This window comes from Phycodurus eques, chromosome 13, assembly GCF_024500275.1.
Source record: "Phycodurus eques isolate BA_2022a chromosome 13, UOR_Pequ_1.1, whole genome shotgun sequence".
NCBI classification, from domain to species: Eukaryota; Metazoa; Chordata; class Actinopteri; order Syngnathiformes; family Syngnathidae; genus Phycodurus; species Phycodurus eques.
This window is the reverse complement of record NC_084537.1, coordinates 1,206,907-1,495,264: the sequence shown is the minus strand read 5'-3', so window position 1 is coordinate 1,495,264 and position 288,358 is coordinate 1,206,907. Positions and strand designations below refer to the sequence as shown.

The 288,358-nt window shown below is 40.9% G+C and overlaps 2 protein-coding genes across 8 annotated transcripts in view; one reads left to right on the top strand and one right to left on the bottom strand.

Annotated features, from left to right (window-relative positions):
• Positions 1–51,220: 51,220 nt before the first annotated feature.
• On the bottom strand, positions 51,221–216,169 carry brinp2 (bone morphogenetic protein/retinoic acid inducible neural-specific 2). Its single transcript, XM_061694147.1, has 9 exons — positions 215,762–216,169; positions 128,379–128,828; positions 116,120–116,310; positions 114,010–114,191; positions 101,499–101,604; positions 87,702–87,938; positions 59,370–59,592; positions 55,358–55,664; positions 51,221–54,567 (listed from the first exon to the last, which is right to left on the bottom strand). Exons 2-9 carry the CDS (start codon positions 128,774–128,776, stop codon positions 53,746–53,748), a joined length of 2,466 nt encoding a protein of 821 aa, XP_061550131.1. The 5' UTR covers positions 128,777–128,828; positions 215,762–216,169; the 3' UTR covers positions 51,221–53,745.
• A 26,115-nt stretch (positions 216,170–242,284) lies between these two features.
• The window catches only part of astn1 (astrotactin 1), a 272,558-nt gene continuing 226,484 nt past the window's right edge, over positions 242,285–288,358 (top strand). For all 7 annotated transcript variants that reach the window (XM_061693365.1, XM_061693361.1, XM_061693360.1 and 4 more), the window contains exon 1: positions 242,285–242,751. In XM_061693365.1, the coding sequence (XP_061549349.1) occupies positions 242,466–242,751 (286 nt within the window). In that variant the 5' untranslated portion in view covers positions 242,285–242,465. The remainder of the gene's footprint in view (positions 242,752–288,358) is intronic.

Below are 288,358 nucleotides of genomic sequence, written 5' to 3'. Positions count from 1 at the left end.
TTACAATGCATACCAAAGGAAAAACACACCACTGTTTGATTTCAAGGGACTGCGCAACAACTTTGAAAAAAATACTCTGCTGGCCTCATTGGAGGGGAGTTTTGCAGGTTTTTTTTGTTGTGCTGTGAAAGTGAAGCACAAAAACACAATCATAAGGAAGTACACACAAATGCTTGCCCAAGTGCCAAATACGATTTCTTCTCTCCACTCAGTGAAGTCAAAAGGCTGACAATAGCAACACAGGCAAAGGGGGGGAAAAAAAGAAATTGCCAAAGAACATTGCCTTGTCTCCACCGGGATTTCAAACATTGGAAAACACTTACACTCCTTTGATTTTAGCAGCAGACCTGACTCCCGACACCCACTTCACTGAGGTTCTAAGTGATTTCATTATTCTGGCCTCAGAGGTTGTGCCCATATTTCTTATTTATTGATGCTTCCTGAAAATAACATGGTATTGATAAAGGAATTTGAATTTGAGAAATTAAAAACTTTTAATTTCTTGTCTATAATGCAAATTCCCCCCCCCCCCCCCCCCGCAAAAATTGTCAAAAGTCAATAGTGCGCATTACACACAGGTATAGGAGAAAATGAAAAAAAACTTTTCACATTTTATAAATGTATGCCGCCACCTAGAAGTTATGAAAAATCTGTACACTTTCATTTCAATATGCCACCGCCACCTAGAGGTTATGAAAAAGCTGTAGCCTACACTTGCATTCCAATATGACAGGGGTACGTATGACTGCATAATATGTACAGTTGTACTCATATGTTTACATACCTTGGCAAAATGTTTGAAATATAGTTTTTTTTTTAAAATACGACTGATGACTGAACAACAACCATCATTAATTTCTTTATGGTTATGTTTTGTTTAATGATAATGCTTTTCTGAAATGCTTGACAGTTTCATTTGAATCCCATGAAAATGAAATTAAATGTGTTTCGTCTGGCCCTTCATGTTTTCTTAAAAGCATTGTACCCATCTTACAAATTCTGCCAGGGTAATCAAACATATGAGCACAACTGTCTTTTCTCCATCCATCCATCCATCCATCCATCCATCCATTTTCTGAGCCGCTTTTCCTCACTAGGAGCCTATCGCAGCTATCATCGGTCAGGAGGCGGAGTACACCCTCAACTGGTTGCCAGCCAATTGCAGGGCACATATACAAAAACAACCATTTGCACTCACATTCACACCTACAGGCAATTTAGAGTCATCAATTAACCTACCATGCTTGTTGTTTGGATGTGGGAGGAAATCGGAGTGCCCGTAGAAAAATGGATGGATGAACATTAAATTAACACGAATCTGACAATGTCAATCAAAACCGAGCTTTATTTTTTCATTTTTTCACATAAAATCTGTGAAGAAAAATACATAATCAAAAAAGAAAGATAACAATAAATGATGCACACTCTAATTTACAGTTATTTGTTTGCAGTGGTGATAAATAGCAGGTTGTACAGACGAAAGACAATTTAATCTCCCAGAAAAAAAATCACTTTAGCTGTCTTTAACAGATGCTTTTCATTGGAAACTTGAAGATTAATGGGATTTACTCTGAGAACTGAGATAATCCTGCATTATACTTTTTTTTTTTTTTTTTTGTGGTGATGCATCGGTCTAATCATAATACACATCTACATAAGAAGCAAAAGGAAAAACCGTCTTCCTCTCTGTAATCTTAGGCAGAACACTAGAAGCAGATGTATGAGATTAGCATAATATTGTGTGTTGATGAGTCACATGAGTATAATTGGATTTTTTTGTTTACATTGGTGAGCCATAGTAGTTATAATGTCTCTTTACCGAGTTTCAAATTAAATTAGGTGCATTGGTACTCTGACAGTGAAGTAGCCGACTCCTTGCCGACTGTGACAGACGGAGAAAAAACACAATATGTAACACCTTTACATTTACAAACCAGACAAATTCCGCGAATAGAATGCTTGATATGTGGGATTTTTATTGTCTACACTACAGGGAAATGGGGACAAATGGACTAGGGAACTAACTAAGAATACCACAACACACCGAGACAGGCTCTCGGTGGACAGGAGGAGCTTCCAGAAAACTGGACCACTACAGCCAAGGTGATCAGAGAAAAAGGCAGGAGATGGGAAGGATGTGCAGCAGATTAGGGTGATTAAGGATAGAGATGGAAATGTGTTGACTGGTGACAATAGTGTGCTGGATAGATGGAAAAAATACTTTAAGGAGTTGATGAATGAGGAAAATGACAGAGAAGGGACAGTAGAAGAGGCAAGTGTGGTGAAACAGGAAGTAGCAATGATTAGTCAGGAGGACGTTAGAAAGGCACTAAAGAGGATGAAAAATGGAAAGGCAATTGGTCCTGATGACATCCCTGTGGAGGTATGGAAACATCCAGGAGAGGTGGCTGTGGAGTTTTTTACTAGCTTGAGGGTGTTGATGGAGAAGTCCAGAGAAGGTTAGAAGGAGCTACATTGTGTCTTTGTAGATCTAGAGAAAGCCTATGACAGAGTACCCACAGAGCAACTGTGGTACTGCATGCGGAAGTCTGGAGTGGCAGAGAAGTATGTTACAATAGTTCAGGATATGTATGAGGGCAGCAGAACAGTGGTGAGGTGTGCTGTAGTTGTGACAGAGAAGTTTAGGGTGGAGGTTGGACTGCATCAGGGATCAGCCCTGAGCCCCTTCCTGTTTGCACTGGTGATGGATAGATGAGGTTATCCGGGAGTCCTTGCAGAACTTAATATGGCTTCAAATGAAAGAGTCTGTAAAACTAAGGAACTAAATGGCGTCTAACCGTGTGGTCACCTCGGTTACATGCGCTCAAGTACTGTCTATGTTTTTTGTGTTTTCCGTTCGTCTTTGGAGATATTACTAGACTAAACATTAGGGAGTCAACCTCTTACGGAGTCTCTTAGTCATTTAGGGAGTCTCTTAGTCATTTAAAAGTGCTCTAAATTGATACAGGACTCTGCATCATTTGGCCCCCCTCGCCCCAAAAAAAAATTATAAAATAAAAAATGTAAACGTATCGGCATTACCACATTACCAGTAACCTTTCATTGTTTAGAGCTGGGTTTTATGTTTTTATCTCTCTTTATCTCTGTCAAATGGCTGTTTGTTGTCGTACTCGAGCGGCCCCAACCACCAGAGACAAATTCCATGTGTGTTTTTGACATACTTGGCAAATAAAGATGATTCTAATTCTGAAAATATGTGTTTTTAAATATAATGATTAAAAAAAAATCTAAAATCAAATGGCTCTGTTTAATTTAAAAAGTCATATTCCGCTTGGAAAAGAGCAGGTATATGCCTATTTGTATATGACATATGCAATATGTCATGGTCTGTGTTTTGGTTTGCGTTGTGTTTGTGTTGTATTATATTTTCCTGTGTCCCATGTTTTTCATGTCTTGTGTGCTCATTTAGTTATTGTGTCCACCTGTTCTCATCAACCTTCTAGCTTGTGTCGACCAATCAGCTCCCTCCAGCCGCTCGTGTCTTGTCCAGGTGTTCCTTGTTGTCTCGTCAATTTGTGTGTATATAGTTCCCTGGGTTGTTTCAGTCCTTGTCGGGTCATTGTCATTTGTCACATGTCATAGTCGCCTGTAGCTTCAGTCGTCATGTCTTGTTTCCAGTTTTAGGTTTATTCAAGTGTTTCTTTGTTACTTTGATTATCATTTTTGAGACTTTGTGTAGTTTGCTTTTTCCATGATCCTAGTTTGCCTTTCAGTTGGTATTAAATATCATTTTTGAGACTTCTGCCTTGCGTCCCTGCTTCCCTGCCCTTGGGTCTTCCACGTTTTGCCTTGCATTCCTTGCCTTCAAAAAAAAAAAACCCTACGTGACACAATATTTGGAATAAAAAAGGCAACCTGGTATTTGTTCATTGATAACATGATGATCCATCATACCCATTTGATTTGTCCGAGCTGTGGCAACTCTTCAATTGTTAGGTAAAGAGTGTTCAGCAGACATGCAGTTGATATTGCATGTATGTGAAAAAGACAAATAATGTCAAATAATGTCTTTATTTGTTGTTCGGCTGCTTTTATTTTTCAAAAATGTTATAATCATAGTATTGTTGGAGTACATTTATGAGTTAAGGCCAACAACAACCTTGAAATACACATGTATTAGTAGATGCATTGTAGGAACAAGAAATCAGAGTAAATATTTTTAACCTCACACACAGTTTAAAGTAAATGTTCTGATGTATGCCAGTCGGGTGAGGGGTTCATTCGAAAGGTGTATAGTAAATACTGTATTAGAGCTGGCCCAATTCAGATCATAGAAACATGCACAGATGACAGAAATTACATTAAGCATTCAATATTCCTATGACCCCACTTCACCTTACCCTTCTCGTTTCCTATCTCTTTTTCATTTGAATTGATTTCTACTTCACACCCTCCTCCTCTGTATTCACATCGGTGGGATGAGGTGTTGCGCCCCTAACATGCCATTTTGATGTAGTGTGAAATAACTACTGGTTTGGTTCGGCAGATGAGCAGATGAATACAAATTGTGGGAGAAGCGATGGGCGGCTCAAGGTCATCTGACAGGATCATTTCCAAAAGTCATTTCATTGTTCATTCGGTAATGAGAAAAGGGACTTGGATTACAGTGTGGAATGAAACTTGAAGATTGAATCGCTTACATTATATGTTTCAGGACTGCTTTACCAACACTTTTAAATAATAAGAAATACAAATGTATTCAGTTGTATTGATGCCAACTGTATGTAACATTAGATTTAACAAAATGGTTATTTCCACACCAGTTCAGGGTGTACCCCGCCTCTCGCCGCCCGAAGATAGGTGGGACAGGCTCCAGCGCGCCCGCGAAACCCAGTGAGGATAAGCGGAATGGAAAAGGTTATTACCACATTTTACATATTTCTATGACATTTTAAGAGTGAAGTTGTAATGCCAAAAGCTTTGCTGGCAATCGATGATGTGCTTGGTCGCAAAGGGTTGATCTTCAGTGATTTTTGCTTCGTAAGAAGTGGCCATTCCAGGAAGAGGGGCTAAACCACAGAGCTGAAATTTGTCATTGTAAAACAGTTTTCTCCCAATCAGTGAATTATTGCACTGGCAGTTATTTGAAGTCGCCTGATGAATTTAGGTTTTCATCACTGACCCATTGGTCCATAACCTTCCACTTTCTCAGAACTTGTGGCACAAAGGCATTTTTCTAGGGTAACACAATTACTCAATTTTGGCTTCACTTGTTTCATACGATACTATATACGGGTAAGCACATTTATCATAAACAAACAAATATACTAGCAAGATAGTTAAATGCAGTTGTAAAGTCTTTTTTTTTTCAGCTGAGGCAAAACTCATTCTTTTAAAGAAACAATTTCCTATCCTTTCATTACCACTTGAGTAGATGCCTTGTACAGTGTATTGGTATTAGCAAATCCCGCCTCACACGTCTCCAACTTGTAGAAAAACACTGGTGTGTCTTTTAGCAGGAATGTATAAAACAGAGTTGGAGCTGTACACCCCTGTGGCTGCCTGTCCATTTTAGAGTAGGATACATTTTTCTTTTTAAAGTCCTGAATGCCCTTGTCTCTTGCCCCTTACACAAACTCCTTCATGCTCCCTCAGGTCAGCTGGGCAAAAGCTCAGCCATGATCAGGCCTTTGCAGTGGTAGGACCTAAACTGTGGAATTAATTGCCTTAAACTTGCCTTGTTAAAACTCACCTGTAATTCCCGGAGTTCTCCACAATCAGATGTCATTATATTGAATACATTTGTTTTATCGTGTTTTATATTTTTTTAAGATGTAAACGGGATTGTTTTTAAATAACCCATTCATTCAAATCATTTGCAGTTAGCTACATTTCCTGTGTATCAAACTCAAGCCTACAAATCCTTATGCACAGTCTGACTCAACAAAGGGTAGTGTGCTTATTCACAAATAAAGTGGTTAATCTTGCATCACTATTATTCCAGATGGTGTCCGGGTTACTCGGAGGGAGAGTGATAGATGACAACCAGCTCGTCACATCAAATCATACTAATACTACCGTGGGCGTCACAGAAATTCTACCACAGTCCACTTGCAACGCTGTGTGTATCCAGGCTACGGTTGACAATCAGTACTCAAACATCATGGGTGAGTTGGAATATAATACACTGTATTGATCAAGTCCTTTGATCACTACCTCAAATCATCGCAATCATTACCTCCTCAATCACACAAGGTTTTCACATTTTCAGTCTAAGCGACATTATTATTTCCTTGAAAGAGAAGGAGTCCAGCGTTGATGGAAACCCTATTCGAATGCGGAAGTTTGTTGTTTTTTAATCGTGCCTACGAGCACTCGTGGAAATCTGTGCTGTCTGCTCCAGCCCATGCCTGGTGGCTATTAAAAATATTAGACGAAGCCTTGCCGTGTTCAAAGCAACATGCACACATGGTCACATCAAAGAATGGTACAGCCAACCAATGTCAGGTTGTATGCCTCTAGGTAACTTGCCTGTGCCATCCTTTTAACCGGCTGCAGTCCAGTGAAAGCGATACATATGCTTAAAAGTGTGAACATAATGACTTTTTCCAAGACAACATTCTGTCGTATTCAGAATGCTTACCTGCTTTCCACCGTCAACCTCGTGTGGGAACTTCAACAATCTTCCCTTCTGGAGGGAGTTGAGGGAAAACCGCTAACAGTTGGTGGTGATGCACGAGGATGTTCTCCTGGGCACACGGCCAAATATGGTTCATACACTGTTATGAATCTTGAAGACTCACAGATCTTGGACACCCAATTGGTACAGGTAAATAATGTTTGCAATTACATTCCTCGGGATCAAGCTAGTAGTCAGGCCAAATGTTTTGTGTATTCATATGTTGTGCAAATAAGTCCCGTTTCAGGTAACAGAGGTGAAGAACTCCCATGCCATGGAGTTGGAGGGCTTGAAGAGGTGCCCAGCCTTGTTCCAGAGGAAAGGTGTCACCACGAAAAACATTGTGACAGGCTGCCACTCTCAAATTAAGAAATTTCTGAGGGAAACCCATAAGGACCTTTGCCACAGGTTTGATGTTTGGCATGTCGCAAAAGGTAGTCTTACCTCTGCGTTTGTCACTTTTATGATTGTCCATGCATGTTTCAGTTTTTTACATGGAAGGACTGAACTGATAATGATTTTCTTTTCAGGAATCAAGAAGCAGCTGCTGGCCATTTAAAAAAAGGCTGGTCGCGAGGCGGTGTTGAAATGGTCGCAGTCCATCACCAATCACATTTATTGGTCAGCAGCATAGAGCAAAGGGAACATTGAGGAATGTGGGCAGAAGTGGATGTCAATCGGCAACCATGTCGTGAATGTTCACAAGGGCCACGGTGATGCAGTTACGCAATGTCTGCATGATGAACTGGTAGAGGAAAGAGAATGGCTCATAAAAGGTAAAGTGAATCAAATAAGCTTATTGAAAGATGATTCCGAGATGGTACTTCTCTTAATTCTGTCCATTGATGTGTTCCAGGATCAAAAGCACATAAGGAACTGCTAATCATGGTAAATAATAAGATGCTGCTCAAAGACATTGGCAACTTATCACTTATTCAACAAACATCAAGCCTTGAAGCCCATCATAAAGTAGTGCTGTGCCTCCCATTTCTCACACAAGACTGACAATTAGCGGTGAAACTAAATATACAGTTCCACACAGCCACAATGTACGTTGCTCATGTGTTTGAGGAGCAAAGGAAATGTGCTAAATTTGTCGCGACTCTGAACTTGGTTATACAGCTATCACTAGCGAATATTTTTAGAATCAATTATTGCAAAATATTTGTATTCTTCTTTTTATTGTTGCTCCCGGTGTTAGGTTACTCCTGTCAGCTTTACATTTCAGTGGAACTTGCAAAAGACGGCAAGTGGAGCAGCTCTTACCCAAAAGGGAAGGATGGTAAGCCAGTGGCAAAGGAGGTCAAGGTGCCAATGACCTATGGTAAGGTAAGTATGATCAGCCTTGTATGTGTTTAATGACAATACTTGCTCCTCCAGATTTGTCCAAACATTTTTGTTCTAGACTATGTCCAGACACTGCTGGATGAAGTAATGAAAAGGAGACAGAAATTTCCAACCTTGGAGGAAGCGGGGGTTGATGCAAGCGAGATATCTGTGCCAAGAAATGTTGTTGAGAATTATGAAAGGCTTGACAAGATTCGGGTGGTTTGTGAGAAAAAAAAAAAGAACGCACCAGGCTCTGGTTTAATTAGACTTTTGGATATTTAAATCCACTTTTCACTCTCCCACTGAGCACGTATTCTACTTGTACTAACAACACATCATTGGAGAACTCTTTTGTTTTTCTTCCAAAGGATGTGACAGATCCATCGTATGAATCGTCTGTATGCAGTGTACCTGTAGACCCTGAATGTTAAAAAAAAGAATAAAGAAAAACAAGTCAGTGAAATGCACGTTTTCCATTTTCTTATTTTCAAGAGGAGTGTTGATGCTGTCACTGTGCATAATGTTTGGCTTTATTACAATAATATTAAAAATACCCTTTCGGAATGAAACCTCTGCCTTGTTTATTTGATGAAGACATAGGTCTACTATGCTGCTGTGTTTTAATGCTGGTCATTATGGTGGTACTTGGAGAGCCAAGTATTTTTTTTACGGTGGTATTGGTGTAAAATAGTTAGTTTGAGAACCACTGGTCTCCCTCGTCTTCTCTCTGAAAAACGGACTCATTTACTGGCTCTTGGTCACCGATCGGGCCATTTGTCTGGATGTACTCCCAGAAGCTGCTTTCCAGCACATACCGATTTAGACAGTTGGCTTCAAATCCTTCATGTTCAATGATGCAACTCATTCCAACAGTCAACTTTTCTGCTACCGCTGACAACTCCTGGCAACAGACACTCTCCACCCCTGTTTGGATGGCATTCTCAAGAGGAACACCTGCAATGGAAATGATTTGGAATTAACATCAGCCCATTAAGATGAACGTTACTCTTCACATTTCACTTGTTCACAATGACATTCTTTTCTGGAATTTCTGTACATGATCTCACGATCGACATCCTCCAATTTCCTGGTGCATAGCTGTGTGTTTTTCATAGTTCATTCATGCTTTTCTTTTGTTTTCCAATAATAAAACATTTACTTCAGTGCTATTTATGAAGGGGTCCCAAATGGATTTTCATTGTTGCTGTAACCAAACAATCAATACCTTTATTTAACCAGAAATTAAACCCAACTGAGACCACTGTCTCTTTTTCAAGAGTGTTCCGCCAAGAAACACTGACCAAATGTACATAATGCACGCAGAATAAAATAATCTATCATATCACAACAAATAAATGTAAGCGGTACAGAGATGGATGGATGAACCAACGCGTTATGAATCCCGCATGAACGGCCGACCGCTCGAACTGCGTCTGTTCATGACTCTATGTTTCTATCGACAACTGAGAACGCCGTAGCAAGTAAATTATGGATTTATGGGCTGCACAAACATACGAGTGTATTGTGTCGTCTCTTCTGCAGACAGTGGCGTCACATCGAGCCAGTTGCCACTCTCTTTTTCTGTTGTACAGCTGCTACTTGGTTGATCGTCACTGTGAGGTTCCGACCTCCTGATCGGCTCAAACATGTACGGCTTGACAATGTTCAGTTGGGTGCTCCTGTACGTGGAAATCCTCCTCATTCTCATGTTGCTCGCCATTGTGTATAGAGTATAGCACGCGGTGTTTGGCAATTGACACCCCGGTGTCTTGAGCTCCGGGTATGTTCGGGAAGTGCTCAATACGCAGAGTAAAAAAAACTCCTGTTTAGCTAAACTATAGTTGACAACTTGCTGGAAGCGACGTGCATGTATTACATAACATATAAACAATGCAAATATGAATTTTAACTGACCCCATAACATTTTTGTCATCTCACCTTTAAAGATAATGATTGGGGGGGATGTCACCGATGTTTGTCAAATGTGTCTTGAACTAACTCTTCACCTTAACACAAATTACGCTTAAACCGAAGCGTTCAAAAGACAGTGAAATGTCCTATTGACTGCAGGGTCACTTGTCTTCTTGGTTGCTGCTACCCTCAAGATCATGTCAACCCACTTGATTGCGAGCAACATCTGCTAAGGCTTTCTCCTAGATTCTGAAGCACAGAGCTAGCATCCCTACAACAACCTGTGTTGATTGGTTGATTCTAGTACAGTGGAACCTCTAAATTTCAACGTACTGTAGGTGGTACTAATAGGAAATTGACCTTTTTTTCTCGATCGATCCATCGAGCAAGTTTTGTATGACCCAATAAGATCCAAAACACAGAACCAATCATTTTCAACAATCACACCTTCACTTAAAAAATAAAAATGTAAAAGTGAATATGCACGAATTGTAAAGCCGGTGGTAAATGTTGCATGCAATGTACAACTTCCATCTTAGAGCGCACTGTGCAATATTGCTGATGTTGCAGCAGAATGGAAAGCATACTGATCAGTTCTGAAACTCACATTCACACACTGATGGTTTAGCTCATCAAGAGTAATTAAGCTTTAACGAGGTAGCGCGCTCAAGGACACTTTAATATGATCTGTACAAATATGGAACATAAGGCCTGCAAGCTTCTGCTCATCAGGTGACACAATACTGCCATCTTCAATTGTTCGAGATTCCGATGAACAGAATACGGTACTAGTGGACATATTGAACCAAATATCGATTCCAACATTGGACTTTATATGTACGTAATGTACGTATGTATCGATACCAGTGTATTGAGAGCAATACTTGAGTTTATGTCTAGCCTGTATGTAATGCTGCAGTTTTTATTCATTCACAGTTGATTTATTGTATTTTCAGCAATTCATTTTTATTCTAAATATATTTTTTCAAAGCCAGAAAAGAAGTACACTGAAGGGTGAATTGTTTTTTCCCTTTTTTTTTTTTTGGTATATATTTATTTATTGTATTTCCTGAACAATGCAGCTGTACAGGGGGCACAAGCTAGTACAAGCTAGTAGGCTGGTCCCAAGTCCGGAAAAATACAGAGGGTTACGTCAGGAAAGGCATCCAGTTTAAAACTTCTTAATTCTGAGTGTTCATCCACAGAATTTCACACTGGATCGGTCACGGCCCGGGTTAACCACGACCGCTGTCGGCGCCTTTAACCTACAGCGCGCCGGGAGAAATTCACCTGCTGTCGGTCGAAGAACTCGCTTTCAGATTTAGCATTTTGAGGACACATCCGATTTGTTTATATTTAATTATCAAAAAGATCTGCAATATTAGATTAGTATTTAGAACATTAATGCCTGGAGCAGACTACAAGACAATATACGATATCACCGTATCTCTTCTTGTACGATCACTGGGCTTTAGCTTGTCAAATCAAACACCGCCGGGGAGGTGAAAAACAAAAGTGTCACAAGTCACCACGACCGGATAGACCCGTTACCATGGCGACATCAACAACCATGGATTGCGGCAATGTGTGTTTTAAGTAAAAGAACAAAAAAGACGGGAAAAACATGTGGTGCCATCACCGGGTAATCGAGAGATGATGTTTTGGACGTTCAAGCGCGCGCTTGAGGTATGTTCACGTACTTAATAAGGCTCCCAAGCAGGTGTTACAAATACCAGAATAGAGCCCCAAATAACAGATATGTTACCTGAAAAACAGGTTCAAATGTGAGGAAAGATGGAGACACTGACGCAGTTGTCTGTTGTTTACCAATCTTCATTGGGTATGAAGAAAGATGCCAGATGATGACAATCTCCGGAATCTCTGTATTTGCTTGGCTACGAAGAAATGGCCTTGTGCATCCGCAATAGACTACAGGGTCACGTAACTCCGGATTAACTGATGGTGTTACATTCCCACTTACTGACCAAATTTAGTATTGTGCGTGTTAAAGAGTCAAACCAGAATATGCGATACCAATTGGATTTTGAAAGAGAAAATAAATTACAAACACTCAAAACCTTGACAAAATAAATAAAACACTTTCCTAATGTGATCTCACTTAGTTGGCATCACACAGGCAACATACACCTTCATGTAGCCAGTTAATGCTAGCACTAACGTTTGCCCGTAAAGATTCCAGCGTTCTGTCGAAACATGCTCTAAAGCTTTGATAAACATTGATTTGCGCGCGTGACTAAATGTTGACGATGGCGACCAAGTATGTTGACAACGATGAGCAAGGGAGGCAATGCGCAATAAATAAAAAAATCAAAAAATCAAACATGCTAAACTTTTCATATTGCCATGGTAGGAGTATCGTTGGGCCAAATCGTTGGTCGTAGATTATGTCACACTACAAGAACTTTTATTGTTCCGGACAAAATATGTCGGGACCGATTCTGGAACTCGGCTGCGATAGCAATTCGGGCCAATATCGGGGCTAAAATCCTGTCATCCGATCAAGGCATAAGCAAGGTGAGAATGTAATAATAGGAAAACAACAATTCCAAAAGCGAATAATTCATATATTATAATAATTCACTTTTTTTCTCATTGTATTCACTGCGACACATACAGTAAATACATTTTATTGACAATTTATTTTATATACATTCTGAAAGGCTGTACTTTCCTGAAATGTCGTCTAAGGTCAAAACTAAATCCAAATAGTGGTGTTGGACTTCAAAATCTCTGTATGAGCAAAAATAGTTGTGCAGGTATGTTGTAAACAACATGATGTGTCAATTGAACAAACACTTCAAAAGAGGAAATGACAGCTGGAAACAAAGAGATGGAAAGTAATTAAAAATGAAAGTTTGTGGCACAGAAAAGGTTTTGCTAATTTAAAAAATATCACATTTGTAGTTTGGAGAGTTATTTCAGGTGTTTCACCTTTTTATTTTTCATCCATCCTTTTCTTGCTTTGTTCATTGACCTGAACGGCACAAAATTCACTGAAGAAAAAGTGTCAATGGAAAAAAAGTCCCAAATTACTACAGCCTCCTAGATTTTATTTTTTATTTATTTTCTTTTACAGACCATATCAAAGCAGTTTATTTCGAGCCCATGGATTCTTGCTGAGCATTCCTCTGGTTTAATCTTCATGATGACCCTCAGAAGGAACTCAAAGGAGTATCTAATATTACGTGGGTGTTCAAGGTTCAAGCAGTAGATTGCAACCATTAACTGGCAAAGCTGTGTAAACCTCTCTGATGTAAGATGATCTCCTCTACTACCATAGTCACATTAAACACTTCCAAAGGAAATGCAAAGGTCCTTCATGTCCAATCAGTGGTCCAACTGTCATTTATTCCGTGTTGTTAAGGGTTTTACCGTGGACTTGAGGACACACGTACACATCTTAACTGACATATTCAAGTTTAAATCTCTGTCAAAGGGAAGACAAAAAGACATGACACAAAGAGGACAATGCAAGAAATCGCAAGGTCTCACATGTCATTGTTACGGTGTGGACTGCAGAGATGCCAAAAAATGAAAAGCAGAAAAAAATGTATGATTAGTATTGGAGAAACTACCTCAAACCGATTGTTAACCAAACTAGAAGCTACTTCACAATGAAAAGTCATGAAACTCCATCTTCACTACTCTCAAAATGGTCTGTTGTCACTGAGATTTCAATGTAGTTCAACTATAATAAAAATTATAGTTGCACCAGTAACTGAACTACATCTCGTCCACTCCTGAAAACTGTGCAATATGTAGAAATCCACTTCTTCCTCTCCATCTGCAAAATAATGTTGTGGCATCATCTGTATACTTAAAGCTCAAAGTCTGTGTGTCCGTTTTCAAAGAACTGCCCCCCCGCACGCCCCCAAACGCTCCTGCACGTTCCCGCACGCCCCTGCACGTTCCAGAGCAAAAACGTTTTCTTGCACGTTTTTGCACGTTCCTACATGACTCCAACGCCCCCTTTAAATACCAAACTAATAATACATATCATGACAGGTAATTCTTACTATTACATGCGACCAAGGACATGTAAAAACATGCATAACCATGTAGGATAAGTGGAGGCTTTTTGCAAAATGTGCAGGAACGTGCAAAATGTGCAAAAACGTGCCAGAACGTTCAACAAACGTGCAAGAAAATGTTTTGGCTCTGGAATGTTCATTGAAAATGGACACACAAACCTTGAGCTTTAAGCATCTTGAAGTTGCCTAACGTGCTTGAAGCTATTATAATCACAGGCCCTTCTAAAGGTGAGGCAGCATTTCCACCCCGAATACCATTTTATAACGATTTACTAGTTCAATTCAGAAGGCTTCAGTTTCCAATATCAATTTGTTTTGCAATGAGTATCAACAAGTCACAAGGTCAGTCTCTGAAAGTTGCCGGATTGGATTTGCGTTATCCATTTTTTTTCTTATGGTCAGTTTTATGTTGGTTGCTCAAGGGTTGGCAGATCCAATAATTTGTGTATGCTGGCGGAGAATAAGATGACAAAAAAATATTGTTCATCCAGGAGCATTGCAATAAAACCTTGAACTGTTTGATGTGTACAATATTATTGCATGTGAACTATTCATGAGGTTTGGAGTATTGGGCTTAACCCGCTAGTACAGTATATAAACAAGCTATTGTTTATTCTTCTTTTTTTTTTAAAGTTGCATTTAGATAGATATCATATTTGCTGATCCATGGCCACAGCACAGAAAAAAAGTAGAATCTGAAAATCAAGTTGTCAGTTGTCAAGTTTTTGGAGGAAAACTCAGGAAAAAAGGCAACTGCACATTTCCTCATTAATCCCATGAGAATGGCAAAAAAAAAAGTTTGGTTCCAGAGGAACAAGGACAAGGACTTACGATGAGCTGTTATTTTGTGTGGGGGACTTATTGAACTGTAGTCTGTCAGAAAGCAAATGAAAACCTCTCATAGAGACACCCGTCCCAAATACAGGCACGATTGAGGGAAATAAAACCATAGGCTATTACTTGAAGTTTTTCCTCCCACTAACAATATTTGTACTTATGTTATCAGCACTGCTGCAGTACAGCTACCACGACCTCAACCCCCTACATTTATTGAGAAAAGAAGAAATAGACAATTTGTTTCCCTTAGTTCTGTAAAATTGAGTTGGATTTCAGAATGGTAATAGAGCTACTGAATGTGAGATGTTTATCTTGTCACATTACAACGTGAGGGTAGTATGAAATGTGTTTAAAAAAAAAATCCTGATTATGTTGGAGGAATCATCTAAAAGGTATTGCGGAAGACAAAGTAGGGCAGCTGATCTTCTGTTCTGGTTTGTGTCCTACAGAACCAAGAAAGAGCAAGTGAATGTGGCTTCTGAGCCATTTTCCTAATAAATGGGAAAGGTTTGTTTCAATAAAATACGTAGTTCCTTTTGAAGACAAAGCCAAACATTGCTCGGGGTCAACCTCATGCCTGATGCAGCAGATGCTTTGTACACCTCTAAAACAACTCCAGTAGGTCTTTGGTGACAATTCTACAAAACTTGGCACTTAGCTAAAACAGACATGACAAAACAGCGGAGAAAAGGACATGAGTCAGGGAAAAAAAGAGCAGTACAAACCTGCAGGAGTCGCAACAAAGATGACTGAAACAAAGACGATATGCTTTCTGATTACATTAATGCTCCAGCAACAAAACCCTAATTTCTATGCCACACGCAAATAGCAAAGGATTGCCTGTCTCTGACTAAACAATGCAGGCCGTCTTTCAGTGACGTCAGAGATGGCCGGCTCATCGCCAATTATCAAGAATGTCATCGACTCACCAAGGAGCCGCAGATGTGGATCTCTCTTCTACGAGCATGGTCTCGGGATTCTTCTCCGATTTAACAATTTGTTTTCCGGCAAGTAGTGGATTGCACCTATTTTTTTTCTTACATTTTTGACTTTCTTTTCTGTCTGGCAATTTGCCTCTCTTTTTCTTTTATTGCATTTACAGCTGCCATCTATGGAAGATGAAGAGTGTAAAAGCGGTTCGGAAAATGAATGAACGAATGGATTGCATCTGCAGAACTTTAATCAAAGAGGACACCGTCAATTGATCTCAGGCTTAAAAGTATTTTTCCCCCCCCCTCACCATCCATTTAATGATCAATAAAAAATACCTCTATTTCTTCGGCTCAACTGTATATAGGACAGAATGGAAACGTGAATGCTTCTGGCTAAAGAGGAATGAGGCTGGGATGAAAAAACAGAGAAAAAAAACAAAAATAGCAACATCATTTGTCTTTCTTGGATCGGGAACAGGGAGACAATAGAGTGGACTGCTGCCAGTGACAAGCAAATATTGTACTGTAAATCTTGAGAGGCAAAGAAGAACAAAGTACAGACGTTAGATCAGGAAACAAAGACTATATCTTGGGAACAATGGAAAAGTAAAAACGTGGGAAGGCAAAAGGTGAGGAACATCAAAGTTACACAGATGAATGATTCAATTGAAGACTTACAGAAAGGCACTCATGCTAGACTAAAAATATTTGGGAAGACGAAGGATTATTTTGCATAGTAACCCTTTTAAGACAATACTTATGTAGCATCATGTACACAGCATTTTCTGATTAATAAAGACACACTGACACAATTATCTTGAGTTTTGAGTCTTCAAATCCCCCTTTTTTTTTTTTTTTTTTACCATTTTAGTGTTAAATGCCTGGAGGGAACATATGTAACATAATTCTGTACTGCTCATTTTTAGGCTGTGTTTTTGTTTCAGTTCAAATAGTCTATTTCTCATTGGAACGAGAAAGTCTCGTTCCAATGAGAAACACCTTTCCCGTTTCCCCCCCCCCCCTCCCATGTCCCTTTAGGGGCTCCGTAGAGTCTGAATCGTTACTACTTTCTTACTTCGAAAAAAAAACAAAGAAAAAAAACACAACAAACATGCTAAACTTTCCTTACATTTTAGCAGGTATGTGAGTGCGTTGGTAGCACTTTGTTTCATTCAGCCTTCAGATCTTGCAGTCTCTTAGGGCAGGTTCACTTCTAATCTCCGAGGTCTGCGTTTGTCAGGGGCTTGCCTGCCGTCAGATGTTCACTCTTCAATCGATCAACATTTGGTGCTCAATAGAGCGCAGCACTTTGTTCATTTTTTTTTTTCCCCCAGCCACCAGCTCAGTTTACACTTAGAAGAAGAAATGGACTTGTGAGTTTGTGATATGTGGTGATAATACAGGAGATGGGGGAGAGATAAGGGAACCAAGAATAGGAGAAGAAAAACTACAGTAAATGCCTATGAAAAGTGGTTGCATTTTCAGACAAATGTAAATAAATTATATTACATTACAGAGTTATAACAAAAGTGTGTGAATTTCCACTGCATCCGAATTGTACTGAAAACTGAAGAAATGCCATTAAAACATTGCAATAAAAGTAATTCTGAAATGTGTGTATTTCCTATCTTTTTATGGCTAATGTATGTTTTTATTGTCAAAATCCTATTATAAGTATCAACCAACCAATCGGGGTGGTTTCCTAACATCCTGTTTATGAAGTGTATCTCCAACTGTTCTTCAGCCATTCAATAACTGTACTGGAGAAACGCAACGATGAACAACTCTGTGACATTTTGACATTGCGCTTTGTGAAAGGTGTCTGAAAGAAACAAGTGACTCATAAATATCACTTTGTTAAAGAGAGCAATTTACACATTCAGTATGTACTGTAGCTCTGAGTATGTCAGGTTGAACATATCAAAACATGAAATGTACCCATGCAATGTACAATGGCTGTAATAAGTGTTGCGTTTCTGGTGGTAAATACGTGTAACTACAGTTGTCTGTGCTGTGTTTTTTTTATCCGTCCGTCCATTTTCCAAACAGTTTATCGTCATGAGGGCCACGGGTGAGCAGGCGGGGTACACCTTGGAATGGTTGCCGGTCAATCATAGAGCGCATGTAGACAAACATTCAATTGACGATCACATTAAAATCTCAGGACAATTTAGAACCTTCAATCAACCTAACATGCATGTTTTTGGAATGTGGGAGGAAGCCGGAGTACCCGGAGAAAAGCCACAGACGAACGTGGAGAACATTCAAATTCCTCAAGACTGTGAGGTAAATGTCCTTGTGTGTGTTTTTTTCATCCATCCATTTTCTGAGCCGCTTATCCTCACGCGTCGCGGGCTGCTGGAGCCCATCCCAGCTATCTTCGGGCGGGAACCGGTCGCCAGCCAATCGCAGGGCACATAGAAACAAACAACCATTCACACCTAAGGGCAATATAGAGTCTTCAATCAGCGCAGCACACATGTTTTTGGGATGTGGGAGGAAACCGGAGTGCCCGGACCAAACCCACGCAGGCATTTTGGACCTGGTCCTTCAGTGGGGACTTAACAGACCACCTCTTAATACGACCACTACCATCATAACGCCATTATTACTGAAGCAAGAAACATAGTTAAACCTTTATCTTCCAATAGAGCAATGCCAAATCTCTACACAAATATGTAGCAGTTCACCGTCAATATTTTTCTTCTTGTTTCCACACTTACTAAACCCACAAGTCGCACAAAACTCTCCTTGTGCACTACAAACAACTACCGCACACCATATTATCTTCGTATCACTAATGTTTGTTCAATTCAACAATCAACTCATTGACGTTCAACGTTTGTTTGCTACCCTTCTACGTACCCTGGCTTGGCTGTACTTAAATGTAGCATCTTTATCTCCGTCTTTCAATAACATTTGTCAACACAATAACAAAAAATGTCCCGAAAACTTTCCAAAAAAACAACAACAAAGAATACTATACATAGTACCCAATGTATTTAAAATGACTATACATGCACCCATTATATGTCACACTTAACTTTTGTGTCATGGAATGTCGGCATTCGATCGCAGGCAAAGAGAATTAAGATTATGCATTATATCACTCAATTCAAAACAGACCTCCTTCGGCTTTTATAACAGGAGACAAAGAGGAGTCGATACTAGTTCATAAAAGACTACTTTTTACAATAAATAGTACAGCCGCAGATCCAGGAGGCCGATACATAATTATAGAGGCTACAATATGAAACAATCTTTACACAATTGTCAATGTATACGCTCCTCATAAAGATGACCCAATCTTTTTTCACACGCTCTTTTCACACTTGCTTAATTGGTCAGCCAATTCTACAATTATCAGCGGGAGCCGACTTTAACCTTACGCTAAATCCGCTTACAGATTGCTCAAATCTCAAAAATAGCAATCGGCCGGCAATGCGCCAATATATTAGAGCAGTATAGGGACGACTTTGGACTTGTTGACATACGGAGGCTGAAAAACAGCACAAAAAGAGAACACACATTTTCCTCTTCGGTTCACCGCTCTTTCTCAACAATAGATTTTTTCCTCTCAAACAATTCGGCAGCTCAAATGAATTACCTCCAAAATACATCCAATCATCATCAGTGACCATGCACCAATTTCTCCCCAACTAAAAATGGAGTCAAATCTGGGACCCCACCAACATGGCGCTTTAACACGTCCCTACTGGAGGACCCGGACTCAGGAAAGAATGAGACGAGTTTCTGAAATTCAACGACTCCCCAACCATATCCCCATATCTGCTGCGGGAAACTGGGAAAGCTCTCGTGGGAGGTCAAATCATATCATACTCTTCATGTAAGAAAAAACAAGAACAACAATTAGAAAATTGAAATTGAGGAAAAAATTAAACATCTCACAGAAGAATATGCAATTCATCCGACAGATACGCTTAGAAACCAACTTCAAAAGACAACCTCTTATCAAGAACAGATTACTGTAAGATACATTAACTTTGAGTACAATAATAAACCAAGCATATTTCTTGGGAACCAACTTCAGCACAATAAAGAAAAGACATTCATTACAGCCATTCAACATTGAAAAGGCAGCTGTACACAGTCACCGCTAGAAATAAATGAAATATTTTACAATTACGATAGCATCTTATACGCATCTTCAAACAACCCAGACCAAAAAGAAATTCTAACTTTTATCAAAGATCTAAACATTCCTCAATTAAATACAGAAATGAAAGACTGTCTTGATGTTCCTTTAACCATCAAATAATTACATAATGCATTGAACAAATATGCAATCGGGGCGAGCCCTCGGTCTGGACGTGATCTCCGTCATATTCATAAAACATTTCTGGCCAATACTAGCGCTTTTATTTTTCAGGACAGTCGAGGAGATAAAGGATAAAGGTCCAATAAGTAGCCGTATGAACACAGCTTCAATTAAATGACTACGAAAGTCAGGCAAAGACCCCACTCTCCCGGCTAATTATCAGCCCTTATCACTGATTAATGTACACATCAAGATTCTCTCGAAAGCCTTCGCAGCGAGACTCGTAAAAGGTACTCCCGTCGATAATCCACTACGAGCGGAGAGGTTTCAGTCAAGCTAGAAGTTCCACAAATTATGTCAGATGTCTATTAAATTTAATAAGCATGTCACAGCGTGAAAATCTCAACGCAATCATCATGTCACTTGACGCAGAGAAAGCTTCACTGGGCTTTCGTCTTTTCCGTACAGCATTACCCGGAGAAAACCCACTCAAGCACGGGGAGAACCTGCAAGCTCCACACAGGCGAGGCCGGATTTGAACCCGCAACCTCACAACTGTGCGGCAGATTATATTGTATTATATTCGACTGTAGGAGGATTACGTCAAAGAACTTGAATTTAACATTTCGTGTCACTTTACTACTATGTATGTATTCATTTTTCACTAGTTGTCTGCAACTCAACCAAAATTGGTGAGCGACCCACTTTTAGGTCCCGACCCACCAGGTGAGAAGCACTGTTCTCGAGCATGAAGCATACCGCTTTAACTTCATAAACCTAGTACTTGTATCAGTTTGTACATTCAGTATTTTTCAAATACCAGCAACAGCCGCAGAATGGAAAATGACATTCATTTAACCCAAAACTCAACTTTTGATGTTCATTTCAAGCATTGTAAAATGATGGATTTTTAAAAATTATTATTATCAATCTTTCCCACTGAAAACATGCAAAAGGAGAACCTAATTACGACGATGTACAAACCCTCACGCTGCTTAACTGCAGCTGAGTATATCACAAATGCTAAGCGGAGAAGTGCCTCCCCCTCTCCTCCATTTGTAAGCTGCATGCATCACGTTTGCCTCTTGAGACATTCTATATGAATTTACCATTAGTATTCTGTTCCGGCTGCGGCATTCTCAACATGTGGTCCACCTCTCCCAGGTGTGTGAATATGTTTATCGCCCAGTATGTTTATCTGTACAATTTCAGTCATCTAGCTCCCATGGTGACTTTAGAACATGACCTTCAAATGACATGTGTTTTCTGCATCCCTACAACCGCGATGAGGTTATTCCCAGAGAACAAATCAAGCGTGTCACTCGGTGACTAAGATGAGCGTACATTCGCACTTTCAGTTACATATCTTAAGAGGATAATACTCCTGGAAAGCAGAAACGAAGGACACTATTCTGATCATGTTTAAGAGTAGCAACATAGTTGTTGCAGGAAAAGCTATTATTCAACTCTGAATTGGATTTCCAAAAGAGGTTTGACATTGCCCTAGAAATAAACCGCTACATTTTGCTATGCATCGGGATAATGGTACACATGCAGGATTTTTGTTTTGTACCATTTTGTGACATTTTCCTTTAGTGTGAATTCAGGCACATGCAATAATGCAGAAAGTAGTATCAAATACTGTTCTGCATGTTCAAGGCAATCAATAACCTGGCCCCGCCATATATTGTTGACCTCCTGCATGTTGCCATACCCTTCCGCTGTCTCAGATCTACCTCCCCGTCCCGTCTGCCCACCGTCGGGGACACGGCCTTCAGCCGCTCTGCCCCCCCCCCCCGTCTTTCGAACTCACGACCACCTGACCTCCGAAACACAGACTCATTTTCCCGCTTCAAATCCAAACTCAAACACACACCTATTCGTGCCTGCCTGCTCACTTTGTCTTTAACATTTCCCATATCGTTTGCCATTTTAATTGATGTTTTTTGTTCTGTTATTTTTATTGTATTGCTTATTTTCTTTTAACTGCGTTTGTTCGGAAATAATTGTTTGGTATCGCACCCCTTTCAACCAGGAGTTAAAAAAAATGGAATCTTCTAAATTTATGTAGAGTATTTACTACCACTTCATTTGATCCATAATTAATGTTGAATACATTTTTTAATGTTTTTTTTTTTGTGTGTTTCAGAACACAACACACTGCATGCTTGGAAATGTGCAAGGCAGGTGATTTGTTAAAATAATGTGCAATGACTTATAATAATATAAGCATAATACTTCAGTCAGGAAACAATTCCCTCTACTTGGGTCCTGGGATTAGCAACCATGTTCGCACATGAGTACTACACTCTACTCGTCTGTTGTTCTAAGGTTGTTGCAAGGGCTGCGCTATGTAATCAGCTGTTTTTGTTTACATCCTGAGCATTCCAGTTACATCTTGTGTAGAGTTGTACAGATGGAATAAAGGTAGTAGCACAAATATGAATGACACATCTTGGTTTTTTTTTAAGTTCTCCTGGCTAGTCTTTATTCTCATTTTTTTTTTGTGCAGTATAATTGATAAAAAGTACATATAAACGTATGAAAATCTGTAACAATGACATAATTCCCATTGAAATGCTGGAGGGATTAAGGCCGAGATGAGTCCCATTTAGATTCAACACATCTGACTTTTTGGTACAATCCGTTTTTCATTTATAACTCCGGCCAGGCCAGAGACACTTTGTCATAATATGTTCCATTTCTAGTTCTATGGCCATCATCTAATGTTTCCTCTTTTCCAACACCTGTACTTGTCTGACTTAACTTTGAAGTTTTGTACAACTGTAGGACCCAATTTTCCTCTGAAATTTGGTCAGTTTCAAAATTCTATGGCCTTTCGGGAAATCAAACTTTTAACTTATAAGAACGCTAGTAGCATTTACTGAAAAATGTCCCCTTGTCTATTTGTGATCCTATGACAGCCTGACATGCACAAAATTCAAAGACAGAAATCATGAATAAATATTTTCTTTACTTTATCATAACTTCGATATTTACTTCATTGGAGAAGAGGCTGCAGTTGTCAGTGGTTCTGACTTCCTTGCAGCATGGAGTTTGGGCCTCAACATACAGTACACTGCCAGGGTTTTCTGCTCCTTATAGCTCAAAGCAATCCAAAAAAATCCCTCGATATATTCTGGACAAGTATAATATGATTTTGCGCAGCCAACTTCTTCTCAATAATACAAAGGTAAAAGACAGTACTTTGTTTAGTCAATGTCTATCTTTACCACTCACGAAAGCCTCAACTGAAAAATACTGAATGCAATAAAAATTGCATACTAGGTGTCGAAAGTAATCTTGGTGTTTGAAAACCGTAGGCAGTATCGTTCAAACTGTGAGAATAACTTGCATATAAGAGTAATCAATCAGTGACAGAGAGGCAGTGTCACCACATCCTGTACATATGGTTAATGTCGGTAGGCATGTTATATATGAATGTTACATCAAATGCAGGGAGAAGTTGCAATTACAACAAATATGACATTTTAATTAAAAAACAATTTTCATGTCAAATCAGTCTGCTTTATGAATGTAAGCACCATTGTCATATTAGAACTGTAGTTCTATTTATGTGTGACAGCCAGCAAACTCTGGCTTTCAAAGACGGGGGAAATCCTGCATATGTGTGTCCTGCATGCTCGAAATACAGTAATTCTGCAAATTGATTCTCCTACTGCTGAAAACATCTTGAATGGATTCATGACTTATCTGTTAATGAACCACTTTGTTTCAAAGGACTATGCATTTCGAAGCAACCGATCAACAGCACATGCGCTAATTGAATTGATAGAGGAAACCACAAATGCCATGGATAAAAGCAAATATGCTGTTGGGGTATTTACTGATCTAAAGAAAGCATTTGATACAATACATGATGAAATATTCAGCAACAAATTAGAATAATATTGAATTTGTAGACTTGCACTAGGGTGGGTGAAGAGTTTTTTTAAGAAACAGGAAGCATTTTGAAAAAATGGGTGGATATCAGTCAGTTATTATACTTGGACATTGTGTGTGGGGTTCCACAGGGATCGGTGGTGTGTCAGAAATTATTTATCATGTACATGAATGACATACTGTATCGAAGACATAACAATTAGTTTCGTCTTATATTGCTGATGACATAAACATATTTGGCGGCACGGCTAACGACTGGTTAGCACATCTGCTTCACAGTTCTGAGGACCGGGGTTCAAATCCCAGCCCCGCCTGTGTGGAGTTTGCATGTTCTCCCCGTGCCTGCGTGGGTTTTCTCCGGGTACTCCGGTTTCCCCCCACATGGAAAGAGTGCACGGAATCAAAATCCTTGGTGTTAGAATGCATTACAAAATCAAATAGAATACATCTGCAGTAAAATATCTACAGGCATCTCTGCAATGACACTTTTTAGAGAACAAATGACTCCACACTGTTCTGCTCCCTGGCTTTAGCTTACCTAAATTATTTCACAGAGGTGTCGGGCAATACTGATGAGTTCACCACTCACCCACTATGCATACTGCAAAAAAAAGACCCATTTCAGTAGTCGCAAGGTAGGTTATCAAGAACACGTCAACCGGATATTTGTAAAGTCTAAAATAATTTTAAAAATAGATATTTCAAACTGCTTTAGAAAGCCAGGGATGATTTATTAGCAATAAATTTACAGAAAATGTTTCAAGAGAGAGACACGAGACATGGGGGAGGGGGGAATGCAAAACTACAATTAAAAAAACTGCATATAAAATAATGGAGTGAGACTATGGAACAATTTCACATTGTACAGTTTGTCGTATGAACATTTGTATTTGCTTTGTTTTGCTCTGCTGTCTGCACTCAGGTCCTCAATGCAAATGAGAATCCGTTCTCAATTACCTTACCTTGATAAATAAAGGTTCAACGAAATAAAACAGATAAAGTACCCCGTGGAAAAATCCCATGGCGCACTACATTTGGCCATTGTGTTCTCTGTTTTCAAGTACAAAACTTGAATACTAAAAATGCGCAAATCTCATGCTGCCACTCCGCCACCCTGCGTTGTCACATCCATTAGGTTTTGTCTACTGTGGCCTGAGACATGATAATGTAAACAAAGCATAAGATGCTGGGAGAAAATGCATAGCCTTTTTTTTTTCTAAGAATCATTTTAGGTATGCAGAAAATATGTGTATTTACGCAGTCTTTTCATTGAATGAACTGCCTCACAACAAAAAGGCAAAATATCGACAACCAACGGCATAACGAAAAAGTCCTCAGAAATGGTGTGGGCGGCAGCTGCCTGTGCACGGCACTGCAGGCTTTCTCGTCTCCACTGAGTTGACCAACAAACGGTTGGCCAACGTCCTCCCCTTTGTCTCACACAAAGCAACACTTGAAGCCGATTCGCCACTGCATTTGTAAAAAGGAAGTGCAATCAACAAGTAGCCACACCTGTCACACCCAAAACTATTCTCATGAGCCTGCGCCACACCTCTCTCTATAGCCTCCTCAACACATGCAAAACATGGTTTCATTTCTCTATACACAGTGTGCAGAATTATTAGTAAGTAATTAGTAGGCATTTTGTGTCTATCATCACTTTTAAGCATATTTCCTAGCTCACAGCTGGATAAAACTTAATGCTTTTTGGATTTAAGCATAGTGCTGTGTAATTGTGGAATGAATGTGGGTGTGGTCTAATGAGTTCAGCACCCTATATAGAGGTGTGTGTAATTATTTGGCAGCTTTTCTTCAGGCAAAACGGGACTAAAAAGATTTAATTGACTCTGAAAAGTCATAAATGATCAAAGGTCTCTCAGAGGGGTGCAGGACTCTTTAATTATCTAAGATTTTGGGGGTCTGATTTTGGGGGTCTTTTGGGGTCTGATCACAGAACCATCAAACATTTTGTCGCGAATATAGTCAACAGGGTCACTAGAAACGTGTTGAATGAAAAATACGCAAATTAAATGCCAAGGATTTGAGAAGAATCAAGCATGACGCTACCAGGAACCCGTTATCTTCAGGTCATGTCATATTTCAGAACTACAACCTACCTGGAAATACCTCGACGTACAAGACGATCAGTGTTCAGAGACATGGCCGAGGTAGGAAAAGCTGAAAAAAGACATGTATGCTGCAGTACTCTTACTTGAGTAGAATATTTGGCTACTCTACTCACCTCTGGTCCTTAGATCAAACATTTTTCCTGTTTACATTCTTGCAATTATTGATGAACAATAAAATAAGACAGTTATGTTTGCAAGGTTCGTTAAGACGCCTTTTGGACGTTTTGCAGCGTAAAAAAGATATTTAACCAGGGCGACTAGACTAGATTTCCAAACCCTTCAATTGATGAATCCCAGAGACACTGAATTATAAATAGGTGTTAAAGTACCACAAGGCTTTGCTCAAACATTTTAACATTTCACAGAGGTCTGCATCATAACTCAATCAGCTCAATATTTCACCACCATATCAAACAGAACTGCATCAGTAATTGAAACTCCTTGAATGTATTTATTTACTTTGCAGAGATGCCAATTGTGTTGTTGATGGGGTGCTTCTACTTCCTGCGGGCGCTACATATTTGTGTTTTTTCTGTTACAACGTGAGCAAACGTTGATGATGCAGTGGAAGCTGATGAACACAGTTTTCATAAATGGTTAAGGATCCAAAAGGCAAAGAAATGACTATCTGATGTTCTTCCTGCTCCCTTGAAACACACACTCATGCACACACAATTTTACGTTTTTTTCACAGCTAACCTTGCCTCCATGGAGATCTCATTGTCGATTCCTCAACCCCAAACCCCACTGCTCAAGAATCTAATTGCTTTGCTGGGCTCTCCATGTAATGGCCCCATACAGAGTAAATTCTACGACTCTGCCTGTGTTAAGCCTATGACGAAAGATTACTTTATTGATGCTACCCCCCTTCTCTGTCTCATTTAAACAGTTTTTTTTTATGGCTGCCAGAAATTTCCCTGCTGTTATCCTATGAAGTTTCTTACCTCTGGGCTCACATGACCACATGCAGTGCATAGCAGGGGCCTTGTAAGTAATTCTTTGCCTCACAGTGGCAGATACTTCATGTTTCCTTCAATTTGGATGACTCTGCCAGTTAAAGATTTCAGTTTATTTGTTTATTTTTTGAGCAGCGACGCACGACTGCAAAATCTAATGCAATGGCATTTATTGGTCATGAGGATGTTAATACTGTATAGTAAAGATTAGATTAAACTCAGAAAAAGATATCGACAACAGTGTTGTTTTTGAAGGCCATTTTAATTTTACTCTAACTGTTACGGCCAATCCCAATTCTACCCCTTAGCCTTCGTTTCACCCCTCAGCCCTTGGTTTTGCGCGTTCATGAAAACAAAGGGGTGTCCCAATTCTTGTGAGGCTTTGGCGTGGTGAAGAGGAAGGGCTTACTTACCGCTTTAAACCAAGTCTGGTCCGGAACCTCACTTGAAAGCAAGGGGTATGTGACTCCACCCCCACTGACTGATGAACAGCTTGCTTACAAGACAACAGAACGGACAAAGAAGAAAGTACGTAATTGTACGGATAGGCATAGTTATTCATACTAATGAATGCTTAATATTCTTATCAACGTAAATATTAGCCATATTTTGAATTGTTGATGTATGACTCGTTATAACGAGCTTGTGCATCGCTATGCTACCGTTAGACTCTGGTGACAAATTCAAAGCAAACGGACTTCACTACAGGGTGAGCGATATATCAAATATACTCGGTTGTTGGACATGAGATGTATGAAATGACAATATTTTGCGACCATCGTGTAGAAATCCTTACGTAATGTTTGAAGACATTGGAATGTAATTCTCTTTCACCTCTTTCACGCAATGCTGCTCCTGACAACAAGTGGCCTGCTACCCTGCCCATCCAGAAAACTACTTTTACTTGTTCTACTTTTTGTATCAGGAAAGGAGGGGGGGTGGGGGGGGGGGGAGAGAGCAGAGCGCGTATAAAAGTAAATAGAACAGGTGAGTTTACGAAAAGGTCATTTAAAATGGAGATGGATGACTTGGTTCCGAAAAAAAAAAACAGCGTTGGCTCTATCGCTGGCAATGGTTCGGATTTCACCAGGAAGACCAACAATAAAATCCAGCTATTTGCCGCAAAACCGTTGCCACCAAAGGTAGCGGTACCGTGATTTTGTTTCACCACTTGAAATGCCATCCACCAAAAAACTAAGAATGCCTCAAATTCCACACGTCGACGTCTCCATCTACGCCACATATAACATCAAAGGAAGCACTGAATCAAATGATTCTGGCTGGCCAATTCAATTCCATCCATCCATTTTCAACACCGCTTATCCTGGTTAGGGTCACGGGACGCTGGAGACTATCCCAGCTGACATCGGTGAAAGGCGGACTACACCCTGACTGGTCTCCAGTCAGTCGCAGGGCACATATAGACACGGACAACCATTCACACTCACATTCACGCCGTCACTGAGCGGGAACTGAAGCCACGCTGCCCGCACCGAAGTCAGGCGAGTGTACCACTACATTATCAGTGACAATTAAATTCCATGTGATTAAAAAGTCAAAATTTGAAAGACATCACGGCTGCAGTGACGACACATCGCCCGAGACATGGCCCCAGTTAGTGTTGTGAAAAAGATTCAAAAATCTTACGAAGACATTTGAACCAAAGTATGATTTGCCTGGTCGGATGTTTTTTTTTTTTTTTCCCCCCCAGAAAAGAGGGCTACCAGACTTGTACATTTCATTAGGAAAAATGTTGGCCCAGGTGCTAACAGATGCGACCTACAACTACAACAACTACAGATCTGTGGCCCAGCAGAACCTGTGAGCCTGATCTCAGCTGAACAGTACATTACATCGACAAATGGGAGTTAAAAAGTTTGTGCCTTCAAACCAGCTTTTTTTCCCCAGCTAACCATACAGGAGAGGTCATTGCACAGTGGCTGATGTTCTCATGTCACGGAACTTGTCAGAAGCACGTCAAGTGTCCATTACCACCGGTAATGGGGCTAATATAATCAATGCTGTTTTGTATTACTTTCTTCAAAGTCATAACTTTACATACAATAACATTACTCTGCCTTTACATCCATCCATTCTCTGTACTGCAATTTGGGAAAACCCAGTTGATCTCATATATTTGGAAGCTTCTAATAGGTTTATTGACATTTTAGTTGATTAGAAACACACCTGTGGATGTATTTGAAGGCAGACCTGAACACTGCTTTTTTGCATGTAAAATCATAGAACTAAAGTCAAAGGAAATCAGCCAAGACATCAAGAAGAGAATTGTGGGCTTGCACAAGTCTGGTTCATCCTTGGGTGCCACATTCTTTTGTTGAAGCAATTATATAAACACAATGGGAATGTCCAGCCATCATACTGCCAGGGAAAGAGAAGGATTCTGTGTCCCAGAGATGAACGTGCCTTGGTCCGAAATGTGCACATAAACCCAAGAACAAAAGCAAAAGACCTTGTGAAGAAGCTGGCTGAAGTCGGTAAGAGTGTCACGATCCACAGAGAAACAAGTACTGCTCCGACATGGGCTGAAAGGCTACTCTACCAGGAAGAAACTTGAAAGAGACCGATTAGAGTTTCCACATGCACACAGGGGACAAAGACGTTAATTTTTGGAGACATGTCCTGTGGTCTGACGAAACTCAAATTGAACTGTTTGACCATAATGAGCATTTTTAAGTTTGGAGGAAAAAGAGGGAAGTTTGCATATTTATATTTCATAAATTTTTAGAATTAATTTCCTAATTTTGACAAAATACTTCCATGTTAAAAAAATAGAATGGCCTTAACTATCAAATAAAAATGCCAGCACACACGCTGTACTTAAGCTTTACTGTTCATTTTGTGTGTGTGTGGGGAACAGCAACATGTCTGAAATACAGACACAAATTCCGTCATGAGCTAAGTTAAAATTGTGAAGCTAATACTACTATTTGTGAATACAGGTACGTATCACGAGGTCTTAACTTCGCCAATAAACAGACATGACAAACATGGAATGTCGATGTCAACTCACCTCAGAATGATGCACACTCTGGGAAAATATACATACCTCTGTCGGAAAACTAACACACTTTAGGTTCATAACTTTCTAAATTATGAACCTAACGTCATCGGTCTCTCTAGTTACTCGTTTGCTCAAAAGTGATGTCACGACCCAAGGATTAGCTGTCCGAATATTGCCTGCCTAAAAATACAGCCAGCATGTGTCTTTAGTACAAAGTGTTTTCGTCTCGTCAACGAATCCTGGGACACATCTCGTCATGATTTAGTCATCAAAGAGCCTCGTTTTCCTCATCGACGTCACATTGTCGTCATGAAATAAAGAGGCATCACAGTAATCATTTCGACGAAAACAACACTGATCGACAAGCTAAAAGTGAGCACTGATAGACTGAGAAAACACATTTACTAAGAAAATCAGCAGTGCACAAAACCTTTGGCCGAGGGTTGGCTTTTCAGATCATAGGTAGGCTGTGTTCACACGAAATCCATTGCATGATACCTTGAGGCAGCCCTGTTTACAAATCCATTTCACATTTCACAGTCAGTTTAAAGGAGGAAATCTTCCTTCTGTTTCACCACAGTGTATTTGCTTCTTGTGGAATGAAGTTCATATTTCTTTTGTTTATTGTAGAGAAAAGACAATATCATCGAGTGAGTGTGTGCAAAACAATATTCTTCTGATCTGGGTGAGGGTAATGCGTTCATTTTCTATTTAATAGCACCAAACTGCAGGTGACACCTGACACACAGCATCAAACAAAAAAGGAAGCATGAAAATTACATACACACATAGGGTGCATTCACATTCAGCCATTTGTATGCCATGGTCACACTTCACACGATAAGTGCAGTGTACTTCCTTGGCCTCAGCAAGCCCGATTGCTCATGCATGAGCACACACACACACACACACACACACAACATGTCAGTTGATAAGATTACCAAACAACCTGCATAATAAAACGGAACAACTTGAAATGATGCATTAAGTCAGGAAAGTTGTGTTACTTCAGGTTTGTACTATGAAGTGATTGCACAGGCAAACATGCTGAAGGGGGATGAGTGCAGTGCAATGTGGGAGGAAGGGGGAATTATGCCGAAGGTGGAACTTTCCTAGTGTGAGTGTGCCCACCGCTGATGTAATAGAAATGGAAGTCAACAGGGACTGTTATCTGCAAAATTGCAGTTTCAAATGGGTCCATTCCACAAGTGTGAGTGTGTACTAGATGCCTCAGTGTTGTGTAGTGATTACTAAGATTGAACAACTCCAGGAATGGAAGGCCAGGCGTGTCCACACTGCCCATATCTAATCCATGCAGGATGTGATTGCACTCATACCGACTCTTCACATAACCACTACTTAACCCTCACCTACAGTGTTTACATTTTGATAGAGATGTGGGAGAGGGTTATCTGTCAAGTTGTGCTTTTACAGGTGATTTGTTTTCCCGATCTGAAAATGGAAAAATGTCACATTGCAAATGATGAAGAGGAGCTTTGTATTTTTCTTTGTTCATTTTGAGAGGTATGCGGTCAAAATACAAACACGGCAAGGCCAAGTGGAAAACAACTGGTCACACAATACTGTATGTTTGAATATCCCAGCGGTGAATATAAACCTTTCTCAAACTTCTTTTCACTTTTATCCCTGCTTGTTACTAAGGTGATGGCTCTTTTCAATTGAGGCTTTCCCACATGGATTTGTGAAATTGCCCTGTCCAGTTATTGTCATAGCACTTGGTTTGAAAAGGTCTTGAGCTTACACTTTCAGAATTTCAAGGTATCATAACGGCCATTAAACTATAGTGATGGAAAAAAACTATTCGACCACTCTTGTTTTTTCAGTTTCTTGTTCATTTTTAATGCTTGGTACAACTAAAGGTAAATTTGTTTCGACAAATACAATGCTGATAAGATAAATGGCTCATAAGAGTTAAATACAAGACCTGATGTCACGATTGGCAATGCCATAAGGGCAGATCCCAAAAAATAGACTCCAGGTCAGAGGTCCGAACAATTTTACTTAAATGGCAGAGCATGTGATGGCGAGACAAACGAAACTAAAGGAACTCACAACCAGAGAGAATCAAAAACAGATAACGCAGGGAGACACGACAAACGGTCCGTGTGGTATAATCGTATTGAGCCTAAATTTGGACAGCGGTCAGAACGGCGGCAAACACGGGGCAAAAACGAGGCCCACACACTGTCACGGTGCCCCCTAAAAAGGCTGATGATTACAATGCATGACAGGTGCGTCACCGATGTCCACGCCCAACCCAGACACTGCAACACAAAGAAAAACAACTTGAAACACAGGGCCATGACAGTATCCCCCCCTCAAATGACGCCTCCTGGTGGACCACCCGGCTTCTGCGGGTGGAGAGAGGGACGGATCTAGGATCCAAGAGCGGGGAACCCAGGAACGCTCCTCAGGGCCGTAACCCTCCCAGTCGACCAAATACTGCACACCCCTGCCCCTTCTTCTGGAATCCAATAGTTCACCTACCGTGTACACTGGCTCACCATCAACCATCCGCGGAGGAGGAGGAGGAGGCACCGCTGGAGGACACAGGGGGCTGGAGGAAACCAGTTTGAGCAAGGAGACATGGAATACCGGGTGAACTTTCATGGTGGGAGGGAGCCGATGTTTAACTGCCACCGGGTTGACAACAGAGTCAATTTCGAAAGGACCAATATAGCGAGGACCCAGTTTTTTAGAACCCCCGGCCAAATGCAAATCTCGTATGGACAACCAGACCTTCTCACCAGGACGATAGGGAGGAGCTGAGATCCGATGACGATCAGCTAACTGCCTGTTGCGAGCCTCAGTACGGGACAAGGCCGCCCTTGCATCCCGCCACACCCGATGAGCCCTTCGGAGATGGACCTGTACAGACAGGACGACCACCTCCCTCTCCTGAGAAGGGAACAACGGCGGCTGGTAACCGTATGCAGTCATGAAAGGAGACTGTCCAGTAGCAGAGCAAACGAGGGTGTTATGCGCATATTCCACCCAAGGCAGGTGAGAAGACCACGAGGAGGGGTGCTGATGGCAAACACAGTGAAGAGCAGCCGCCACATCTTGATTCGCCCTCTCAGCCTGGCCGTTGGTCTGCGGGTGGAAACCGGATGAACGACTGGAGGACGCCCCCAGCGCTTTGCAGAACAACCTCCAGACCCGAGAGACGAACTGCGGCCCCCTGTCAGACACCAGATAAGCAGGAATACCATGAACTCGGAAGACATGGTCGACAAGGAGATTAGCAGTCTCAAAGGAGGATGGCAGCTTCGGCAGAGCAACGAAATGGGCCATCGTGGAAAATCTGTCGACAACACTCAGGATGACTGAGTTCCCTCCAGACAGCGGAAGGCCCGTGATGAAGTCCAAGGCGACGTGGGACCAGGGGCGGGAAGGGATGGGCAGTGGACGAAGAAGACCAGCTGGAGGACGATGGGACATCTTGCTACGGGCACACACTGAGCATGCCGCAACATATTCTTTAACGTCCCTGCGTAGTCCCTGCCACCAGAACCGTTGGGAAATGAGGAAAAGTGTCCGACTGACCCCAGGATGGCAAGCGACTCTTGAAGTGTCCCCCCACTTCAACACCTCTGGACGTAAAACGACCGGAACAAACAATTTGCCATCAGGAACACCTCCCGGGGCCTGGACGTCCCTCCCCGCCTCCTCCACCTTCTTCTCAACCTCCCACTGAAGCGCTCCCACCACCCGGGTCCCAGGAAGAATGGTCTCCACAACAGGCTGAACAGCAGCTGGGCCATGCAGCCTAGACAAGGCATCAGGTTTGCCGTTCTTCAACCCAGGGCGGTAAGTGATGATGAAATTGAAACGGGTAAGGAACAGGGCCCAACGTGCTTGACGGGGGTTGAGTCTTTTAGCAGTCCGGAGGTAAGATAGGTTCTTGTGGTCGGTGAAAACTTGAAAAGGTTCCCTCGTACCTTCCAGCCAATGCCTCCACTCCTGCAGCGCCAGGACAATGGCCAGCAGCTCTCTATTTCCCACATCGTAATTGGCCTCTGCAGGGCTCAGGCGCCTAGAGAAGAAGGCGCAGGGGTGCAGCCTCTGGTCGACCGGGGACCTCTGGGACAGGACCGCCCCCACACCTGAATCAGATGCGTCCACCTCGACAACAAAAGGAATGTCAGGATTAGGATGATGTAACACAGGAGCCTTCACAAACAATTATTTAATATGATCAAAAGTCACTTCTGCCTTAGGGGGTCCATACAAATGATATTTTATTGGAAGTCAGTCTAATCAGAGGTCCCACTTTAAGGCTGTAATCCCGTGTAAATCGCCTATAAAAATTAGCAAAACTCAAAAACCTCTGCAACTGCTTCCTAGATGTTGGAGTTGGCCAATCAACCACAGCCTGGATCCTGGCTGGATCGGCCCGAAGCTGGCCCTTCTCCACAATGAACCCCAAAAACTGTACCGACTCCGCATGGAACTCACACTTCTCAGCCTTGACGTAAAGACGGTTTTCCATCAAGCGCTGCAACACCATGAGGACATGTTGGCGATGTTCACATAGATCACGGGAAAAGATTAAGATGTCGTCCAAGTACACAAAACAGAATACATTTATCATGTCCCGGAGCACATCATTAATAAGACACTGAAACACAGCGGGTGCATTCGTGAGTCCAAAAGGCATGACTAAGTACTCAAAATGACCTAATGGAGTATTGAACGCAGTCTTCCACTCATCTCCCTCCTTCATCCTCACCAGGTAATAGGCATTTCGCAGATCTAATTTTGTGAACACCTCTGCAGACTGCATAGGGTCAAACGCCGAGTCCAACAGCGGGAGAGGATACTTATTTTGTATCGTGATGTCGTTAAGACCCCGGAAATCGACACAGGGTCGCAGGGTCCCGTCCTTTTTATCGATAAAAAAAAATCCGGCGCTCACTGGCGACGATGAGGGACGAATCAACCCAGCAGCTAGCGAAGTGGAAATATAATTATTTAATGCCTCTTGCTCAGGCTTGGAAATCTGATACAGCCTCGCACATGGTAGTGGAGCCTCGGGAATCAACTCTACGGAACAGTCGTATGGATGATGCGGAGGCAAAGACTGGGCGCGATCCTTCCTGAACACTTGTTGCAAATCATGATACTCAGCCGGTACTTCAGCCAATTCGATGTGCTCGTCTTGAACACGGGGGGTGGTAGTCAACATGGCAGACTGCAGACAATGAGAATGACAAAATAGGCTCCAATTCACAATCTGTAGTTGATCCCAATTAATATCTGGATTATGAAGTTTTAACCACGTTAATCCCAGCACAACTGGAGCAGATTGACAGGGCATTACAAAAAATCACCGCGATTCGATATGGTTACCAGAGAGCTTTAAACACAGAGGAGCCGTAATATGTGTTGTAACCGCCAGGAGACGCCCATCCAAATCAAGAACCTTTCTCGGTTTGCTAAGTCTGTACAGTGGACAAATTAGATTCTCTATCACACAGGAGTCCACAAAACACTCATCAGCTCCGGAGTCAATCAACGCGGAAACCTTCACACTGCCGCCAAATCCCGATACTTCGCCCAGCAATTGCAGTCTCCTGTTGTTCGATCCAGTTCTCAATTGGTATTGGTTCTCAATACCAAGTCTTCATAAAAATACTCACACGATGAGACGTTCTTTCCGGTGGCAGAAGGCGCTGTCACCACCACCTGGCCGCTCTGCTTGGAACGCGTAGCGTCACTTCCCCGTGAAGGTCTCGCCATGCAGGTGGATACCTTGTGTCCTGGTCGGCCGCAGTACAGACACGCCCCCGCTCTCATGCGTCTCCAACGTTCCGTCTCCGCCAGTCGCCCCCCGCCGAGTTGCATCGGCTCCTCCACGGCCAGGGCCGGCTCCCTCGTCGACGCCGAGGTGGATGGAAGAACACAGGTGGCGTCTTCCATGGCAGATGAAGAATGTCCCGGGGCAGCGGACTCAAAAAAAAAGCGCCGTTCAGCCGCCCGCTCGCGCTGCCGTTCCCTCAGTCGATTGTCCAGTCTAATGGCTAGTCCGATCAACTCCTCCAAATTAGTGGTCTCTTCCTGGGCCGCCAACTCATCTTTGACGGCAGGACAGAGTCCCCGACGAAAAATGCCGCTCAACGCAACATCGTCGAATCCACTTTCTGCTGCCAGGATGCGGAACGGAATGGAGTATTCTGCTACTGACAAGTCCCCCTGGGAATGGTCCAACAACCGGCTACCGGCTTCCTTGCCCTTGATGGGGTGATCAAAAACTCTCCTCAGTTCAAATTCGAATGCCGGGAAGGAGGAACGTAACGGTGGGTTGGCGCTGCTGACCGCCATCGCCCACGATGCCGCCTGAGCCGTAAATAGACTCATTATAAAAGCCACCTTCGTCTTATCCTGGGCATACGTGACCGGTAGTTGGTCAAATACTAGGGTACATTGAAAAATAAATTTACCGCAGCCGCCAAGCTCCCCAGCATAACGAGGTGGCTTAGGGAGACAAGCTTCCCTGGCGGGTGGCACCGCGGCCACCGTGTTGGTGGTGGGTGCTTTTGCCAGAACCGGAGGTAATCCAAGTGCACACACCTGATCAACCCGAGAACTCAGTGTACTGAGACGTAACGATGTCTCGTGTCTTCCTATCAAATGTCCCTGACTTGCCAACGCGTGGCGAAAAAAGTCCGAGTTTGTGGGATTCATTTCTGGTCGGAATATTCTGTCACGATCGGCAATGCCGTAAGGGCAGATCCCAAAAAATAGACTCCAGGTCAGAGGTCCAAACAATTTTACTTAAATGGCAGAGCATATGATGGCGGGACATACGAAACTAAAGGAACTAAAAAACGAGTGAATATTCCGATGCCCACACACTGTCACGGTGCCCCCTAAAAAGGCAGATGATTATAATGCATGACAGGTGCGTCACTGATGTCCACGCCCACCCAGACACTGCAACACAAAGAAAAACAACTTGAAACACATGGCCATGACACCTGATATCTCGCCATTTTCCATGGTTTTCTTGATAATAACCCAAATCATTGGGAATATAATTAAGCTTAAGCATGTCAAATAAGACAATATAAAGTATAAATAAGTATGATGGAAACAGCTGTATTTTTGTTGTGTTCATCGTATTCTTCAGGTAAGCTCCCTTTAGAGATGCCAAGGATTAAAATGAACAAGAAATTGAAGAAACAAGGGTGGTCTACTATTGAAATTGAAATTCTGAAATCGTAAACTCAAAAATACTTTTCAAACCAAGTGCAAGTGGTTTGCTGCAAGAGTTGGTTCAACACACTCCATTATCAACCCTTGTTGTTTAGCTGTTGGGCCAAGACTTTTCGCTTCCAAAAATAACATACCGTAATTTCTTGTGTATAATGCGCATTTCCCCCCCTCCAAAAAGAAATTGTCAAAAGTCAATAGTGCGAATTATACATAGGTACAGGGGCAAATGGAAAAAAACGTTCACATTTTATAAATGTATGCCGCCATCTAGTGGCTATGAAAAAGCTGTACACTTTCATTCCAATATGCCACTGCCACCTAGTAGTTATAAAAAAGGTGTAGCCTATACTATCATTGCAATATGACAGGGGTACATGGGACTGCATATATGTACAGTTGTGCTCATAAGTTTACATACCCTGGCAGAATTTGTGAATTTTTTTATTCTTTTAAATATGACTTTTGACTGAACAACAATCATCATTAATTTCTTCATGGTTATGTTTTGTTTAATGATAATACCTTTCTGAAATGCTTGACCGTTTAATTTGAATCCAAATAAAATAAAATTAAATGTGTTTCCCTGGTCCTTCATGTTTTCTTTAAAGAATTGTACCCACCTTCCAAAATCTGACTGGGTAATCAAACATATGAGCACAATTGTGTGTTTAACTTCAGAATAATTATTTGAAAAAACTAACAAAATACAGATAATACTTCATGTTTTCATCATAAGGGTAGAAGCAAAATCATGCATTGTAAAAATGCATTATACATGGGTAGAAGGGTTTTCCAGAATTTTGTGGTCAACTTTAGGGGTGCGTACTATACTATACTATAAATTATGGTACTTCTCTGCTAAACTAATACATACGAAACCTTATGAGGAATCTAAAATATTAACCTTGGGCTTTTTGTAAAATAATGACCATGTAATGTGTAAAGCTAAAATTACAGTTACCCATTTAAATAAGCATATCAAATTTCAATACATAGCAAAACATGATAACCAAGAAGAATAAGCAAGAGCATCCATAAAATTGATATGAAACCTCTGTAAAATATTGTGTGATTATTTAGAAGAGGAACATTTGCACTTGTGTATGCAGGATTTTAGAGCACTCGCAATAATGCTTCACATAACAACCACTTCACCCTCTCCCACATTGTTTATATTGTCACAGAGATGTGGTAAAGCTTTCTTGTTGAGTTGTGCTATTTGCACCGAGTAAAGAGTGTGATCCAAGTGGTCTCTTGAGAGGTATGTGGACCGCATTCTAAAGCCAGCTATAACATGGTGTGCTTAGTGCTGTCCACTTGCGACTGGATCACCTTGGACACTTTCAGTATGTATATGGTTGGTGGGAGACTAAGCCTTGAACACTGTGCTGCAAATAGTCCTATATTTACCTAAATGCAGGCATTTCAAAAAGTGTATCCTTTTTCCTCAAATAGTGGCCTCTGTTCTAAAAGATACCATGGCCCAATTCATCACCAGGTGTGTTATCCACTAGAAAATAATAAACACCTATTTTCACTCAGCCATATAGCTACTCACAGTTAGTATGTATGCAATGTGTGCGTTTGTATGGATGATGTGTGTGTGTGTGTGGGTGTGCACGTGTCTTTTTGTTTGAGGGTAGGAGGGGCGGGTCTTCGGGTCTTTTCCCATCTGTCAAAAATATAAGGTTGAATACTGACTCTGGAAAGGTGTCAATTCTGGTCTTGTTGGTTCTCCTTGCAGCTTTTAATACAGTAGATCATAATATACTGCTGAACAGGTTGTCCACCGCAGTTCATCTCAATGAAAACAAGACACAACAACCACATGCCAGACAGGGGAAAAGGCAAGGATTAAGCTTCATCTCAGCTGGTTGGATTTTAGAAGGAAAAATGAAGAAGGCGGAATGGACAGTGAAAAAAATATACCGACATGGCCATATTTTTGTCTTCTGTTTATTTATTTGTTATGAACATTTAATTTGGATATTCAAATTCTATTTACAGTACAGTTGCATGAGCCTCCCTTCCTTCAATTTGCCTTTTGTTCTTCTTTGCTTTGTCTATAAATGTTTTTTCTATAAATTTAATTGCCTCTACCTATTTTTGGCAAGCTGGATATTTGATTGATGCCATTGGTGTTGTTGGGGATTTTTTTTGGGAATCCCTCGAGTGGGAATATGTGTAACAATATTGTTTCTTTCTCTTTATCCTCTACACACTACACCATGGTTGGTACTGGGAAAAAAATATAATACTCCATGAGCTGACACTATATCTTAACTGCTCAAATGATATTGACTCTTTCATTTTCGACTGCGTATCGCGTTCACGGTCCTGGGTGAACTGGAATATTTCCCAGCTGACTTTGCGTGAGGGGACCCCTGGACTGAGCGCCAGTCAATCACAGAGCTGCTCAAAAAAATCTTTCAGTCGATACTGCTCCACTGCAGTCTTGCAGGAGGTGCAATGCACCTTTCAAATTGGATAGCAACAGCCAAACAAACCAGCAGGAAGACAATTCTGCCGTCTCCTCGTGTGCTCTGGGTTTCCATAATGATATAAGGAAGGCTGATCAATTCATATCATGTTACCACAGACAGTATATTGGAACAACTTTATTTTACCTATTCAATTGACTTGGTCCACTTTAGCTTCTTAAATGTTGTTGTAGAAAACAAATACATGAACTCAAAATACTTATCTTCTGCTTGTTCTCATTTGGGGCATGGGTGCGCTGGAGCTTTTCCCGGCTGACTTTGGTCGAGAGGCAGGGTACACCCTGGATGCAGTCCCGGTCAATCACAGGGGTCAAAGTTTAAGAACCCCCAACCATAAAATTCCATGACAGAAATCCTTGCCGAGACTAGTTATTGTCCGCTGCCCGAGCGCTGACCATATTCTTGAGCAAGCCGTTGAACTCCCGAGGATGGAAAAATGACTGTCTTAGACAGAGAAAGAGGGAGAGCACTGCACGAGCTGGTAATGGAGTTTGGTAAAAAGGCTTGTAAAGATGAGAGGCTTCAAAGTTTGTTTGTTTTTCTAAAGAGACCCAACAAATGTTTTGTCCAATGTCTAATTGGAATATTGTAGACACTAGTGCCAGCTTTTGGTGTCAATGCCAATATTATTCTCGAAGGAACCAAGTACAGTACGTCTTTTACAGACACCCATTCGAGCTAAATAAATCCGTAAACGGTTAGATAAGAGAAAGTGGAAAAAAAGTGAGTTATAGAAAACAAGACATCCGACATTGTGACATTATATATTTATAAATAAAGGTGTCAATTAGCATTCAAAGTTTTTTTCTGTCATTAAAATGTCAACTGTTGCCAAAATCCTAGTTGCCAGTGGCAAAGCATTTTCATATATATATATATATATATATATATATATATATATATATATATATATATGTATATGTATGTCAATTATTATTTTCATGAAAAGATTATTTATTGAACAGCACTGCATTTATATAAGGCCATAAGAGAGGAGATTTTTGTCTTTTTTTTAAACAGACAACTTCCCCTTTTCATCACTTAGCTATATTTTGCCTTTCTTTGTTGAGTTTGAATTTATTCTTCAAACCCAGCATTTCTTTTTTTTTTTTTTGTTATAATGCTTGTGGTTACACAAAGAGCCCTGTGGAACATCAAGTGGGGACTTTCAATGCAGGGTTACATTTCTGACCTCAGTGGAGCTCTCTGATGCTTTCTTTGCTGTCAAAGAATCACTCCTATATTCTGCTTTTCTCCCCTCGGCTGTCTTCTCACACGTTGAATAAAAAAAACGCAGCATCGATTGTTGAATATGCTTTCACACTTCGCTTATTTTTCTTCTTTTCAGCCTCTGCCTCCTTCTTTTAGTTGTCCTTCTCTGTCTTCCCTCTTCATATGTAAGAATGTATTTGCATCAATTTTGATGTAATGAAAAAAAAAAAAAAAAAAACATTAATGAAGCATCTGAATCAACCTGTAACGTCATTCAGACACTGAATGCACTTGCAAAATCCTATATATACAGAGGTGGGTAGAGTAGGCAAATATTGTACACAAGTAAGACTACTGTAGATTTAGAATAATATGACTCAAGTAAAGTAAAAAGTAGTCCTCCAAATATATACTTGAGTAAGAGTATTAAAGTACTCAGTGGAAAAAACTACTCGAGTAACTTGTGAGTAACTTCTGATTTAAAAAAAAAAAGAGAACACAAATGTCAAATCAAATAAAAGAATATTAATATGTGGGATTCCACACACACCTGCCACCATTTCAATTTTGAACTGCTCAAAAACCAAGAACACATGCATTGGGCCCTACAGCAACATTATTTGCCTTATTCACTTAAATGACTGAAGAAGCTGTTTGCTTAGTGATAATGTGTGTCGCGCGTGCGCTCATTATTTTATACCGAGACAAGACCATATATATATATATATATTGGGTGTTGAAGAAAAATGTAATTAATGTGTTGAGGGGTCGGAGGATACGTTTGCGTTCTCCTTCATTCCCCAGGGGTCCGTTTCAAGTGAAATGGGCGAATGTTACAAAAAACGATGTTTAGTTAGTATAAAAATGGGGAACCACGTCGTGGATTAGTTTACAGCAGGACAAAATGACGAAAAACCTCGATCAATCTTTTTGAAGGCGTAGAATTCGTTCTCGATTACAGCGGCCAATATCTTGCGTGTTGATTGAGGATAAAGTTGGGACTCGTGTGAGGTCGTTAACTTTAACCCCGAGTTACTATGCACCAATTTGTACTTGTTAGTAATTACTACAATATTTTATTCCCAATCGCAGACCACATGGTCTTTTCTCAGTTTTCTCAGGAGGAAAGGACGCAGGTTTTTCTGAGGACGATGATGCACCAAAAGGAAAAACAAAAGAGGGCGAGAAAAAGAAAGTTGTTGTTCATGTGAGTGCGCTCGTAACTTTTTCTGCCGTTTGGACTTGTTGCTAGCCACGCACAAGCGTAACTTGTTGGGATGCCGGGAGTGTCTCTCCTGGGCCAGCGTGAACAAGTCCCGTATGGGAAAAAACAGAAGCAGCTTCTCATCGGACAGAGCCTTCGTCGTGCTCCGGACTTTGTGCGCCACGTGGTGACCAACCAAGGAAAATTTGTGTTGGGGGGGTTGGCCGAAGCCAAGAGGAGAGCGGGGAGGCTGAGCAGGAGGCGAGAGAGAGCGAACCGAAGGGATGTCGAGGCTTTTGTACTCCTGAGATGGAGAAGGAGACCACGCCCATCGACTCGGGTTTCTATGTTAACTTTAATTCTATATGCGTGAATCACACCCTCACGGGTTGAAACTCAACACATTTCCAAATAAACGATTCCCAACTTTGAAACTGTCTCACACGGAGAAAAAAAAAAAAGATTGTATCAACTTTAGTTGTGGCAAATCAACTACTTATTATTCAATACAACATCATTGCGTACTGCTTGGCTTCGAACCCAGTGGTACAGTTCTTCTCAAGTACTCTCGGAGTCAGACCTGTAGAATCAACACGTTTGTGACACAGAAATCAAGTTATACATTTAGACTATGCATATAGGTTTGGTTTGTTTGGTACAAATATGGGATTTCTTAAATCTTATTTTATTGTTCACTTCCACAGTGTGGTATGCAGTCACGAGGAGTCAAACTGGCAGTGTCTTTGATCACCACTTGGGGGTCCTCATGCTCCATTAAATGAAGAGTACACTTACAGATGTAGCGCCGAACTGTATTTACTGACATTGGTTTTCTGAAGTGTTCCTGAGCTCAAGTGGTGATATCCTTTACACATTGATGTCGGCTTTTGATGCCGTGCGGACTGGGGGATCGAAGGTCACAGGCAATCAATTTTGGTTTTCGGCCTTGCCGCTTACATGCAGTGATTTCTCCAGATTTTCTGAATCTTTTGATGATATTATGGAACGTAGCTGATGAAATGCCTAAATTCCTTGCAATCGTACGTTGATGAACATTGTCCTTAAACTGTTTTGACTATTTTATCACGCACTTGTTGACAAAGAGGTGAACCTCGCCTCATCTTTGCTTGTGAATGTTGTGGGTGAGCAGCGTAAAAAGCAGCAGGCTGAGCGCACACCCTGTGCTCAGTGTGATGGTTTTTGAAGAGCTGCTTTCATGTTTTGTGGTCTTCCTGTGAGAATTTCCAGCACCCAGTTGCAAAGAGATGCATTGACTACCGAGTGATTGAGTTTTTGTACAAACTGTTGAGGAATGATTGTGTTGAATGCTGAAGTAGAGTCTAAGAACAGCATTGGCACCTAATGGTTTTAATCCAGGTGGGCAAAGGACTTGTGGAGAGCAACGTGGACGGCATACTCAAACAACAAAGTCTGCTCACATGAAAACACATTTGTCTGCTCTTAAGCAGATGTTGGCCAATCACAATACTGAAAAAGCATTAGCAGATTTGGTTGCACATTCTGACTCCTCAGTTTTTCTTGAATCAGCACGAGGAGACAACGTGATTACATCTTTAATTTGGCCATGCATGTTTGAAGTTGCACATGCAAATGGTAGCTAACCTTCAGTGGATAACAAGATAGCATAAGAAGCTAACATAGTGAGAAGGTATTTACTGTTATTCTTTTCGTCAAATATCACAAATGGAATGCATTTCTGTTCAACAACAACCAGTCATGGACGAGTGGAGTCCAAATCATGCGTCTCTGAAAAAGCTGCTCGATATACTGACTGTTTTATTCACGCCACGGCAATGGAATATAAAGACAGAGTGGAGAGCTTCTAAAATCATCCTTCGCACTGAACTCAATTTCATACTCCTAGTTTGTCCATATGATGATGAATAATCATTCGTTACTGTTTGCTGCCTTCAGATGTCTGTCACCTAGGTAAGTCTTATTCTTTAACTGATCTCCCACTTTCCCTAGATGTCCTTCAGCGATCGGCACAAGGCTGTAATATTGTCAGTCAGTCATCAGTCCATCGATTCAGTCGCTCAAGCGCGGACAGATGCTGGCATGCCAATTTCTCTGTTTTCAAATGAAAAGGAGTCTTGAACATTGTCTCAAAGTAGCTTTGGCAGGATGTAAATTATTCATGGATGACTTGAAAAGGACTCTGACATGTCCAATCTTCAAATATGTGCATCAGGCAAAGAAATATTTGCCTGGATAGAAAAACAAACATTCTAACTCACATTCACACCAAATTAGTCTTCAATTACTGTTCCACTGCTGCAATTAAACATATTTACTAATTACAATTAATTTAATATCTCTTTATTAATTATTATCTAAATTAATATATATATTGAATATCTCTCATATCTTGGGTCCTGAAATATACTGATCTGAACCGAAGTATATTGTTTGAATGAATTTTGTAATCATAATCATTAATAAATTATGGCTTCAATATTTGTCATTTGTTTTTCTTTACATCAACCTTGTAACGGCGGATGCAGTTGCAGCCTGAATCAAAGTAGTAGTCTATGAGATTTGGACATTCCATCATAAAAAATATCTGTGTCTATGGATTAATTCGCATTCTGACTATTCTGTTTTCAACCCTGGTAATAAAAAATAAAAAAATAAAAAATAAAATAAAAAAAACAAGCCAGTCTACTAAAGCAGATTAATCAGATCGCAAATGTGAAATTTAAAAATCAGCACTCTATTTGGCAAACAAACAAATAACATTGCTGATGGACTGAATTGGATAGTTTATGTATGAACAATAGTTTTGGTTTCGATTTTGTGCAATGTACTCGCACGTCTTCTCTTGCAAGCTATTTATATAGCATTTATATTACCTATATCCGCAATTGCTGCTGAAACGATGCAAATTCCCCCATTGTGGGACAATAAAGGTTATCTTAACTTAGATTACAAATTTTTATTAATAATAATAATAATATACTTTAACCTACTCACGTTCTGAAGTGACGTGTACAGTGACATTCTAATTCATTTCCGGTTCAGATGTGTATTATTTTATATTTCTATCTCTAAACATGTAAAAATTGGCCTATTATTTTGTTGGTTACTCTGTACTGTATCACCAGGTCACTTATTTCGATGTTTTGCGACCGCATGACTCGATAGCTTAGCAATTAACGTGGCTTTGACATCGTCTTCACCTAGCCACTCCTTGTCCTCCCTTCGTGACACAAGCATGGTAAGAAGCGTAGCTTATTCTCTACCATGGAGGAGATGATCAGTCAGCCACAATGCGTTGACACCGGACGCAAAGAGAACCTTCACCTCTGAAGTTCGGCAGCCAGGGGAGCATAATAAAGTGTCGTGCACCAAGCAGCTGTTTAATGTGAACGTGAAGGTAATGTCAGATGCTGGATTTTTTATTTTTTTCCAATATCAGGAACAATCACAGTTACGGCCGTAACGAGTCAACGTTCAGTGATTTCCGTGACAAAATACGGACGTTCCGTAACATTGGGCAGCTTTGGATGTGTTTTACGATGCGGAAGCAAGTCCAAGTTGGTATGCGTAACAAAATCACATCATGTTTTTTGCGGCACGGCTCTTCTCTTTGTCCATTTATATGCACATTAAATACAAATGTTTATCTGCCAAGAAAATACGATGTCCAGATTGCAGAGACATCATAACAGGGATTTTTTAAATGGTTGGGAGGAGCGAGCACAGCTCGATGAGAAAGACGAGAGGCAGGTAGGGGAAAGGGGAAGCCAACATGGTCAAGGTGTCACTTACAACTCTGAAATAATTTTTCCCCCTCCTAATTTATGACCAACCTCGTACGACTACCCTTACTACTTTGTTTCAAATCCACTGTAAAGGTAAAAGTAAGACTGTGTGCAAATGAAGAGCAGCATGAATTTCCCATTTCGATTTGAGAGCATCACCCCAGAAGACACTGACCAGGTCAAACGGAGCAGTTACACAACATGTTGTGCATGTTGAATATCATGAGTATACAGTAATGACATAAGAAATGTTTCAGTCGTTAAAACACTAAAATAACATAAATGAATAAAGCTCCATGTATGCGTCTCTCTACTTGATTACTTTCTTTCTAAATTGAAAGTTAAAATGAAAAAACAAACAACTTAATACAAATATTCAGGAATACAGTACATTTCTCTTTCCAGACTGGATTGGCTGTAACTTGTGACATCAATATGGAGGGGTTACAACAACACATTCTGAGGAGCCCAGGACAATGGAGAAGGAGCAATAACAGATAATCCTATGTTACAACAAATAAGTGGGAGACTTGCCATGATTTAAAATTCTCTTGAGTAACCACGGGGGGAAAATGACATTATACATGAAAACAACAAAAACACACACAATTGGAACAAATATAGATTCAACATACAAGATGCTTTGTTTGTTGTCCCTTCCATATTCTGGTTTCTTGGTCAGCCTGCTTGTGGGACGTGGCAGCATCGCCCTTGGTCAACCCAGCATGATAAACTCGCCTCATTGTGTTACATGCCATCCTCCTCTACTCAAGGTCTCACTTCAATGACAGGATTCCAAACACGACAGAAAGCAACTTCCACTTGGGGATATTTGCATCACAGTGGGCATGTCTGTTTCAATTTGTCATTCTTTCCCAATCCCACTCTTATTTTCTCCAACACAGCCCTTCTCACACTTCTTGTTTCCCTCAGCAATGGGTGAAGAAGAATGCATCCACTGAGTGAAACAAAATGGGAGCCCTATATGTAAAATATGGAAACGTCTATCGCACACTCCAAAACACACCTTTGAAGCTTTAGTTGGTATGGGTATATGGGGAGAAAAACGTTGCGGGATTATACCATCGAGGTCGAAGATCTTGATGAATTTCTCGTCGATCTCGATTATCGACTGTGTGCGTATTTCCTTGCTCTAACACAGTGGGAATGTGCGTGACAACAGCCAATCAGAGTCGCTGCTGCTGCTCCACTTCCGGATGCCGGTTGTGGGAGTAAACAGAAAATGCACCTTGTCAGCTGGCCCGGCCTGTAACGAAACCGAAACTCACAGTCGTGACACGGAGCACGCGCCGTTGCCGGCGGCTGCTCTTCTTCCCGGCTCAGGACTGGCAATGGAGGCGGCTGGCCACTCTACGAGTTTGCATCGGCGCTTGTATGACGGCGTCTCCAAAGCGATGTCGTGCAATGCTATTAACTAGCCGATGTGCAAGGTATGTTGGCGACCTAAAAATGGGCAACACTTTGTTTATTCATTTGAAAAAGTAACCTCACCTAAGTGGTTATGTGGAAAGCATAAAAATACGAGCACAGCCTGTCACTCACTGCTGCCAGCACAAGTAGCATGAGCAGTTAAAGGTCAGATGACAAAGATGTTATGGGGTCAGTTAAAATTCATATTTGCATTGTTTATATGTTATGCAATACATGCATGTAACTTCCAGCAAGTTGGGAACTATAGTTTAGCTAAAAATGCGTTTTTTTATCACGCGTATTGAGCATTCCCCGAATATACCCGAAGCTCAAGACACCGGGTTGTGGTAACTCTATCCACCGCAAGGGCTACCAGAGGTGGCGTTACAATTGACAAACACAACGCGCTACCCTCTATATGCAATGGCGAGACATAGAGATATTGAAAAAAAACAGTCACTGAGCAATAAATGGTTGCCAGTAATCTAGTAATGCCGGTAATTTATTTATTTTTTTTACAATTGTGCAAAGCTCAGAGTGATGTCCTTAACCTTTAGATGGATGAGTGACTGGACCCTACACGTTTCCATAAGTGGGGCCAAAATTAGCCTTATCAGAATTTATGCCAGGTTTATGCCAAAAACATGCGTGGTAGGTTGATCGAAGACTCTAAATTTCCCTTAGGTGTGAATGTGTGCGCGAATGGTTGTTTGTTTCTCTGTGCCCTACGATTGGCTGGCGACCAGTTCAGGGTGTACCCCGACTCTTGCCCGAAGATAGCTGGGATAGGCTCCAGCACGCCCACGACCCTTGTGAGGATAAGCGGCTCAGAAAATGAATGGATGGATAAAGACTGCAGCATTTTCTAAAATAAACATGCATGGTGGGATCTCATAATAATGCAAATTTTCATAAATATTCATCTCATAAAGACAAAATTAGATTCTCTGGTGTTGCTAACAGTTAAGCTTAGCTTAACCGTCTTTGTTTTGTTTCTTTTTTTTTTTCGGAGATGCCGGCTAAAGTTCAACGTCTTCCCCGTTTCATTAACTTGAAGACTGCAGATTTTTTACACCACCGTGTATTTTTGTTTCTGAAGCTTTCACTTCCACTTGTGTGTGTGGACGTGGATGCTCCTCAGTCTCAACGCTGCAAAGGTTGCAGTGATTACGGTGGTGGTGGGGAACACACGAATTGGAGGTATTTGTTGTTTTGCCAAGTGCTTCTTCTTATAATCACATTAATGAAGTGGAATGCAGCCCGGTGGACGACTGGTTAGCACATCTGCCTCACAGTTCTGAGGACCCAGGTTCAAGTTTTGTCGCACTTGTATGGAATTTGCATGTTCTTGGGTTTTCTCCGGGTACGACGGTTTCCTCCAACATTCCAAAAACATGCATGGTTGGTTAAATGAAGACTCTATATTACCTGTAGGTGTTGAATGTGAGTGTGAATGATTGTTTGTCTTTATGTGACTCAGTTGAGATAGGCGCCAGCATGCCCGTGACTGGAAAATGGATGAAGTTGAAGAAAAGGAGTTTAGTGCTGGTCTTGGCCGGTTTCGAAGAAAAATCCAGAGTCTGGTTAGTCTGAGACAAGACCACTACTTTTGGGAGTCGAGGCCGAGATAAGACCTTCAAAATGTGGTCTCAAAACTGGTCTTCAGTGTTACAACACTACTTAAAAGAAAGCCAACAAAAGAAAAAAAAAACAAAGGAATCAAACTGAGGCGGTGTGCTGCCATACTGCTGTGCCAGGCCAGGAAAAGAGAGTGTGGGAAGAACTTGGGATGGTGTTTAGTGTATCGGTGTTAGGAAGGTCACATGATGCAACTGCCAATACTCCTGGGAAGCTCCACAGAAGTAAAATATTACGTGTAACAGTTGCCAGTCAATCGCAGGCATTGGTAATCATGTCATTGAAAGGAATTTCAAATATTTCAGTGATATTTCTGCAGTGCACTCTCATGCACACACCAATCAATTTCCCCAATTCAACCTCATTAATTCAAACAGCCAGACATTCTTACCATCATAAATCACTGCAAGTCGAGTGGGGTCAACCCTTCTCAACCCCCTCTGTCAACCTCATCTTCCTACCATTTTTTTGCTTTTTGTCATCTTTCCCCTTCTAAATCACATCCTCATTTTCTCTTTCTATCCCCTCATTTCACTGGGAGGTCCACTAACTTAGTGGTACGCAATCTAAATAGCGCACTGATGGATTGGCTGTCTTCCACAGGCGAGAAGATTAGCCCGAGGGCAAACCTACTCTTCTTTCGAAGACTGTTTATTAAACCAACACAGAGTGGCTTCTTTCCCAACTCATTATGGGCAGAAGCTACTCATGTTAGCCAGCACAGCGCTCTCTTTGTGTTACTGTCTTTGTCACTTGTCCATTTCAGGAGCATATACCACATTATTCATCAAGTCAGCGCTTTCATGAAGCATCGGGAGAAAAGAAGGATCTTTCTGCTAAAGAAGTGTGAAACAGTCCAATCTCTTGTGAAATGAATGAAAACAATGGGCATTTCAAGAAACGTAAACTAGATGATAGGATTCTTAAACATTCAATACACTTTCACAGCTGTCACACACACACCAGAAGGAAGTTAGTGTGTTGATCAATTCCCCGTATTCTAAAGTGCCACGCTTGCGCGTTTAGCCTCGTTTGCATAGAGAAACGCCTCTGATTGACCACATACAGTAGCAACAACACCTTATGTTGTTGAAGAATGCGCAGCTTGACTCCCCTCTCCAAAAAAGAGAGCAGAGGAAATGAATATCTCTGCAAGACTGACATTGATTGAGGAACTTGTTGAAAAGTGGATATGCTACCCAGCTGTAATTAAATTTTATGGTTTACAGAAACAAACCAAAAACCCCAACCTTGCCCTGTAAGAGTCTAGCCCATTAAATGTTACACTTTGCACACATTCACACCTGACACTGCTATTCCATACTAGACCCTATGGGCACACACGTTTAGGGTTTCCCGGGGTCTGGTGTGGGTCACACGGATGCAGCCGTCGGAACGGCCTTCAGCGCAATTGTGCTATTACCTGGTCTGATTTGAATGCGATGCAGTTTTGGTGTGTCCTCCAAACTCAGATTTGCTTTGACGTTTGTTTAAAGGCTTCTATAAATGTTCTACCACATCTTTAACGGGTCACCATTGTCTGTTTTTTTGTTCCCCCCATCAATGTACTGTTTAAATGTTGAGGTTCTTTAGCTCCTGTAGCATAAACCTTGTCTGCTTATCAGTCTGAAAACAGGACTGCCTATAGATAACACCATGGCGCTACCGGCTTCTTCTCCTGTGAATTTAGTGATATTTGGCTTTCGTCTTCAAGCCAACAGCAGAGAAAGGAAACCCTGCTCCAATATTCTATTCATTAAAATATAAACTGTACACACGAGTACTTTGAATATTTTGGGTGTTTTAATCCAGTGTTGAGGAACTCTATCATCACCAGATTAAGGCCTTTATTATATTCTGTATTTAGTCTGGTTTTATCCATTTTAATACAATTGTAGTTGCTCTTGTATCATGTATAGGTAGCGACTGAGTCTTGGTTATGTTCAAGAACTGGGAGCCCCCCCACCCCTTGCTAGTGTGTTTGCTCTTGTGGGGTTACTTGGTTTTCATTAATGTCGTATGGAAAATACCATCAGATAATTTTTGCTGAATTCAACTTTATATAAAAGGAGATATGATACACAGGTTATTAACATTTCCAGCATGGAAACACATTTACAATTCACTTTGCAATAGATAATTTATAATAACAGAGAATTCACATCAGTGCAAGTTATAACATTTATTGTAATAATATAACAAGAGGATTTTTTTGGGCAATAAGACATCAATGCCATGTTGTAACATTATTAAATAAGCTCCAGAACTTGAGGAAAAGAAATCCCTGTGGGTGGTGGAGCAGGGCCAACAGATGGAGATGGAACATTCCAGATGGTTTGCCGAGGACCAACGAGATAAGCGACTGGAAGGAGGTGGCTAACATGGAGTAATGGAAATGAAAACATTGATATTTAAAGGAGGAAAAATCTGTGAGTGAAGTTGCCTCAGAGGATCCTGGCAGATGGAGGAATAAACAGAGAAAATGTTTTGGGGTAATGTGGGGTAACACAAGGGAGCCGATAAGAGGGTGAAATTCCCAGCAGCCTCAGCTGTCCATATCCAAGTTGCACCCCATGTCACCCCCCCCCACCCCCAGGCTACAGCTTACTTTGCTTCATACTGGTGGTCCATTTTTCATTCAGGTGACCCTTTCCATTTAACAACCAATTGTATTCATTGTGGCACTTATCCATCCATCCATTTTCTGAGCCGCTTATCCTCACTAGGGTCGCGGGCGTGCTGGAGCCTATCCCAGCTGTCATCGGGCAGGAGGCGGGGTACACCCTGAACTGGTTGCCAGCCAATCGCAGGGCACATACAAACAAACAACCAACCATTCGCACTCACAGTCACACCTACAGGCAATTTAGAGTCTCCAATTTATGCATGTTTTTTTTTGGGATGTGGGAGGAAACCGGAGTGCCCGGAGAAAACCCACGCAGGCACGGGGAGAACATGCAAACTCCACACAGTCGGGGCCGGGGATTGAACCCGGGTCCTCAGAACTGTGAGGCTGACGCTCTAACCACCACTTATTTCAATATAATTACAGTTTGCTGGAAACCTTGTAAACTACTTGGGTTTAAAAATCAACTCCAGCTTAAAAAATAAACACAAAGGTAAATTTATTATATTCTTTAGTTTAGGAGTACAGTACCTTTATAGAGGTGAGTGCATTTCAGAGTAAAAATCATAGAACATTCGAAAGCAAGTCAACGAATTCCAAACAAACATGCCATTTGATTTTCTTTTTGTGAAGCTGAAAACAGGTTGACAGCTGGAAATGACAAAAAAGCAGATTGATTTTTAAAATACAGAATCAAATTATAATAATAATAGTAAATGTTATAAGGTGCTGTTTGCAATTCTCAGAATTACCGTCACTGCCCTTCAGAAACCTTACAAACAGTCAACATTTGCATCTTGCAGATAACATTAGATCTGTCATTTTGTAGCGGAATAAAAATGTCAAAAACATAATGAAATTTTTAGTCATATCAACCACATCAGGTGCTGAAAGAATATCTAATTGGACCCAGAGGACCTTTACCGAACAATTACAATACATCATTATGTACTGGTGTGCACTGTAAACAGTTCCACATCACTGAATCAAAGCAAATGGTGCAGCATGAACAGCATTTACATGGAAAAGCTACAGTTTACGTGAAGAATATGTTTTTATTGGTAGAAAATTTGAAATCTTAAAAGCAATACATCACCAGCCAGGAAATCAAACACCAAAACTAAATGTGCTTCTCACAACACTGACTCCATATAAGGCATGAGTTGTTATAAACATTTCTGTCTTTTTTTTTTTTTATTATAATTATTATTATTTTTTTTTTTTGTCTTTGCACTTGGTTATCTAAAAAGCAATGTGCACATATTCACATCTCAGGTTAGATGGCGCATTATTTACAGCACTGTACTTTCAAAGCTTTTTTTTGTAACCACATCAGAATTTGCTTAGGTTTTCATCTCAAAAGAAGAAACAAACCAACAAAAAAATCTAAACTATTTTCCTATTTGCCTTGGCAATGTGTTTACCTTTTTATTTTATTTTTTTTAAAGACACACCACCAAGTACAAAGCTAACACTAACAGACTTCTGTTGTTCAGCATAGATACAAGATTTGAAACATCAGAAAAAAGGGTTGGTAGGGATTAAAAAGAAATATTCAATGATAGTAACAAGATTGGGGTTCTCAAAATTTAAGCATAACATTGTTCAATGCACGTTTAATTTGATCCACTATTATCTTCTCTAGATTGTTCCATAACCAAAAAAAATAGGGTTACAAAAGGGTGATCATTCTCTATTAGATCATTAATGTTGATCCCTCAAGAGTTTCCCTATACATATTAAATCACATCTCTCTTTGCAAGACAGAAGCCTAAATTACTTTGATGAGTCCCCCAGCTGTCATCCAGTTTGCCAAAAGAAAGGCAGTTATAGCAAAGGCAAGCCTCCAGGCAAGTTCAGTAGAGCACTTGAACAGAGCTTCATGTTCTCCAACATGCCTCAATAGTTGGCCTTTTACAGTCCTTATACTCATAATCCTCCAGATTACAAGTGACACTGCAAAACCAGCCAAGAGACTTTGTCATTTCCATTGGTCAGGCTTGTAAAATATTGAACCAGATGAGGTCAAAGGTTTACCAGGAGTCACGTTGCTCATGCCAATAATATCCCTGAATCTCCTTCACTGGACATTTAAATTCTGCCTTGAATGCTAAGCTAGTTAGCTGCAGAGCTGAACCAGCTCAAGTTCAGGAGAGGCATTGGGGAGCTTTGAATTGAAGATCTGAAGAGCTTCCTTGATGCGCACCACCTCACCAGCTGACAACTTGAGCCGGTGCCGCAGAAGACAAGAAAACAGGTCAAGTGGCTGCGGCGCTGGTGGGGCCAACCTGTTAACGCGATCCCTCATCTCCAACAACATAAAAAAAGCAGCATCCTGTGTACCCTGTGTATATGGGTAGTCCAGCTGGAGTATCAAATCCTTAATGCCCTCGGGGTCAAAGTGCATGCTGTAACCAAAAACTTTCAGTGTGTTGATCTTCATGTAGCCCAGGTTTGATTTCTGGTCATCCATGTCCAAAGGTTCATAGAAGAGCGTTTCATTCACTGTTGGATCATCAGTGACAATGCGGCTTCTCAGATAGATGTGAACGGTTTCAAAGAAGGACTTCCATTTGTTCCCCAGTGACAATGTCCAGTTGTAACATTGTGCAGTTGTCACAGCATCCAGTCGAGTTCTCTCCCAGTTGGGGAAGTCAGGCTGGTTCACTGGCATGAACCAACTCTCTGAGTGACTTCCCCCAAAAGGGTTAACATAAATTGCTGGCACTGGCTCAAGTGTTGAATTCTTGGTTAAGCATATCTGGAAAGTCATGCCCATCAACATGTGGATAAGATTTGACTTATTTTTATTACTCTTGAGAGTAAGCAGCATCCTCTTTCTCCAAGCAGGATTGAACCAACTTCCCAGACGGACATCATTGCTAATGTAAATGGCGTGGACTTCAATCCTGCTGTCAAGCTGCTGAAGTAGGTACTTCACCTACAAAAACAACAATACTGTAGTTTACTTTCATTTCTACAGGCAAATAGGTGAAGACAATCGCTTCACGTAGACACTGGTTCTCAGACTTTGATGTGGATCAAGAGTGGGAGTAAAGCTTTTCCTCCAGAAGTACCCTTTTGGACTGACTGGACTGGACCATCGCACAAAAAATAAAATAAAATGACAGTTGGCAACACAGACCTGCACACTGAGCGAGTGGATATATGGATGTCTTAAATATGTTGATTTAAGTTGAAAATATATATTTTTTGAAAAACAAATGTACATGTACAACATCTGAAACAATTATTTACATTTCAACAACTCTACGTAAAAACAGTGTGTTAGTCTTCATGAAAAAATGCTCATGTATAGAAAAACAAATTGGATATTCCAGTATTTAAGCTGAGTAAGAGAAAAGTGTATTGTAATGAACTGCTTGTATATGTAACTGTATACGTTTACCACTTACAATTTTCTATTTATACTTACAGCATAATCGCTGCATTGTGATATCATTATTGTTGGAAAAATATTGAGCTATCGTTTTGTGCATTACTCAATACCTCCATCGACTTGATTCAGAAATTCTATATTTAGAAATGTGACATTAGAATGCTTTAAAAGTAAGACTACGGAAAGGCTAGCCATCAATAGTCAGTGCAGAAGTAAATAATACAGCGACAGCGATTTTGAAAAGCTTGTAAGCCCAATATTTAACTCTTCATTAATATTAATGACCACTCAAGTTTGAGAACCACTGGAATGTAAAAGACGCTTTTGAAACCTCTGAATCTGGCATGTCGAGATCAAAATTCAGATAGTGGTCCAGGGATGTGGCGACGCTCGGCCGACAGGAACCAAGGTGTAGGAGATTGCCGTGGTGGCAGGATCCACAGCGGGTTATGTTGTCTGCGGCACAAGCGGAGCAGGAAGTAAAGGAGGGGCCAACAACACAGGGAATGGCACCCTGACAAGTTGGCTGTTCCACGGGGCAGCTGCAACTCTTGACTTCCTCAGAGAAAAATCCGAGCATTCCGTGGTCATTGCAGTAGAGAAGTGACTGAGCCTTGCTCAACCAAAAGGCAGTCGACCTGCAAAAGAACAAAAACATTTTCTCAGCAAGTTGGCTGCAATGGCTTGCTTGACTCAGAAGTGGCAACGGCATTAGGCACACCTGTACAATGAATCCCGCTATTTTCTGTACTGCTTGTCCTCATTAGGGTCATGGATGGGCTGGAGCCTATCCCAGCTAACCGTAACTTGGGTTACGTCTGTGTCGTAGGAATCTAAGTCCCTGTATTATGTTTTCATGCAGGTCAATGTAGTCAATGGAATGTGCAGTCTGACGTAGTACTTCTCAGACTGGAAGCTGTTGTTCTAAATCTATTACACATTTCAGAGAAATACTGTATATACAAGGCAAAGAAATGAATGACATTTCTGTGACGAAGGGGGCTAAATGGTTCACATTTTATATTTCCACGATATACAGCTCTTTTCCTGTTTATTTTCCTATTGTCACTCCCCTTCACAAACAAATGAAGGAAGCAGTCATGCGCTGGAACTAACAAGCTCATCGGTCAAACTAACATACACATCGCAACACCCTACATCGGAACATTTATGAGCTACCAATTGACTCTTCTTTTTCCTGCAGAGCGGTGGTGATTGCTCTGTTTGACTATAGATGAGATGAAAATTCAGACACAAAATTGTCATCCATTTTGGCGAGGCAACATTTTGCAAGGGGTTCAAGTTCCAAAATGGGCTCTGTAGAGATTCTATCCCCAGGATAGAATCTTCAGCAAATTGCACACAGCATTGCCTAAAAGCTATGACAATTCCATACCCTAAGGTCTGTGTAAATAGACAGAGATAAGCGATGATGAAACAAATTGATCTGTGCAGGGGGGAATATGGATCTTTTGCTGGCCCTGATGCCTTGCTGTTGCTGTGAGCAGGGTTAGGACTGAGTGATGCTCTGAGACAGAGAAGGGGGGAACAAGGGGAAACAAAGGAGAGAGTGGAGGAAAAATAAAGACAGAAAGTGGCAAGGGGTAAGCGAGGGGAGATTGAGTGATCGGTAGTGGCAAAGGACTGTCAGGGAAATTAAGGTTCTCTGTAAACAAGCGCCAGACTGTCAGTGCAGGAAAAGACTTGATTAGAGCTCGCCGCGGTATACTTCAGTACTTCACTCCACAGCTTGTAACTAGAACCTTCATCTGTCCTACACTTTCCTGAGAGTTCTCTCTTTGTTCATTCCTTCTTAGCATGTCTCCTTTCGCCCCATTTCTCCCTTTGTATTTCCCTTTCCAATTGCTGCATTTCCTATCCCAACTGTTTCCTTACGCTGTGCGTTACTTTTGTGCTTTTCTTGACACAATGCCTTTCCCTGGCCTTGGTGTTTTGCCTCCAGCACAGCAGTAAGGCTGCCATGCAAGGACAGCATGAGTGAAGCTTGCTGATACTACTTTACTCAGAAATCAATCACACACAGAAAGAATGTCAGTCAGTTAGCCTTCAAATGATTATTATATGAAATCATGACAATAAACAAAGGAAATTGACAATCATCTGTGAATAGCAAACTTTGGTGGCACGTGATACTGCATTTTACATTGTTCTAGTTTTTTTTTATGATTGTCTATTATTAATATTATTATTATGATGATGATTAATACTACACTGTAGTAGGGTTGTACAAGCTCATAATTATTAAGGCTGTAGAAGTCAAACCCTGGTCAATAGTTGACCAAACTTTAAAGTGTTGAGCTCTGTTAAGATTTATGAAACTTTAAGGGAATAGGGCTAAATATTTTACAGACAATTTGTGGGGAACACTCAAAATGTTTGAGGAACCATGCGTTTTGGTGGTTGGGCTTCATCGCTCCTTCAGGAAAGCTGATTCCGCCACGTTGAATTTACATCAACGCAGAGCCTGGACCCGTAAAGCGTAGACCCTGAAGAGTAGACTTCAGACCAGCCTGTGTGGATGTGGGACACAGCTTAATTAGCTTTTATTTATTTGAAAGGCCCAATTTTATTCCCCCGCTTCAAACCACCACCACCTTCGGCTTTTTCATTGTTGTCCTCGTTTTCAGGACTGCTGTGGTTTTGGTAAGTAATGCTAACGCTTTTATTTTGAATTTCGATAACTGTAGATAGCTAGTCTACGTTTGGAACTGGGTAGAATGTGCACATTGATGATTTGTTTTAAAATAATTTAACCCTTTTATCATGAATCCAACTTTTTTAAGATGTTGAACGCCACAAATATTCATTGTTTCATCTTACAACGGTGTAAAGTTAATATTATAACGCTATATTATAGATTGGCTTTCGGCGATGTTGCACGTGTAAAACTGAATGCCGAAACGTGTGTGAAAATAAATGTAAAAAGTTATTGACGAAGGTTTTTTTATATGTGCCCAGCGATTGGCTGGGGACCACTTCGGGGTGTACCCCGCCTCTCGCCCGAAGTTAGCCGGGATAGGCTCCAGCACTCCGCGACCCTTGTGAGGATAAAGCAGTACAGAAAATGAATGGATGGATGAAAGTTATTGACGATTTGTGGAATGAATTACTTTTACCATAATGCATGTTTGGCTGCCAAACTTTCACTTTGTTCAGCGAGCAGGCCATCAAAACTGGCAAGATAGCGGATAAGCTAGGCAAACTCATGAGGATTCCTGGCCTGCAGGTGAATTTGTCACGTTCTATCATTCAGAAATTCTGATTATTTGCAGACGACTGTAACTAAGCCAAAGTATGAATTGCATCATTATGTAATAAAAAAATTGTGTCATGTTTTTGGACTGTGGCCTGAGTTGACCTGATTATGTGACAAAAAAATGTCATTTCCTTATAGATAGACATATCTATAAATATAAATAAATATATAGATATAAATATACGCAGCACGGTGGCCGACTGGTTAGAGCGTTAGCCTCACAGTTCTGAGGACCCAGGTTCAATCCCCGGCCCCGCCTGTGTGGAGTTTGCATGTTCTCCCCGTGCCTGCGTGGGTTTTCTCCGGGCACTCCGGTTTCCTCCCACATCCCAAAAACATGCATTAATTGGAGACTCTAAATTGCCCGTAGGCATGACTGTGAGTGCGAATGGTTGTTTGTTTGTATGTGCCCTGCGATTGGCTGACAACCAGTTCAGAGTGTACCTTGCCTCCTGCCCAATGACAGCTGGGATAGGCTCCAGCACGCCCGTGACCCTAGTGAGGAGAAGCGGCTCAGAAAATAGATGGATATAAATATACATTTTGAGTTCATTTCCCACATATTATTTTTTTTAGTTTTAATATGTATATATATATATATATATATATATATATATATATATATATATATGAGTTGTATTATGAGTTGTAGAATATCAATTTTATAATATATTTGAATAATTTAATTTATTTTATGTTAATTTAAATAAATAATAAATAAATAAAATTTAAAGGCTTAACTGAAATGTTTTTGTGTAATATGTTAAAATAAAACAAAAATGAGTTCTGTAAACTCATTAGGGTTTAGTGTTGTAGTAGTACAGGAAGTAATAGTATTGTGAGCCCTAAATTCTAAATTGATGTAATTCCATAGGTATTCTAAATTCAAAGCTGCAGTTGCTTCGATACAGAAAGCTCAGGTTTTCGTCAGTGTTCCCAAAGCCCACCAAGCCGCTGGAAGACCTGAAACTGTATAAACTATCATCCACTAAAAGCCCAGAAAAAGTGTATTGCTCAATTCAATACTGAATTCTCCAATGTCAATTTGAAAGGTCAAATGGCTTACCTTTCTCGAGGGAGACTGATTCGAGGTTGCTTTGGACATCGTTTGCTGAGGGTGAACAACTTTCTGATAATCTTCTGAGCTTTGCCCAGGACCAACGCTGTGCTGGTCTTTAGATGGGCATAGCGCTTCTGGAGAGACGCGTTGGCTGACCAGTACTTGGCAATCATGGAAATATTCAAGAACTGATCAGTGGGCAAGCGTTTCAGGAAGGCTTTGAATTCATCTGCAACAAAGACAAGATGAAAACCAATGAAAAAACATGCCCATCAGTAATACATATACAAATGAGTCATGATTTCCCATTTCATCCCTGGTGGACAATGTTGGGCAGCAGGGCTCGTGACGGGGTAAGTGTAGAATTAGAATATCCTGAGAAAAACCCGATAGTTAAAATCCTGTCGTAAATAAAAACATATACCACATGTATCATAATATTTACAGCTGTCTCATCTTGACATTCTTGACATTAGTGACAGTGTTAGTTCTAAAAAGTACAAATTTAAGATGAAACTAGTTCAAGATGTACAGATTTGGAAGGAAATTATAGCATCCAGAATCATTGATTGACGTGCATGTATTTTCAGTTCAGGGGGCAATATAGAAACAATTGCAAATGACAGTTGCAGCCCGGAACAAATTACCCACCATAATAAATTTGATGGGTGATCCAGTATATGCGCAACCTACTTCCGCATTCATTCGCTGAGATGAATGGCAAAGGGCAGTGCGACAAAGCAACTGTAGGAACTTTAAACTGTTTTTACCACAGAGGACAATAGCAGATGTTTAGGCTTAGTTCGTGTTTACATATGTCGTATTTGTACATGTATTTAACTTTTGAACAAAGACACCAGCCACAAAGAAAACTAAATTTTCAGCAATTTAAGCTTCAGACAATCATGTAATCAACCCTAGTTATGCTCGTTAGCAGAGCATACACACAGGAAGTCAGTTATCCCATTTTCTGCGCCGTTCACGTAACGTTCCGCTTACAGCGTATTGCTTACAAGCATAAGCTAATTGTTGCCTCCATGCTCTGCTCTCCATGCATTGATGAAAGACAAAAGCTCGTTTGAGGCATTTGTGTTGTATGCCACGCCATAATTTTAAGGCAATCAGATAAACCCCATTGAAAGAGTCAGGTTGTGTCTGTCCAATTTGATTGAAAAGAGGAGTCAAAGGTCCAAAGGTCAGTCACTCTAACTGTTGCTTGCAGGTAAGCGAAAAGATTTAAGTATTGTTTACCTTAAATGTGAAGGTAAATATGAATGAGCTGGAAATATCTTCACAAAATGTGTAAATGTCTGTTTGGTAATAGAAAAACACAGAAGGTCATGAGCCACTTTACAGAATGCGAGTTCATAAATGGATACTTTAAATTAAAGTGGACTGACTTCACAACAATGGGAAACCAAAGTAACACCACTAAGTGAAGAGTTCCCTTCGCCTCAAAAACTCTGGCTTTCAAAGCTTTATTTTACATTAAAAAATGACCATTTTCAGTTCTGCAAAAAATGTGCTTTTTGCAGGGGGTTAGCACTCACTGTCAATAACATACACAATGCATCATTGGGCATTCAACATGATCCTCTTTAGAGGTATCTGTGGTCTGCTTCTTCATCACGAGCTTCCCAATTTAGTATTTATTGTCTGTGATTTTTATCATCAACCAAGCAAACAAAACCTGCATTAATAAAACAGTTTCTCTCTCTCCCACAACCCACATTTTAAGAACCAGAACCACTGCAATGATATTGGGATGATTGTGATGATGGTGCTGTCAAGTTTGGCATCCGCTTTGGCTTTCTTTTATGATACTATAAATACATATACGTACACTGTCAAAGTGCCATTCAGTTTACTGCCACAATTACAACCTATCCCAAGTGCCTGCCATCTTTTGCAATGAACACTCCTGTCAGAAAGCAAGCATGTTTCTTATTTGCTTGTTTTCTTTGTGTCTCTCTGTGACAACAGCTTCAGTAATCCAATTTTTTCCCTCCGTGACCATGATTCAGCTGCAAACGTGACAGACAATAAGATTGGATTTAGGATGTCTTCCGGCAAGTGTGGCAGCACATGCGCCCCTTTTACTGTGCAGTGATGCCAGCTGGGAGAGATGGCGTAGAAAACAGAGGAGCCAGAGCTGTCGAGGAAGCTGCCATCTCCATCACTTCAAAGTATTCGTAACACATTCAAGGTACCATCCATCCATCACGCTGGTCAAGTAATAATTAACAGGGGAAGTTAATGCTTGACTGTTTCCATAAATCCTCAAACCTCCATATGAAGTAGCCTCACTCTCTGATTGGTCAATTGACTGAATTCTGTCAATTTTTTTATTGAGAAGATATTGCTATTTAACATACAGTACATTGCTTGCATGTGTATGACCTGTCAGACTTTTACAACTGAGCTGGATGAAAAATAACAAGAAAATACGTTTTTGACTTCTAACAAGTGTCCCCTTCCCTTACAACACCAATGCCAATGAAGTTGGGATGTTTGTTAAACATAAATAAAAACAGAATACAATGATTTGGAAATCATGTTCGACCTATATTTAATTGAATGCACAACAAAGACAAGATATTTAATGTTCAAACTGATAAACTTTATTGTTTTTAGCAAATAATCATTAATTTTATGGCTGCAACACGTTCCAAAAAAGCTGGGACACGGTCATGTTTACCACTGTGTTACATCACCTTTTCTTTTAACAACATTCAATAAACGTTTGGGAACTGAGGACACTAATTGTTAAAGCTTTTTAGGTGGAATTCTTTCCCATTCTTTCTTGATGTACAGCTACAGCTGTTCAACAGTCCGGGGTCTCCGTTGTCGTAGTTTACGCTTCATAATGCGCCACCCATTTTCAATGGGAGACAGGTCTGGACTGCAGGCAGGCCAGTCTTACGAAGCCACGCTGTTGTTAACACGTGCAGAATGTGGTTTGGCATTGTCTTGCTAAAATAAGCAGGGGCGTCCATGAAAAAGATGTTGCTTGCATGGCAGCATATGTTTCTCCACAACCTGTATGGACCTTTCGGCATTAATGGTGCCTTCACAGATATGTAAGTTACCCATGCCATTGGCACTAACAATACCCCATACCATCACAGATGCTGGCTTTTGAACTTTGCGTCCATAACAGTGCGGATGGTTATTTTCCTCTTAGGCCCGGAGGACACGACGTCCAAAATTTCCCAAAACAATTTGAAATGTGGACTCGTCGGACCACAGAACACTTCTCCACTTTGCGTCAGTCCATCTTAGATGAGCTCGGGCCCAGAGAAGCCGGCGGCGTTTCTGGGTGTTGTTGATAAATGGCTTTTGCTTTGCATAGTAGAGTTTCAAGTTTCACTAACGGAAGTAGCGCCGAACTGTATTTACTGACATTGGTTTTCTGAAGTGTTCCTGAGCCCATGCGGTGATATCCTTTACACATTGATGTCAGTTTTTGATGCAGTGCCGCCTGAGGGATCGAAGGTCACGGGCATTCAATGTTGGTTTTCGGCCTTGCCACCGACATGCTGTGATTTCTCCAAATTCTCTGAACCTTTGGATGATATTATGGACCGTAGATGATGAAATCCCTAAATTCCTTGCAATTGTACGTTGAGGAATATTGTCCTTAAACTGTTCGACTATTTTCTCACGCACTTGTTTACAAAGAGGTGAACCTCGCCCCATCTTTGCTTGTGAATGACTGAGCAATTCAGGGAAGCTCCTTTTATACCCAATCATGGTACCCACCTGTTCCCAATTAGCCTGTTCACCTGTGGGATGTTCCAAACAGGTGTTTGATGAGCATTCCTCAACTTTTTCAGTCTCTTTTGCCACCTGTCCCAGCTTTTTTGGAACATGTCCAGGGTCAGGCAGCTGTAAACTATTCTGTTGGTCTTCGGGCAAGAGGCGGTGGACACTCTGAACTGATTACCAGTCACTCACAGACAGGAAAACTTAAACACAAATACTGTTGTAAACAAGAAAGTAACTACAAAAACTCAACATAAAGTCCAGCACAAAATCATGATTCCAGACTGAATTGCAACATATTGGTGTTTATTAAGCCAGGACCTCTGATAAGGATTCAATTTTAGCCATCACTCAGAAGTGGAACAAACAGAATTAGAAGGACAAGAAATCCATTGTGTGCTTTCTGGCAGCCTGAGTGAAATCGCTTTGCTCATCACCACTCGATGCTCTACTTTACATTTACACACATAGGAGGTGCACAGTCAAATCACAGTTTTCACTGTTGGCTCAGCAGCCTGAGGTTATGCAAGGACATTTAGAGAGTGGCTCCTAAAGATAGTGAATTAATATCAATTCAAATGTTTTTTGTGCTGAAAAAATGATTTCTCTTGTAAAATTATCAGACCATTTGGACTCAGAGACATTTTCCCTGTCAAAAGAAATTTTGAATTCTTCTCCACCTTTCAATAGTAGAAATCCGTAACATTGGACACTCGTTGGATTTTTCCCAGTCAATACCAGAGAAAGCTTGAAGATAAATGTATCATGAAAAAACCCGATGGCAAACCTTAACATAAAAGATATCCCAGAAATGAAGGGAAACACAGAGTGACTGACTGCTGTGAAAAAGAGGCGGTGAATGAAGGAAACAATGTAATATTCCAAAAATAATGAATGAAATTACTAAATGCTTGATGTCGATAGGGTCGAAGGCCATAATGGTAAAGGTTTTTCTTGCGGCAAACCAGTCCACGCTTTACACACAAGAGGTGGGGGAAATAATCAATTCTTAAAAGCATTGCGATGCAAATGTAAATGATTCATCACCAATTCCAAATTGTATTCATTGATTATTTAATAATGTAATGGCTGAAAAAAGCAAAACTTGGTAGTGCATGAAATGCAGTCGGCATTGCACATTCTGTGCCACACTGTACATAAGCGCTGTAACAGGAAGGACTGTGGCATATCATGCCAGCCATGATAATATCAATATTTTTGTGGCTTGAAGTACACTACTCACAAAATGTTAGCTTTTGGGTGAAATTCATGGACATATAAAAAGCGCATGCAACAGTGATATTATACAATGAAAATAGGACATACATACAATGGTGATTTCTCGATGTCAAATAATGATTTGAAAAAAAGCCAAAAACAGTAGAGGGTATACTAAATAAAAAAACAGCTTGACAACGACATCTTAGTATCCCACTCTTCTTGAAGGGCAGCCCTCAGGTCATTAAGGTTCTGGGGTAGAGAGTATGAGCTGCTACATGGCAAATCAGCTGAACCTTTTTTTTTTTTTTTTTTTTAATGGGATAGAGGTCTGGCGAAAGTGCAGAGCAATCCAAAAATAAATGAGTATTTGATTTAAATTTAAATTACTTTCTTCATTTTTTAAATGTAAGATTATGGAGCTCTTGTACCATTAAAATAAAACGTTTAACATTTTTTTTTTCATCCATCCTTTTTCTGCACCGTTTGTCCTTTTTTTCGTTGCGCAAAATATGTGAAGGCAAACCATGGATAAAACCAAGAACACGTTTCTGAAGAAAATATAACGTTTAATGCTGCGTGCTACATGAACTATATTAGAAACAAACATCGCCCATGCCCCACAGATGACAGCTTACAATTGTGTGTGAAAATGAAAGTGATGTCTACAGCCCTTACATGACACTGTACACTGAGGTTCAGGCACAAAAATCACATTAACCAGGTAAAATAAATATTTTAATTGGCTGTTATTTTACAAATATATATTTTAAATTGTTAAGGGAAATAGTCATTTTTAACTCATGTCAAAAGTTGATTGCAAACTCCACATGCGAGAAAATCATGACGAAACACAGAAGTAGACAGCATTTTTGGTTTGCATTTTAGGCTGGCTGGAGGTGGATAATTTAATTTTACCAGACCAACTTTTTCTAGCATTTGGGTTGTAATATTGTCTCTATGGTGCCTCAGTAAAAGTGAAAAGTGAATTAAGATCGTCCCCAGATTCCGAGTTCCAGACGTTCTTCTGCCGAGGGGCCTGAAATTAGGTCTTTCGAATTTCTCAAGCAGCGAAGCTCTCCGCCTACGTCTGCGCTCCCGAGCCACTGCTCTCAACATAAACACGTCCTCTCACAAGTGGGTCTTCTACACGAGGCAGCCTATCACAGGAAAGGGCGCGGTCTTAGCCAAATATAGACGAAGCCGATACAAAACTAGGTCAAACAGTAGTAGCTGTCAGAGGGGCCTATTCTAGACACTCGTATGACAGAACAAAGGTGTTTTTTTTTTTTTTTATTGACACTTTTATACTACAGTAAGTCCATGTAAGAGAGTCACTCTATGGAGGTTTAAATAGACCAAATATGGGACATGTAAGGTTGACTTTAATTTTATGAATAAGAGAAGGACTCAAGTAGACACAGAATTTTTTACGTGAAAGCAAACTTCAACCAAATGCTTTTTTTCAGAGTTTAAAATGTTACTGCTATTTCTTCTTTTTTTTCCTTTTGACTTGTCCCATTAGGGGTCACCACAGCGTGTCATCCTTTTCCACATAAGCCTATCTCCTGCAGGCTCCTCTCTAACACCAACTGCCCTCATGTCTTCCCTCAACCTCCATCAACCTTCTCTTTGGTCTTCGTCTTGCTCTCTTGCCTGGCAGCTCCATCCTCATCATCCTTCTACCAATAAACTCACTAGCTCTCCTGTCTGCTCTCTCTAACTTTGTCTTCAAAACATCTAACCTTGGCTGTTCCTCTGATAAACTCATTGCTAATCCTATCCAACCTGGTCACTCTGAGAGCGAACCTCAACATCTTCATTTCCGCCACCTCCAGCTCTGCTTCCTGTTGTCTCTTCAGTGCCACTGTCTCTAATCCGTACATCATGGCTGGGCTCACCACTGTCTTATAAACTTTGCCCTTCATGCGAGACGAGACTCTTCTGTCACACAACACACCTGACACCTTCCGCTACCCTTCCAACCTGCTTGGACCAGTTGCTTCACTTCCTTAGCACACTCACCATTGCGTTGGACTGTTGACCCCAACTATTTAAAGTCCTCCACCCATGCTGTGTCTTCTCCCTGTAGCCTCCCCCTACCCCCTCCAGCCCTCTTATTCATGCACACATATTCTGTCTTACTGTTAGATATATTGTAGAAGTTATCATTTATTTGCTTAGCTTGCATTAGTATTATGGACAATGTTTAGAAAGAAAGATGTCTCGCCTTCAAGAAGATGACTCAGCAGGAATCATCTGAGAGAAGGACGTGGCCGGGACGTGGCAGGTGCCTTGTTTTCACCTTGAAACCCTACCCTTAGTGTGTTGTGTCTTGTAGCTTAGTACGTTATGTCTTGTAAACTTAGAAACCTCCCTATTTTCAAATAAATGCAGGAGCGACGGGAGAGATTGTTTAGAGCGTGTTGAGAGGCTGTAACCTGAACAATCTCCCATGCGCCCTCCTCATGAGTAAAATGACCAACGTCTTCATTCCTTTTGTGTTTATTCATTATAATGTTTGGTGAGATAAATCCAACATTAAATTGGTCCTTCGAGCCGGATGTCAACACACCCGAGGATTCCAGTTGTGGAGCCGACACCCAGTTAAGAGACCGTGGCCACGGCAATTGAGACCCTTTCCGGGACTGGTCTTCGTACTCCTCAACTGGGATCTGAAGGTTGACGACAATCCACAGGATTGAAGACGACTGGTGAGTAAATTTTTAAAATTTTTTTGAATGTATCGCGCGACAAAGAAGTCTGCGGCGAAATAAACCTTGTGTAATACTAGTCACTGGCAAGTAAATGGACGGCGGAGTCCTACAAATTCCGCATGGACGGCGGAGTCCTACAAATTCCGCATGGACGGCGGAGTCCTACAAATTCCGCATGGACGGCGGAGTCCTATACGTGCTAAAATTCCGTGTTAAAATAAAAAAAAAAAATTCAAAAAATAAAGGACGGCGGAGTCCTAGACGTACTTAAAATTCCGTGCCTTTGTGTTTCCGTGTTTCCATGTTTTCGTGTGTTTGTTAAAACGTTACTAATTTCGTGTGTGTGTGTGTAAAAGTATGGATGTAAGAGACTGGATTGTAAGTGACAACTGAGTTTGGAAGCAGAGGCAAGAATCCTCCGCCCCATTTGGGGTAGAAGGTTGAGGTTTACCATAACTCAGACATTCATTGTCACCCAGTCATTGTTTGAATAAAGTCAGTATTAGGTCACTCTAGGTGCGAATAAACTGACTTCCAAATTCACAAAAATGGGAAACAATAACAATAAAACGAATCCAACAGAAAGCCTGACGTGTAAAGACTGGCAATGTGTACAACTTCAAAACCCTTCCAAAATAAAACATTTAAACACGCGGATAACCAAATACGGTTTCGCTGGCTAGCTAAATTCGCAAAAATTAGTTCAACTTCGAAACAAAATAGAGGGTCGACACAAAAAATAATATATCACAAATGGAAAAAGATGGATTTGACGACTTACTTTTTGGCTAAACATGGCGTCTAAAAGAGAAAAAGGATAGGAGAAAAAGAAATACTATCGAGGCAAAGAGGGAGATAATTTTAGAGGACGCAGCAGAGTAAGATATGGTCGAAAATGTTATGATAATACCATCTGTTGGTGCTGTGGAGATAAAGGCCACATCGCACGTAACTGCCCTAAGAAAAATACCAGAGAATATGGACAAACAACCGCATGACTAAGCCAACCTGATTCCCAACTCAACAAATCCTCTTGTTTAATTATTACAGAGAATGAGGAAGTGGATTTCAATTTACAGGACATTCTGAGTTTGGACACAAAAAAAAAAAAAAAAAAAAAAAAAACCTGAAATAACCTTGTCAATAAATGGGAAAGAAATGAAATTTCCTTGCGATACAAAAGCATGTAGGAAAAGATCCCAGGTTCCAAACTATCGGGACATAAGGCAATAGTTAAATCTGCAAATACGCAAATTACTTTTGCCATGGAACTTGAACTTGAGCCTGTGTGGATTAGAGAGAGTTCGCCCTCAGGGGAGAACTTGTAAAATGCCAATTTTCAAAGTCCCGGAGTGCCCTGTGAATTTGTTGGGAAGAGATGGCTTATTCCAACTAGGACTTATACTCATTCCATCTTCAAATAAAAATATTGTAGTGAAACGAAAACATGAATTAAAAAGAGACAACCTCTATATGACACTAGAAAACAGAGAAAGTACATTCTATTATACAATCGATATCCCAGACAAACCACCGTTAAACATGGGAGAGAGTCTGTTGTCTGCAGCCTTGCAGCTTATCACACAAATAGAAGATAAAAAAAAAAAAAACAATGATGAGCTGCATACAACACTGTGGTAAAAAAAAAAACACGCCAATGCAAGACCCAGTATATGAAAACAAGTTACAACATGCGACACCTGATAAAATTACTGAAGATTATCTGTACTCAGACAATGAAGCAAAAGTCGCGGCAGGAATTATTTTACTGGACAAATTAAAGGAACTGTATAAAAATACAAGTGTCCCACGTATTTCATTGTGCAAAGATTATGGGTCACAATGGAAACATGTGGGAACATTACTGAAACAAGGATAGGAGACAAATGATTGGCGACAAATAGAAAACAAACTGGAATACAGTGCGTCAACTGGTCTAATCAGGAATGCGATGTTTTGGACAACGCAGGCTGATGAAGGGAGACACATGCATCCTGTATGATTGGACCAAATGATCCTCACTGAAATTGATGAAGAAATATTGACATAAGCAATGCTTTCGTTTCTATACCAATAGAAAAGAACAGTCAAATTTGGTTTGCATTTAAATTTGAGGGAGAAAATATATTTTTACTAGATTACCACAAGGTTACTGTGAAAGTCCAACCATTTATTCACAAGTAATAATAACAAGCATGTCTAAATTCACTCCCCCAGGAGGGCGTGACATGCAAAGATTCATTAGCCTTACTGTGTCATCTAGCAGAGGAGGGACATAAAGTTAACAAGAATAAATTGCAATGGTGTAAAAAACAAGTCAAATATCTGGTACATAATCTAAGTGTAGGAGGAAGGACTATATTAGAAGGCAGAAAAGCTACAGTTTTAAAAAACCCTAAACCACAAACAAAGAAACATATGATGTCATTTTTAGGTCTGACAAATTAAGGGAGAGCATGGATTCAAAACTATGCAGAAATGATTGCACCATTGTCAAAATTTATGTATGAAGCAAACCTTAAAATGACATCACCTGTTCTATGGAATACAGAGGCGGAAAAGACCTTCTGTGACATTAAACAACATTTGGTGTCCAGGGCTGCGCTCGGCCTTCCAAATTTAATGATAAAACATTCATTCAAATTGTAGATTGTAAACACTATGACATGACCTCCGTACTTACACAACAATATGGTGATAAACTGAGACCAATAGCTTATTTTTCAACTAGACTAGACAACGTGACGTGTGCATTACTGCATTGTGTCAGAGCAGTTGTGGCAGCTTCAATGGCAATAGAGAGCAGTTCCACGATTGTGTTATTTCATCCATTAACTCTTAAGGACCCACATACAGTGTCTGCTCTCCTATTGCAAACCAATATGGCGTTTTTAACACCTGCAAGATATTTATCTTGCATGGCCATCTTGCTGTCACAACCACATTTGACTGTTGAGCGATGCACAACCTTAAATCCAGCCACGCTAACACCCTTACCTGATGAAGGCACGCAGCATGATTGTCAGGAATTGGCCGAACAAACTGCTGAATTAGTAGCATTAACCGAGGCATGCAAACTAAAAATAAATAAAGATGGTACAATCTATACTGATAGCCAGTAAGAGGGTTCCACAACAAGAACGCAATTCAAAGTGCAAAACTACAAAATGAAATTTACATTAGCAAAGAGAGAAAAAAAAAAAAAAAAAAAAACTATTCAAATGGGCTGCTATATTGAGCCATGCTGTGTCACATGTCTCAACAGGAGGGATGGTAAGACAGATAAATCAATATTATACAACTTATGGTTTTAATTCCTATTAAAATAATAATAATAATAATAATTTGTAGAGCATGTATGATTTGTGCTAGGTATAATCCACAAGGCAATTTGAGGCCCAGGAGAGGAATATTGAATTAAACCAAAGTGAAGGAAAAAAGTATTGTTTGGTTATCATAGATGCATTTTCTAAATGGATCGAATTATTCTCAACAAAATCACCTGATGCTCTGACGGTGGCAAAAGCACTATGTAAAGACATCATTCCAAAATATGGCATACCTGAAACCATTTACAGTGATAATGGGACTCATTTTGTAAATCAAATAATCAATAAAATAGGAACCATGTTCCACATCAATTTGAAAAACCATTGTGCTTACCACCACCCTCAGAGTGTAGGTCGAGTGGAAAGAATGAATGGGACAATAAAAAATAGCAGAAAGAAACACGTGGGTTCATTTAACACACTGTAAAAGAGTCATTTCAGCTGAGTACTCAAATAGGGAAGGTGAGCAAAAGTCTGATAACGGAGCGGGAGCAGATGTGTAGATTCTGAAAACGCTTGCTGGTCAGTGAAGAAAAAAGACACCAACCCGTTTAGTGAGAACTCAGCAGAATGGCACACCCGCGTTGGTTACGAGATTCGATGAGTTGTTACATAGCAACTTTGGTTACTATAGTGTTGATTTTGTTTTGTGGTACATGGGGCGTCCCACCCTAAATGATACAACGCATTTTTTAGATAGGAAATCACCTACCAACTGGACCAATATGACCAACCCAATAATAAAAAATTTGGAAGCATTAACTCGTACCAAAAGGAGTACAGTTGATGATCAGAACTGTGGGCATGACCTCCAAATGCGGCAAAACAGTTTAATATTTTGTGCCTCCCAAAATCAAGATACTTTAATCATAATTCCATATGCGGCTCTCACCAATGATGCTCAAGAGAATGGGCAGAATTGAGGATTGGTGAAACAGGTTATGATTGGTCCAGTTGGTCACAAAAAAATAGCAAAAGAATATAGAAAGAAGTTTAACATAAGCAAAATGGCCCATAGTTTAATATTGAAATACAAATCAAGTCACCCAGTGTGTTTGATGATGAGTTTGTGGGCATATTCTGGCGGAAAAGATCCCCACTTCCGAGTAGCATTGTGTTATGGCAACCGTGTTGAACCAGAAATGCCATTAAAAAACTTCAAAGAAAAGTGAACACATTTTAATGGTTAATAACATAACTACTTATGATTGGTTCCTTGTAGTCACAGGAGTTTCGGGACAAAATTCTATTCTAGTAGCACCGAATAATTTCACTTGTATAAACATGATTAGTAAAGGAAAAAAAAAATAGGACCACTTAACGACACACGGTGTAAAGTAACCTTAAAAGTCGGACCAAAATTTATGCCAGTATCACGGAGCAGCAGCTGGTGGTGGTCCGGAGATGATAGACTGTTTGATAGATTACCTAAAGATCTGGATTGTGAACTATTATCACTTTGATATTGCATGTGTCAGTATACCCTATGCCTGTTCAAGATTTAATGGAAAGGGCACCAATGTTTTTGTCCAATCTAGAACATAGACAAAAAATAGATTTATCCTGGCAGAGGCAAAATTATCCAACATAAAATATACATCAACGCCATAGGTGTTCCTCGTGGGGTTCCTAATCAATACAAATTAGCTGACCAAGTTGCAGGAGGACTTCATATGCTGGTGGTGTACGATTAATAAAAATGTTGATGGGATAAACTATATCCACTTCAATGTACAGAGATTAGGAAATTGGACTCAGAGTGGGTTGGAAGCTGTGCATGAGCAGCTCAAAGCTACCTCTTCAAGGACGTTCCAAAACCGCATAGCTGTCGACACACTCCTCGCAAGAGAGGGAGGTGTTTGCGGTATGTTTGGAGAACAAACAATACTGCTTCAGATGGCAGCTTGACCAGAGCCATCGATGGTCTACGGACCCTCAATCAACACTCCTTGTGGGACAGCTGGATGGACGTTTTTGGTAAATATAAAACCCTAATTTCACCAATATTGATATCAATTGCTGTTTTTGCAGCCATTCTGACATTTTGTGGATGTTGTTGTATCCCATGCATTCGGGCTTTAATCAGTAAATTAATCACCACAGCCATAACCCCATGGAGAACCGTATGGAGATGATGTATCCATTACTGTTTGATGATAAAGATAATGATGATGATGATGATGATTTTGCTTTAACTGATTTGTTTCCTGATTCAGATGATTACGATGTTTAGACTACAAAATTCATGTATGACAAATTTACTCTGAGTATAAATGTATTTGTTTCATAAAAATGATTCTACAGTTAAAAAATCGAAATGAAGTGACTGTAAGATGATATGAGAATTTGTGCAAATACATGATAAACAGGAGGGAAATGTTAGATATATTGTAGAAGTTATCATTTATTTGCTTAGCTTGCATTAGTATTATGGACAATGTTTAGAAAGAAAGATGTCTCGCCTTCAAGAAGATGACTCAGCAGGAATCATCTGAGAGAAGGACGTGGCCGGGACGTGGCAGGTGCCTTGTTTTCACCTTGAAACCCTACCCTTAGTGTGTTGTGTCTTGTAGCTTAGTACGTTATGTCTTGTAAACTTAGAAACCTCCCTATTTTCAAATAAATGCAGGAGCGACGGGAGAGATTGTTTAGAGCGTGTTGAGAGGCTGTAACCTGAACAATCTCCCATGCGCCCTCCTCATGAGTAAAATGACCAACGTCTTCATTCCTTTTGTGTTTATTCATTATAATGTTTGGTGAGCTAAATCCAACACTTACTTCGGCTAATCTTCATTCCTCTCCTTTCCAGTGCATGCCTCCACCTTTCTAACTGTTCCTCCAACTGCTCCCTGCTTTCAATGCAGATCACAATGTCATCCGCAAACATCATGGTCCACGGGGATTCCAGTCTAACCTCATCTGTCAGCCTATCCATCACCACTGCAAACAGGAAGGGGCTCAGGACTGATCCCTGTTGCAGTCCCACCTCCACCTTAAACTCCTCTGTCACACCTACAGCACACCTAACCAATGTTCTCCTGCCCTCATACATGTCCTGTATTATTCTAACATACTTACTGTGACCTCACAAATATGACCCTGGAAGAATGGGCAAAAACACCCATAAACTCACTCCTAAACCTTGTTGAAAGCCTTCCCACAAGACTTGAAGCTGTCACAGTTGCAAAGGGTAGACCAACATCATATTAAACCATATGGATTGAGAATGGGGCGGCACGGTGTGCCTGGTTTGCATATCTGCCTCACAGTACCGAGGTCCCTCACCTGTGTGGAGTTTGCATGTTCTCCCCATACCTGTGTAGGTTTTCTCCGGGTGCTCCCAAAACACATGCGTGGTAGACTCTAAATTGCCCATAGGTGTGAATGTGAGTGCGAATGGCTGTTTTTTGTGCCCTGCGATTGGCATTCGAGTTCAGCCACCCCTTCAGCCAATCAAATCTGCATCGCAGGCGGTATTCAGTGACTGCGCCCAGACCAGACAGAGACAAGGAGAAACATAGCAGGGGAGAGAGAAAGAGATTCAGCACGGAAAAGACAGTAAAAGACAGACAAAGAGCAGAAAATGACTGAAAAAGGAAGAAAACATTTGGAACAAACAGTGCTTAATATGGAACGGCCTTAGTCATTTTTGTTTGTACTTCTCAGTGGGAAGTTTCCACTGGCAGCACTTATTAAAAGTGCATATACATTATATGAAACGCCATTATGAACAAAAGTTCTGAACAAATATTAATTAAAATATGTAAAATTGACTTGACTTCTTTCTTGTGTCGAGATGCTAAACAGAAAAGAGGGAACTCAAACTTTTTTTGTTTTTTTTTGTAGTTAAGCACTTTATTTGAACATGTATATTTTTCACTTTGTATTTACTTGCTCTTACTTGCACTTACTTGTATTTCATGAATGAGAGAACATTACACAGTTGTGCTCAGAAGTTTGAATAACCCGGGCAGAATTTGGAACGTGTCATTCTTTCAAGAAAACATGAAGGATCAGGCGCAACATGTTTAATTAGATTTTTAATGAGATTCAAATTAAACTAAGGCATTTCAGAAAAGCACAATCTCTAAACAAAAGACAACAACAAATAATGATATGGTCCTTGTTCAGTCATATTTATAAAATTGTTTTTTGTTCCACATATTTTGCCAGGGTATGGAAACGTATGAGCACAACTGTACATATCACCAGCCATACATATTTTTTTTAGTTCTGTGTTACTGGACTATGATGAATGCCAAAAGGTTTTTGGTTTTCAGTGAGGTACTGATTACAAGCAGATGTAGCGATACAGCAACTCGGCTACTTAAAAAAATATCACAATAAATAGACACTAGATTGATTTTCTGCACCTTTGCTTCAATAATAATTTTTCGATCGGGACCCTTTTGAAATTTTATTTGAATAGCCCTGCTCGAGGGTATGTTGCCTGAACTGTTTCTGTGAGTAAAAAAGTAAAATGTTAATATTATGGATGTCCTAATAGTCACAATATCATCAATATCCTGGTATTAAAAGAGCCTGAATCTCAGATTCAGGAGAAGCAGTGTGGTTTTCGTCCTTGCAGACGAACAGTGGACCAGCTCTACAACCTCAGTAGGGTTCCTGAGTGTTTGATCCATGAATGAATCGATAATAAATAAAATACATTTCCTGGTTCAGTAAGAATTTATATTTATACAGACCTCCTCATCATGCTGTTCAAACTTTGAAATCATGTGACCAAGACGACACTGAACAATTGGTAAATAGTATCTTGCCATTGCAAGACATGTGGCAAGTGGCCACCAAGCTTGAGCGTCACACACGTAATTAGTGGGTTGCAACAGATACTGACAGAGCCAAAGAAAGGCCTAGAAGTGGACATTGTTTGGCCGCATCCCACACTGAAGACTGCTTAGTACCCTGCCAAATCAGATAATGAATGCCACTCAGCTCCAGGCACATTGAAAGGAGGTGAGAGGCACCCTAGTGTCAAGTCAAACCATTCAAAGCATTTACATTAATCCTTTCGCTATATTACGGTTCACTTATTGCGGATTCAGTGCAACGCAGATTTGTTTTTATAGGTCAGTGTAGTGCGTTTACTCACCTGCATATCGATGATAGTTAGCTTTATTGGCTATATGATTTTAATGTGGTACCAAAAATATAAAGTCAGTGGAGCTCTTATTGTTAATGGAAAATGAAACCTTCCTGAGTAATTTGGTAAGTCACCAAATTGCTTGAAGATACAAAGAATATGACCAGAAAGACAACACAAGCCCCAGTCAGAGTTTTATGAAATAAATTCACAAATACCAACATTAGCCTGGGCTATATCTAACCCACACACTCATAACAATAGACAGGAACAAATGCAAATCAAGGCAAGGTTTAGTGTGATTTTTTACAACAAAAAATAAAATACCTGCACCTCTCTAAAGTATCACATATTCAGATTGAAATGCATATATGAAACAGTCACCACTGTGCAGATTTCATTTATTTTCTAGTGAATATATACAGCAGCCATCACCATTTTTCTCACTATATATATATATCCAAAGGTCCCATTGACATGCAAATTCACCAGATGTGGAGAACAACCCAAGTAATCCATACAAACAAAGAAAGTAGAACAAATAAGATCAGAAATTAAGTGATATGTAATCATGTGAAATGACACAGGGAAAAAAGTCTTGAACACGCCAACTGTATTTATTTAATGGATTGTACAAAAGCCTTTGTTTGCAATGACCGGTTCAAGACGCCTACTGTATGGAGAACCTAGTCGCATGCATTTCTCTGGTGTGATTTTGGCCCATTCCTCTATACAAGCAGTCTTTAAGTCTAGAAGGTTCCGTGAGTTTCTTTTATGGACCTTGAGTTTCTTTTCTTTCCATAAAGTTTCGATTGGATTATAGTCAGGTGATTGGCTGATTTCTAAAAGATTTCTAGGACTTAACCTATAAATTACACAAGTCATACTTTGTATAATTATGAGAGTAAATTAAATATACTACTTTTACTACAATGAACTCTTACTCCTTGCTGTATCTTTTTTTTTTTTTTTTTTTTTAAACCTGTCCTGTTCAGCTGAATGGCCTTGCAGAATGGTGGCTCTGTATGCCTTCGTGATGGAACAGTTTTGCTGTGCAACAGGGGAGATTGAAATACTCCCTCTGCTTATTTTAAAAAAATGTTTTAATTATTCTGCTGTTTATTGAAAATGCAGCCGGACAGAAAAGGATTTTAGGGGACAGACAGAGGGACAGACTGGACAAGGGGACTAGGGGTGAAAACCACAGTAGAACAACAGTGAGACAGTCTAGATATTTGAACACAAGTAACATTACAAAAGTCATTTGTAGATTGGGCGGTTGGGGGATTGGGGGGGATGAGGACATGCATTAACTAACCAATCAACAGGGGACCCAACCAGGGAGATGCCATCGACCACTCAGGACCCAGGGAGGTCCCGAGCCTGACCGAAGCACCCGACCAGTCCCAAGGGGAGGGGCACGGGCACTGGCCCACCGCCTCTCACGCACGACCCCCCACCCAGCGAGCCCCTCCGCTGCCACCGCCCCCATCACCCCTGGAAAGCATGGGGGCCCCAGCCACCAGCAGGGCCCAACGCAGGACAACCCAAAACACCCAAAACAAACAAAAAAAAACAGTCATAGCCCGCTTAAGCAAGCCCAAGTTAAACGCCCCCTTGCTGTATCTTTTTTACTTTAAACTTTACTGTATTACACTGTATCCACAATTTGAAGTACAGACCCCGTGAGGGTTGAGTTTTATGCCTGGCAGAAATATAATGCTAGTAAAGTAATATATATAATACACCTACCGGCTTTTAATACTCAGAATGATCCTCCCACCACAGAAATTACATTGCACATCGATCACAGAACCCACTATCAAAATATAGTAAATGTTCCAGTGTGTGCATTACCCGTGGTAACTGCTAAAAATATTGTGGGGAATTCAAGAAACACACATATTAAACACAATAACCCACAGAGAAAACTTTCCATCGCTTTGTTGTAAAAAAAACAAAAACAAAAAAAGTTTATTCAGCTTGAACACAACTGGTGTTGTAATAGCAACATTACCTGACAGATACGCAAGAGAATAGGATATACTGCAATTGGTGAGATTTGTGAACACCCAAAGCAGACCTACGGCTTGAAACAAAATAAATAAAATAAAATTCTCCTGACACCTGTGAATGCACCCTGAAAACGCTTCATTAAACTAACTTGAAGGAGATGGCTTTTTTTCTCAGGTGCATTTGAGATGTAGATGAATAGGACCTCGTGTTTTTTGTCATCCTGTCAAACTCTCCAATTCCATCCATCCATCCATTTGCTGTACCGCTTATCCTCACTAGGGGGAAAAAATAAGTTATGGAGATGATAAACCCTCAATAGAGTGTGAAAATGATACAAAAATAAAAGACATCTCTGAGTGTTGGCTCATTAATGAGCACCTAATTAACTGAGAGGCTTTCTAGACTGAGCAGCTGTTTACACGCGCACACACACACACACACACACACACACACACACACGCACTTGCAAATACAGACACGCTGTGATGACATTTGATAGGCTCTCTCTGTGTTCTAATTGATTCTCCAGAGGACCATGTTGACACTTAGCAATGGGAAAGGCGCTGTCCAGCCAATCAGGCTTGCAGCTGGAAGCAGAGAGTTGAGTTGAATGAGACTTCACAGCAAAACACTCTTTTGCCAATCATGTCACCCACTTATTTATCTGTAGCCAAAAAGTTCAACAGCTCCTCTCACCTACAGCATGTGCTTTACTTAATCCTACCTTGTTTTTGTAAATCTTCAATTTACACCCCGTTGTTTTTGGGTAACATGTCAAAACACAACTGTAAAGCTTTTTGTAAAAACATAAACAAGTAAATATGCAGAAACGTAGAAGAACAATTCAGCTTAGTGAAATATTTACATTTAATATCAGACAAATTACACCATCACTTACATCTCTATGATTTGAGGGATTAATTGAAGTGACTGACGGCATAGTGGTTGACTCACTTGACTTTCGTTCATGCAGTGTGTCCCGCTCTGTGAGGGAATGAATGTATGCAATGTGTGTGAATGGCTGGCTGTCTACATGTGTCCTGTGATTGACAAGTGACCCTGTAAGGGCAGAAATGATCAAGCTCTCTGAAATTTCACCAACTGGGAAAATGTGCGACACAGCAGAAAAAAGTATCTAATGCCTCTATCAGACTACATTATTTTAGCCCCGATATTTGTCCGATGAGCTATCATGGGGGATTTCCCAGATTGGGCCCGACATATTTTGTCAGGAATGAAAAAAACTTCTTGTAGTGTGACATAATCCACAACCAATGATGTGGCCCAACGATAGCCCTACGACGCCAAAATGAAAAGTCTAGCATGTTTGATTTTTCGGACATCTTCAGTGTAGTGTGACATATCAACGACGACTCTCCGACAGCGCACCTTGACCTCGACCAACAGGATTGCGTATTGTGAGCGGCGCTTCGCCTCCCGTTGTTGTTGTGAACATTTATAAGTGAAAGGTAGAATTACCCCAATATAGGTGAGAGAGTAACAGTGTGGGTTCACAATTTAAATGAATTTGCAGTCAGGAAAGTTGGTTAGAATTTGTAACAGATATGTATACACACACTGACTATTAAATAGAGACATTAGTATCAGATTTTAAAGAGTACTTGCAGACTAGGAAGCTTTACAATAATCAATACTAAATATGGTTATAAATATCTATTCTTGGCCATAAACCATCTAAGTGGTTTGCGGTGACTAATTAAAATGAACCCCTGAAATGTTGATGCCTCTCTTCTTATAACACGTGCTGTGTTGGACACTAACGACCCACAAAGACAGGCAAAGAGAGGCTGAAGATCCAAACAATACCAGCTTGTCAGAACACTGCCTGCACTGGTTGTTAATCCAAAAAGTCCCCAAAAATAAAGCAGTCAATAACCGATATTTCTGTGTGTTAGTGCATCCAACGGCATTGAATATCCACATTGTCTCTGTTGAAAAGGACCTCCCCCGCACTGCTCTAAAGGAGCCAATACTTGATTTAAAACTAACCTGAATGCATAGCTCTCAGAGCCTGCATGAAGCACAACGAAGACAAAAAAGGGAGATTACTGAACACAGCAACACATGGCAGTGTGGGTTTCTTATGTCCTGTTCAGCTCTTTACTATAGTATAGCTGAGTGTGTTGACATATCAACCTCCCAGAGAAAACCATATCCCTCTGTCATTGGGTGTAATCCTCCAATCCGTCAGCCTCAGTATCCTCAGCTGCCAGGACCTCCCCCACATCTTTACTTTAACTCCAGTGCCATTGTCCCCTAAATGGAAGATATGCCAGCCCAGCCATTCTCAGTTTTGAGCATCCCACACCAAGCGCATTTGTAGAGCTCTTTGCTATGTTATGAATTTCTGGGTTTCAACTATATGCACGTGCCTTAAACCCGTCTTATTTGTGGTGGTATGACTATAAGAATGACATTGACGCTGCTAAAGCAGCTCTATCAGAGCTGGACAGCCTTTCCTCAATTAAGCAGTGTTTCACAAAATCCTTACTCTGAAAAACATAACTCCCAAGACAACAGCTTTTGTGGCATAATGGCCTTTGATTGGTCTATAAGACAGAGCTTTTTCATAAATAATGTACATTCACCTTTACCAACAACAACCAAGCTCACTGCACGCAAAGAGCAAACAATATTATTTGGAAACAAAGAAAACTGTTTGGTCACATCTTGATCAAACATATGCACATACTGTACATCCGCCCAAAATACAGTTAATAGTAGATTATGAAATCTGCTCTACATCAAATAAGATGGACAATATTCGGTTTGATGTTTATTTAATCACATATCGTCACTTTTTTCTCAAATATATACAGTACTATTAGTCATTCCCTGTGTGGGTCTAATATCGTTACAAATTATTGACCAATATAAAGAGTTGAAAAAGGCTTGCTCTCTGACGATGCAATGTTAATACTCAACAAACATGCCTGAAAAGTGATGATTTTGGAATTGATTAATGAGTGAAAATAAGAGAGTAAAAGGAAGGGGGAGAAAATGGGAAAAAATAAAATAGAAGCAAATCAAGCAGACTCAGTTCTTGTCAATACAATGAAATTACTCAAAGCTCTGTACATAGACTGGCATGATCTAGAACCACAGCGTCCACAAGCATCTTGAAATGGAACACAGGACATTGAAAACACACTATACCACAAAGATGGGAGAGTAAATACCCAGACACTAATTACATAATAAACAGGTGGTGTAACTATGAGGAGGGGCAAGGAGCTGATCTCATGACATCAGAATGTCATCAGGGCCAACTGCCTTTCCATTTTTCATCCTCTTTAATGCCTTTCTAACTTCCCCCTAACTCATCATTGCCACTTACTGGTCCACCACACTTGCCTCTTCTACTCTCCCTTCTCTCTCATTTTCCTCATTCATCAACTCCTCAAAGTATTCTCTCCATCTCTCCACCACACTACTGGCACCAGTCAACACATTTACATCTCTACACTTAATCGCCCTTAATATGTCTGGCCAAGCTGAATAGATCTTTTTCTCCTTCTTTAGTGTCCAACCTGCCATACATGTCATCATATGCATCTTGTTTGGCCTTTGCCACCTCTACCTTTGCCCTATGTCACATCTCAATGTATTCCTTTCTCCTCTCCTCGGTCCTCTCAGCGTCCCACTTCTTCTTAGCTAACCTCTTGTATGATTTCCTGTACTTTGAGGTTCTACCACCAAGTCTCCTTCTTTCCTTTGCTGCCAGAAGATACACCAACTGCTCTCCTGCCTGTCTCTCTCCGATCACCTTGGCTGTAGTGGTCCATTCTTCTGGAAGCTCCTCCTGTCCACTCAGAGCCTGTCTCACTTCTTCCCGAAAAGCTGCACAACAGCTTTCTCAGCTTCCACCACATGGCTCTCTGCTCTGCTTTTGTCTTCTTAATCTTCCTCCCCACAATCAGAGTCATTTTACACACCACCATCCTATGCTGTCTGGCCACACTCTCCCCTAGCACTACCTTACAGTCAGTACCCTCCTTCAGATTACATTGTCTGCACAACATGTAATCCACCTGTGTGCTTCTACCTCCGCTCTTGAAGGGCACCCTATGTTCCTACCTCTTCTGGGAAAAAAAGTGTTCACTACAGCCATTTGCATCCTTTTTGCAAAGTCTACCACCATCTGTCCCTCCAAGTTCCTTTCCTGGATGCCGTACTTACCCATTACTTCTTTATCACCCCTGTTTCCTTCACCAACATGTACATATCTGCACCAATCACGACTCTCTCTCTGTCTGGGATGCTTAGAACTACTTAGTCTAGCTCCTTCCAGAATTTCTCTTTCACCTATTGGTCACATCCTACTTGTGGAGCATAGCTGCTAATCACATTATACATAAAACCCTCAATTTCAAGTTTCAGGTTCATTACTCGATCTGAGACTTTTTTCACAAGACATTCTTAACTCACTCTGCTTTTACAATAACCCCTACTCAATTTCTCTTACAATCTACACCATGGTAAAATAATTTAAACCATGCCCCTAAACTTCTAGCCTTACTGCCTTTCCACCTGCTCTCCTGGACACACAATATATCAACCTTTCTCCTAATCATCACATTCAGTTCTGGGCTCTGTGCTTTCCTCTTCTCTTTCTGCCTAAGAACCCGCTTTCCACCTTTCCTTTGTCTTCGACCCACAGTCACTGAATTTCCACCGGCACCCTGCAGGTTAACAGTGCCGGGGGCGGATGTTGTTAACCCGGGCCACGACCGATCCGGTATGGCCTTCTTTAGATGAACGCTCATATTTGTTTGGTAAAGTTTTAAGCCGGATGTCCTTCCTGACGCAACCCTCTGCTTTTGTTAGAAAGCAGAGGATTTGTGTCTATTCATTATAATGTTGGGTAAGATAAATCCAACAGCTTTTATCCGGGCTTTGGATCCGGCCTCGAGTTTGCACTGCCTTGTGCTCCACATAGGGCTGTGTTGTCTACTGTGCCGCCACCAATAATTATATGTACATATTTCAAGTCATCTTAATGCAGTAATAAAAACAAGTTAGTCAGTCTGTTTACTCATTCTTCTTGGGCTCCACTCTCCAAATCCGTTGGGATAAACATTTCTTTAAAGCTTACAAAAGCTATAAAGACATTCCAAGTGGGTTTTCAACAATAGTATTACTATTCCTGCCTCAACTCGAAAAACGGTTGTCTATAAAAATGTAGGAGATGGGCATGGATGAATATGTCACAGTCGAAACAGTAATGTGTAACAGAATGCTGTAGAACCACTTGTGCTGTTAACATTTACTGAATCGCAACTGCATCCATTGGAGTCATATTGCTGATTAAAGTCTTCATTCAGGTAGTGTGCCTCGAATCGATTTTAGAAGCTATTAAACAAGTTAAAAAAAATTATCCTATTGAAAGAAAAGGCTTTCCAGTTTTGACTGTTACTATATGCTGCTCATGAAAGAATCAATAGAACACCCCCACTCACAACAACAATTAGAAACAACGGAATTATGAATGGAAGTGGATCCTGCAAACATAAACATTACTGTACACTTACTAAATACAATATACCATCATTTTAATTATGTGAAGTTATGCTCAGGTGTTCCTGGCACAAACTAATACTTCCTTTTAAAGTCGTTTCTTTTTAATGACCAGTCGTTGTCCATTTTCCTATCTCTCAATGGGCAGTTTAAGACTAATGCCTTCCTACCTTTGGAGCAGAGCACTGATGTTTCATGTATGAGTGACCTCATGAGTTGCAAAATTCATTTACCCACAGCAGACACCATCTGAGCTAATTTGGTTTTGTAATCAAAACTGAAAAACAGAAGAGCAAAACATGGAAATCTGGTTCTTCTGAGTCATTGTGACCAAAAACTGCACGTGTGTGCAAACGCAGATGTGGTTATGATGCGATAAAGCTCTGAAATCCAAACAGCAGTGTCCCAGTGGCCTTCTCCCCTCACACAGCATTCATTTTTCATCTCAACTTGTGTCTTGTGCTTTGTGTAAAATTAAATCCAAGTGGACTTGTTTCTCCAAATTTGATAAAACTTTGATAATTCCCTGAACACGTGTTTGCTGGTGTTCAGAATATACATGTGTTGTTTCACGATATTTTTAGCAAATGTAACAAAAGCCTAATTTTTTTATGACAAACAGCACAAAGTTAATCTCCTGACAAAACCTATTAAATCAACAGAACAAGAAACACCTTGAAATGACTTTCTTTCCCTCTTCCGTTCTCTTTTGTTGCGCCTTTTGAAAGATTTAATATCCAAAGAAAAACGGAAGAATTCAGTTGCTGTCAAAGAGTCAAATAATGCATGGAAGAGCGGTTTACTGCTATAATGTGACTCACAAAACAATTTCCAAATAAATGGCGCATCCGAATCCCATGAGTGCTACAGAGAAAGCACAGCCTACCCACCAACATCAGATAAATCTGCCAAAACCTGTCCAATTAAATCCTGTCTATATCTTCCAAGTTGTATAGAAGTAACGCTGCATGAAGCAAATGAAGAAAAAGAAAAAAGTAGGTGATTTGGCTTCACTTTCCAATTTAGTATGAGACGGCAGAGTTGTTCAGCATCATTACCATCATTATATCACACACCTGAGTCCTCCTCGCCATGTGATAAATAGTCCCAGCTTGGTGGAAATCCATTTTACAACAACAAGATTGTTGAACTCAATGGCCTCAATCACTTCGGCTCAGCATACCACAAAATGACGGTTGCTCTCAGTGCTAGTTTTTGGGACATTTATGTCATTTGCAGGCTGAAAATACAGCAATACAATACCCAGTCCAACCAAAATATTCTAAAACAAAAGGCCTTCAACGCCACACAAAATCAAATCCATCATGCATGACGTCAGACAAAAGCTAGTCTCCTAAGGTACATTTAACACCACAAAGACAAGTGAATTTGAAACAGAATTTTTGGCAATGCAGAAAAATGGTACACACATCTCCATCCTGGCTGCTCACTCAAATACTGTATGGCTAGCAGGGGTGTCCATACAGAAAAATGCCATGGCAACTTTTAAATTCTTCGCCTTTGACTTATTAACTACAATAAAAACAATCTACTGAGAAATGATGTATTGTTTATAAATGCAATTAAAAAAAGCTCACAGCTTTCTGTTAAAGGTGATAATGCAAATATTAGGGCGGCCTCCAGGCCTGTAGCCCACTACAATAGATCTTCCCATGCGCTGTGTTTTTCGCCACATTCAGAAGCAAAACAAAAGCAAACCTGTAGTAAGATGACATTTTTTAGGATCATTTTTGGACCTTGACAAGGAGCACAAAGTAGAGGAAACAATTTTTGCTTATCATCTTTATGAAGAGAAATGATGTTAGCATTTTAGTTGTAAATAGTTTGTAAGAGTCTTGGCAATTGCTAGCCTAATAGCCTAAAAGACTGAGTCGTTTTTAAAAATATGAATAGAAAAATATGAAACTATGGCAAAATATGAATAAAAATACCAATGTGCTTGCTAAAAATTTTGTGTTGTCTTTATGTTATGTAAATGTAGATTCTCTGTCATCCAGGTCATGTTAATCTGCAAAGGTAGATTAGAGGGAATTGGACTCCAGTTGTTTCTTGAATTTCATGTGTTTATTATTTTTAGAAAATCTTAAAAAAATTACTTGTGCAATTATGCAATTAGGCTGACAATATCTAGTAAAGCTTTATATTAAACCATTTTTTAAGTAGTAGTTATAGTTGTAGTAGTCTTGAAATAGGAATGTCGGAGTTACAACCCCCCCACTTTTTCGACATCACACTTTTCATGTTGCGCCCCCCACATTAAAAAAAAATAAAAATAGAATAAAAGATTGTGATGCAGGTCATATCTAGGGTTGGGAATCAAGAACCGATTGGTACTAACGTTCCGATTCTCCTGGAATCGTTCAAATTTAAAAATATCGGTTCCCCGTTTCAATGCCGATTCTGCCGACCCCGAAGTGGCGAAAACTAACGAAGAAGCCACGAAAACCAACGAAGAATGTGCACGAAGACGTGTACCCAACGGCGGCGAACAAAAGTGTGTCTTAACTTTGTTAAAATTAATGACCAATCGCCTCAGTGCAACACTTGGAATAAGATTATATTGTGCGAAGGAGGCTTTCACGATGTGTAGCATCTGATGTGCTCCCTCCCCCTCCAAGCCTCAGCCAATACCGCATGGAGCTTCAGTGTCGTCAACAGTCAGTCAATTGGGTGAGTGAAACAATAAAATACGTTTATGCCAACATTGAGACAGCTAACAAGGTAAACGGTTGGTTGCACTTCTGTACTGATGGATTTTAGAGTTTATTTTAGTCTTCAAACAATGTAAGAGCCGATGTCAGAAAAAAAAAACGTAATAGTGAGCTAAAACTTCACCGGAGCAACTTTACATCACAATGAATTGTGATGCCAATGCCTGAGCCATAGTCCTTCTAAAGTAGTATGCCTTGAAGGACGGAATGACACCTTAATCCATGGGCTGCAGCAGGGATGTCGTGTTGGGTGGGAGGTAAACCACCTTAACATTGGGGTGGAAATCACCCAAAGTACGAGGATGGCCCAGGAGTATTGTCGAGCAAAAGTAAGACCTTGAAGGGGATGCCCTTGGCCGCACAGTACCGCTCCACTGCAGGGACAAAATGGTTGGTGAACCCATCCTCAAAAACAGTTAGCGTCACTCATGCCTTCCTAATTGACTTCCAGATGACTGGTAGGATGCTTTTTCATATCCCCTTGAGTGCCCTGGGGCTTTCAGAAAGATAGACGAGCAAAGGTTTCAGCTTTAAGTCCCCAGCACCGTTACCCCCAAGCAGCAAAGAAAGCCTCTCCTTCCCAACTTTATGGCCCGGGGCCGTCTTCTCCTCCTTAGAGATGTAGGTCCAATTAGGCAGCCGCTTTCAGAACAATCCGGTTTCATCCACGTTGAAAACTTGCTCCGCAAAATATCCACCCTCCCGGATTATCTTGGCTAGATGACCCGGAAAAACTGTTGCAACCGCTTCATCTGCGGATGCAGATTGGCACGGGCTTTGAATCTCATAAACCAGCCCTTGCTAGCGGTAAATTCCTCCTTCTCAGCGTCCTTGCCTTTCTGCTCTTTCAAAGTTTTGGAAAATACGCCGTGCCTTTTCGTGAATGAGCATTTGGCTGATATTAAGCCTACATTGATTCTCATCCTCGATCCATAACGTAAGTAATCTTTCCATCTCGGCAAGGATCGAAAAACGTTGCTTTGTGATCACTCTATCCCTCAGAAGGGCGAAACCCTTCACGTGCGCTAAAATACGGGCTTTGTCCTTAATAATGGTCGCCACGGTCGACCGACTGAAGCCTAAGTCTTTACCGATATTTGACGACGTCTCTCCTTTCTCTGATCTTTTTACGATGTTAAGCTTCGTTTCCATGGTAATTGCTTTTCTTTTGGCTGGACCAGCATCGCTAGAAGACCCAGCTTTCTTCTTTGGGGCCATAATGTGAAAAAAGGAGGGCGAAAAAGGCAAAGACACAGACAAGCACTATGCACTACAGAAACATTATGGTGCTGAGGCACGGGCGTCGTAAAGTCGAAATGTCGTAGGTCGAGTACGTCGTGACTCGAGGATTTCCTGTATATATATACACACACATACACACATGCACACTCACACATACACACCTGTTCTTTTGCCTGGGGTCCTCAGGGTGTCTAGAATCCCCTCTGCTTAGATTATATTCCATATGGCACAGTTTGATCAAACAAATGAATACTGCCTCCTATGATGCAAGGCTGATACTAAACCTCCATATGTCTGAAACTGAACCAAGTAGAGCTTTGACTACTGAATGAGGCAACATTTGGTAATAATTTATGGGGAAACAGATGGGAAAAGAAGTTTACAAATTTGATAAGAAGTTCAAAAAAAAAAGTTGGCATCAGAATCAGTTTGTTTGGTCTAAAACTCATGATGGATGGATTTAGTACTTCTTTGGTTCAGGGGACCTATTCCTTTTAGAAAATTCATCTATCCATTTTCTGTACCACTTATCCTCACGAGGGTCGCAGGCATGCGGGAGCCTATCCTAGCTATCTTCGGGCGAGAGGCGGGGTACAAATATTGTAAAAAAAATTTCAAGCTTCCTGAAAGCATCCTATGAACAGCAGTTTTATCATGGCAAACACTTAAGCCCATACCTGATTCAGTGAAGTCTTGGTTGAAATTGTTCCAGGCCTCTCTGCTGTTCTCCAGGTTCTCCTCCATAACCTTGATGTCAGCAAAGGGACAATTGCATTCTGGGAAGCGAGGAGAGCATCGGCACCAGCAGTCATTGTTACGGCAGAGCAACTCGCCCTCCGAGTTACATGCCACATAACTGAGGGCTGCAACCACAAAACGCCCACGCAGAAACTCAGGCAGGACATCTTGCAAGCCTAAAGGAATAAAAAGAATGGACATATTGTCACATATTTTTACATTTGCAAAAGGTATTGTGATTATAAAATAAATATTGGTAAAAAACAAACATGCATCCACGAAAAAGCACAATATCTATGAGCAGGCAACTTTTTGATTGTGTCTATTTGTGATAAAACAGTTTGTTTACCAATAAACTGTGATACAATTTCATACCATCACTATTACCATCTGAAATTTAAATTTGCTGTTTTACTGTCGTTTAGTGTTTCAGATAAGAGTAGCTATCTTGAGGCTTCCCTCACTCGGTGGGCAACTCAATGTTGATAGCAAACAAAGACAATGATGTGAACAGTTATAGACACTTGCAGAGCTGCAAAACATAGCGTAAGGCAGCCCAGAAGTCTGGAATATTGATGCACCTACATTACAAAGAAAACAAGGGCAGAAGTGTGGGTGTATTTAAATTTTTACAAGACTGGAGTTGAAAAATGTATCCGAAAAAAAACAGAGAAAACAGGATGAAATGGGCCGCGGAGGGGTACATAACAAATCTTTTGAGACCTTTCTGTGACCACCACTCAAAATATTAAACGCATGCAGGGATGCTGCTAAAAACAGTAAAACCGCCATGCCAGTTTTCTCTGGCCAATAACACGGCAGCTAAGGTAGGTTAAGATCCGGCATTTACAAATGATAGCACGGGAGTACTATCATGTCAATGTCAAACGCTAAGAAAGCATGTGCTAACAGTGTTATCGGTATTAGCTTCTAATACACAGCACATACTCAAAAGTTCAGCAAAGTTGTCAAAGTGGAGGCGGGTAACAATTTGTTTTTGGCGATGTGTTCACTGCTTGCGCCACATGCCTGGTTCTGTACACTAATTGACAGGTGCGTTACATTCCATCATGTGCCTGCAGATGGTCGTCTGTACTGTGCTCTCTGGAACTTCATTTGTTTTTATAATTTTTCTTCATTTTTGGTGACCTTACGCCAGTCATTTACACAAGGGAATATTTGGTAAACATCAGGCAGGTTTTTAGGACAAAGAACTAGGGGGGAAGCTGCACTTCAAGGCCTAGTGAAAATGTAGACGACGCATACTAAGGAAGAATGCCGGCGTCTAGGTGAAGCCTCGCCAGCCGAGATTGATTCTCCCGGCTAATCTATGCATTATTTTCAATAAAATGGACAAGCAGCTTCTCCTGAGAAGGACCAACACAAGCTTTGCACGGTAAGCCGCTCTTTGCTTTACTGAAACCTGACTCAGTGAATGCATCCCTGATGGTACGCTACAGCTGCCCCACTTCCAACTTCACTGAGCGAAAATGGCGCTGTCATGGAGCTATCAGGGAAAATGAATCGTGCTGGAATATGCTTCTCCATAAACGACCGTTGGTCTATGGATGTCACAATGCTCCATGAACACCGGATTCCAGATTAAATACACAAAAACGAAGTGAAATAAAGATGGAATTACAGGACTGTTTGCAGGGTCCGACGTTATATCTAGTCGGACATTCTCAACCTGGCACACCAACTCAGGCTCTTTCCCTGCCTGAGAGGTGACATTCTACGTCCCTAGAGCCAGCTTTTGTAGTCAGGTCCCTGACCCCCTTGGCCCCTCACACAGGTGGTGAACTCATGGGAAGGGGGACCCATGTTACCTCTTGGGGCTGTGCCCAGCTGGGCCCCATGTGTGTAGACCAGGCGCTCGTCTTCGAGCCCCACCTTCAGGCCTGACTTCAGACTCGCGGACCCGCGTCCATGCAAGGGAAATCTCGGTCCAATTATTTTCATCATTATAAGGGGTTGTTTGAGCAGTGCTTTGTCTGGTCCCTAACCTCGGACCCGTTTGCCATGGGTGACCCTACCAGGGGCGTAAAGCCCCCAGACAACTTAGTTCCTAGGATCATCGGGACATACAAACTCCTCCACCACAATAATGTGATGGCTCAGGGGGGGAGGAATATTGTTTACTCTGGAAATGTACATTTAATTGCGTTTCAATGCAAAAAAACATTGGAAAAACTAATTACTACAGTAAAGGAAAAGTTAGGAGTCATGACCAAATGCTCAAGCTGACCCTACTGTTCTTAAGTTGCAGGCTTGTTTTAGAGAACAAATTTCCCTACTCCCATTCTCAAACGTTTAAGAACAGCATTATGCAATGTGTGAATCCAACCTGTCATACCTCCACAGTCTAATTACTCAAAAACTAGTGTGATCCAAACGTGTACGATTGTTTTTCGGAAGCCAAAGTGGAGACTTTCTGATGTGTTAATCATGGTGTCCTTGTTCTTCTGCTAAATCTGTCACCATGTCTGGTAACCATCTATTTGTTTTGTCAACAGGCAATCCTGCAGTGCCATGCAATGAATACGCATGTCTCTTCTTTGGTACTTACTCGTTCGATGGTTTGGAAAAGAGAAGTAATTAGTGACTTTTTTCTCCCCAATTCTTTGCCTTGGCAGGTGCACTGCAGTGTGTATATGAGTTTGTGGTTGTGCAAGTGTTTGTGTCTGTAATTCAATGTACATTTGTTTCCAAATCTGACAGTGTTGCCTCAATATCTTGCTGTGTTCTCTACATTTGCTGCTTTGATTCTGGCTTTTCCCACAACTGTGGCAGTAAGCAGTTTCCTTCTCTGTTATGCTGATAGGTGTCAGATCACCCTGCTTTCAACACTGCAAACACCTCCAGATCAAGTAAGATGCGAATGTAAGAAGCTCTCAGTTGCCTGCATAACAAGTAAGACACGACGTAAGTCAGTGATTATCAAAGTGGCAATAGTACCACTCGTAGTACGCGGGCTACCTAAAATGGTATGCAATAGAATCACTGAATTAAACATTTAAACTGTGCATGTTAGTGGCTTAAACTTAGTTTTTTTTAAAAGTAAATTCAGTAGACATTATAGAGGTTAGTTGTATTTAACTTAGTTAAATACAGTGGAACCTCAATAAAACGGACCCCTATATAACGGATATCAGATAAAAGGTTCCATCGGGACTGAACAATGTGTCCAAAAATAGTTTCCATTTGTCACTTAAAATATCGTTGACAAAGTCTGTTAGTTCCAGAATTGGCCGTTGTTGTTTCCTGGTGCTATGCTGCAATGCAGGCAGAGAATGGCACGTATTTCCGGGTCACAGTTATACAATTGTACTAGATCCTCCTGTGCCTACATGGCGGCCATGTTGAATGTGGGGCATTGACGTGTTGGGCATGTGACGATGGTCATATAGAGCCGAGAGAGAGCGTCATGAATGCGGCGATAACTGTGAGTACAAAAAGGGTTCAGTTAAGTCTTTGGAGTCTGGAATGTGCTATTTTTGGTAAGGTAACAGTTTTTTGTTTTTTTTCCAAACTGGTTGCCTTTGGCAGACTTTTTGTTTCCACACATCAGTGGTCTGTATTGCGCCATCTGTGTGTCTTGTTGTGGTTATGATGTACAGAATATAGTTAAGTATGAGCAGTGGAAATACTATACAAATACAAGCCACGTACTTCCGCTGTCATGCTCTGGCACTGAACTCCTCTTGCTCTGCCACACAGCACAGGCAAATCACATTCTTGCGAAAATCTGATTCCATTAGATTTTTGTTGTTCAGACTTCATCAAATCAAGCTGGATATGAAAAAATAGGATTTGGGGCCTGCAGTGTGAGCAACAAGGTCTATGTGATCTCACAATATGGGTTGTGCTATGCATTTTTGAAATAGCTACTTTCAAAACAATGTTGCAGTTACAGTTTTGGTTGAAATACACATGCTCTTTTTCAGACAATATTTACTGTAGCTATCTAATATTTAGCAAGGCTCTAAATTAATGTTTTATTGTCCGCGTTACACTCCTGACAAGGTGGACTTTTTAGGGTTTTTGTAATAGTAATTGCAACTTACGTAGCCTGCAAAATGATTGAAAACACATTCTCTTATTTCACAGGATAAATATTAACCCAGTTTAGCTTTACAAGGCTTTTCTTATTATTCAAAGCCACACAAATCCCTACAGATCCAATTAAGCCTCCATGGGTGAGGTGGGAATGATATAGCTGGCTTGAACATGACTCATGCGTTGCATGACTCAACAAAACCTTTGGGGGTTTATCTGAAAAGAAGTCATATCCTTAAAATTTTGAATTACAGCAGGAATTAGATTCTTCACCTGCCTAGCAACCATGTGAATATAAGTGGGTAAATGGCATTGTGCAATAAAGCGAGTATTTAAAAAAAAAATAGTTCTCAACTCTGGTAATACAGAGAGATACAGTGGGTACGGAAACTATTCAGACCTCCTTAAATTTTTCACTCTTTGTTATACTGCAGCCATTTGCTAAAATCATGTTTTTTTCCCACAATGTCCACACAGCACCCCATATTGACAAAAAAAATGGAATTGTTGAAATGTTTTCAGATTTATTAAAAAAGAAAAACTAAAATATCACAAAGCCATAAGTATTCAGAGCCTTTGCTCAGTATTTAGTAGAAGCACCCTTTTGAGCGAATACAGCCATGAGTCTTTTTGGGAATGATGCAACAAGTTTTTCACACCTGGATTTGGGGATGCTCTACCATTCCTCCTTGCAGATCCTCTCCAGCTCTGTCAGGTTGGATGGTGAACATTGGTGGACGGCCATTTTCAGGTCTCTCCAGAGATGCGCAATGGGTTGAAGTCAGGGCTCTGGCTGGACCATTCAAGAACAGTCACGGAGTTGTTCTGAAGCCACTCCTTCGTTATTTTAGCTGTGTGCTTAGGGTCATTGTCTTGTTGGAAGGTGAACCTTCCGCCTAGCCTGAGGTCCTGAGCACTCTGGAGAAGGTTTTCGTCCAGGATATCCCTGTACTTGGCCACATTCATCTTTCCTTCGATTGGAACCAATCATCCTGTCCCTGCAGCTGAAAAACACCCCCACAGTATAATGCTGCCACCACCATGCTTCACTGTTGGGACTGTATTGGACCGGTGATGAGCGGTGCCTGGTTTTCTCCACACATACCGCTTAGAATTAAGGCCAAAAAGTTCTATCTTGGTCTTATCAGACCAAGATAGAACTTTTTGGCCTTAATTATCTCCATCTTGGAATCCTTCAGGTTTTAGTTTTTTTTTTTAGCAAACTCCATGCAGGCTTTCAAGTGTCTTGCACTGAGGAGAGGCGTCCGTCGGGCCACTCTGCCATAAAGCCCGACTGGTGGAGGGCTGCAGTGATGGTTGACTTTCTAGAACTTTCTCCCATCTCCCGACTGTATCTCTGGAGCTCCGCCACAGTGATCTTTGGGTTCTTCTTTACCTCTCTCACCAAGGCTCTTCTCCCACGATTGCTCAGTTTGGCTGGACGGCCAGCTCTTAGAAGGGTTCTGGTCGTCACAAACGGCTTCCATTTAAGGATTATGGAGGCCACTGTGCTCTTAGGAACCTTAAGTGCAGCAGAAATTGCCTTGCCACAATTCTGTCTCTGAGCTCTTCAGGCAGTTCCTCTGACCTCATGATTCTCATTTGCTCTGACATGCACTGTGATCTGTAAGGTCTTATATAGACAGGTGTGTGGCTTTCCTAATCAAGTCCAATTAGTATAATCAAGCACAGCTGGACTCCAATAAAGGTGTAGAACCAGCTCAAGGATGATCAGAAGAAATGGACAGCACCTGAGTTAAATATATGAGTGTCACAGCAAAGGGTCTGAATACTTATGGCTGTGTGATATGTCAGTTTTTATTTTTTAATAAATCTGCAAAAATTCCAATAATCCCATATTTTTTTTCTGTCAATATGGGGTGCAGTGTGTACGTTAATGAGGGGGGGAAATTATTTTAGCAAATTGCTGCAATATAACAAAGAGTGAAAAATTTAAGGGGTCTGAATACTTTCCGTACCCACTCTTTGTACAGTATACACTGTATCTGGTATTTACAGTCTCTGTATGAGACACTGCTCAGCCCAGACGCCTTTACTTAGGTCGTGCCGACCGCGAGAATGGTTTTGAGTTACCATGATGACCGGGACAAACCTTTTTTTTTTTTTTTTTTTTTAGCCCAAATCAGAATTTTACTTTTGAAGAAAAAAGTGAGTGCCAAGCAGCCTGAGCCACCTAAAGACAGGAAAACCATTTCCACATTTCTTCTCATCATGGCCCCAAAAATTACGATTTTACAATTGATGGGTGGGAAGGCACTCCAGAGGCCCGAATATTTGAAAACAATATCAACGCAATTAAATCAGCTTTCTAGAATATGTCTCTTGTGAAGTGACAAGTTACCATACCATTTCAGTCCATCTGATAATTATTATTGTTTGGGTGCAGTGCATAAACACTTCATTTTAAAGATGAATGCACAACTGATTGTTCAGATGGGTGTTAACGCTTTCATTGGGACAATGGGGAAAGAAATAAGTATGATGTACTTCAATAATGTCAATGATGTCAAGTGAATTTTGCATGCTTTGGTTCAGCATCAACATAAAGTTGTTTAGTGATCATCTTTTTCCGTCATGAAATATTGAGATCGTCCTTCAATCGAGCAGGATTTTTTTTTTTTTGCAACATCATCATTTTTTAATTTGAAATATCGCAGAACTGTGTTCATAGGTAATTCATTTTGTAGTTTGAGTGACTGGACGAGTGACTGGCGACTCGTCCAGGGTGGAGTCTGGTTGGGGAGGGAGGGGTGGGCGAGGGTTGCTGGGATGCCCGGGGGCCGCCAAAACACCCCCGCCACGATATGATGCTGCCACCACCAGGCTTCACTGTGAGGAAGGCATTGGCCAGGTGATGAGTGACTGTTTTCCTCCTTCAAACTTTCTCTCAATAGAAAAAGTGAGCACTTTCTAAAGGTCTTCACCATTCTTACTTGAGAATTCCGACAGATGTCTGTCTGCTTCTCACGGCTTATGTCACGGATGCCTGCAATTGAGGGATATTTCCCTGTTTACCCTCCAGTGAAAGAATGAGTGGACACAGACTGTGGTTCTGGCTTTCCTTGGTTGATCCACCTTCTTTTATTGTTTGTGTGCAACATATCTACGCAAAGCTGCACTTGGGATGAGGCAGCAATGAAATCAGCCAGCTGTAGCACTTACATTCTAGACACGGAGGTAAAAACTTCTGCTCGGACTCCATCTGTGTTGGACTATCAGTCTTCAAAAGTCTCCAATAATACCAGGAAAGTCACTAGATTTTCACTACTTGCTTTTTTTTTTTTTTTTTTAATAATTGCTCAAGCCATCTGACGACTTGCTGTATATAGAAACAAAGTTGCTCAGTGGCAACAAAATGAATTAGTCTCTGAAAGGCACTGCATACATGACATTAGTCGACAGTAATCATGATAATTAAAACTGAAAACCTGATACTGTTTAAAATATTATCACTTTATATCGGTAAACCGTAAACTGTTTAATCCCTAGTCAATTTAAACTGTATGTATTGTTAAACATTCCTCTTTCCTGTATTGTCATGATCATTGGTATTCATTGACGCTAGGTGGTTCATCCTGTCACCCGCCGCTGCTATTGCCAATGTTTTGCTAATAAATGCATTGTAGAATGCAAAGATGAGCAAGTTCGAGAGGCTACATTCAGGGGCATGACTTGATGGTCTCATATGCAAACTGAGGTCAGCTTGCTTTCACACCACATACTAAAGTTTGTTTACAACAACCACTTGCAGGGGATCTCAGACTGGTTGACATGGTGCGCACCAGAGTTTACTATGTTTCTATGTATTTGAAAATGAAGGTTTCTTTTAAACATTTATGCAATAGCTTTTTAAACAGCTATGCTAGATATGTAAAAATGCACACGGATTGAACTTGAAAAGGCTGTCAGAGTTGTGATTTGAACTGTGCAATTACGCAGGTTGGCTCTAAATAGTGTCAAATCTAAATGATTGCTTTAATGCCAAAATACACTCCACAGAGCACAAAGCACTGTGCTGTCATAAATATGGACTCGCAGATTAAATTGTCAAAAAGGTCACAAAGAAAGCAGTGGCATTTTTATGAGGGGGAAAAAAAGATCACTGAGGTTGGCCACACATCAGGAATACTGTAACTGGACTGCAACTAATGTGCTCCTATTAATTGTCTGCTTGTCCGCACCTTCTTAACCACACAGATTTATCGCTCTGACATAATGTAATGTTAAAAATAAAACGGGCAAAGGTATTTAGTGGACACCCTGCGGAGGAAACTCATTTCGGTCGCTCGTATCCGGGATCTTGTTCTTTCGGTCACGACTCACAGCTCGTGACCATAGCTGAGGGTAGGAACGTAGATCGACCGGTAAATCGAGAGCTTCGCCTTTCGGCTTAGCTCCTTCCTTACCACAACATGTACATATATACAAATAAAGTTAAAAGAGACTCCGTTCATGTTTATTTTATGTTGTGGCAGCAGAGCTTCGTGAAAAATCAAACATTTTTCATACCGCATTTGCCGTCTATTTCACACACACTACGCTTGCTGTCGATCTGTCTATCTCCAGGGGATACTGCACTTTTCATTTTGAGCAATTTGAAGCTACTAAGCCTGCCTTGTGACCACTACTCCTATGATATTAGTGTGTGTAAGAGCGCTTTCATACTGCACTTGGTTTTCACGTGGCCCACCGACGGGTAGGACGCAGGAGAGGCACATACCATATTTGGTACTGATTGCCAAACAGGAAGTAGCCTGGTGCCTTTTTCCTCTGCTTTGGATGTAAAGTAGGTGGCAGCATGGGAATATGTATTTGTTGCAGTTATGAAGGAAATCCCTGTTTTACTTATAATAAGGAGGACGGGGAGGCATGATACAAGTAAAGCACCTGTGGCTATGCTATACTTTATTTTAAAGATTTGTAAAGGTAAAAAGCTAAAAACAAAACAAAAAAAACACACATTTCTACTACACCTACTCCATCCGTCTGTGTGTCTTCTTGATCATGGTAAAATGCTTGCTGTGGTTGTAACTCTAAAACCACTCCGCCACCACCTCTCTTATTGGCTGCACCATCTGTCACCACAGGGCACTGCGCCTGACTTTTCAATTCGGGCAGCACATACACAAGGAATGGGTTGGTTGATAGCATACTTCACTGTGCTAAGTGCAGTGTGCAAAGCCCTAAGTGTGTTGCTAAGCCATTATTGGGATATGGCACTATACAAATCCCAGGCTTGGCTTTAGAAGAGTCTCTGGATTTGGCTGTGATACACCTTTAATATAATGTTAATAACATCCGGCTGGCAGAGATGCGACATAGACCCACGCACGCACGCCACGGGACAGGGGCTTGGTACATAAAAAGAGATGTCGATTTTCCTGGGTTGTTTTGAGCTTTTCTGTTTGCGTTGTGTGACGTGATGCTTGTGTGCAAAATGCAGGGAGAGACTGCAGGAATAAATAGGGCCTCGTTGGTGTATTGAGGGCTTTTGGCATTCCATTTAAAATGGCAATTTCCTTCTGGCACGAGGTCTCGGCCTATTGTGTCCCTCAACCTCTCTACCGATTTTCTTACATCCTTTGCATTCAGCATTTAAGTACATTGATGCCAGAAGAGGCAGATATAAGAAATTGGCCAATCTTTTGTCATGCTGCGTTGTTCAAGGGGTTGACAGTGACAGGTAGTGTGGACAGGATTTCCTCAAGTTGAAGTATGGCCAAGCACTAAAAAAGAAGGCTTTACAGACCTCTTACCCTGCAGCACCCTACCCTTGTCATTCTCTATCCCTAGACCGGGCAGTTGCTATTGATGGATTTCCAACAGAGATCTAAAACTTTGCAGAGGATGCTATGGGGGCAGACATGTCACAAGATTTTACAGTATTCCTCTAAGACCACCAAGCAGCTGGAAGCAATGGTGTCATTTCTGTCTCAAATAGAGTAAGATGCCTTCAGATCCATTTTATGGCTGAACTGTGAAATGCTCAGTGCTTTTGACCTGAAAATTTCACCAGATGTTGGGAACAACCCTAACCCTAAAGCTAATCCATAAATACAAAGAAAGTGTAACAAATAAGATCGTAGATTAAGTTGTGTGTAAAAATGTGAACTGACACAGGGAAAGAGTATTGACCACATGAAGAAAGGGAGGTGCAAAAAGGCATGGAAAGCCAAGACAACACCGAAAATCTATCAATAATCAAACAACAATCCAGCACTTTGCCAGTGCAAATGAATATCAGCTGGTACAGTCCTAATTGATGGCCTACAAAAAGGTCTCATGAGTCAAGACACATGCCACAATGGGTAAGAGCAAAGCGCTGTCTCAAGACCATCGCAAAGTAATTGCTGCGAAACATAAAGAGGGCATTGGTTACAGGTGCATATCTAAGCTTCTGAACATTCCAGTGAGCATGGTTGGCACCATAATACGTAAGTGGAAAGCCAATCATACCACCATAAATTACTGTGGTACTGTTGTCACAAGGAAAACAGTGAGTAATTTACTCCACCGCCATGGCCTGTATGCAAGCTCACCACGCAAGACGCCATTGCTGAAAAAAAGTGTGACAAAGCTCGTTTAAAGTTTGCTGAGCAACATTTGTCACCCAGTTAAATACTGGGAGAATATAGTCTGGTCGGATGAAAAAAAAAAATAATGCTTTGCAAAAAACGTCCTTTTTGGATTGTGAAGCCAAAAGTCCAGGATCGAGACACCCGCTTGTGCAACCTTCATGACAACTCTCAATTCATGACCGACAAGCTTTTCTACCGCAAAGTAATAAAAACCAGAAACATCAAGCATCTCATGGAAAGTCTTTGTTGCCAAAACAAAGATGGATCTACAGAGAAGTTTGTTGTCCGTTTAACTGTAAAAAAAATGTGTGTAAGATACCCTGCAAACATTGTTGGAAGGCCTCATCTCAGTTCTGAAAAACAAACTTGGAAAACATATTTACAACATCCAAGCATCAGTTTTCAGTGTTGCGAAGACTTGAAACAAAGAAGATGTGAAAGAAAATGAGATCATCACTTCGACCCTGCACATTGTCAAAGAGTCATGAGTCAACTGACAGTGTGGAACGCACAGAGGCTCTCATCGGAAAGTGGTTTGTGGTGGTGTATGATGGGGATGTTTATCCAGGAGTCATCCAAGATGTGGACACAGACAGTACTGCGCTGGTGAAAACCATGCATCGAATTGGAGTGAATCGGTTCTACTGCCCCCATTCTATGATACAAATCTGAAAATATCCTGAGTCTATGTTGTAAAAAAAAAAAAGTGTTCTTATGATTAAATAATTTGCAATGCAATATTTATACATACATTCCACAAAATATTTTAATTACATTACGTTTTGATACATTTTAAAGAGGTGTTAACCAATTTTTTAGATGTTATTCACAATTTTCCAATGAATCTTTTGTTTTGTTTAGCAAACTTTTAAATAAAATGTTTTTATATTATTTTGCCTGTGTTATTTGTGATACTAATGTCATAACCAACACACTGCGTCATTGCCACCACACTGTCATTACCAACACACATCGTATTTTCATATTATTAAATGACACTTTTTAGGTGTCTATTTGTTACTTCTTTTTTTTAATCTGCACCAAAAAAATGTTGTTCCTGACACACAAAAAATAACAATTCCATATTCTTTGACGTCATTTCATAATTCTTTAAAGATTAATCTTTTAAAATTTCTAAAATATTTAGGGAAATGAATACATTTTACAGCTATTAAAACATATCTGAGGTATTACAATAGTGATATGAGCTTAAAAATAAATAATAGATTTTTGTGTTATCTTCTTATGGATGAGTCTGTGCTGTTTATAGGAAAATCAGATCGAAATGTTTTTTTTTTCTTCCCCTCATAGGCAAAAAGACTTCGATCAAATGATTGCATGACATATCTAACACAATGCATGCATATAAAATGTGATTAAAATATAACTTGCCATGAATAGAAATGAACATGCCTTTAGTGTTGCAACACAACATACATTGCATACAACTACGGGCAGTAACATTAGCACTGACATTAGTGCTAAAACGGCATAAACGCTCACTTTGCAGCACAGCCACGATTACAGACCACCAAAGCAGATGATGCAGGTTGCCATGGCAGTGACAGAAATGAAGTTATTCTTACGATACGTGACTGTACCATCAACATGATGAAGGTGATGAAGGTCTTCTTTTAATTGGTACAAATTGTTAAATCCGGGCGGCGGCACGGTGGACGACTGGTTAGCACGTCTACCTCACAGTTCTGAGGACCCGGGTTCAAATCCGGCCTCACCTGTGTGAACTTTGCATGTTCCCCCCGTGCCCGCATGGGTTTTGTCCGAGTCCTCCGGTTTCTTCCCAAACCCCAAAATAATGCATGCTAAGTTAATTGAAGACTCTAAATTGCCCGTAGGTGTGAATGGTTGTTTGTTTATATGTGCCCTGCGATTGACTGGCGACCAGTTCAGGGTGTACCCCGCTTCTCGCACAGAGTCAGCTGGGGTGGCCTCCAGCACGCACGCGAACCTAGTGAAGATAGGTCGTACAGAAGAGGAATGAATGAATGAATGAATGTTAAATCCGGAACCCTGTCTAAGATAAGCGGTATAGAAAATGGATGGATGGATAGATAGATATTGTAATATGATGTGGATGTGTAATTCTTTCTCTGCCTGAACTGTTATGATTTGGAAATTGAGGAATTGGTTTTATGGTTGTTTTTTTAAAACTATTTAGGTCTGACTACACTTTCATCACATTGCAGGTCATAAAATAAAAAAAGCCCAGTTCAATAAGACAAATAATACTAATTTCATATATTTCTGTTGCATTTCCTTTGAGTATAAACAACAAACAACCCCTAACTATGCTAGAGAGAGATGCCGCCTTTTCCGCTAAATTATTAAACTCGATAGACAGAACACTTCTTGTATTTTCTAATTCATGATGAATACAAATTAGAAAATATGTACAATGTTGTTTTGCATCTTCAGCAATGTTGTTTGGTAGAAAATGGTCTCAGAACAGTGAGAAATCCCTTAGTCAGAGCCATTTGTGACTTTCAAGCTGAAAAAGAAATGTCTTTGCAAAGACCAACTTGAAATGTAATCTACTCTACAGGTGATAAATGCTGTGCATAAATAAGAATAGTCCAAAAAGGGCACATATTCATCAAAAGTTTAAATCTTCAGGAAAACAAAACAAAACACTCTTTATCCTTGAGTGCTCTACGGGTAACTTGAGGGGTTGGAATAGGGTCAGTGTGGCAGGATACAGTCTATCTACATCCTGCTACGATAGCAGATTGCCCATGAGACAGTGAGTCAGCGAGGCAGAACAGACGTATGAACTACTGCAGCGTAAAGTAAAGGGTCATCCTGGTCGAGCATAACACAGTCCACCTTCTGTGTATGGATTGTGCTCGATGGGAACGCTGCAGGTCGGTGGATTGAGGTACGGAGGTGGTAAGTACTGTATATGGACCTCTAAGGCGGTTCACGATGGAAAAAAGTTTGTCCCTTAAGTGAACTTTGGCTTCCCGGAAGTTGTTGTGTGTTTGTGCATAAATATAAAATGTATAGAGGTGAGGGGTTGGTTTGCTTCTGCGTGTGTGCTAGACTGTTACAGAACCGTACCTTTGAGATGGATCTTATTTTCTGGACTGTGCACCAACACTGAGCTAACCGAATCCAAGCTGTCATAGTTACTGCAGCCGAGAGGACCCGTCCTTGTCTCTGTTACCTAGGAAACAGGAAGAAAAGATCTATTTACCATAAAAATATCAACCAGATGTGATCGCATAAATCATAAATGCATATTACCATTTTAAAAGCAATCAATTACATACATCCACTTCTATATTTGCAAAGGACATTTAAAAATGGGTTTGCTTTGTACTAGAAACTCTTGGAACCTGACAAATCATCTCTCACTACTGTGAGTTAAAGTATAGGCTTGAATACGTTACTGGATTGCATGCAGTACATGCCTACTCCTTTTCGGGCATGTCAAATGTGAAGTATCAGTGATATCAGTCATTTTGTTTCTTTTCTGTTGATTTTTTTTTTTTTAATTTCGAATTCAGCTGATTATTTATATGGTTAAAATTGACTTTAAAAACACTCAATAGAACAATGTGCAATATATTCACTGTACTTGTACAGTGTATTCAGAAAGTCTTCATAATGATGTGAAAATGGGAGACATTTTATTGAAGATGAAAACAAACAAAACAAACAAAAAAAATCACTGTGGATTTTGGAATACAAAAAGAATGAGACAAAGATTCAAAATTTTTTACCATCATTATTGTGAATTATAACTTGTAATGCAGCCCTATGGGTGGTACAAGTCAGTGCAAACTGTAGGCCGGTCCCAAGCCCGGATAAATGCAGAGGGTTGCGTCAGGAAGGGCATCCGGCTTAAAACCTTGCCAAACAAATATGAGCGTTCATCCAAAGAATTCCATACCGGATCGGTCGTGGCCCGGGTTAACAACGTCCGCCACCGGCGCTGTCAACCTGCGGGGCGCCGTTGGAAATTCAGCTACTGTGGGTCGAAGTCAAAGAAGAAGAGGAGGTGGAAAGCGGGTTCTTCGGCAGAAAGAGAAGAGGAAAACACAGAGCCTAGAACTGAATGTGGGGACTTTGAATGTTGGGACTATGACAGGAAAATCTCGGGAGTTGGTTGACATGATGATGAGGAGAAAGGTTGATATATTGTGTGTCCAGGAGACCAGGTGGAAAGGCAGTAAGGCTAGAAGTTTAGGGGCAGGGTTTAAATTATTTTACCATGGTGTCAATGGGAAGAGAAATGGAGTCGGGGTTATTTTAAAAGAAGAGTTGGCTAAGAATGTCTTGGAGGTGAAAAGAGTATCAGATCGAGTGATGAGGCTGAAATTTGAAATTGAGGGTGTTATGTGTAATGTGATTAGTGGCTATGCCCCACAGGTAGGATGTGACCTAGAGGTGAAAGAGAAATTCTGGAAGGAGCTAGATGATGTAGTTCTTAGCATCCCAGACAGAGAGAGAGTCGTAATTGGTGCAGATTGTAATGGACATGTTGGTGAAGGTAATAGGGGTGATGAAGAAGTGATGGGTAAATACAGCATCCAGGAAAGGAACTTGGAGGGACAGATGGTGGTAGACTTTGCAACAAGGATGCAAATGGCTGTAGTGAACACTTTTTTCCAGAAGAGGCACGAACATAGGGTGACCTACAAAAGCGGAGGTAGAAGCACACAGGTGGATTACATCTTGTGCAGACGATGTAATCTGAAGGAGGTTACCAACTGTAAGGTAGTGGTAGGGGAGAGTGTGGCTAGACAGCATAGGATGGTGGTGTGTAAGATGACTCTGGTGGTGGGGAGGAATATTAGGAAGACAAAGGCAGAGAAGAGAACCATGTGGTGGAAGCTGAGACAGGACGAGTGTTGTGCAGCTTTTCGGGAAGAGGTGATACAGGCTCTCGGTGGACGGCAGGAGCTTCCAGAAGACTGGACCACTGCAACCAAGGTGATCAGAGAAGCAGGCAGGAGAGTACTTGGTGTATCTTCTGGCAGGAAAGGAGAGAAGGAGACTTGGTGGTGGAACCTCACAGTACAGGAAATCATACAAGGAAAGAGGTTAGCTAAGAAGAAGTGGGACACTGAGAGGACCGAGGAGAGGCGAAAGGAATACATTGAGATGCGACAGAGGGCAAAGGTAGAGGTGGCAAAGGCAAAACAAGAGGCATATGATGACATGTATGGCAGGTTGGACACTAAAGAAGGAGAAAAGGATCTATACAGGCTGGCCAGACAGAGGGATAGAGATGGGAAGGATGTGCAGCAGGTTAGGGTGATTAAGGATAGAGATGGAAATATGTTGACTGGTGCCAGCAGTGTGCTTGCTAGATGGAAAGAATACTTCGAGGAGTTGATGAATGAGGAAAATGATAGAGAAGGGAGAGTAGAAGAGGTAAGTGTGGTGGACCAGGAAGTGGCAATGATTAGTAAGGGGGAAGTTAGAAAGGCATTAAAGAGGATGAAAAATGGAAAGGCAGTTGGTCCTGATGACATTCCTGTGAAGGTATGGAAGCATCTAGGAGAGGTGGCTGTGAAGTTTTTGACCAGCTTGTTCAATAGAATTCTAGTGCGTGAGAAGATGCCTGAGGAATGGAGGAAAAGTGTACTGGTGCCCATTTTTAAGAACAAAGGTGATGTGCAGAGCTGTGGCAACTATAGAGGAATAAAGTTGATGAGCCACACAATGAAGTTATGGGAAAGAGTAGTGGAGGATAGACTCAGGACAGAAGTGAGTATTTGCGAGCAACAGTATGGTTTCATGCCTAGAAAGAGTACCACAGATGCATTATTTGCCTTGAGGATGTTGATGGAAAAGTACAGAGAAGGTCAGAAGGAGCTACATTGTGTCTTTGTAGATCTAGAGAAAGCCTATGACAGAGTACCCAGAGAAGAACTGTGGTACTGCATGCGGAAGTCTGGAGTGGCAGAGAAGTATGTTAGAATAATACAGGACATGTACGAGGGCAGCAGAACAGCGGTGAGGTGTGCTGTAGGTGTGACAGAAGAATTTAAGGTGGACGTGGGACTGCATCAGGGATCAGCCCTGAGCCCCTTCCTTTTTGCAGTGGTGATGGATAGGCTGACAGATGAGGTTAGACTGGAATCCCCGTGGACCATGATGTTTGCAGATGACATTGTGATCTGCAGTGAAAGCAGGGAGCAGCTGGAGGAACAGTTAGAGAGATGGAGGCATGCACTGGAAAGAAGAGGAATGAAGATTAGCCGAAGTAAAACAGAATATATGTGCATGAATGAGAGGGCTGGTGGGGGAAGAATGAGGCTACAGGGAGAAGCGATAGCAAGGGTGGAGGACTTTAAATACTTGGGGTCAACCGTCCAGAGCAATGGTGAGTGTGGTCAGGAAGTGAAGAAACGGGTCAAAGCAGGTTGGAACGGGTGGAGGAAGGTGTCAGGTGTGTTATGTGACAGAAGAGTCTCTGCTAGGATGAAGGGCAAAGTTTATAAAACAGTAGTGAGGCCAGCCATGATGTACGGATTAGAGACAGTGGCACTGAAGAGACAACAGGAAGCAGAGCTGGAGGTGGCGGAAATGAAGATGTTGAGGTTCGCTCTTGGAGTGACCAGGTTGGATAGGATTAGAAATGAGCTCATCAGAGGGACAGCCAAGGTTCGATGTTTTGGAGACAAAGTTAGAGAGCGCAGACTTCAATGGTTTGGACACGTCCAGAGGAGAAATAGTGAGTATATTGGAAGAAGGATGATGAGGATGGAGCTGCCAGGCAAGAGAGCTCGAGGAAGACCAAAGAGAAGGTTGATGGATGTCGTGAGGGAAGACATGATGGCAGTTGGTGTTCGAGAGGAGGATGCAGGAGATAGGCTTACATGGAAAAGGATGACGCGCTGTGGCGACCCCTAACGGGACAAGCCGAAAAGAAAAGAAGAAGATTGTGAATTAAAACCTGTGCAACCCAACTGAAAAAAAATTAAACCTTTTTAAGGGGAAGTAAAAAAAATCACTCAGATAATCTGGTTGCAGAAGTATGCACACCCTCTAATTAACTTTGGATCTTGCTGTGTTCAAAATTAACCAATCGCATTCAAACTTGAGTTAAATGAGAGTCACAACATCTGCCACCATTCAAAGTGCCACTGATTAACCCCAAATGAAGTTCAGATGGTCTCGTTGGCCTTTCCTGACGTTTTTGTAGTCAAGTCTTACAGCACAATTCATGAATCGCAGAGAGCTTCTACAGCATCAGAGGGATCTCATATTTCAGAGGTATCAGTCAGGTGAAGGGTCCAAAATTATTTCCATGGCATTAAATGTGGAACACAGTGAAGATACTAATCAAGTCGAGAAAATATCGCACAAAAGTGACATGACCAACAACAAGACATCCCTCCAAAATTGATGAAACGACAAGGAGAAAACTGGTCAGGAAGTCTGCCAAGAGGCTAACAGCAACATTGAAGAATCTACTGATATTTCTGCATGAAGCCTGCGACTCATTGACTTCACCAGACTGTTCCATTCTTCATTTGAAATAATTTTTCAGACCTTTACTGCTGCCTTTTTCAGTTTTTGTTTGTTTCTGGGGGTTTCTCCCTTCAGCCTCTTCCTCAGGAGGTAAAATGCATGCTCTATTCCGTTAAGGTCCAGTGATTGACTCGGCCAGTCTAAGACCTTCCACTTTCCCCCCCTGATGAAGTTCTTTGTTGTTTTGGCAGTGTGTTTTGGGCCATTGTCTTGTTTTGTGATAAAGCTTCTTCTGATTAGTTTGGATGCATCTTTCTATAAACTGCCAGACAAAATCGTTTTGTAGACTTCAGAATTTATTTTGCCGGTACCATCATAAATCACGTCATCAATAAAGACCAGTGAGCCCGTTCCAGAAGCAGCCATGCAAGCCCAAGCCATGACATGACCTCCACCATGCTTCACAGATGAGCTTGTGTGTTTTGGATCATAAGCAGATCCTTTCTTTCTCCATACTTTGGGCTTTCCATCAGTTTGGTAGAGGTTCATTTTGGTGGCATCAGTCCAGAAAACTTTGTTCCAATTCTTTTGTGGCTCATCTCTGGACTTCTTTGCAAAATCCAATCTAGCACTCCAATTCTTTTTGCTGATGAGTGGTTTGCATCCTGTGGTATGACCTCTATATTTCTTCTCTCAAAGTCTTCTTCAGTGCATTGGACCATACCTGTGGGGTTGCCTTTCCATCACTGGACAATCTAGGCTGGTCATAATTGAATGCAATCTCATACGTCTACAGTTTGGGACTAGACTTCATCCTCCAAGATAACAATGGTTTTGTAGACTACCTTTAGAATTTGGAAGCATAGAGAAGGAAATGGACTACCAAGAGTCATGACCTGTGTCCAAATGAACACCTGTGTGATAAGTGTGCGTTCATGTTGACAGTGATCGACCAAACCATTTTGGCTGACTTTTACCGACTTCTTATTGACGACCGTAGTGGCGTCCCACAGCAGTGCTAACCAGGCTGGTGAACAGCATGAGGAGGAGGAGGTGACAGGCTGTTGTGGCTGTGGATCGTTAAATATTATGGCCCCTGACCATTTGTTAAAAGAATACATTGTGAAATTGCCAAATATGTCTTGTTTCTTCCTTGTTACTGGTAAAACTTCAGTCAACAAGTTGACACACCAAACAAGAGCTAATAGCAACAGCAGATTAAGCTGTTTAGCATAGGCAGTGAAGATTTGGTACATTGTACATGGGACAACACAGACAACCAATTGTTCTGCTCATTTCACATCTGTTTACAAAGGAGGCATTATCTATAAGGAAAACAAACACGATCAAGCAGTCTAAAATGTATTGGCACCAAGCATTGTTACAACAGATAAATAATCTAACTAGCACCCATTGACGGCTTTTGAATTCAAATATCCATGTAAACATGAAGGACTGGCAGTGAAAGACTTATTTTCTGTTTTATGTTTATATCATTTGTGAAACCTACTGTGTTTTATTTTCTTATCTATAATGCTATTAGACCCTGGCTTGCAAAGACCAACGTGTGGTCAGAGTAACGTCTTTGTATTGTATTTATCTTGAATCCATAATTCATATTTTGATACATGCTTCATCCAGCATTGACTGTGTAACAATGCGACATTAGAAATGAGTGAAGCAGATGTGCAGAGCTCCCAGGCAGGGCCTATGAGGGGACACTGAGTATGTGTGAATGTGACAGAGCCATCTGACAGTAGATAAAAAAAAAAAACATACTTTGTTTCAATATGACACAGCAGCAGATGTGTTCCATGCACTAGTTTGTGGACAATAGTGACTGATGTTTGAACTTCCTAATTACAGTGAACGTGATCTTTTCTTTTTGTTTATTGAACAAGCTATAACCTACTGCAGTATGCTTACAGCTATGTGTGTTCACAGTATATTTATAGGCTGTCTGCATACTACAGTTGGTTATAGACATTTACATACAGTATAAAGTACACCAAAATTAAGAAGAACCTTTTAATAGCCTTACTTGATTCGGATCATGTTTTAATAAAGTGGTTGCAAAAGTACTACCGGTTGGTCATTGAGACGGCCGTGAGATTTTTAATACAGTGGAACACTATCTTTTACAGATGACTATCTGGTTGTGGCGATTGTAATTTAACAGCAAAGAAGGTAAGAAGACACTCAACAAAGATTGAGAAAAAGCATACCCTTTTGTCGCGATAAGTATGATTTTGGAGATGAAAACGGGGCGTTCCAAAGGCAATTAGTTATTTACCAATTGCTCCAAAATTGATTGATATTATTGGAAATGACTGCCAGTTTCATTTTCTTGAGCAAAGAAATACATAAAATCTGACTTGTTCGTGAAAAATTGACTATTAAGACCCCATACCTCCTTTAAGGCCGTAAATTGCTTTACTGTGCTTTCAAATTGTTAAAGAACATAATTATGATTTCATGTTTTTATTGCTATCTGCACACTATGTTCCAAATGGTTGCACTTCTCTGCCTTTAATTAGTACTATGAATTGAATATGGAAGCTTTGCTATGACTTTTACTAAGCACAGCAAATAAACAGCAATCCTCGCGCACAAAAACCAAACATTCTTCAGTTCAGTGCAATAGAATTTAGACTTTATATGATTTGTTGTCCATCTCCATAAACAACACAAAAAAACAGACAATGCATCAGACAATGGCTTCACTTCACTCATTAATAAGTGAGATCACAATTCCTAAAAACCTTACTGAAGTTTCATGGAAGAAGGCTGGTACATAAATGCATGGTGTTATCTGTGTTCATAGGAGATAGCCCTCCATTTTCCTACTGAGGTTCAGTAGATTGTTTTTGAATATCTCACTCCTGCCTCCCACTTGATGCTGTGCTCCAGCCACTCAGTGCCCACAGACATACATGGACACAGGTCAAGTACGTCCCACTCAGTGTCTCTTCCTCCTGGGTGACGAGATTTGGCAGAACAGACCGCGGCAGGTGGCTCGCATAGCAGAGATCATTATTTGTCAGAGATATGTAAAGGATCCTCTGGCTCATTAATGTGTGAATTTGTGTTGGCGGGTGTGCAAATCTCTCGGCTGCAAAAGAACATCTATGTATACACCTGAATTTTAATCATTTGTTGGATTCATTTAACTATGGTCAGGCTGCCATTTTCCCTAAAGATAAGACATTTGACATTTTCTAGCTTTTTACTCAATATTTTAATCAGAAGGCCTATTACAAAGCTGTGAAATTGCAGCTGGTATACTGTATATGTATCCAAAGGGCAGACCCTTACAAAGTCTGCACAATACCGATCGTCACAGTTACGTCTCGCTAGTTTGGTCGGTTATGTCATTATTTTGAGACAAATTGCCAATGATTTTGAGTTTTGTACACACAATCAAGAAATGCATCAGCTGGCACATGCCTTTAGTGTCACTGGATTCTTGGGATTTCTATTATAATCCCACATAAAACCGCAACTGGATGTCTCTAACTTTGCCCAAAAACCCAAGACCCTGAAAGTGATTGGATTGTTCAAACTTGACTTTGAAATCTATTAATTTCCCTTATTCAACTACATGTTTGTAGGTATTGGTGTATTAAAGGTATTTCCCGGAGCAGGAATAGGCAAAGTGACAAAATCCAGTGTGTGTATTTGTGTGTATGCGTTTAGCAAACAAGAAGAAGACTTTGTCGTTGAATAAGAACACAATAACATTTTGTTTGGTTTCTTGTAACTTTTTTCTCGTCATTACAGAGCTGTCAAATTTGAATGAATAAAAAAATAAAATAATAATAATAATAATGGCTTTTGATTGCAAAACAATGATGTATTTAGCTATATAATGCGCTGTGAGTGACTCAGTGATTCATGTCAATCATGACACTTTGTGTTGTTTCCTCGCTGCTGACTTGGTCCTCGTCATAAAATATTTCAGTTACCGTATTTTCACGACCAAAAGACGCACTTAAAAGTCTTACATTTTCTCCAAGATGGACGGCGCGCCTTATAATGCGGCACCCCTTATGCGTGCACCGAGTTCTATAATCTGTAAATGCTGTCGCGTGACTTTAATGAGCGCTCAGATGGACTGACTGGGAGCATTTCCTGCCGACACGCTGCTTGTACAGAGGAAGGCGGACGTGACTGAGGACAGCATGCGGACGTAAAGGGGGAAGGGTGCGCGTGACAGAGTACGCTAAAGACACAGTAGGTATATAGTTCCGGTATGTGCATGGGTTTGGCTAAGGACTCCCGAAAATGGCACCTACGAAGAGACACGCTTACGAAGTTTGCAGTTTAAACTGCAAGCTATTACTTACGTGGAGGAACATGGGAATCGTGCTGGGTGGAGGTGGGGATTGGGCGTGGGGGGTGGTGGTCCGGTACCCGTAGCCCTCCCTTCGGGACTGGTCGGGGCGCTTCGGTTGGGGTGGGAGACCGGCCTGGGTCCTGGGGAGTGGGTGGCCTCCCCCTGACTGGGTCCCCCGTGGGATGGGCTCGCTGGCTTGGCCCCCCCTTGCAAATGGAGGGGGCTGGTACCACACCCATCCGTAATATGCCGGCTCAGCAACTCCGTACACCAGTTGACTAACATGCATGTGATATGGTATTCACTCACCAATAAGTTCCATAGACACACCATAGGCTTGAATTGCTGCTGATGGTCCGGCACAATTTGTTATTGCGTGTTCCTAATTTGTTCATGCTTTCTATTGGCCATGTAGTGTGCTCATTGTTGTGAGCAAGTCCGCGCTGTGTGGCGTCTTTAAAGTCACGTCTTGCAGACAGAAGTACACTTTTTCCATGTGCATTCATTTTCAATTGCCCGTGCGTTGTACAGACAAGTGCCTGAGACCAAACAATTTCACCACATTTCTCTCGCACTGTGTTGCAGGTAATTTACCTCTCTGTGTCAGTTTTGCGTGTTTTGTTTGTCTTTGCGTTATTTTTCATTGATCTGGCTGTGTAATTGGCGCATGCCTGCAGTTCAGCGCAGCCTCCATTGGCGTTTATATTAGCAGTCACGTTACGGCTGCATGGGATATTGGGCGTGTTCAGGGAGGCTTCGGAAATAGGAGATTTTATTCTTTATTTCTTCCTGTGCAGTTCTTTAAAATGGATTACTAGGGAAATGTCATTTATAGTCATTTGTATCACTGTTTACCACGATACGATCACATTTGATTTATAAGAGAAGAATTATTTTGTAACGAGCCAAGAGGAATGAGCTGTGACAAGACCAAACGCAATTCCACCACATTCCCCTCACACTGTGTTGCAGGTCTTTACTTTCTTTTTGTAATAAAAACAATCCCTGTAATCCACCAGAGTGTCTGTGATGCATTGAAGCGACAGCGGTATGGAGCTGAATCTCGCCACATATCATCGTGGCGCCCCTCACACATACATACATACATACATATATACATACATTCATACATATATATATATATATATATATATATATATACTAAAATCATCTTTTCTCACGATCGTGACACACTTTCTACTAATTACCGCACAAAACAAAGTCATAATACCAATACAATCATGAATAACCAAACAAAATGTTCTTCTCCATTCAAAATAGACTATAACGCCATCACTTCACATACAGGACGTGCAGTTGATTTCCTCTTGTTGCACGTTGTTGGGAGCCGCTACAGATGAGAGAGGAGCAACATTGAAATCTCCATTGACCAATATGAGGGCACCAGAATCACAGATGTCGCCATCACAGCATCGTAGCACATCACTCATGTTTGGGAGAAGCTGAGTGTGAAAGAATAAATAAATACAACTGTATTTTTGTAAAAGCCCAACGTTTGCGCACTGGCGAATAACTCATATGGAAAGATGAGTTCAATTCTCCAGACCCATTCAGTACGTCCCTCTCACTTTACTTTTTAAATAACTTAATTGACTCTCATTCCTCTACACGTCTCCTCCAGGATGCACTCAGTTCCACGCTGACGATGCTTTTCGTGGTCGCAGCTCCTCCAGCCGTACCATCACAGACAATCCAACAGCGGCAACATTTTTTTGCTCAGCAAAAACGGGGCTCTTGCAAAAATGCTGCCCGTTAACGCGCAAAATAAGTGCCTGCGGCCATACCATCGCAGTTAAGCGGCAACAGTGAAAGAGCGCCGACATGCTCCTCTCTACAAAAACAAGGCTGTAGCTTACATGACACCATCAAGGCGTAAAATAACAAGTGCCAATATTCTACTCCAACGAATGCCCAAAACAGTCCACAACCGGTCCACGGTTGTACATCAACGGACATTAAATGACAAAAAAAAGGGGGGTAAAAATTCAAATTAAAGAGAAAATTTAGCAGAGCTCCTGTATTTCTGTGGTGTAGGTTTGGTTTAGGACAATCTGAGATTCACCCCCTAATCTTTATTTCCAGTTTAAAACCTGTTTAACATCCAAAAGCAATGCAACACCGCCATCTACAGGGATCTGTTAGTTGTTAGAGTGGTACACAAACCTGACTTGCACAGACAAAATGGGCGAGACCCTCTTCCATGCCTACTCATTGACCAAAACTAAACTAGGATTGAAATCGCAGTACATGTGAACCTTTAAACAACTGACATTTGAACACAAACAGTGCAGCAACACATGCAGACAGAGCATATAACAATAATCACAAGCATAAATTACATGCTGAAAATTACTAATATTACTGAAGCTTAGTTGCAACGGTCTTTGTGTTTCATTATCAAATCTACGTCTATTATATTTATGTATTATACTGCCCCCTTGTGGCCAATACACACACACATCAGAAAGAGCAGAAGAATAGCCACAATAAAAATGAAAACCTTACCTCAAATAAATTATTGATTCTCAATGATTCCATTTAAATGCCACCGGGCCGCTCTCGGGTGGACTCCTGGGCCCGACCCCGCCTCTCGATCGATTGGGTGGGGTCCTCAGCCTCCGCAGTGCAGGCACAGCAATTGCAGGGCACTTATACAAAATGGTGTCAATTCACTTGCATGTGTCCGCAGACACACACCCCTGGGAATTATTCGCTGGGTGTGGGGCCACTCACTTCTTGTGACAAATAACTCATGAATATACAAATGACTTAGGTATCCCCTCACTCACACTCTGGTCCTATAGACGCTTAAATTTACATAGCCACTCCCACAACCCTTGTCCTGCATGCGCCCCCTCCTGTCCTATCTTGTCGTGTCCTTCCCTCACAGGATGTAGCACTACTGCCCCATACAACACTCATATCTAACGTGTCATTGTTGTAGGTATATCGTGATTTACTTTCCTCATCTCGTTTACAGTTAGTGCTTTGTCTTTTGTCCTCTTCTTTTCTCACTCCCCTCTCGAAACCTTGTTCTGTTCGACTGATCGACTCTGATTCTCGATAAATATCCATCAAAATACTAAGAAACCTCAGTGGCAGCTTAAAAAGTCCAGTGACACAGTCAACCTGTAAACCAGCATGAAAGGGATACAGATCCTCCTTTGTGCTTGGCCCAACAGCCGAACAAGACAAAAAAAAAAAAAAAAGAAAGAGCAGCACAGTCTCCATTGAATTGAAACCAAATTATGATGCAAAAACTTTATTTTATTTTGTATTATTACTTTGTTTTTATAAAGTACTATACTGTCGAGTGATATTTTTCTTATCAAAAGCATGTTTCAATATATTTTAGGTATTTTTTGGCAGGCTGGAAGAAATGAATGGTGTTTCCATTCGTTTTAATTGGGAAAGTTGATTTGAGATACAAGCGATTTGACTTACGAGCATGCTCGTAGAGTAAATTGGATACCTCTTTTGAGCAATGATGCACATTGGAAATCTTTAAAAAAAAAAGATTGTGAGCATCTTGTATGTTGTGAGCAAGCAGAGCTCGTTATCGAGGTGAGGAACGGACTCAGTCCCAAACTGACCGTTTTATAGGATTGCTAATGCCTGTGTGCTTTGCTTGACGTGAGGTTGTTCTTCAGATTGGAGAACTATAAGATATTCTACACCTACGCACAGAAATTGAGAAGTAAACATCAGTGACAATAAAGGATAAGTGTGCAACTGTTCGAAACTGTAGGTCCCACGCAAAGGATGAGTGAGCATCAAATAGATTACCTTAATTGCTGAAGTGGCGATCTGGAGGTGGTGCAGTCTCCTTAGGGTGCTTTCTCGATCTGTGAAGTATGAAGCTGCTAGCTGGTGGAGTAGCTCCAGTGACACCACAGTGCTGTTGCTATTGCCTTCTGACTTCTTATTGAGCTTTTGCTTGTCCAGGAAAATGGTTAAGGACTCCTCCCCTGAGGATGAAACAATCAATCAGACTTACTAAAATTAAAATAAAATGCAATTTTCATGACGTATTTGATTTATTTCTGTTATCTACTGATTTCCTTTTTAACCCTTGTGAATGAAGCATTTCATTCTGTCTCACGTCGCGTTATAAAGAGGAAAAACCATGGATGCAAAAAAAAAAAAAAAAAAAAAGGTGGTGCAGTTTGGATAAGGACAGCGCAAAACGGACGCAGCAATTAAAAGAGGTTAAGTCAAAAGTCCTGAGTTACAAATTAGTGTCATTGACAAAACAAAGGTCAATGTATATGTTTGTTTTGTTGTTAATGTTCTGATATTTAAATGTCGAATATGGTTACAATAATGCAGGGATGAAGTGCAAAGCGGCGTCAACGTAGCGTGGGCTAAATGAGAGGCGGGCGAGAGAACTTTTCCATTTGTGCGAGTGATCGTCACACACATCATCTCTTCCACAATGCAATTTTGGAGCGTCTGAATGATCAGTTTAAAACTTGGGACAGTACACCTGTATAATGAGTTTGGCATGACTCCTGAGTGTGACTGGCTTCAAAGTCAGCTGTTAGATTAGATTTCACGTTAGATTTTGGAGGAAGAAAAATTTTAGTCAGCATTGACTAAAGGGGAAATAATTAACTTTTTAGACATTGGTTGAAAATGGTACCAGAGCAAATAAATTCTAGAGTTGGTTCTCTGTAGAAAATAAAACATACTTATACTTAAAAATACAACAGCATTTGATCAAAGAAGAAGACGGATGTAACAGAAAAATTGATCTAAAATGTGTTCTTAGCCACAGTAGCATTAGAACACAGACTCTTTGAGCCCAATTAGTTGAGTCTGTTAATTACATCCCGAGTCTCGCTATCAGTCTGCGGCTGCATTAGTCAGCTCCGGCTCCCATGCCGATGCCCCGTAGGGGGGTTGTCCGTTCAGCGGAAGTCAAGTGACGCATGTCTGGATGCAAACAGATCACAAGGCACAAATATTGGCCATGCAAGGGTGTTGTGAAAGTCTTTGAAAAAATATGACATTCTCCTCCAAACATTCTCTCTCTCTCACACTTTTTCCTGTACTTCATCAAAATGAATCTGTTAAAGTCCTATTATATAAACAAGTGTGGTTAATGTTTGAAAAATAAAAATCCTGCTTATAATGGATTCACATGGGACAGTTACTGAATAAATATCCGTCTATATCGTGAAATTAAACAATATAGTGCATGGTTTGAATGATCTGAAAATTGTGGCCTTGTAAATCTCTCACTTGTAAATATTTTAGGAAGTTGTAGCTTGAAAAAATTATGGTCCGGAATCAATTTTCCACCAGCCCCTATATACCGAGCAGCGAAGTTATGTTATACTAAGTGATGACCAGGGTCTGCAGTGTCTCACTATAGCGAGGATGTCACTGAATATATAATGCAGGTCTCCGCCTTGATGTGTGAGGTGCCAACAATCAATACTGCAGGCAATTCTGTTTTGTGAGTTACTTCAAACCTCTCAGAGGGGCGAAGAGGGGAAAAATAAATCCAATAAGTGAGACACATGGTTAGAAACCGGTCAATTTTATCCCTCGTCTGCTCTGCCCAGCTCTTGCAGCAAGTAATGCTCATTTAGAGGAAGGATGATTGAACAGTTGTGTGGTCTAAGATCTGTGATTAGATGCTGCAGGTGCATATGGTGCTCGTGTGTAATGCTGCCTCTCGCCCGAAGATAGCTGGGCCAGGATCCAGCACGCCCGCAACCCTAGCGAGGATAAGCGGTACAGAAAATGGATGGATGGTTGGATACTGTAGTGGTAGATCTTAGCTTACAGTCTGTGGGGGGAAAAAAGTGATCCTGGGCTTGAAAAGGTTTGTTACCACTGCTTTAGAACTTGAGACTAGAAGCTATTGGTAGCTGAAGTCTTTCCTTACCTCCTAGGGTAGCAGACACCAGGAAGTGAGTTCCATACTTCTTGATGAGGTTTTCGTTGATTTGCTGCAAGGTTGGCCGTCGCCCAAGTAATCGCAGGTTACGTAGGAACTCTGGTGCTAAGGGCAACGGAGCTTTAAAGAAGTCCCTCTTTTCTGTAGCCAGGCTGTTTACCTTCCAGTGGCTGAATTCCCTGACAAGAGAAACACATGACTTAAATACACTCAAGTCCACCCTTTCAACTTCCCTTCCCTCTTTGTTAAGGACAGTGCTACTGTTGACAACCTACACATATACAGTAAAAGGCTCAAGAAGCCCCCGACGAAAGCTGTGCATACACTTTGTATGGGTTTTTTAAGACACAGTAATTTTAGGCTGCTGATTAATAAGTAGGGATGACATAACGATACTGTTTATCAATCCGGTACTTTAACGGTATTCTTATCCTGACCTTTTTTTTTTGTAGAAAAACACAAAAACAAATCTCGGAATTAACACTGCTTTATTTTTTTTGCTTAAATCACTTGTCTTGCAACTGCAACAACAATGTAAAATAAATAAAAACAATGATTCACAGAAAAAAAAAATTCCCCCCCCCCCCAAAAAAATCACTGTTATAACATTAAACATAAGAATGATTGAATGCAAAAGAAAACTGTTGTAATGCAGCTGAAAGACGAGGCGGCGAAAGTTCGTCTGACGCTGCCTCGTCGTCCAGCAGCTCTGGGGGTTAGGCAATCGAAAATAAAAAATATATGTTTTCTTTTTACAAATAAACATTTCCCCACATGTACTAGCTAAATGTTTGTTATGGTTGCTTAAAAAATGACAATGATACGTTACCCTGACCTGAGCAAGAAGTGCAAGTAGAGAAATAAAACTGGATAAAGTTGAGTTTTCTGTCTATTCTAATGCCAATTACAGAAACATTGTGACAAAGACAAACGAAGAGTTGAGAAAATCACCTAGTTTCAAGTGCCTTATAATCATTTAAGCACTCTGAAAATTGCATGTAGTGTAACCCCCAGGTACAGTATGTGAATATTATGCAAATCATAACAGAAAAGAGCAGATCTGCATCATCTGCATAATTTACTGGCAAAACAACAATTGCTGAATATTACAGCGCGTTGCGTGTGCATTTCAGAACAGGATACCACAATTGACTCTCATTCGCACTCTCTCAAAAGTTTATATTTGAATATTCTGCAATTATGGTGCTGGAAACTCTATAACTTGAATAAGTGACATTAATTAGGTGATGTCCTTTCGAATCACACTATACATGCGAATGGGCTCTTTGATATGACACACTGGGAGGAAGTATTTGACAGTATGTAGTTTGTAGTGGTTGTGTTGCATACAGTATACTGCGTGTTTTCAAAGAAACGAAAGCTACCATTTAACAAACTATGACAAAGCTTTTCCCAGCAACTCTTGCCTCAGGGAGACTGGTGAAATTAGAGCTTCATTAGGAGGTTCATTGTCACGCAATGCACTAATAGATGCTTCCAGCATGGCCACAGACCCGTTGCTCATTATTTAGTCACATTTCTTACTTAAAAACAAACAAACAAACAAAAAAAGCTGGGGAAATCGTTCTTTTTATCACCTGCCTTTTTATTCTTTTGTAGTGTGTAGTTCCAATGGCATAAGGTGAAGCTATGTGAAGAATGTACTCTTTATTTTACCTTTGCCAAATCACAAAGAGACTTTTAACGTCTCAACAGATATTTTTGTATCTCGACTGATATTTTGACCCACTATTCATAAGCAAAGTGTCTCCTCAGTTTTGAAGGGTGCCTTCTTCCAGATTGTATTTTTCAGATTTGTGTACCGATAACATTCACATCAGGTCAGATGTGTTGTTATTAGCCATTCTTGTCTCTTCATCCTGTTGCAAGACCCATCACCTGCAACTTTCTGACACCGAGCAGCACATTTTGCTCCACAATGTCTTCATAGTCTTGAGATTTCTTAGCACCCAGCACAGGTTCAAGACACCGTGTGCAAGATTTAGAAAAGCAGCCCCAGACCATAACTGAGCCTACTATGTGTTTCACAGTACATCGTTTTCTTTGTACACACCGGCAATTCAGCAAATTCCAGTCTTGTCAGTTTCAATTTATTGACATAATGCTTAGTGTCATTATTATTAACAAAAGAAAAGAAACAACAATTTTGGAGCAGCTTTTTAAAAAAAATCTGAATCGACGAGTCAATTCATCATTTTAATCACTGATGACTAGACAACTATTAAAATAGGCATTAATTGCAGCCCTATTAGTCATTAGCTATCACTCGCCTGACTGAGCATTGGTTTCAGACTAATGCAAAATCCAGGGAGAATGGCAGCCAGTGGTTGTACACTGATTAACTGGGGTTGATTCTGACTGATGTGCTTGCTGGGCTTTTTCACAGTGACTGAGCTTTGGCAAGGAGGCTGGATTGAGATGGGCAGAAATATAAGATGTGCTTTTCATCATTTTCTTCTGTCCTCGCTTTGCTTTCCAAGAGAACACTAAGACCATTGGCTGAATATTTGGCTAATGATGATAGATGATGTTAATCACACAGTTTTAGAACAGTCGTGATTGCACCTGCAGCCCTGGCATTTAGTTAAGCTGAAACAGTCGAAATTTTGTTTCCATAAAATTTTGTTGACTATGCAGTGTAGTTCCTTGGAGGTTTGTGCTTGCAACATGTTTGAAAATAAGCCACCTGGACATTATTAGTTGTCAGAGAAAGACAGAGCCTATCTGAGAGAGAGCGAGAGAGAGAGAGAGAGAGAGAGACAGAGAGAGAGAGAGAGAGACAGAGAGAGAGGCAGTGTTAACTGAGGAATGCAAAAGTTTCTGGAGTCTGGAACATGCCATTTTTGGTGCAGTAACAGTTTTTTGTCAAGCCTTTGGCAACAGATCTGGAACTAGGAAGCACAGTAATTCCTCATGGCTCATGAAAGCGACTCGCTTATGATGAGTACTGTAAGTACAATGCCACCATCTTCTTCTTTTCCTTTCGGCTTGTCCCGTTAGGGGTGGCCACAGCGCGTCATCCTTTTCCATGTAAGCCTATCTCCTGTATCCTCCTCTCCAACACCAACTGCCATCATGTCTTCTCTCACGACATCCATCAACCTTCTCTTTGGTCTTCCTCTCGCTCTCTTGCCTGGCAGCTCCATCCTCATCATCCTTCTACCAATATACTCACTATTTCTCCCCTGGACGTGTCCAAACCATTGAAGTCTGCTCTCTCTAACTTTGTATCCAAAACATCAAACCTTGGCTGTCCCTCTGATGAGCTCATTTACAATTTTATCCAACCTGGTCACTCCAAGAGCGAACCTCAACATCAACAAGTACAATGCCACCATGATCAAATTTAACCATCACTTCTTCACCAACCCTGTTTCCTTCACCAACATGTCATTTACAATCTGCACCAATCACGACCCTCTCTCTGTCTGAGATGCTCAGAACTACTTTGTCAAGCTCCTTCCAGAATTTCTCTTTCACCTACCTGTGGGGCATGGGGACCTGTGGGACATTACATAATACATAACACCCTCAATTTCAAGAATCAGCCTCATCACTCGAGCTGATACTCTTTTCACCTTCAAGACATTCTTAGCTAACTCTTCCTTTAGAATAACCCCGACTCCATTTCACATCTCACCCATGGTAAAATAATTTGAAACCCGCCCCTAAACTTCTAGCCTTTCTGCCTTTCCACCTGCTCTCCTGCACGCAAGATATATCATATATATATATATCATTTCTCCTAATAATCATGTCAACCAACTGTTGAGCTTTTCCTGTCATAGTTCCAACATTCAAAGTCCCCACATTCAGTTCTAGGCTCTGTGCTTTCCTTTTCTCTTTCTGCCGAAGAACCCGCCTTCCACCTCTCGTTCATCTTTGACCCACAGTAGCTGAATTTCATCAAAAACATCCGCCGGTTGCGGATGTTTTTAAGCCAGGCCATGACCGATCCAGTATGGAATTCTTTAGATGAACGCTCATACAGTATTTGTTTGGAAACGTTTTCAGTCAGATGCCCTTCCTGACGCAACCCTCCACATTCATCCAGACTCGGGACTGGCCTATAGTTTGCATTGGCTTGTGCCACCCATAGGGCTGCCGATGCCACTTCAATTCAGATAAAAGTGTAGTAAAGTACAGGTGCTATTGTAAACCATATCATTGTGTTATTACGCTAAAAGGTGTGTTGACTGTCAGTTGTAATCTACAACTACACTAACAATTACATATGTCTTTAAGTATCTAGCTGTCAATTGCTTGAAAAATAATTTGCTAACTTTCTGAATAAAGCATGGTCAGTTTAGAGACGATCTTGCTGTATCAATAGATAACGACAGTACTGCGTGAGTGGGTCACTTTTTTTGCAATGTAAATATAACGGAATTGTTTTTTATTTGATTCAAACTTCAGTAAACTATTATGTAAGAATTCAACACGAGAATTGGCTCATGGATTGTTGAGGGAAATATATATATATATATATATATATATATATATATATATATATTAAGTACAGTATATCTTGCCAGAGTATGTATGAAAGTAGGTTGACAAGTAAAAAAAAAAAAACATTTTGTTCAGAGTTTGCACTTCTTTCTAGTACCAGTCGATTTGTTCCAAGCTGTGGGTTATTATGTGAGCTGTGTGAGTTGAAAGTGAGCAGACCAGAAACTTTATAATGAGCGGTTGCACCTGAAACAGGTAGTTTCCCATATTAAATTTCCCATCATAAAAATTGACCCAAATACTCCCAGAGGCAATTTCTGGAGTTGAGGGTTGGTTGAGTGCATAACCTTCAACTCACAGCATGGAAATTGTGCTTCACTGCTCACAATCAATCATCCATGGTAATGAGCCTCGATACAGAAGGACTGATACTTTCTAACCATTTCATTCAAATGTTTTTATGTTCAAAAGAAACTTCATGCACATGAGACACTGAAAATGAAATGAAAAAGGATGTGTTCAAAGCACTTAATACATGCATCACTTCATATAACGCCAACTTGTTTTAACAAACATTTAAGAATATTTAATTATTCATTCCAGTTAAGTGAGAAAATCAACACATATTGTTGGGATGCCATGTATCTTTTTTTTGCATTTGACAGTTGGTGGGGCAAAATATTTGGGACACACTTACAATGGTGAAACAGTGGTTGGCATGTCTGCCTCACAGTTCTGAGGGCCCGGGTTAAAATCCTGTGTGGAGTTTGCATGTTCTTCTCGTGCCTGCGTGGGTTTTCTCCGGTTACTCCGGTTTCCTCCCACATCCCAAAAACATGCGTGGTAGGTTAAATAAAGACTCTAAAATGCCCATAGGTGTGAATGTAAGAGTGAATGATTGTTTGTTTATCTGTGCCCTGTGATTAGCTGGCGACCAGTTCTCGCCCGAAGAGAGCGGGGATCAGCCTGGGACCCTAGTGAGGATAAGCGGTTTGGAATAGGAATGAATGAATGACAATTTACAATGCATGTTATGTACGGCATGCCAGTGCTCTAGACCAGGATTACTCAATAGGCTGTCACCGGGCTGCATGTGCCCGCTGGCCACCCATTTGTGACCCTCAAACTGTTACAGCCTTTTCCAAGATCAGATAAGATTGGGCGTTCTCAGAGTATTAGTATGGCAGTAATCTACACTTCACTTCGCACAGTGCATTGCATAGCGGAGTGTTTTGGTTGGATCAACAAATGTAGACTGGGACTCCTCCATACCTACATACCAACTAAAAATAGGCAAATTTACCTGCTCCTTTTGGAAGACATGTATTGCCTTTCAGACCTACATGAGGACGTCATCGAAGCTTACAAACTTCAGTTCCAGGCAGACTGGGAAGGCACGAACGCAACATGGAAGTGGATTGTCTCCAAACCCGCTGGTGGACACCAGCGGTGAGGGATGCCGTCAAGCTGAAGAAGGAGTCCTCTCGGGCCTTTTTGGCAGCTGATGGGTGCCGGCTGGTCAAGCGGAATGCAGCTTTGGTGGTCGCTGAGACAGAAACTTGGCATGGGAGGAGTTCGGTGAGGCCATGGAGAAAGACTTCCGGACGGCTTCGAGGAAATTCTGGTCCACCATCCGGCGTCTCAGGAGGGGGAAGCAGTGCACCATCAACACTGTGTATAGTGGGGATGGAGCACTGTGCTGAACCCACCTTGGGACGTTGTGAGTCGGTGGGGAGAATACTTTGAATGGATGGATGGATATTTTTACAGTATTGACTATTTTGAAATGTGTTATGTTCACAGATGAGACTAATTGACTTTGTTCAGGGGAGGATATTAAGGGCCTACTGATATTTATGGAGAGTGAATTGATATTGTTAATGGTTTGATGGAAATAAGTTGTCACTAAATGAAAGCAAAATTAAATTCATGGTGTTTGGTCCTTGAACAGGAAATAGTGAAATTCTTTTAAAATTAAATGGGTCTGAAGTCAAAAGAGTATATGAAACAAAATTGTTGGGTGTGATGATAGATTATGAACTTTGTTGGAAGCTACATATAAAATATATTCAAAGTAAATAAGCCAAATCTGTTGATTTTTTGACAGAAATATTTTTCAGTGTCAAGAGTAAAAGCCTTTTAGATTGTATTCAATACATTTTTATGAATTAAGAGAAGGAAAACATAATTTAAGGGGGTTATGGATTTTTAAAACATGCAAAGTGAGAACAAATATAACATTTGGATGTGTTTCTTTGTTGAGCGTCACATTATGGAATAGCCTTAGTAATGAGCTGAAATTATTTCGCTCTTAAAGACAGATTTAAAAAGTAAAATAATTCAGGGTTATAAATCAGAGTAAATCCTTGTTTGTCGTATTAAAATCGATTTTGTTCTTTTGGCTGCAAAAGTTGGGGTATTGATTTATTTTTAGAACTGTCAAGGATAGGCAATAATAAACATTGTGCTGCTGCTTACTCCTATTTTTTGTGGAATTTTGTGATCGGGTTGGATATGTTGTATGATGTATATTTTTTCCCCCCTCCTTTTGACCAAAACTAAACATTCATTCATTCCCCAAGGTCCATTTCCCCATTGTTAGGGAAAATACGTTCATCCCTGTAATTTAGGTGCCTTAAAGCATTTATCGCTTTTGTGTTCATTCGTATAAGTGTTGTTCGAGCAGTACAGGTCACATATCTCGAGCATGGGCAATGACATCACGGTGACTGAAGGCAGAGGGTAGCATGTGGCACGGAGGGTAAGTGTACGCTCTGCAACCGGAGAGTCGCCGGTGCCTATCCCCGCCCGAGCGCTTGTCCTCATGTCCCTAAGGCAAGACACTCAACCCACATTGCCTATGAATGAATGTGGTTGGATGTTTGGTGGCGGTCGGAGGGCCGCAAGCGCAGAATGCCAGCCACGCTTCCGCCAGACTGCTGAAGCGACACACGTAGTTTACCACTACCAGAGTGTGACTGTGGAGTGAGTGTGCAATTATAAGATTTATTTATCTGTTGTAGACAGTGACCCAACACCTCAATTGAACTGCAGTCATCTGGAGACACTGCTAGATATAACAAAGACAATACATGGCAATGTGCAGTGCGTTGACATGACTGCAGCAAATTGAAAAAGACACCATTTTTGAGTTAAGGCCTAAAATGCAACAAATGTATCTGCTTCAAAACACTATTTAAGCATCAGGCCAACAATGAATATAAAAGAGTCAAAGGCAATATCATTTGGAAAAATCATGATTAAAAAGTTAAAAAAAAAAGCATTGTCTGCTTTCTGAGAATGGGGTGAGACATCTGTTTTTCCACAGACATGTCCATTCTCATCATTTGCTTGGGATTTGTAAATAATCCGGCATTTCACTATCCCAGTCAGCGTTTGTTTTTAATAAATAAGATTGAATTGAAAAAAAGAAGTCTACAATTCATAACAAATGCATGGATACTTCAGTCAGCATATTATTTTTTTCCATTGCAGTGTATAAGTCTTACGTTCCTCAAGTGTAACTGTCGTGTCGTTGGCAGGTTATTTATTTTCTACACCCCAATCCTGACTAGGGTCGCGGGTACGCTGGAGCCTATCCCAGATATCTTTGGGCGAGAGGCGGGCTCCACCCTCAACTGGTTGCCAGCCAATCGCAGGGCACATATAAACAAACAACCATTCGCATTCGCACTCGCATTCACACCTACGGACAATTTTGAGTCTTCAATGAAGCTGCCGTGCATGTTTTTGGGATGTGGGAGGAAACCGGCGTACCCGGAGAAAAGCCACGCAGGCACGGGGACACAGATTTGAACTCCACACAGATTTGAACCCGGGTCCTCAGAACTGTGAGGCGGATGTGCTAACCAGTCGGCTACCGTGCCGCCATTATGCACATTCTAACATATCAAATGACTGGTTGCTATGTTATGCTCTCCAACCTGCCTCACTGTATTACTTGTACTGGATAGATTAAGGATGCCTTACTTTACCTCATAGCTATTCTGAGAGCTGTGCTGTGGCCAAGCTGTTTGAAACTGTGTTTGTGTGACAGGAGGCTGATATGTCTTAGTTGCATGCAAATTTAAAAGCTATTTTAGGTGTTTTTTAATGTGATCCTTGCATCTAACTTCCAAGTCGCAAACAAGTTCAATCATTCAACTGGAGGGCACCTACGGTATTCCTGTTTTTGTTTTGTTTTTTTTAAATAATAAAAAAAGCTATTTTTTAATGAGAATGCTTCCTCTTAATTTCACATTTCCATATGCATTTCTTATTATATATATAGAAACGAGTATTAAATAGTTAGAGGGTCCAATACAAAAAATAAAAACACTTTTGTGTTCTTGTTTTGATTGTTGTTGCATAATGCTTTTGCAGCGTGCATTTTTTTGGAAAGGCCTGGACTTGTACGACATAACTCTTTCTGCAAAAGACAAATTACTTATTGATGTGCGGAGAGGTATGGTCATATCACAGGTCAGAAAAGTTTTAATAGACTGTGTGTTTGAATAATTCATATTGAGGGATTAAATTGTTTGCACATACACTTACAGTATTATTGCATGTGGTGAGAAAGACAAATGGACGATTAATTGATCTTCAATGGACTCATTGAAAAATGTATTTGTGGCCTTTTGGTATTTGTATTTGACTCCCCCTGACCTAGAGTGTGCATTTCTTACTGGATGTTGTCCTTTTGATTTAAAATGTTCAGCTGGACTCTGAATCTCCTATTTATGTTTATATGAGCTTCCATTCGTCATTGGCTCAAGCAGTCACCATAGCAACTTATGATGTGTTGACTGATGATGCACATCGCAGTGCCAACTTCGTGGTTACAAAAATAGAATAAAAAAGCTGTGCACTAAAAAACAAGGTAATCAAAACAAAAGGATGACTGACTTAACACCAATGGATTACCTAACCTTCTTGAAAGAACATTTGAGGATGATTTTGTTTTTATTACCTCTACCCAGTATCTTTGTTTGTGTATCCTACCAGGGTTATGGAAGAGCTAATGAACCAATCCCAATTAAGAAATGTGTGACTTCCCAAATAAACCATTGCAGAATTATTGGTGACACAAATTTAATAAGTTATAACAAAGGTGAGGTAGCACCAAGTGGAAGATTGAAATGGAAAATAATGGATTTTTTTAATTATACATTTTCTTATTTTGCCGATAGCCATTTAAAAAAATGTGTCAGTAAAAATGCTAATGCTAAATGAGAGCCCCCACCACCACCACCATCCCCCCCTCCGGTTTGACTTTGCAGTGACCAAATCATGTTCTGGTGTGCCCAATTGTTTCAGTTAGTCGAGAGCCCTGCTTTTACTTCTGTAATAAAACTTTGAGGATGCCCTCCACCATTTCATGCACAAGTCTACTTTTACCAAAAGGTGTATGCGGTTGCAGCCAGGTCTCCTTCAAAAAAAACTCTTGACACATTTGACATTTCATTTTTCCAGTTGACTCAGTGCAAAATATTAAGCATACAGCCAAGCAACACAATGTGTTGACTAACACGTTGTCAGCACGTGGCCACCATCTGGTCTTATCTTGTATGGTTTGCTTGCCTTCCTCTCTCACACAAGCAGCACAGACACTTATTTCTTCTTCTTTCACTCTCAAGGATAAAACATTACCTCCCCCCAACTTATTTGCCTCTTTTTAAACTGTTATTCTTGTTGGCACTTTTAAAACACATTTTACTGAACGATTGGCCAGTATGCTATTAATAATCCTTGGCTCAAGATAGGGGGAGATGGTTGAACAAAGAATATATGATGCAAAAAATGAATTGGACCATACAGAAACACCCAGATGAAGAAATATCAATGGGGCAATTTTTCATTTTTTGTTGTTTCTGGCTAATAATTTCCCGACAACAATATACTGTTACCCAGTGCCATAAGGTGAGAGCAGCAGGGGCTCTATAATGTCCTGACCATAAGCTGAACTTTAGATGAGAGGGTGAATGTTCACAGTTCTGAGGACCCGCCTGTGTGGAGTTTGCATGTTCTCCCCGTGCCCCGTGGTTTTCCCTAGGTTAATTGACAACTCTAAATTGCCCGTAGGCGTGAACATGCCCGCCTACTTTAACAACTCATGAGGGGAAAAAAATCTCATTCTTCTCTAAACATCAGCTAGTTTGCCATTGCAATCTACTAAATATTCACTCCCAACGTCCTGCAGTGATACAGAGAACATGTGTCCAACGTGTCACAGCATGGCTTCATGCTACACTTTCACATCATCATGAAGTAGTGCTTTAATGTAATTTCCTGTTAAGACAGGTTGAAGACGCAGAGAAATGATGAGGAACCGCACACCGTGATGACAAAGCGCTGGAAGTCCTTGTTTGTAAAACAGCGCAGGTTTGAGACATTTCATATGATACATTTATAATTATGGCTGGTTTTGAATCTCGCCTCAGGCTTTCCTGTGTGGAATTTGCATGTTCTCCCCATAGTCTGGCTTCCTAACGCATTCCAACATCTGTAGTCGGTTAATTGAAGACTTTAAATTGCCCATTGGTGTGGTGTGAGTGTAAATAGTTGTTAGTGCGTATGGGCTCTGCGACTCACTGGCGGCTAGTCAATAAGTACCTGTGCTCCAGCTCACTCGTGATCCGACAAGTGGTTCCAAAAACGAATGGGTGGTTGAATACATTTATAATCTCCCACTGACCAAGTAACCTAAAAATCAGGCAAGCATACGCTTGAATTTTAGTTCCCCTGAAATTCAAGCTTTAAATCTGTTAAAATAAATGACGGAGATTTAACTATTCTCACAAAGCTCCCACATAAAACACAGAGAGGAGAGAGAGAGAGAGTACACGTTAAAATAGCTGTAATGGAAGTCGACGTCTCCCAAGGCATAAATAAATGCGACAATTTTCAAGACTGAGGTAAAATTATCTTTGTAAAATTCTAGAGGTCCCTTCCCTTCCCTGCACCAGCATTTTGTTGAGCCACACAGAAGGGCCTGTTTCAACTCTTGTGAATAACTACGCTTTTATATTGAATTTTGCAGTTGAGATGTCATTTTGCACATTTAACTTGGGAAATATGTGATAAGAAGTATTTGAATGAATCGATTCGAATCACATTATTTTAGCTCCAGTCTTTAATTTACTCACTGTGTTCAGCGGCATCTGTCAGCTGAACAGGTAAAGCTTCGTAATTAGTGCTGTTGTAGCTTTTAATACTTGGTAAGATACTTAAGAAGCTTAAACAATAATAAGAACAGTAACTTGTCTGATAATATTGTGCGTGTATGTTAAAGCTTGCACAAACACTGAAGTCTTAACAATGCAGACTGAAACACTAAAGTGGGCAATCTGGGTTGCCATGGTAAGGGAATATAGCAGAAAAAGCCTATAGTGAAGCTTATCCAAGGTACAATTGTTCAATGTTGATACTTAAACAGGGTTAAAATGAAACAAATATTTAAGGTTTTTTTTATTATTATTATATCGTAATATATCCTAAATGTTTGGAGCAAAGTATTTTTTTTATATATGTATATATACCATCTTTCATATAAGGGAGTGTGAACATTTTAGTCACCCTTATAGACCGTATGAGATGTGAGCAGCCTGACTACACAATTCAGAAATGTAAAAACCTTGGGAAGCAATATGTGAGGCAGCTTACTTGAAACACTGAAAAGAGAGATGTGATTTGATTTCCTCTTTGACCTGTTTCATATATAAACCCTTCTGCGGCTCTTCTCCACATGAAATCCCATCAAAATATGTCTTACCTGTAAATTTTGTATCTGGTAGAAAATCCCTGCTGGAACCTCTCTTTGAACTCAGTGTACTCAGGGCAGCGGTGGAAAGGTCCCTTTTCTGACAGCAGCCAGTCCAGCTGCCCTCCACTCTGCCTTGTGCTGAAGCCCCATGCAGAGGAACTGGAGGGGGAGGAGGAAGAGGAGGAGGACGAGGAGGAGGAGGAAGATGCCGAGGGGGACGACAGCGAACCATGGAGCGCTTTGCCCGCGTGCCCCCCGCTGGCCGCTTGTTCAGCTCGGATGGGCCACAGCACCCACAAGAACACCCACGACAACCATAGAAGCATCAAGGAGGATGCCGACCATCTAGCGGGAAAGGCAGATCCATGGGAGCACTCCTCTTTTCTCATAGGCCAATGAGTTGACATGGTCCCGGTGGTGGAGGACCGGCATTTCTTCTGACAGTCACCTCCCACTGGCCTGAAACAATAAAAAAACAAAATTGAAATGAGCTCAAATATATATATATATATATATATATATATACACATATATACATACAGTACATGCATATATCATAATAACACTGCAATACTGTTCAGAATTGTGACACATCACTGTTATTGTATATTCGGTCCTCATAACACACACTGGATCATGATCAAATTCTGTTCGTAGCAGTGCCGGAGGTCTCAACAACTACTTTTCAAGAAAAGTTCATGAAGTATAGCATTTGAGTCAATGCTAAAGATTTTGCCACAACTGTAGATACTATATACAATAGCAAACAACCGGAGGCCAAGTGGGATACATTTAGGTTGTCTGTGACCATTCATGACTTGTAAATACAAGGTTTGGGTTTGGGTGCATTTTAAGAAGTACAACTCATGATTTATGGTAGCAATTTGGCAAATGACTGGAGTAATGCATCTTCTTACGCAAGATGATAAAAACCACCACCACACATGACCAGAGTGGTAGCATTGTGTCGTTCAATATTAATGCTACCACCCGCCTCGAAAAAGATCTGAGGTGCTAGCGCATAAAAATGGCATAGAGAGGGGAAACCAAGAATTTGGATCAGGATTGCATACCAAACTTCATGCACTTTTTTTGTTAGTATAAAAAAAAAAGCACACCCCCACACAATTCTGTTATAATTGGTGACTGTTGGCCTTCAGAAAGTGGAGGTTTGCTGTTAGTGTAAAAGTAGTGATGTGCGGGATGAAGTCCTCAGAGACAAATGAGCATATCAGACAGGATATGCAAAGTAGCAGAGAGGATACTTCAAATGAAATGGGATTTTAAGTATTCCCCGTTTAGCTTGCAAACAAATTAGTGAATTAATTTCTGGTGAACAGTTGCATACATAGAGGTGAAAAAAAAAAAAATAATACTCAAGGTGTTTTGTTTAAATTTGTGCTTGCCACACTCACAGATTGCCCATAAGTATGGGAATTCGAGAAGCCACATGGTAAATGAATGCATTGATGAAACTAACAGGCTAACAGTGCAAACAAGATAATGGGAATGATTTGTGAATGGCCCACAAGTAAAAAAAAGCATAGCGTACATGGAGGATTGGGGGGAAATGAAATTATGGCCACAATCTCTTAACGTGCCCAAACACTTTAAGTGTTTGGGGCTTTTTTTGTCATCATGTGTGCACAAAACCCAAATATCGCGCAGCCCTCCTAAACATGTTGTAAACCTTTATACAGCAGTGCTAAAATGTCCACCGGATATCTGAAAAACAATAAAAGTTCAAACATAATCAAAGAATATGGCATGACCCGAAATCACTCTCATACGAACTAGCCTTCTTTGTGCATGCTGGGAAATCCTAATCGTTCGTCTTCACCATGCACATATTCAGGTCATATATCATAGCCCGAAGCTGACGATAGATAGATAGATAGATAGATAGATAGATAGATAGATAGATAGATAGATAGATAGATAGATAGATAGATAGATAGATAGATAGATAGATAGATCTTGCAAAGATGTCGCTTAGTTGGCAACACTGCAGACATAAGTTGTATTGCATGCTCGCTGCCTTGCTTGTACTGTCCACATGCGTGCACATCAAAACAAGAGCATCGCTTCAAAAAAAAAAAAATCATATCATAAAGCACTGCGTATTTTACATTTTCATTTGGCTTGATGAACACTGCGAGGGCCAGTCAGAGACTGCGGACGGAGTTAGCCCGAGACTCCATTAAATCCTGCTCCAGTGAAATTTCAATCTGATATCTCATATGTTACTGTATTTTAGCGCCAAAGATTTTTGTTTAATACAGTAATTAACAGCAATTTAAAGAAATATAGTAACTCTGTTTCTCGTTAGTGACATTAAACCAAATTCCATGATGCAGTGGAAACGCCATTCATTTCACTTTACAGTGTTTTACTTTATGCTATGTGGTAAATAACTATAGAATTTACAGACATTTCTAACATTGTGGCTTTGAATGCAAGTGGAAGAAGTGCTGGTTTTATATACTGTGTGTGTGTGTGTGTGTTTGTGTGTATCGAGTATAACATGGCTGAAGTCAACACCACCCTCGCCTGTATTTTTATTATATGGGTTTGAATAAATCATAACCTTGCTAAGTTGCTAAGAGGTAAAGGAGAGGAGGGCCAGAGTAGAAAATGAAAGGAGATATATTTAGTGTTTTCTTTTGAATCTTTTTCAGTCATTTCCACAATCTTCACCAGCTTTTTTTTGTGCAACTTTCACTCATCACTCACTTGACTCTCCTCCGCTCAGTCTCTTTTTGTTGCTCCCTTTCCCTGCTAATGCCTTTTTTTAGTTTTTCAATTTTTGGATTCCTGCCTTAAAAAAGTTGCAGTGCTAAATTGAACCTGTTTTTGTTGTTGTCCCTGCTGTCTTTTGTCCTTTTATGATGACTTGTGCACGCTGAGCCCCTCGCACCTGCAGTGACAATTCATATGTTCACCTCTACATATTAGCAAGATTTGCCTTTCAAATTAGGTTTATTAAATTGTTGTAGAAATAAGTGAAACACATAACTGCCAAGCCTAATTCTCCTCTTCTCCTCTCCTGAGACTCTGCCACTAATTATTAAAATACATCAAATATGCAGCGAATCGCAGGGAGACAATAGGAGGAATTTTTAGCTCTGACATTTAGTGTTCACCCTTGCATTATTCACACACCCCTCATGTATTTACCCTTCTTTCCTGCTAGGATCTAAGCTGTAAAAGGCATGAGCATCTCAAATTCACATTGGTGAGAGCATCGGTTGAAACAGAACAGCAAAATTAACCACCACCGTCTCATATATGACAGCAGAGTCAAGAGGGATGCAGGGCTCATGTTTATTGGATGTTTTTTTTTTTTTCCACCCCATTTTGCTTCAATGAAATTCAACAAGGTTTGAAACTGTGCTTGTACAATGAGAGGAATGAAATGTAATGAGATGCTATGCCCCAACATATTTTCCACCACCTTCCCACTGACTTGCAGATGCCAAAAGCTGATGGGAATGCAGTTTAACCTCCTGACTCATTTGAGAAATTCCAACTGTTCAGGAGAGTGATCGTTAGGCCTGACAAAGATACGTTCATTTTTGTGCAATTGAAAGCACGTACTGCCCGAGTTCACCCACTGCGCACTGAGATTCACGCAACCACGACTCACTGTTGGATTTTACACAACTGGGGCTCTCTCTATTGAACCATACGCACACATTGCTGCGCATGTGTGCGGCACGGCACCTGGCTGGGCCCTTGCCAAACAACCAGAACAGGGAGAGGTCTTTCTGCAATAAAAGCCAGCCCCAGCAGCTTGCCTCTCACCTCTTTGTATGAAAACGAGTCAGCAGCATGCAGCGGGGCTATGGCAACCAGCTGATCTACTCATCTATCGTAATGCAATTCAAGCCCACTGCAAAGTGCGAAAAATACTGTAGGACGAAGGAGGGATTGGAAAGCTAAGGAACAAATACAGAGCACTGACGGCAAAGGAACAGATTCATAGCAGCTCAAGGCAAGGAAAAGCCAATGCACTGAGAAAGCTGCAAATTGGGTTTGTTTGTTAGAGTTTTAAGAAATGCGTGAACAGCAAAAATATACATTAGTAGCCACTTAGGTAAATATGTTTGTAAAAGAACAAATTAGAAGCCAACATCAAGTTTTCATCCAATACAAAGATCGAATCTGCTTTTAAACTCGGAAGTGGCAGAATCCCGAACAGAAACAGGAAATAGAGCTACAAAAAAATGCATAACTGGCCATTATGAATCAGCAAACTAGTTATTCCAATGTGCGGCATTATGCGGCCGGGGACGTGCACTACACAGATGGGCCGTGGCTGGAAACTGTTTGCTCTGTGCGTGTGAGTACATATTGGACGCGTGTGCGTTGCAGCCTTATTGCCGCGGTTTTTGGCCGCTCTCCAGTCGGACAAACAAACAGCCACATGGTCAATTAAGGCCCATCAATACAGTACCTCTGTAAACATCTTTACTGCTGATAATAAATAACAACCTGTCAGTAGCATGCGCAACTGGGAGGCAGAGTGTTATCTAACCAACTGCACTCACATCCAAAACCTGCTACTTGCAGATAACCTGTGAGCAAGGGATCTGTTTTGTTAATTAGTATGTGAATTTGATTGAATACATAGTTATTCAAGGCTGTCCTCTTTCATCAGTCAATATCAAAACTCAAAGCAAAAACCTGCAGTTAACAACGCCCCCCTCCCCTATCTTCCATGTTTTTCTCTGTGTCGTCGGCAGGCTCAAACCCGAGGTTGAGGTGCTTCAAAGCGGCCATGTCTTTGAATAATACTGTCATGAGCAGTTTTAACTTTCCTTGGAGCCGTTCTGACAGCTAATTTAGAGCAAAAAAAAAACAAAGATACCTGCAATGTGTGAGGTATGGAGCCAATGATGTTTACACGCTGCAAGAAAAACCTAAACTGAGCATCCCACAGCCACGCCAAGAATGCTCTTTGAAAATGTTGTTTGCAAACAGAATTGCTCGTCAACCAGGTCGTTGGGTAAGCCAACATTCCATCATCATCATCATCATCAGTCGTCTTCATTCTCTGCAGTCTGTGGTGTTTGTTGATACACTTTCACCGGAAAAATAATGTTGTTGTTATAAATAGTAGTAAATTCTTATCAATGTGACTACTAACACTAATAATTATCCCTGAAGTTAATTCTAAATCTTAATCATCAGTACCAATACATCATCATGTAGTTTGGACAGTCTAGGAATAATGGCCAATATAATGTAACAGTGTTACTCCCCTGGAAGTGTTTTCAATTGATTTACTGTTGACGGCAATGCTTGACTTTCACCAGCGTGCCAGAGTACCATTCATATAGCATAATAAAAACAAAACAAAAAACAAATAAGCCCAAATGATGTATAATTAGGACGTGACTGAGTTTCAACTTGAAGGGCAGTAATACAATTACCGTTACAACAATTAAAACTATTGTTGCCAGATACACAACCCAGGATTTTGCCATTGTTAAGTGTTCTGTGTAATTGCAATGCACCAATCAAGGCAACCACAAATACAGTACATATATCATAGTATATCTCATTGAATACATCATGATGCAAGAAACAATTCAGGGAGTGACAAGCCATCCATAAGCAACAACAATTGTTTAAAGTTTCGGTAAACCGCCTTCACAAATTACTCACTTGCAGGTCTTTATTCTTTATTTCAGACCCAGACCCATATCACAGAGTAAAGAAAAACTTTTTAACAGAGAAACACGAAATGAAATTATAATAACAATAACAGTAATAATAATAAGAATAATAATAACAATGATTTTCTTTGCAAACAAAATACAATAAAATAAATAATTCTAAATAATATAGGCGGGCTTTGTTTTTCATGATTTCAGAAGCATTAAAAAACAGAATTATCGCTTATCGTGATAGTCTTGGGGAAAATATATCATTTTTAAAAAATGATGGCGACAGGACTACTCATCGTGATACTAAGTTTCTTCCTTCCGTCACTGAACTCCCTCTCACCTACTGTACCTTTGGCGTCCGTTCGTCAGACAATTAAAAAGAAAGCTGCTCAGCACTGAGTAAAACAATCTTCAGTCCCTGCCTGGATACAGCAACAGCATCTTTATTACTTGCTCGCTACAAGTACTTGTACAAATAGGCCCGATCTCAATCACGAGGGAATACGTTGATATTTCGCCAGAAAGCAAATTCTGGTAATTGAAAAGGCCAAAGGGGATACGAAGCTCAAATTACAAGCACAGCACTACTCGATTAGCTCACCCAAGGCAATGTTGAGTTTCTGCAAGGGATGTACAGTATTAAAGATGCTTATACCAATATATTATTGTGTGATGATTCAGCAACACAGCAGCTAGGATGATGATGTTGTCGGATACTGATGAAGAAATTGTACGGCAAAACGCCTGAAGAATACAATATAATGTAATGCATAGCATACATTGTAATATAGCCCAAATAGTTAGCGATCACCCACCTACTGTCAAATAATGAAGATACGATTCAATAGTATTACAACAACTATTATTTTTTTCCACTGGAGGACAGAAAGAAGTTAAAAAGAAACAAAGAAAAGTACAAGAAGTGTTAAAAAACAATGTGTTTTGAGCAACACTGTCTCAAAGTGGAAAAATAACCTAAATACAGTAAATATTTATGACGGCTGAGCATTTCATCAGCAGCAGTTTGAGCTGCTTGATATTTTTGGCAATCCTGAGCCTTGTTGTGCTCTATGGGTTACATAGCATTGCAGTTCACAGTTGAAAAATACGAACATTCAAAATGTTAACTTCCTCCCACAACTTTTAGAACTAAGCAACCTTTGAGAAAAACTGCCACAAATCCAGACAGCCTTACGATGTTTATAACAAATATCTCACTTTACTGCAAGGACTGCCCTTTGAGCACGTAGTTCCGCCCCCCATTCACTTGCTATTGGAGGTGACAGGATGAATGACGACATTTTCTGGCTGAGTTGTGCCACAAAGGAGGAGCTACAATGCATGCAATTGGTCAGTGTACTTCCTGTGTGCCTTCACTTACTACACTAATGACCAGAAATGACGGCCATAAACTGCAATGATTCAATTACAAGCGTTCCTCAAATCAATCAATAATCATTCTGGGTCTGTGTAAAAGTCGTCTGAAGCCGGAGTCCACCTGGGTCCACTCAACATTGATACCAATGTATCGTGTTGATTTTGAATGGCTCTCATTTAATGTTTTTGTGATGTTACGTTTTTTGACCACTCTTTCCAAGCATTTCTGCTATTGTGAATTTGTTTTCTGAAATGGAAAAGTGTTTCATAATTTGTTATATTGTTTTGCACTTCCACGGCACCGTGCATTTTGGAATAAAGCTGTACCATAACAAAATGTGGAAAAAGTTACAATTACATGATAGGTAAGAAGGTTCTCTCATTTCCCATTCGAACGAGAAAGTTTTTTGTTCGAATGAGAAAGTTTCCCGTTAGAATGAGATAAAAGTTTTCTTTTTTTCCCCCATGTCCCTGTAGGGGCTCCGTAGCAACATATACCGTACATCAATTGCCTTTAGAAAAAATGACTACCTTAATGCACTCCAATGACTATTCTATTAAAAGCACGGAGGTGGACTGCATTTAGTTTCATCATTTAGTGTCAATTGCAGACTAATAAAAAAAAGCAAAGGAATTCCATCCCTCTTTAGAGAAGACACAAAGAAACAACAGAATGGTGATGAGTTTGCTCTAAAACTGTCAAGCTCATGCTCAGCCAGCACTCGCCCACGCAGCTGCTCAGCTACACTTATTTCCAGTGTTGGGCAGATTACTTTGAAAATGGAATTGGTTACAATTACAAGTTACACTGTTAAAAATGTTATACTAATGTAACTATTTCAATGACTTGCTCAAAGTAATATAACTAAATACATTTGATTACATTTTGATTATTTTTCTTCTTCATTTTCAACAAATGGTCTTGTCTCAACTGTTACGCATTTTCATATTTTATGACCTGATAGCGTTAAAATCTTTCAGCAGTGCTTAAGGCGACACAAAGACAATATAATAACAGACGACACACGATTGAACTTCAGCTGCACAGTACACTTACTGGAACTCTTTTCTCTGCATTCACAATATCTATAAACTTTCACACGACTTGCAACAGTCGATGCAACTCAAATTAAGGCACTTTCGCTGTAACAGAACAACACAAAGCTAACAGATTTCCAAGCACTCTACATCAGTCAGGTGGCTATTATCATATACAAACCTAGATAAATGATGACATTAATATTCCATTAGCAAATGAAAAATAATACAGATGGAACTGTTCAATAGTCAATGTTCTTTTGGAAGTGGCGCTTCGAGGTTATATTTAAGGGAAAAGGATGTCATGTTTGACAGCATCATAAATGATACGACACTACAACTGACTTTGTCATCATCCTTCCACCTTCTAGGCATCAAAAGACACACAGAACATTGGCACTTCTACCACATTTTATTGCGCGTGCTAGCAGTTATCGCTAGCCTAGTAGGCTATGTACCCGTAAAATGTGTGCTCGGATTTGACATCGACTGTTTCACCGTCGGCAGCACCTTCACTGGCAGCAAACCCTCTTTGCACTAAACTGACATGTTTGTATTTACTGTCTTTCCAAACCTATGACCGGCGGCATTGTTGCAAAATTTCAGCTGACCGCTGAGCGGCGTAACATTATGAAGCCGATCGAATAGGGCGGCTGAATGCCACGCGACGAGAGCGAGCCGATCACAAATCGGTAGACTTAGGTAATATCGTTCATGTAATCTGTTACTCCCCAACACTGATTTTTTTTTTTTTTTTTTTTTTAATGTTTTAGTTTATGTGTTACAGGGGACTTATGACAATATCAAACAGCTATCAAATTTCAACACATACATCATGAAATTATTGATGAATTATTCGTTCAAAAGTAGTGGACTTTGAAAAAGACAGATTTTTGCAGATCACTATTGCTCTTGCGACTTGATGAGGGGTTATACAACTGTGGAATATTGTCTGACAATGTTCCAGCACTCAAGTCAAGATCCAGGTTTAGACAGCAACATTATGTTTAAAGTATAGTATTATTCAGACTGGCAATACCGCCTACATACTATTTTTATTTTTTGGGTGATATACTTTTCCGGCGGCACGGTGGGTGACTAGTTAGCACATCCGCCTCACAGTTCTGAGGACCCGGGTTCGAATCTGTCCGTGCCTGCGTGGGTTTTGTCTGGGCACGCCGGTTTCTTCCCAAATCCCAAAAACATGCATGCTAGGTTAATTGACGACTCTAAATTGCCCGTAGGTGTGAATGTGAGTGCGGATGGTTGTTCGTTTGTATGTGCCCCGCGATTGGCTGGCGACCAGTTCAGGGTGTACCTCGCCTCTCGCCTGAAGATAGCTCGGATAGGCTCCAGCACCCCCGCGACCCGCGTGAGGAATAAGCGGTACAGAAAATGGATGGATGGATATTTTTTTCCAATATTTCTCCATCTTCAATGTGGTAACAAGAAGGTCATGAGGTCTGGCTGTGACTCTAGATGAAGAAATTAAACCTTTGTCACTTATTTAGTGAAAACAGCAAAATCATTGCTAATATTTTCATTGTTTTCCCACAGCCATCCTACTCCATTTCTTTCTTGCATCACTTCTACACCTACTATGCATTTTACTCTTTTATTAAACTGTGTACCATTTACTGCATGATACAGACTGAGACTAAAACCCAATTTGAAAGTTCTTTTCAGCTCTGAGCTGAAATGTAAAATGTAATGCTATCCCTTTGGTCTTATCTGTGCTCAGTTTTTATTGCCTCTGATAACGTGCACATACATCAGAAGAGGTAAGGCTGAGAAATATTGCAGGTCCTGATACACATTACAATAAAAAAAAAACACATCATAATGGAGAATAGAGGTGGGTGGGGTGTCCCATTTTTTTTAATTCTGCGGGAAGTTATGCCAGTTGGTCACCAGGGACAACTCTCGTTCTATTTCAGTATTTCAATGGCAAATGAGTATTGCACTCAGAGAGGCCATGACCCTGTCATTCCAGAAATATGTTCCTTATTGTAACTGTGTTGCCTGCGGTGGTGCGGCTTAATCAAGGCCAATCGCAAGGCCATCGTCTCAGCTCTCGAGCAGGCAACGCATGTTGACACGTGTCAGTCTCGTGTCTTTGCAAGCATCCCAGCGGTACTACAAACCAGACGGTCTTTCCATAACGGCGTGAGAAGAAAAGAGAGGGAACAAAAATCTGTAAAATTGTTTTCAAAGAAAATCTTTACAAATTACACACAGGGTCATAGAGCATCTATTTGAAATTTCCATCCATCCATTTTCAACACCGCTTATCCTGGTTAGGGTCGCGGGGCGCTGAAGGCAGACTACACCCTGAACTGGTCGCCAGTCGGTCGCAAGGCACATATAGACACGGGCAACCATTCGCACTCACATTCACACCGTCGCTGAGTGCGAACTGAATCCACGCTGCTGAAGTCAGGCGAGTGCACCACTCCACCATCAGTGACGCTATTTGAAATTGACATGACCTTAATCAGAGGTGGTTAGTAACACGCTACATTTACTCCTTTACTCAAGTAACTTTTTCATTCAACTGTACTTGTCAGAGTACTTTAAATGCACTGTACTTTTTACTTTTACTTGAAAATGTATGTGAACAAGGATCGATACTTTTACTCCGTTACAATGCTCGACATGCTGTCCGCTACTTTTATTTATCCCTTCTTGCGCGTGCGCATCTATTTTTCAGACTCCATCTTCGACCTCCGCATAGGGCGCCCGTTTGCGCCAATCCAGCGTTACCACAGTGACGTTTGACTCAAGTCCACCAATCAAATGACACAAGGCAGTTACATGACCGCACACGTAGCCTTCGCTACACCTTGCAATAAGTTGCAGATGTTTCTATTGTTGTTTTGGCACTGGATATGTCAACATTAGCCCTATCCTATGGTGTCCCACACACACACACAAAATCATCACCACAAGTCTGCTCAGCAAACAGCTTCTTGATGAAGTCATTTCAGTGAATAAAGCAAATGTTTCTGGAGGGCACCATGCATGTGTTGTTGGTTTTAGGGCAGTTAAAAATTTAAATGGTGGCAGGTGTGTGTCGACCTCCATATATTATTATTTTATTTTATTTGATGTTCATGCTCTGATTTTAATATATATATATATATATATATATATATATATATATATATATTTCAGGTCACTCACAAGTTACTCTTTACCTTGGTAGTTTCTTTCTTTGAGTACTTTCTTACTCAAGTAAATATTTGGATGACTTTACTTTTACTTGAGTCATATTCTAAAGTAACAAATGTGGTTACTCTACCCACCTCTGACCTTAATAAAGTAATAATAAACGATATAATTTAATCAATATAATTGAATCAACTCAGGTTGTAGAATTTCTGGAATAAGGATTTTGTTAAGTCAACACAATAATTCAGTGGCGGTTTTTAACACGTTTGGCTCATTTGCTTCATATTCCTGAACGTTGCCCCTTGGGATGAAGTAATCCCCACTCATCTCATCTGTTTCCTTAAAGAGACACTCCAAAATCTTAATTAGCAACTTCCCTCTATGAGAAGCCGAGTACTTACACAACAACAAAACACAGCAAAAACGTTGGCACATAAAAGAAGCAACTCCTCTCAAACAAAAAATGTTTTTTGAAGAAAATCCATTTTTATTTTTCAAAGACGAGGAGATTGCAAGTCCAGTCAACACTGCGGTGTGCCGTTATGTTCAGCGTCAACTCGGTTTGGACTTTTAACACCTTTCCCATGGTGCCACATTGTGTTTACACACCACCTTACACCAAACAGGGAAGTGCACTGGTAAAGGTTTTTGCTCTCCAGATCAGAATCAGAATCATCTTTATTTGCCAAGTATGTCCAAAAAACACAAGGAATTTGTCTCCGGTAGTTGGAGCCGCTCCAGTACGACAACTTTTGTGACATAAAGACATTGACAAAAAAAAAACAGTCACTGAGCAATAAAGAGTTGCGAGTTATCTGGTAATGCCGGTACAATTAGTATTTTGTTTTTGACAGATTGGAAATCCATCTCTAATCAAACCATACAAGTGAAACAACTTTACTTAACATTAACTATAAAATATGTATCCTGCTCATCTAAAAATAGATACTGTATATTTTGAAATATTTAGCTTTCTGGGGGCGATGCACCACTGGAAATTACGACAGTGTTCTGATGGACTAACTTATCGCTGCCGTTGGACGGAAACCTCGTATCTCCAAAAGCATCACTTTTCAGGAAACCCCCCCAAAAAACGGCATGTTCTTGAGCCATTCACATTTTAAGCAATTGTCAACACTTAAGATAAGTCAATAATTGGCAAAAAATAACACGAAATACCACATCTGGAAATAAAAGGTTTTGGTCCGATGCCAGCGATAAGCTAAAAGTGAACACTCATCACACATGCTTAGGACGATAAAAGTAACACCACCATTTTTAAAACTGCCACTTTGAAAGACATGTTGAAATGCTCCAGAAACATAGTGATTTAGTTGGAACCCTTCCACTAAAAAGCCTGAATTGCTCTTATAATTGTTTTAATGGGCCACCGCATGAGCATTTCTTTACATTGAGGAGAAAAAATACAAATAAAAAGTAACCTATGACACATTTGCTCGGTATTTAACCTGAACCAGAACAGCTTGTGTTTGCTGTTTTTGCTGCATGGGTATTTTGGCTCAATGGAAAAAGACAACTGTCATTAAAGGTGTTTTCCTGGTCGTCATTACCGATGCAAAATGAAAACAACTATGTCAGCGATGGTAGAGAAAAAGAGAGCGTTGAAGGCCATTGATCCAGTGGAGACTTCCAAATTTCATCACAATTCATTATCGCGTCTTGCAGATAATGATTAGGCTCAGTATTAATGAATGCATGCGTGTGCAATCTTTCAGCGATCTTCACGCGAAGGAGAATCAACAGTAGACCTTTTAGTTAGACCGTTTTGTTCTTGGGGCATGGTTAAATAAACTTTTGCGTCTAACTGGCGTCCTTTTAGCAGTCTGAAGTGACAATACAGTGACAAAGAGGCCCTGATTTTTAGGGTAAATGTAACAAATTAATGTATGTTGCAATTTTCCTCAAACCGAGCGGGGCAATGTGCTGGATGACTGAGTTTGACATCTACCCTCCGGCCTTGTTCTCTGCCTATATTTGCTGTCTGTTAAAGCAAGATTTTAGATGACGAGCCAATACCTCCTAAAGCTGGCAAAGAGGAGGGGGAAATACTATGACTGAAGCTTCTTCCATTTACAGCAAATATAAATTCCTCATTCAAGTCTCGAGGAAGTCACAGTTGTGGAACTAATTGCGCTTATTGGGTAGCATGTGTTTCTGTGTCTTGTCATTAAAATAATAGCTCTTAGTCTTAAAATTGTATGCCTCTAAATGTTATAGAGTTACACACAGTAAGCCAAGTTAATTTAAATGTGTTTCCATGTGCCAAGACACATGCTCATCTCTCAGGAATTTCTAATATGACCACTTATACCAACTTTCTTAGTGTATTTTCACACAATTACTGTTAAAAAACAGTATACGGTTCCTTTATCACACAGGGCACAAGGGTATAATAACATTAATAAATGAGTGGCAGAGTGCATGCAGACTGATGAGTGACATGTCTGCTCGTGTAGGCTACATGATTAATAGACAGTACGCATCCCATTGTAGCGCCCTGCTTTCGTAAATAAAGCAAAGATCCTACTGTCACATTAGACATTGTACTGAAATTACTTCACTACTTATCCACATGTTCATGGATGGAATGATTGTATACCTGCCATTACACCATTTCTCCATCTGCGTCATTACTTTGTCCTTAAAGTCGACCTGAAGGCTTTGACAGTCTGCTAAATCAAAGAGTGGCATCAAATTATATATGTTCTGTCATAATACAATCTTGTGACAGCCAGTATTTGAGTTATATCATAATACGATGGTATACTTTATGTGTGATATCTGGTGCAGGTGTATAAAAGTTTCTAGAAACACCCAAATCTAAGAACCATTCACTTTGTGATACATTTTATTTAATCAAACCGTCATGGGTGTAAAACCAAGACAACGATCACACTGGTAATAAATATTCTATGAAGGTTAAACAGCCCACTCTATACCACTGGCTGCTTGACTAAAAGGCCTATTTTCAAACAACCTTGCCTGTCAACGTGATGCCTCCCCCATATATTCCACATTCCCGTGCATCAGACTATCATTTCTTGGCATTGTGTCTCAGAACATTTCATGTAATGGCACTAATAAGAAATTATGATACCTGAGGTGTTCTTACTACTTTTGCTGTGATTCTGACATTGCCTGAGGAAAATTGCATCGAATAGTTGACCGACAAAACAGCACAGACTATTTAAGAATACCAAATATAGTGAAGATGGCATGTGCCAAGTGTATTGAAAACCTCATGGAATTGATCACAAACTTGTAGTGCCATTCTTTAAAAAGCAGGATGATGGATGATGAGAAATATAGGTTAAACAAATGGATCAATCTTAACGCATCAGACAATACATACCAACAACTCCAGACACTTTTTAAAAATACACTTAAATGCCATCGCTTATTGATGTTTTACATGAAAGTACAGTGTGTGTAGTTTTTGATTGGTCTTTCAGCGCTTCCTAACATGCCAAACAATTAGTTTAATGGAGCATAACTTCAGAATCCAGGTTAGCAAAGTCAATACTTTGATTTCCCTCATAGTGTCTTTTTAGCCCTTTCATGTGCATTGAAAACACACTAACGCGTAGTTTAGATAACAGTCAGTCAGTCCTCTCTGACTGCCAAATACATCAAAATTAGTCTGTGACCTGGTTTAAGTTTGACATCGACACAGTTTGTCGATTGAATACAAAATACGATAAACGGCATAAGGCTTCCAAAACGACCCGATCGGATTTCTGTGTGTTTGTGATGTAGGAATTTTACTAATTATTCAAGTACCTGCCTAGTTCGTGACCGCTCCACACCCACTCATCTCAGAAAAATGGCTTAGTGACAACACAGTTGTGTCTTGTGCAAAGCTTTGTATCACCTGCCAAACTTAGTGTTGAGGAATAAATGGCTTCAATTTATTGTTGAAAAAATTCCCAAGCATTTCTGAAACAAAATGATATGCTTTCACACACGGCTGGAAGTGAATTTCTGGCTTGGGTCGTCCGATATAGCCGATTGTTTGTTACATTGAAGCACCTTTTTTAGGCCATATGCAGGCATTAGTTTTGCAGTTTTTTTTCATCGCCTAAAAGGCCCAGTACAGTACAAAGTAATTGTAAATAAATATTTTTAAAAAGCTTGAAAATGTTTGAAAGTGCGGCACGGTGGCCGACTGGTTAGAGCGTCAGCCTCACAGTTCTGATGACCCGGGTTCAATCCCCGGCCCCGTCTGTGTGGAGTTTGCATGTTCTCCCCGTGCCTGCGTGGGTTTTCTCCGGGCACTCCGGTTTCCTCCCACATCCCAAAAACATGAATTAGTTGGAGACTCTAAATTGCCCGTAGGCATGACTGTGAGTGCGAATGGTTGTTTGTTTCTATGTGCCCTGCGATTGGCTGGCAACCAGTTCAGGGTGTACCCCGCCTCCTGCCCGATGACAGCTGGGATAGGCTCCAGCACGCCCGCAACCCTAGTGAGGAGAAGCGGCTCACAAAATGGATGGATGGATGGATGTTTGAAAGTTTCACATTATATCCAAACTTACCACGCCAGTGCGCTTGGTCATGGTGACATTGTTGACGTACAGTACTCATCATAGACAAGTCGCGTTCATGAGCCGTGAGGAATTAGTGTGCTTCCTAGATCCAAATTCATTGCCAAAGGCGAACGGCTTTACAACAAAAAACTGTTACTGTACCAAAAATAGCATGTTCCAGGCTCCAAAGACTTGCTTTTTGTATTGTTAACACGACAGGCATGCCGCTCTCTCTGTGCTGCGCTCTATGTACAATAGACATTAGATCGAACCATTATCACATGGCCGCCACGTCAATGCCTCACATTTAACATGGCCGCCACGTAGGCATAGGAGGCACGTCTTACTGAATTGGAGCTGTGACCCGGAAATAGGTCAGTCCCATTTTCTTCCTGCACTGTGCCACAGCGCGAGTAAAAAGCACTGGCCAATTCTGGATCTAACAGACTGTGTCAACGGCATTTTAAACCATTTTTGGACACATACAGTCTCGACGGTCCGTTTTATCCAATACCCGTTATATCTGGCTCCGTTTTATGGAGGTTCCACTGTATATAAAAGCATACACATGGCTTTTACAACAATACTTAACTATTTATAATGTAACTGCGGCATAAATAGTGAAGCCTTTGCAATCATCATCACCAAAATGTGCGCGAGCAAAGAGCGTCTTGCGCGGGGCACAGAGTGAATGAGAGCCGAGCCGGAGCTTGTATCCCCAGCTATTGTTTTTTCCGCCCACGTGCTCTTTAGGAATTCACTCCTTCCTTCATTGCTACTCTATATCTCTCTATCTTTATGGTTTGATAAATGTGATAAAGTACAATATGCTGTATATACGCGGCCTTTACAGGATTTCCGTTTACGGGAGTCACGCAATGTCGTCGAGATGCCGCCAAGGACCAATCAGAGCAATGCTGTTGTCCATATTTAAAATGGAAACATCAGCGATCCAATCAGAGCAAAGCTAATTTACATATCTTACATTTATGAGAAATCTGGCCGTCTCAAATGCAAAGTGGAAAGACCAAATACAATAGCTTGAAAAGAAGCATTCTGGTATTTCTCAACCAAAATTATATTGAATACCTGATACAAGGACATCAAAGATTATTATTATTATTTTTTTAATACTCATGGCATGGGACCTCTAATTACTATTGAGCAAATGACTGCATGAAATTTAATACTAGATTCTCACCCGTTATGTCCGACAATACACCAAAACGTCTTGGTCCACAGTAATAAGGCCTTCAAGGATGTTTTTTTTTTTTTTTAATCAGTGGTAGCACAACAGCAGTTGCTATTGTAAGAAATGTACATTCTGAAAAGACGATGCCACAGAAAGACTGTGCTCAAATGAATAGCAGTCAAAGTAGAAGTGGAAGTTATAGTTTCAGCGTTTCAATGAGAACCTTGAGAGCGCTGGCTTGCATACCGCTGGCAGTTATGCTGTAGAAAGCTATATTGTCTTTCCGTTTCGGATGATGTATTTACATAATGTTCCTTCTCAGATTGAGGTTTTCATTTTGTGTATACAGTAAATCGATAGTGATGGAAACGGTGGCCCGAAAAGCTCAAAAAGGATAACTGCCGGGCAGATGGAAGGGGCTGCAAATGTTGCTGGGCACTTGCTACCCATGCTACACGACTGGCAGGCTAAGCTGCGATGCGGGTGGTGGGCTAAATCATGTCCAATACTCCTTTTTTCCTGTCAAATTTAAATACAACTAAATATTAGGATTGTTTTTCTTGTACTGAAATCAAACCAGGCTGGCACTACTGTGATGCATAGTTTTTATGCAGGATATAAAGTAAATTCATAGCATCACTTGCATGCTGTTAGTAAATGTGGATCTAATTCAACTTGTCCTTTCTTTCCTCTTAACACTCAATTGGCAGACAACAGACAATTACTGGCTTTTGAATACAATTTCCGTCTTACGATAAAGCCATAATCGAGGGTTCAGTTGCCAGACTAAAAATTGTTTCCTGCTGACATTGAGGCTTGCAATCTTGTTAGAGATTTCGTACGATGTGTGATTTCATCAGTTTTTCAATAAGTGTCCTCCTGCTTCTCTTTGCTGTGGGTGTGTGGTTTTCAGCAGCCTCTAACACACTGCAGGACAGTTCAAGACCCCATAGACGGCTGTAAATATCAAACATGTTTGATTTTCTCTGGGCCTCTCATGAATTTATTGCTGTGGTTGTGATTGAATCTGAACTGCAAATGTCTTCCAAATGTTAGAACCACATTGTGATACCCTTGTTGACCTTTTTTTGTGTCACTTCAACCACTGTTACGCCATTACCACCTGCTGCACCCCACCACCAGCGCCAACATCTGTTTTCCCTTCTGAAATCAAAATAGTATTTCAATACAAGTATTAAAACACACAAAGGCAAGGAAGGCTAAGCTAAATTATGTGTACAGCACAATTCATACACAAGGCAATTCAAAGTGCTTTACAGCTACATAAAGTTACAAGAAAGCAAATAACATTCATTAATTAAATTAAAGGCGAGGCGTGCAGATAAAGTACTTTAATCTGTCATATGCATAGCTAAATAAAACTAAACATTGTCAGAGTTAAGAACTTTTATAACTTTTAGATTTTAGCTGCAAAAAACCCGCTGTGTTTAGTCCTTACTCTGGGCACCAGCAGGAGACTTTTCCCTGAGGTTCTTAGATCCAGAGAAGGTTTGATCACAAATTAATCACAAATTAATCTATTTGCCTCTACTCCTCCCAGAACACGCAAAATGAACTTTGTGGGATTTTGCCCGTTTGGCAGAAGCAATCCTGGGTGTGCCCGGTTAGTAGATCAGCTTCCACATCTGTTAGTGATTAATCAAGTTTATGCCCGTGTTTGATTTTTCCTGCCTTTAGTAAATCAGGTCCTAAGTCAGGTAAATCCCCACTAAAGGCCCATATACCAAATGCACGGCCCTCCAATGCACATACAGCGGCCTAAATAAGTATTTAACACGTCACCATTTTTCTCACAAGATATACTGATACAAAGAAAGTAGAACAAATAAGATCAGAAATTAAGTAGTGTGTAAAAATGTGAAACGACACAGGGAAAAAGTATTGAACACATGAAGAAAGGGAGATGCAAAAAGGCATGGAAAGCCAAGAAAACAACACAAATCTATCGATAACCAAAAGGCAATTCAGCCCCTGGTCAGAGCAAATGAATATTAGCTGGTTCAGTCCTTATTTGATGGCCTACAAAAAGGTCTCATTGCCAAGGTGTGAGTCAAGACACTGCTCATGATGGGTAAGAGCAGAGAGCTGTCTCAAGACCATCGCAAACAAAATTGTTGCGAAAGATAACGATGGCATTGGTAATGGGTGCATATCTAAGCTTCTGAACGTTCCAGTGAGCACGGTTGGGGCCATAATACATAAGTGGAAAGTCAATCACAACAACATAAATTTGCCTCGAGCAGATGCTCCTCGCAAGATTTCTGACAGAGGAGTGCAAAGAATAATCCGAAGAGTTGTCCAAGAGCCAAGGAGCACCTGTGCAGAGCTTCAAAAAGACCTGGAATTAGCAGGTAGTGTTGTCACAAGGAAAACAGTGAGTAATGCACTCCGCCACCATGGCCTGTACGCACGCTCACCACGCAAAACCCCATTGCTGGAAAAAAAAAAAAAAAAAGCAAGTCAAAGCTCGTTTAAAGTTTGCTGAACAACTTTTGGACAAGCCAGTTGAATACTGGGAGAATATAGTCTGGTCGGATGAGAGCAAAATGTAATTGTTTGGATGCCATAATGCACACTACATTTGGAGGAGAAATGGCACTGCACATCACCCTAAAAACACCATACCAACACTGAACTTCGGAGATGGGAACATGATGGTGTGGGGCTGCTTTTGCAGCAAATGGTATTGGTAAACTTCACATTATTGAAGGAATCTTGACATTTCAGCAGGATAATGATGCAAAACATACGGCATGGAAAGTGGAAATTGGTTTCTACGAAAAAAAAATAAAGCTGCTAGAATGGCCCAGCCAATCACCTGACTTGAATCCAATCGAAAATCTGTGAAAAGAACTGAAACTCAAGGTCCATAAAAGAAGCCCAAGGAACCTTCAAGATTTGAAGACTGCTTGTGTGGAGCAATGGGTCAAAATCACACCAGAGCAATGCATGCGACTAGTTTCACCATACAGAAGGCGTCTTGAAGGTGTCATTGCAAACAAAGGCTTTTGTAAAAAGCATCAAATAAATACCAGTTGGCGTGTTCAATACCTTTTCCCTGTGTCATTTCACATTATTACACACAACTTAATTTATGAGTTGATTTGTTCAACTTTCTTTGTATGTATGGAATACTTGGGTTGTTCCCAAAATCTGTTGAAATGTTCATGTCAATAGCGCATTTTGAAATGGATATATTTAGTGAGAAAAAAGGTGACGTTTTAAATACTTATTTCAGCTTCTGTATAGCTGATATTGTGGATGGTCTTTGTACGTATACTGAATGTTCAATCATCGCTGAACAGCGTGCGAATGGTTGTTTATTTATATGTGTGCACCGCGATTGGCTCCAGTACGCCTGCGACCCTGGTGAGCATATGTGGTACGGAAGATGAATGAATGAATGTATTTTTACAGAGACAAGCGGTCCCCTTAGAAATCGGGTAAGAAGCTCGGTAAACGGGAGAGGCTCAAAGTTGAGCCGCTGCTCCTCCACATTGAGAGAAGCCAGATGAGGTGGCTCTGGCATCTGATTAGGACGCCTTCTGGACGCCTCCCTTGTGAGGATAAGCGGCTCCCAGAATGGATGGATGTTAACGTAAAAATCAGTCAGTGAAGGCTTAAAATGTTGAAAGTGTTTGACAGATAAACGGCGAGATGAACCAACACTTTTCTTTTACTATCATCAAATTCTTGTTGACTTAGCCATCTTATAGTGACGAGGTTTGATGAATTACAAATAAAAAATACTTATGTACTGTATGACAGACCAGGTGGTTCATTTGTAGAAGAGCTCAAGCACCAGTGGATGCCAAGGGTCCAGAATTAGAAAATCCGAAAAAAGGAAGTTGCCAAAAAGATAAAATACACTCAATGTTCTTCTTGTATAATGCAGTATTTTTTATTTTTACTGCAAACCTATAGTTGCTTTTTCTGCATGTGCAAGATGAAGAAAAAGACAGAAATGACCACAAAACAAGAGGCAGAGTGAAATCAAAGCAAAGTATTTTGCTGACAGAGCCAACAGACAAAACAAAGCCTGTGTGCAATGGAAGCAATTTGTATGTTTAAACAAAGCTTCAAATCTTAGCATCTGTGAGAGAATAATTTTATTTTTTATTTAAAATGTTTTAAGTGACCTGCTGTGTAATTGCTTTTTTTTTTTTTTTTTTTTTAGCAAAAGGGAACATATCTAATAATTTGGATTAATATCCTCCCCATGTTTTGTCATGTATGATTTCACTGCAAGTTTGACACCCGCTTGTGCACAACAAAGTCCTTGTCGGGTGACTCAGGGTTTACCAGCGGGCACAACATTGACTACCCAATTAACACTATTTTCTTAATCAATTATACTCATAGGACTTCTGGCGCAGCCTGCTTCTTGCTCTGCCACAAAAAAAAAAAGACAATACTGTGCAAACAGTGGTCATGTGTGACTCAAATTTCAAATAAAGAAAAGGTAAAATTGTTCAGAAAATATAAAACCTAAAAAAATGTTTATACAAACACAAACAAAATATAATTTACATACAATATTCATTTCCACTATAAAAACAAAGTGGCTCATACAACGTCCCTTTGTCTTATCTGATCTTATTTCATGCACAGACATTGTATAGAAAGTAAACTAACTGGATTAAAATGTAACATTACTTGAGGTTTATTTAAAACACCGCTCTAAGCAGTTAATTACAAACAAGCAAACTGAAATATTTGTCTGCATAATCATAAGATGAACCAAGTAATGGCTAAACATTGGTTTACTGTAGCCCATAGGATATACTGTGTACTTGTCACTTGGACCGTTTTATCACAGTCGAGCTTCTGCTCTTTTTCTTACTACTGTATTTAAAAGTTGCTCAATGCGACAAGCACCGGAGTTGTTATATGTGCACAGAATGAACGCATTTTCACTGGTCTCTCAGTGATGGAAATGGTGTTTGCAAGGCACCTCATTTCCTCCATGCACCAGGAGAACAAAACTGAATAGCTGTTCAGGCAGCAGAAGTTGTTTTCCTTTCTTTTCAAATATGAGAGGAAGGAATAAAATTATTACCTTCACTATCTGCTGTTCTCTCATTTAGAAGGCTTAAAGAGCGAGGATTTTTCGTCACTCTCCTATAATCCAAACACTGAAAATTCTCCCCCGGCTGTTTGGAATTGCTAAAGCTATTTTACGAATCATTTTCCCAGCGTGGTATGCTTGTGAAGTGGCTGTGTACATGTGATTTCATTCCCTTCTAATAGCACTGAGATGGAATAAACTGTGCAGGAATGAGATGAGAAAATAGATTGGGCTGAGGTCTGTGATGGCCGTAAAGATACAAATGGATGATGATGTAGAAGGAAAACATGAAAAAAGCAGGAAAGACTTCCTCTCAAAAACAACAGACCAATACCTTATAGTATTTTGTAACACAGCCACAAAACAATGGGTCCACAGCTGCCTTTTTGTGTTTGCGATAAAGGAATTGTTATGATCATACACAAGCCTTTTTAAGAAATGTCATCAGCACAGTGAATTTGCTATTTCCCACCAATTAATTTGTGTAAATTGGCTACCTTGTTTCAAGCGTCACACAAGATTGCAAAGACCATCTGCTAACTGTGCAAGCTCCAAGAGTTGAGATCCAAGTGTTTTTATGCTTGCGTAGAATCACAGTCTGCCAGGAGTCTTGCATACAATACAGACATTTCAGTGCCCTCAGGAGCCAGTGAATACTTAAAAGTCAGATTCTCAGGCACCAGCAAAGAGATATTGATTGTATAAAATATCAGAAGCGGTGCTAGTAAAGGATCCTAAAGGGTGACTGCAAAATGATTTTCAACTGCAGATGAACTTCAGCATGCTCCTTTGAAACTGAAGACTTTCATCAAACCACAAGACAGTAATGTGTATTGTTGACTACCCAGCCGAATCTATTTATGACTTAACACTGCAATATTTTTTGTAAAGAAATCTCAGTAAACAACGACATTACTGAAAATGAAGGTATACAATAGAGTACTGATTCAAATTGGAAGATATCAGTCTTATCTATTAGTAAAGTACGTCATCTAACCATCTCTTTTTCAGCTGCACATTTTGGTCATTGCAAGCTTAAATAAACAAAAAAGCTATGTTGACACCCTCCGAACATTATAGGTCAATCAAGGTTACATTTCATTCAGTTCGACAATCACTTGGACACATTTCAGATTCTTTTTGAACAATCTAACATCATCGCAAGATGCCGTCAGATAAAAGTTTGACTTTGACATGATATTCCTTCAAATATTTAAAAACTATAACCTCTGAAGTGGAGTGGATATCCCAATACAGCAAATGCATCACTGCAAATGTCCTACCTCACTCACGAACCAAACTTTGAGAAACTCTTCTACCTGAGGGAAAACCCAATCCCTGTAAGACTGCCACAGATTTAGAGCTGCTGAGTCTCATCTATGCAGATTCACTCTCAGCTTTGAACCACCCTGATCAAACCCTAAAGGTGTTAAAACTTATCTAAGTCATCAAAACCACAACGTACGTAAACTCTTCCATCTGTGCATAGAACACAGCACAAAAACTGATGGTAATGAAATTAGGACGATACTAATTCCTTGGACTGTTTAGAGCAGAGTCACTGATGGTGTAGTGGTACAGTCGCCTGACTTCTTTGCAGGCAGAGTGGGTTCAGTTCCCACTCAGTGACGGTGTGAAGGTGAGTGCGAGTGGTTGTCCATGTCTATATGTGCCCTGCGACTGACGGGCAACCAGTTCAGGGTGGAGTCCACCTTTCGCCCGAGGTCGGCTGGGGTAGGCTCCTGCACCCAGCGATCCAGAAGAGGATAACCAGTGTTGAGAATGGATGGATGGATGTATAAATTCGTGATTTTCAATTGGTTAGTGTCTGTGTACCAATATTCATTACTTTGAGAGATAAGTGCCACAAGTTCGATGCTAATCTTTGTTAGCCCGTCAATGGCGTTTTTCATTCATTGTGTGTTAGCTTTGAGGTAGCAATTTTTGTGAACAAAAATTAAGAAACTAAATCTGTGACGTATTTGAATATTCAAAAAGGTGTAATTATTTTGTTATTTATGTTTAGCGTTACAGTGACATTTCTCCCGGCTGGCCTGGGAACACCTCGGGATCCCTCTGGAGGAGCTGGGTTAAATGGCTGGGGAGAGGGAAGTCTGGGCTTCCCTGCGACCAGACCTCGGATAAGCGGAAGAAAATGGATGGATGGAGGGATAGATTTTTGTTCCTATTTTCAAGCGCAGAGTTAACATTCACACTGTTTATGTTAAACTGGCTTCTTTTTGTCTTTTATGAACATTTAGGCCTACTACGTTACTCTATTTTAATGTTGTTCTTCATGGTAGCACTTTTTAGTTGGTACTTGGTGTAAAGAATTTTGAGAACCACTGGTTTAGAGAATTATTGTGATTCTTTACAGTAGTTTGTGCAATCACAACTGTACATTTAGCTGTAAAAAATTTTTTTTTAAAAAGATATGAAGCATTCCGTTTGTATCACTCTTAGGTAAAACTGGGTAGTTGCATCATTGAAGCGAGTCTAAATGCATTTTAGATGTTTCAAAGACCTCGGTGTGTTCTATTTCCAGCACTGACAAACTGTGGTGTTAATTAATAATGAGCATTTGGGTTGGCTGCTAGAAGCTTCAAAGTGGAGCTACTGCAGAGCAAAACAGTCATTGGTCCACAAGTGAAGAGAAATATTATAAGCAAAGGTCAATTTTTTTTATTAAGAAAAATATCCTTTCTGAAGTTACACAAAACATACAAATGCTAAATAGCTTGGAATACAGAGCTGAAGATGTAATTATTTGAATTACAGCCAAGGGGCTACTTTGCCTGCACCTCTCTTAGTTTAGGCTGTGACGCTCCAGGCACAGCACCCGTGGCAGTGCTGCTTTGCCAACTCTAATTATGCATCCTGCAATCTTACAAAACTGCAGACTCCCACAGGAGGATGCAGCTCGCAGCTAACGAGAAACAAACACTTTCCTGTTCTTGATGCTTAGTGAGCGATGTGGACACAGAGAGAGTCTCAGCAAGAAAAGGCCAAAGGTAACTGAGATAAAGGTGTGTGTTTGTGGGGCACCAACAAACAGAACTAGACTATCTAAAAAGCAACTAGTTAAATGTAAACGTATTGGATCATTACAATGAACAATGTAATGACACATACAATGAAACTAAACTAGTATCCGTTTGAAGTGTTGATGTCACCTACATCAAAAAAGGGCTGGTAAAACTATTACGGTATTTAATTGATTTGATTGGACGGTTTAGTCTGGAAATGTACGTAAATATTTAAATTTATTCAAACAGCTTTTCAAAATAGCAACAAGACTATCATCTGGTCTGTATTTGAATTTTTATACGTTATATTGCATACTTTATTACACACGTTTTAATTTCTAGTAGCTGAAGTAAAGTACCCAAGAATCCTCATTGATATCATAATGTACAAAGCCCAATTCCAATGAAGTTGACACGTTGTGCAAAGTGTAAATAAAAACAGAATACAATGATTTGCAAATAATTTTCAACCTATATTCAATTGAACACACCACAAAGACACAATATTTAATGTTCAAACTGATCAATGTTATTGTTTTTTGCAAATAATATCTCATTTTTAATTTGATGCTTAAAAGGCGTTCCAAAAAAACATGGGACGGGCATGTTATCCACTGTGTTACATCACCATTCCGTTGAAGAGCACGCAATAAGCCTTTAGAAACCGAGGACACTAATTAATGAAGCTTTGCATGGTAGAGTTTTAACTTTCATTGGAAGATGTACAACGAAGTGTGTTTCAAGTGACAGTGGTTTCCTGAAGTATTCCTGAGCCTGCGTGACAATATCCTTAGCTAATGCTAATTAGCTCAGGCCTGCTATTGGTAACGAGACCAGCAACAAGATGACTCTCTATTCTGCTGAGGATTATGATAGTCTGCTACAGAGGATGTCGGTTCTGGAAACAAAAATCCACCGTCGAAGTGTTTGTGGATGTAAAGGGACAGTCGGGGAATGAAACCACTCTTCCAATGTCTCAAAATCGTGAGCAGAAGTGTGCTAACAGGTAGCCACTTAGCTCAACAAAGAGGACAGATGTGGACGGTGGAAACGCGAATGGATCATCCAGCATTTCAATTTACTAGGAACAAAGCCCAATGATATGGGACAACATCTAAAAAGAAGGACACAACACCACCAGATTACCAAGGAATCCGGCTGGCCTGCATTGCTTGCTTCTTCAACCCCAAATCAGCGGCTGTGGACGGTCACGACAGCGAAGGGCAAGAAAAGAGCACGCGTGTCAATGCAAAGTATTGACATCAGACTTACAAATAGATTTGAGCCACTTTTACAAGACCCTGGCCAAGAATGCTCATCCCCCACCACTACTGAACGGTATGAAACTACAAGTAAATCATACAAGAAAAAAATGGCACCCCAAACGTTAATAGTTGGTGATGGAACTGTCAAGGATGTCAAAGAACATCAAAGTACTGTGTTTTACCACTTAAATAGTGTCTGATATCTCTCAAAAAAAATCCTGGAGATCACTCATGAACACCCAACTGTGAAATTTGTCATTATACACACATGGCCCCTGGATGTTGTCAAGCAGCAATCAGAGGTACTGAAGCGAGATTTCATTGATCTCCTAACAAAAGTGCAAAGTTTGGATGCTGAGGTTTTCATACAGTAAGTGGACTTCTCCCAATGGTAGGATTTGGAAATGAACGTTTCAGTAGGGTCAGTCAAATGAATAAGTGGCTCAAAGAAGTGTGTACTGCACTATCCGTGAGTTTCATTGACAATTTCTGCGTTTTTTGGGAGCGCAGACATCTTTACAAGGCAGACGGTTTCTGTCTAAATAGGCAAGGGGTGAAGTTATTGGGTGCCAACATTTTTTACTGTGTAAAATTCAGCGACCCGAAAAGAAAACACAGGCCTTGGTGACATTGCTTAAGGACAAAAAGATGCAGTTGTTCCCAAAGAATCGGAGGAACAAGAGATAAGGCGACACGAGGCACAGATGGATTCATCAGCGTCATTCAAACAATCTGAGGAACGCACACACCACACCAAGATCTTCCTCCCATCCCCCCTCGCCTGAAACCACCGTCCACTAAGATGCGAAGGGCCCCTCCTCCACCCATGAAGAATCTTATTTGCAAATCTGACTGATGTCTGTGGGGTCTTTTCCAGAATAAGTCAGACCCCTATGGAGATCAAGCATGTTTCATCCCTGTAATTACAAGGGACAGAAAGTTAGTCAAAGAAATATGGCACAAAAGTAGAACTAAAAACTTAGTGAGGATAAAATGTGAATCTATCAAACCATTGTTCCTGTTATCTCTGCGAGACTAGCTCTTTTCAATATCAAGTCACTGGGTAATAAATCAATGTTGATTAATGACATCATTACAACCTATGATCTAGACCGGGGTGTCAAACTCGAATTCACGGTGGGCCAAATTAAAAATTGGGACAACGTAGCGGGCCAAACGCAATATTTAATGAAAAATCACTGTGATATGCATGTTTCCCTTCTCTGCAGAAATGTAGTGTTAAGGTTTATCATTTGACAACAAACTTACATTTTGCTGAAACACTGAATCTGAAATAAACATACTTTAATATTATAACCACATGAGAAATCAAATTTGCGATAAAAGATATCAGTGGTATTTGTTTGTTGTTTTTTATTTAAATAGATAACATGAGATGGCACGGTGAACGACTGGTTAGAGTGTCTGCCTCACAGTTCTGAGGACTTGGGTTCAATCCCCAGCCCCGCCTGTGTGGAGTTTGCATGTTCTCCCCGTGCCTGCATGGGTTTTCTCCAGACACTCCGGTTTCCTCCCACATCCCAAAAACATGCATGTTAGGTTAATTGTCAACTCTAAATTGCCCGTAGGTGTTAATGTGAGTGTGAATGGCTGTTTGTTTGTATGTTCCCAATGATAGTTGGGATAGGCTCCAGCAGGCCCGCGACCCCAGTGAGGAGAAGCGGCTCAGAAAATGGATGGATGGATGGATGGATAACATGAATTCCTCTGTCTCTCTATCTTCTATTTATCTCCAACTACCTTTCTTTTTGATGTAAATCTTTTTTCAAAGGGCAACTACAAAACAACCCAAAAAATAAGAATGTCCTTCAATAAAAATCCAAACCGCAAACTATTAACAGTCCCTGGCTAGGAGTTGATAAAGGGCATTAAAAAAAAAAAAAAAACATTAATTCAATGATGTTATATTCTTTGTTACAGCCACGTTGCTCCGCACAGGACGAACAGGTCTGTCTTTTACTTTAGTGAAGAGATAATCTGCCTCCCACCTGTCTTGGAAATTACCCGTTTTCCATCGTTCGTTTGGCCATCTTTGGGAAGGGGAAGTGTAAATTTGCTCAAAAGGAGACTGGTAGCATAGTTGCTAACGACTCGCTGGTCTAGATTGATGGGCCAACAAACTAGCAAAGCATTCTGGGATTTGTAATATTAGTGGCGCATGTGCTATATACTGGCGGGCCAGCTCTAATAAACATTTAATATGGTCCTGCGGGCCAAATATAATTACATCGTGGGTCAAATTTGGCCCCCGGGCCTGAGCTTGACATTAACGATCTAACACTTTGCTACTAAATGAAACGTGGCTAACAGAAAGTAGCTGTAATACCATTTTAAATGAGGCAACACCAGCAATTTTTTTATTTTATGAACATGTGTCAGGCGGCACGGTGGGCGACTGGTTAGAGCGTCAGCCTCACAGTTCTGAGGACCCGGGTTCAATCCCCGGCCCCGCCTGTATGGAGTTTGCATGTTCTCCCCGTGCCTGCGTGGGTTTTCTCCAGGCACTCCGGTTTCCTCCCACATCCCAAAAACATGCATTAATTGGAGACTCTAAATTGCCCGTAGGTGTGAATGTGAGTGCAAATGGTTGTTTGTTTGTATGTGCCCTGCGATTGGCTGGCAACCAGTTCAGGGTGTACCCCGCCTCCTGCCCGATGACAGCTGGGATAGGCTCCAGCATGCCCGCGACCTTAGTGAGGAGAAGCGGCTCAGAAAATAGATGGATGGATGGAACAAGTGTCAAATAGTAAAGTAAATAATATTAAAACTAAGACAATCTTGAGGCGACCTCCAACACCGTGGAGGAGCACAATGATGGTAAAGACCTCTAAATCAAAGTGTAGGAAAGCAGAACATGAGTGGAGAAAAACTAAACTCCAAATTGACTATGACCTCTACAGACAACGTCTTTGTAATTTCCACCAAGAGTTAGTCAGGGCTAGACAGCAACACTTTTCTGAAATCATCAGTAAGAACTTCAACAATACTCACATTCTATTTGCTGTGGTTGACAAGCTCACAAAACCCCTCGAATCAGATAGCCCCAGAAGTCCAACAGCAGATGAATGAATTGAATTTTCTTGTTATTTTTGTGAAAAAATACAATCAATCAGGTGAAATAACAGCACAAATCATCAAAATGATCAAATGATACTACATCTGAAGCCACCCAGGAAAAACTCTATTACCATGTCAGAATTTGATACAGTTGACCGAAAAACTGGAGAGAAAAAGGTTTAGCAGGTGAAACCATCAACGAGCTGTCTTGACTCAATACCATCTGACTTTTTTTAAGCTATTGCAAAGTCTGTGCCAACTGATTTGCAGTAAATCTATTGTTCACTTCAGTCAGGCGAGTTTTCGAAACCTATTAAAGTAGCTAGCATTAAGCCTCTGCTAAAAAATAGAACGCTGGACGCTTCCATGTTAGGAAGCTATAGACCCATCTCAAATGTCCCTTTCATAGCCATTATTTTTCATCAACTCAGCTATTTCTTGAACATCAGTGGACTTTTCGACAAATTGCAATCAGGTTTCCGAACTCATCACAGTACAGAAGCTGCACTTATCAAAGTGCTCAATGATATAAGGTTGAATACTGAGGAGTTATTTTGTAACCATTGGAAGTGATTAGGCGGCACGGTGGACGACTGGTTAGAGCGTCAGCCTCACAGTTCTGAGATCCTCGGCCCCGCCTGTGTGGAGTTTGCATGTTCTCCCCGTGCCTGCGTGGGTTTTCTCCGGGCACTCTGGTTTCCTCCCACATCCCAAAAACATGCATTAATTGGAGACTCTAAAATTGCCCGTAGGTGTGACTGTGAGTGCGAATTGTTTGTTTATATGTCCCCTGCGATTGGCTGACAACCAGTTCAGGGTGTACCCTGCCTCCTGCCCGATGATAGCTGGGATCAGAATCAGAATCAGAATCAGAATCATCTTTATTTGCCAAGTATGTCCAAAACACACAAGGAATTTGTCTCCGGTAGTTGGAGCCGCTCTAGTACAACAGACAGTCAATTTACAGAACACTTTGGGGACATAAAGACATTGACAAAAAACAATTGTGCAAAAAGATGCAGAGTCCTCTAGCACTTAGAGCAGTTCGAACGACTAATATTGCAAGAGTCCGGTGCAATGACCATTGTGCAAAGGGCGCTGAGACTTCAAGGAGTGTATGCGGTTTAAAGTGACGAGTACTGCGATCATCTGGGACAATGTTGGTTGTGCAAATGTTACAGATACTCCTCAATCAGTGTGCAAATGGAGCAGATGCTACTCTGGCATGAGTGGCCAGTATATGCAAATAGTGCAGCATGGCGAGACAACTACAGTGAGTGCACGAGTAATACGTAATTGGCCCCACAGAAATGTGGCAACGAACTCAAGTCAAACAATTTCCAGCTTGTTGTAATGGAATTATAGGTTAGGTGTTTAAGAAGTTGATCGCAAGAGGGAAGAAGCTGTTGGAATGTCTACTAGTTCTAGTTTGCGTTGATCGGTAGCGCCTACCTGAGGGAAGGAGCTGGAAGAGCTGGTGACCGGGGTGCGGACGGTCCGAGAGGATTTTGCACGCCCTTGTCTTAGTTCTGGCAGCGTGCAAGTCAACAATGGTGGGTAGGGGGGTACCGACAATCCTTTCAGCAGTTTTGATTGTCCGTTGCAGTCGGAGTTTGTCCTTTTTTGTAGCAGCACCAAACCAGACTGTGATGGAAGAACACACGACTGATTCGATGACCGCTGTGTAGAACTGTCTCAGCAGCTTCGGTGGCAGGCCGTGCTTTCTCAGAAGCCGCAGGAAGTACATCCTCTGCTGGGCCTTTTTGAGGACGGAGTTGATGTTGGTCGCCCACTTCAGGTCCTGAGAGATTGTAATTCCCAGGAACTTGAAAGTCTCGACGGTTGACACAAGGCAGCTGGACAACGTGAGGGGCAGCTGTGGCGAAGGATGCCTCCTGAAGTCCACGATCATCTCTACCGTCTTGAGCGTGTTCAGCTCCAGGTTGTGTCGGCCGCACCACAGCTCCAGCCGCTCCGCTTCCTGTCGATATGCAGACTCGTCACCGTCCTTGATGAGGCCGATGACAGTGGTGTCATCTGCAAACTTCAGGAGCTTGACAGTCGGGTTCGCTGAGGTGCAGTCGTTCGTGTAGAGAGAGAAGAGCAGCGGAGAGAGGACACAACCTTGGGGCGCCCCAGTGCTGATGCTGCATGTGGATGAGGTGGCCTCCCCCAGCCTGACCTGCTGTGTCCTGCCCGTCAGAAAGCTGTAAATCCACTGGCAGATGGCAGGTGAGACGCTGAGCTGGAGAAGCTTGGTTGAAAGGAGTTCAGGGATGATGGTGTTGAACGCTGAGCTGAAGTCCACGAACAGGATCCTCGCGTAGGTCCCTGCACTGTCGAGGTGTTCTAGGATGAAGTGCAGTCCCATGTTGACTGCATCATCCGCAGACCTGTTCGCTTGGTAGGCAAACTCCAGGGGGTCCAGCAGGGGACCTGTGACACTCTTGAGGTGGTCCAGCACGAGACGTTCAAAGGACTTCATGACCACAGATGTCAAAGCGACAGGCCTGTAGTCATTCAAACCAGAGATTGCAGGTTTCTTGGGGACTGGAATGATGGTGGAGCGTTTGAAACAGGATGGAACTTCGCATATTTCCAAAGATCTGTTAAAGATCTGAGTGAAGACTGGAGCGAGCTGGTCCGCGCAGACTTTGAGGCAGGATGGGGACACATGGTCCGGTCCTGCCGCTTTGTTAATCTTCTGTTGTTTGAAGATGCGTCTCACATCCTGTTCATGGATGATTAACGCAGAAGTCAGAGGTGTGGTTGTGGTCGCGGGTGCGGCCGGGTGGGTGTGTGGAGTGAAACTGTCCTTTTCAAATCTGCAATAGAAGGTATTCAAGTCGTTGGCTAGTGTGCTATTGTTCTCAGCTTGGGGGGATCGTCGCTTGTAATTAGTCAGCGATTGGAATGCACGCCAGACTGTTTTTGAGTCGTTCGCGCTAGACTGTTTTTCCAACTTTGCTGCATAGATCCTCTTTGCAATGTTAATTTCTTTAGTAAGCTGGTTTCTAGCTCGATTATACAGGGCCCTGTCCCCGCTCTGATATGCATCTTCCTTAGCTTGGCGAAGCTGCTTAAGTTTAGCAGTGAACCACGGCTTGTTGTTGTTGAATGTCCGAAATGATTTTGTTGGTACACAAACCTCTTCACAGAAACTGATATAGGATGTGACAGTGTCCGTATATTCATCCAGGCTGCCAGCTGAATTTTCAAAGACACTCCAGTCTGTGCAGTCTAAACAGCTTTGAAGTTCCATCTTGGCTTCATTGGTCCACTTTTTGACTGTTTTCACTGTTGGCTTCGCACATTTAAGTTCTTGCTTGTACGTCGGTATTAAGTGAATTAAGCAGTGATCAGACGAGCCAAGGGCTGCACGAGGTATAGCACGGTATGCGTTTTTTACCGTAGTGTAGCAGTGGTCTAAAGTATTATTTTCCCTGGTAGGACAGTCGATGTGCTGCTTGTATTTAGGGAGTTCGTGGTTGAGTTTAGCTTTGTTAAAGTCCCCGAGAATAATGAGGGGTGAGTCCGGGTGTTTTTTTCGTTGACTTGTTCGGCGAGCGTTAGCAATGCGGCGTTCGTGTTAGCTTGCGGTGTAATATAGACTCCAGCCAGTATAAACGATGCAAACTCACGTGGCGAGTAAAATGGTTTACAGTTCAAAAACAGCGACTCCAGATGCGGGCTACAGTGTGTGCTGAGCACCGTGACGTCCGTACACCATTTTTCGTTTATATGGAGGCATATCCCGCCGCCCTTTGTTTTCCCCGATGATTCCATGTCGCGGTCCGCTCGATGAATGTTGAAGCCGGGAAGCATGACGGCGCCATCGGGTACAGCGTCGCAAAGCCAGGTCTCCGTGAAGCACATGGCCGCGGAACGTCCGAAGTCTTTACTGGTCTTTAACAGAAGATGAAGCTCATCCATTTTGTTGGGTAGGGAGCGTACATTCGCGAGGTGGATCGACGGGAACGCCAATCTCCAGCACGCCCGCGACCCTCGTGAGGAGAAGCGGCTCAGAAAATGGATGGATGGATGGAAGTGATTAATGTCATCGAATGGCAATGACCTAAGGGGTCCCTCAACGGTCAGTTCTTGGACCCCTCCTGTTCAGCCTGTATATGCTACCCTTGGGTCAAATTCTTCAGAACTTTAATTTTGACTATCATAGTTATGCAGATGACACACAGTTATATATAGCAGTGTCTCCTGATGACTATATTTCAATTGAGGTGTTGTGTCACTGTCTACAACAGATAAATGACTGGATGAGGCAAATTTTTCTTCAATTGAACCACAACAAAACTGAGATAATTGTTTTTGGCAATAAAGAAAAGACAATTGCTGTTAGGAAACACCTGGAGTCAAAAAAACAAAGACCAAGTCCGAAACCTTGGTGTACTGATAGATTCCGACCTGACAGTCTTATCAAATCAATTAATAAAACTGCCCTCTATCATCTGAAGAACATATCCAGAGTGAAGGCTTGCATGTGCCAAGCAGAACAGGAGAAGCTCATCCATGCTTTTATCTCAAGTAGACTTGACGATTGTAATGGTCTTCCGACTGGACTCCCCAAAAAGAGCATTAAACAGCTGCAGCTCCTTCAGGATGCTGCAGCTCGGGTTCTGACCAGAACAAAGAGATCAGAACATATTACTCCAATTCTAAAGTCTCTACACTGGCTCCCAGTCAGCTTTAGAATAGATTTTAACGTTCTTCTACTGGTGGTAAATCACTAAATGGTTTAGGTCCTGAAGACATGAAAGAAATGAATGTGAATGAATGAAATGTGCTCTATAAATAAATTTGCTTTGCTTTGCTTTACATAATGATGCCAGTTTTTAATGTCCCACCTGAGGGTTTGAAGGTCAGGGCATTCAATGTTAGTTGTCTTCCTGCTAAGATTTCTACAGATTATCTGAATCTTGTGATATTATTTTTTTAAAAAGAGAGAGAGATTATTATGTAATATTTGGCAACAGACGTTTGTCAGCATTTCAAAAAGCCAACCGCTTCAATCTTCTGTATTCAAGTTATTGGCAAAAATATCAAAATAGTATTTATGATTAAGGTTATGGGGTTCTATCATACGTTCTTCTCACACACAAATCAATTTCTATCACTCACATCAAAAAGAAAGGAATTGCTCAAATAGCCTCACTCCATGATGTGACATCACTGACTTCACAGCCACAGACACAGACCAAACTTGAAAGAAATGTCATACGTTGTGGCTTAGCTGGTTTGAGCTTTGCATCTAATGGCGGGCGGTGTATTTGCTACCTGAGCCTTCAGTGTGGATTTAACTGATTTAATTTCATCTCTTAAAAGGACCTAAAAGGTGCGATGGCCTATATTTCACAAACAAGTTCAAGTATTTTTTGCTCAGGAAAACGAAACTGGTAGTCGTTTTCAATAATATCAATCCAGTGCTGACATCGGCTGGCTCACACAGGTTTCAACCTAAATGTGGAGGGCCCAAAATCTGACTGAAAATCAAACATGTCATCAGATAACAAGCTTCAAATTACTACTGAGTCTATTTGTGGGGCAGGGGGAAATTCTGCACACACCGTTTTTAAGTCCTTGCTATGGAATAAGTGCCAAAGTTCACAGCATTAGAGCGGTCTAATGAGGTTTAATGTTTAATAAAATCTATCCATATACATTTTTTTGTAATAATATGCCACTTTAATGTGTTTTTGTACTATATTGTAAATTATTTTGAGGAGTCCGGAGACCCAATAGTGTCTATGACACTTTTTGCTACAAATTACAAAATCATCATCAGTGAAGGCTGCCATGCTACTCTAAAACAAAAAAGTAAAATAAATAAAAATGGGGGGGGAAAAACGCTATTATTGTATTGTATGATAGGCCACAGGCATTCTGCACACAACAGCGCTCTTTATGTATACTACTTCCTTTTGTGGGCACTGAATTTCAATTCCTTTTTTTTTTTTTTTTTTTTTAACCAGCATTCCGTTATTTGAAAATTGTTTATTTAAATGTACTAATCGATTAAGATCTCCATATCCATCTCAGGGACATGTGAAACTGCACTGTCTAGAATGATACAGTATAAACGAAATTATATCAAACTGTGACTGTCATTTTCATATACTGTAAATATATGATGAATCCTGAAAGCCGGGGGGGGGACAGAAAAGGAAAACTACACCAATTAAAAGTTGCCTCCTGAGCTGTCCACATTTGCTGCTATTTCAGCTTCACAGTACAGAGGCTGCAATTGCTTTCCAAAGTTAGATATGAAAGTTTGGCGAGATGAATCACTCTTCTTTCACGGCTAAGTTAACATTTAGTGGAGCCCCACTGGGTAGATTTTTTTTTCCAAAAATTAATTTCTTAAATCCCCCCCCCAAAATATATAACTTATGTATCAGTCAGTAATGAACAGGGCTTCAAATCGTTGCTGTATCTTCCGGTTAGTTTGCAGTCAGTCACACTCTTTGTATTCTTTTTCATCCCCTGCTTTCGGCTCATCTTTCTCACATACAGTAACTCGCTTCTCTCTCCCTTGCTCTCTCTCTCTCTCTCTCTATTTGTATCCACAGGCTATCTCTCAATCTTTCAGCATCCCAGTAAAGACGGAACATCATTTTTGGAGTCCCATTCATCCTCTTGGCTTCATTTTTCTTTTTTTTTTTTTTTAACATCAAGGAAAAAGAAAAGGCCGCTATGAGTATACTTACGATCACACTTCGGCCTAAATTGTTCACACCCTTGCCAAATTTGGAATTCAAATGAATTATTATTTAGTGAACGAGTATATTTAAGATGGGCACGACAAAGACAAGTGGCAGAAGATTGCAAAACATTGTTTAACAAGGATAAAATACCAGTCAGATTGATTACTAATGTCTACTTAAACTTTCTGCAATGTGTATGCAATGAAGGATTGAGAATGAAAAATATGAGGTTCAGTATAAGCCTTATATTATTTGTTATTAAGATAACAAGACCAATTGCTGCAAAGTGACATTTTCTACACTCTGTTACACGTTAAAGTGAGGTCCGTGACCTGAGGACAAAGACTGAATCTGTGAGGAGTTGAAAGGGTTATTCATTTTAGTATGGCTAAAAGGCAGACTGTCTCTTCTATCATGGCATTCAGGAGCACACTTTAATCCTTTTTGACACATGAGATGAGCAAACCAAGCATGAAACATTCAGCCAGTCTTGCACTGGCAGCTCTTAACACGTATAAAGGTTTGTTCAAATTAAACCAAATTATATTTAGTCTGTCCTAGCAAGGGCTTGCTTTTATGATCCGTGTCATATAAGAACACTTGTCATTAAACAAGCCACTTTGTTTTTTTTCTGTAAACATTTTTTTTTTTTTTTAAGAAACTGCCCTACATTAACTTGCTGAGCCTATTTTCCCGGGATCAAACCAAAGGGTCACCAGCAGCAAGCTATTATGAAACTAAATTGCTCAGATTTTAAAAGATGGTAAATATATAAACTAGGCTTTACACGATCAGGATTTTTGGGGCCGATTACAGATCAGCGAGTTTAAAAAAACAAAAAAAACGATAACCGATCACCAATCTGATCACAAGGTGGAGCAATGTGTCTATTTAAAGGACTTGTTCATTTACTGTATATACAGTGGGAACGGAAAGTTTTCAGACCCCCTTCAATTTTTCACTCTTTGTTATATTGCAGCCATTTGTTAAAATAATTTAAGTTCATTTTGCCTCATTAATGCACACACAGCACCCTATAGACTGAAAAAAAATTCAATTGTTGAATTTTTTGCTGATTTATTAAAAAAAAAAAAAAAAACTGAAATATCACACAACCATAGGTATTCAGACCCTTTGCTGTAACACTCATATTTAACTCGGGTGCTGTCCATTTCTTCTGCTCATCCTTGAGATGGTTCTACAACTTCATTGGAGCCACTACCAGCTGTGTTTGATTACACTGATTGGACTTGATTAGGAAAGCCACACACCTGTCTATATAAGACCTTACAGCTCACAGTGCTGGTCAGAGCAAATGAGAATCATGAGGTCAAAAGAGCTGCCTGAAGAGCTCAGAGACAGAATTGTGGCAAGGCACAGATCTGGCCAAGGTTACAAAAAGGTTCCTAACAACACAGTGGCCTCCATAATCCTGAAATGGAAGACGTTTGGGACGATCAGAACTCTTCCTAGAGCTGGCCGTCCGGCCAAACTGAGCAATTGGGAGAGAAGAGCCTTAGTGAGAGAGGTCAAGAAGAACCCAAAGATCACTGTGGCTGAGCTCCAGAGATGCAGTCAGGAGATGGGAGAAAGTTCTAGAAAGTCAACCATCACTGCAGCTCTCCACCAGTCGGGGCTTTATGGCAGAGTGGCCCGACGGAAGCCTCTCCTCAGTGCAAGACACATGAAAGCCCGCATGGAAAAAAACTGAAGGACTCCAAGATTGTGAGAAATAAGATTCTCTGGTCTGATGAGATCAAGATAGAAATTGTTGGCCTTAATTCTAAGTGGCATGTGTGGAGAAAACCAGGCACTGCTCATCACCTGTCCAAGCATGAAGCACGGTGGTGGCAGCATCATGCTGTGGGGGTGTTTTTCAGCTGCGGGGACAGGACGACTGGTTGCAATCGAAGGAAAGATGAATGCGGCCAAGTACTGGGTTATCCTGGAGGAAAACCTTCTCCAGAGTGCTCAGAGCCTCAGACTGGGCAGAAGGTTCACCTTCCAACAAGACAATGACCCTAGGCACACAGCTAAAATAACGAAGGAGTGGCTTCAGAACAACTCCGTGGCCCAGACAGAGCCCTGACTTAAACCCAATTGAGCATCTCTGGAAAGACCTGAAAATGGCTGCCCGCCAACATTCACCATCCAACCTGACAGAACTGGAGAGGATCTGCAAGGAGGAATGGCAGAGGATCCCCAAATCCAGGTGTGAAAAACTCATTAGCTCAAAAGGGTGATTCTACTAAATATGGAGCAAAGGCTCTGAATACTTTTGGCTTTGTGATATTTCACAAATATCAACAATTCCTTTTTTTCTGTCAATATGGGATGCTGTGTGTACATTAATGTAGAAGAAAATGAACTTAAATGATTTTAGCAAATGGCTGCAATATTTAAAAAAAGGGTGCAAAATTTAAGGGGTCTAAATACTTTCCGTACCCACTGTACTTGTGCACTCTATACTGAGTATATTTAGAAACATTCTCGTCAGGTCATGTATTCTAATCAGTCAGGTCAAACCAACTTTACAACATGACGGAAATATTGTGTGCTAACTTACTGAAATTAAATTACTTCACACACCCCAAAACTTTAGGGCATGATTCGACAGAACGCCGGCATGTTTACATACAACCGTTAATGCTAGCACTAGCTTGCTAGGCTACATAACGTTTTGTGGGCTGCTTATGAGCCGTATCGTATTAACAGTACGTGAACATACCTCAAGCAATCCTTGACTGAACAGCTTCTCCCGAGCACTGTTGACCACCACCACCACAGGTCTGTATTTCTTAAGAAAAGGCATATACCGTATCATTAAAATTTCTAAAACGTGTTTTTGTTTTGTTTTTTCTTTTCTTTGCATGCTAGCTTGGTATTTAATTGAAGATTCTAAATTGCCCCAAGGTGTAAATGTGAGTGACAATGGTTGTGTATACCTGTATGTGCCCTGCGATTGACTGCCAACCAGTCCAGGGTGTACCCCGCCTCTCGCTCAAAGTCAGCTGGGCTAGGCACCAGCCAATTATTGACTCTAATAAGGACAAGCAAACATAAAATGGATGGACGGAGTATGCAAATGATAGGACCCAGTCATAAATCAATAACTTTGACCAAACCAAAATGATGCACTACATGCCCAATTGTATTCATCTGCTCAAAGTGTTCATTTATATTTCAATGGTACTACTAATAGGGAAAGTCTCGAAAGGATGTTGAATATTTCAGGTAGCCCTTAGCAAAGTAGGAGAATAATTCATTTGGATAGTGACTTCCACGGGAGATGGGCATCAGCAGTATAACCCGGCTCATCAGGGAGCATTTCCAGCACAAGACTGCTGACAAAGCTACCACCAGAAATAGAGCAAGACCTGAAATTTAGCCTCAGTTCAGACTGAAGATTGCTTTAGATGAACACCAATAAACTGATATTTTAGACGGCACTAGCTTTTTACAGTACCAATATGCTTTTAGCTTTGATAAATGTAGATGTGTAAGTTTGTAGAGTGATTTTGATAGAATTTGAAAATGGCTGGGAACTATTATATGAATGATTTCTACTCTCAATAGAAAATAAATATGACACTTTGCATTTGCTGGCATTTAAATTACAGTTTGTTGTGGCATCAAATCGCCTTGAGTTTCAAAAAGTGCACATTGATTCTTTAGTAGTCCTAACCTAGTTTTATAGTAGCACAAGTGCCATTTATTGATTCTGACCAGCATCTGTTGTAAAAGCATTTGCAGGACTGCTTTTTATTAAGGACTGCTGTGTACAGTATGATAAGCGATAGGGGTGACTTGCACTTCCTCCATTATATGTTGTGAGATGATCAGGTTCCTCAGTAAATGTGAACAGCAGAGGAAGTATAGATTTCCAATGTATCTCTGTACAGTGCTTTTGAAATTCTGCCAAGAACGATTGCAGCCTGGCCAGACAATGAAAATGTCCTGTGTGTATTATTAGTGTTTTACTGTATCACAAGCTCCATGAACTTGTCTGCACAATTTAGCACACGTTATATCATAGCAAGGGGAACCTGACAAGGTATTGTGAACAAGTCATAATCTTCATGTTTCAATTTCAAACCACCTCACTGATCATCATATGCATAGAAAAGACAGATGAATTTTAATCAACTAGCGACCAATCAACTGCAAGCGGGGTACCAGTAGCTTTTTGAGGATACGCCATAAGTAAAAGGGGAAAATCTGTTTTAAGTTGCGGAACATATTGTCCCTCATTTGGCTCATGTTCCTGGTTGTGTTACTTTAAGTGCAAGTAATTCAATGTGCTTTTTACTTTCGTGCCGTAGATGTTGGGTGTCAATGTCACTGTCACTTTAGCTTTAAAATATACTTAAATAAAAAAAAATGTCTTTATGAAACATGGCATATGCATGCTGAAGAACAGAAGATACTTTGTAAAATCATGGCTTCAAAACTGAGGTAACAATAATCATTTTCAAAAATTCAATAGGAGTGGGCGACTGGTTAGCATAGCTGCCTCACAGTTCTCAGGACCCGGGTTAAAATCCAGCCTCACTTGTGTGGAGTTTGCATGTTCTCCCCGTGGCTGCGTGGCTTTTCTCCGTGTAATCCGGTTTCTTCCCACATCCAAAAAACATGCGTGCTAGGTTAATTGAAGACTCTAAATTGCCCGTAGGTGTGAATATGAGTGCGAATGGTTGTTTGTTTCTATGCGCCCTGCGATTGGCTGGCGACCAGTTCAGGGTGTACCCCGCCTCTCGCCCGAAGACAGCTAGGATAGGCCCCGGCATGCCCGCGACCCTAGTGAGGAGAAGCAGTATGGAAAATGTATTCTCAAAGGCCTTACTTGGAGCAAAAAAAATATTTGAAGAAATTTGGGCGAGGATTTTCCAGGATTGTTCATCTTTTGTATAACATGTTTTTTTCCCATGAAAACTAACAAAACTGCATCTTTTTTGGTTGTTTTACAAACGGTCCAATGTGACTCAAGCTGTCTTTAGCGTCATTATGTTGTTGCAATAGACCAGAGAGATCTGTGATCTTACGTGTCAAGATGTGGCAGCCATTTTGCCTTCACAAAATAGCAGAGAGCAAAATATTTTCTGAGGTATGTATGACTGTGAATGTGTCAGAACAATTGCATAGCTTCACTGTTATCATGACTGTATAAAGACAAAAGTGTAATATCTTAATTATGCACTTGTATTTCCAGAGTTTGAAGGGCAAGGCATGTCAATTGTGCAATTCACATGGTTGCTGCGAAGCTGTTTGTCTTTACCGTTATGTGTATTTCAGTGGGCCACCACCATTTGCTCAGCCAGTGGGTTCTATCAACAAAGATGTGTCAAAATATAAGTCAGCATTGTTTATGATTTTTCCCATACATGTTTAAGAAATCTTGTTCAGATTACATTTGCACTGGACTGCCACGAAATTAGTGTATTGCTTGTCTTTACTCTTATGGACAAAAATTATAAATAAATTTAAAAGAAATATGACTTCAAGCATGGTGGTTTCAGCATCGGAGACACCTCACAAAGCCAGCATAGAAAACATTGCTAAATTAGAAAGGGGAAAAAAAAATACAAAGTGACTTTACTGTTATTTTTTAAATTATATGAAAAAGACCCATACACTTTATGCGTATTGTCTTTATGAATCACAGTATTGTTGATTTTTTTTTATTTTGTGACTTGTTCTCAAATATACAATAGCACTGACGTGAAAGAAAATGTTCCAAGAATATGACAGCCAAGAACGGCATCAGCACAGATACATATCAGCTCAGTGAAATGCCACAAATGCACAGTGAAATCAGTCGTGGCTTTTTGCCTCACCTCCTGCAGCAGAATATCTTGCATTCTGGCTTATTTTTTGGTAAACAGGGCCTCTCGGACAATACACATGGCAGAGCTTGCGGCATGCAACATTTGACAGATTTGTAACAAACAACTGCAAAATAATGCACAAAACAGTAAGTCATCCCGGGATTGATTTGTTGTTCACTTTTCCTCTCGTTACATCGGTTCAACCTGGACTGACTCCGACTGTATCCCCTTGACTGGTAAAGAACCACATCAACCATGAAACATCACACGATCAGGATTTTTGGGGTCGATCAGGGAGTTTTAAAAAAGCGATAACCGATCACAAGACGGAGCAATGTGTCCATTTTAAATGACTTGTTCATTTACTGTCTCTACTTGTGTACTGTATACTGAGTATCTTCAAAAATATTCTCGTCAGGTCAAACCAACATTACAAACTTGACAGAAATAATGAGTGCTAACTTACTTCAATTATTTTATTATAATTAAATTACTTTACAGCATGATTCAACAGAACGCCACTTATGTTTACCTACAACTGTTAGTGCTAGCACTAGCTTGCTAGGCTACATAACGTTTTGTTGGCTGCTTGTGAGCTGTATCGTATTAAAAGTACGTGAACGTACCTCAAGCAATCCTTGAACGCACATCTACTCCCGAGCACCTGTGACCATCACCGCCACACGTTTCCCCCCCCCCCCCCCCCCCCCATTTTATTTTTTGACCAGCACAATACACACGGCGCGATCCATTGTCGTAGCCGTGGTAACGAGTGCATCCGGTTGCGTTGGATTTGACAAAGCCCAGTGATCGTAAATATTAATGAGAAATACATCTTAAAATACAACCACTGACTTCTATTTTTGAAATAGTGTTACACATTACACCATAATTTGACACATGGTGGCCACCATGTTTTTGCATGCGCAATGCATTCTGAGCTTAATTACGTAAAACGGTTGCCGTTTGCCGCCGTACAGTGTTGCCCTTTCTTATATTAGTTAAATGTTTAAATCTGCACACTTTTATTTTAAACGACTACCATTGCTATAAAGTTTAAAAAAATATATTTTAAAAAAAATGCTGAGCTAAAGGCTGCCACACACTGAGCGACGCAGCTGAACCGAAGTGGACTGTCGCGGCGTGTGCGTTTTGTTCTGTTTTCATGAATGGCTAATCAGTCTGCCACTGATTTCCCCACAATTCAAAAAAAAAAAAAAAAAAAAGAATCATCAGCACACACCGTCGCAGTTTGCAACCAATCTAACTGCAGATAAGCTTTCTCTCACGCTGAAAATACATTTCCGGGTTTTAAGCGAGCCGTGCCGCCGCGCCACCCCAAGCCATATAAATAGTATATAAAGCATCAAATATTGTGTTATACATCAATTCCTAACTATATTCATAAAAGTATAATATGCCTGTGGAAGCTTGTCACCAAAATGTACCCAACATATGTACAAAATAATTGAATGAGACTCCTTTTAAAATATCCACAATCTCGTATTTATTCTTGTCCATGTCCTCTTTAGCAACCCGCTTCTTCCTTAACTATTAATTTATCTTTTTATGATTGAATAAATGTGATGAAGTACTAAGTGTACAGTGTTCACCACTTATGTCTGATGAATCCACTCAGACAGAGCTGTGCATCTCCGAGTTAGCTGTACAATGGGAAGCTGATGTACACTTGCCAATCACTGACCACAACGACTGAGTTCGTGACATCATCTTTGATGATGATTTAATATGTGTATTTTACCTGATGACAACAGTGAACACAGTCAGCGGTGGAAATGAAACGGAGCTCTTTAAAGCAGATGCCCTCTTTCTCAGTCAGCTTTGACAAGCAGCAGCCAAAAAGGCACCACACCGAAAGTGACCAACTCGAGGTTCTTCACACCTGTCATCTACATTCTCATATCCATTTTCATTGACGGTTTATTCCTCTCTCTCCTCATGTCTGTGATCACACTCTGGCTCGAACTGAAAAGGCTGAACAGCATTCATCGCTGCCACCAGCTGCTAATTGTAGTAGCTACTGTTAAAAACACAGGTGAAACTGGCCGCACCCACTTTTGACATCACTACCCAGAATGCGACGCAAACGACAATGACGACCTAGGTTGAAATCAAGTTTTGTGAAAATATAAAAATCTGGAAATGATTTTCAAGTTCTAGCTTATTATTTAAATCGAAAGAGATCATACAAAGCAAACATCATTACACAGTTCATTTTTAAGGCATGCATATGATTCATTCATACTGTGAACTATTCAGAAACAATCAATACATTTAAATAAAGGAATATTAAATAATGTAATGCTGGCAGACAGAAAAAAGTGGAATGCAGAAGTGCTATGTCAACATGGCACACAAATACACACACAAATACTGTAAGTGATAGGGCTGTACCATGTCATAAAGTCCATTATAATACCATTATATTTTTAGACCAGAGCTCTATCTACCTGCATATAGGGGAACCAATGTTCCGACATAAAAGTTCCCTCTGAGTGAATAACTCACATAGAGTAGCTATAAAAAGTCTACACCCGTTGTTTAATGCAAGTCAAAGCAAAAATTCGGCCAAACAGTGGGTTGTAGTTGTAGTCACTAGTATATCAAACCACCGCTGTAAATAGGGAGGCCTGTGTTAACAGAAAACAATTACCGTAACTTTTCGTGTATAATGCGGACCCATGTATAATACGCACCCCAAAGTTGACCTCAAAATTCTGGAAAACCCTTCTACCCATGTATAATGCATTTTTACAATGTATGATTTTTGCTTCCGCTCATAAGATCAAAACATGAAGTATTATCTGTATTTTGTTAGTTTTTTCTAAGAATTATTCTGAAGTTAAGCACTTTATTTGAACACATAATACTTTTTTTATTTACTTGCGCTTATTTTGATATTCACAGCCCTACTTTTATTTAGTAAATGAGAAAACACACAGTTGCACTCATATGTTTGATTACCCAGGCAGAATTTGTAAACTGGGTACAATTCTTTCAAGAAAACATGAAGGGCCAGGCAAGACACATTTAATTTTCTTTTAATAAGATTCAAATTAAAGGGTCAAGCATTTCAGAAAAGCATTAGCTTTAAACAAAACATAACCATAAAGAAATTAATGATGGTTGTTGTTCAGTCATCAATCGTATTTATAAAAAAAAAAAAAAAAACTTTCACAAATTTTGCCAGGCTATGTAAACTTATTACCACAAATATATGCATAAAGGCACTCATACGTACCCCAGTCATATTGGAACTAAAGGGGAGGCTACACCTTTTTTATTACCTCTAGGTGGCGGCATATTAGAATGAAAGTGTGCACCTTACTCATAACGTCGAGGTAGTGGTGACATTGGAATGAAAGTGTACAGATTGTTCATAACCTCTAGATGGAGGCATACATTTATAAAATGTGAACGTTTTTTTTAATTTTGATTTTCCCCTATACCTATGTATAATGCGCACAATTTATGTTTGTCAATTTTTGGGGGGGGGGGGGGGAAGAAATGTGCATTATACACAAGAAATTACGGTACTTTATTATTTGAAAAATTAACTGCATTAGGGGCGGACATAATTACCTCGGCCTATGGGGGGAAATAGTGAATTAAACTGTATACATCTCATTGACTTGTACAGTACATCAATGAAAGTTAATTTCAAATGTGCATGAGTGTTACTATTTCAGACAGATAACCCCACAGACTAACTTTTTTATTTTCAAGGAAGTTTCTGCAACTATCCTGCTGTGGGTCTTCTGTGAATAGCAAAGGGCATATGCACCCCAAGGAGCTGCTCAGCTGCTTCCTATTCAAAACTGAAGCTGGAACCCGAGAGGCACAGTGAGTTATGATCCATGCCAAGTACATGTGATTGGCTCCTCATTAATACTGAACGATGTACTGGAATACTGAACGATGTACTGGATTTTTTTTTTGCGTGCTAAATGATTTATCTAAAACCGCTTTAAACAACAAAGAGTATTATTGTTCATGTTTTATGTTGTTGTGTTCGTGACAGTGGGCACTGAGAGAGAAATTTCAGCCCTCTGTGTGTTCTACACATATTGATGATTGACAAAAAAAAAAAAAAAAAAAAAAAACATACTCTACCATGACCACTAAACTAAGCTCCTGTGAGGTATACTGAGCTCTCATACCATGTGCTGACCACAAGCATTGCATTGGTTCAAACACACATCACACAAACAGTGTTGTGCTACATTACAGGCATTTGTTCAAATTGCAAATCTTTGGTCATATTCCAGATCATACAACCTGAGGCCATTACACCAGTACTTTTCACAGGTTCAACTGTATTTGTAATAATGTTCAATAGCGGCAACAATGTGTTGTTAAGCATACTGTATCAAATGTCCACATTCTAGCAGAATAGAAACCAGAAATGTTTATTTTTACTAGTTACCTAGAAACACCTCCATCAAACACCTTAATATCCTTAATATTCAGTTACAACTAGACACATGCCTAGAAGATAAAGCTAAGTTGCCGAGGTTTGGGTGAAAAATGGAATATCTAATGAACTATCTATTTAACATCATCAGTTTGTTTTCAATACTACATCAAGCAAATATTCTGCAATGATTGTGTGTGTCTTTCTCTGAGTGAAAGGAACAAAAGGACAGTCCCTGGGAATTAGCCTTGCTTTGTAAAATGGCAAAATATGAAGCCATTAAGGCTTTGAGGCTTATCTATTAGCTGGAAACAATCTCAATGACCTTTCTGTCTTTGCTAATTTCACACAATGGGGTAACCTTTAGGCAAGTCTCTCACAGACATGTGGCGAGTTAAGGATGTTTTTTCACATAACTTTATCCTGGACGCTGACAACAACAACAAAACTAATGATCCCCGATAATAACTGAGACAATCTTTTTCCTTCAACTCAAACTCTCTATTACATAAAAGAAAAAAAACATAATTTGAAGAAATGGGAACAAAACTGAAGCCCTGTGGCTCGCGGCTGCTCGATTCCCATGTTCCTCCGCGTAACTGACAGCTTGCAGTTTAAACTGTGCTCCGTAAGCGTGTCTCTTCGTAGGTGCCATTTTCGGGGGTCCTTGGCCAAACCGATGTTGTTTTGCACAATGCACATAACGGCGCTACTGGGGGCGTGCCTTTAGCGTCCTCGTTCACGCGCACTCTTCCCCCTTTACTTCCGCATGCTGCCTTTCCTCTATATAAGCAACGTGTTGGCAGGAAATGCTCCCTGTCTGTCAAGCGGAGCGCTCATCACACAACAACATTTATAGATTTTGGAACTCGGTACACACACAAGGCGCGCCGCATTATAAGGCGCCCCGTCCATTTCGGAGAAAATTTAAGACTTTTAAGTGCGCCTTATGGTCGTGAAAATACGGTACGGTGTTGCAGATTGACAACTGCCATTTGACAGTCAACATGGTGACAGTCAACCCACATCTGCTTCATACTGACATACTTTACAAAATGACAAGATGCCCTAATTTGGTTGATGAAAAATTACATGCAGGATAGAATTTAAAATAATTCATGATAACGAAAAGACAATTGCAATTGAATCTAAGCAAGGTGCTCTATTGGGGTATCTATCACGGCCTCATCGCTATCACACTCACCAAACTACAGCCAAAGTAGTTTGTGAATACAGTTCTGCTTTGAGTAGCGACGTGACAAGTGGCCGTCATTTTGGAGGAATTTTCTAAATAAACAGCGATTCAGCACTACAAATGCCTCTGAAATCCTCCATAAATAAATTAGTGAACAAAATAACAAAACAAAGAAAAAGTGCATGACCTATTCAACTGCACACACTGCTCTTGTTCTATTTGTGCTATTTAAGTCAAGCCTTTTAGGGCAAGTGACGAAATTGTGAAGGAGTCAATGATGAGAACACGTTTGAATTTCTGCCCGTACAAGCTTATTTGTGGAGATTGTTCCTGAAACTTGTCAGCAAGTCAAAGAAGGGCTTTCCTTACTAGCAGATAACTTGTGACACATGCGCGTTCACTTGCACATTCACTTACTACGTCCTGAGGGCGAGGTAAATAAAACAAAACATGGGTTCCCTTAAATTATTGGAGTGATTGATTTAGTTTATGTACGTAAATAACGAAGCAGGAAAACCTCCTAAAAAAAACACACGCGGTCGCGTTTAGCCCCTCCTTGCTGTCCCTAATGAAGTTGCCCATTAACACTATCACAATGAAAGAAGGGGGAAAAAAATAGAGGGGTCTTAAGTACAACTTCCGGCAGCTACAGCAATCAAGCAGAATTAACTGTGCAGCACCAAACGTCATAGTTGCACACAATAACTTTATAGGTAGCTGCATACGTTTCAGTCTAATCCATCCAGTTGTTCCTGACAAATTGAGCTACTAGTGAAAAAACATAATTCTATTACAAAGTTCCCATTACCATGGCAACCAATGCTGACATTTTCAAATTTTATATTTTTATGGTACATCATGAGTTCATATATTTATGTCCAAATATGTGTATCTTAGCTTCATAATTTTAATTTTGATAAAACATAGACCATTCCTTGAAAAACTCATTTTAAATTTAAATTTATAAGTTATGACACATTTTTTTCCCAGCAATTTACACTAACGCCTTTAAATGAGCCCTTATAAAAGAAAAGTTTGAAATTGAATTCACCTTGGCCAATTACATTGTGTGAAATATGTTGAGAAATAATGAAATTATACTGTTACTATAATTTGAAGGTGTTTTTTTTTTTTTTTTTTTTTTTTTAACCAGATTTTCAATAGGCAGTATCACACAAAAGGTTTCCATTTCGACAGAGTCTCATTTTGGGGAAATCTTGTCACTTTGAAAAGCAACACAATGCACATGTGACAGCGAAACAAATAGCATGAGTAAACAATGCAAATGAATAATTTGGCCACCTATTCAACAACTTCAAATACATTGTTCAAAATTCACTGTCCTGGCCTATCTTGTATTAAAATATAATAAAACACCAGTATGGTATCAGGAGACTAAGACTAATACTGTTTCTTTTTCCAACTACAAACTGACTGAAAACATTGTCGTTTGGGTGTTAATTACTGTAATTTGGCATTTTGGAATGAAAGTGTACAGCGTTTTCATGACCTCTAAATGGCGGCATACATTTATAAAATGGGAATTTTTTTTTTTCCCCATTTTCCGCAATACTAATGTGTAATAGTGGGGGGGGGGGGGCGGGAATGCGCTTTATACACGAAAAAATTACGGTAACATGAAAATTGTGTTTGTGGAACGTAAAAAGTGAAACAGGACTGAGGATAGATGCCGATAAAAATGACACCATTACTGTCCAGCATTGAGTAGTCTGCAAACAAAATAGTGAAAATGGCTTAGTCTAAATACACGCCAGATGTCACAGTCAACGGCAAAAGCTTTGACTACATTGCTCTCATCAAAGTATACAGTCACTACTAACATTTTCTGACAAGGGGTATTCTAAAGACATGATTTGCATATCCCTTTAGTGAATCTTTACAATACTACAGGCCAAGCAGGCACAATACGTTTGACGTTTGCTTATGAATGGGGCTCGGCAAAAAGTATAATTACCTTAAATATGTAGTCAACTAACCTAAATAAAAAAAAATAAGCATTTCAGATTAAAATTGAGTTCTTTAATTTAAAAAAAAAACTTTGTAAATATATAATTATCCAAGCCAGGGTCCTAATAAATGTGAATGCCATCAGATTTCACAGACATCAAAAGATAGCAGTTTTGTTTTGTTTTTTTTAAATAAAAAATATTTTTGAACCGCTTTCCACTGAGTTTTTTTGTCTTTCAATTTATGGCACTACATACAGAGCGTTTGTTCAAGCATGTTTATGCACTGCATTTGTCCTTTTCACTTTTTTGTAAAAATCTAGTGATTTGAGTCCCCTGAGCAGATTCTTTAGAGCAACAGAATTGAGGCTTAAGGATGAGTTTAAACTGAGCCCCTTTTCCTCCACAGCTTCATTTAATTGGACTAATCTGCTCTGTCCTGCCCGTGAGCGCAATAAGCCAGTTGTCGACTCTAAGAGGCCCCTCACTTCAGATAAATGAAAGGAGGAGAAAAAAAAAAAAAACATCCAACACTGGAGCTGGATTTAGCCCTAAACAAGGAGGACTTGTGAATTCTATTAAGATGTGCAAGAAGACAGTTGCCATAGTTGTTTAATCACATTTCTGTTTGGCTTAATCTTGGCCTGGCAGATGTGTGCCTATAGGTTAAACAGGATGTGGAAATGATGAGTCGTGCAAGCAAATTCATGCCATAGAACATAAACCTGTGAAGGGAGACAAGAAAATACTTGGGTGTCTTTTTCCTAACAGAATAAAAATAAGCGTTCAGGTGACAAGAAGATGAGCTTATTAGTACACTATATGATCCACTCTTTTTGCCAACTGTCTGGGTGAAATATGTGCATCACTCCAAAGGTTGTGTGGGTGGGTGTTTGATATGGTTGGCCCTAAATTTAGCTGTGGAAACTCACTGTCACCACTGTTATAGTCATCCTGTCTTTGACTTTATCTCCTTTGTTCCTTGGCTTAATTCAGTCTTTATCGTTGGCAACAAAATGAGGTGCATAAATCACACGGCAGACTTTTTAGGGAAAGCAACTTATGCAGCAATGACTTAGCATGATAGACACAGAGGTAAGTTTGAGCGAGAGGCCAGGCACTGGGGAATACAGGTTAAATCAGTCTAAACAATGCAAATGGAACATTTAACAGGTTCAAATCTCATTACTCCTACTATAAGTGTTGCAACATGTCAAAGTCACCCTACCAAAATTGAAATAGGCTTACCATGGTTGAACTTTTTTTTCTTTTTTTTTTTCTTTCTTTCTTTCGTACTGTCATCAACTAGGTGAACCCGGAGATGTTGAGTACACCAAAAATTGATTGCAGAAATGTGAAGTACTAATCCTAAGGAAACAAAAACTCCCAGATCCTAATTTGTATGTGTTAAGCAATGTTCTTAATGAGCATAATTAGCATTATTAACTTAATTGGCCACATATGTTGCACTGTGCACATGCGCCCTAATTTGCAGTGGTGCACACACACAAAAGGAAAAAAAATAAATAAATAAAAAGAGGTCACATGGGTGTGCCCAGCCATTCGAGGGAAATCTCAGCGACTTTGCAGACACACTTTAAACCCATCATGGTCTAAACCAATCGGAAATAGTGAAGGGCAGGACCCCCTCTTATTGGCTTATACTGTTGTGTGTGTGTGTGTGTGTGTGTGTGTGTGTGTGTGCGTGTGTGTGAAATGCAGGTGCTGGAGTCAGACAGAATGAGCTGCTAGCGTAGTCGAATCTAAGTTTTACGACAGCTAGCATGTAGCTGTACAATTACAGAAAGTTCAGGGGAAAATTTAATTAGTTTGAATGCCTAATGCCAAAGCGACGATGTGTGAACAATTTAGATTCAAGCCAGATGAACACCAACGAGCCGGTATGTCGAATTTGAATGAAGTTCCAACAAAAAATGACAACACAACATAAACCTCAAAGTGACAACATCCATTTAAAACACAACCATCCGACCCAATTTCTTCAACTTGGAAACAAAAACAAAAGCTCTTTCATTGCGTACATCTCAAAACTCATAAAACAGTGCACTCTATGGTGCCAAATAGTGAAAATGAATGAAAATAACATTGCTGATGTTATAAATATACAGTTTTGACTTTATAAGCTATTTGTCCTTGCTGACGTACGCAGTAACAGATTCATTTCCGGTTTATGGGTGTGTGCTTCCTGTGTAGTTGTTCTATACTTTTATCTCTAGACACCTTAATTTACCTGCTTTTTTACTGTTCAGGTTACTCTCCACTGTCACACAGGTACAGAGTTATGTTAAAAGTGTATTGTACACCGAAGCGCTTATTCTGTTCTTTTGCTTCTCAACATTTCCCATTAGCTTCACGATTAGCGTGTTATCTGTTCTTGCTCGGTGTGTCTCGCATGCTTAGCTAGTTTAAGTCCACCTTTGGTGATAACGGTACTTGTCACAAGTTTAACTTATCTTGCCGTATCTCGGACAGACAGTGGCAACATGGCACGACATTTATTCAGATACCACCATGTCCTGTCTTTTACGATTACTGGGATTTATCTCAAGTCAAACACTGTCGAGGAGGCGTGTCCAGAAAACATGTCACTGAACAGGACAACAACAAAAAATTTACTTAAGAGGAGAAGATCCCACCGCGGAAGGATATTTTTTAAGTATGCCAGCAAGCAAGCACAGTTTGTAGGTGGTGCGGCGTTGGACTTGGAGCAATAGCTTAGTGCGCTGTGTAGCATTCCCCCCATCTTGCGAAAAGCTGAAAAAGAAGGGAGGATGCGCCATTTTTATTAACCAGCTTGGAGCTGTTCGCATGACCTGTGGACGAGTAGCATGCCGCTTCTGAATGGCGAGTTTGCCAATGTACTATACGTAGTTGACACAGATTCTGGGTCAGTCTGAAAAGAGAGAAAGAAATAATAATAAAAAATAAAAGTAAAAACGCAGCTTTGGCAATCAAATTATTGCATTATCTGAAATCACAATTTTGATCTAAAAACGATAAATTGTTCAGCCATAGACCTTATCCCAGCTGACTTTGGGCAAGACACAGACGACACCGTTGACTGGTCAGTCACAGGGCACATAATGGAGACGGGTAACCATTCACAGTCTCATTCACACCGTGACTGAGGGGGAATTGAAACACACTGCCTGCATGAAGACAGGCAAGGAAACCACTCTACCATTAATGAATGATCCAGAGGTAAATACAGAGAAAAAAAAAGCTGAAATAGTGATCTATTTTCTGGTTATCATCTTTTAATACCAAGCCTAAATATTTTCAGTGTACATAGGTCCTCTGTTTACCACGGAGTTCTGTTCCTACAGCAGAAATTTAAACCAAATCTGTACATCAGTTGGAACATGCCATTATCTATCACTAACCTAGACGAACGCAGTAGTTAAGTCATATTTGTGGCAACACATATTTCTATGAAATACACTTCTAGGCCATCTGTCATAAACCAAGTAATTACCGCACTGTTTCACTGTTCTGGAAAAGAGTTTATATCTAAAAACAATATTTAATCTCATACTGTTTTCATATCTTGTGAGAATGCAGGAATGTGCATAGTTATGCACAGAATGTTCAATAGAGTGATTAGTGCTGTTTTATTGTAACCCAGGGGATAGCAAAACCCAAATCCGACCGCAACTGTTCTGAGACTATCAATTCTCTGCAGCCACCTGTGTTACAAGGCAACCCTGATGTCGCTTATCAGCGAATATTCAAAATGCACCTCTTCCTTGATATAGGATTGGCGAATGCCAGGTGGAGGGTTTGCGTTATGCCTCTGGTAATCTGTAGTACATCACACAATCGGCGAAGCATAACTTCAAGGGTCTAGAAAATAGATAAGCAAGTGACATAAGGAGATAACACTAATCCCAAAGTAGCGCTGGGTGGAAAGAAGTGCCTACTGAGTAATGACAAAGTAATGAAGGGCCCGAGGCCAGAGCAAATACAGTGAATCACAGACAAGTAGATAGAGGGACAGTTTCAAAAAGATATAACATTTAAGGGTGAGGGCAGATAGAGAGCGACAGATAGAAGTGTAGGGTGCAAAATGGGTGAAAGAACAAAAAGTAGAAGATAAGACCAGATAATGAATGTGTCAAAGAGAAGCAAAAGACAAAGCATAGTTCTCTGCAGAGAATGTTGAATCCTTACTGTTACACTGTATATGTTCATGGGTACCATGACTTAGGAGTTGAATTTGTTTAGCAAATGAGCATGTAACTGAATTTAATTGCATCTCAAATTGCGAGTGAGACGTGGGCTGCTGGCATATCTGAAGCTGGCGCAATCAAACTTTGGATCGTAACCAAGCAAAATAATCAACTTAGCGACAGCTTGTAACAAGAAAACTTGTAAATTGCTGCACTCATTAGTCAAGGTACCACAGTATTATGTAACAAGTGTTAGCACAATGGATGCTATAACAAAAACGTCTTCCTTTTCTTGTCACGGGTTGCTCGAATGGCAAGGAATTATTATATTTATTTCAAAAGAACTTTAAGGATAATTGCATGAAGGATAATTGTGAGGGAAGTGCCGAGGAAGATCTCAGATTTGACCCGCCTCCCCTGGTTCTGCATCTCGTCCTTGTCAGGACTTCTCTTACCTATAATAATTTCCGCATTACGCTTCCTTTTTGCCTCTCAGTTAAAAGGGAAGACTCGAAAGCAGGGATCTTCAATTTCAATTCAGATGGGTTGCAAAGGTTGTCCCGAGGCAAAATGTTTTGATTTGCATTGCCAAGCTGTGAAACAAAATCAAAATTTTCTTTTCACATTTGTGGTTTTTCCAAATAGGGTGTTTTGGTGCTCATGAAAAAGCGAATCTGTCTGTACCATAAATTCAACTATTTTAATCCCACTAAAGGAGAACAATGCATGAACATGTATAAATGTATTCCCAAAATGCACAGAAATTCAATGTGTTTTTTAAACGCATATCTAAACCCTTAAAACAGTTCAAATTGAAATGCAAAGATCACCAATAGCTTAAATACCCAGTAAACTGGCACACACATTTCAGGCCTACATTACAGTACAAATTGTATTTTGATGCCTGCAACTAAAAAGAAAGGCTTGGCAAACAATTTGAAGTAAAGCAGCACAGGCCTAAATTTCAGGTAACACTGAAAAGGCAAATTAAGCCTCACTTTCAACTAAACGAGAATAGGTGGATTTTGCACATTGCATTCCGCATTTCAAGTTAAAAAAAAAAAAAGAAAGAGAGAAAAAAAAATAAAATGCCTTAGCGGCTTCATTGACACATTCCTTTATGACCGAAACGTCACTAAATGTTTGCTTACGCTGCCCCAAAATCCACGCTATCTGGAAGGAACATTAATTTGCTTCTTGTTGGGCTGTCAGTTGTGTAGCTCTACCATACTGGGCTCTCACTTTGCTCATGTTGCGTGTTCTGCCAAGGAGTTCATTTGGTATGTTTGGAAGGATTTGTGTTTTGTTTGGAAGCGCCGCTTAACGATCCCACTTTTTATGAAAGCCACGGTCTTGCAACAGATAACACAAAGGTTTTGCACTTCCTTCCAGAAGAATAAAAAAAGTAGTGGTTCTCCATGCATTTGTAAAATGTCCATTTTATGAGTCAGCAGATTTTTTGTTTCCTATTGAACATTTTCTCACCTTGTCCAACCTTATCCCACTGACCCGCTTAGGAAAACTGGTTTCCCACTATTACCAAGGATTAGTACAAGCAGCTACTACTCAGCTCTCAGTGACAAGAATTTGTACTTCCTCCAGGATACTACTGATATCTAGTTTCCATTAAGCTCAACTGAATGGATGCATTTGAACTGACTCTCAGTCCTTCACATGACAAATAAAAAAAGAATCTAAACTCGTGATAGCCTTTGACATCTTGCCTCTTGTGATGACAGCCCCCTTTTAAGTGTGGGAAGTGTGGAAAATCTGTTTCATTACAAATGAGCAATCTATGGAAGAAGAAAAAAATGGAATTGAAGACCAACCTGAAATATTTAACAACAGACAAATGAGAGGAGAATATAAGCATACATCATGGTTTCTGTTTTTGACCAGAAAATGAGGAAAACAAGGCAAAATACTGTTCATGTTTGACAAGTGCTATTGTTTCTGTTGTTTTTTAAGAACCGAACAAATATTTAATTATTTTTATATGAGTTAAAATATTTTTTACTTAATGTGTGTGTGTGTGTGTGTGTGTGTGTGTCCATGTGTGTTTCAATGTCAGTTTAATTGAATCCAACAATCAGATGCTCCCATGGGACTCATGCACGAGGGTAATATAAAAAATGCTCCATCTTAGCAGCCTCTTCCTGCAATTGCAGCCTTGCCAGCTAATGGAGACTGAGAAGTGGGCTAAATCATCCCGTCGCGAGAGAGTTCCTTCAGACCTGCCAAGTGAAGTCAACCCCAGCAACGTATTCTGTGACTCGTTTCTACCACAAGGATTGCTATTTAATGCATTGGTGCTGTCGCAGGCGGTGATGGACAGGTGGGAAAGTTGAAAGTGACAAGCTCCCGACATAATGCAAAGCCGTCAAAACACACCACTGAGAAACATCCCATGAGGAGCGAGAGAGACTTTGGCAAATAGGTGAGAGGGCTGTGAGAGAGCGGTGAGAATTATGAAGGTGACTGGAAGACATGAGGGACAAGAAAGAAAATCTGAATTCCCAATGATAATGGCTACTGAAACAATTTTTTTTCCCAGTCTTTCTAGTGCTATAGATTAACCCGTAGATCAGTCACACATGGGAATTAGGCTGAACGCAGTTTCCATTGTTTCACCGTGGTTATAAAGGCAATATCCGTTTTTTTCCGACATAAGTAAAAAATAATAAAGTCAGTCTAACACAGGAATCTCGTTTGATGTGCCTCCCTCACTGAGACGTACAAAAATGAGCAGGGACTCAAAGCATGGTTAATCTGCGTCCACAGCCGCACAGCATTGCTTACCCACATATGTGTGTGTTGCTGAAGTGCTTCAGCGAATTATTGTCCAATAAAAGTACGAGTCTTATCTTGGTGCAAGCCAATCTGAGGCAGAGGAGGGCGGGTTATCGTTACATAAATACAACCCCCAATTCCACTGAAGTTGGGACGTTGTGTTAAACTTAAATAAAAACAGAATACAATGATTTTCAAATCACGTTCAACCTATATTTAATTGAATACACTACAAAGACAAGATATTTCATGTTCAAACTGATAAACTCTATTGTTTTTAGCAAATAATCATGAATTTAAAATTTTATGGCTGCAACACGTTCCAAAAAAGCTGGGACAGGGTCATGTTCACCACTTTGTTACATCACCTTTTCTTTTCACAACATTCAATAAACTTTTGGGAACTGAGGACACTAATTGTTGAGGCTTTGTAGGTGGAATTCTTTCCCATTCTTGCTCGATGTACAGCTTCAACTGTTCAACAGTCCGGGGTCTTCCGTTGTCGTATTTTACGCTTCCTAATGCGCCACCCATTTTCAATGGGAGACGGGTCTGGACTGCAGGCAGGCCAGTCAAGTACCCGCACTCTTTTACTACGAAGCCACGCTGTTGTAACACGTGCAGAATGTGGTTTGGCATTGTCTTGCTGAAATAAGCAGGGGCGTCCATGAAAAAGACTCACATCGTTTCAAGTGTAAAATGATCTCTGTAACAGATTTTGTATTTTTTATTTACATTTTCAAAATCAGGTCACGGTCCAGTCTTTGACTGGCACTCACAAAGTCTCTATTAAGTCAAAACAAACAAAAAACTTAAAATATGCAGTGCTTTTATTTTGAAAAAAAGAGCAACAACATATTGCTATATTTTGCAGTTGTTTTTTTCTACCTCAGATTTTTATTCTACTAGAGACAATGCCAACAGTGGTCCTCATGTTAGCAACATTCTCATTTGCTGTGCAGGAGAGAAGGGAAGATGGGCATTTGCAAACCCTCTTATCACTGGGGATGTGGCTGCGTTCACAATGTTAGATGGGAGTCAGCACACACCTGCAACCATTTCAAGTGCGAATTAACCTCATACATTTCAGATATTCTAGTAGGATTTTACGGACTTTTTTTGTTTGTTTTGAGCTTCACAGCAGAACCCTGGAGGTTTTGCACTAACACTGAAACTGATCATAATGACCTCCACCTTGACTAAGGCCCAAGTTGCAAATAAAGAAAATAAAACAGCACAAAAAATACACACAACATACATACACAAATAAGCTTGTACATGGTATTCAGTACTTTTACTGTATATTTGACTGCATTTGATTTCTTCCATAGTTAAGAATACATTTACGGAATTATTGTCAAGAACAAGTCTTTACTTCGATGCAACTGCGTAGCTGGGGGCTGTGTGGATTACTGCTAACGATCAGTGTTTGTTCACTGCCTCGTCAAATGGAATGGTTTTCTTTTGCAATGGTAGCTTGGGGGGGGGGGGGGGGGGGGGGGGAAGAGGATAAAAAAGCAAACAAACAATTGGGACAGTGCTCCTACTGTGTCTGAAAGGCCAGCACACACACCGAAATCGCCCAATCTAGACACTTTTGTTGTATTTTTTTTCCCCCAACCGGTACTTAAAAAACAGGGTATAGTGGTATAAGTTTTTTGCTAGTGAGGTACCACGGTACGTTTTTGGTCAGGATACGCCCTGCAGCACTAGTGGGTGTGGTTTTCCTTTAGTGATGAGCAGTGTTGTGTTGTAGCTAAACATGCCTTTTTTAATTATGGCCAAAAAGATCAACCTTGGTTTCATTGGACCATAACACATTTTCCCCACATATGTTTGGGAGATTTCAAGTGTGTGTTTGCAAAATATAGCCAGGCTTGGATTAGTTTTCATAAAAAAAAAATTTTCATGAAAAAAAATAAGACTTCTGTTTTGCCACTCTACCCCATAACCAAGACACATGAAGAAGACGAGAGATTGCCGTGACACGTACTAAACAGCCAACACTTGTCAGAAATTCTTCCAGCACCTTTAATGTTGCTGTGGGGATTTTGTCAGCCTGCCTTTCCACATTTCTTCTCATCTTTGCATCAATTTTGGACAGACGTCCTCTTCTTGATAACGTCATTGTTGTTCCATATTTTCTCCATTTGATGATGACTGTCTTCCATGGTATCGTATATCTCATGCCTTGAAATGAAAAAATGTCCTTTTCATTCAAAATAACAAAAACAAACAAATAAAACGTCAGTTCCAATTTGACATAAAAAGTAGAAAAAGCTGAGGCTTTAATTTCCTGTTTTTTGTTGTCTTCAAACATTGGGCTCTATTTTCATGACGAGCGCAAATCTAGCGCTACGCTGCAACATTTTCCCATCAATTCTTCTTTTCCTTCTGCAGGGAACTTGGAACATGCCATTTTAGCATAATATAAGCTCCTGCGGTTGGCAAAGCGTCAAAGATGGGCACAGTTTGTGCACTGCTCCAAAAAACCAAGTTAAATCTTGCTCTCTCACCAACGAAACCAGTCACAGGCTCTATGTGTAGCATTGGCATGGCAAGTCCCGGTATACATGTGCTGGCCCTAACCAAAAAAAAATGTTTCTCTTAAAACGAATTTAGTGTGACACACAGTTGCCTGTATTCGAGCATAATTATTCAAGTGCATCCTTTTTGGGAGCAGAAAAAAAGAGCTTAGCTCTGTTCACAAAAATTGGACTGAAATAAACATTTGGCACAGACGTACAGAGTCATTAATACTGTACCTTAACAGCTAATACTGCCAATCAAGTTTCCAGTTAAGAAAAAGTGCAAATTATCATTTATAACAGTGCAAGTAGATCAAAGTTACCTGTTTCGCATCAAGATTTGTACTTCGTATCAAAAGCCTGCAGCATTTCTTGAAATCTTGGTTTCTCAACATGTTGAATGGTTGCATCGCTTTCACTATAAAGGGAGTAACGCCAAGTATGGGTGTGCGCCATACACGCTATCATGTTTATATTTGCATTGTTGGCAAAAGACTTCCTTAACTGCAAGCTGACAAGAAACGGCAAATGTCCCACCATGTTTTGTTTCGTTCCTAGCTGAAGAAATTGAGCATAATGGATGTGTTTTCAATGGACTTTGTCGCTTTGAGGTTTGTTGTGTTGCCACTTGCCAGTCCGACTTCATGCAAATTCGACATACGGGCTCCTTGATGTTACCGGGAATGCGTTCATCTGGCTTGAATCCAAAATGTTCCCACAACGGCACATTATTATATTATGAGATATGGCATTAGGCTTTGGAACTCATTCCAATCATGCCGCTCAACTTTCTGTAATTGTACAGCTACCGGCTCACTGTCAGAAAACTTACCTTCGAGTACACATTCTTTCCCCCCCCCCCCTTTGCGTCAATGCTTTCCACAGCCATCTGTCCCTCTTTCTCTTTCTCTCTTTCAATCTCTCTCCCTCTCCCTCTCTCTCTCCCCGGCCTCCCTCACAGTCAAGAATGTTTACCGACATGAGAGGTGAACAGGTAGCGCAACTGAATGTCGATGACGTACTGTATGTAAAAAATTTTTTTAAAAACGCGCATGGAAATGACAATTTATGCAGTCCAGAAAAACTATGGTGTCCAGTTTATTTATCGATTGATAAGTCAATATCGTAATTATCATGCCACACCTACGCATACACAAAGAATGTGTTGGTCGCAACGGCGCACTCGGTGTGCTAGATGCAGTGTGAAAAGTGAAAGTGATTAGTTAATTCCGAACAAAGCCAAATGCCCAGTTATAAGACGGTGTGCACGCGTGTGCAACCAATTTGTCTCTGTGGTGTAGTTTCATTTCCCCTCTCAAAGTACCCCCCAAATTGGATTGTACAGATTAGAAGACACATTATCGGTGGAAAAAGTTTTTAAATTAATTGACTTGCATTTTCTTTTCATTGCAATGCTTTTAAACTTTGCATAACAAACAAATCTTGCTTGTTTTAACAGGGGCTGTTTGAGACTTTGCTCAACACAATTGTGTTTTTAATAAAAATACATCCGTTATCGTCAAGTCACTGAGGGAAAAAATCTACAGTGCAGTGAAGAAATATTGGGCGCCTTCTCAAATTCTTGTATTTTTGTATAGTTTCCCCACTAAATTTTAAGGCAATCAAACAAATGTAAATACCAAACAAATATAACCCAGATGGACTTAAAATTGTGTTTATAAATTGTGATTTTATTTATTAAGGAAAAAAAACTAACCCATTGTTAAATCATGAATTACTGCAATTGTGGCTAATCACAATTTTTGGTTATTTTTCAGTGATCAAAACCAAGCCTGATTACTTCCAGACCTGTTCAATCAAGCAATCACTTAAACAGAATCCGTCCCAACAAAATGAAGTCGGGCAAAGGATTTAAAAAAGCTGCAACAAAATGACACGATCCAAAGAAATTCCAGTCAAGAAATAAAGTCATTGACATCTATCAGTCTGGAAAGGGTTACAAAAGCCATTTGTAGGATTCCACCGAACCATAGAGAGAGCCATTATCCTCACATGGAGAAAACATGGAACAGTGGTGAACCTTCCCAGGAGTGGCCGGCCTACAAAGATTACACCAGGCGAACAGCAATGACTCATCGAGGAAGCCACAAAGGAACTCAGGACAACTTCTGAAGAACAGCAGGCCTACCTTTCTTCAGTTAAGGTCAGTGTTCATGACACAACAATAAGAAAGAGACGGAACAAACATGGCATCCATGGCAGAGTTCCAAGGTGGGGAAAAAATGTTTTGTGGTCTATTTAAATCATTAATTTGATACTTGAAAATAAAAGATTTCATTTTTTACAGTGCCATAAAGCAAATATCAGAATCAGAATCATCTTTATTTGCCAAGTATGTCTAAAACACACAAGGAATTTGTCTCCGGTAGTTGGAGCCGCTCTAGTACAACAGACAGTCAATTTACAGAACACTTTGGAGACATAAAGACATTGACAAAAAACAATTGTGCAAAAAGATGCAGAGTCCTCTAGCACTTAGAGCAGTTCGAATGACTAATATTGCAATGACCATTGTGCAAAGGGGGCTGAGACTTCAAGGAGTGTATGCGGTTTAAAGTGACGAGTAGTGCGATCATCTGGGACAATGTTGGTTGTGCAAATGTTACAGATACTCCTCAATCAGTGTGCAAATGGAGCAGATGCTACTCTGGCATGAGTGGCCAGTATATGCAAATAGTGCAGCATGGCGAGACAACTACAGTGAGTGCACGAGTAATACATAATTGGCCCCACAGAAATGTGACAACCAACTCAAGTCAAAAAATGTCCAGCTTGTTGTAATGGAATTATAGGTTAGGTGTTTAAGAAGTTGATCGCAAGAGGGAAGAAGCTGTTGGAATGTCTACTAGTTCTAGTTTGCGTTGATCGGTAGCGCCTACCTGAGGGAAGGAGCTGGAAGAGCTGGTGACCGGGGTGCAGACGGTCCGAGAGGATTTTGCACGCCCTTGTCTTAGTTCTGGCAGCGTGCAAGTCCTCAGTGGTGGTACCGACAATCCTTTCAGCAGTTTTGATTGTCCGTTGCAATCGGAGTTTGTCCTTTTTTGTAGCAGCACCAAACCAGACTGTGATGGAAGAACACAGGACTGATTCGATGACCGCTGTGTAGAACTGTCTCAGCAGCTCCGGTGGCAGGCCGTGCTTTCTCAGAATCTGCAGGAAGTACATCCTCTGCTGGGCCTTTTTGAGGACGGAGTTGATGTTGGTCGCCCACTTCAGGTTCTGAGAGATTGTAATTCCCAGGAACTTGAAGGTCTTGACCGTTGACACAAGGCAGCTGGACAACGTGAGTGGCAGCTGTGGCGAAGGATGCCTCCTGAAGTCCACGATCATCTCTACAGTCTTGAGCGTGTTCAGCTCCAGGTTTTGTCGGCCGCACCACAGCTCCAGCCCCTCCGCTTCCTGTCGATATGCAGACTCGTCACCGTCCTTGATGAGGCCGATGACAGTGGTGTCATCTGCAAACTTCAGGAGTTTGACAGTCTGGTTCGCTGAGGTGCAGTCATTCGTGAAGAGAGAGAAGAGCAGCGGAGAGAGGACACAATCTTGGGGCGCCCCAGTGCTGATGCTGCGTGTGGATGAGGTGGCCTACCCCAGCCTGACCTGCCCGTCAGAAAGCTGTAAATCCACTGGCAGATGGCAGGTGAGACGCTGAGCTGGAGAAGCTTGGTTGAAAGGAGTTCAGGGATGATGGTGTTGAACGCTGAGCTGAAGTCCACGAACAGGATCCTCGCATAGGTCCCTGCACTGTCGAGGTGTTCTAGGATGAAGTGCAGTCCCATGTTGACTGCATCATCCGCAGACCTGTTCGCTTGGTAGGCAAACTGCAGGGGGTCCAGCAGGGGACCTGTGACACTCTTGAGGTGGTCCAGCACGAGACGTTCAAAGGACTTCATGACCACAGATGTCAAAGCGACAGGCCTGTAGTCATTCAGACCAGAGATTGCAGGTTTCTTGGGGACTGGAATGATGGTGGAGCGTTTGAAACAGGATGGAACTTCGCACATTTCCAAAGATCTGTTGAAGATCTGAGTGAAGACTGGAGCGAGCTGGTCCGCGCAGACTTTGAGGCAGGATGGGGACACATGGTCCTGCCGCTTTGTTAATCTTCTGTTGTTTGAAGATGCGTCTCACATCCTGTTCATGGATGGTTAACGCAGAAGTCAGAGGTGTGGTTGTGGTCGCGGGTGCGGCCGGTTGGGTGTGTGGTGTAAAACTGTCCTTTTCAAATCTGCAGTAGAAGGTATTCAAGTCGTTGGCTTGTGTGCTATTGTTCTCAGCTTTGGGGGGATCGTCGCTTGTAATTAGTCAGCGATTGGAATGCATGCCAGACTGATTTAGAGTCGTTCGCGCTAAACTGTTTTTCCAACTTTGCTGCATAGATCCTCTTTGCAATGTTAATTTCTTTAGTAAGCTGGTTTCTAGCTCGATTATACAGGGCCCTGTCCCCACTCTGATATGCATCTTCCTTAGCTTGGCGAAGCTGCTTAAGTTTAGCAGTGAACCACGGCTTGTTGTTGAATGTCCGAAATGATTTTTTTGGTACACAAACTTCTTCACAGAAACTGATATAGGATGTGACAGTGTCCGTATATTCATCCAGGCTGCCAGCTGAATTTTCAAAGACACTCCAGTCTGTGCAGTCTAAACAGCTTTGAAGTTCCATCTTTGCTTCATTGGTCCACTTTTTGACTGTTTTCACTGTAGGTTCGCGAGGTGGATCGACGGAAACGCCAATCTGTGTCCTCTCTTGCGGAGTTTCACCTGAATGCCGGCTCGTTTCCTTCTGTGGCGCCGCTTCCGCCTCCATACGCCGAAAACCGCGGACGCCGCTCCGGTGAGTAACTCGGGGAAAAAGGAGTAGCCTCCTTGATGGTTAGCAGGTCTCCCCTTGTGTAAGTGAGTCATGTAAGGTCTCCAAAGACGGACGAAAAACACAAAAACAAAGACAATACTAGAGAGCACGTTACCGAGGCGACCACACTGGTAGGCGCCATCTTGGATTTAATGATTTTCTGACAGGGGCTACTTGAGACATTCAAACTAATTTTTGTCTCAGGCCGCATTGTAGTTATGATTTCTCTCAGAGGGCGGTGAGAACAGTGGAACCATAAAAATGTTTAATCACCAAATCATATTATTACCATTACACTACCAATTGAGGGATAACTAGTTTTGAAATCAGAAGAGAAGGATAATAGTTTGTTCAAGTATTGTTTAAGTTACTCTAGAAGAAGGCTTTGGTAAAAATGCAATATCTCAACATTATTGTTTATTATTATGACAAGTTGGAGTTTGGGTACAGAGTTTAGCAAGAATCACGGAAGTTGACGAGCATTTCTTTCGCGGGCCACATAAAATGAAGTGGTGGGCCGCATCTGGCCCCCGGCCCTTGAGTTTGACACCATGGTGTACATTATCAGCTGATCACCTGATAATGTACGCCGATGGAATTTTCTGAGCCAATCAGAATTGAGTATTCACTAAGATATAATACTGTGTGCTCTCACTCAAACATCGTAGCTGTGCTTCCAAGCGCCTAAAAAAATAAATAAATCAAATATAAAACAGACCGATCAATATTTCTTTTTAGATATTCTTAATTTTTGTTTTAGAAAATACAGTTGTGTTAAGCGTCTTGGAAACGTGAATATTTTTTCCATACAATCGTTTCCATTTTCCATACTTTTCCAGATCTGGAACTGTATGAACTCAAATTCCCTACTTTTCCATACTTACTTACTTACATTCCACTTTCCATACTTGTGCAGGAACCCTGCAAGTATCTGTACTTTGCACTGACGAGTAGTACTCAAATGTTAGTACTTGTACTGCTTCTTGGTCTGAAAAAAAAAAAAGTGGTATCGGTGCATCCCTACATATTAAACATCTATCCATCCATTTTCTGAACTGCTTATCCTCACTCGGTTCGTAGGTGCGCTGACGCCTATCTCAGCTGACGAGAGGCGGGTACACCCTGATCTGGTTGCCAGCCAATCACAGGGCACATAGAGACAACCATTCACACTAACGTGCACACCTACGGACAATTTGGAGTCTTTATTTAACTTACCATGCATGTTTTTGGAATGTGGGAGGAAACCGGAGTATCTTCTTAAACATCTTATACCATATTACGTTATCGGAAGAATGCTGCTGAACTTGAAATTGACCCTCAAGTGATTAAATCACAGCTTGACCAAATGTAAAAGTCGCACCAAACAAGCATCAAACAAGCCTAATTACGAAATGAAACTTCTTTACATGCATGTGCCTTCAAGGGTCTAAAGATCTGTCCATTGCTCATATTATTCCTTTAATCCCCTCATAAACTTCAATCATGGCTGTGAGTTGACACAGCCATCATGCTGGTCAAGGAGACAAACACACAAACTGATGTCTGTTATGCTCATTACTGCCATCAAGGACGCAAGCCTACACTGCCACCTCATTTGCTCTCTTATTCAGTGAATAGTTTTTTCTTATTTTTATTTTCTTTTTTTATTTTTGTGGGGGAGTCTTGAAACATATTTCTCATCACATCTGCACATTTTCAACGAGCTCACTATGCTGGAGAATTTCATCCATATCCCTGAGAGCGATTGTCCAAGAAAGGTTACGTGACACCCGGCCAACACCAAAAGTGTAGAGAAAATGGCTGGCATCCATCTTTAAGTGCAGCGGGCAATCGAAGGGACATGAAAGCACCAAGGTCCATCATATGTTACGATGAGTTGTGTGTTATACTGTACGATGTCGCTGACAGACAGCAACTGCCGTGTTAAGAGTATTTTCTTTTCCTTTGCACTGCTTCGGAGAAGGTTTTGTCGCAGGATTGCAAGTATAATGTTTTTGATGGATGACCACATTATTGCCAAATAGATTGCAATACCTTCCAGCCACAAAAAAAAGGTTATCATCGTCTTGATCACTAGAGACTTGTGAACTTTCAAGTTGGTGTTGTTTTGGAGCAACTGAAAGAAGGATTCGCATTATGAATGCAGCTTCTTGCACACACAGCTCTTGAAAAGTAGGTGGCGTCAAACAAAAGGTGCTGTGTCCTGAGTTGTTGAACACATCTAGATGTAAACACCATGAAATGAAAGCTGGAATTCAGAACTTTTTTCTCATGTTCCTCTTTTGATCTGAAACCCAAATGGCTTCAGTATACAACAAAAACAAAAGGAATTGACCTTGCCGTTTCAATACTTTTGGAGGGGACTGTATTTGATTGACAGGTGAAGGACTTGTCTTCGGCGCACCAACCACAGTCTTGCAGCTCGAGGGCGGACCTTATTTTTCATGATTTCAGAGATATATAAAAAAAAACAATAGTATTGTTTATCGTGATAGTTTTGGGGGAAATATGTTGTCTTTAAAAAACTGTTGTCATGGCAGGCCAACCTGTAAGCAGCACAGATACAAATCTAGGAGCTTTGTCGCTGATGGTCCCAGGTGTTGTGAGCTAATGTATTGATTGGGTATCACTGGAATGGAAGCCCTCAGAAGTGTTTTCTGGAGGCACTACAGTAGAGTCATTGGGTGGAAAAAAAAAACAAAAAGAAAAGGGAATTCTTCCTTGAAATGAGTGTATGACACCTCAGGGATTGATGTGCAAATTGTACCCTATTCCTGCACTGAAGCAAAAGTGAATGTTATCCATTGGAGTCAGCCCAAACCTTAATACAAAGCTTGTTAGCAGCTTAAAGTGAAACAAAGTTAAGAGAGCGAGAACAATACCAAAGGCTTTCCTGCTTTGGTAATGAGCCCCAAAATCTGGGAAAACGACACGCAGTGGAGCAGTAGGGTTTGTAGACAATATTGTGCATTAAAGCTTAAGTCTCTGAGTCTCAGTCATGGAGAGAAATTGCTTAAGCAGCTGACAACCTTTGGATGGGTTCTCCTTTACAATTACATGCAGGAAATCCTGTTTTACACAGAACAGACCTCTATCTGGTCACACATGGCTTCACTGTATGATGAAATCCAATGGTAGTGGGGGGGATTCAATCAACTAGGAGCGTTTCAATTTTCCCACCATTAGTTTCTGGAGATTTTAATTAAGCATAAACCATAAATCTCAATTTGTTCGGAATTTCTCTGCTGTCTTTCTTAACATTCTATAACCTCAGGCTGTGCACTGTAATAACGTCCAATCCTGGGACATGTAAGCAATCACATTATAGGGCACAATTATCGGAATAAACATGATGTGGTGATAAAATATGGGCTGGGCTGGTTGCTTCATGTAAATGATGTCTCACGTCCTCATTGTGTTCTCCTTTGCGGAAAAATGTGATTGAAACAGTTAACCACTTTTAAAGTATTATGCAACATGGATCCATCAGTGCAGCTGCATGAAAGTTGTAACAGTTGTTTGTTTACGTATTTATGGCCCCCATTGCTAATTTAACGTTAAAAGCATATTCACAATATGACTATCCACACCCACACAGTTCTATTGAGACCATCATGTTAAAATCCAGCATCAGCTGAATCCACACGGGGGCCTAGTCAAAGCAAAGTATTTCACATGCACCATGTTCCAACAAGTATTGCATTTAGGGCAGCAACTAGGGCTGACCTAGAATTCATATCACGGTATAAATTGCATGTCTTTACGGTCACGGTATATCAGGGCGAGAGACCGTGACCAAAATGAACATTTTGAGTCGAATATGCATGATGTTGCTGTACCTCCCCAAAAAAAGGGTGCACCCAAATCATGTGCTGGTGACCAACTGAAAAAGTGCTGCCAGTGCAAGAGTTAGTGTAGAGGCCTGTATATGTTGCAAAATAAGTATTTTTGAATGGGTTGTATCGAGCTTAAGCAAAGCTTAGTTGTATTACATATATATATATTTTGCTGATACCAATATTATATTATAATAGGATTTCATATAATATGAGGTACTTTTGACCTTACAATCCTCCTGGCTGACGTCTGAGGTAATGTCCACGGCTGTGTGTGCTTGCCGTGCAGTTGGTAATATTTTCTCTCTATACAAATTTAAAATTACAACACGTGCTATTTTTACTGGTCATAGTTACTGTAGTGAGCTTTGCTTTATGACTGCCGTAGGTGCTCTGATGTAGTGTTGATGTAAATGGAAGGTATGTGACTAGCAAAGAGCTAACGTGTGGACCTTACACCGATCGGATCGCCTCGATCGGCCGATAATTAGCAGTTTTATGCACATCGGCTGATCGACTTTAATGTCACAATCCACCGATCCAATCAATGATGTCATTGATCACCACAAAAGACATTTACTCTGCGTCGCCGTTGTGTATGTTTGAATCCAAAAGCTACTTTATGTTTGGCCTCGTCACACGTCTGTCTTTTGTTTTTTTAAAATCTTTTCGGTGTAAAAACATGTCGGCTGTGTGGGACCTTTTTGCGTTGTCTGAGACAGACAACACGAAAGCCATTTGCAATCTGTGCAAAACTGAAGTACCTCGGGGGGGGGGGGGGGGGGGCGCCATCTAAATGCTTCAACTAAACACATTTAATCAGGCACCTGAAGAATGCGCACAAGGGGAGCATGCAGTGTTCAAGCAACGGAGGAAAAGGAAAAGCTAACAACCAAACGGACACTGACGTAAACAACGCTGGACAACACCCATCCATATAGCCGGTGACAGTGAGAAAGAGTTGTCATGTCATTAACAGTATTTGTTAATGTAATTTAATCACACTATGTTTTTTTTCCATCTCAATTAATGTTGGTTTGATCTGACTGAACTTGAAACTTACGGTATGTCACTGGCCAAGCCTTGAATGCCGAATTAGAGGTCATTGATATTTTACCTTCTGTCGAAAATGCTCAAGAATACTTCTGAAGATACTCGGTATATAGTACACAAGTATATACAGTAAATGAGTCATTTAAATAGACGCATTCCTCCAAAGAGAAGGTTGATAGAGGTTGAGGGGCGACATGAGGGCAGTTGGTGTTCGAGAGGAGGATGCAGATGATTGGTTTACATGGAAAAGGATGACTCGCTGCGGCGACCCCTAACGGGACAAGCCAAAAGGAAAAGAAGATTGGTTTTACTGCAATTCTTTTTCTGGGTTTTCTAGTATATTTTTTATTTACTTTATTCAATTGTAGTACATTCCTATGTTTAAACTCTAAAGTTACTTGATGTAACCCATTGGTTATTAAGTGGGGGTGGCTGCGTGCGCATGTACAGTATAATACATGGGTCAGTTTTTCCTCATGTATACTGTTGCTGATTACTGTTCTCTGAGTATTATCAGTTGATCAAGCCTTTTCTAACATTCCATACTTCAAATAAGTATATATGATTATTGCTGATAACTGATTAGACAGATATTGGAATCTCAAAACTGCAATATCGGTATCTTGATTGGAAGTGAAAAAGTTGGATCGGGACATCCCTAATTATCCCATTTAAGTCACATATAAAAAAAACATTATCAGCTAAATCACCCCAAGCACTGGTCACTACATTTATGGTTGATTAGTGCAGTAATCTCCATGCAGTAAATTTGGCACTCCATTCTGGTTTAATCAGTAGACCTTTTACACCTTCCTATCTCTTCCTTGAGTAATGACGTCCATCCTGATCTCTCTGATGCCCTGCATAACCCTGACCATTCCTATTCTCTGTGACCAATTAAGAAAACGGTGGCAACAGCGTCAAGGGTCCCCCTGGTACCCGTGATTGGACAAGTTCCAACCTTCTCTGAGCCCCTGGGTTAAGATAGCAGCTCGTCTGGCTCGTTGGATCTGTGCTGACATCCCCGTGCACGATAAATAATTTTCTCAGCACACACATTCTCTTGGAAAGAGGTAATCAAGACATTTCACTTCATTTGCTGCTGATCTGCTGATGTCAAAGCAAGCCAGTTAACCATTAAATGGTGATTTTGAGATGTCCCCTCGGTGGGCTTTGCTGCTCTATGAATGGAATCACATGATTTCTGTGCGTGCGAGGGTGCATGCACATGTACAGTATGCAACAGAAGTCCACAGCAGAGGGCAATCACACATAGTAAAAGTAATTTATACATTCAGACCCACAACTGCTCCACTAAAGTGGGTTATTTAGGAGTAATTGTATAAAACCTATGTGCCCATGCTTCAAATCAAAACACTAGAATGCAATGTCTAAGGTCCAGCAGAGGGAATTCGCTTGTATGGCTTTGTTTGTGTTTTCGATAATGCCACCAGAGATAGGTGTACAGTGGCAAAAAGGGTCAAAGTGGGATGACGATAGAACCAGAATGCTCTGTCTTGGCTGCTCAGAACAATATACAGTAAGAAATCATTCAGAAATACGCACTGCATTAGAAAACATACAAAATGATCGTATCGCTCTGCAGACATGCATCACATCCGTGTTAGTGTTGGTAGGAATTTGTTAGGTTTCTATTGTAGGCGTTGACTAATTCATACATTTATAAGACGGGGCCGAATGTTTAAAAGCAGGACCTGTACATCTTCTGTGCTGAAAGTTATTTGAAAAACACATACACAGACACAAACAACAGGGTTATCGGACAAATGTGTTCTTTTAAAACAGTTTCCTTACCCCAAGGATAAGAACTTCAGCGCACTCTACACCCCGGTTTTTGTCTCTCGTTTTTTTTGTCATATGTCAAATTGTAAATTTATGCAAGCTGCCTTCAGCAATAGTCCCTTTACTAAATACCTTATTTGCTCAAATATAGATAAAGGCTGTCTAATTTTCATTTACCTTTTTAATTTTGCATAAGTTATGATTATAGTTGTTCACTTCGTTTTATAGTATGTATTATGTATTCTATATGAGTTAAGATTTTAAATCATTGTCTGTACAGTAAAATGTTTTTTCTCATTGACATCAATTGGATTGAATACAGTTTGTTCAATCTAAACTGCTACGATCATAAAAGTAGTAAATGAAAACCAGACAAAGAAATATAATTTGTTTCGATCTCATTTCCAGGACAAATATACACTGGAAAGTTTCATTTTGAACACAAAAATGATCAGCAACCCCATACACTTTTTACACATTGCAAATTATGAGCCCAAATGAATTTTTTTGCATGCAAGACCACACAAAATGTACGTTAAACTACTCGTACATCAATGATAGTGATCGGAGAAAGGATTTGGCTTGTAGGCCCAGGGCAGTGATGCACCAATACCAATTTTCAGAACGAAGTTCAGGTACAAGTATTTAAATCTGAGTACTCACTAGGGCTGTGGGAGGGGGAAGGAAAAGGCTAATTCAGCTCGGTTGAGCACGATTTCTGCTTTGAGGCAATAAAAATGTATTATTAAAAAGCATTATTTGCGCAGCCGGGAACCATTTTAAGCTGCCTGGAACCATTTGGCCACTGTCCATGTTTACCGCATGGACATTCGTTGCACACGGACGCAATGTTGGGCTAGTACAATTTATCCAAAATGTTACTTGAGTAAATGTAACTCGTTACTACCCACTTCTGGGGTTAAGGGCCCAGGGACACAATGACAACGTGCTCTCTTGTCAGGGATACAAACCAGCAACCCCTGCGTTTGCAAGGCGTACTCTTATCCTCTGCACCACGCCACTCACAAACGTTTGTACGAACGTTTCCTGAATGTATGTTTCATTCAAATAACACAACTCGTCATGACTGACATATTAACACCCAACTCTTCCATCCATTCTTTCCGATGTTACCTATAACGCCAATGTCAATTGGTAAATAAACCAAAATGAGCACTACAACTGTGTGATCGCATAATGTGTCAACCAAATCATTCCAATACAAATGTCAAATCCCCAAGCAAATTATACTATACTGCAGCACATTCGGTGTCATTTACAAGGTGTCCCTGAATGCACACCACGCAGCCGCCAAGCGTCGGCCAATGCAAACATGAATGTCAGCTGCACTGAACCGCAAGCCAGCATTAACTACACAACCAAACGAGTGAAAAATAACAACTTGGAAAAATACAAAATAAAACAATACTGACATAGAAATGCACAGAGTTGCAATGAACAAACCATATCAACTCGTTCATATGTTGGGTGAATGTGAACTAAACTAAGTTCATTACTGCCTGATGAACGTTACTGAGAGCATGCTCATTCTGGCATCTGTGTATGTTTTTATTTTTTTTAGCGGCAATTCATTTTCATTCATTTTTTATTCATTCGAGTGCCAGGTTTACACTATCTACGAGCCTTCATATGTCGCTTGATAAAACAACGTATTTGCCAACCGATTCTGTGCGGCCATCATTCATGTTTACATACGTGCGGAGCATTCAGGGACACTCCATAAATGAGGTTGAATGTGTTCTGTGTTAGGTAAATTATCATTTGTATCAGAATGCTGTAATTAAAACATTGTACGATTACATTCTCATAATATATTTATTTTGTTTTGTACCATAAGATGAGATAAGATAAAATATTTTGTTAGTACATAGATATTTTTACGCTTGAGACTATGTGACTGAGCTGTAGAAAAGCAGAAGAAGAAGCTTATCTTCTTCGTTTGTCTGCCTGACTGTACTATACAGTAATGCCGCCCGGTGGCCAAGGTTGCAGACTACACTGAATTGGAAGTGGCATTAAATCATCTGTTAAATTATAAAAAAAAAAAAAAATTATAAACGACAGTATTTATAGTATATATATACAGTGGTGGAGTGCTTTTTTCCTTATAAAAGAAAATTCTGGAACAGATTAATGGCATTTTCATTCATTTCAATGGGGAACGATGATTTGTGATGTTTTGAGTTAAGAGCAGGGGCATGGAACGAACAAACCTCCTATCTCAACGCACCACTGTATTTTGAGGAATTGGGGGAAAAAAACAACTATGAACTAATTCATTTTTGGAACGGTGAACTGAACTTTGAACTAGTTCACGAAGAAAATGAACACTGCCGAAAGGTATATGTCAGGCTGGTGAAGTGGTATAGAGACGTACAGTTTCGGTACCGATACCAGGCATCGGTATCGTTGCATCCCAGGAAAGGGGGCAACTTTTTTTCCTGCATTTCCTGCATAGGGGGTAATTATCTTGAATTAATGTAGATGAAAAACCAACACAACCAGTAAACTGTGATCAACCGACCACAATTATTACACCGAGGGGGGTTCTCTTGCACCAACTGACGATTTGTCATATTGGCCTACTACTTTTTTTACAAGCGATTTTCTATTCAAAATAAATTACACAACAAAGGTGCTTCCAACAGCATAGTTTTAAACGTCCATTATATTATTGTATATTTGATATTTTCTAATATGGTTTAATTAAATTGTATTTTATTTGTTATTGACTGACAGAAGTGTAGTGTAGAATAATGCCTCATAATGTCAGCAGAATTGCACATACAAAAGATTATCATTTGTTTTATCCAACTATTTGTGGACAATTCTGCTTTTTTTCAAAGCTTTTTATAATTTAAAACATTGTGCTATGTTGGGAACAGCGAAGGAAACAAATGTTAATCAGAGCTTCCTTAACTGTTTTACAGTTTCACACAATCTCTGACTTTCGTGACTGGTGTGACATTGATCATTGTGAAGAAAGAAATCACCATTGAATTGCTAAAAAAAAAAAAAAAAAAAAAACACCACATTATAACTCTCAAGTTTATCAATTTTGTAAGAGAGTAAAAGCGTTTGTCGGGTGAAGTCAGTTCATCAATTTTCGCTCAGCAAAAAAAACTAAATAAATCTCAAAGTAGACTACAAGTGAAGAATGCCCCCTGTTGTAAATGCACCACCGCACTCTACTTTCATCATCTCATAGTAGGGAAGCCATGACCTCCCTTTCAATCAATGTATCTGCCCATGCATGCAAACACAACCCATAGACATTTAGCATCAATTCACACACAATTAAGTTGCTCAATTTGCTTGCTGATGATGATGATGATCATGATCAGTACAACCTATGCAAATAAAAATTTACAAGCCTGGCTTGTGACGGCTGCTTCTTACAGATGTTCAATGCATTCTGAATAGTTAGATAACATTTCCATGTTTTCACCCAAAATGAGTATGCTACATTAGCAGTGGCTCAATCTCCCTCAAATGCTTGGATTGCACCTTGTCAATCCCCTCGCAGCTTTTAATCAAATGAGCGACTATTAGAGTTTAGCTAATGAATGGTCTGGGATAATATCATCTCTATGAAGCCTCTAATTGAGCCATATATTTAATGGGATAAATGACTTCATTGGGAACAGTTCTATTCTTTCATGTGATGCTGATTGTGACCTTGACTGGCGTACTTCATCATGGCTGAGGCAAAGGTTTAACCCTGTTCCAGGTATTCAATAGAGCAAGCATGTCATGTTTTTTTGTTGTTGTTGTTGTTTGTTTTGTTTTTTTAGACCGAATCAACAGACAGGCAAAGCTGAAATCCACACTTTAAACTTCAACAAGTCTCCTACCAAAATGGATCACCCCCTTCCCCAACTACCATTGACTTTTTAACTACCCCGGTCACTATGTGAGATATTCAGCCACTCCTTAAACAAAACCAGTCCCAATAGAAATCAAAACAGAAAGTATACATATAAAGGGCAATGTTACATGTATGGTTTGCTTATGTGCACACTTAAAGCTTCATACTCTGTTTTGGAATGGAAACTGGATTAACAAATTATTATATCACCAGTTAATATAAACACCATGATATAAATAAATAAATCTGTTGAGTCCTCAGTATATGTCATTCAGGCTAGAAAAGCATTTCATTGGCGCAGCAGTGATGTGTCCTGACAGGCAGGCTATTATCATATCTTCTCAGATGTGTTGGCAGTATCTCCTGGGCTGATTCAGCTTCCTGATAGGTTTTTAATAAGTTGACTTTACCACTCCACTTCATTCGACTTTGCACCAATTTGCTCAATCTGGGCAGAATGTGACCCCATGTTTGGGTATAAAATGTATTCCAGGAGCATACGATTATCTTACTGATTTGAAAGTCAAGGTGAAGTCAAGCTGTTTGCCCTTCATCCAAGTAAAATGATTGAATGTATGTAAGTACACTCACTCTGTCCATTCTTGTGCAGTCTTCTCCTGTGGTAGAAATTCAGACCTGACAGAAGTCAGAAAAAGTGGTGGCCCCATTCTCACATGCTTATGTTTGCATAGTTTCCCCACCGTAAGATCATCAAACAAATGTAAATATCAGGCAAAGATAACCCAAGTAAATACGAAAAGCAGTTTTTTTAAAATGGTGATTTTATTCATTAAGGGGGAAAAAACTATTCAAAGCTACCTGGCCCTGTGTGATAAAGTAATGGCTCCCTAAACGTAATAACTGCTCAGGCCACCCTCAGCGGCAACCATTGAAATCAAGCATTTTCTATAACTGGCAATGAGTCTTTCATATCTTTGTGGAGATATTTTGGCCCACTATTCCTTGCAGAATTGTTTTAATTCCGCAACAATGGAGGGCTTTCAAGCATGAACCTTTTAAGCCCTTCAGAAGTTGATTTTCTGCTGCGTTTTTGATTGCTGTCCTGCTGCAGAACCCAAGTGCACTTCAGCTTGAGGTCCTGAACTGATGGCTGAATATTCTTCTTCAGGGTTTTCTGCTAAAGAGCTGAATTCATGGTTCCATCAATCACAGCAAGTCGTCCAGGTTCTGAAGGAGCAAAACAGCCACAGACCATCACAATACCACCAAGTTTGGCTATTGGTATGATGTTCTTTTTCTAAAATGCTGTGCTACATTCATGCCAGATGTAATGATTTGATAGACAAGCCTTCCAAAAATGTTCAACTTACGTCACGTTTGTAACCCCTTCCAGACTGTTCGATGTCAATTTACTTTATTTCTCATTTGTTCTTGAATTTCTTTGGATTGTGGCATTTTGTTGCAGCCTTTTGAGATCTTTTGGCCAATGTTCTTTTGATTGAACAGGTCTACAGGTCATCGACCTGGGTATGGTCAGTGAAAATGAACCCAAAAAATGTGATTAGCCACAGTTAATTCATGATCTAACAAGGGGGAGGGGAGCATTACTTACTCACACAGGGCCAGGTAGCTTTGAATAGTTTTTTCCCTGAAGTAAAATCATTCTAAAACTGCATTTTATGTTTATTTTAGCTATGTTTGGGGCCAAAACTTTTTCACGGCACTTGTATAATTGGACGGCTTCATTGTGAAGAAGTGAGTCCACAATGGAGGTTGAATCAATAAAATCTGTCTTCTGTGTCTGAAGGGGTAATCTTAACAAGGTGACCAAGTTATTGACCACATAATCTCTTGGGTGTAGGACAAAGAGGAAAAGCATATCTAAACACATTTTAGAAATACCTTGTCCACAACTGGGTCCCACTTTTTTAAACTTCAAAGTTCCATGTTCAGTTTTGCCCCCCCGCTGTCTCAACCCACTCTCCTCCAAGAAACACTTTTCCAGTTATTGTATTGAGACTAATTTGCATGCAGCTCTAAACAGACCGCTTCAGCATGACCGTTGTTTGTTCAGCTTCTTGTTAATTTTTAATGCCTGCTACAACTAAAGGTACATTTTGTTTGGACAAATAAAATGATGACAAGGCAAATAGCTCAAAAGGGTTTAAGAGCTTATATCTAGCCATTTTCCATGGTTTTCTTGATGATAATAACAAAAATCATATTAAATAATATAATACTGGCCATTATGTTGACTCTCGATAATGGCCATCTATTTTATTACAGAGGATCAGAAATCGGACGCAATGGTGGAGTTGGTTTCATTATTAATAAACGTATCGTCAATTATGTTACGTGCGTCAAAAGTATTTCTGACAGAATCGCCACATGTACCATCTTTATTAAAAAGCGTTACTCCCTTCAATTGATACAAATATATGCGCCAACCATCAGCCACACCGACGATGAGGTGGAAGTGTTTTACGAAGATTTATCCCGTCTCCACAGACTCGACTCGACATCGTATTTAGTCGCGTTTGCTGTAGCTTGTAGATAGCTGGGGCGCATATTAGCATGTAACAAGCATTCCACCCCCAAACAGTGGAAAGCAGTGAGATTGAGTGACAATAGGGACGCTCTGTTTGTAGCCGATAGCATGATGCCCGAAAAGCCAGGCGGTTCCCATACTTAATCATTTGAATTATTACAGTAATAAAGATGCTCATCTTTGTTATTAATGTGTGATTATGTTACTATTAGTTTTTTGACTGTCTGTGTTATTTAACATTTGCGCTTCTTTTATATTTATCGTTCATTGATGGCATTATGGCACTGTCATTATCATTCATTTAGGGATGTCTCGTTCCAAATTGTTCACTTCCGATCCGATACAAATATTGGAGCCTTGCGTTCTGGTCGACACCGATATCGGTCCGATCCGATTTCAGCAATAATCATACGTAATTTACTTCTGTAGTATGGAATGTTAGAAAAGGCTCAATCAAGTGATACCATATTACTCAAACAGAGAACAATAACCAGCAACAGTAGGTCTGAAAAAAACAGAGTCACTAATTATTAATCAATGGGTTACATAAAGTAACTCTACCCCCCTCTTCTCTATGGCCGGGCCGGACCTGCAGGAGTCGAGCCTCTTACTTCACACACACTGCACATTTTTTAATACTCACGCTGTACATACTCTGCACATCGGGCACACTCAGATCTCATTCAGGGTTCCGGTCTGGTCGCAACCCCTGTGACCGTCTCACCTCACCCCCACCACTTTCTCCAATTTTAATGCCCTACACCCCAACACACACACAATCACTGCACAGGGATAATGGTTGCCATTCGGGGACGTGGTAACCACAGTGACAGGACGGGTTTCACATTGCTTTTGGTTGGACTCCTTGGGCCTGCGCCTCCGGTTGTCGGGCCGCAGAGGGATGGGGGTCCGCCTCCCTCTTTTTTGGCCCCGCCTTCGTCTCCCCTCTCTTGGCGCCCTCGCCCGTCCTTGCTCACGACGGGTGCTTAACTTGGGCTCGCTTTGGCGGGCTATGACCGTTTTTTTGGGTGGTTACTGGCTCATGCATTGGGCCCTGTTGGTGGCTAGGGCCCGCATGCTCTCCGGGGGTCTTCCTCGACGTGCCGGCTCAGCAACTCCATACACCAGTTGACGAACATGCATGTGACATGGTGTTCATTCACTAATAAGTTCCATAGAAACATGATAAACTTTAATTACTTCTGCTGGGATCACTAGTAAAAACATATCAACTCACAGGTTCTTGATACTAAAAAAGAATCCACCGCACCACTCGACAGTAGCACTGCCTTGCTCATTTTCCAACATCCTGTCCTGCCCTTTTCTGTCCTCTCTTATCTTCTTTTCTTGGGTAGCTATTGCATGTCCTCATCAGGTGTCTTCCCCTAATCTACAAATGACTGCTGTAATGTTACTTGTGTTTAAATATCTAGACTGTCTCACTATTGTTCTGCTTTGGTTTTCACCCCTAGTCCCATTGTCTACTCTGTCCCTCTGTCTGTCCCCTAAACCCCTTTTCTGTCCTGCTGCATTTTCAATGAACATCAGAACAATTAAAACATTTAAAAATAAGCAGAGGGAGTATTTCAAACTCCCCTGTTGCTCAGCAAAACTGTTCCAGCACAAAGGCAGACAGATCCACCATTCTCTAAGGCCATGCGGCTGAACAGGACAGGTTCAAAAATAAATAAATAAAAAAGTAACTGCTGTGCACATCTTGACCTCTGAGGGGCAGTGTGGTGCACGCAATGAGATACACACTTGCAGTAACAAAGAAAGTAGAAGTCACAATCGAATACTGTTATGATGAACTGTTTTTCACAGTTTGAATATATTGTTATATTGCCAGTTTGTATGTGTTCATACAGTGTTTGTGTACCAATATTTATTATTTTGAGAGATACAAGTGCCGTGAGTTCGATGCTAATTTTCATTAGCTTGTCAATGGTGTTTTTCATTCATTGTGTGATAGTGCTAGTGATCTTTGTGAACAAAAATAAGAATATCATGGAAAAGTTTATTTCCATAATTCCATTCCAAAAATTTCATAGATTATTGATTCAGGGTCCACAATTTAAAAATGTCAGGTATTTGTTTATTTTTACATAATTTGGGCTTCCAGCTTATAAAACCCATGAAATCAGGAATTCAAAAAATGTTAATACTGTGAAGAAATCACCATTTACTTCTCAGTTTTTGTCGAAAAAAAAAAGAAATTACGGCCACATAAAATCAATCAAACTATGGTACTTTCAAAACGATGTTAATCTTCAATACTCTGTTGGGAATCCCTTTGCTTGAATCACTGCCTCGATGTGCCGTGGCATTTAGGCAATCAGCCTGTGGCGTTGCCAGGTAGTTATGGAAGCACAGATGTCCTTGATGCTTGCTGTCAGATCTTTGTTTTTGGGTCTGGTGCCCCTCATTTTCCTCTTGATAATACCCCATAGACATTATCTCTTCACTCTTAAATGAAAATGAACATTCGTTTGAAAACCGCTCACAGATACCAGAGTGAGCACGGCTGGCTGGCAATTTTTAAGGACCTTGGCCACTGGACGCACACTGTGAAAATTAGGTGCTGGCTTAAAGTTTGACAAGAAAAGCTGCAACTACGGTATTTCCACAGATATCTTCAAGGTAGTTCAATTCAGCTAGTGTTGAGTACATGCCACCACACTAAGTAGAGATAAATTTACAAATATCCGACTACACTGTAAATTGTTACATTCTTTTAAGTTGAGCAAACACCATGTTTTACAGCGTGGGTACGGTGTGTACAATTTCAATTGAGTGTCAGAATTTATAACGCTCACGACAAGCAAGGCCATAGTTGTGTGCTCCCAGCGCTTCTCGGCCTTACAAACGTAGAACAAAACATGCAGCTATATAGGTAGTGTTTGACGTGAGAAGCTCATAGCATGGGTTCAACGTCGGGCTTGTAAGATGCGTCTCACTTGCCGAGTTTTAGATCTGTCTTCTGGAAGAGGGGGTGATTAGAACGTGGAGGAGACGGATCGATGTCATGTCATTATGAATCTGAGTGGTGATGTAGAAGATGTCTATCGAACTTATTAGTGAATGAACACCATATCACATGCATGTTAGGCAACTGGTGAACGGAGTTCCTGAGCTGGCAGATTGAGGAAGGGTTGGCCCGGCCCCCTCCACCCGCAGTTCACTGGAGGACCCACCCAGGGGGACGCCACCCATTCCCCAGGACCCAGGGCAAGCCCAAAAGAAGCACCCTGACCAGTCCTAAAAGGGAGGGGCAGGGGCACCGGACCACCGCATGGCAAACGCCCAATCCTCCTTACCCCCCACATGGTATGTCCCACCGACACCACCGCCCCCACCATCCGGGGAGAGCATGGGGGCCCCAGCCACCAACAGGGCCCAACGCAAGAGCCAGGAACCAGCCGCCAACCGAAAACTGAAAGCCTGTGTTAAGCGCTCGTTGTGAGCAAGGACGGGCAAGGGTGCCAAGATAGGGAAGAGGAAGGCGGGCCCCCAATGGGGGAGGGGGGCAGACCCCATTCTCTCTCCTTGGCCCAACCAGCTGGAAGACCACAGAGAAAAAGGGGGGCAGCCTCTCCCCACCCTACAGCTAATAAATAAATAACTTCAAATAATAATAATAATAATAATAATAGTAAAGCAGACCTGCGAATAGGCAACTGTTTTCAGTAGACCTTTTGAGAAAGCTAAAAAATATTTACAAGCAACTTAAAAAATGTCAAATTCCGCTGACATAGGAAGAAAAGTAAATTAAAAGTTTGATGTACAGACTAAAGCTCGAGGACTGTTGAATCTTATGTTTAGATTCATTTCAACAAGGCCTTAGACAACCACAGTACACGACTGTCCATATGGAATATAACGAAGCCTTCACCCTGCTAACTCTGGGACATTTTCTTCATCTCCACCAACAGCTTGAGTAAGATACATCAGGCTCCTCAACAGGAGACAATCACGTTGATGTGCAAAAGAACAGGCAGAAAGGGCAGAAAGCGCGATCATTTCTACTGCCTTTTATGTCTCTCCCTCCAAATGGTGCCCCCCCCCCGCATAATTTGGTATAAACAACCCACTCAAAGCATTCGAGGTCTACAAATGAGAGTTGTGTCATTGCTGCAGTGGTACTGATGGTTAATAGCATTCTTGTACGTGTATTTTTAGATCGTCTGTAAAGTATTAACAAAGACGAGCAGCGGGTGATCAAAAACATCATCGCAAAAATTAACGATTACTGCTGGCCGGAATCAAGCCCCAACCAAAAAAAAAAAAAACACAACGGTCAGCTTTCATCTCTCTTCACCCACTCATCGTCACTTTCTGCCCCTGATCAACTTATCCAATCACAAATCAGTCACCTTAAACTAAACAGCAATAAAACTGAACAAAATCTCCCCAAGTCACAAGTGACCCCAGCCCCACCTCGAATCGTAAAATGATTCTCCTTTCCTCCCATCCCAAGAGTCTCCGGGCCACCCTGGAAAGCATTTGTACCTCGCATTCCGAACATCACCCGGGCTACTTTCTTCCACCTCTGCAGCATCTCGAGACTCCACCCGTCACTGTCTCAATTCAGCACTGAAATCATGCACCACTCATTTGTCACATCCCGTATCCATCATTGCAATGTCGGCGTCTCTAGTATCCCTTCTAAACTCATCAGAAAGCTCCAAATGATCCAGAACTGGGCAGTCCGGATCATCGCCCACATCGAATCGTATGACCACATCACCCCTGTTCTCATTCAACTTCACTGGCTCCCTGTATGATACTGTATCCTACTCCTCACCTACAAAGCTCCCCACATCTCGGCCGCCGCCGTCCTCTGCGACCTACTGCAGACATACGCTCCTTCCCGTACCCTCCGCTCAACATCTGCCGGTCTCCTCGCCACCCCCACCTTTTGCCTCAGCACCACGGGTGCCCGAGCCTTCAGCTGCTCGCCGCCCAGACTCTGGAACTCTCTCCCCCTCGCAGTCTATACGTCCCCTCACACAGAATACAGACGGACTCCCTCACAAAATTTGAAACTCAAATCAAAATTAATCTGTTCAAACTCACATACTCACTCTATCCGGACATTTGCACTAAACCTGTTTGTTTTACTGCTCTACTGTTTTATCGTTCCTGTTGTTTCTTATTGCCGCTTCTGTTTTATTGATGTCTTATTGATTTATTGCTCTCTAATTGATTTATTTTTTTGTTTTTGTTTCTACTTTTAACCCATACTTTGTAAGGTGACCTCGGGTGACATGAACGACACCTTTAAATCAAATATAATGACCTTCACACCTTTACCTTGGCCACGCAGTCAGTTCTGAATTACTGAAGTCAAACAATCAATTGTACTGTTACATTTTAAAACTTGTATTCTTAGTCCGTGTGCAGAAGAACAGAACTCAACTCAAATTTATTTATACATAATAAAGAGTAAACAATAAAAAGTCAAGTAAAGACAATAAGTAAGAAGCAATAATAAAATGAAAGTATTAGTACTAGTATCGGTGCCTCCCTAAATAGGACAAACAAGGGTGGTCTAATATTTTTCCCCATTACTATAATAATGTATTTATATTTATACATACACTGTGCATAGGGCAGCATCCCCCATGAGGGGATGCGGCCGTCCTACCGTGAGGTGCGCCACACGTGGCACATAAGCGTACCGACAGCACCCGAAATCTGACCAATCAGAGGGATGCTTCATGCGCCCGCGCCGGTGCCCACTTGCAGAGAAACCAACACGGTTTGCCATTTGCTCCTCGGCTTGCGCATAGTTACGCACGCACACGCCCACGCATACACTGACACCCACACACACACAGAACCCTACCTTCCACACTTAAAGGGATGTCGAACGTGTCGGCAGGCATTGGCTGACCGTCGGCTTTTTGTCGATTTGTGTACTGGCCTTTAAGACACCATTTGAGCACTGTTGCCTATGATTTTTTTCATTTATTTATTTATTTATGTATTAATTAATACTGGTATCATAAAAAAATGGCATCGTGCTATTTTTGACATCAAAATACCTTGGTTTGGTATTGGTATCGGTATCGGTACTTGGTGCAACACGAGGTCGGGATGCGATTCATATCACGATTCGCGGTTGCCGATTCTGGTGCATCTAGAACGATCCGAGGCGATTCAGTGTTTGAAAATCCATTCAGTAACTTTTTAGCCAAAAAAATGTGACTGTGAAATACTGTAAATACCTGGATACTGAGCAGTGCAGGTGAAATGTCTTGAATTCCTTCAGGTTGGATTAACAGTAAGTTTACCTGCTACTTCTGTTGTTTTTCAACATGAAAATAATAAAACTCACATTAAAATTGAAAATAAAACGTGCTCTAATGTTCGAATTATATTTACTAGCCACTCACTGGTGTGTGTGACGTCATGGTTACGTAGCTTTGACAAGCTCGTTACAATCTGTCATGAGTGAGCCAGATGTTGTTCTCTTTCCCTGCTTTGGTCTTTGTCTCTTAGTAAAGTGTTGCTGTTACCGTTTTGCTGAAATACACTATGTCCTGGATGGAATTTTATACCGTGGCTAAAGCGTGTTCACATATATTTTAGCTCTCGATCGTACTATTACGAAAAAAAGCTGGTTGATGAAATGTCTCACGAATTGATGTTTGGCCTCGCTTGCTTATCCCTTGGTTCCGAGTGATTGTGTATCTCGGGAACTGGACTTCCTCTTTATCTCCGAGACATGGCTGAGTGCTGGTGAGTCTTGTGTCACTGTCATCCGCCGCTAGCTTTGAACCGAGTCTGTTTGAACTTGGTCATTCACACACTGTGCTGTGTGCGGTGGTTTAGCGGCCTCCTAAATATAACAAAGACTTTTTACCTGACCTTTCTATGTTCTTGGCGGATATTATGCTTAAATATAACCGCTTCCTTATTGTTGATGATTTATAATATCCACGTGTGTTGCCCAAAGAACCCATTAGCCAGTGACTTTTTAAACATCAGACTCCTTTAATATTGTCCATTCTGTAATTGGGCCTTCACGTGAAGGTGGTCACACACTTGATCTTGCTTTATCCAATGGTTTGTGTGTTTCTAATCTGGAGATCTGTGATGCCTTCTTCTCTGATCATATGCCTGTACTGTTTGAAGCTACTGTTTGCTGTCAAACAGTCAAAGCTCGCGCTGGCGCTCGCAGATGTTGAGGTATTAACCCTTCCACTGCTGCTTACTCCTCGACTGCCTTCAGTCAAAAATGTGTTGTACCTGAACGTGTGTATGATGATACTGAGGCTCTGAACTCTTTGTTTCACGACACCTGTCACATTGCTAAACTAGAAGGCAAAAAACTAAAATGGAAGCCCAGGCTGAATGGGACAACCTGTGCGAAGAGCTGAGAGAAAGTGGAAAAAGGACAAATTGCAAGTGTCTTTTCAAATGTTGAGAGACGACTCTTGGCGTCATTACAATCCACTGTGAAAGAAGCTAAGAAAAAATATTATATAAAAGCCTTTATATAAACCATGCAAACGTTTTGGACCCAGCCCCCTAAAGAATCAGAATCGAGAATCATTTGGAACCGGAATTGAAACGAGGAACCGGAATCGGGACCGGAATCACTCAAATTCAAACGATGCCCAAACCTACGTACCACGGAGAAAAAAAAGAAGAAGAAAAAACACGTAACGGACAAATGGTAGTACTTTGTGGTGGGAAAGATCAACTGGATTTACACTGCTTGGATCAATTGCCAAATATGGTTTTGCACTCATGTGCCAAAATTCAGATGTCCATAAACAGATATGATAGATATGCGTAAACAGAGAGAAAATGTATGGATTTGTATATTTTCCAATTCAAATCAGGTCTCTTCCAAATGTAGCCAAAAATGATTACATACCAGCAGCGAATAAAGCGTTTGCCAACGTGAGTACCGCAGAAACACACACATTGCATATGCCAAGTTGTCAAGTTTGACATCATCAAAACACACAGACCGCCGACATACTGTATCCACAACCCCGTCTGCTCAAAAAACAGAAACATTGAAAAAGACCCACTGTCAATTTAAACTACACTGAAAGTATAAACAATATGGTGTAAATATGGCATATTAGAGGTGTGTCGCTCATTAAATAAGGTAAAATAATTGCAGCCGAGGGGCCCTGTGTATTGTTTACATCTATGTTGTCACTGACCACTTTTGATGCTTGTGAAGTTGCCTGCATGCGATTTGGGTGTCCGCGCATGTGGGCTGTTTCATGAGTTCCGAGAATGGAGACACACCCACTTTGAACATGCGTTACTTGAAACATAAATGTACAGACAGTTAAAAAAAAAAAAAAAAAAAAAAGAACAAAAAATGTCTATTCAGGCATTACATTGCAATTGGGCATTGGCGTTGAAGTGGGAAATGTATCAAATTGTGTCATCCACATTTCAAACAAATTTTTGTCACGAGCCACATTGGAGACAGAGGGCCGTTATGACGAGAGGGCCGTTATGACGGCTATAATAAAATCATATAATAATCATGATCTCAATCATATGTCAAATGTTTCATCGGCTCATAATTTTACATACTGTATGCACAAGAAATTGATGGACAATTAGTTTTGAAATCAGAAGTCAGGGTTAATAATTTGTTCAACTATTGTTCATGTTAGTATAAAAAAGGGGTTTGGGAAGAAAAAAGCTAGAAATACTTCAAGAATATTATTTATTACATATGATGATTTGACATTTTGAATCAGAATTATCAGGGAGGTTGATGCACATGATTTGCTTTTGCGAGCCACATGAAACGATGCGGTGGGCCGGACGTGGCCTCCGAGCCTCGACTTTGACACCTGTGACTTAAAAGGAAATCTTTGACTTTGACACCTGACGTCACATGTGTCTCGATGAGAGTCTGTAGCAGAACACACACCACCTGCAACAGCAGATGCAAAATCTTATCGTATGTAAAGTTGGAGTCGACCGTGGACTTTAGAGAAAATGCTGCTGGAGCGTACTTTGGCAAACATTCCAGTGGTGATCCATAACGAAAAGGGAATTGCAAAATAAAAAAGAATAAAATGTTCACTGAAAAGAAGAGCCCATGCCTCACTGGAGGGGGTAAAAAGGAAGTTCACGAGACCCGGAGAAGTTTCTAGAACAGAACCGCTGGGTCCAGAAAAATGATAATAAAGATATCTACCCTCCAGTGAGTGGCTAAGGCTATAATGCGATACATATGTATTAATAATGATTCTTAAATGAACAATTCATGCACCGGGTCGGTCTTGTCTGTCAGCATGTCTCGAATTCATACGAACGTGTGTAGTAAAGACAGAGTTGTCACACAGGTGGTTTGTCGTGATGACAGTTGGCACGATCGTTCGAACACAACATCGGTTCCCAATCGGACGTTCGTTTTGTTTCGTTTTGTTTCCCGGTGTCTTCGGTGTCCCCTTGTTCCGTGTTAGTTGACAGCGGTTCTTATCCGGGGCCTGCTCCCTTGTGTCAACTAATCAGCTCTCTCCAGCCATTTGTGTTTTGTCCAGGCGTCTTGTTGCCTCCTCAATCTGTTTGTATTCCATTTTTCTTTTAGTCAGCCTCTGACGAATGACAACCGTGGTGGTGAGTCCATTACTTGCTTTCTTTTTATAACCCCCCCCCCCCCCAAAAAAAAAAAAAGCAATCAATCAATCAATCAAAAGTGACAAGGTCTTTCTTAGCATCCTTATCTAAAGGAGGGCTGAAAAGCGCTTTGCTGGGCTGTCGTTTGCACTAAGTGGTTGAAAGTGTTGGACTTCAAAAGGTTCCGATAATTGTTGTGGCGAATGCACAGTTCAGTGGGCGTTCGGGGGATATAAAAGCTATTAGAGGCACACAGAGCCGTGGACGCTATATGACATGGTGAAGAGGAGCAAAATGCTACAGCCAAATGCACAACATCCATCAAATACGATGTAGAGCGATTCCTAGAGGGAAGAGGAAAAACAACAACAAGGATGGTTCCAAAGCCCCAAACGCACAAAAGTACCTGGGTGTGTTCGGCCAACTACAGTGGTAAGGGGGGGGGGGGGGGGGGGTCATCTGCAAAAAAATATGCGAATTAGGACAAACTGCTACACAAATGGGCACTTTCTCTGGGCGATGTGGATGGAGGCATATGACCGCAGCTTGTTTAGGTGCAAAAGTCGGCATTTGAGACTGCAATGTAATTGGTCAGCAGCGAAATGGCACCTTTGCAAGAGGACAAGGGATGCGCGCAGTCGCCAAAACGCTCAAGTTGAGCAGTCGTTCATTGTGAGAAATACAAAGATAATAACAATAAATGCACAACTAACCTAGGTAAGGTCAGTTGACGTCCTGGTGTGTTTTCTGTAGGGTTCGCGTGGGAAAGCCAGAAGAAGTACGAGACGCCAGCGACTCCGCGTTCCTCTTGCCGCCTTCCCTTGTCACTCGCGACACATTGTCACCGGGGGTCGCACGCATCCGGTCCACTTGGGACTTGCTGGAAATTGCCGTCTTATTGATTTTGCGGCTGTACAATCAGTTCAAACGCTGATAAAGTTCATTTCGATGGAGCGGTGGCTAAATAATCCGGAGAAGGACATCTTTTTTTTTGGGGGGGGGGGGGGGGGGGGCGCTCATTTTGCTCTTCGGACCAGCTGGGCTCCTTGTTGAGGCACGACCGCGCACTTGCTCGCCATGCTGCCCACCCTGGATCTGTTACAAAGTCCTCATTGCGCGGATGTTGCGCCAATGATGCTTCATGAAAGCGCCACAGCTCTTCTTCCCTCTCTCTCTCCCTCTCGCTCTCTCTATTCCTCCCTGTAATAATCGTCCATCCTGCTGTTGTGGAGGCACACCCACTCCGACCGGTGATTGGTTAGAAATTGCATACAAGGAAGGAGAGAGTGGGGCTAGGAAAGAGGTAAGCGCAGCAGTGAAGAAAGGAGGATGGACGGGGAAGGAGGGAAAGAGAAGTAGATGAGAGGGGGGCGGGGGGGGGGGGTGAGTGAAAGATGAAGGCCAATGTGCCAGAAAAAGAAGGATAAAGGCGCTTGAGACAGAGTGAGGGTGTGTGGGGAGGGGTGCCAGGCCATGCACTGAGCTTGATGTGTTGGAGCCCAAAGGGACAGGCTGCCTAATGAAAGAGAAAACACTTTTTTTTTTTTTTTTTTTTTTTTAGAGCCTCTCACCGCGCTTTAGCCAAATATGTCGAACGCCGATGTCGTTTGACTCAAGGCGAAAGTGAATTCTTCCTGCCAATGTCTTCTGCGACTGAGCGGAGGCGCCGCTTTTGCCTGCCCGGCCTCTTCCCTTTATAAAATCTGGTTTGTGTCAGCTAAGCGGCCTCCTCGGTGAGTCTGCGATGAATAACTAAGTAGCTGCAGAGAGGCTGGAGAGCTGGAGTGTGAGTAGAATATGCTGCTTCGGGCCGTCGGGAGGCAAATAAGTAACAGCCCGAGTAAGAGCGCGAATGAGTTGTCGGGATATTGCTGAATATCTTTGTGGCGCGGACGCGGGAGAAGGCAGACAAAAATCTCACGGCAGCTCCTGGGAGAGTCTTTGATTGATGGCGACGCTTCGGGGACTATTTCAATATGAACTTGCTTAAGTCTGGGCCTCGTAAGGCATTCGTCACGAGCTGCCATACGGCGGTGAGATGCGCACCGGCGGCTAAATGCTATTTTCTTTCAAACGGACACCACGGGAACCTCTTCGCAGGGACAGGCTTGCCTATTTGGGCTCGTAACCATGAAGCTGCGACATGACTACTACGGAGATGCTCTCACCGGGTTTCAAGCGTGAATGAATCGGATGTTTCATAAGTTACATTGATTTCGGTTTTTATTGAAGTGCGCAATAACTAACAATGCAAATGCAACCCCCTTGTTCAATCCATTTAATGTTGAATTTCATTCCCAGCTTATTCTTCTTCGCGTGTTTACCTTTTCACGGAAACAAAATACAAATAAACAGGAATGTCATTGGTAGCCCCAGAACTACAGCTGGATCTGCAAGAATAAAAACCAGCATTATGTACTACTTCCATCTCACAAACGTCCAAGTGATGCAGCCAAAGTCAAAACGACAAGAAATCTTGTCAACCAAAAGAGACAAGTATCAGAGTTCCAGGCTCCGAGGTTTCGGGGTGCTGAGCTCCCGCAGAGGCAAGATCAACTTCACTCTTTTGGAAATTTCGTACAACGCTTTTCGGGAAACGCTGTGATTCGCCCATCTAACCTAACAATGTTGAGCCATAGCAAAAGAGCAATTAGTTTGAATCACAAATTAGCCAAAAATTCCACTCAACTAAGATTGCTGTTACTTTAGAATAATTTGACAAGTCAAAGTAAAAAGTAGTCCTCCGAATAATTATCTGTGTAGTAGTAAGAGAGTACTCAGTGAAGAAACTACAAGTACTGAGTAATTAGTGAGTAACTTTTATGAAATCAGAGCATGAACGTCAAATAAAATGAAAATAGCTAGGTTCAATATGAATGTGCAAATTCAGATCTTGCTGAACAATATCACTTCATCTAAAAAGTCTTTTCCATTTTACACTAAGACAAAACAAGAGCAAAAACATCCCTGAACTAATAAATTGAATCAGTTGAATTTATAATCGTTGACGGTGACGCTGAGTGACCTCACTCGGATATCCAGCTCTGTTACGAAGGCGGGCCAATTCAAGGAACTCGGGACCAAGCGCATGATCTCTCTGGTGATCTTGATGCCTCGCATACATTTGATTTTGCTTTGCGTTACATTATATATATCCTGAGAGATTTGTTTTTCATAAAACTCCAGGCATGGTCCTGCTGGAATTTGTTGATCAGTCTTGTGGATAATTTGCATAAAATATGACATTTATGAAAGCTTATGATTTTTTCAGTGTGGGGATTCAGGGCTTTAAAGAATATGACTATTGTGTTTTGATATGTTTTTCGGCATTTCCAGCATTCCAAAACTAAATCAAATGTTTTGTCACACCCTATTGCCCTGGTTGACTAGCCACCTCTGGGCCAAAGTTAGATGCGACTGGCTCCAGTTAGGTCCAGTTATGGTCCAACTAGATGCGACCCTTCAGTAAGTACGGTAAGATACAATCTGCAGATAATGTATTTTTATCGTCAAACAAAAAGTGTTAGTGCAAGACCTTTCTATTTTGTATAATTGTGAGGGCCAAGTCCTATCATCAGGACCCTCAGTCATTATTGTCTTTCACCTTCCTGCTTTCAAACCAGATGAAGGATTATTACAGAGATGTCCGGAAGGAAGAAGACAGCAGTTCACTTAAATCCCTCAGTGTGTATGGATCTCTTTTGTCTGGAGACTAAGTGCAACACCCACACGTTTACGTTCTCTAAAGTCTCATTTTATTGCCTCGTGTACTGCTGTGTAATTGTTTGCAATTTTATTCTGTGCATGTGTGTGTTTTGGCAATTATCACAGCAAATATTTTCCAACTCGAACAACGTATGCAGATGCAGAATTGTGGTTTCCCGCACAATGTGGTATGTCAAGTTCATTTAAAGTACCCAAAGCCCAATCGCAGACAACTCTGCAGATCGTACTGGATGCAAAGAGCGCATACACTCACTGGATAATTCATGAGGTACCTCGAGAACGTCTTAGTGCCGGACGAATTGACAGCAAACGTTTGATCTGAAAACCTCAGCGGTTGAAAATGGGATGCTAGTCCACCACCAACAGAAATGACACATTCCAACAACGAAGACACCGGACAATGTAGTTGTTGCTTTTGTTATTATTTTTTAAATTGTATGTTTTAAAAATGTTGCTCACTTTTCTCTTTTGTGTCTGCCTGTCCCCTTTCAAACCAAAATAATCATAATAATTAAAACAAAACTCTCTGATGATGACAGTCAAGGTGAAAGGAAATACATTGGAGATGTGTCTTAGGACGGGAATTTAAGTGCTCTTTTTGTGTCAACACAGAGCAAATAAAAGAAAGCCTACGCAAGAGTCTGGAACCTGGCACAGCAAAAGCTCGCTCGCCTCTGATTCTAAGCCTCACCCTGGGGGGGATTGAAGTGAAAGGCACAATATGAAGGTGAGTTGGGTCACGCATCTCACTTAATATTGATAACTTTCACACAAGTGTAAATCTAATTTTTAGTGCCAATAGTGAAATGGAAGACAAAACAATCATATCGACTACTGGCTGCTTCATTGAATTTGGGTCCTGCCTCTGCCACAAACACACTGATATAATTTTTATTCCATTTGAAACACAAAAAATATCATCTTTTGTGTTTTCACTTGATGATTCAATCAAAGAGTTGCTTGAAAAGCGACCTAACTAGAATACAGTAGTTATAATTTGTCCATCAGCAAATCTCTGGTCCGTTGGGCTGGTCCCTTGGTCAGAGGATGTTTTTAAAGAATGAACTCGTGAGTTTTGGATAGTGTTCCATGTGGTCCTCCACAATATCTCTTTTGTTTCCCATTTTCTGCACTAAACTTTGCCTCAATGTCAGACCAGCAAAGCAAAGACAATTAAGGTGTATAAATATGTAAATATGGTCACGGCAGCTCAACGTGAGGAAGAGCATAATGACATTTTCTGCCCTGGTTTGGCTAATCCCCAAGACACCTCCAAATTAGAAACCTTAATGACAATCAATATAATGCACAGATGGTCAAACTCTGGGGGCACACTAGCCCTTCTGATCCTGCCCAGGTGCCTTGCAGCATCGCTCTTCTTGCCAACTATACATGAACACTCAAGCACACGCGTATACGAGTATAGAGAGACACAGATAACCACATGCAAACAAGCAGGCTGCTGCTGACATGCAGGAAAGCATGATGCAGAACACAGAGACGTGCGTTACCTAGCCAGATGCCACTCACGCCCATGGGGGGTGATCATACTCAACTAGAAGGTCAGGTCTTAGCAGGCCGCGTAAACGATGCCATGGTACTTTCCATGTGTGTGCGTGTCTGTGTGCGTGCGTGTGCTTTGAGGTTTTTTGTTGGGTGTCTCAGGTAATCTGTCTGACGAGGCTTTGTAACAGATGCTGTCCATCCATCTTCTCAAGCTGACATATAGAAAGACTCCCTATGGCCACCTTTCACGAGGCAGGGTGAGTCAACACAAGGAAAAAAAAGACCGGTGTGTGTGTGTGTGTGTGTGTGTGTGTGTAAGAAACACAAGAAGCGAGGGAGTGGGCAAAAAGAGGCGGGGAGCAAGATGTTTTGGCTAGTTTCCGACAGTAATTAGTTCATCATAGCTATTTGTTCCTCCTACCTCTGGGAGATGGTAAATGTTTCATCACGGACGATATTTTATCATGGAAAAATTGTGGAAAGGTAGAAAGCGTTTTTCAGGAAAAAGATCAAAGATTTGAAAATGGTTGGGATACAACCTGACTGAAGTGTCCGTCCTCCTGCTGGCTGGTTCATCTCAGGCCAGTGGTGGATTACTTCTTCAAGGTTGGAAAAGAGCTGGTGCCACTTTTGAACATCTGGGTCCAGTTCATGAATGAGACTAAATGGAGTTATTAGTCTGCCAATCTTTGGTTGGAGCTTAAATCCAGAGTTTGTACACTGAGTAATTGGTTCCTTCATATGACTACTGCATTGAGTCGCGGTGAAAAATATTGCTTCCTGGGAAAACAGCCCCTGAATAAGATGTTCCAAAAAAATTAAAGATTGAATAAGCTTTGCCCCACCAGCAAAGCAATTTGCTCATAAATGTTGTTTCTGAAGAAGAGTGTTCGTGAATCAAGTTACGTACATGTGAAGGTAGTAGTTACCTGTATTCTCATACTGATTCTTATAACAGGAACAACAAGGCAGAGGCATTTGCACTTAATGGATGTTGTGATCAATCTCATCTTCCTGTTTTCAATGATTATAATTTATTTAAATGCCCTTCAAGCATCGAGGCGGTTCCACGGACTAGCTAAGATCTCTCGTCCACTGATGTTTCCTTTGCTGGTCTTTTAGCTCCTTGACAGTGAAGTGTGAAAATGGGTGCATACCATCCATCCGTATTCTTCCGCTTATCCGAGGTCAGGTCACGGGGGCAGTAGCTTTGGCAGGGAAGCCCAGACTTCCCTCTCCCCAGCCACTTCATCGAGCTGTTCCAGGGGTTTCCCAAGGCATTCCCAGGCCAGCCGGGAGACATAGTCTCTCCAGCGTGTCCTGGGTCGTCCCCAGGATCTCCTGCCGGTGAGTGAGTGTTTTGCTGAGTGGTTGTTCTATTTCAGGATAAAATTACTTAATTACACTGGCTCATGGTTATTATGCAATGAACATCTATAATTGACATGATGGTGTGTAGAGAACTTTGAACCCTAAAGCAGAGGCAACACAGTGTTAAAAGCAAATAAATTCTTTATTCGCCCAACGGTGCGCGAACAATGTGAACATTGATAATTACAAAAACTGCACAACAAAAGGCTGACGCAAACTACAACAAACAAAACGCCCAGAGGTGGCTAGACAGAGCGTGATAGAAGCTTGTCGCAGATAAAACAAAGGAGTGAAAACACTCACGCAAAGAGTTGCAATAAAAGGTGTTGCGAAAGCAGTAACAGAAAAACATAGCCATAGAGATGAATAACGATCAAATAATTAGCGCAAAGAAGAACCCTAAATACTCGTGATGTGACGAGATGTGTCGTAATGGAAGGGGCGTTTCTCCAAAGCGTGTATCGAAGCTTGCTTCATTTAGGGGAAAAGCCTAAAGTGATGTCGTCCAAAGTCTCACTTGCCCGACTGTATCACGTGACCGATTCGGGAAGCGCATCAGAGTTTGCCGTGAGGTTAGACAGCAATATAAACCCCTCATGCAGGCTCTATTTGAAATGTGTTTTGTTTTTTGTTTTCTTATAGTCACGGTGAGCTCAGAGTTTAAATAAAGATTGTATAGTTTGTATAGGCTGCTAGAGTTTGGAGAGTATTTGCAGCATAGAGTTTGGCCATGGCTTGAACAGTAGTGAACGATTACAGCTGCCACTCCTCGGAATCCTTGGAAACAGGCTGATGGCTTCTGATCCAGCACCCAGGGCTAATAGACTAGCGTTTGGTGCACTTGAATCTCAACCTGGGGTATGGTGGTCACGTGAGTTCGAACCTCTGGCAGGACCGCGCTGGAGAAATAACTATCATGACTAGAGGATTATTAATTATATTTGTTCATCCATCCATCCATTTTCCTTACCACTTATCCTCACTAGGGTCACAGGCTGCTGGAGCCTATCCCAGCTATCTTCAGGCAGGAGGCGGGGTACACCCTGAACTGGTCGCCAGCCAATCACATGGCACACTTAAACAAACAACCATTCGTACTCACATTCACACCTACGGGCAATTTAGAGTCTTAAACTACCACGCATGTTTTCGGGATGTGGGAGGAAAACCGGAATGCCCGGAGAAACCCCACGCAGGCACGAGGAGAACATGTAAACTCCACACAGGGGAGGCCGGATTTCAACCTGGGTCCTCAGAACCGTGAGGCAGATGTGCTAACCAGTTGATCACCGTGCTGCCAAAACAAAAAAAACTATTACTCTTAATCGTCCAATATAAATAATATTTTCCCTTTCTGAATCTCTTAACTGTTTTGCACAGACGGACTTCCAACTACACTCATTCGTTTGCACTTAGTTTGCCCATGTATTTTTTTCTAATGCCTCAATTTATTTTATTTCCATTTTTAAATATTATTCCGAGCTGTATGAAGGGAATTTGGATGTAAGAATTGAATTGCTCGATGTAGCTTCTGTGGGTCTGCAGTGCCTATGACAATAAACCTCTTGAATCTTGAATACATTAATATAGAAGGGTTCTGCATGAGTTGAAAATTACAATACATACGCTTATACAGAGAGAAATGAGCTTAATTCATATGGAAAAGGAAGTTTTCTGTGTGAATTTCTGACTTGTCCTCCATGCTTATACTGTATGAGACACATAACCTTTTGGCAAGTTTAACTGATCCTATAAATATATGACATCATTTTATCATATTAATGTTAGCGCACATGAATCAATCAAGGAGTGATAACCTTTCAAGTGGACGTGCATTTTTGAATGAAATATTTTGGATCACCACAATCTAAGTCCCCAAATGTAAGTATCCCTTAGCAACATATTGAACTCTTATACTGTAGTTGTACCATGATATTACATCATCAATGTTCCAAAAAGAGTGAATCACATTCCCTCAATGGCAGTAAATGCCTTCATCATTATATAAAATGGCTGAGCTATAAAAGCATCTTTATTCTGTGGAAAAGTGTGACAGGACAATGTAGCCCACTGTCAATGAGTATTCTGAAAAATTGTTGTTGAGTTACAGTTAGTAAAATATCACATTTCTATCTGTATGAAAGGAAGGAGGCTTTCAGAGAAGGTGATTCTATCGAGCAATGGTTCCCAACCAGTGTGCAGTTACACGCTAGTGCGCTGTGAGAGATCATCAGGGGTGCGACAGGACATTATCCTGCAGAACTTTCTGGCAACTACTACTGGCTGTTTAGTACATGTCAATAATCTGTGGTCTTCCTCATATGTCTGGGCTATGGGGTAGGCTGGAAAGATGGAAGCCTCATCTTGCAAAGAAAAACATTCAAACCAGCTACATGTTGCCTAGGCTCGGTAAAGCTTGGTAAACACTGGCTAGTCTGCAGTCTGCGGAGGGAGCAGTGGTGGGTCCCTGCTATCGCCTCCTGGTGTCCGGTCAGGGCACGGTGTCCTGTCGGCCGGTCTTCCCTTCCTGTTGGATGGGTGAGGCGGAGTCATCCGTCCCCATTGTGCCTGCACAGCAACTCCGGGACACTTCTGGTGAGTATTGTGCATGCGTGACGGTGTCAATTGACTGGCATGTGTACGAAGACACACACCCATTGGACTTAGTTGCTTGTAACTGTGAACTCACTGGACTGTATTCTCACTTGTACTCAGTTTCTACAGGTGTTTATGTATTACATAGCCGCTCCAACCACACTCCAATCGCAGTGTCGTGTTCTGTCCTGTCCTATCCTGTCTTATTCTCTACTCATTGAATCCCTTCCTCACAGAATGGACCACGACTGTCCCGGATAGAACTCATTTTTTGCTTCTGTATTTGTTTATTTATTTGTTTATTTATTACTGCTAGTGTCCTGTCTTTACTTCTTCTGTTTTCTCTTTTCTTTTGGTCTGTCTCATCTCAAACCTTGTTCTGTCCGACCGCATTTTTTCTATATCGATCATAATACAAATAACCACAGTGGAAGTATATACAACTCCCCTGTGGCACAGGAAAACTGTTCCAGTCAGGTACACTGATCCTCCATTAAGCTGAACAGGACAGGTTAAAAAAAAAAATCATCAATGTAAGTTGGATGGATTGGATTACTTTTTATTTTTTTTTTTATACACAGAAAAATGGCACCGCCCATGTTGACTGTGGCTACTTTAGCTCGCAATGGTTTTGCTAAACTGAGACTAATCATGTCATCACGACCGGTGCGGACTCTGGTCTAGCATAGGACCTGTCTGCGGCTGCCGGTTCGTAATGTTGCCAGACTCGGGTCAGTAAACACTGAGGCGTTGGCCGTTCTACACAGCCTTAGTTCTCTACAATGCTATCGGCAACATTCAACTTTCATTATGGCAGGAGACATTAAACAGACCAACATGAAGAGTGTTCTTTCTAATTTCTACTAGCATAACATGGGGGAGAAAACATTGGACTTGGTATGCGCCAATAATTAAGGATGCTTTCAGAGAAGTCCCCTGCCCCCACCTGGGCTCCTCAGACCACCTCTCTGTTATGTTAACTCCAGCACACCAGCCCCTGCTCATCAGATGTATGCCCGCTCTGAAGCATGTTAACGTGCGGCCTGAAGAAGCTATGTCTGCAGTGCAGGACTGATTTGAGGCTACTGACTGTGAAATGCGGAAAGAGACAGCAACTGACAATGAGCATACAGAGGTGGAGGAGTATGCCTCTGTGCATACATCCTTAAGTGTGCAGAGGATATCCACATTTTTCCACAGAGGAGACCATTTCCTTCCACCTGAGCCTGGAGGACCTGGAGGATAAAATCATCCACGTGCAGTTGCTGTTTGTGGTCTTATTCTCAGCCTCTGATGTGCAAACTGGGTTACTTGGGCCTCAGCACCTCCAATTTCAATCGGTTACTGGAACTCCTCATAAACAGAACCAAGTGTGTATGTGTGATTAATACAGTATGTCCAGTGTCATCACACTCGTTTTCCCCAAGGCTGTGTTCTCAGCCCCTTATTGTTGACCCTGATGACCCACAACTGTCGCCCCAGATACAATTTCAACCACTTCCTGAAGTTTCCGGACAACACAACTGTTGTGGGTCTTGAATGACAATAAAGCAGGTCTAAGTGCCAGTCTTTTGCAGATGTTGTGGCTGCTCAGTGTATAACACATACTCTTGTGTGCCCAGATATATTGTCGGAGCACAATACTTTAAATATGTTCTTTTCACACTAAATTACTGTTTACCACACAACAACAAGTGCCACAAGAGTCAATGCTTTAGGGCTTGAAAATTTTATTATTTTTGTATAGAACCTTACTCTCCAAAAAGCACGCCTTTTTTTCTTGTAAGTCTTTCCTGTTTATCCTGCCAACATTTCAAAATAGTGTCAAAATGTCATTTAATAAGTGGAATAGCCCAGTGTTTTCAATTCATTTGGCAGTCAAGCTTATGAAGACTAAAAAGATAAACAGACAATCAACATTAACCAATGGCAAATATATATATATGCCTGCGTGGGTTTTCTCCGGGCACTCCGGTTTCCTCCCACATCCCAAAAACATGCATTAATTGGAGACTCTAAATTGCCCGTAGGCATGACTGTGAGTGCGAATGGTTGTTTGTTTGTATGTGCCCTGCGATTGGCTGGCAACCAGTTAAGGGTGTACCCCGCCTCCTGCCCGATGACAGCTGGGATAGGCTCCAGCACGCCCGCGACCCTAGTGAGGAGAAGCGGCTCAGAAAATGGATGTGTGTGTGTGTGTATATATATATATATATATATAAATTGCCCGTAGGTGTGAATGTGAATGGTTATTTGTATCTATGTGCCCTCCGATTGGCTGGCGACCGGTTCAGGGTGTACCCCGCCTCCCGCCTGAAGATAGCTGGGATTGGGTCCAGCACGCCCGGGACCCTAGTGAGGATAAGCGATAAAGAACATGGATGGATGTGTATATATGGCTTGTTATGTTGGTGCAGTGGTTCCCATGCCAAAACTGTAGCACCCTGTTCTGTTCGCCGCAGACTGGGGCCAACCTTACTCTAACGTTCCATTTGTTTAATTCCACCAGCATTATGCTAAGTAACAGCAAGCTATTAAAATGTATAAATAGATTCCAAATCATTTCCATCTTTGTCGCGATACTGTACATAACTGTACATCTAATTATTTTTCTCACCATCTGATGCTAGGATGTCACACCTGTGGGGGATGTGGCTGTTGAAACACCTACATTTCACATCCATTATTTTCACAAGCATCTTACTGGAGTAGCTCACTTAGCTCTCCTTTGCTCTATCATAATGATTAAGCCGGTTTCATGTTTTGTATTCCTTGAAACACATTTTCACACATATAATACTTAATTACATTACAACAGATTTTCAATAAACAGATTCAGCATATTTAGTAAACTGAGAAGATACAGTAGTAGGATGCTACTGCAAGGATTATTGCTCTAACGGTATTTCCACACATTACATTTTGAATGTGAACTACATCAGATATGATCTAAAACATGAAAATAGCCAACATAATTCAGACTCATAGTTTACAGCTATGATACCAAGACACGGTATTTGCTAAATCCCAACTAGCACAGCAGCAGACGCCTTGCTACTGTTGTGTTTATAGATCCAATAGTGCTTGTTACCTTATATCTTATCCCTGCTACCTTATGCGAGCTGATCGATTTGAACACTGGAATTGCAGACAACAAAAAGCAATTGGATCTATAATAAAGCTCTAGTGGCATTCGGGAGTAAGATTGCAATTTGCCTCTCCTAAACTCCCTCCTTTATGGCCTTCCTTTACAAGAACCTTTGGTGACCATCACATGCAAGCTGCTTATTTTATTGTAATGTATATGTGAGATGGATCATTTCCAATATAGACTTCAACTGAGAGTAATGTTCGTTCTCTTTGGGCATTAAGTTGATGGTAAGGTTTCCTGCATTGCTGTTTCAAAACATAAAAGTGCAAACCAACATGCATGAAACAACAAGCAAAAACAAAAGCAATCTCTGTCTGTTTGTCTATTGTACATTTCTTCAGGGGTAATTGTTCTGCTCGGGTGGTTTGTCTGGTAAATAATAATAATAAAAAAAAACAATAACGTACGGTGAACTTGTCTGTCTGAGATTGTCAGGCAGAGAGTTCCACAGCTGCGCTGCCCAAAGCGCAAAGGCTTGATTGCCCTTGGAGAGTATAATTGAACTACACCCATTCAGCAAACATACGTCGCACTGACGTCGGCCAGTCCTCCAAAGTTCCTTTGCCCTGATGTTGCAGGGAGAGCTTTTCCTCATTGTCAATACGTCTTTGCCGAGACGTCGGCATTTAATCGAAAATCACCACCGCACGACATCTGAACAATTAAAGCTGGAGCGCCAGCTACTGTCGTTCTGCTCCATTCACTCCGCAGATCGGCTCTCTTGACCAAGATGCATTGGAAACTGAATCTGTTACTGAATCACCCCGAAGAACAACAACACGATTCAGTACATTTACTATCCAATGTGATAAACAATACTGACTTTTAAAAATAACAACCTAATTTGTAACAACAATGGTTGTTTGTTTGTATGTGCCCTGCGATTGGCTGGCGACCAGTTCAGGGTGGACCCCGCCTCTCGCCCGAAGATAGCTGGGATGGGATCCAGCACGGCCACGACCCAAGTGAGGAGAAATGGAATGGAAGATGAATGAATGAATGAGCCTATTTGTGATGAAGACAGAATTCCGCTTAAGACATTTTATTTATACAGCTCTCCAGCAAAAACAAGACAAAAATACAATGAATAACAATTAATGAACATCAATATCAGCACCTGATTCCTCCTCTGACAGCCTGCATGAGAAGGGAGAAAAAAAGACTCGTGAGCACGTTGCTTCAATATTTCAATATTTCATTACATGATGTAAGTTAAAGTTGACAGACAATTGAACGTGTCAAAAAATGGAGAAATGAAAGACGAACCATTTACACAACTAAAGAAGTATCACAAAACATTGCTGGCTCGTAAATCAGACCCACACCGACTCACTTTGCTCCTACAGTAACACAAAACTTCATTACCTGTGGTAAGGTGCAACGTTGTCATTTTCTGCCAGTTTAATTGAAATGACACCTGAAAAATGCTGGTGGCGAAAGGTGTGCTTGCGCTTTGATTCAAGGTTTAAGGTTCAAGGTGGTGGTTTTATTGTTTTATTCTTCAATATGCGTAACACATATAGAGGATTGAAATTACAGTACTCAAGGGCCCGTGGTGCGACAAAAGACAGTACAAATCATAACATCAACGTAAAAAGCTAAATAAAACTATGGTTTATACATCCATCCATTTTCTATCGCTTATCCGAGGTCGGGTCGCGGGGGCAGTAGCTTTAGTTCCCCAAGAGCTTGCCGCTGGGGGCTTTTCAGTGCTGGTTCCAAATAAATGGGGGGCAAGGGCATCTGTAACAAAACAAAAACAAACAAACAAATTATGCAAGTGACGAGTGCTGACCATTGAGAGAACATTCAAACTCTACACAGGCAAGGCTGGATTTGAAACTGGGTCCTCAGAACTATGAGGTAGATATGCTAACCTCATTAATGTATTTTTAGACTTTTGTGGCAGTACAGTTACAGTTAATATGAAATGGCTGAACAGGTAATTAGGGGATGTCCCGATCCAACTTTTTCACTTCCAATCCAATACTGATATCGCAGCCTTGAATGTTGGCCGATACCGATAGCCGATAACAGCAATAATCATCCATCCATCCATTTTATCCAGTTGTTTTTGTTATCGTCAGTATGTGGTGGGAACATCATTTGCTTTCTCCACATGTGCAGCAATACACTTTTGACCTTTTTGATGCAACTGGAGTTTAGTTTGACAATTGCTGTTCCTGCTGTGCACGACTTGACCTCTGAGGGGAAGTGTGGTGCACGCAATGAGATACACACTTGCAGTAACAAACAAAGTAGAAGTCATGATCGAATATTGTTATTATAACTCGTTTTTCACAGAGGTTGAAGAATATATGCCAGAGAGTATTGTTATATTACCTGTTTGTATGTGTCTCTACAGCATTTGTGTACCAATATTCACAATTTTGAGAGCTATAAGTCCCCCGAGTTCAATGCTAATTTCCGTTAGCTCGTCAATTGTGTTTTTCATTCATTGTGTCTTAGCTTTGAGCTTTTTTGACTGTTTTTTTTTTTTTTTTGCAAACAAAAACAAAGAAAGAAACAAAGGCTGTAATGTATTTTAACATTCAGTCAGTGTAATTCATTTGTTATGGGAGTTTAGGCTGACAATTAACTTAAACTCGAGTGCCAATAAACGATTTTAAGCAAACAACATTCACTCTTACTTGTTCGCACCTTAGCATCCTGTTGTTGTGATCACTAGGCTCTGCATGCTGTCTGGGTGCTGTTGGATAGAAGTGCTGGAGCGGAGCATGGAATGCTTGCATGCTTGTATAAGAGTGGTAATAGCCAGTAGATCCAGTCTGATCCGATCCAATAATGTTTTTTTTTTGTTGTTGACATTGGACGAATTTCCAATCACAAAGATCGGATCGGGACACCCCTACAGGTAATACAAAGTTTTATGATGGAAATAGTTTTATGCTGAAACAAATTATTACAAATAATTAATAACACCAATGGAAAGTTTTGTCAATATATTAGAAGTCAACCAGCGTCATGGAACAGATTGTGGTTGAATTTGAAGATTGTAATTGCATCAATTGAGTGCTGCTCCTTCGGGTATGCCTGCCTTGGCCACCTGGGGGCAGTATAAGAAAGACAGACAGCTATACTGGTCATTGACACGTTATCGGGAATCCCACATGCGTTCTAGGCAGGACACACCCAGCTATGATATGATTGGCAGCTGTATTCGGTCTTGTCTGGATGCAGCAGCCATGCGGGGGATCAGCGTGACACTAATATCAGACATTGTATGCAGAGCATAAAGGATATATGAATGTGAATACTGATATATTGTTATTGTACGTGTTGTTCCTGCACCATTTGTTTTCAATCAGTTGCTTCAAGGGTTGGATCACTGCAACCTAAATGGTAATTAGCGTTTGCATTAACACATTCACTGCCATTGACGGCTTTAGAAGTCAAATATCCATGTTAACTGGGAAGGCTGGCAGTGAATGAGTTAAGCTAACTGAATTTCATCTGAAAATGTATGAATCTGCATGTCCGACTGAAAAAAGGACATACCAGCATTTAAAAAGTAGCAAAATGGATACGCTGTTTTCTTCCAATTCTGTCACCATTCACCACTATTATACAACACTATTCTGTGTGTTCCAAACACCAGAGGTGTGGCCTCGAGTCACATGACTTGGACTCGAGTCACACTCAAGTCATGAATTGGATGACTTTAGACTCGACCAATATGTTGAAACTCGACTTGGATTTGAAGAACCGTCAAGAACCACTGTTAACATACACAGAAAGTACAACATTTAACGGTACAATAAGGACGGTAATTATTGCAACAACAAAAATCCACATTGCATTGTGTGAATATCGCGCGTCTTGACGTCATGTATGCTTGTTTCTGTTCGCATTAGCAGCTAGCTTTCTAAGCGATTATGCAAATAGTTACACGGCAGGCAGGACGTGTGCTGTCTGGGATTCCTCTACATTTGTCTGGTTTAGTCACTGTCCTGTTCTCGAGAATCAGTCTTGTACTATTTCTTTTTTTATTCACTTTATTTACCTTTAGCGATCAGCACACAGCTAGCATCTATTCAGCATGAAATTACATTCTTCTTCGTGTCCTTTTCTTAGCCTATTTTTGACATAATAGTCTTACAGTGCCCCTTAGTGTGCCGACTAACCAATGACAGTTGGGTAAAATTGTTCCTCTTTTTTTGCTAAACACGCAAAGAAGCAGTAAACATTCCCATGCATCTTTTGTTTTAGTTTAGTTTAGGGGTGAAAGGCTTTGTGTAATTAGAACATCCTTAAGGTGGCACATGATGTGACTGTTGGAAGAGGCTGCACTTGTAACTGCTGTGGGATTATTTAAGTAGTAAGTCTGAGGTCCAAGAGCATGATGACAAAGGCCTTTTCTAGGCTGTAATCAACTTTGCAGCCCACGCAGAAGCTGAGGGGAGAGCAAGCTGAAAAGATGAATCTGTCTGGTCCTGATCACAGAACAACTCTTCCAGCGGGTCGAAGCCGAGCCAGTTTGGCAACAGGAAGACTGAAGATTAAACAGTGAGATCTTTCTCTTGATCAGGCCCCTCGGTCTGCCCTCCCCACCATCCCCGCACCTGCTAGTCTCACAACCACTGAAATGTGCTCTTTTCTTCTATGCTCTCTGTCTCTCAACTTTCACTAGTGTCTTTCTTCTGCTTCCCCTCCACATCCCCCCCCCCCCTCCACCCCTTTTCACCGCTTTTGATTATCGGAAAAGACCCAGAACTCATGCGAGCGATTCTATTGGAATTTCATCTCAATCTCGCAAGCAATCGCTTTCACATGAGCACACTGACTCACAATCTCCTCCATGCATTTGCTCGCCGGTCTTCATCTCTCTGCTCACATTCAACATATACACTCCGTCTTAAATTAGAGACTTTCCATGACTCTTCAATCAAACTCTCTGAAATTGATGTTTATCCTGAGTGGACTTGAGCTGCTTGCACATTTTAATTCTACCGCTGTATTGCACACTGAGCTATCAAGGCCAAAACAATACCACAGTGATACAATCATTTCTACTCAATTATGGAAATTCGAAACGCGCAGCAACAAAACAAATTAAGTTATTAGTTCAGTAGACACTGCGTAACAGTAGATGTTTATCAAACAGGAGCGTCAACAAAAAACAACGACTTGAAGGATAGTTTTTCCACTTCTATCTCAAGTCGTATGCACCACCCTAATCACTGACTTTGCCTACAGAATCACAAAGCTAAAAACACACAGCAGACATGTAGGAAATAGTTGTTGTTATTGTATTTGTAGTAGGTTGTTTTCAAGTATCCAGTTTAGACAATATTAATACAGTCCACTTCAGTCATCAATAGTGTATTAAGGTGGATACTAGAAGAAGACCTAGTTCTCTTTCTGGCTCAGTTAAGGTGTGATCAGACCTCAATTAGTTCAATTAGCACTAGTGACAACGTAAACCAAATCCAGAGGTGATCACACTTTGGTTCAGTAGGATCACGAGACATCCAATATTATCCCTTGCATGTCCACTTTTCTTATGAGTTAGAGTCTTCTTCTTTTCCGTTCGGTTTGTCCCCTGAGGGGTCGCCACAGCGCATCATCCTTTTCCATGTAAGCCTATCTCCTGCATCCTCCTCTCGAACACCAACTGCCATCATGTCTTCCCTCACGACATCCATCAACCTTCTCTTTGGTCTTCCTCTAGCTCTCTTGCCTGGCAGCTCCATCCTCATCATCCTTCTACCAATATACTCACTATTTCTCCTCCGGACGTGTCCAAACCATTGAAGTCTGCTCTCTCTAACTTTGTCTCCAAAACATCGAACCTTGGCTGTCCCTCTGATGAGCTCATTTCTAATTTTATCCAACCTGGTCACTCCAAGAGCGAACCTCAACATCTTCATTTCCGCCACCTCCAGCTCTGCTTCCTGTTGTCTCTTCAGTGCCACCGTCTCTAATCCGTACATCATGGCTGGCCTCACCACTGTTTTATAAACTTTGCCCTTCATCCGAGCAGAGACTCTTCTGTCACATAACCCACCTGACACCTTCCTCCACCCGTTCCAACCTGCTTGGACTCGTTTCTTCACTTCCTGACCACACTCACCATTGCTCTGGACGGTTGACCCCAAGTATTTAAAGTCCTCCACCCTTGCTATCTCTTCTCCCTGTAGCCTCATTCTTCCCCCACCACCCCTCTCATTCATGCACATATATTCTGTTTTACTTCGGCTAATCTTCATTCCTCTTCTTTCCAGTGCATGCCTCCATCTTTCTAACTGTTCCTCCAGCTGCTCCCTTCTTTCACTGCAGATCACAATGTCATCTGCAAACATCATGATTCACGGGGATTCCAGTCTAACCTCATCTGTCAGCCTATCCATCACCACTGCAAAAAGGAAGGGGCTCAGGGCTGATCCCTGATGCAGTCCCACGTCCACCTTAAATTCTTCTGTCCCACCTACAGCACACCTCACCGCTGTTCTGCCGCCCTCGTACATGTCCTGTATTATTCTAACATACTTCTCTGCCACTCCAGACTTCCGCATGCAGTACCACAGTTCTTCTCTGGGTACTCTGTCATAGGCTTTCTCTAGATCTACAAAGACACAAAGTAGCTCCTTCTGACCTTCTCTGTACTTTTCCATCAACATCCTCAAGGCAAATAATGCATCTGTGGTACTCTTTCTCGGCATGAAACCATACTGTTGCTTGCAAATACTCACTTCTGTCCTGAGTCTAGCCTCCACTACTCTTTCCCATAACTTAATTGTGTGGCTCATCAACTTTATTCCTCGATAGTTGCCACAGCTCTGCACATCACCCTTGTTCTTAAAAATGGGCACCAGTATGCTTTTCCTCCATTCCTCAGGCATCTTCTCACCCGCTAGAATTCTATTGAACAAGCTGGTCAAAAGCTCCACATCCACCTCTCCTAGATGCTTCCATACCTCCACAGGTATGGAAGCAGGACCAACTGCCTTTCCATTTTTAATTCTCTTTAATGCCTTTCTAACTTCCCCCTTACTAATCATTGCCACTTCCTGGTCCACCACACTTGCCTCTTCTACTCTCCCTTCTCTATCATTTTCCTCATTCATCAACTCCTCGAAGTATTCTTTCCATCGAGCTAGCACACTGCTGGCACCAGTCAACATATAGATCCTTTTCTCCTTCTTTAGTGTCCAACCTGCCATACATGTCATCATATGCCTCTTGTTTGGCCTTTGCCACCTCTACCTTTGCCCTGTGTCGCATCTCAATGTATTCCTTTCGCCTCTCCTAGGTCCTCTCAGTGTCCCACTGCTTCTTAGCTAACCTTTTTCCTTGTATGATTTCCTGTACTGTGAGGTTACACCACCAAGTCTCCTTCTCTCCTTTCCTGCCAGAAGATACACCAAGTACTCTCCTGCCTGCTTCTCTGATCACCTTGGCTGCAGTGGTCCAGTCTTCTGGAAGCTCCTCCCGTCCACCGAGAGCCTGTATCACCTCTTCCCAAAAAGCTGCACAACACTCGTCCTGTCTCAGCTTCCACCACATGGTTCTCTTCTCTGCCTTTGTCTTCCTAATTTTCCACCCCACCACCAGAGTCATCTTACACACCACCATCCTATGCTGTCTAGCCACACTCTCCCCTACCAATACCTTACAGTTGGTAACCTCATTCAGATTACATCGTCTGCACAAGATGTAATCCACCTGTGTGCTTCTACCTCCGCTCTTGTAGGTCACCCTATGTTCATGCCTCTTCTGGAAAAAAAATTTCACTACAGCCATTTGCATCCTTGTTGCAAAGTCGACCACCATCTGTCCCTCCAAGTTCCTTTCCTGGATGCCGTACTTACCCATCACTTCTTCATCACCCCTATTACCTTCACCAACATGTCCATTACAATTTGCACCAATTATGACTCTCTCTCTCTGTCTGGGATGCTCAGAACTACATCATCTAGCTCCTTCCAGAATTTCTCTTTCACCTCTAGGTCACATCCTACCTGTGGGGCATAGCCACTAATCACATTACACATAACACCCTTAATTTCAAATTTCAGCCTCATCACTCGATCTGATACTCTTTTCACCTCCAAGACATTCTGAGCCAACTCTTCTTTTTAAATAACCCCGACTCCATTTCTCTTCCCGTCTACACCATGGTAAAATAATTTAAACCCTGCCCCTAAACTTCTAGCCTTACTGCCTTTCCACCTGGTCTCCTGGACACACAATATATCAACCTTTCTCCTAATCATCATGTCAACCAACACCCGAGATTTTCCTGTCATTGTCCCAACATTCAAAGTCCCCACATTCAGGTCTATGCTCTTTGTTTTCCTCTTCTCTTTCTGCCGAAGAACCCGCTTTCCACCTCTTCTTCTTCTTTGACTTTGACCCACAGTAGCTGAATTTCCACCAGCGCCGGTGGCGGACGTTGTTAACCCGGGCCACGACCGATCCGGTATGGAATTCTTTGGATGAACGCTCATATTTGTTTGGCAAGGTTTTAAACCGGATGCCCTTCCTGACGCAACCCTCTGCATTTATCCGGGCTTGGGACCGGCCTACAGTTTGCACTGACTTGTGCCCCCCATAGGGCTGCATTTTTCTTATGAGTTAGAGTAACTGTCCTAAATAACAATAACGAGGATACTTCTCATCACTCTTACCCTCGTTTTGTTCAAATGTTGCAGAGGCGTGTCAACCAGGACAGTCCCACAACATCTAGATCCTTTAGGAACTCCGGGCGAATCTCATCCACCCTTGGGGACTTGCCACAGAGGAGCTTTTCAACCACCTCGGTGACCTCAACCCCAGAGATAAGAGAGCCCGCCTCAGATACCCCAGACTCTGCTTCCTCATGGGAAGACGTGTTGGTGGAATTGAGGAGGTCTTCGAAGTATTCTCCCCACCGACTCACAACGTCCCGAGTCGCAGTCAGCAGCGGGCCATCCCCACTATACACAGTGTTGATGATGCACTGCTTCCCCCTCCTGAGATGCCGGATGGTGGACCAGAATTTCTTTAAAGCCGTCCGGAAGTCTTTCTCCATGGCCTCACCGAACTCCTGCCATACCCGAGTTTTTGCTTCAGCGACCACCAAAGCTGCATTCCGCTTGGCCAGCCGGTACCCATCTGCTGCCTCAGGAGTCCCACAGGCCAAAAAGGCCCGATAGGACTCCTTTTTCAGCGTGACGGCAACTGTTTGGTGCATAGGCACAAACAACAGTCAGGACCCGTCCCCCTACCCGAAGGCCCCTCCGCCTTTGGGTGGGGGGACGGGTAACCTCCCTCCAGGTTACCCTCTCGTCCACCGGGGTGAACCCCAACGTACAGTCGCCGAGCCGGGGGGCAATAAGTATAACCACACCTGCTCGGCGCCTCTCACTGTGAGCAACTCCAGAGTGGAAGAGAGTCCAACCCCTCTCGAGAGGACTGGTACCAGAGCCCAAGGTGTGCGTGGAGGCGAGTCCGACTATATCTAGTCAGAACTTCTCGACTTCACACACCAGCTCGGGCTCCTTCCCTGCCAGAGACGTGACATTCATTGTCCCTAGCCCCACCTCCAGGCCTGGCTCCAGAGGGGGGCCCGGTGACCCGCGTCCGGGCAAGGGAAAACTGAGTTCATAGTTTGCCGTCATCATAAGGGGTCTTTGAGCCGTGCTTTGTCTGGTCCCTGGTCCCTCACCAAGGGCCTGTTTGTCATGGGTGACCCTGCCAGGGGCATAAAGCCCCAGACAACTTAGCTCCTAGGATCAAACCCCTCCACCACGATAAGGTGACGGCTTGCAGGAGGGGTGTGCTTAACCACTCATCCACCATTCTGCCCATCATTGTATTTCATACATTGAATAGATTACAGTTGTTATTCGGTAATTATTCGCTCAAAATGTTATTTCTTGGCTATCCAAAAACAGCACTGTGACTTGTAAGAGAATATGGGGCCTTAGCTCATGAGTTCTTAACTTGTGGCTCATAAAACTGCCCTATAAGTATATAAATAAATTAATTCATTCATTAAATTTCCATACCGTTTATCCTTACTAGGGTCGCGGGCGTGCTGGAGCCTATCCCAGCTATCTTCGGGCGAGAGGCGGGGTACACCCTGAACTGGTCACCAGCCAATCACAGGACACATATAAACAAACAAACATTCACACTTAAAGTCACACCTATGGGTAATTTAGTCTTCAGTTAACCTACCATGCATCTTTTTGGTATGTGGAGTACCCGGAGAAAACCCACGTCCTCAGAACTGTGAGGCAGTTACTGGTCGGTCACCGTGCCTTACAAATAAACTATCATAGTAAATATACTGTTTAAATGAAGCAGTGTTGGTGGAATTGCTTGAGAAGTTTATATTTGGGGCATTCAGACAATTCGCCTCTCAACAAATTGCATCATTGCATGCATTCTGCATTAGAAGACATTTGAGGCCAGCATATCCACACCACAAAGAGATAAGCTCAAACTGAAAAGACAATGAGGGATGATGCCTTGTTTATGCATTTACAGCACGTCTTTTTCTTTTGGATTTTAATAGCTTTATTTTAAAAAAATCCCAATGTTTTTACAACAGCAGTAATTAACATATTGTACAGTATGCATTTATGTGAAACTGTATACTGTGGTCTGTGGTCACCACTTGCAAAACCATTTCTGAATAGGGCTTGTCTCGTATTAGCCTGTACTTTCAACCAATTTTTCTTTTTAATTGTTATTTTGTCCCACTTGACAAATATAGATGACATTAATTCACATTGTTTTTGTTTCTATTTGGACACGGTGATAGCCTACAAATGTGACTGATTTAGCTGAGATTGCATGATGAATTTATCTAACCATCCGTTTTCTCTATTCTGTTTGTTTAGCTGCTTCTTATTGAAATTGACCCAAAAAAACAAAAGGAGTATCGTATTTGCAGACTTTGATCTTTCTGGCAATCTAGCATATCTTGACCAGATACTGTATGGTGAAAAGTAAATAGAATTCAAAATGCAAATTTGCATGAATCAATTTAGATATTGTTTTGTTAATTACTTCAGCATTGTATAACATTGTATATCAATAGATCCCAAAGTAAGGAGTGTTGAACTTATGCAGCCATATTTCAGAATCCAAACTCCACACTGTTACTGCTGCCATACCGAGCGTACTCTGATCCCTACATTAACTCATGTTGTTTTGGAGGAAAAGCTCCGTCTTTGTAATACTGTGTTGCTGGTAAACCTTCTATTCATTGCAACCTTGACAAATAGAACACCCTCATCATCTGAGCTAATGCATCACGCACCAGATGTTTGGAGCTGAACTTGAACATTCTAAAATAGAGTTTGGGAACACGGTCTTGAATTTGTTCAGATTTTGTTACAATATAAACAGGAATCAATCAATCGATCCTTTATTTGTCTAGTACCTTTCATACTTAAAAAGCAGAAGTGATTAAAGACAAAAACACAAACCTCCCACCCGCCCCCAGTCTCTGACCCCCGTTCCCTGGGCCACACTATACGTGTAAAAGCAGTTATGTTAAAACATGATTATTAAAAGACATAAGATGGCTGATAAGACACCATCAACATTGTTTTTAAGTTGTATGACAGAAAAATATAGAATAAAGAATATCACGACATATGTCATTACAAAGGTGTAACCCTGTCTGTTGATGCAAATACAGTAGAGGTGAAAATTGGAAGCCCGGAAACAGCATTTGCATGTACATAAAACTGTACTCCATTTTTTGAGAACAAAAACGTCATCATCTGCCATTCTCATGAGACCACAGCAAGAGGAGTATGCCCTTGAATTTGCATGGTTGGTGGACTTCAGCATCTCTCCATGAGTGCACAGTGTTGGAATTTGTTTTGGAGCAGAAGAAGCAACAATTGATAATGTGGAGTAGAGACACTGAAATCTAAACAGATTAGTCAATTGCTAACATTAGATGCTAGCGCTAGCCAAGTAGCTGCAGTCTCTCGCTGCTGTAAGCAAAGTCACTTGTTATTTAAAAAAAAAAAAAAAAAAAAGTTTGCTCTTTTAATGTTTTACATTACACAAGTGATTCTCATGTTATGAGATGTGAAAAGACTTGGGAAGCACACAACCACAGCTTTTTTTGTTTGGTCTTTCATTTTTTTTCTCTTTTAAACGTAAGCACTGGAACTAATGTTTTGACATCCGATGATTCCACTTCGGGATGACATTGTGACACAACAACAAATCGTACTTGGCAAGGCGTAACGCGCTTGGGTACACTTGACCTGAAGCGGAAGCAGTGTGAAAGCCCAAGTCCGGCACAATGAAAACGGCCCAGTGTGAGCACATCCTGATAAAAAGCAGACTTTGATGGCACACCTGTAGTTCCAAAAAGCCCCTAAATGGATTTCCAAAAACGAGATGACAGTATTTAGTTACTTTATTCGCACAAGAAATTACTCAAAGCAAAACCTATGACTGTCAACCAAGACTGAACAGGCAGAATGGCAGAAGGTTTAATATAGCTCTTGTATTGGATGTGTTGATATTGTATAATTGTGACTTCGGACCCAAATGCAGAACAGAGGGAACGTTGGAAAGGATTTTAATTAGCAAGTTGAAATCAACCGTGACAGGTTAAGTCAAAGCCAGCATCCAGTCCAGTTAAGGGCAGTCAACTTCACCCTTCACAATTGAGAGGGTCAGGCTTTGCAGATCGGCCAAAGTGATGCAAGGAACAGGAACAGGCAAACATTAAAAGGCAGAACTCTCGCTGGGTCATGTCGTCGCATCCTGCTTGTATTTTCATCAAACAGTAACACCGACTGCATCATCAACAAACCCTTATATGGGGAGCTGTCACTGACTCTGGCTAGTAGCACAAGATTGGCTGACAGATTGGCTGTCTAGTAGAACGCAATTGGCTGATATGTGACAGAAGAAATTGCACACTGTAACGAAGTGGTCATAATGTTGCGGCTGGCCTATGTACTGTATATATTTCAAGGTTTTTTTGAGACATGACTTCAGTTGTCACCAAAATGCTTTCTCCTTTCCTCCATTTCTATGCTGGATTGTTTAAAAGTTAGCTACTGTCTATAAAACTCATTGTCCTTTGAATACTAAAAAAATGTGCTTCCACCAGTTTCTTGTGGCGCCAGCATCAATACTTAATGAAGTAGTTCATTCCACCCCTCTTCAGTCAATGTTCACTTGTAAATATTTCATTGTGGATGCCTATAGTCAATTCAGTGCTCTGCTGTTTTTCTTAAGCCTCTGTCCCTAATGTTTCCCTATTTTGGACTTCATGACTGATGAAGACGGAGTGAGAGAAATGGCAGTTAATGGGAGACCACAGAGCTGCTTAAATATTAAATGGATGGGCCGTGGTGACACACACTCACACACAGAAAACAATCTTCTCTTCTTATGGATTTTCATCCAAATCCAAATGGCATGAATCAGGTCAACAAAACTGTCAACGGATTTAAAGTTTGTAAGCCCTATGCAATGTTTTGTCCCAATCCAATTTCAATGAAGATTCACTTTGTATTTGTGCAGTCGCTCTGGAAGATTTTAATTCTGTGTCAAACAAATAACCAAACCAGAGTCCACACAAAATCGGGTTTCACTGGCAATATTGTTCAACTCAACTATCAGAGGCGAGGGACTCAAGTCACGCTTAAACTGCCAATTTTAGGACTTGCAACTTGCTTCGCTAAAAACTTATGAAAACTCAAAATGACTTTGAGTTGGTATTTATGAGACTCAACTTGACTTAGATTGGAAACGTGACTTTCCTGTTTACATTTGAAAACCTGCATTTTCAAGAATGCCATTTGCTTTGTTTTTGAAAGGAAAGTTATTGTTTTGTGTAGTGACTGTGAACCCAGCAACCAAGTAGTATGCTATTAAGCGGAGTGGAGAGGCCGCCTCACGAATCAAGTATTATGAAGCGAGCGCCGAAGATTATGATACTTGGATTCAAGGATTATGTTCCTGATGAAATTGAGGAAAGGAGAACAGCAGCATCTAATGTTTGCCACTCAAAGATAAGAGAAATAACAAATATGACGTCGAACTTTCTCCCTCACTGCAATACTAGCAGAGACAGGTAAGCGACAGTACATCTACTTCACAACGGGGCCGGCTATACGCTGGGTGAGGAGGGGGCACATCTCCCTCAAACTTCATGCTCCCGGCTTTCTGTGAGCTACAGTTCTCTGCAGTGAGACTGTATAAATGGCCACAAAATAGTGTATTGTTCAAGGAAATACGTTCTTTATAATTGGGAGTGCCTTAAACATTTCGTAATTTTGGATGCATTTTTATTTTCACAGTCTGATATTTTTGATGATGGGACATTGAAATCTCATATACTGGTACGTTGATTCAGGCTGCAACTGCAATCCACCATTACAAGGTTGATGTCAATAAAAACATTCAAATGACAAATATTGAAGCCGTAATTGGTTAACCATCGTGATTACGACTATCGTACGGAAATGTTCTTGACAAAATTGAAAAAGATGGAAATTCAGACAAATTTGGACAACTTGTTCTGGAAGGGTATTTTGATAGGTTGGCAGCTCTGCGTCATCCAAGCTACCAGTGCCTCTGGGTATCTTGTCTTTGTCGTGTATTCCATTAAAGATAGGTTGAACGTGATTGGCAAATCATCATAGATTTCAGAGTTGTATATGCCAATCTATATGCATTACAAAGCATGCATTATTTTGCGAGGCAAACAAAACAAAAAAAGTGATAATATTAATCACAGTGAAGATGTGGAAATATTAGCATGAATTTATAAATAATATACCCGGTAACCGTATGCTGAAAAAAACATGAGAATCCTGTACAACCGATGTACGCGATCAAATGAACGCTTTTGCTTTTGCTTTTGCTTTTGCTCTTCCGCGCATGGGCGAGTGGGTTCGGCTTTGTTCCAAGCATTTCGGCACTTCATTTCAATTCAATGAGCAATTCCATTCCGACAAGGCATCTTCCCCCTCAGGGCCAGCGAGAAAACAAAACGCACTCCCTCTCCTCGGACTCGGGCAGCCTCGGAGAGAAGCTCCGAGGAGGCGAGAGGAAATCGAGCATCGGCGATGGCGACACCGCCGCTCCTGGGGCTCGCGTGGCTCCTTCTGACCGTCCTACCGGAACATGTCCGGTGTCTCAACGGCGACGAGGACCACAACCAGGACACCGACTGCAAGATGAAGAGCGTCACCGTCTCGGCGCTGCCTTTTTTGAGGGAGAACGACCTGAGCATCATGCACAGCCCGTCGGCCTCCGAACCGAAGCTGCTCTTTTCCGTTCGGAACGACTTTCCCGGAGACGTCGTGGTCGTGGACGACTTGGAAAACACCGAGCTCCCATTTTTCGTCCTCGGTGAGTTTGTGAAGTGTGTGTCGCCCCCCCCGGCGGCTGCTAATGGCGTTCTTTCAAGCCGCGCATGTAGCATCAGCCTCGGTAGCTTTGGCCCGCTAACAACTCCGCTGCGATCGTCGGAAAAGAAAACAGCGCGCATCCTGCCTCGTAACGTCACTTCGAAGCTCGAGTGTTATTCATAAAGTACAATCGTAGACGGTGGAGATGCAAACAACACCAAAAACATCTCCTCCTTCATTGTTCGTTAAATTGCGTACATGATGCTAGCAGATGAATTGATCGTTGACACGTTCACGTGTTTGTTGACTAAACGAGCGAGTGTCAGTCAGTCAGGCAGGCAGGCTTGGCTTGGGAGAAAATACTTTTACTTTCCTTTTCCTCTCGCTAATATCGAGGCTCGTCCTCACTTTGTGCAAAGTTTGCTGGCTGCTGTCCATGGTGCTGATGCGCTCCCGAGTCAGACTTCGCTCTGGAGCCGCTGAATGAACGACAGCGTTTGGCTACCGGCAGCTTGTTGTTTGCTAGTAAGACGCAGTCGGCGAGCAGGTCATCGGCCAAGAAGAAGCTGCTGAGTTTGGTTGCATTGCCCTATTATGTCAGTTGTCTCTCTTAGTCGCTTGTCAACCACAAACCTTATCTTCGGTTGTTCTACGGGTCTATATTGTTTGCTTTCGGTGTACGTGCAATTTGGGCCGAATCGTTTTTTTCTGCATGTTGCCAACAACAGTGCTATTTCGATGAGAAAACTACACTAGACTACCGCAACTTGAATCAGGGCAAACAGAATAACAGTGTCGGAAAGTTATACATTTAACAATGTGGTAAATATTACGCTTGTAGTGCCATACCCAACTGGAAAACTGCAAACTGCAACTGCAATAATAAGCACGTTTTTTCTAAAACGATTACCTCTCTGACAGTATCAAATTGGGCATTATCTATGTAAATGTATCATTTTCCATACGCCTCGTGTATTGGATAGCGTTAGATTGAGAAAGTGCCCGAGGAACATGAACAAATACACAACTTTCTCAAATTTGTGTTTGCTTGAATATTTCTAGACTGTACAAATGGTTGTGGCCAAAACATTTTGTACGATTGCAAACCTGATTTATTTCCCTTTGAGACGATCCCTCATTTGCAACAAACATGCGTAAAACTGATTGTCAGCACCTGCGCGTACCGGAAGCGCACAGCGAAGATTTGCCACATTTTACAAGGTCGCCGTGCACATGATGTTGTCATGTTTCTTACAAATCAGTTCAAAAGAAAACTTTCCAATTGTATATTTTTGATTGGCAAGAAACGATGACCAACAAAGAAATCATTGCTCCAACGCACATGTCTGAACATTTTGTTTTATATTTCCATCGCAGTATAAGTACAGTAATTTTTTGTTGTGCCAACATGTAGACGCATCCATTTGCTGTGTAATAATGTGATCAAAGCGTACTTTAACATATTAACGTTACAGTTGCATGACCTTTTAAAAATACAAGGTCATGCAAATGACGCGGAGTTTAGCATCCTGCTAGCCTGATGAAGCTGAGATCATGTGTGTGGGATATACTAGCTCAAGTTCTGACATCTTAATGCTAAAATCTAATGCTTATTTCCAATTCTGCATAGGGCTGCAAAATTTGCAATCCCAATGCTTTGGATATGAGTTTGGCCCCATCCGAGTCGGCATGAAAGGGCTTTTTTTTTTTGTTTTTTGTTTTTTTGTTTTTTCAATGCTGCAGTAAGAAAAACAAATTGCTTTTCAATGCTGTGATCACGCACAAACAAAGCGCTCTTCAGTCGCTCATCCTATTGGAGGCATTGCTGTCGGTGTTAGGTACATTGTACATCTGGAATGTCCAGAGAATACTGCAAAACAGAAGCAAAACCCATTTTGACATCAAAAGGACACACTATCATCGTGTATTTTTAAATAGTCATTTTTATAGATGAAAAGAAAACATAATCTTTAACCTAAAATGTATCTTCCCATGTAAATTCCCACTTAGCTTGCTCATGAAGAACTAAAGCTCTTTTTTGTTTGTAGCCTCTCATCCCACTGACCAAAGCTATAACATCATCAGAATCAGAATCAGAATCATCCTTATTTGCCAAGTATGTCATGTTAGGGGCTTTAAACTGATTTTACATCTAAAAGTGCTAAACCTGTCTTGCAGTTAAACTGAAATCAAGTTGATCTGCAACACACTGAGTCTGTAATGTCAGTTAATATAAAAACATTTTTTTTGTTTTTGTTTTTTTTTTCAATTTGAGGTTGTTCACAATATAATCGAGGCACATTCTTCAAGTCGCTGATTTATCATCCTGCAAAGTAAAATGTTTCATGTAGATACAACAGTTATTATCTAATCACTTGTGTGATTAACATTCAATCCTGACATCCATTTTAGTTGTGGTATCGGTTGGTCCACTCGTTTTCGACTCTTTATCAGGGTTCAGGGTCATGGGTGAGATTCAAACTATCCCACGTAATTTAGGGCGGAAAGACGAACGACACCCTGGATTTGACACCAGTAAATCACAGGGCGCTATATACAGTAGCTAGACTGCGTGTACCACACTATCTTGTCACACAGACTTAACTACAGTATTTACAGTAAATGTGCTTGGATTGTAGTTTGGCTTTGAGGAGCTCACGTTGTGTTTCACTGCGTGTTGCGGTTGAAGTTTCCTGGGGTTTTTTTTCTGGCAGTAGGGGTCGTGGCCTCTCGCGGGTGTCTGGAGACGGCCTCGGTGTGCCTCCGAAGGTCCCCCAGGCTTGGCCTCTTGCAGGGCAACGTTGGTGGTGAGGTTTACTGCCTAACACGCGCTGTAGCTGTGCGCCTGTGCGCTTTGGACAAAACCAGATGGGGTGGATTCCTGGGCACTCTGCAGCTTCCTGATGCTGGGGTCCCTCTAGTTTCTTGGGTTCTTTGTCTTGGAGGCTCACTTTTCTTGGGGGAACGGGGGTATGCTGTCCAGTCTGTGTTGATTTCCGTGAGCTGCATGATCCTAGCCTGATACATCAGCAACCACTGTGACCCAATATTCGTGTTAGTAGAGTACTGCTGCATCAGTACTACGCGCCCGGCGCAGTGACGGTTTAGTTGATCTAAACTTACGCCTGCTGAGACCACGTCTAAGTCCGGCGGAGTAGGTAGATTGCTGGTCTCACGTGACTTGGTGAATTTCATTGGGGCATAGGCAGAAAAATTCATTTCATAAATATGTGAACACTGGGCATCAAATCCTTTGAGTCATTGTAGTAATCAAGTCATTGAACGCATGACTATTATTATGATGATATTTTTTGGAATCACCCAACATGGCGGGTTTGATGTAGGGTGCGGGGGCACACGAACGATCGGGGTTGCGTATAGATACAATATATGAGGTCCACGGACATATTCAAGTCACCGGCGGCTATCAGCAGCTCATTCTGTATTTAAAAAGGGTACCCAGTCACATTGTCTGTTGCCACACCAGCCAAGAGCAGTGACAATGCACCGATCCCTGCGATTACAAATCGACATCTTCTGCATACGAGGCTGTCATTGTACCATATTCAAAGGGAACGAGAGGAGACGCTTTGTTTGGACATGATTGAAATTGGTGCAGACATCCCTCTTTCAAATATGGCGGCTTGCGTTTGTCCGCAAAATGAACGAAACCTGGTCTAAACCGCCTCCGTGCTGGATTTACGCTGGTCACGAAAATAGTGCCCAGAATGTTTACAACACAAATAATACAAATAATAATAACAACAACAATAATATAATAGCCCGTGACCCTAGTGAGGATAGGCGGTACAGAAAATGGATGGATGGATGGAGGACTACAATAACGTTGAGTAATATCAAAATTAGGCTTTACACGATTGGGATTTTTGGGGCCGATCAGCGAGTTTAAAAAAACGATAACCGATCACCGTTCCGATCACAAGATGGAGGAATGTGTCTATTTAAATCACCTGTTCATTTACTGTACATACTTAATTGCTCAAAAATGATTCCTTTACAATAAATAATGTATCTTTGTTCCTCTATTTATGCCAGTGAGACATAGTGACAGACAGAATAAATGCATGGTCTTCTATTAGATGGCAGGAAGTACATACAGTCATTAATGTATGCACTTTTTGTGACATTTTGTTGGTGTGCCGTGAGATTTTTCAATTGTAAAATATGTGCCTTGGCTCCATAAAGGTTGGAAATCGCTGCTCTAGTCAGATCGTGTATTCTAATGAGTCAGGTCAAACCTACATTACAACGTGACAGAAATAATGGGTGCTAACTTACTGGAATTCAATTACTTAATTTTTAATTAAATGACTTCACCCACAGCGAAACTTTAGAGCATGATTCGACAGAACGGCGGCATGTTTACATCCAACCGTTAGCGCTAGCAATAGCTTGCTAGGACACATAACGTTTTGTTGCCTGCTTGCGAGCCGCATCGTATTAAAAGAACGTGAACATACCTCAAGCAAGCCTTAAACGAACGTCCTCTCCTGTCCTGAGCACCGGCGGTGACCACCAACACACGTTTTTGCCCATTTTGTCCCTATAATAAAGAGTCGGCGCGCTCCACTCTTGTTGTCATCGTCACGGTAACGAGTGTATCTAGTCGCATTTGAGTTGACAAGATAAAGCCCAATGATCGTAAAAAACGGGATGCGGTGGTATTGGAATACAAGGTTTTATGGCAGTAGTCTGACATAGTGCAAGCGTGAAAGAGCAAATTTGTCTTGTAGTCCGATGCGGGCATTACGTGTTGTCTGTCTCAGACGTGTTGTCTGTTCCACACCGCCGCCCTTTTTTTTTTTTTTTTTTTTTTTTTAAATAACTTCTTGGGCCGTCAGATATTTACAGGACCACGCCAAAAGACATGCTACAAGATTCAAATCAGATGGATTAAAATATACTGTGCACGATGGCGACACGGAGTAAATGTCTTTTGCGGAGCCGATCGATGACGTCATTGATCGGATCGCCGAATTATGACATTAAAGCCGATCAGCATAAAATGCTAATTATCGATCAGCATAAAATGCTAATTATCGGCCGATAAAATCGGCGTGAAGTCTAATAAAAATCAAACTAATGAATAAGAAAACTACGGCATGGTAGTCGACTGGTTAGCACATCAGCCTCACAGTTCTGGGGACCGGGGTTCAAATCCCGGCCCCGCCTGTGTGGAGTTTGCATGTTCTCCCCGTGCCTGCGTGGGTTTTCTCCGGGCACTCCGGTTTCCTCCCACATCCCAAAAACGTGCGTGGTAGGTTGATTGGAGGCTCTAAATTGCCCGTAGGTGTCAATGTGAGTGCGAATGGTTGTTTGTTTCTATGTGCCCTACGATTGGCTGGCGACCGGTTCAGGGTGTACCCCGTCTCCCGCCCGAAGATAGCTGGGATAGGTTCCAGCACGCCCGCGACCCTAGTGAGGAGAAGCGGTGAAGGAAATGGACGGATGAATAAGAAAAAGATGACTAAAATGAATTAAAAAAAAAATCCCATTATAGCCAGACAGAGAATGTTTATCAATATTTGTGTAACAAGGGTAAAATAAATAAATAAATAAAAAAAAAACAAAATCTAATTCATGCCAGCCTCCATTGGAGACTATTTTCTGTACTTTGTGGAACAAAGCCAAGCAAACAAATCAATAAACCAGCCGTAACAATTTATTGGCACACTCAAATACATAGTCGTGTGTCTGGTTACATTATGGCTTTTGGATTTAGTTTTTAAAAATGCAGCTGCCGCCCATATGTTTTTATTCGGCTGCCTACCTCAGAAGGCTCAAAGCAAAAAGAAAGCGTAATCTGTATGCAGGCTCACAGAGGCCAGTGGGACAGGCAGGGAGCTGGACAAACAGTCTGACACTGACTGAAAAAAAAAAATATATATATATGTATGTTCTTACCTTTAAGATTACAATCTGATCATTTATGGCACACCATGGACATGCTGCCTTTGAAAGTTTCTAAAGTAAATAGGAGGGAAGATTGAGGAATCTCATTATTTTGTGCACACACAAGCGTATGGAAAATCACCCGGGTTGAAAAATGGAGGAAAAGCTGCCCATAGGTACTTGCAGGTTCATTTCAAAGTTGCATGCAACAACATTCCCATGTTGAAAGAAGTATACCTGTTCGTTAGTTTCCCACTGTCATGCCCTGATTTTATCCGGCTGCAAAAAGCAATATATCTTAATTTTCCACTGTCATCCCAGACTGGCCTCGATCTGTCAATTTGTCAACCTTGGGGAGAGGTGTTACTGACGAACAGCGGTTCAAAGGCAATGCAGGTGCATGGCCAATCATTGCTTCGCTGACTTTATTTTCTTTTACTATGCAAATCCATATGCACATTTACACACGCACGCGCATGCACACACACGGGCACAAATAGTTACAGCGCTCAACATGAATGAGTAAAGTACGCCTTTTGCCAGTTTCTCAGTCAAAAGGAACAATTTTCTTAAATTTGATGATGATTAGAGTCATCTGTAATTGATATATTGCGAATTTCCATCCATCTATCCATTTATCTATCCGAGGGGTAATATTCTTGGTGAAAATATGGGTCATGTGATGTAGAAATCTGCGTATATAACGTATACAGTCCGAATGTTATTTGAAAAATCCATAGCAGTGGTTCAAAAACATGGTTATGTCCACGAATAGCACAAGTATTTTCCCCACTCTGCAGTCAAATAATCCTTGGTCCATAGCAAGTGGCCTTATAAAAAAAAAAAGAACGAAAAAATACATTTGCAGTCATTGTCATAGCAACAGGTGAAACTAGAATCCCTAACTGTAAAGTTGTTGAAGGCCAAATAAGTTTCAAAAGAAAGGGGGATAAACACCCATCCATCATGTTCAGGGTCACGGGGAGCTGAATCCGACTGCACCCTGGAGTGGTCGCCAGTTAATAACAGCGGACATACTGTATAGAGACAGACAACCTTTCACACTCGTATTCAATCCGTGCCTGCCAGCACAACAGAGGTCAAATGAGTGAAAAGCTACACCATTAGTTTGGCTTTTTTCGCATTGCTATGTTTAGTCCAAAATAAGATTATGCTGTTATTTTTTTTCTTGTAAAATCCACCTTCAGTTTTTGTACAGGGGTAGATTTCAGTTAAGTGAGTATTACCTCATGTGCGTTTTGCTTTTTAGTCCGTTTGCTTTGGTTGTTTTTTTGGGTACAGAATGATGTCATCGAGGAAAAGTGTGATGATCACCATAATACTGGAAAGCAGCCGGTATGTATGTCCTGGCTGCTCATTAAAATATGGAGTTGTCGACAATAAGGTGACCTCTAGGACAAAGTCTTTGTCAAGTGCACGAGAGGAAATACATTTTGTAGCGCACAGAAGATGGCCGGCCCAAGCCAATGGAGCGCCCTCTGCGAGATTTGATTTGGCGACCCCCCCCCATTTGCGATTTACATATATTAAAACAATTATTTGAATAGCATCTTTTTTAACATTGCCTTCAATTTACATAATTTATATTTAAATAACACCACCCATTTTAACACAGTTCTGAGGAGCGGGGTTCAATCTCCGGCCCCGCCTGTGTGGAGTTTGCATGTTCTCCCCGTGCCTGCGTGGCTTTTCTCCGGGCACTCCGGTTTCCTCCCACATCCCAAAAACATGCATGGTAGGTTAATTGACGACTCTAAATTCAAGTTCCTTTGACAAAAATCCCAACAAAATATACAGCAAGTCAAGTCATTACTTAGTTTTGTTTTGTTTGTTTTGTTTTGCCTTTATTTAACCAGGTCGTTCCCTTTGAGACACAAGGATCTCTTTTCAAGGGAAGCCTGGCAAAGACAGCAGCTTAGAACATAAAGTTCAACCATTAAAACAGACAACATTCACACAATAATAAACAAAAATATGTGGTATTCAGGAGCAATCCAGGTAAATATAAGGCCTGTCAATTAAAGCAAGAGCATGAGCGATATGAAGAGGATGCCAAGTCAATCACAATATTTGTGAAAGTTCCAAGAGAAAGTAGTTCCTTCACTTTTAAGGTGCTCTCAAGTGAATTCCAAGCAGTGGGTGCAGAGTCTGAGCAAGATGCAAGTCAAGTCAGTCACAAAGTTGCTCACTTCCAGCATCTATTGGACTGATAGGGAAATGTTTTTTCACTGATCATAGCGCAATAAAGTACATTTACACGTATACAAGCTAAATGAACAACAACTTAGAGAATGAAAGTAAATGTGTGTTATTCTTTGCTAACATTTGCCTGAGGTTTACAGCTACCAATGCAGTATATGGGTGGAAACATTTAACCGTGGCGTGCTGCTCGGGGTGACGTGGTATATACACACTAAAAAATGCTGGGTCAAACTTGTAACTCAATTGTTGGTTTGGCACAGTTGGCTCAGAGGTCTGGTCAGTTTGAACCAACACTGGATCAAAATGAGAGCAAATTCTTAACCCATCTGTTGGGGAAGAGACGCCCTTGCCCACAGCACAGAACAAAATGCCTTGACTTCACAACCCAGCTATGTATTGGTATAAGCTGATGTTTCTGAGATTGATCAACTACATTGAGTTACAGGTAAACCACCATTGGTTTGAGTAAACCCACCTTCTTGAAGTCGCCATTTCTCTTTTATTGCACTTATTTCATTCCGCCGCGTCTTGGAGCCACCTTCTGACTGCTTCCTGTACAGTGAAGTGGAACAGTAAGCAGGCTCCAAGAGTCGAGTTACTCCAGCCTTTACATTAATATGACATCTGTCATATGTTATTTATTATGTTTTAGACAACTTTTTGTTTCACATTTGACCAGTCTAACGGCAAGGTCACATTCGACCCAACGGCAAGGTCACATTCGACCCAACGGAAGGGTCACGATTGATCTAATGGCTGGGTTGTGTTCGACCCAACGGCAGGGTCGCCTTCAATGAATTGTGTTACCCAAATAACCCATTTGGGTTTTTTTTTGACCCAGCCGTTTTTAGAGTTTAGCTTCACTTAGCAACACGAAAAGTGCTGGGCACATCTGTCATACAGAGGCCATAATTTTGGGAAGTCCTCGTCGGGCATTCATCAGATCACTCATAATACACACTATACTAGACAGATGGACAACTTTATCACCTCATGTGGGGTTAGCATAATCGTGTCTATCATCTCCATGGTAATCAGTTTGTTAAACAGACATATGGATGCATACAAAATCGGAGGCTGTTCAGTGGGATACATATTAGTTGTCTCCCACCATGCGTTGCTCAGCAATAAATTGTTTTCATATTGTACCACTCCCATCCTTCTAAAATGTCTAATAATAATTTTACTCTTCTCTCTCTTTTTACAGTCTGCTTGATTGATTGTCGAAAGGATCCTCGGGCAACAAAACTGCGAAAAGTTTCAAATTCTTGCTCACGTAAATATTTTAGTAGGGTTGGGCTGATGCACGTCATTTTCACAGCTGCCTGCCCGTGCCCATGTTTCAGCCTGAGGCCGGTCTTGACATTGTGTCAAAAAATCTCCTTTTTATCTACATAGTTTCAAATTCCAGAAGCTACACATGCCATATATTACACATTTGTGATCATACAAATCTATGCGGAAGCTTAGTGCAAGTGAATCCTTAATAACATACAAAATACGGAAGGTAAATAAAGGATGAAACAACATTTAGAGAACTTACCTGTATATTTCTGTGGCGGCGTTGTTCTGTTTATTCCTTTCAGGAACCTAAAAAGAGTAGAATGAAGGAAAAGAGGCTTGTTGTGACACAATCTGAGCACTGTTGCTCCAATACCAAGCAATAAAAACATGATGTCGTGAATAATATATGGTAAAAATGTAGCCAAACTCAAATTATGGCTTTTACTTGATTGCATATTTTCCATGAGACATAAAAGCTACTATTCAACTATAATATCTCAATTTAAAATACGGATTAAACATTTCCATTAAAATCCCAAATCATGTAAAATTCAGGGTTTTCTTTTTTACGAGGTAATTATTAGGTTATGAAGAGCAAATTCAGCAGCCTGTTTTCCCCATTCCAGCTCAGCTCTGATGAATCACTAATTGTTAATCTTATGCTATGTTGTTGATGAGAATATTTTCTCTGAAGAAAAATGAGGGAATTATAATGTAGATAACCATAACAATGTGGCTTTTAGTTGAAGAAGAGATGACATCCCAAATTAGTTGTAGATTGTGGTGATCATGCAAAGAGCGGAGACACATGCCATCTTGACAGTAAAGGCATCACAAGTTGCATTGAAATGTTTCTGTGAAAGTTTTTGGAACATTTTGTGTTCTGCTTCCATTTATGTCAACCCATTTCAACTTTCCCTTGAATACAAGTGTATTCCAGGCTTGGCACAGGCCATGATCTAAAAAGAACAGATGAAAATGTCCATCTGTCACCCCTGACCCAGGACCATGACAAAGATATAAGATCTTTACTGGATGAGCCAAAGGAAAAAAAAAAGAAGTACGTGCCCCATTTTGAGCTCTGCTTCATTTGGAACGCAAGATTGACACATCAAGGTCAGGAGTTGCCAAAGGGAGACTGATATGTTGCTGTAGGCATGTTCCAAACATCGAGCCGGCACCATCTACGCATCAAAAAAGAAAATAAAAAAGAAAAATCATACTTCCTGGCAGGATTGGAATAAGCAAATAAGACTACAGAAAAACAAATCATCTATACTTTACATGTAACATGCAGTTTCTGTACTATGGCTGGCCCGCCCCCATTAGGCCATATTAGCAAATACTAACTGCGCCGTGGATTTCAGGGGGCGCCAAAACAGAGGCAAAAAATAACCTTGAATATAATTACATTAGTTATTTCTATTAACTCTTACAATGAAAAAGATAGCAGGCTTATAGATTAAAAAGCAAAGCAATGCCCAATTGATATTCCAACAAAATTACAATGTATTAGCAATTTTCAAGAGTGCGTGACTTCTGAAATGATTCTTTTTTGAGTGGTGGATGCTGTAGAAACCTAACAACCCGCAACTCCGCCACTCGGAGTGCAGAGCGCCCCTCATATCATGGAGCGGGGATATCCTAAAATGATTACAGTTGGACTCAACAATTGTGTTTTTTGATTAAATCGGGGGGCCGCACGTAGGTAAGCTACACTAACTTGGAGCTGCACAATTAGCTCATCGATAGCTTGTCTAACATTAACCAATTTTGATGTTTGTTATGCACTGCAACCGTTAGCACCTACTTCCCCCCACCCTACACCTCGTCGACAAATCGGTTTCAGGGGGCATTATACACTCTAAAAACGGCTGGGTCAAAAACAACCCAAAATTGGTTATTTGGGTAACCCAATGAGTTCCGAAAGTTGGACCGACCCAACGAGTGGTTATTTTAGACCAGCAGGTCTGGGTTAGGGAGTTTGACCCTCTGTGTTGAGTTGGGGCTGTCTACCCCAAAATGGCTTGAACGCAATTTTGCCGTTGGCTCGAACGCGATTCTGCCATTGGGTTGACTCTGACGCTGCCGTTGGGTTGATTGAGACCCTGCCGTCGGGTCAAATGTGACCCTGCCGTTGGGTCGAATGTGATCTTGCTGTGAGATTGGTCATATGTGAAACAAAAAGTGGTCTAAAATCCAATAATGACAAATACATTATTAATCCCACTGTTTTTTTGGGCCCCATGTTGATGTTCCTGCATCATACATAACCAGCCCAAACTGGTTCTTGTGGAAAATTATTTTCTAGTTAGCATTTCTAACATCCATCCATCCATCCATCCATCCATCTTCTGAACCACATATCCTCGGTAGGGTTGCGGTGGTGCTGGAGCCTATCCCAGCTGACTTTGAGCAAGAGGCGGGGTACGGTATATTGTCTTCTATTAATATAAAGGCTGGCCTAACTAGACTCTTGTAGCCTACTGACTGTTCCACTTCACTGTAGAGGAAGGTGACTCCAAGTCTCAGATGAATTAAATAAGTGCAATCAAACAAAAATGGTGACTTCAAGAAGGCTGGGTTTCTCAAATGAATGGTGGTGTACCTGTAATCCAATGCAGTTGAACCGTCAGTTGATACCAATAGCTGGGTTGTGAAATGAACACAATTTGTTTTGCGTTGTGGGCAGGGCATCTCATAATTTCTACTAATTTTGATCCAATGTTGGTTGAAATTGACCAAACCTCTGACCCAGCTTTGCCAAACCAACAGTCGAGTTCCAAATTTGACCCAGCATTTTTGTGTGTGTAATCTCATGGGCTAGTTTATTTTCTCAACTCTGTATGGTACCAGCAAGCTAATTTTGAAGAATCCTACAACCAATTTTGCCATAAAATTTGAAGTTCTAAATAAAGCTACGCTTTTCATTATTGACTAGTGGGGTATAATTATTTTCAACATGACATACAGGACTGTATGCAATGCTAGACTCTTATTGCATCAGTGTATATTAAAACTTAAAACAGCTGAAGATAAAACTTGAATGTGAATATGGGACAGGCTAAATTCGACTTTGTGGTGTAGTATTTGTTTTATTCTGCCAGGCCGTGGAGTGTTTAAAAGTATATTTGATGCTGGCTTCCCACAATATGATCATCAATCGCCACATATTGCATGTCATTGATTTTCAATTTTTTATCAGTATCTAAAATGGGTCAAAGCTTTTATCATTGTTGGGCCAAACCACTATGTTGTGAATCTCAATATACTTCCCAATTGACGTGCCTGTAAAGCTATGTTATGGGAAAAAAAACAAAAAACTATTGAACTGGTGTGACTCACTGCACTCTCATTGCTAAATTGTCCCAGTTTTATTACATTTCAGGGATTCTATTGAGAATTGTGATTATTTCTCATTTTAATACTCTCATTCCTGCAAATACGTTATTAAACACCGTGGTAGACATTGTCCATACACTTTAGTTTGTGAAACACGTTGATATAATCAGGGGTGCACATAAGTGGTGCGAATGCACACTGAAAAATGTTGCGTGTTCCCCGACAAACGGCGACACTCGCAGGGCGCCGACAGTGGCCGCCGACGAGGTGAGGGGCTTTCATGGGCTTCGTAGTCTCACTGGGCAGCGGCGACAATGGTCTTTTTAAAATATGACTTTATGTGAAAGCGGTCCGTGTTGCAAAAAATATTCCGGACTGCCGCCCAAGAGAACTGCGCCAAATCAGCTGATCACAAGTTCCCATGTAAGACAGGGTGGGCAGTTAATTTTTCAAAGGGGCGAGTGAGAATCTAACAAACGGGTGTTGAGACCCATGTCTTTTTATAAAACACTAAACTGTATTGTTTTATAAATCTTGCGCTTATGGTTAGACTTCTGTAAATGTGACCGGGAGCGCAGTGTGTGTGGTGTGTATATGTGAGTGAGTGTGCATGCGCTTGAACAGAGGCCACGCACAAATGCGCGTGTACAGAGTAAAGACGGCGACCCGGGACAGGTTAGCCACCAACAGAATATTCAGTGAAATGAATGTGCATTACAGTTAATGCAGTGCCATCTCTGCAGTGCATCTGTGGCTTTGTTGTTTCTTGCTGCCTGCCTCTCACACCGCCTCTGCATTTGAGGTAGAAAACGAAAATTGGTCGGTCGTCACGCCTCTTTGGGACAATTCGACCGTCTCTTTCCCCGCCTGCTTTCCGGGATCCGCTCGCAGGTTCGGAGAACTCCCGCTGGGCTCGGAAGCCGAACAGCAACTGTAGCAGCGGGGGTCCACGGAAGCTAGGGAGCCGGCTCTCCGTCCCCAAGGCCAGCGGTTACCGAGCCGTGTGCCCGAACAAAGAGAGGGAAAAGGGGGGAGGGGTGGCCGAAACCAGTCCGTGGCTGGCGAGCTACCAGCCAGAACGTTTCAGAAGTCAGAGGAGAGGAAAACACGAGAGAGGGCTATAACACACGAGCGTCAGGGTTAAGTACCCCAGGGGCGTGTCGAAGAGGGACGGAGAAGACCACACCCATCAACTTGAATCTTGGCTACAAATTTGATAAAAAGAGGTCAAGCATATTGGACTTATTGGACAGTTGCGCTTGTAAAGTGGACACTGACACAGACATCAAGGCATACATTTGGAATATTTCTGCAGAGTTCGTGAAATATAAAAACAGACATTTATCCTTGGTTAAACATCAGGTGAGCGTTTAGGGGTTGCAGCACTGTTAAACGCCAGTGGGTGGCGCCTTGCGCGCACGTTTGGATATTAAGCAACTCATTTGTTGCTGTCTTTGCATCCCATCGTCGATCGGTCCCTTTTTGGGCTGTTGTGAGTTCAAACGAAGAAAGGACTCTTTGAGGACTGTAGATTTCGAGGGGACCTGCTAATTAGCTTAGGGTCCACGAGGCTTCGAAGGATGCAGTTTATCACGCCGTGTCACTGTGTCACCGGAGTTTGCGGGGAGCATGTCTGCCACATATGTCTCTGAAACAAAAACAAAAAATGCCTTGGGGGGAACATCATTTAAAGGAACATCTGTGACCAAAAACAAAACAATTAATACTAATACTAATCATAATTCCACCATGCGGCCTTCTTGTGTGTAGTTTGCATGTTCTCCTCACGTTTGCGTGGGTTTTCTCTGGGATACTCTGCCTTCCTGCCACATTCCACAAATATGCATTTTCGGTGAATTGAACATGAAGAAGAAAATTGTCCGTAGGTGTGAATGTGAGTGTAAATGCTTGACCTACATGTGCCCTCTGATTGGCTGGCGATCAGTCCAGGGTGTACCCAACCTCTCGCTCAATGTCAGCAGAGACTCATTACAGTTCAGCCGTGACCCTCATGAAGAAAATTGGCATCGATTAATAAGTGTTCTCCCAGTTTCCTCTCAGGATACCACATTTTCTTCCCACAATGAACAACATGTAAGTTGAATATGAATCGTTTTCTGTAGTCTCATTGTCTTTGATAAAGCAGAGCTCTCTCTTTTTTAAATGAGTATTTTGAGTAATCAACCATCACCAATGGATGAAAAGTCCGCTGTTTCCATTGGGAAATAGAGTCTCCCTTTGGTCGTGTCCATTCAGTGACAGACATTTGAGAATAATGACTCAGATAACAGCAAATTACATGAAGAGCAAATTAGCAAGATACTCCCTACCACTTTGGTGTAAATTAAATGTCCCTGAAAATGTGGTGTTTGCCTCGTATTGAATGTGTTGGATGTAACAGTACTGTAAACAAGTTCTATTGAGGCAAACATCTGTTGCTGGCCTGTGAATGTCATCACAGGAGAGGAATTCATTGTTCTCTAGCTATGACGAATAACCTATCTCGTTCACTGAATTCATCAAAATATCTTGCATGGCATGGGCCTTATTCAGTCAGCTTGAGACAGACAAGGCCTTATTTGCACCGAGACTTTCAGTGTATCAACTGTATATTATTCTAATCTCCCCATGATTCTTAAACTGTGACAGTGCTAAAGATGTGTAGGCCCGCATGTGCTCTTTCTCCGCAATTTGCCATCCCTGTTGTCATTGTTACTGTAAGATTTACAAACCTACTCCGTTTCGATGTGCCATGTGCACTAACAGATGCTATCGTCTTGGCCCAGAGGAGGAAGACGGACGACCTGTCTTCTCAACTGAAGCTGAGAAATTGCATTTTTTTTCTTTCAAATCTGCACTTTCTACTCTAGTGACCTGCACTGGAGCAAGGCCTTTCTCTCCCACACTGTCAGGAGTTTGGTCTTTAAGGGAGAACGGAAACTTTTAAGTGTCACTTTTAAGGACGGAAACATATCCGTTCAGTTAAGAGACAAACCGACTTTCTAAAGTCAGGCCACATATTGGAAACTCAAACATTGTTTGAGGCAGGCAGAATTACTTTCATAGATCTAATTATCAGCAAACATAATAAGGCACTTATAAGTCCCTACAGAGCTCTAATAATATGACACAATCTCCCAGCATTCTTTCTGGACATTATGCCAACGCTGCAATTAAACTACGGCTTGCTTTATTTACAAGACCATCATGTTTAATTAATGTGTCTACAATTTAGAAGCCCAACCTCATCTCAAGAAAAGAACTGGCGTTCTGCTTAATTACTGCAGAAATGAAATTTTAATAAAGGCAGCAGAAGAACTCGACATGCAATCAAGCCATTAAGTAGATGAAGGTAATCCAGCAGGACTGGAGTAAAATTAGAAATTGGCTGTGGACGAAAAAGCTAGCGGGCAACAAGGTCAAGTATTGTGAAATTAACATCCGATTAAAGCTGGGCAAGATGCAAAGAACAGCTGCAATGTTCTTTTTTTTTGTTTTTTGTTTTTGTACACATGATTGCAACGCAAAGTTCTATCGGTTTGTCTTTTTTTAGAGCTGGGCACCATGTAACAGCAAATCATTTAATCATCAATGGCAATGATTTTATATGAAACATGCTAGTGTTTCTTGCTGCTTTGTATGCAGCATGCAGCCCTAAAACCTGATGGAGCCTGTGTTAGACCAAAATCTATATGTGCACTCTGATGAAACCCAGAAAAATAAGATGGATGTGTAGTTAGTATAGGATGGACTGTCATAGTAAACAAATATTCTTGCAAACATGTAGCACAATATTATCAGTTGTGCTATGACCCAAAAAAAAAAAAAAAAAAAGACTATGTGTAATCCCTGCCTTTTATTTATTTATTCACATGGACAAAATCGGAATTGCCCTTCTGTTAAAGAAAGACAACTCCAGAACGGTCACTACAATAATGTAATGAATACACATTTACTGAAAATTAAATAATAAAGATTAGGCGTTGCTTTATTTTTGTGGCCGAATTATATATTTTCAAAAAAAAAACTCTTGCTACATCCACTCAGCACTGGTTGATACATTTTTCGTTCTAAGAGAGAAGCATGCATACAATCAGGCGCTGACATACGCAAACAATTAGGCACTGACACACTCCCTCTGACTCACAGTCACCCACTCATGCACTCTAGACGCACGCATGCATACACACGCACACACATACACTTTTATATTACGTATTTAGATTACTTTTATATTGTTTTATTATATTTTATGTAAATACTTGCTTGTGAGAAATGTTTTTTTTTGTGTTTCACAAGAGGGAGTTGTTCCAAACTCTGCCATGTAGAGATTAAAAGTTCCTTTCTTTTAACTTAATATAACACATGTTAATAATGGTTATTGTTATTAATTTAACTATAAATCACAGCTCAAAGTAAAGTTTAAGGTAATGAAACTGACAGACAGAATCAGTGAATTGGCTAATTGCTTGTTCGTGGGTGAGGTCCCCAAGTAATTAAGCTAAACTTAAAATAATTTTTCCTGTTATATAATCAAATATTTCTCGTGTATAATGCGTACCCATGTATAATACGCACCCCCAAAGTTGACCTCAAAATTCTGGAAAACCCTTCAACCTATGTATAATGCATTTTTACAAATGATTTTGCTTCTACCATATGATCAAAACATGATCAAGTATTATCTGTATTTTGTTAGTTTTTTCAAAGAATTATTCTGAAGTTAAGCACTTTATTTGAACACTTTCTTTTTATTTACTTGCTCTTATTTTGAAATTCACAGCGCTACCTTTTTTTTTTAGAAAATGAGAAAACACACAGTTGCGCTCAGATGTTTGATTACCCAGGCAGAATTTGTAAGATGTGTACAATTCCTTAAAGAAAACATGAATGACCAGGCAAAACACATTTCATTTTATTTCAATGGGATTCAAATGAAACTGTCAAGCATTTCAGAAAAGAATTTTAATTAAACAAAACATAACCATAAAGAAATAAATTATGCTGTTGTTCAGTCATCATTCGTATTAAAAAAAAAACAACAATATTTCACAAATTCTGCCAGGGTATGTAAACTTATGAGCACAATTGTACATATCTGCAGTCATAAACAAACAACCATTCGCACTCACGTTCATACCTAAGGGCAATTTAGAGTTGTCAATTAAGATACCATGCATGTTTTTGGGATGTGGGAGGAAACCGGAATACCCGGAGAAAACCCACACAGGCACGGGAGAACATGCAAACGAAGGAAAAATGAATGGTTGTTTGTTTATATGTGCCCTGCGATTGGCTGGCGGCCAGTTCAAGGGTGTACCCTGCTTCTCGCCCGAAGATAGCTGGGATAGGCTCCAGCACGCCCGCGACCCTTGTGAGGAGAAGCGGTTCGGAAAATGGATGGATGGACTTTGCCTACGACACCAAAAATAGTCGACATCCACAGCAATTTAGCAGCACTTGCTGAAATTGCGATCGTCCAGTGATTTTGAGTTTGTAACTTTGACGATTGCCGTTGAGCTAACTAAGGTGGCTACCTTCAAAAACCAAACTATGGCAGTGTGCGCTCAAGCTAATTCATTTCCCGGGACAGACACACTGAGAGCAAGCGCATTGTCAGAGTTACTTGAATCTTCGCAGAAAACAACAATAATAATAGTGAATCACATCCATATAGTTTTGTATAGTGTCCGAATCCTCTAAACGTGTGATTTTTCGATGCCAAAAACACTTTTTGCAATCACATTTGCAGTCAGATTATACACAACCCACTCCTTGCTGCCTTATGCATGCATGAACATTTCACAGTGAATTAAACATTGAATAATTAGTCAATGTTGTTTGTAGATCTTCATTGTCTTTGTCATCCCCCTTAATAAGCAATGCAGACACCAGCAGCCTGAAACGCAGATTATTAACAATAATTAGCCATCTTGATCCTGATTTGAGCAGCTCAAATTGGCTCAAATAGGGACATTTATGATGTCAGTGAAAGGCCATTCAGTGCTGCTGGTCAAATGATAAGACAAGGTTTGATTGGTATTCAATTCAAGTCAGCAGAGAGGGTCCCAAAATAATTTGAACCTTGTTAATGTTCAAACTGTGTGTAATGTTACAGTGGCTTATAATAATATGAAATATACCTTTTAAGAAACAAACCTCTGCCTCTTTGTTGATGAACACTGACTGTATGCTACTGTATTTTAATGTTGGTCATTCTGGTGGTACTTGGAGATCCATTTTTTTTGTGGTACTTGGTGGTACTTGGAGATCCATTTTTTTTGGGAGGTGGTACTTTGTGTGAAACATTTGAGAAGCACTAATCTATAGCCCCCACTTCAACTCGGCCTCATCCATTTAAGCGCAACCAATGGTGAGTGCTTCATAAACTGTCGTGCCATTCTGGTTCTGTGTACCTTGCATCACTCTCTCTCCTAGGACCAGTAAAAGAGGGTGAATGAATGAGTCTTGTTTGTCAGTCAGTGCAAGACAACCAGTTAAAACAGAGAGAAAGAGAATAAGAAGCAATTGAGCATGCAAATAGGTGTGTGCCAGGGCTTTCATAAATGGTTTGTTTTTTTCATCTTAACATGTACTGAATCACAGTTTTGTTTTGTGATTTCAGCTCATTGTTTTAAAGTTGCATTTCAGTAGTGTACTCACACCTTATGACGTAATTCTTCTGGGTGTGTAGATGGTACTCCTTACTCTGTTCCTTTGGGTTTTTGTTTATATTGTGTGTTTTAGGTTTTTGAGGTTATTAACGACTCCATGAATTATGGTCCAAAAGCGCGTTAAATTCCTTTTTATTAGTTTTTTTTCTCATCGGATTACTGTGTTGCTGGCCGGCTGGCTCCCCCACGGCGCAAATGAACTGGGCCGGTCTGTCCAGGACTCCCGGGCCACTTTTTACCCCCAGTCCGCCCCTGCGAAAAGCCCAAAGTGAAGATGGGCTGTCAGTGTCAGGATACAAGTACCAGTGGCATAGGCAGGCAAGGCTGGAGTGACTATTATTTTCACAAAAACACAGAAAAATAAGAAAGTTGGTCCACAAGCTACTTGGGATTCCAGAGAAAATACTATTATCAGTGCTTCCAAAGGTCCGATTTAGATTCCTGTTTTCTGTTATAGTGTCGTGGACTGGATGTACTCAAAATGGGTGTCTTATCCTCACCTTCAAGGTACTCAAAGTACCTTTACCTTATTCAGTCAATCACGATACTGTCAAGTCAAGTTTATTTGAATAGCCCATAATCACAAAAGAGTCTCAAAGGGCTTCACAGGCCCGACGACATCCACTGCAACAAGTTCCAAAAAAGCCCATCTTAGATGAACTCGGGCCCAGAGATGCCGGCGGCGTTTCTGGGTGTTGTTGATAAATGGCTTTTGCTTTGCATAGAAGAGTTTCAAGTTGTAGCGCCAAACTGTATTGACTGACATTGGTTTTCTAAAGTGTTCCTGAGCCCATGCGGTGATATCCTTTACACATTGATGTCGGTTTTTGATGCAGTGCCGCCTGAGGGATCGAAGGTCAGGGACATTCGATGTTGGTTTTCAACCTTGCCGCTTGCATGCAGTGATTTCTCCAGATTCTCTGAACCTTTTGATGATATTATGGTCCGTAGATGATGAAATCCCTAAATTCCTTGCAGTTGTACCGTTGAGGAACATTATCCTTCAACTGTTCGACTATTTTCTCACGCACTTGTTCACAAAGAGGTGAAACTCGCCCCATCTTTGCTTGTGACTGACTGAGCAATTCAGGAAAGCTCCTTTTCTACCCAATCATGGCACCCACCTGTTCCCAATTAGCCTGTTCACCTGTGGGATGTTCCAAACACGTGTTTGATGAGCATTCCTCAACTTTCTCAGTCTTATTTGCTGCCTGTCCCAGCTTTTTTGGAATGTGTTGCAGACATAAAGTTCTGGCAGGGCGCAAGTCCTCAAGGTTAGGTAGAGGTGTTCCGACATTTTTTTTCAGCAGTTTTGATTGTCAGTTGCAGTCACAGTTTGTCCTTTTTTGTAGCAGCACCAAACCAGACTGTGACGGAAGAACACAGGACTGATTCGATGACTGCTGTGTAGAAATGCCTCAACAGCTCCTGTGGCAGGCCGTGCTTCCTAAGAAGCAGCAGGAAGTACATCCTCTGCTGGGCCTTTTTGAGGATGGAGTTGATGTTGGTCTCTCACGTCAGGTTCTGAGAGACTGTAATTCGCAGAAATGTGAAGATCTCGACAGTTGACGCAGTGCAGTTGGACAGCATGAGGGGCAGCTGTGGCGAAGGATGCCTCTTGAAGTCCACGATCATCTCTACAGTCTTGAGCGTATTCAGCTCCAGGTTCTGTTGACCGCACCACAGCTCCAGCTGCTCCACTTTCTATTCGATATGCAGACTTGTCACTGTCTTTGACGAGGCTGACTGTGGGAGTCTCTGCAAACTTGCGGTTCGACAGCTGAATGCGTTGAGGTGCAGTCATTCGTGTAGAGAGAGAGAAGAGCAGCGAAGAGATGACAAATCCTTGGGGCGCTCTGGTGCTGGTGGTGCGTGCAGATGAGGTCGTGTCCCCCAGTTTCACCTGCTGTGTCCTGCCCAACAGGAAGCTGTAAATCCACTGGCAGATGGCAGACGAGACGCTGAGCTGGTAGAAGCTTGGAGGAAAATCTGGGTGCTTTTTTTCAAGTTAGTTTACTTGTTCAGCGAGCGTTAAACTTACGCCATTTGTGTTCGCATGTGGGGGAATGTAGACACCCGCAACTATGAATGAAGCAAACTCGCGTGGCAAGTCGAATGACTTACAGTTCAAAAACAGCAACAGCAAGTCCGGGCTGCAGTGTGTCCTGAGCTCCGTGACGTCGGTACACCATTTTTTGTTGCTATAGAAGCATATCCTGCCTCCGTTTGTTTTCCCCGATAACTCCGTGACTGTGGTCTGCCGGTGTAGTTGAATGCCCGGAAGCATTATGGCACCATCTAGGACACGTTCCCAAAAGCCATGTCTCTGTGAAGCACAGGCTGGCGGAACGTCCGAAGTCTTTACTGGTCTTTGTGAGAAGATGAAGCTCGTCCATTTTGTTAGGTAGGGAGCGTAGATTTGCTAGATGAGTAGACGGAGCGGCATTAGGAATCCTCTCTTACGAAGCTTGACCTGCACTCTGGCTCGCTTCCCTGTGTGGCATCGCCTTCTCTTCCATGCGCCGTAGACCGCGGCCGTCCCTCCGGTGAGTAACTTGAAGAAAAACTGAGCGGATTTGTAAAAGTTGCTGAAAGAAAGTCTGGGGTAGACTCCCTAATGTTTAGCAAGTCTTCCCTTGTCTAACTGAGTGAGTCGCGTAATGTCTCCGAAGATGAACGAAAAACACAGTACTCGAGAGCACGTAACCAAGGTGACCACACGGTTAGGCACCATCTTTGGGAGTAAATAAGAAAACTCCCAAAAAAGAGGAACCACAGATGGAGGGATCCCTTTTTCAGGGTGACCAGGTTGCAATGGATGTCGAGTGGGCAACATTCATCACATCTGAAAGTAATCATTCACACACATGATGACACACCTCCACGAGCAACTGGGGGTTCAGTATCTTGCTCAAGGGTACATTGACATGGTCACTACTGGAGCTGAGAAACCCAAAACCTATATGTTGAAAGACGCCCACACTCTTCCACTTGAGCCACGTCGCCCCGGATGTAAATGCGTGGCCCTTTTGTCCTCTGCAGGAACTCACTGGATACATCACAGCTAGTTCCATCCTTGACATTTCATTCTATTTCTTAGTTATTATCCGATGCCATTTTCCATAGAGGATCATTTGTGCATAAACATTTGCATAATTCATCTGCAGTTTGTTTTGTAGATGGATCAAAATAATCACTGGTTACAAGTAAATCTGACTACCTGGAAATCGAACACTTCCATATTAAATCCAACTTTGTGTCTCGGAGAAAAATGTCTGTCTGTCTGTCTTTCCATCTATCCATTTATTTAAACACCTTGGTCTACATCCAGAAAAAAATCTGTTCTGTAAGACATCTATAAATGACCCTTAATTTCTGGAGCATGTAAACAAATATCTTTTCACATTTGCAGTTATTAATAAAGATGCAGCCTTCATTTCACCTCAATCTCAATCATCCGGCTTTTTCTCAAGCAAATGTAGGAACAAACATCAAGTGGATTATAGAAGGGATTTTCATATTATAGAAATTGTTTTGTTAAATGAAGACCAAGCTTTGTCAGTCTATTGGATAATGAAAAGAATGTATGACTTTGACAGAGTGGGTGGTATCCGTTTCTAAGGCTTTTTAAGTGTTGTAGCATCTACCTTGCAGCCTTTGTCAAGACTGTCAAAACCAGTGAACTCTACTGGCCAACACCAGAGAAACAAAAGCACCGGCAAAACACCAAATTCAAGGTTGTTGACAATTTGCAGTGGGATTGTGCTCTGCCTGTGATCTAATTGTTTAATATGTTTAGATGTGGTGGATCTGTGTTGAGCCTTGGTATAGATTACTATGAGATCGGATTAGTACTTACACAATTAGTCCCCGTCTTTGTTCCAATATGTTGCTGAAATTCATTCTGTGTAATTCGAAAGTTAATCAGTGAACAGTTGAGATGACAGTTTTTCATAAAAAAACCCCCAAAAAAACTCATTGCACCATATGTGACAGAGCCCAGATTGTTCACTTTAGGATATTTACTCTGTACAGTATGTGGTTATCTTCACCACCACCTGATTTTGGGATGAAAAATTCACCTCATATATTGCTTTACAGCGGCGAATAAATTCCAATTTACACTTGAACAAATTATTTCGCCCCAAATTTAATCCATAAGGTAACTCGGTTTGCTTAAATAGCAGTGTGTGTCTCGCTAACTATCTAATAACAAATAGGCTCTTATGTCATATTATATGGAGAGGTTAGAACAGCAATCTTATTCTTTTGTTCAGTGCTCACTTACCTGCATCAGTTTTAGTCAGTATTGTATAAAAATACCTGAAAGCGATACTTTCGTAGTATTACAAGTTTCTCAGCAGAAAATAACTATGGTAGAGGTTAAAGGCACGTTGTAGAATATTACTCGAGTGAAAGTCTTAAAGTACAGTATCATTTGCTGTATCATTCACAACAGGTAGCATCCCAGGACTCACATAGTCTCAAAAAGTGAGTAGTTAGAATTTGGATTGTTTTTGTTTCTTTTAATTGTTTTGATTTAGTTAGTTTTATTTTCAGCGCTGTAGTTAAAGATCTGCATGTTGGCTAATGAACGAAGTTAGCCTGGTCATTGCAGCCTGGCGTCTGCTGGCCTCAAGCCGAAGCAACGACAGAGACAAGAGACACACACAATCCATGTGCCAATTTAAAGACTTCACTGCTGTGTTGTATTTTTGTTACCTACCCCAACCACATCAGTACAGGCAGAATTATTCTTCTGCTTTGTGGTCAGCGTTTCAGGCAATACATCAACAATTTCTTCTGATTTTATTTAGTAGTAATGAGTAACAAAGATCGTTAGGAGACATGTATCGGAGTATTTAGGAAATCTAGTTAGGTAAAACTTTCCATTAGTACAACTGAAATGTGAACATTCGACTTAAGTACTGTAAAAAAAAAAAGCACTCTTATTACATTACAAGGCTGATTTTTGGTTGTACTTGATCATAGCTTGCTCATTGATCAGCCCTACCATTGTCTAATCACAGATTAACTTTACAACAAGTACGAGTACAAAACATGAACAGGCTGAACGTCACCCAAAACCTTCTCCTAGTGGCACTTCTGGTTGTTCTATGCGGTGGTTAAGAAGATTTGGGCTATATACTGTTCTCCGTCTCCACATGTTGCTCACAGTAGTGGCAGAGGAGCAGAAGATTTTGCTGTAAAAGCAATATCATGCCCTGGTGCTTCGGCAGCAGGAACGTAAAACGGCATTCCACCATTGTTGTACATGTTGGCGGTGTTTGTGCAAGGTCACGCGAAAACAGACAGCCTCGTCATTGTCTCAGGAAAGATGTGGATGGGATTGAATGGACTCAGAGCTCCCTGTAGTGGACAAACAGCGCAAGGACAACATACTGTACAACACTGAACAGCATTTACAGTTTCATGCAAACAAAGAATATATTAGGGTTTCATCAACAAAACTCGAGCCGAAAAGGACTAAAACGGCTGACCGATGAATCGGTCTGGCCCTATAAGATATCAATTTGAATGAACAAGACTCCTCTGTTGAGTTTATGCCATGGCTGGGATTGTAATGAGACACACACCTTCCAAAAAGCTGAACTTATATATATTTATATATTATATGAACTCCATTCCATATAATATTCTCCTAAAAGTCTTGGGAATCATTCAGATGTTATTTATTTATTTGTATTTTTTTTGCAAAGGTAAAATGAGCCTTTTTGTTCTTTTTGGGCCGTAGTGATTTTCGCCTTGTAACTCTACCATGGATGCCATTTTTGCCCTGTCTCTTCCTTATTGTTGCGTCATAAACACTGACCTTAACTGAGGCAAGGGAGCCCTGTAGTTCTTTCGAAGTTGTCCTGTGTTCCTTTGTGGTCTCCTGGATGAGACATTGCTGTTCTCTTGGAGTAATCTTTGTAGCCCGGCCACTCCTGGGAAGGTTCATGTTTTCTCCATGTGAGGATAATGGCTCTCCCTATGGTGAGGTGTTCCGGGCACGTCCCAAAAGCATCAAGACATCATTTCCTTTTTCTTCATTTTTTTTTAGAACTTTGATAAGTTATTCGGTAATCTAAAACACGGCTGGGGATATCGGGCTCAAATAGATTGATTGAAAATAAAATGCAAAAGAGATTGCCAATAGACAATTTCTATCTAACAAGCTGGCTATGAGCCATTTAGGGTACCGTGTGTTCAATCGCCTAACTTATTACAGCCTGTCAGTTGGAGAGAATGGAAACTTGGATTTGCCTATTGCTGCTTGTCAGTGCAGTTATTGAAAATCACCTTCAATTTGCAACAGATTGTGAGGTGCAAGACATTGTGTTCTGTCAGATGAGGTGCCCACTCACTCTTCCATTTGTCGGACTGAATCAGGCGGTATATAGGAAAAATGTATTACTAACACCTTCATCACTGTAGGACTGCTCTTCGTGCTTATCAATTTTTCATATACAGCTTGAATGATTTTTTTTTGCTTTGCCTGCAATGACCATGACGTATTTAATACCAGTGAGAGCCAAGCATCTGTTTTGCCACTAAGGGCACGCTCTTGTTTATTGTGATCCATGTCAAATCACATTACATGCTTTAGAAATTGCCATTATGGAAAGGTGCTTCAACATTGTTACTGTGACATATAATCTTTGACGCTAGTTCCAAAGCCTAACTTCCACACAATTGGCCGAGAATCATATTTAGTTTGAATTTTGTTTACAGATTATGCATGTTTAAATTGTATGAAACAATAAAATATTTCTGACACCAAAATACTGAGTGATAATGACCAGAGGTGGGTAGAGTAGCCAAATATTGTACTCAAATAAGATTACTGTTACTTTAGAATAATATGACACATGTAAAAGTAAAAAGTAGTCATCCAAAGAATTACAGTACTTGGGGAAGAGTAATAAATCACTAAATGCAATCTTTATCAAATCAAATCTTTGTAAAAGGACAAATTCAGGCAAATTCAGCTCCAAGAAATGGTCTTATTATATTGTTTCCGCTTGTTAAACAGCACAGTACTGTAGGCTCACCAGGCAGATTACAAAAACAGGAACAAGGCTGCAGTGGATATAATATAAAGTATATACACCCCAGTTCAAATGGCAGGTTTTTGTATTGTCAAATATTTTTGACCAAGAAAAATCATTTAAAACCTTTTCCACCATTAATGTGAATTAATTAATTTGTACAACTCAATGATTTATTTTTTGTTTCTCTTTGAGAGGGGAGGTGAAAATAAACAACTGGAGTAAACTTGAATGTGATCGACTTTGACTTGATGTTTAACTTGTTGCCTTCTTGGCCAGCTCATCATTGCAAAAGAGATGTTCTCTTTTAACTCGTCTTTTGCCTGGTTAAATAAAGCTTAAAATAAATAAATAATAAATCGGTTTGCCCAAGGACTCACTCCCTCATATAACTGGCATGTATGGAGCTGTGTTCAGAAGTAACAGATCACATTCAAACTGATGTTCTATGGGCGTCCACACACACCTGCCACCATTGCAATTGTTAAGTGAAAACAAAACCAACACCACGTGCACAGGGCCTTACAGAAACATTATTTGTGTTATCCACAAAAATGACTGAATGTCATTTCACCTCACCAGACTTATTGATAGTGTGTGTGTGTGTGTGTGTGTGTGTGTGTGTGTGCGAGACAGACAGAGAGAGAGAGAGAGAGAGAGAGAGAGAGAGAGAGAGAGAGAGAGAGCACAGAACGTACCAGAGAAGATGACCATAAAATAGCGCTAATGTTGCCGTATGCACAGTGAAAACAACAGCAAAAACATCTGCAACGTACCGCAGGGTGTTTTCTCAAGTTAGAAGTGGGCTGCAATGTCCAAGTTTGGGCAGTGACAAAATTACGCTTCATCTTAAATGTTGTTTTTTGCAGTTTGTAATGTAAACACGAGTCGCACATGGCTGTCACGACTCAATTTGATTGGCCCACGAAGCCCAATCGACAACTATGCAGACTTGACTTTCTTGTGTCATTTGATTGGTGAACTCGAGTCAAACATCACTGTGGTAATCACGGTGGATTGGAGCCCAATGCGGACGTCCAAAATGAAAGTCTAAAAATAGATTGTGCGTGCAATTATTGATTAATGAAAGTAGCGAGCGGCATGTACAGTTTTGTAACGGACTAAAAGTACCGTTTCTTCTTAACATAAATGTAAAAAGTATGTTTGATTAAAACTACTCTGACAATGACGTTACTTGATGTTACTTGAGTAAATGCAACGAGTTCCTACCCACCAAAATGACCAAAGTAAAACTGGACTGTTCAAATCATTTTGGCTCATGAAATACATAAAAATGGAAATAATATCACTTACTCAACTTGCTTTGCCATGCCTCAGTAGCCTTTATGACTCGATGTTGGGAGACGACCCAAGCCTGAAAAAAGGTTGAAAAAGAAAGCACAAGGAAAAATATGACACAGTTTTGATGCCCAGTTTGTTTTCTTCATCGCAGAACTCACAAGACGCAAGAGATTTTCTCTAAAAAGTTTTATCCTGAGCCCGCTCCTTAAATTTGTTGGTATACTCCAGTGGCCGGATAACCGATTTGCCAACAAAGCAAAAGGAAGCAATAGAAAAATCCCTGCTGCAGGCTCGAGCAGCGCTTCAATCAACACCCTGGAAGTTCGTTCAAAAGAGAGGGTGTAGAGGTCCTTGCAAAGTTATTGAACTTTTCTCTCCGTGCATTTTCCTTTTTCACCAGCAGCATTTCATTTTACATGGCTAACTTCATTCTTTCTTTGCCTGTCCTTTCTCTATTCAAAGCACAGGCCTGAGGTTTGAAAGACTCACTGTCTTTAAATTGGGTTTTGCTTGTGCGCACGGCCAAAGAACCAGAGCCACCATGCAGGCACAGCAACATGACTGGCATTCAGTTATACCCACCAAAAAAAAAAAAAAAAAAAAAAAAAAAAGGCTTAACGATGAAGTTCATTGTCGTGCCTCCTGTGTGCCGCAGATAAACCCCTACTTGTCAGGGGCTCGTCACCACAAAAACGAGATAGACAGCCGCAGTATAAGCTTGTTACACTGGACAATACCACCGCACCGGCCGAGCCACTCCCATTTCCCAGAGTCTTCGTTATAGTTTACCAGTCTGATTACAGAGGCTGCAGTAAACACACTGTTTGAGTTCTTTACACACTGATTTTATGCACCCATTTAAAAGTAATTTCCCACTTTGAAAAGTTTACGTAGTACAACCAGAAACTTGGCAAATAGAATTGCGCAGTTGCTGGTGAAGTGAGCGACAAATTCTTAGCTTTTTAATGCTCAAGTACACCCTTGAGACTACTATTGGTGATGTACTCTTCTAAACTATCGATGCCAGTATTTGAAGTACCCTTCACCCATTATGTATGAAGGCAAACTCATATCACAAACAAGATGCAAGAGCGTATGGATATCCCAGATTCTGTTGAGGTGCAATATTTATTTTCATTTTTTTGTATTAGTATTATTATTTTTTTAAATCTGGTGACATTGTCCATTCTGCGTTCAGATGGCATTGTCTAAGATTAGGCCCGTGCACATACATTTTTGGGGGCAGGTGCTCAACCCCCAAAAAAGGGGCACCCATTGCCAGAATAATTCATACAATTAAGAAAAGAAATCAGGGTATGTATTATGTATTTATTCCTGTTAACATAATCAACAGTCAATACTACAATTATTAACGAAGGAGGTGTTACGATTGCCTTACGCCGTGACGTGGACCCCAAAGTAGACACAACTCTTGAACAATTGAATGGATTTTATTCATTTATTCACGTCTCTTACCTACACAAGGAAGAGGAGGCAGAAAAACACTGCGGTACTTATTAAAAGTGTGCAGGCAGAAAGAAAGCAAGCACGTTGGCACAAAACACACAGATTAAATAACCCATGGATATTGTGGTGACAAGAAATCCGGAGTAATAATAATGCGGCACCTTCCTTCCACTGGGACCGAGTTGAAATAACCCATGGCAATAAATGCCCCTTTTCAGCAATGGAAACTTGCTCAACTGCTTTTTGAAATGGGAACAGTTCGACTAACCCACCGCTGCCCCCACCCAAACCACCCCCGTCGACGATTGTTTTTCGGGAAAGGAGCGCCCCCGAAGTATTGTGCCCCCAAACTCCCCCGACCCGCCCTCCCTAAAGGTTGTCCCGCCGTCGTTGATATCATTTGTACAATTCTCACAAGGACAAAAAATAAACGCTAATCAAATATGAAAACAATTTGGGTGGAATTTATGACACAAAGGGTTATTTTCATTTATTCTTCTTTAAATACTGATGAATGAAGAAGGCGACACAGTGGTTAGCACATCTGCCTCACGGTTTTGAGGACCCGGGTTCAAATCCAGCCACACCTGTTTTGGAGTTTGCATGTTCTCCCCGTGCCTGCGTGGGTTTTCTCCGGGTACTCCGGTTTCCTCCCGCATCCCAAAAACATGGAGGGTAGGTGAATTGAAGACTCTAAATTGTCCGTAGGTGTGAATGTGAGTGTGAATGGTTGTTTGTTTATATGTGCCCTGCGACTGGCTGGCGACCAGTTCACCCAGAGTCAGCTGGGATAGGCGCCAGCACGCCCACGACCCGAATGAGGGTAGGCGGTATGGAAAATGGATGGATGGATGGATGAATGAAGAATAAAATAGGCTGTAGCAAATAGGACCCTTTTTTCATTGGGGGCAAAGGGGGCTTATGTGTGCACGTGCCTGTCTATGTTGTTGAGGTTCTGTAATTTGGATTTGACAAGCCAAATACTGTATTCATTTATAGGGTGAAATAATTGTCCCTCAGTTGGAGTAGAAAATAATATCCCTGTGGAAGTTCAGTATTTTTGTCATCGAGCCTCAGCCGAGCCAGCGGATAATTCTGCTGAGGTTGTTTGTGCCCTGCTGGATGTTCGAGCAGTCAGCGTAAAAGGGGCTAATATCTGACTGTTGTTGTAAACTTCACTTGCTGCGGTTTTGCCAATGTGGCTCTCCCGGCTTTTTATGTCAGATTTTCTTTCATCAATTCTGTCAGTTTGAAAGCTTTTTTATTTTTTTTATTTTATTCTTTTATTTTTTTTAACTGGTGTTGCTGTGCAAGGGTTTACAACCATTAACACGATTATCCTTAGAGGAAGTATTATATTACAGCTATACTGTATGTACGTACTTACATTTACTTTGCCTCTGGATTTTTACTATGACAAAGGGTTTGCTAAAAACTGTTTAGAACCTGAGTATAGGATGTGTGTTTTTCTTAGAAAGGGGATTTAAAGGTTTCTGTATATGTTATCAGTGGAAATGTCTGACCAACACTTTAAAAAATATAAAATAAAAATCGATTGTCTACTACTTGCACACATGAACAAATGTAAATATATGCAGTACATTCATCTATGAGCAAAACTAATAGTCAATTAAATGATTTTCAAAATATCATTTTTTTTTTAGCGCATTGAGAAAATATCGCCCTGAATGTTGTCAACTCTTGTTTCGACAGCAGTATTGTATTCAATAATGCTGCCCAGAGGTGTTGTGCTGCAGGGGAGGTCAGTGTGGACGCAGCTCAAATTCCCATAGCTGATGCTATGTTGTTGTTCTTCAGATATTGAGTTAGCAGTGCATGTGTTGATTGCACTGAAATAGTGCTCTCCGTTTTGCCTCAGTTGCATCAAGAAACAATGGGTTCCACATAATCAACAGAATTCGCAATGCTTAATTAATCCAGCCATCCATTTTCTAGAACTGCTTCTGCTATTCAATGTTGTGGGGTGTTGACTTTCGGCAAAAGGCATGATTTACCAATTTGTGGATTCATCAGTTTTAATTCCCATGATTATGAAGTATAGTTTGTGTAGCATTTCATAACAATCAAAAGAATCACAAAACAATAGATTTAGATTTAGTATGATATGAGATGATAATGATACTCTGCTGTTTAAAATCTTTATTTCAACAAATGCCTAATGTAGTAATGAATGAAGTGATAATCAGTAAAAAAAAAATAAATAAATAAATACGAAAATCAAAAAAGGATCAAAACACTCAATGCATTTTTGTTGTTTTTGTTTTTGTTTTGCAGCAGCAAAGGCAGCCTGTTTTATAATTATGCTCATTCTAGCATTTTGCCTCAATTTCACAGCATTTCTTTTCACGCAAATCACAAGGGATTACATTTGTAATATCTGAACATTGGGAAAGCTTCTTATCAAGAGGCACGACAAGATGGTTCATATTTCATAGGAAATGCACAAACATCTTTTGTCAAGGAATGGCAGAGGATCCCCAAATCCAGGTGTGAAAAAACTTGCTTCATCATTCCCAAAAAGACTCATGGCTGTAGTAGCTCGAAAGGGTGATTCTACTAAATACTGAGTACTTCTGGCTGTGTGATATTTCAGTTTTTCTTTTTTAAATAAATCTGCAAAAATGTCAACAATTCCGTTTTTTTTCTTTCTGCCAAGATGGGGTGCTCTGTGTACATTAATGAGGGGGAAAATGAACTTAACTGATTTTAGTAAAGGGCTACAATATAAAAAAAAGAGTGAACATTTTAAGTGGGTCTGAATACTTTGCGTACCCACTGTAAGTACAGTTCAGTTGTATTTAACTTTTTAGTACAATACATTTTCAAGAACTGCTTCTAAACTTTTTGGGAACCATTTTATTATTCAATGTACATTTCAATATAAAGAATATTTTTTCTTCCTATATTTAAGCACAGTCTTCTTGTTCAAACTGCATCATGTTACAGTGGATTACAATGACAGTAAATATACATTTTAGGAACAAAAAGTCTTGTTTTTTTAATGAACACCTAGGCCTATAATGCTACTGTATTTCAAAGTCAGTCATGATGGTGGTTGAAGAGCTCCGTATGCTTACGGTGGTACCTAGTCTAAAATGTTTGAGAACCACTGCTAGAGAAGATGAAGTGCTTCAATAGAGCCTCAGCGCAAGAGTTCCTGTTAAACCGGCAGCAGAGTGACCTGGTGGTTAGGACGTCTGCCTCACAATTGAGAGTTTCTGGGTCCGAATCTTGGCTATGCCCATCCTGTACGGAGTTGGAATGTTCTCCTTGTGATTGTGCGGGTTTTCTACGGGTCCTCCGGCCTCTACCCACATTCCAGAAACATGCATACGAGAGTAATTTATGCTCGGTTGCCTCTGAGAATGTAAATGGTTGTTTGTCTACTGTATATGCACCTGCGACTGGTACCCCACCTCTGGCCTAAAATCAGCTGAGATAGCTTCTAGCCCATCCAGAATTGACATGCTGGCATTTGAACAGGGGTGTGTAGACTTTTACGTCTACTGTACGAGAACAATGAACATCCCTGGGCCCAAGTTAGCTCGCAGTCCGCCAGTTGAATAGGTGTCAATTTGGCTTTCATGGAGGCTATACAGCAGCTTACCCAATGCACTTTTTCAAACTTCGTTCCGACATTTTTCCACTCCAGACTATTAAGCGCAAGATGAAACATTAAGCTTGACATCTTGAACATCACTTAGACGCTGCTCACTGTTACTGAGCACTTGATTCATTCTTGAGGGTGTAAAATAACTATCAAGTGCTAGTAAGCGTTAAATCATTTAAAGGAGTTGCAACAGGCATCTCACTCTTCCTCCCTCTACCTGCATCATCTGTGACGTTTGTGACGTTGATATAAGTTGCTGTAGTGCATACATTTTAAAATGACCTACCTCGACAAATATCCGCAGGAAATGCTCTTAAGGAAGGTTTAATGCTGTGGCCGATGTGAGCTGTGCATGTGGCAAGGTGGTGCAATATACAATAGATCAATAGAATACAATAGATTTTGTACTTACTTGTATATATATATTTTTTTTTTCTGTTGTGGCAGATTGATTTTCAAATACTGTATTATTTAGCATGTACATTCCTACTGGAAAGGTATGGGAACAGAAAAGACAATTTCTGTATTTTGACTGAAGACAAAATACTATTTAGGGTTAACATCAAACGATGAATATCTATTTTTGAAAAAAAAAAAAAAAAAAGTTTAACAATGAAATAAGGATGTGTTGGTCAAAAACAAGGTAATTGAGACATTAAAAGAATACTATCCATCCATTTTCTTGACCGCTTATCCTCACTAGGGTTGCGGGCTGCTGGAGCCAATCCCAGCTATCTTCAGAGGGGGGTTTGAACCCCGGTCCCCAGATCTGTGAGGCAGATGTGCTAACCAGTCAACCACCGTGCCTAAAAGAACACTAAATTATAAAATAGTGAAAATTACAAATGATAAAAGAGTAACAATTTGAGAATAAATGACTACCATTGTAATTGTATTGGGGGGAAAAAAAATTATTAACCCAAAAATATGACACCAATAAGTGTTTTGGGGAACTGTGAATATGTGGGGTCCATTGTATTGCAAAGATGAAATACACATAAAAACTCACTTTTGCTCACCTAAAATTTTGGCTCATGTTGTAAGATTTCTTCAGCGCTGGTATCAGCTAAAGGTGCCACAAATGCAGGACGGTATTTGATCGTGAGGCTAAGTGGTGGACGACACAGCTGGGCTTGCCACACATTTCAATACCAATGCGTTTACAATCTGTTGAGAAAAATAGTTGGAGTGAGGGGCCTTGAGGGGAAAAAAAAAATCAATAAAAAGAACTAGCCAAAAGCTGGGGGAAGCAGCGGAGAACCTTCTCTCCAGGTCAGGGCTACGTCCAAGAATATGGTAAAAATGGCCCCTTGCATATGCTGCAATAATTGATTAGTTGATAGGTCAGCCGTTTGATTTGTTGCTGTTCAATCTTCACCACACACTCTTTGTCTGATTCACACAAGGGATGCTTTTAGGGAGGTGTCACATGATGAGCTGATGGACCTGGACTGCTGTCATGACAACACAGGAAAAAAAAAAAAAAAAAAAAAGCCTCTTCATTTTTATTTAGGTTATTATTTAAATTCATAGGATAACATCGAATCAAACATTTACATGGGAAATGCCTTCATTTATCCAGTGTACAAAGTCTATTACTATAACCAATTCATGGAGGAGCTAAAAATGAAATGTGATTACAAGACATTCATTTTAAATAAGTCATCTGCTCTGAGTAAGAATAAGAATGTATTTACTTTTAGCAAGCAAAATTGAACATCAAAGTCTACAATATGAACTTTTGGTAAAAGCAGCTTTGTCAGTGGAGGCGTAAGGAGGGAACTAAATCAAAACAGACTGACGAGACAACGAGGAACACCAGGACAAGACACGAGTGGTTGGAGAGAGCTGATTGGTCGACACAAGGTAGAAGGTTGACGACAACAGGTGGACGCAATAACTAAATGATCACACGACAAACATGGAACACAGGAACAAAACTAAACACACAACCCAAACCAAAACAGGTTGGTCGTTATGTAATAACTTTTTAAAAACAGTACATACTGACACCGCCATAGCAAAACATCTGGTGTGTGATACAAAATCATGTTTTTTATGCACCCCACCGGTGATTGCATTTTTCTGCGCTTATTCTTTGGTTTTGTTTTGTTTTTATCGTAGAAGTTTACACTTCGATTTTTTTTCTTTGAACATTTCAGGACTACACGTAAGAATGACAAGATTAACCATTTTCTTTGCATCAAATCCTGAAATATTTTCTTCATTTCACGAGGAAGGGAAAAATATACACAGACTCAGAATGCATCCATACACAATGTATGTATAAATATGCCACTGAGGACTGGGCTTTGCAATATGATGAGAAGTTGGAGTAGTTTCCGCTGGAGTGCTTGAGTTTCTCGGCTCGCATGCTAAATTGCCTTTTTAAAACGTCAGTCAGCAAGGGTCACCTTGATGCTTTTCTCTTAACTGCTAAGCTTTCCCCCCCCCTCTTAAATGGACTTCAAGGCCATTTGTCGGTTTGCCTGATGAAAAAATTGACAGCCAAAGTGGCACAGTAAGTGACTAGAAATAATTCCAACATGAGTAGATTGTTTTCTTCTTTTAAATAGTTAACAATAAGTTGATAAACTCAGTAAGTGTATTCACATACTGTAATTATATTTTACAAATAATATGTATCCCTGTTATATTTGCAAGCATGTCCGTGACACAATAGAATCTTTGTTACATCTGCTAGACAGGAATATATGCATGATGTATGAACACATTATGAAAGATGCCAGGATGAAAGTGGAACGGGGATTAATATCTTTCCCACCCTCAATATACATTTATTCTTTGCACACGTAGATGAAATTATTTTCCATATGCGTGGCTCCACAGAAGAACAAACGGGCAAACCAATGGGACAGAAATAGTAATTGCTATTCATTGCAGAATAGCAAAAGGCTTTGGTGTTTGTTTGGTTCATTGCACCAAGCGTGCTGCCTTTTTTGCGAGAGCTGACGCGCATGTGAAATTAAGTCAACGTCAAGATGAGACTGCGTTACAGAAGAGCAGCAGTGCTCTTTGAATGGTTGCTTTGTTAATCGCATTCTACATGGGAGCAATGCCCAAATGGGTGGGACAAGTTGCTGCAGAGGTTTAGTGTTCATGGGAGAAAGAAAACACATTAAGCCCTAAGATAGAATGCTTTTGTTTTATGGGGCATTGCAAGGATATTTTATTGAGTAAGTTAATTACAAGTCACCCTATTTTTCAACATTCTGTTGTCACAGGAGTAAAACATTCAAACCTCCTGAAGATCTTGCATCCTGGGGTTACAACACATTATTTGAAATATTTTTATTGTCCAAATAACATTATACTTATTGTACAATGATAAATACTATGACACTATAATACGTACATACTCTACAGTATACATATTACATACACATATGGCTCATTTTCATATAAATTGATCAATAACGGTAAAGACACTTGTTAAAAAAAACGGCATTTAGTATTTTTTTGATGCTGCCTTGGTTTTTGGCATTCATTGTAAAGTCAGCCCTTATTGACAGAACACATGGTGGTGGCCCATGGAAATACACTTTTTATAACGGCAAAGACAAAAGTGCATAACAGCAAAGACATGAACAGCTTCATAAGAATCATGTGGGTTGCACAACTGAAATATGATCTGTATTTTGTTAGTTTTTTTTCAAATAATTATTCTGAAGTTAAGCAATTTATTTGAACTCATAATACTTTTTTTTAATGTACTTGCTCTTATTTTGAAATTCACAGCCCGACTTTTATTTAGTAAATTACAAAACACACAGTTGTACTCATATGTTCGATTACCCAGGCAGAATTTGTAAGATGGGTACAATTCTATAAAGAAAACATGAAGGACCAGGCAAAACACCTTTAATTTAGGGATTAATAATGGGATTCAAATGAAATGGTCAAGCATTTCAGAAAAGGATTATCATTAAAAAAAAACATAACCATAAAGAAATTAATAATGGTTGTTGTTCAGTCATCATTCATATTTAAAACAAAATTCAAATTCTGCCAGGCTATGTAAACTTATGAGCACAACTGTACATATATGCAGTCATACGTACCCCTGTCATATTGTGAATGAAAGTGAAGGCCACACCTTTTTTTATAAAAACGAGGTGGCGGTGGCATATTAGAATGAAAGTGTACACCTTTCTCATAACCTCTTTGTGGCGGTGACATTTTGGAATGAAAGTGTATAGCTTGTTCCTAACCACTAGATTAGGGCATACATTAATAAAATGCGAAAGTTTTTCTTTCCATTTGCCCCTGTACCTACGTATAATGCTCACTATTGACTTTTGACAATTTTTTGGTGAAAGACAAATGCGCATTATACACGAGAAATTAAGGTAATTCGAACTACTCATTAAACCCATTACATGCTTGTCTTTATACAATCGTAATAAGGGTAAAGACATGCAATAGGTCCGACACTTTCACACATTCATACTTATTCATACATATCTCAGAAATGAAATTTATTTTGCTGTCTGCTATTTTTTTTTATGCAAAATGGTTGCCTCATCCTGATACTTCAGCTCACAGATCAGATGTATTGCAACAACAAAATGAGGCTCTCTCCAGTGGAATTAAGAGTAAGGACATCTTGAGTGACAAATAAGGACCATTTGTAAAAGAACCCCCCGCCCCCCCCCAAAAAAAGGAACTCTGAAGACACTAACGTGCGTTTTGTTAGTTTTCATGGAAAAGGCGCATAGTAAGCAATGGGAGAAAAATCCTACGATATCCAAAAATGTAATAAGCATCTTCAAAAACATGAAACTTCATTTTGGACACCTAAGAATTTCCACCACATGGTTCCCTGCTCTGCATTTGTCTTCCTAATCTTCCTCCCCACCAACAGAGTCATCTTCCACACCGCCATCCTATGCTGTCTAGCCACACTCTCCCCTACCACTACCTTACAGTCGGTAACCTCCTTCAGATGACATCGTCTGCACAAGATGTAATCCACCTGCGTGCTTCTTGTAGGTCACCCTATGTTCGTGCCTCTTCTGGAAAAAAGGTGTTCACTACGGCCATTTGCATCCTTTTTGCAAAGTCTACAAACATCTGTCCCTCCAGGTTCCTATCCTGGATGCCGTACTTACCCATCACTTCTTCATCACACCTATTTCTTTCACCAACATGTCCATTACAATCTGCACCAATCACGGCCCTCTCTCTGTCTGGGATGCTCAGAACGACTTCATCTAGCTCCTTCCAAAATTTCTCTTTCACCCCTAGGTCACATCCTACCTGTGGGGCATAGCCACTAATCACATTATACATAACGCCCTCAATTTCAAGTTTTCAACCTCATCACTCGATCTGATACACCTCCAAGACATTCTTAGCCAACTCTTCTTTTAAAATAACCCCGACTCCATTTCTCTTCCCATCTACACCATGGTAAAATAATTTAAACCCTGCCCTTAAACTTCGAGCCTTACTGCCTTTCCATCTGGTCTCCTGGACACACAATATATCAACCTTTCTCCTAATCATCATGTCAACCAACTCCTGAGATTTCCCTTCCATAGTCCCAACATTCAAAGTGCCCACATTCAGTTCTAGACTCTGCGCTTTCCTCTTCTCTTTCTGCCGAAGAACCCGCTTTCCACCTCTTCTTCTTCTTCGACTTCGACCCACATTAGCTGAATTTCCACCGGACGCTGTTAACCCGGGTCACAATCGATCCGGTATAGAATTCTTTGGATGAACGCTCATATTTGTTTGGCAAAGTTTTAAGCCGGATGCCCTTCCTGACGCAACCCTCTGCATTTATCCGGGCATGGGACCGCCTTACAATTTGCACTATTGCATTATTCACCATATTATTATTGTTATTATTTACATTTTGAAAATGATGATATCCTTGACAAATTGGTGGAAGCATATTCTGATCAAATGTATAACCATTTGATGCACACATTTCAACCAGTTGGTATGCCTGAATTAAAGTCTAAATAATTTTGGACATGCAGAAATTATGATCTTTAAGCAAAATAAAACTGTATTAGCACGACGTTTTGAAGTTGTCTCTCTTAAAATGAACATAACCAAACACGGCCCAAAGCAAGGGATATTTGAGAAATAAAATAAAAAGAAATTAATACATACAGAGGAATATTGTGAATAAAATTAAACTCAGAATAAAATAAAATGTTAATCAAAAACACCAACTATAATTCTTCTGAGTGACTTATGAGAAACTTTTACTACTTACAATACAAAATTGTATGTATGGAGTGAGCAAAATGAACAATAATATACATAAAATGCCTAAATTAGCTAATATCTCAAACAAAAGATCAAAGGGAGAATAAAGGATGAATAAATACCACAAAGAAGAAACCAATCCTTAACACTTACCATACAACTTGTCCTCTTTCCTTCACTGTAAATAATACTAAATAATGTACAATTTGCCTCGACACACATTGCTGCATTAGGTTTTTAAAATGCAACCTTAAAATGAACCTGTAACCTTGAACCTGGAATCTGCTCATATTCAAAGCAGGCTGCTCGCACTATTTTGTTGTTGTTGGGATTCATCCGCGTAATCACATTTACACAAACTCAGGAGGATGTAGACTTTACTCCGGTGGAATTTCTAATCACAATCAGTGGGGTCAGTCTCGCTGAATCTCATCAAACAGAATCCTCCATGCATTCCACAGCAGCTGCTTGCACCATCTCCTGTGATCTAAGCTCACCTTGAAGTGGACCAGTCCCCCTTCCCTCTGCATTCAGTATCCCATATATAATCATCCTCCGTGCAATTTTGAAAGTACTTACTACAACCATAAATCATGTTTTACAGCGATGTACTAATGGCAAAAGCTGGTGTTGGCTTGCTTGTTCAACTTAGCTTTAGACAGATTGCTCTATTCTTATTGGAACATAAAACTGCCATCGAAAAACCCCATAGAATTAGCCGTGAAGTGTTTATTGAAGACCTATATATCTTCGTAAAACGGACCCCACTGTAACGAATATCGGATAAAACGGACCGTCAGGACTGAACATTGTTTCCAACAATAGTGTACATTTTTCCCTTAAAATACCGTTGACAAAGTCTGTTAGTTCCTGAATTGGCCGCTATTGTTTACTGGCGCTGTGGCGCAATGCAGGCAGAGAATTTTACTGACTTTTTTTCTGGGTCACAGATATACAATAATACTAGATCCCCCCCCATGGCTGCCACGTCAATGCCCCACATTCAACATGGTGGTTATATCTGTTGTCGACTGTGCATATACTCGCAGTGCAGAGAGAGCGAGCAGCATTACGGCAGTGTTAACTCTGAGGAATAAGAAACACATGGAACATGCTATTTTTTGGTACAGTAACAGTTTTTTTTTGTCAAACCGTTCAGCTTTAGCAACAGATTTAGAACTAGGAAGCACACTAATTCCTCGCAGGTCATGAAAGCGAGTTGCCTATGAGTACTGTACATCAACAATGTCACCACCACCAAGCACACCGGTATGGTAAGTTTGCATAAAATGTGAAACTTTCAAACTCTTTTTAAAGCTTTTTTTTACATTTATTTACAATAACTTCGTACTGTACTGGGCATTTTAGCCTACAAAAAAAAAAAAAAAAAACAATAATGTTGTACTGTAATAATGTTGTACTGTACAGTAATATGGGTGGATATGGCTTCACAAAAAAAACAAAAAGGGGCTTCAATGTAACAGACAATCGGCTATATCGGACAACCCCTGGCCATCCTAACGAGGTGCCACTAGACACAAATGTACTCATTTACAATGACTTTACTGACATGTTTTCCATCAGAGTTCATGTGTTGTCTCAATACTTAAGCCTGAAAGTAGTTTGACTGTCCTTTTATATTTTTATCTTATCCTTTCCATTAGAAATGTTTCAAAAGTAAAATGGCTTGTATTTGAATTTACTTTTCTTTTTACCGACCGTGTCGTGTTATTTCCCTGTCAGAGAACGTAGCATTTGGGAGGTCCAAGATACTGTAACTAATGTTGAAAAACTGCACCACGACCAGACCGTAGGGTGCGGCTACAGGCCACGAAGATGGAGCCCACGGTGCAGCCGTGAAGCGAGGGTCGCACCTACGGCTATTGGGGACCCCAACCGTGGCCCATCACAACACCCAGTGCAGAGGTCTCCCTTTGAGGAAACACTGGAAACCATAAATAAATTGCTAAAAGATAGTAATCCAACTATAGCCTGTATAGCCTGAAATGATAAAAACATTAATAAAAAACCTACAAATATAAAAGGAGGATAAGTTAAGAGACAATAAATATGAATACAAACTGGAGATAAAATAAAAAATACTCTCCGCAAGAGAGGATACAGACTGGCGTTTCCGTCCATCCACCTCGCGAATCCAAGCTCCCTACCCAACAAAATGGACAAGCTTCATCTTCTGATAAAGACCAGTAAAGACTTCGGACGTTCCGCCGCCATGTGCTTTACGGAGACTTGGCTTTGTGACGCTGTACCCGATGGCGCCCTCACGCTCCCCGGCTTCCATCTTCACCGGGCAGACCGCAACATGGAATCATCGGGGAAAACAAAAGGCGGCGGGATAGGCTTCTTTATCAACGAAAACTGGTGTACGGATGTCACGGAGCTCAGCACACACTGCAGCCCGCATTTGGAGTCGCTGTTTTTGAACTGGAAGCCATTCTACTCGCCGCGTGAGTTCGCATCATTCATTCTCGCTGGTGTATACATTCTGCCTCAAGCTAACACGAACGCCGCCACGGGCTGGCCTGGGCCACCCCTCCCGCCTCCCCTGTCATCATTCTTTACGACTCGTTGCTGTTGCGACTTCCATTTGTTGTACTGGGTTGTTTGTAAAAATCAATATCCATAATGTAATAGTTGCTGCTGTAGGAGTTGCTGATTACAGATAAATCTGAAACCCATGGCACATTGTTTTACGGCTCATCCCACCATGTGCTCCAACAGGAAAATAGCTCTCAGTTAAGGGAAGGACTATAGATTGGAAATAAGATTTATTCTCAAAGAAGCTGTGCCCCACCCACCGAGACATCCTGAGGGAATTGAAGCCAATCGCGTTATCTTTATCTTGCATGCGAAGGGATTAACATGATGGCTAAGAGAATAGCACTGTTGTACATCTTCATAAGCTACCAGGATGACTTAGAACTGTCCTCTTTTTTTTTTTTTTAAATATTATTTGTAAATCTTATGTTGTCTCAAAGCAATGATGGTAAACTCAATTACTGATTAGAACACATTGATGAAAGTTTTTTTTTTTTTAAATTCATTTTGTCTGTCTTCTTAGCCTTAAAAACAACAAGACAAGTGTATTTATTATGCTCCTAAAACAAGAGTAGATTTTATCTTCGATTAACAAGTCTGTTTAATCATGCATGGCTCTAATTCACAGGATTCTTCCAAGCTCTCTGTCATGACTTCTATTGATCTAGTTAAGACAAATCTTCTTTTCAAATTACAGCAGTCTCACTGGGCTTCTCTGAGAAATCAGAAGTTAAACAAGCATACCATTCAACCACTAAAACATTTGTATATGTTCCATAATTCAAATGAAATAAAATATTATTTGATGTATCAAGCCAAAACTAACATTGTGCTTTTACAACAGTAAAAAAAGAATGGGAAGCATAAATAATTCCATATTATAATTCATTCAAATATTTAGATAACTGCTACATACCGGTGTATTAAAATGATTTTTGTGATTACCAATGCTGTTCTTTTAGGCTAGCTGTGGCGTAAACCTTAAATTGGTGGTGGTCTGTACAATATAATAAAATTTTACCTCTGCAAACAGGATGGAAATGAAAAAAAAAAAGGTTCTATTATTATTATTTGGTGACTGATAGCCTTATCATGTTGAGACTCCATCATTTTGGGTCAGATTGTGAAAAACAAAAAACAAATCATTCCCATATAGTAATTACAATTTGAGGGCACAAGCAGTTCAGGGTGTATCCCTCCTCTTGTCCAAAGTCAGCCGAGCTCGGTGCCAGGATAAGCGGGTAAGCGAATGGACGGATAGACATTTGCGTTCTTATGTAGGAATAATTTAGATGGCATTAGAACCAGGTCCCTCTTTCACATTACTTTCTTGACTCACGTTCGAATTAATAGTTTTTACGGAATTCAGGACCAGCTCTGAAGTCAATTTAGCTTATCGCCATGCCCTCTGGTGACCGAGGGCCACGTCAATTGTTATCTTTGTCGAAAGGGAACAGAGTTTACGGAGAGATTACACTTCTGGCATTACAATCCTTGATGCAAAGCTAAAACACAAGCAACATTGTGGTAGCTGGCCTTTTCTAGGTAATATTTGTACACACTATGATTTGCTAATGTGGCCACAACATTAGGTACACCTGCATTGCAATGTTGTGAGATTGAATTTCTCTTAAGTGCTGTATCAAATGTTCATATACCTATTGCTGTGTCCTGTTAATGTATTCCTGAAATGCCTCACACATACAGTAATAACAACACCAATGAGATGCTATACATCTTACTAATACAGTTTTTGTTAATATATCAGAAATATACAGCAGTGGTCATAGAGTTTAAAAAATATATTCTTTCTATTATTATTTATAATATAAGAAATCCTGACTGTTTCGATTTCTACATCCTTGGTATTTCTCTCTTTTTTTTTTTTTTTTTTTTTTAAACAAAAGTGCTGGTTCAGTGGCTTTCCTTTTGTATTCGTCTACTCTCAGAATTTCAAAAGTTTGCTGACTGTCTTCCATCACCCAGACCTCATGTGGAACTGTTGTCAGCATAGCTTCAGCAAACAGTCCAATGACATTCCACATTCAAATCTGAAACTCTGTATGTAATGTGCTGTATTTATCCAGTTAGGAGAGTTCATTAAAAAAAAAAAAAAAAAAAAAAAGATCAAACTTCTTTAAATGCGAATATTACAAGGACATTTAATTAACCCCGAGCAGTCTCCTATATTTTACAACAAAACCAAAAAGAGAAGAAAAAAATACAAGAGGATAAGGAGCCTGGTGACACCAGGAAAATGACACATTTATTTACATAACAGTCCTTCACAAACTACACAAGTACAAGAAAGAAATCAAGCAAAAACACTAAGCTGTCGCCTAAAAGATCCCAGGGGGGGTGACGGGTTGGCTGTAACCATCTGCTTCAGCTGCAGTTAAACTATTTTTACTAGACGCACTCCCTTATAAGATGAATGATTTAATTCCATAAATGACACTTTACTGTGATATTATTGCCTTGAACAAAACAAGACCTTTGCCCAGGGCGTCAAGAACTGAGATCATTTACTAAGCTGCTCTATTTGAATGTTTTCTTTGCAAATTGTTCATCTTGCTACATAACCTTAAACATCACTGTCCTATTTCATTCTTTTGTCCCTTCTGAGAATTCTATAGTGCTATCCTATGAATAAACAAAGCTATAAATGTCTCTTGATTGAGTTGAAGAATATAAAATAGTGTAACTTTTGCCAACAGACCTAGCTATTATATAACGTAATATACGCATAACAAAGCATCTGATACCCCCAAAACATAGTGGCAGTTCTCGAAGTCGATCACGCTAAGTGCCCTGCCAATCAATTAGTGAATGAAAAAATGTGATGAAATTCCCTAAAGATGTTTTTTTTTTTTCCCCCTAGGGCCAGCTTTATAAAGTACAATATCGAGGCAAAGAAAATGGAACTTATCTAATGGCAGAGCCAATCTGCATTCAGAGAATGTGCTCGAATAGCAAAGTAATCAGATTACTTCCGTAGATCCATTTTAATGTTGCAAGGGGGACAATCTTTTCCCTGATGTTCCTCAGTGTTGCGGCCAAAATCTACTTATTCCACATTTACTGGTGGACTTCTTAGAACTCAGTGACTTTCTTTACAATGTCTTCATTATTCAACCCTGAGCTTTTAACTGCTTGCTTTAACAACCAGGGCATGTCCACAATCTTTGGCCATTGTTATAAAAATGAACCAACCTGTCTCACCGTCATACCCGCATGTGGCCATTTCCATGAACTTTTATGGATGTGGTCTTCCATATGTTTCAAAGCGGTGACCTTCCTTGCATTTGAAAACAGCCTATCTTGCTTGTCTCGCCTCGCGCATACTGCTGTTTTTGTATTATTTTACCAATGTTCCACATTTTTCCAACATGCATTGCCCTGTTCCAAAATTGACTCTGTAATTTTTTTTTTTTTTTTTTTTTTTTTTTTACAATATCTGTGGTTCTGTCAGGGTTCATAGCGTTGTTGACACGCTAAAGTTCTCTACTCATGTAGGAAGGCATCACATTTGTGTTTGTACACAGTGAGCGAGGATACAGCTCTGACATAATGTGGCTTCAAATTGGAATTGTTGATCGCAGATGGCATACTAGGCACATGGGTCTTTTGCTGGTTGTTGGGAGAATGAATGCCAATATTTCAGTCCATTCTTCTTTGAATTGCAGATTTTTGCTTTCCACTTTTCTTGTAGCAGCGAACTTGGAACAGGCCATTTCGGTGCAATTTAGGCTCCTACAGCTGCCATAATGTCAGTGAAAGTTACACATTTACTTGCAGGAGTGAAGCTGGCTGTGTATCGTTGGCATTGAGACAAGTCCTGGTCGACGCAGATCCAACTAAAACACAAAGGAAAGGAAAACTGAATTTCTTTCTTGTGCACCACCAGCATCACATACA

Bases quoted from the DNA above. Each gene is read 5' to 3' on its own strand.
- brinp2 (XM_061694147.1), bottom strand. From the start codon at position 128,776: ATGTCAACTCATTGGCCTATGAGAAAAGAGGAGTGCTCCCATGGATCT. The intron at 87,939-101,498 runs GTACGGTTCTGT...TTATTCCTTTAG, and splicing joins AAATAAGATCCATCTCAAAG to GCTTGCAAGATGTCCTGCCT. The intron at 59,593-87,701 runs GTATGGGCTTAA...TCTTTGTTGCAG, and splicing joins CCAAGACTTCACTGAATCAG to ATGAATTCAAAGCCTTCCTG.